Source organism: Talpa occidentalis, unplaced genomic scaffold, assembly GCF_014898055.3.
Source record: "Talpa occidentalis isolate TD23 unplaced genomic scaffold, MPIMG_talOcc4v2.1 talOcc4.8, whole genome shotgun sequence".
Classification (NCBI taxonomy): Eukaryota; Metazoa; Chordata; class Mammalia; order Eulipotyphla; family Talpidae; genus Talpa; species Talpa occidentalis.
In genome coordinates this window covers 45,147,516-45,410,362 of record NW_023605194.1, presented here as the reverse complement: position 1 = coordinate 45,410,362, position 262,847 = coordinate 45,147,516, and the positions used below count along the sequence as shown (strand labels likewise).

The 262,847-nt window shown below is 45.9% G+C and overlaps 5 protein-coding genes, 1 long non-coding RNA gene and 1 pseudogene across 12 annotated transcripts; 4 read left to right on the top strand and 3 right to left on the bottom strand.

Annotated features, from left to right (window-relative positions):
• The first annotated feature begins 869 nt into the window (after positions 1-869).
• SUPV3L1 (Suv3 like RNA helicase) lies at positions 870-20,248 on the top strand. Its single transcript, XM_037496498.2, has 15 exons — positions 870-1,210; positions 3,331-3,408; positions 3,752-3,859; positions 4,892-5,006; positions 6,028-6,196; positions 7,764-7,875; positions 10,249-10,326; positions 12,966-13,057; positions 13,624-13,804; positions 14,640-14,733; positions 15,473-15,692; positions 16,900-16,980; positions 17,339-17,515; positions 18,895-19,043; positions 19,680-20,248. Exons 1-15 carry the CDS (start codon positions 907-909, stop codon positions 20,113-20,115), a joined length of 2,394 nt encoding a protein of 797 aa, XP_037352395.1. The 5' UTR covers positions 870-906; the 3' UTR covers positions 20,116-20,248.
• A 6,789-nt stretch (positions 20,249-27,037) lies between these two features.
• Positions 27,038-67,378, top strand: HKDC1 (hexokinase domain containing 1). 2 transcript variants are annotated; one of them, XM_037497150.1, is made up of 18 exons: positions 27,038-27,104; positions 31,649-31,811; positions 38,214-38,362; positions 38,463-38,582; positions 40,892-40,987; positions 42,318-42,420; positions 43,367-43,550; positions 47,657-47,812; positions 49,228-49,461; positions 50,249-50,553; positions 52,545-52,690; positions 52,776-52,895; positions 56,213-56,308; positions 56,478-56,577; positions 58,142-58,325; positions 60,206-60,361; positions 64,145-64,378; positions 67,227-67,378. In XM_037497150.1, exons 1-18 carry the CDS (start codon positions 27,042-27,044, stop codon positions 67,372-67,374), a joined length of 2,757 nt encoding a protein of 918 aa, XP_037353047.1. In that variant the 5' UTR covers positions 27,038-27,041; the 3' UTR covers positions 67,375-67,378. The 2 variants fall into 2 exon arrangements, with proteins under 2 accessions (XP_037353047.1, XP_037353048.1); XM_037497151.1 differs by lacking the exon at positions 40,892-40,987.
• Positions 67,379-68,807: 1,429 nt separating this feature from the next.
• HK1 (hexokinase 1) lies at positions 68,808-178,261 on the top strand. Of its 4 annotated transcripts, none has more exons than XM_037497525.2 (22): positions 68,808-68,932; positions 76,088-76,270; positions 81,391-81,589; positions 89,049-89,145; positions 92,443-92,490; positions 124,770-124,932; positions 134,583-134,731; positions 140,085-140,204; positions 142,390-142,485; positions 143,068-143,167; positions 143,276-143,459; positions 150,217-150,372; positions 153,512-153,745; positions 155,629-155,933; positions 156,436-156,584; positions 156,869-156,988; positions 158,307-158,402; positions 160,207-160,306; positions 170,571-170,754; positions 172,561-172,716; positions 174,764-174,997; positions 176,544-178,261. In XM_037497525.2, the coding sequence occupies exons 4-22, from the start codon at positions 89,119-89,121 to the stop codon at positions 176,686-176,688; spliced, it is 2,766 nt and encodes a 921-aa protein (XP_037353422.1). In that variant the 5' UTR covers positions 68,808-68,932; positions 76,088-76,270; positions 81,391-81,589; positions 89,049-89,118; the 3' UTR covers positions 176,689-178,261. The 4 variants fall into 4 exon arrangements, with proteins under 4 accessions (XP_037353422.1, XP_037353421.1, XP_037353420.1 ...); XM_037497524.2 differs by having other exon boundaries at positions 76,076-76,270; XM_037497523.2 differs by lacking the exon at positions 76,088-76,270.
• On the bottom strand, positions 165,279-165,813 carry LOC119234066 (ferritin heavy chain-like; annotated as a pseudogene).
• Positions 178,262-179,257: 996 nt separating the features above from the next.
• On the bottom strand, positions 179,258-191,304 carry TACR2 (tachykinin receptor 2). The gene is made up of 6 exons (XM_037497528.1): positions 190,864-191,304; positions 186,454-186,645; positions 185,710-185,712; positions 184,195-184,345; positions 182,739-182,935; positions 179,258-179,475 (listed from the first exon to the last, which is right to left on the bottom strand). Exons 1-6 carry the CDS (start codon positions 191,253-191,255, stop codon positions 179,259-179,261), a joined length of 1,152 nt encoding a protein of 383 aa, XP_037353425.1. The 5' UTR covers positions 191,256-191,304; the 3' UTR covers position 179,258.
• A 15,347-nt stretch (positions 191,305-206,651) lies between these two features.
• Positions 206,652-215,551, bottom strand: LOC119234297 (uncharacterized). The gene is made up of 4 exons (XR_005122579.2): positions 215,049-215,551; positions 212,128-212,299; positions 208,501-209,159; positions 206,652-206,948 (listed from the first exon to the last, which is right to left on the bottom strand). It is a non-coding gene; the product is annotated as an uncharacterized LOC119234297 (long non-coding RNA).
• A 146-nt stretch (positions 215,552-215,697) lies between these two features.
• On the top strand, positions 215,698-262,624 carry TSPAN15 (tetraspanin 15). 3 transcript variants are annotated; one of them, XM_037497846.2, is made up of 8 exons: positions 215,698-215,848; positions 239,758-239,943; positions 241,044-241,118; positions 250,567-250,662; positions 253,098-253,214; positions 258,623-258,670; positions 260,043-260,159; positions 260,689-262,622. In XM_037497846.2, the coding sequence occupies exons 1-8, from the start codon at positions 215,753-215,755 to the stop codon at positions 260,836-260,838; spliced, it is 885 nt and encodes a 294-aa protein (XP_037353743.1). In that variant the 5' UTR covers positions 215,698-215,752; the 3' UTR covers positions 260,839-262,622. The 3 variants fall into 3 exon arrangements, with proteins under 3 accessions (XP_037353743.1, XP_037353744.1, XP_037353745.1); XM_037497847.2 differs by having other exon boundaries at positions 215,703-215,848; positions 258,627-258,670; positions 260,689-260,742; XM_037497848.2 differs by lacking the exons at positions 239,758-239,943; positions 241,044-241,118 and having other exon boundaries at positions 215,703-215,848; positions 260,689-262,624.
• The last annotated feature ends 223 nt before the right edge of the window (positions 262,625-262,847 follow it).

Sequence of the window (262,847 nt, the reverse complement as noted above, 5' to 3'; positions counted from 1 at the left end):
AAAAAAAGTATCTGTGAATCAAAGGCACAAACAAAATTGTTAAAGGAGTCCTATTTGACACACAGTATTACTTATTACACTACACATAGTATTACTTATTACACGGTATGTTCTTAAGAGTTGCAAGATCTCAATATTTTAAGTACAATGAGATGGAAATCTAATAGCACATGTTAAAATAAATGTTGCAACCTCACAGGACACAGTAGCCAACTAAAGCAAAAGAATTACATTTTGGCTAGGGTACAGAGGGCATATTTTTGCCATGGGGTTGTGACATTTTTGCCATGTCGGTTGGACACGAACTGCTCACATTAGAGTGCACGTACTTACACACACGCCATCAAGGGGATCACCTAATAAACCTGTACAACAAAATTCCTTAACCAACTTCTCTAACGTTACTGTATCAGCAGACGAAGTTAATAGCCAAAAAAGGTTTGGGAAATGTTCTTCAGTGTTTCACTCCGCAAGCCACGGTGGTGCCCGTAGAACAAGCAGTCGCTTCTCTGGGTGTCGCGCGCTCGGCTCACAGCTTTGCACAGGGACTTCTCACCTCGCGCTTACTGACTGGGCTGGTTCATGTCACGTGACAGAGCTCGAAGGCCCCCTCATGGCATCCAAAAAGATGCCTGATTATTTTAATTTCTTTGGCGAATTGTGGCCTCTCTCTCCAATGAAAGATAGATAGAACAAGAACTTATATTTATATGTGTTTATTTGCATATTTTAAACCCCCTTTATGAGCACTCTTAAGGTACCACTTTTCCCCTACTGGTCAGGCGTTCTCGTGGGCGCCCTTGCTGGCTTTGGGTCTTTCCAGACTGCAGGCGCTGGCGGTGTGCCTCATTTTCCACCGCCGAGTTTCGGGGCTGCTGCGGGCCGCCTTCTGGGCCTGTGGCCTCAATGTCCTTCCCACGGTGTACCCTGCTGTGGGCTGGGCTCCCCGCGGGGCGCCAGGCTGCCTACCGGGCAGTCATCCGCGATTTCCTTCGCATTCGCGCTGGGCCCTTTCCCGGGACTCTGGGGCGTGTTCCTGCCGTTGCCGCCGCCGCCTCTTCCTCCTCGTCCTCCTCGTCCTCCTCCTCCTCTGCCTCTGGAGGCTCCAAAGCCCCGAACACGTCCTTGTTCGTGCCGCTGACTGTGAAACCTCAGGGCCCCAGCGCCGATGGCGACGTCGGGGCCGAACTAACTCGCCCTCTGGACAAGAGTGAGTGCAGGACCTAAGGGGGGCTTCTGCAGAGAGTAAGCGCTGTGGCGGGGAAGCTGCACGCCCTAGCGGTGGAGATCCGAGGTCCCTCTTCCCCCGCCGCCCCCCGGCATTGTCATCGTGCCTCGAGTACCTGTCTCTCTAGTTTGTGAGTCCCTCAAAGCTTGGGACTGTGTTTGACTGATCCTGTCATGTACTGCCCTACAGGTGACCTTTCCCCTTTCATCTGCTCTCCTCTGAAAGGCTCAGGTTATCTTGTGATGAGACGAGTCATTTTTCTGAGGTGTTAGGTTGGGCGATCGCTTTTATAGCATCTTAGTTTTGCCTTGGTTGCCAGAAACTTTCGCTCTCGAAAAGGGGCGAGAGTGAGTCGGGCAGTGAGAAGCCAGGCAGAAGAGGACTTTTTTTAGTGAGTCTTTTTCATTGGCTAGGCAAACCAAACTCTTGGGCTGTATGGTGGTTCCCAAGAGGATCCAGATCTATTTTCCTCCAGAAACTTAGTCTCACTGGGGAGATAGGACAGTGGATAGCCAGCTGTAGTATAAAGTAGAACCTGATAAAAATATCTTTGCCAAAAGTAGGTACCCTGATCATCCGGAGCCCCAGAGAAAGGAATCACTTAGCATGAGCAAGTGGCAGGGGATTTTGTCCCCAAATCAACTTTGGATGGATTTGACAGGGAGCCAGACAGTAGTGTTTTCAAGGGGAGTTTCAGGTTATATGGCTGCACCTCTATAGTTACTGGATGATAAAGAGGGGATGGTGTTTCCTTTGACCAAAGGAAGCTCTTGGTGACTGACGGAATGCTATAACATCCCAGACACTTGCTCTCCAGGAACTATCTTCTGGCAGTTCACTTCAGCAGAGATTATTGTGCCTCCTATTGTAACTTTAAAATATAGAGGATAACTTGCTGTGGGTCAACTCTTGTTTTTCAGGGCAGAAGTATAATACTTCCACTAAAAGTGTTATTTTGTTGTACTTATTTTTGCCAAAAGGCTGAGAAGCAATGAAAAAATGTTATTTTTTTTTTAAGATTTATTTATTTATTTTTACAAGTACTGGGTACAGTCAGAAGTGCGGGAGGGTGAGAGAATTCACCAGAGCCAGAGGGGAGAGCAGAGCAGGCAGACTGACGAAGTGACGAAGTACACTGCTGAGGGTAGCAGCCGGCAGCAGGAGAGGTCTGCGCGCCATGTGGGACCCTCGCCAGCCAGCCAGGATCAAACCAGCACTGCAGAGTCTATGGACAGCTTCACAGCACAGCGCTCAACTGCTTGTGCCACCAGAGGAGGCCCTTGATTAAAATATTTTCACCCATGAAATTGTTGATTCATAGTGGCATGTTAGGTTAGCAAACATCTAATTATCCTCTCTATATAGCATAGTAATTTCTCCGCCATCACCCTTGAATTACAGTCATCTAGATCCTGCTGGAGTACTTATGTTAAGGAACTGACCCTTAAGAGAAAACTGTTTTCACTCCTCTAATTGTTAGGTAGTTAACTTCCACTGAGATTTGCTTCCCTCACTCACCACCAACCTTAGTTATGCTGTCCAGAACAAAATAAATGTACTCTGTTCTCCCTAAAGTTATCTTGAAACTAAATATCATCCCGACTCCTTCAGTCATTCATGAAAAAACATGATGATTTGGTCCTTGTAGTATTGGACACCTTTAGCTATTTATGAATAAACATGTTCAGAATGGTTGTAAATAAGTGAAACAGAACATGATTATCTAAAAGTGGGCTGATGGGAGTTACTCAGTCTTATTGGGTCTCTCCCATGTATACTTGAAGTATACATGTTATTAAAATTATTTTTGGCTTTTTTCTCTTAAAAAAATAAAATGTGACCTGATGGAGGCTAGGGGTCCTATAGCACCTTGCTTATTCTGTAGCATCATAGGAATATTGCATTATTTGACTTTACTATTTTTCTAGGCCCTCTGTCACACCATTAACCCATGAAGGGTTTGTGATCAACTAAAACCTTCAAATTCTTGCAACACTCAGTATATAGTTGCTTGAGGGATATAATTTCAAATGTCTTGCTTTTTGGACATTGTCTTGAAAACAAATCTTAAAACAAATGTTAAATTTTTATATATGTTCTAGATGAAGTAAAGAAGATCTTAGACAAGTTTTACAAGAGGAAAGAAATTCAGAAACTGGGTGCTGATTATGGACTTGATGGTAAGACTTTATAGATATTTTAGTACTTCTTAGAGTACAGCTTTATCATTATTATGTGAAACCTTGACATATGTACACAGTTACAGTCTGGGGAGTGTCCCTGTCTTTCCTTCTGTTTGGTTTGGAGACTGGCAAGATGCAGCTGGTGAGCTGCACACACAGCAAGGGAAATGTGTATTTAGCTTTCCTTCATAGGTTTTAGCCCAGATGATAATAAACCAGGTGTAATGCAAAAAAAATAAAAGGACACTGTTAAATTAGGTGTGATGTGTATTTGTACATTTAAAAATGAGAAATGAAATGAAACTAAGCCCTGCCTATTTTGATTTTGTGTTTCTTACAGCTCGTCTCTTCCACCAAGCTTTCATAAGCTTTAGAAATTACATCATGCAGTCTCATTCTCTGGATGTGGACATTCACATTATTTTGAATGATATATGCTTTAATGCAGGCAAGTATTTAGAGACTTTAAAAATCCTATTGAACAGACTTTCCATCTGTTCCCATGCTTCATGTTTATTTCTGTAGGCAGGACTTCCTTATTTTAGAACAGGTTCTATTAACACCGTATGTTAACAATTCATTGCTTTCATAGGAGGCCTTTTAGGTCCTTTTGTTTTTATATTAGGTCCCTTATTTTGTTGCCACAGACAGTTTAAATTTGGTTTCATTTTAAGATGTATATGATTAATTAGAATATTACCTTGTGCCAGGTAGAGAGATAGGAGATGGATAGAAAACAGAATGCTAAATGGCTGCACCCTCCGATTCTTTCTCAGAAAGCAATTCACTTTGATGTTATCTCTATGATCTTTGCAGTTTAAAAAAAGTTTGCACCTCCATTTCTCTTCATGTAACCACAAGACTTCCCTCTAATGTATATTTCCAGGTTCTTTATTTTTAGCTTTCATCATTGCTGATTTTTCCTCTTTGCACTGGAGGAGAACAAGGCAGTTGGCATCCAATTTTGTTTGAAAGTATAAGTGGAATTAAAAGGAAAATAGAATAGGGCCTCCCCGGTGGCGCAGTGGTTGAGTGCTGGGTTGCGAAGCTGCCCGCGGCCTCTGTGGAGCCGGTTCGATCCCCGGCTGCTCCCCTGCCACCGGAGGAGGGTCCCACATGGCGCGCAGACCTCTCCTGCCGCCCGCTGCTCCCCTCAGCAGTGTACTTCGGTCCTTCTGCCTGCTCTGCTCCCCGCTCTGGCTCTGGCTCTGGTGAATTCTCTCACCCTCCCGCGCTTCTAACTGTACCCAGTGCATGTATAAACAAAACAAACAAACAAACAAACAAATAAATAAGAACATGCCTCTATTAAAAAAATACAAAACAGGATCTCAGAAATACAAAACAGGATCTTGCTCCAGAACTCTTCATTTTACCTTGGCAATGTCTTTCTAAATAAGCTCACTAAAAAAGGTTTCACTGCATTCAGTTATGGATAACATGTATATTGTACTTGTTAACACAGTGTTTTATTTTCCAGCTCATGTGGATGATTTATTTCCATTTTTCTTGAGACATGCAAAACAGATATTTCCTGTATTGGAATGTAAGGATGATCTGCGTAAAATCAGTGATTTAAGAATACCACCTAACTGGTCAGTTTCTTCACTTTTGGATTTGAATTATTTTGTTTTCTAATCTTGGGGAAATACTGGGGTGTCAGGAAAGTCATGATGTAGTTTTGCTTGAAAAAAAAAAAACACGTCGTGACTTTTCTGACAATCCAATAGTAACCATTGGTTTTTTGTTTTTCTGTTTTTAGTGTATGCTGGAACTCCAGCATCTAGTACTTTGTTACCTCTTTGAAACTTTCTGCTTAATTCCTTAGCAAACTGCTCTCTGCCAAGTCTTATCTTGCACATATTCAGTCCAACCCTTGACCAAGGACCCATGGGGACACCCCTTCTTACCAGACCTAAAGCTTCTCTTCCCTGCCCCCTTTCTTTTCTTCCACACTATACCCTTTAAATTTCAGTTGATTCAGCAACTTAAAATTTGATCTATGCTACTCAGCTCAGTGGGGCTATCATGCTCTCTTGGGTTCCATCTCCCAGGGTCCTGCTGGAGGATAGTAGGGCTTACCTCAAGTGTTCCCTTCTTTCAGGGCTTACTGTCCTCTCCTGCTGTGTGGTCCTTACTCCCAAGCAATTACTGCTGTTGTGTCAAGTTTTGTACTTGATTATCGGGATGTTGGTGTCAGTCCCAGTTATTCCATCATGTCCTGAAGCAGAAGTCATTATATTGCATACATTGAGATCCAGAAGCTTGGTAGTATTTGATTATAGGGATATGTGTTTAGAGCTATGGAAATGATTTAAACCTATCAGTGGAGCTGTTTAAACTCATTTTAAGTAACTCCCAAGAAAAAGATTTGTACAATGACAGAAATATCCAAGAAATTAATTTACATTTGAATTTTTCTGTATTTCTAGTAAATGCCATTCTTGGAAAACAGTCATTATGTTAATGTGTTGACAGAGCTGCTGTTTTAGTTTTTCAAAGATGCTATCTTGTGAATATTAAGAGGATATTTAATTTGGAATTTTCTTCAGTTGATACCTTGCTAGGATAGATTCTGAGGTTAATGGGATTAAGCTATTTACCTACTTGTTTTAGGTACCCAGAAGCCAGAGCCTTTAAGCGGAAGATAATATTCCATTCGGGTCCCACCAACAGTGGAAAGACTTACCATGCAATCCAGAAATACTTTTCAGCTAAATCTGGAGTCTATTGTGGCCCTTTAAAATTATTGGCACATGAGATCTTCGAAAAGAGTAATGCTGCTGTCAGTATATTATTGAATATTTGCTCTTTTTCTTGTTAATTTTTTTTGGTGAAGCATCTGTAGTAATACACTGTTAACAAGAAAATGCACTATTTCATTGTTCTGGAGAAGTCAGCAATTGTAAGATGTACCATTATGTATAACTAAGAAAGAAAAAGATGCTCTGATATGCCATCAGTTCTTCAGATTATATTTTGATTTTAGAGATACTAAGATGTGAAAAAATGTATTAGAGTGAATGAATTATAGCCTTTCAATATTTGTCACATATACTGAGAAATGCAGAGAATAACTTACAAATAACTGGACCCTGCTAGCCACCTCCATTGGATTTGAACATTTTGCCATACATAATTGTATTTACTCTAGAAATAAAATAACAATTAGTTGAAACTCCCCCTCTACTGTTCCTTTGCCTTTTCAGAGTTTACCAATACTGTTTAATTTGCTTTTAATTTAAATTAGACCTCTGAATCTATCACATAAAACTAATGGTAAGGACTGAACGTATGTTTTGATCTGAAAAGGACTGCTTTCCCTGTGGTCTGAGGCATCATTTCACTAAATGATCCACATTTTTGTTAATTGTTTTATTATAACTTTATCATGTTAGATTAACTAATTTTGGTGGGTAATTTGCAGTCTGTATTTTTTTGCTCTGCATAATTTGTAATTTGCATACGTAATGCCTCTATGCATAGATATTTAAAGTATTTCCTCAGAACATAGACTTTTGTTTATATAGCCACATGATATTTATCTAAATCAAAACATATTTAATGTTGATAGAATACTATTTAATCCATAGCCCATATTGAGATTTTGCCATTTGTCCAGTAATAACTACAGCAGTTTCCCCCCATGCCCTCCAAGATTCTGTCCAGGGTTTTGTAATTTGCAGTCATCTATTTCAGTTTCTTTTTGTATCTTTCATAACCTTTACATTTTGGAAAACTGCAGATCAGTTGTGTTGTATTTGTATTGTAAACTGAATCAGTTTGTGTATTTCTATTTCTTCTTGATTATATTCAGAACTTTAGGGAGACCAGCTGTCCCAGTTTGCTGGACTTCCCCAGATATAGCACCAAAAAAGTCCTTGTCTGGAGAATCCCCCAGACTTGGGAAAAATAGGATGGTTGATTACTCTAATATACTATAACATTGACATTGGTCTATCTCAAATAATTATATTACGAAGTCTTTGTTTTTAAATTTTATTGTAATCTTCTTGAATATAGAGGTAATGTCCATTTTTATTTTAATAAACTGATATAGTACAGAAATGTGCAAAGTTAAAAAGTAAGACTACTGTGATTTCTCATGTTTTTCTTACCTAAGGATTTAGCTGATTTGAGGTATTTCCAAGTTCATGTAGGTAGTGTAAGAAAGTGGATTTTAAAAAAGCTTTTTTTTTATGAAAAATGTTTGAAAAACATTGGGAAATACTTTGTTTCAGCTGTTAAGACAAATAAATCTGTTGGTAATGGAGAGAATAATCTATTAAACATCCTTTTTACTATTATTTTCAAGGGCAAAATAATGCCAGGATTCTTTTTTATCATCCTAGGGTGTGCCATGTGACTTGGTAACAGGTGAAGAGCGTGTGACAGTAGAGCCAAGTGGGAAACAGGCTGCCCATGTTGCTTGTACCGTTGAGATGTGCAGTGTTACAACTCCTTGTATGTAAACATGTTTTTAAAAATTTATAGTTTAATATTTTTTATTTAAAAATGCAGAACGTATGAAATATGTTATGGTGAAAAAATATTTAAGTAAAAGAAGAGAATAACAAATACTTTGTCCTACCATCACTAATAAGTGCTGAATACTGTTGTGTTTGCTTCTGAATGTTTTTTCCCTTTTTCTCTTAACAGAAGTAATATGTTAACCAATGTACATATTTATACATATTGTACAGATATTGAAGGGGTTATTTAGTTGTCTTTTGAGGGCCTGCCTCCCAGCTTTTATCCATAGTCAACTAAGTCACACCTTTAGCGTCCTCAGAAGGAAGTCTTTCCACTGGCCCCATGTGGGCATCTGGTGGGTCAGGGCCTCTCTCCCCTCTTTTGATTGAACTACTATCAAATATTTGGTGTATATCTCTCCTGTCTTCTTTTAGAATGCTGATATATATAAATATAGTAGCTGTCAAATACTATTATGTGTTTTAAAACATTTACATGATTATTACATTGTTTTCCACAACTCACTTTTTATGCTATACAAGGTGCTTTTAGGTAGTTCTAGTCTTGTTTTATATTACATAATTTACATTTTTTATATATGTATAAAGTTTATTCATTTAAACTGCTATGCAGTGTTCCATTTTATAACTAAAATCATGCATTGCCTTATAATGTTTAGATTGTCTACAGTTTTTCATTACTGGCAAAGCAGACCTTTCCTGTCTTACTCAGTTATTTCAATAAATCCACCTTTTCTGTTCTTAAAAAAGAAACATTTTTCATTATGATATATAACATTGCAGTTAACTTTTTTTTTTTTTAATTTATTTATTAACTATACAAGCACTGGGTACAGTCAGAAGCGCGGGAGGGTGAGAGAATTCACCAGAGCCAGAGAGGGGAGCAGAGCAGGCAGAAGGACCAAAGTACACTGCTGAGGGGAGCAGCGGGCGGCAGGAGAGGTCTGCGCGTCATGTGGGACCCTCCTCCAGTGGCCGGGGAGCAGCCGGGGATCGAACCGGCGCTGCAGAGGCTGCGGGCAGCTTCGCAAGCCAGCGCTCTACCGCTGCGCCACCAGGGAGGCCTGCAGTTAACTTTTATTTAGTAGTTTTAAATAAAAAAAATTTTCCTTATGATATAAGCAATAATAACTTTTAGAAAATATAAAAATAAATGCAAACAGAGAAAAAATAAAAACATAATCTCCTAATCCTATCCACCCAGAATTAACAAGTGTTAACTCTGTGGTGAATATTTTCCATACTTCTGTTTATATTCATCTGTGCATTGTGGTTGTGCCTATTAAATAACATGGGGATTATATATTTTCTCTGGTGGCTTACAGTTTTCATTTAAATAATTTTAATTTTCTAAGTAACTGGATAGTTTTAAAAGATTTTTATAAAAGTAACATGTAAAAATTCATATAAGTTTATAAATCAAAATTCTCTCATCTGCCCCTTCTTTTCTAACCTTATTTGCATATACCAGACTGGTAAATAATGGTCAGTCTGATGGTTTTTCAGTATAGAATTAGTTTTCTTTTGTTTTCAAATGTCATTGTAAACCTATTAAATGTGTCTTTATTTTGTGTCCTCTTCACAAATCTTTGGTGTCTGGGGAAGAAAATTAAAACATAATTTATATGACTTAAAAATTTTAAAATAATATAGTTGGAAAATAATAATATTTTGACATTAGAAAATAAATTGAGGCACTAAGTTTTGCTTAAAACCCGTAAGACTGGGCATAGCTGGAGCTCACCTTCTGCTCATGTGTCCCATCTGGGTTCCTCCCATGGAGATGCTTTATTTACTGTGGGATTATCCTCTTGTTCCTGGAAGCATGGATATTTACTTTTTTCTTTTACTACTGTGTAGGTTTGTTAATTCTTTTTAGATAGTTCTCCAGGTTACTTCTGAATGTTTTTTTTTTCTCCTTTTCTCTTAACAAAAATAAGATAAATGAACCTCTGAGGTTGGAGATGGTATAGTAAAGTAGTTAAGAGTATGGGCTTTGGAGCTAGAAATCTTGGGTTTGAATTCATTATTTTTAGGTGTTATGTTTACTAACTGCATATACAGTATAACCTTGGGCAAGTGATATAAATTCTCTGAAATTCAGTTTATTCTGTAAAATGGAGATAATAGTTACCTTATAGTGAGTGTTAAGTGAGTGTTGTGAGGATTCAGTGTGCTACAATTGTAAAGCATTTTAGAACATATTTACTAGAAAAGAAATGCTCTGTAAGTGATGATGATGATTATGGTGGTGATGAAAGTTTAAATTTTGGTGCTGTATTGTGTTTATAGTTCTGTTTAAGTAGATCATATTGCTCATGGTAACTTTTTTGTTAATTTTAAGATGAAGTGGCTGTGATTGATGAAATTCAAATGATTAAAGATCCAGCTAGAGGATGGGCCTGGACCAGAGCACTTCTAGGTTAGTGGTTTTTAGTGCTGTAAAACCTTTGCTGTGTGACATTTGCACTGAGATGTAGTTTATCTGTTTCACACTGTCAGATAGAGCCAGCTGATCAAACAACCAGCTAAGTGTGAGTTTTTATTTTCCAAATAATATTTTAATAATGGGATTTCATTTTTCCTATCACAAAATTAGCATAATTATATAACTAAAGTTAAAATGTTTAAATCTCACAGTATTTATACAAATACTATTAACATTTTGGTGTGTTTTATTTCTTGTGTATAAGGTATTTTGTGAACATGCAATTTTTTATTTTGGTTTTCTTTTTCAGTTCTATTGTTTCATAGACTTTTTTTCATAGTGTTCATTATGATTGCATATTCTTTATTGAAGAGGTGTACTATAATTTCTTCCATAGATTTGAACATTTTTTCTATTGGTAATACTTCAGCAAAAATTAAAAAAGCTTTTTGGCTTTTTGCTAGTCAAAACAAATATAATAAAATTAATTTTGCTAATTAAAATTTTTAAAAACTCATTAATTATTTAATTAGGATAGGCTCTTATAAGTAGAGTTCTTGAGTTCTTGGATTCATGTCCATGAACATGAATGCATATCTCTACTCTTTGATATTGGAGTGAATTTTTGACCAGTATGTAGCAGGGCAGTTGTATTCAAATTTAAAAACAAATAGTTGAACTCTTTGTTCAAATACTTAGTATATGTATGTTGAAGCCTATAATGGGAAGTAGATGAACATAGAACTGCTCTGAGTAAGGAGATTGGAGTTTCTTCTACCCTTCATATCCCCTACCTCTGAGGCATTGCAGTGATTACATGGAGAATTTGAAAAAACACAAGTATAGGATTCATGTTCTATATTAAGCACCAGAATGCTAGGTTCTAGTTAGGGCTTGACTTCACCCTCTAATAAGCTTTAAACTTTGGCAAAGAGATTAAGACATGTTGAGATTTGTAAGAATGGAGATAATCTTGACCCACTAGAAAGTTGTTGTTTTGAGTTGACCCACTTGAAAGCTGTTGTTTTGTTGTTTTCATGCTTTTTCTTTCACGCCTAGTGGGAGCATAATAATCCGCTCACAATGAAAATGTTTTAAAATATAATGGATAATGTATGTACGTTTTAAACGCATAGTATGCATTTATGGTTTAGAAGTAATCTTAAACATTTTTAAGCCATAAAATATACAGAATAGTTAGAAATGGAAATATTAGCAAAGCGCTCTGTGTTTTTATACCAGAAACACTCCATAAATCTCAGGTTATTAAGAAAATTTTGAAAAAAGGATGTTTTATATGCATAAGAATGTTTTGGAAAGTCAGGAGTAGCAGCTTTCGCTTTGACTTAAAATACTTAGTAGTCTGCAGTCGTTAAACTTAAAATTTAGGAAGCATGGAGGATGTGAAGGGGCTCTGAGTCCAGTATCAATGGCAATATGGAGTTGACTAGTCATCTTTTTATCACAGCTGTACCCTTTTCCCTTTGGAAGCTTTTCATCAATATCCTATTCCTTTCAACACATTGGGGGCACAACATGTTCTCTTCCAGGTGTGGGGTGGAAAATTGCAGGCAGGGAGGAGGAAGAGAGCACATCCTTGCCCTTGTTTCCCAGGTACCCTGGCTTTTCCACGCATAAATCTGCAACAGACAAACACCACCCTGTCTGTCTTCAGGGAGACTTCATCCACAGACCACATACTCCCTGATATCATCTCACTCTTGTGGTGACTATATATCTACTTCCTCTGTCTATCCGGCCATGGTTGCAATTCTGATCCAGGGGGCAAACACAACATTGGGGTAGAAATGGTCACTACCACTGTATTAGCTCCCTCAAGAGCAGTAGATCCTTCAAGGACAGGCTCAGACACCCCACTCCTCAAGAGAAGCAGCCTCACTACAGGAGGATTTATTCCCTCAGAGCTTTCCAGATCTGTTTTCCCTTGGCTCTTCTTTGCTTTTCTTTGTGACTACTTTAGGATGCTGTTCTTTGCAGTGTCGAGAATGTCCTTTTGATTCAGATAAGCATTTTCACAGATTCTCTGAAAAACTTGTAATTTCTGCTCTTTTGCGCTCAGCTGTAATTCACTGCACCAGATCCTCACAATGTCCTAATAAAGCAGGTTGACTGGTGGCATTTTTGAGGGCAGTGGAGCATTTGTATCTTCTGAGATTTGCCTGTCGTCATCTTTGTTTTGTAGGAAGCTTTGTCCTTTTTCACATTTCCTTTTCATTTTGGTCCCCTTTGCTGAGGTTCTTTGTGTAGTTGATGTATTTTTACTGGAAGCCCTCTGTTCCTCTACTGACATAGATTTGCATGGGAAAGTAAGATTTTCTTCCCCCAACCTCTTTGTGAATTCCAGTCCAAGGCACCAAGACAGTCATTGAACTGGTGGTGGTGTGGATTCTTCTCCGGGGGCCATTTCCTGGCCTTTTGAATTTCCCATACTCAGAAAAGAAGTTGAGGTTGATGTAAACTTCTCTTTGTTTTGAGGTTTGAATCAAAGAGATAATATTTCTGAAAATACTTGGTCAAGTTATAATTGAGAAGATATAAAGTATTTTTGCTACATAAAGCATTAGATATTTAAAATCTTTAATCTAAAAAAATACTGATTTTGTGTTTAATAGGACTCTGTGCTGAAGAAGTTCATTTGTGTGGAGAATCTGCTGCTATAGATCTGGTTACTGAACTTATGTACACGACTGGGGAAGAAGTGGAGGTACTAGATTATATGCTTCGTTCTCAAGGAGGCATAGAAAATAGCCCAGACATTGGCTTCACAGGCCCCAGATAGTGGCAAAAATCAGAACTTAACTAAAAAGGAAGTATTTCCTCTTAGTTGGCTAGATCATACATGCTTGGTTGTATCATCATGTTGGTTGAACAAAGGTATATGAGATTCTCTGTCTTCTCTTGATAAAACTTAAGCAGATCTCTAGAATTAAATAAATCAGGCTGATAGAGTTTGAGATTCAGCAAAAGTTTGTAGTTTTCAGTTTCATAAGTCAGTTATTGGGGCCTTTGATATACTCCTAATTGCTAGAGATAGTTTGGATCCCTTTCTCCAGCACCTTTCAGTAACTGGCTTCCTTTTTGTCCTACTTTTCATTTTCTTTATCACTCCTATGAAAGCATTTATAATATAAAAATAATGTTTTTCTGTATTTTCCCTTGAAAAACATTGGTAACTGTCAGTTTTTAGCTACTTTTGATTGCTTTGCCAGTTTTTCACTTATTCACAAGAAATTGAATTAATTATTTTACAATATCATTTCTTTATTGTAGGTTCAAAACTATAAGAGACTTACTCCCATATCTGTGCTGGATAATGCACTAGAATCACTAGACAACCTCCGGCCTGGGGACTGCATTGTCTGTTTTAGCAAGAATGATATTTATTCTGTGAGTCGGCAGATTGAAATCCGGGGATTGGAATCAGCTGTTATATATGGCAGTCTCCCACCTGGTAATTATTGGCTTTCATCATGACAGGATATGAATATTTCTTATTTTTGCCATTTATGTTGAGGTATGCATAGAAACAGTAAAAGATATTTAATTTCATTGATTTGTTATACATAGTGTAAATATTTTTCTAGTTAATCCTTATGGGGATAGAAGTATATTATTTATAATTCTTGTTATGTGTTACTATTGGACTGTATTTTACTTGTTTATTTTTAAAGATTTATTCATTTATGTATACAAGAGCTCGGGTACAGGCCATAAGTGCAGGGGGTAAGAGGATTCACCAGAGATAGAGTGGGGAACAGAACAGGCAGACTGACAGAAATACACTGCTGAGGGGGGCAGTGAGCAAGACAGGAGAGGTCTGCTGCACCATGTGGATAGCTCCCTGGCCAACCAGGGGATTGAACTCGTGCTGCAGAGGCTGCGGATAGCTTCACAGTGGTATGCTTAACCTCTTGAGCCACCAGGGAGCACCTGGATTATATTTTAAATGTTTATGCTTTAAATATTGACCTTAAGATTTTCTTATTGAAATGTTATTAAACTATGAACTCTCTGAGTTGTAGTCCTGATACCTGTTTAATAAGAATCCTTGGAAATGGTAAGACTAACATGGTGGGGGAATTATGTTGCTATGTGAGGGAATTTTAAAGTAAAGTAAAGGAAGTAAAGGAAAAATGACTCTTTGAGGATATAAAGAAATAAGTTTGAAACAATAAGAGTTTTAGCCATAAAAATACAAAGAGTAGGAGGTGAGGGTTTCAAAGATAGACTTAACGTGACGCACTGAAAGTCTGTCACTGATTTAACTGAAAGTGTTCTTATTTTAGGGACCAAACTTGCCCAAGCAAAAAAGTTTAATGATCCAGATGATCCATGCAAAATCCTGGTTGCTACAGATGCAATTGGCATGGGACTTAATTTGTAAGTAATTTGGTTTTGATAATTATAAATATTCAGTTGGTTATATAGCAATTAAAATTTCTTTTTTTTCTACTTGACATTAGAATGACCACACATTCTGATGTAGGAGAGTAGGTGTTATAGTATAGATCTGAGATTTCTCTTGTTAAGGGAATTAAAAAAAAATCACATAGCACTAGGACTTTCGAGTACTGCTTCCTACCATTATTACCCTGTTCTGTCATCTTATTTTATTCTCAGTTTCCTATCAGCATTGTGTACTGAGTGCCCATTATGAATGTGGTGCTAGCTATTGTCTTTAGGGGTAACAGTATTAAGCTTAAACTATTTCTCTCTGGGGAATGAAGCCAATTTTATCTTTATGAATCAAAGAACTCTTTAAAGCCATTAATAGCAACCAACTTTTAAAAAGTCAAGACTTTAAGTTGGTCATTTGTGGAAAAAAAAAAAGGAAAGTTATTTTCTATAGCTATATTATTGAGGTATAACTAACATATAAATTGATCATTATAAAAGGGAAATTTGGTGGTTTTTGGTAAATTTACATTGTTTAAAATGCTATTTGAAGGGAAGAAAAAATAATTACCAGCAAACCTTTTTCTTATTTTGTCAACAGTGAAAAAATTGCAAGTGGGCCTAAAGTAGAATCAAGTGAACATTGACCCAAATAATGCATTGACCCAAATAATGGAGGGTTTTTCGTAAAGCTTTTGTGAGATCACTTTTGTTTCTATTTCAGGAGCATAAGAAGAATTATTTTTTACTCACTTATAAAGCCTACCCTTAATGAAAAGGGAGAGAAAGAAATTGAACCAATCACTACTTCTCAAGCTTTACAGATTGCGGGCAGAGCTGGTAGATTCAGTTCAAAATTTAAAGAGGGAGAAGTTACCACAATGAATCGAGAAGACCTCAAATTATTAAAGGAAATTTTGAGTAGGCCTGTGGATCCCATAAGGGTATGGTATAACATGTTAATTCATTTTTTTCTCCGGAGCATAGTCAATCATTCACCTACCTTCTAGACTTTTGCCTCAGATATCTGGATACAAATAAGCAAAAGAAAATTTTGTGCCTTGAAAATCGTGTCAAGAAAGTCTCATGTTGTTACTTTGGAGAGGCATAGTGACTCCTTGGTTAGAGAATGGTGTGTAAGTGAAAGATCCAAGTTGAACCAGTTTAATTAACTTGATTTCTTTCACTTTTTCCTAAAATCCAGCAGTGGGTGGGACTAAGGGAACAGTTGCTTCAAGTAGGCACACAGTTCTCTGTCAGCAGACTGAAAAATTACCAGAAACTTGATTGTAAACGAAACCTTTGAGGGTGGGGGAGAAATAGCACAAACACATAAGTAAGGGCAAGGTTAAATTTCGGTTTGTATAGTTAACAGCTGAGATGTTTATTTATTTTATACAAACTAACTCTGCACTTTAAAGTTGCCTGGAAAATTCACTTATGGCTCATTGTTTTTTCAGTGATACTAAGTAAAGGTAATACTAGCGTAATTCAAGGATAATTCAAGGAAAAGTTCTGGAGGAAAGCTGTGGTTGAAATTATTTTTGTAGCTTTTGTTAAGATTTATAGTTGATAACAGCAGACTCTGTTTCTCTTACTTACAGTCTTCCTCTTGTGACTCCTCTGTCTTTTCTCTTTCTCTTTCCTCTTCCCTTTCTCTTTTTTTCTTGCTTGTGTATATTTCTTTTTAGCACTGCAATTATATAGTTAAAAAGATAACTGACCTCTAGTTTAGAAATTTTTCATGTATTTATGTATCTTTCATTGTTTTGGTAATAGTGTTTGCGTTATTCTTGTTCATGTTGTTCAGTGGAGAGCATTGAGACTTGGAAAATTATACCAGGGAAGGCATTTTTAGTACTCTATCAGACCATTGTAAGTTTTAGGAATATAACTAAAATGTAAGTGAAAGACTGTTCAGTGGATTTAATTTGTTTTACTAAATCATCTCATCAACTTTTCAATTGATTAATTTCCAGTTGATAATAAACGGCAAGATGATGTTTTTTTCTATTTTACTTTATAAGTTTTTGTCATTTAAAATATTTGATGAAAGTTTAGCCTGGATATAGGACTTTATCTTGAAATAACTAAAGAAAGCATATCCTTTAAAAGAAAAAAAGCTTATGTTTGTTTTTTCTTTTACTAAAGGCTGCTGGTCTTCACCCAACTGCTGAACAAATTGAAATGTTTGCCTATCATCTCCCTGATACAACACTTTCTAATCTTATTGTAAGTAGAAACTCACTTTTAAATCTCTTTTCTAAAAATCTGTTATGTGGTGATTTGTTACCTTGAATTAACATGAGTGGATAGTCTGATTTTGTGAAGCTGCTGTTTATGAAATTTATCTTGTAAGGGAAAACTTGTTCAAAATCTCCTGGGACTTTTGTTATAAGGAATTTTCTCTAAATATTTCAGGTTGGGAAGGCTAAGGGAAGTTTATTAGGTTTGAGAAAGCTGTGACTAACACAGGCCTTTCTAGAAGCCTGTTGTGGATTAAAGAGACTGTCTTTTGTAGACTTCAGTATTTTATTCATGCCTAGCTAGGTAGTCCAGTAATTTAATATATCTTTCCCCCCTCCCTCAGGATATTTTTGTAGACTTTTCACAAGTTGATGGGCAGTATTTTGTCTGCAATATGGATGATTTTAAATTTTCTGCAGAGTTGATCCAGCATATTCCATTAAGTCTGAGAGTGAGGTATGTTTTCTGCACAGCACCTATCAACAAGAAGCAGCCTTTTGTCTGCTCTTCATTGTTACAGGTAAACCTTTTCTTTAAGGTATTTTGAGTTATTTCTGGTTGATGCATTTTCCCCAAACAATACTTTGTTATTCAAAATAAATCAATGAGAGAGTACCCTTTTTAAATATGAGATATAATGTAAGCACTTAAATACAAAATGTGTCTCTCTTACAGATAATTTTTTGAGCAAGTGAAATCCTTGTTTTGTATTTGATAGTCATTGTGAAAATGCTAAAGTGAAAATTTATTTTTTCAAGGAAAAGGGGGTCTTTGCTTGATGATATCCTTATTAGTGTTGGGTAATAATTTTTAGAAAGAAAGGGATTAGGACTTAGTGGTAGCAATAGTATTCTGTATTCTTAACTGTTAGTCACTGAACCAGGGATATGATTATGGTGTCAAAGTTCCAGCCTGTTTTAACTCATTTGGTAGGGATATAAATCTCTGTCTTCTGAGAACAAAAGATTCACCCAAACCAGGGAACCAGGAAAGGGCAGTAGAAGCTGACTTTCCAGACCCCTGCTGTGTCCTCCACCTTTCTGTGCCCTTGTGTGTTCAGTTGCTTCTGTTTGGAATGTCATCCCCACCTCACAAGCTCCAAAGGTCCCCTCATTTTTTTTTTTTTTAAGATTTATTTATTTATTTGTACAAGCACTGGGTACAGTCAGAAGCGCGGGAGGATGAGAGAATTCACCAGAGCCAGAGCGGGGTAAAGAACAGGCAGACCGATGAAATACACTGCTGAGGGGAGCAGCGAGTGTGGCAGAAGAGGTCTGCGTGCCATGTGGGACCCTCACCCGGTGGCCGGGGATCGAACTGGCGCTGCAGAGGCTGCGGGCAGCTTTGCATCCCAGCGCTCAACCGCTGCGCCACCAGGGGAGGCCCGGGCCCCTCATTTTTGATTCTTTTCCTGACTTGTAGTTTTGTTGCCATCTCCTCTATAGCTCTTAGCGTACTAATTAAGTGTTTTTATAGAATTTATTTCTAAATTTATTTTTTACATATTTTTAAATTGCATAAATAACACATACTTTTCTCTTTGCACAAATTTAAAACATAACAGATCGATAGTTTGGACTACCACACCCAGCCTTAGCCCTCTGATGTATCTACTATTATCAGTTTGTGTGTATCCTGGCAGACATTTATAGTTGCATCTGCCTACATACATGTATGTGTACATGTACATATTCTAGTTTGGTTATGTTTTATCATAAATGTTATAATGAATTCCTGTGCATCTTGCCTTTTTCCCCCCTTAACAAGTATAGAGAAGAAAGGAAACTAGTCTGCCTATCAATCTCAGTTAACATTTTGTTGTGCTTTCTTTTTTCCCTAATCATAGGCTTATATGAACAATAATTCTTTTATCAAACTTTTTTCTTCTGTTTCTCTCAGTTTGCCAGGCAGTTCAGCAGAAATGAGCCCCTGACCTTTGCATGGTTACGCCGATATATTAAGTGGCCATTACTTCCACCTAAGAATATTAAAGATCTCATCGATCTTGAAGCTATCCATGATGTCTTGGATCTTTACTTGTGGTTAAGGTACCAAGTTTTTCATTTGTACGCTTTCATTATTTCTGAGTAGTATTAGGGCAAATCAGAGGTTTTATGAATGGTCTTTTGCTGGGTATACTGCATTATGTTTATTGCCTATAAAGACAGTTGAATCTTTCTGAAAATGGCATTCCAAAATGGCTAAGGGAGTTTTTATGATCCTAGTTAAGATAGGTGAGAAGGTGCTCAAGATCTTTACTACTCAAAGGGGAAAAAACCTGCAGCAAAAGCATTGGTAACACCTACGAGCTTGTTAGAAATGCAGAATATCTGACTTAAGCGAGACTTAGCCAAATTCTTCATTTTTACACTATCCCTAACTGATTCATTTGTACATTACCATTTGAGAGGTACTGCTCTTTATCATTGGTTCTCAAAGGAGTGGCATGTCCCATTAGGGGGACATACTGGAATCATTTTAGATAAAAAGGATGAGCTACCCTCATAATGACGATTTGGAATAGATATAAAGGTTGAACAATGCATCGGACAGTATTTACCAAAATAACATTTGGAATTAGTCAAGGTGTAGTTAGGTAATTGAGACTAGTCCAACAACTAGTCTTTTTTTTTTTTTTTTTTAAATAAAAGCTGTTGCTATAACATAATATGTCATTTCCCCAGCTACCGGTTTATAGATATGTTTCCAGATGCCAGCCTTATTCGAGACCTCCAGAAAGAGCTAGATGGCATTATCCAGGAAGGTGTACACAACATCACCAAACTGATTAAAATTTCAGAGTCACGTAAGATGTTGCATTTGGAGAACTTGTCAGCAGAGAACCAGTCACGTTTGTCAGGAACATTAAGGGGCCAAGCTAGAAGGATACGTGGCACCAAAATGTTGGGGAATAAAGTTGCTGAGCCACCCCACCCAGATGCAAGAGAGAAAACCCTTGCTTCCAGATTGGTACAGCAAGGACTCCTCACAGCAGACATGCTGAGACAGCTAGAAAAAGAGTGGATGACACAACGAACTGAGCATGGCAAAGAAAGAACAGAATCTCAGACTTACTTAAAAGGAGCCAGAAGAAAGAAGAAGGAACCAGATTCAGATTAGTTTTGTTTTTATTTTTGCAAATAAACATCTGTTTTAAAAAATCTCTTTTTCTCATATGCATTTATTGTCTGCTGTAGTAGTGTTGTGGCTATCTTTTACTGATTTTCTTTACCCCAGAAAAATTAACTCTTAAAGATGACTGAAATGTTTCAATGTTTTAAAAATGCAGAATGTCATAAAGGTTTTTTTTTTTTTTTAAATTTCATACAATGACCTTTTGTAGATGGCACAAAGACAATGGACTGTAAGGATTTCTGCAGGGGAATACAATCAGTTTAGTGAGTTGTTTGACCTTTTTCCTACACCATTGCTGATGATATCATGGATGGAGTCTTTGGCAAACATTGCTGTCTATTGTACCCAGGTACCAGAGGCTATTATAGGTGCGGGAAATATGCAGTAAGCAAGACAGGTAATGCTCCTGCCTCAGAGAGATTACTGTTTGATATGGAGACAGATAGGAACAAGTTAACAAATAATGTCTACTCTGTGAGGATAGGGATTATTGATCTAGTTCACTGCTATCATCTACAGTGGAATATAGTAGAAACACAGTCTTGTGAAATGAGTGGATATAATTTCAGAGGTAAATACTAGAAGTAGAATAAAGGAGGAGAGTGACTGGTGGTAGCAGTGAGTGGTAGAGTGAGTGGTTGTCCTGTGTCCAAAGACCAGTGTAATGAATAGTGGTCTCTTTTTGTCCAACTTAGCTTTTAACCATGGTTAGAGACATAGCTAAAAGGAGTTTAGGGCATAGCCCTTGGTGTTGGGCAGATCTGGATTCAGCTTTTGTCACTACCAGCTCAGTTGACCTTGCCCTCTTTGGAGCTTGGCCTCTACACCTGAAGAAGGTGGACAGTAATGCCTGCTTGTGTTGTGTTAAGTTTATGTGTCATTTGGCATAAGAGTTGTTTTTATAAAGTGTCTTATAAATGAGCCTGAAGGTATGGGTTCATGGTGGGCTATGAATTGAACTGATAAGTCATTCTGAGAATTGTACTAATTTCTTGAGCAACTGCTAAATTGAGGCTGACATCAGACTAGGGATAAACCTGGTTTGGTTGAAATTGGGTCAAAGAACAGCCAGATTTACTGAGCTAGTAATCTCTGCCTTCAGTAGTTCAGAGTTCAAAAGATATTTAATTGAGATGGCAATCTTTATTCTTTTAACCTTTGCCTTCATGGAATTAAGGACGTACAGGTGGCACTGACTTGATTACTCTTGGTTATGGGTAAACTAGTGAAGGGCATTTTAAAATAATGCATGTTTTGCATTTGGACATCCTGCTTTCAGAATTTGCTTTCTCTGTAACTTATACCACAGCAGACATAGTCCAGTTCTTGCTCATATGGTCTCAAGACATATTCATGAAATGAACTCGATATTGGATTTGGTCTTTGTGTGCTTAAATGATACGATATATCATCTAGAGTGTTTTTAATTCTCTCACTTTGTCCAGTTTGGGGTCAGAGTTGGTAACTCAGAGAAGATAGGCAAGATACTTGCAGATTTAGGCAAAGTCAGTGGGCATTGAGCTAAAGAATATTTTAAATAGTGAGTTTACCCTTTCACCTTTCTCTTCTTTGTTGGGGAGGGAGAGCTTTGGTTAGGCAGAAGAGACTGATGCTGTCTTTCTAAGAAAGATGAAATCAGGTGAAACTGGAAAAAAATAGAGTGGCCATGAAGAATTCTCTGCAGTGTACTTAAAATTGTCACCATGAAAGCAGCCTTGTTTTCCTTTTCTTTAATAAGCTTGATAGATCACTTGTCTTTCATTGTGGGCTTCTAGACAGTTAAGTTTCAAAACTATTATTTCTTAAAATTTCCAGTTTTCTAGCAGGTTTCTAAGAACTTTCTGAAAAGTCTTCCATGGATTATTGTGGACTCAGCTGAACATCACATGGGGCATGGACTGAAGCTTGGATGCTGCTCAGTTCCATCAGTACGGATCTGGGTAATTTAATAAAATTTAGTAAGTACTGCTTAGGAAAAATAACATGACGTGCAATACTTTGTACATTGTTTTTGTGGATGAGTAAGTCTATAAAACAGAAATGGATCTTATGAAAATGACTTACTGTAAATGAGAAACATACTGTCATCTCATACAAGCAACTCAGACAAGCTATCATCACAAAGCACCAAAAATCTTACAACTTAGAATTGGGAATCCAATTCTGATGCAGTAATTCTATGTATGTCAAATTCAAAAGAAACCAATTGGGAGGTGATGAAGACTTGTGGTTTGCTAAGAGACGGGCAAATGGATAAATGATTCAGGCTATTTATTTCTCTTTTCTGTTTCAAAGCTATAAAATATGTAAATTCAGAGCAATGTTTATAAACATGCTTCTGTGTTGTCACAATCTAAAAGCCTGTCACTTAACATGGTAGGACTATGCCACATAAAGGTGATAAATGGAAGTTGTTTTTATGCACAGCACTAGAGGAAAAAAAAATATTTGGGAATATGATTGGGCTTTGAAGACTGAACTTAAGAAACTACTTTGGCAAATTTGGCTAGAGGAGGTAATTTTGAATCTGGTTCTTTAACATTATATTCTGAGACCCTGCCACTAGATTTGAATGTGCTCCCTACCCATTCCATGCCCTTGTGCCTAAAGAGAGTTGGGAAAGGCTTGAACTGCCATTTGACACACCTGTAAAATGTATGATCCCCTGATGGAAAAATTTCTCAAATGCTTGTCATCCTGAAGTTTCTGATCATAGATTGCATTATTTTCTTTCAACAGCTGTATTTTCATCTTCTTAACATATTTATCACTCATTATCCCTTTAAGACTGATAAATGGGGCCTCTCTGGTGGCGCAGTGGTTGAGCGCTGGGCTGCGAAGCTGCCCGCAGCCTCTGCAGCACTGGTTCGATTCCTGGCCTCCGGGCGAGGGTCCCACATGGCACACAGACCTCTCCTGTCGAGCTTGCTGCTCCCCTCAGCAGTGTCCTCTGTCTGGCTGGCTGTTCTCCTCCCCGCTCTGGCTCTGGTGAGTTCTCTCACCCTCCTGCGCTTCTGACTGTACCCAGTGCTTGTATAAATAAATAAATCTTTAAAAAAAAAAAAAAGACTGATAAATGCATGTTGGTTCCTTTCTATTTATAAAATTCCCCCTACATATTAATGAATGTGTAATATAAATTGAAAACAAGGTAGAAGTAACAACTTTCTCTTCATCCATACAAAAGGAGTATACACATAGCTTTAAAAACCAGAAACAAGCACTTTCAACTGTATTTAAATTTATTTCTTCTAGTATTTACCTCATTGACTACCTAATATATATCGTGTCTTCTGAGTCATCATTTCAAGATATTAGCTACTAATTCCTGTTATATCAGGTAAGAAATTAACTTTCTTAAATCCTTCATTTTCCTTGATATAATAACTGTTTCCTTTGATATAATAACTTACGCTCATGTCCTCTTGTTAAATCAGTGGTTAGAAATTATACTCATGACTTTTTACAATTTTCTAGGCAATTTCTCCAACTTTGTCTTTGAAATCCCCGAACTCTTTTTTTTCATAGTTTTATTATCTTAGAGCTCTTTATTATTTGATGGTTTCTCTTTTCATTTTGAAAGTATGAGGGGTAACAAAAAATGTAATCTCCGCATCTGAGAAGAGATTCAGTTACATGTTTGAAAAGAATGGGTATCACAGAATTCATAAGACTAAAGGTGAGTATGGTTGAGGGAGGAAGAAGGTAGCGATGTATTGCCACTTGTGAGAATGTTGACATTCTACTGGTTGACACCCAGAGTTCTTACACAGTAGAAGCTTTCAGTGCTTGGAGACTTTTAGCTGTTAGAATCCGAGTCTCTTGGAGATGATGGAAGAAAACCTCCCATGATTTAATCTTCAAAATTCAGGCTCCCTGGTGGCCTAGGGTGTTAAGTCTCAGCGCTATCATCGCCATGACCTGAGTTTGATCCCAGGCCAGGGAGCTAACCCATATATTGTGCAGCAGACCTCTCCTATCTTGCCCACTCTCCTCTTGGCAGTGTATTTCAGTAAATCCACCTGTTCTGCTTCCCATTCTGTCGCTGGTGAATCCTCTTTCCCTTGTACTTCTGGCCTGCACCCCAGTTCTTATACACAAAAACAAAGTTTTTAAAAACTCATGTATTTTTACATATTCTTTTAATTCTAAATCTTGCCATAATCTTAAAACCTGAACTTAACTTGCTTGTTTTCCTAGGCTAATGGTGTTCTTATCAATTTAGTACATTATATCTTGTATTTTTATGGCAAAGTTTACAATGTATGTGTGTATTATCTTTACCTCAATTACAGACAATCCTAATACAGTATTTTTTGAGTCAGTGAATTTATTTGTTGAATTTAAACTGCTGTAAGCTAAGAATGCTTTCAAATATAACTGGGAAATATAAATGATTAATACTATCAAAATGAAATATAGTGGGAAATGTCAGAGTATACCTTTAAATCATTCCCAGAAGGTTTTATTAAGAAATTCTCTGCAGGGGCCTCCCTGGGGGTGCAAGAGGTTAAGTCTCAGCACTATCAAGCTATCTCCAGCCACTGCAGCGTAAGTTCAATCCCTAGCTAGGGGCGTTAACCCACATGGCGAAGCAGACCTCTCCTGTCTCACCCGTTCCTCCTCACCCTGTCTCTGGTGAATCCTCTCACCACCACCACCACCATTCTGCTCCATACCTCTGACCTATACCTCAGTTCTTGTATGTATAAATAAATAGAAATAAATCTTAAAAAATTCTCTACAGATTCAATAAAGTTTTTTATTTATATCAATATTAATTCTCTCACACACTCTTTCATATTTTGGAGCAAGTGGAATACCAGCAGATCAGACTGATTTATGTATGGACAACAAAATTTTGAACTTAACATGGAGAATACAGGGTAGAATTCAGGATTATTTTCTTTAGTTACAGGAATAGGCTATTATACAATTTTTTTTTTTATAATTTCAGTAGATCTGGGGTCATCTCAATGTTTACAGTTGTTTTACTGAATGTTGTACATTCATTTTCTTATCCTAAAGGACCAAATGTGATGAGATAAAATACCAGTTTTAAGAAGGGATCCTTCCCCCACATGGTTTGGGGAACTGAATAGTTTCAATAACTGAAGGTTATCCTTTGTTTGCTTGTATAATAGACAAAGTAAAGGAGCAAAAACAGAGTTCATAGTCTGAGGGGTAAAGGACTAAAAGGAAAGTTTTTCAATCTGGGAGACAGTTTTATATCAATTTGAGAAAAATAACTGGAGTAATTTTAATTACGTACTGTAGGCTTAAGCTAGACTTCCAATGAAGAGTACTAATTGGACAATTAGTGACTCCTGAAGAGGCAGCTCTTACCAGGTTATTAACTGGTAATCAATTTTGATTAATGATATTGTATGGTAGAAAAGCAAAGCTGAGGCTGCTAAACTGACCAGGAAAGCACATTTCCCCCCCTTGTATTGAAGAGCAGCTGCCCTTTAGGAGCAAGAAGTAATGGGGTGCCAAGGCAACCTTCACTAACATCTGGTTGATTGCTAATTTTAGGAAATATTTCAGAAATTAGAGTCAAGAATTTCTTCATTTACCTTTTTCCTCCAATGGGAAGACCCTATTGAAGTGATACATCTATGTTTAGCTTTTCAAGTAGTTAAATTCTTGACAATCCAACAGAATACTGATATTAATATTTATCAGTTGAGTATCTATGGCATGGAGGCAATATTATGTATTGATTAAGAGCTAAGCTCTGTAATTGAACTCTTGGGTTTGGTCCTCACTGTATCATTTACAAATTTTGTGATTTTGAGTAAGTAATATAACCTTTCAGGGCCTCAGTTTTCTTATCTATAAAATGGGAATAGTAAGTGCTCCATCCATGTTAGCTGCTGTTAACATCATTGTTATTGATTTCATTGGCTGATCAATGACTGTAGGAAGAATATGAGGTCTATTGCACCCATCATTAGCCCATTTTGGGATCCTTCTCACATCAAATATGATGAGTGAGATAAATGAGCAAACCACATAACCTAGTGGCAGGAAGTATTTCCCATCAGTTTAATTTTTTTATTTCAAAGTAACATTGCTTTACAAAGCTGTTTAGGATTTAGAGGTATGGGTTAACATCTCTTCAGACGTATATCACTACGCTATGCCCACCACCACAGTACTCTCCAGCAGTTTCCCAGTGAATATTAGTGACCTTAGCTCATTCTTTCTCATGCATTTTTTTTTCCCTAGATCATTACCTATGAAATCAAGGTCTTCCAGCTTACAGTTGTGATTACTTTCCATTGTCTTAGGCATTTAGCTTGGCGACCTGGTCTGTGACAAATTGAGGGATTTGCTCCAACATTCTTGGAATGTTCCTGAGCAGGCAATATTTATTCTTAATTAAGACAGTGCTACAAAGGAGCAGGGAGTCATGGAGTTATATCACTGTGTTGGAGAGAAAAGAACTAAAAAGAAAAGCCAGAGGCTGGACATCTACAAAACAGTGCAGCTGGCTTTGTTGGCTTTGTTAATTAAGTTGGCTTTGTTTAATTCAAACTTCTCAGAAGATTTTCCTTGCCTGAGTTAGGTTTGGTAGACCCTCTGCTTAAGGGTGTCACTTAGCAATGAGATTTTGTGGCACCCAGTTCTCAAAGAGTCAAGCAACCCATCAATTTCCTGTCTCCTTCTCCACCAACCCCGAGCCACCATCCAGAAACTCCTATTAAACAATTGTGTGCTGGAGGGAGGGACCAAAGACAGGGGACAAAGTTTAATCATTGAACTAAACAAGCTGAAAGTATTTTATCTGTAGCACCTACTTTCCGGGAGGTCTCCAGCCTCAAGTGGAAGTGGGCAGTACTCAGAGACGTGAGGAAACACTGTTCAGGAATCTCTGACCAGCTCAGAAGAAGCCGAACTTGGAGAAAATGTTTGCTGTACACTTGGGAGCATTTTATTTTGCCAAGCTGAAGGAGGATCAGCTCAAGAAGGTAAGGACTCACAAAGCTTCAGAGATGCCTAATTCATTCTTCACTGACAGAACTGATACCTTCCTACTTCTGAAAGAATTTAAGAGAACTCATTAGTAAAGATACAGGGAGCAAAGAACCAGTAAAAACACTCAGAGGCTGGGTATTGCATATTATCCTGAGTTTTGATTTACTCAGAACTTCTGATAGATTTGGCATGGGAAGGGGATGAAGAGAAACTCTAGAAATCTGGAAGACAGTTGTGTTTGTTGTAAGGGACATTTGCGGGGTGGGGGGGGACTACAAAGGAAAAGAGTCATTTTGAAAGAAATGTTGAGAACTCTAAAGTAATTTGCATGATTCTTAATGTGTTTGAAAGAATATAGACACCACAAGGAATGTGAGCTTTAATGTGCAATAATTGAAATACTTACTGTTAGCATGTACTTCTTGCCAAGAGTGTGGTGTTCATTATTTTTCCACTTTGCCCAAGAAACCCATCAATAAAATTCATTCCAGAGTGGGCAAATGAAGAGATATCAAGGTTCAACTAGGGACCATAAGCATTCTTTTCTGCATACTGGTATGACCCCAGCTGTGGCTGTGTTCACAGCATCTCTCAATTTATAGATAACAGAAGTCCTCCCAGCAGGCTCACTTAGCCAAGGCCACCCAGGTTTTAAGGTGACTGGAGGATGAAATTGAAGTCACTGATTCCTCCAGCATTGATAGAGCCACTATGCCTCTTGGCTTTGTAAACAGAGAAAAGCCTGGTCCCTTACAGCCCTCAGGGGTTGGCTGGGATAAAATTACACTAAATTTTGTCCATTATAGTTGAGTCAGAGGTTATAACAAATATTAAAACACTGTAATTCAAGGAGATTTAACCTGTGCTAATTTTCACTTGTTGATTAGATTCACAGACCCCTCTATTCACTTGACAAGGAGGTAGAAAAGTCCTATACAGCACTATGTAGGAATTCACTTCCTAATACTACCTACTCATTAAAGTTGCTACCTGCATGGTGTTTCTCTAAACCCCAAGGGAAGCACTTTGGAACCTTCACATCTTTGGTTCTGCAAATTAGTTTTATTTCCTTTGGTCTCTGTGGTGGTTAACCTTTTGTTATACTCTACAGCCAGAGTAGGCATGTTTGTCCATCAGCCCAGATGCAAACTCAGGAGGCCCCTTTGACTTGAAATGCATCCTTTATCGATCTGTTCCAGATACTTCTGCTTCCAAGGTAGCCTTTGTGAAAGCCTAGAGTTGGCTCTTCCCTCTCTCTATAGTAGGTAAGAAAACATCAGAGAGTGAGTGGAACAGATATAGTCAGAAGCACTTTGTAGCTACGTTAGGGAGAGGTGTCACTAACAGGTGGCAGGAAGTGTATGGAGGCCAGTTTATGGGTTGCTGGGTGAGTCACAGATTCTGAGAACACTAGCTCAGTCACTCCTCCACATGGTCAAAGGCATAGGCTCCTCTCTCCAGGGTCAGGCAGCCAGTTCTCAGTTTCTATGCTTCCTGCCTCTACAGCTGTTAGGATCCTGGGCTACATACTTTGAAGGTTACTATTCAAGACTCTGAAACAATTTTGGAAAATCTCTCCATACCAACATTAAAACAAAAACAAAAAAAAAAAAAGAAAAGGAATTAGGAAAGGAAACCTCTCTGACAGCTTCTCTTCCAATTCAATATATTGACATTATTTGACCTATTGATAACATTGCACTGGGCTGGTCAGTGACCTGCAGATTGTTCTCATAAGAGAAGGTCTGGTTAGATTTTCAATGTGTACCTTTTACAGTTTGGTGAGTCAACATTACAAAAAGTGGAAATGTTACCTTTCATCCTTCCCTTCTCACAAACACTGTATTTGCTGTGTGGAAACCCTTGTAGCCTTTTTTTTTAAAATGATGTATGCTTTTACAATTATACATACAACTCTGATCTTGTGTCCTTCACTTATAGTTATATTGAAGCCACATTTCTCTATCATTCCTGTAATTATCATTTTAATGTCTTTCTACTTTTCAATCAAATTGGATATGCTAAAATCGAACCTTTGCCCTCTTGTTGGACATTTGCTACATTCAGAAACATTTTTTAACAATGAAGATACTGCTATAATGGTGTGGTAACATATATTGGAAGAGGGGTGACCCTCTCCCCCTCTAAATCATATACAGTGTTGTGTGCTAATATCTCAATAAAAAAATTATGCAATAAGTAATAAGATTGCAAGATAGAGATACTGATATGTATTTAATGTTCTCCATCTTTGGGATTATTTCCCAAAGACAGATTCCCTGAAATGAAATGACTAGGTCAAGGAGTTGAACCTTTTTATGACTCTGAAGTCATAGGGAACCTTTGGACCAGTGATTTCCAAAGTCCCTTCCACCTCCCACATTCTGTGATTCACCAGCTCTGAGCTTATATTTTTTTACTTTTCTCTTTCTGAATTAAATGTGCAGCTTGTTGGCTCTTTTTGGGTTGAGAAGATAACCATGTTATGAGTTGTCACTCCAAAAATGGGCTTGAGTTTTTGCAAATCAAGTGCCCTCATTTACCTTTGTTTAGAGCCTACAACATGTGTGCCTGGTTACACAGGCCCCAGATTGCCTGGATTTAAACTATCTTTCCCATCTCAATACATTTTTCTTCCTTTCTAGCTACTGTACCAGGTGCTGTGGAAGATACAAAGAAAACAAGACATTGTTGCTAAGTTGACGTTCTTTGTCATCACTTCAATTCAGTGAAATAGCAGTAGCAGTCATCCAAAGTTCTAAACTGCAGCTCCTGATGACCCCAGTGGGGCCTCAAACCATTACTTACATAGAAGGGATGACACTAGGGGGACGCCCAGAGAAACTCTTTATACTCTCAGGCTGAGCGAAAATGAGCAATAAATTCAGGGGTATTGTTTGAGGGGCTTTGAGATGACTGAGTAGTATAGCTGTGTAGTATAGCTCACCCCTTACCCAAGTCCCAATTACTTGGATCACATCCCTTCTATTGCTTTTCTCAAGGCATGGGTGGCTGTGCCAACCAATTAGTCATAAATAGACTCAGGATGAAGCATGACCTGGTTACATCTTATCTTTTCAAATATGCTGAAAGCCCAATTGTCCTTATTTGTTAATGGCTCTGTAATGGTTTTCTGGCCTCTCGCTGGCCCCCCAAATCCTTGCAGCCTTAGGCTATTTCACTGTTTTTGTATCAGTCCAAGGTTGAGCTGGGAACCCTGCCCTTTAGCCCTGGCTGAGGGCTGGGAACCTGTCCTATCATAAAGATCATGTGTCATCTGCACTTTGGGTGTAATGTGTTGGACTTATGGATCCCACACAAAGCTGTGAACCAAACCAGGTTTTGGGCCAAAGAGTGTGGAGTCTGCATTGTAGTGTCAGTGTTGCCTTTTACCAATGGCTCTTCTAAAGCTGCTGAATCACCTTGAGCATTGGATCCCTCATCTCTCAATTAGAGATAGTAATTTTGGTCTTACCTGGTTGCCTCAAGGGAATTTATGGAGCGAAGGTGAGGTGACACACATGAAAGCCTTTCAGAGATTGCAGTGCATGTTCTTAGCCTTAGATAAAAGAGTGGGAGAGCACTTCCTCCTGGAACAGGCCAGGATCAATTCTCCTTTGACCTGGATGGCAGAGAAGCCACTTAGTGTAAAAGTATGTGTGTGGGGGGTTAGATTCAAGGTGCCTTTGCTTCTAGCCCTCCTACTCCATAGATAATCCATCCCAGTGAGCTCTGGAAATCCAGGCTCCACCACTGATTGACATTAACTTGGGGAAGAAAGCTTTTCTGCTATTCCTGATGTGACATATTACCTTCAAATAGGCTGAGTACAGTTATAGTGACTTTTATAACTTTTTACCCCTCTCCCTCACCTCCCCCCCCCACCACACACACACACACACACACACACACGCACTGGGCCAGGGGTCCTATGTCCCGATTTCCTGGTAAGTTGAGTGATGGCCACTCATTTCCAATAGCAAATTTAACTGACTTTCAAATTAAATGTCATCTTAATTAGAACAATGTCAGTTAAAACACAATGAAAATTTAAAGGACTAGATTTTAGCGATTGCAATGGGTAACAGGATTTTAGCTTTCAGCTTCCTAACAGCCAATAAACAAAGGGAAACATTTAGCTGTATAGTCATCATTGGACAACAGAAAGTTTCCATGTTTGGGAATTGAAGTTTCAAGCTATAGCTTGTCTCCAGTGGAGAGATCCTGAATGGGGAATTACAATTTCTGAATCCTTCTTAGTTCTTGTCTCTCCATTGTCCCATGAGGAAAAGCGGGGAATTATTTCTCAGAGTTTGCCCTTTAGAGAAATAAATCCTCACCTCCCCAATCTTCTATTCCATTTTGTTCTTCCAACACCTTGCCTTGTCCCCAGCTAGATGAAGAGTCAGGCAAGGGACTTTTGGGCATCCACATCACAAAGCTGTCTACTTGGTCAGAAATGCAGCTTTGTGGAAATTTATAGACTTGACTGGAGTGCAAGTGCAGCCAACCATGGTCACCCCGGTGTTTGTTCCAGGTCGACAGGTTCCTGTACCATATGCGGCTCTCGGATGAGACCCTGCTGGACATTATGGCCCGGTTCCAGGCTGAAATGAAGAAGGGCCTGAGGAAGGACACCAACCCCACAGCTTCAGTGAAGATGCTGCCCAGCTTTGTCCGAGCCATTCCAGATGGCTCAGGTGAGTGAGGCTAGGGGGTGCCAAGGATCCTGATCTCCTAAGTTCCTTTTTAGCTAATGGAAGACTGAAGTTTGCTCTGTACCCTGGTTTCTCTCTCCAGCCCTCTCTCTTTATGTACCCCCTCCCAACTTTCCTGACAGTATTTCAGTCATACTCAACACCAAAATTTTTGAACCATTGTTCATGGACAAATACCTCCTTTCTCTCTGCCTGCCTTGGCCTCACACACTCTATTCCATTTCCTGCTGGAACATTCCAACATTCTTTCCCTGGGGAGCATCAACTTGCTCTCTGTCTCACTGTCTTCATCTGGGAAATATGCCCATGCTGGGTTAGGTGCTTGCCAGTGTTTGTATCACTGCTGGGCAGGAGAGCCTCTCCATGGGATCAGCACCCCATGAGGGAGGGTCTGTGTCTTCTCCAGTGTTCTTGTATCTGGCATAGTGCCTGAAACATACTAGGCCATAAAGTATTTGTTGAATAATACCTGGTATTTTGCTTATAGGTATCCAGATTCTAGACTACAGATAGTAAATAATGAAAAGAAGCATGATGGAATGGAAGGAATATTAAATAACTCAAGAAACCTGGGCTCTAGGCCCAGCTCTGTCATTCCTCAGTGACCTTGCCAAATGCTTTGCCTTAGTTTCTCCATCTGGAAAATGAATTGACATATATATTAGTTTTCTATAGCTGCTATTGAAAGCTCCTATAGACTTATCAGCTTAAAACAACACAACTTGGGCCTCCCCGGTGGCGCAGTGGTTGAGCACTGGGTTGCGAAGCTGCCCGCAGCTTCTGCAGTGCCGGTTCGATCCCCGGCTGCTCCCCGGCTGCTCCCCAGCTGCTCTGCAGCCACTCCCCGGCCACTGGAGGAGGGTCCCACATGGCGCGCAGACCTCTCCTGCCACCCGCTGCTCTCCTCAGCAGTGTACTTCGGTCCTTCTGCCTGCTCTGCTCCCCGCTCTGCCTCTGGTGAATTCTCTCACCCTCCCGCATTTCTGACTGTACCCAGTGCTTGCATAAATAAATAAATAAATAAATAAATAAATCTTTAAAAAAAAAATCCTGAAACTCCACTTTAAAAAAAAAAAACCAAAAAACCCACAACTTTATTTATATAAATTTATAATATTAATACAATTTATAATTTATATGAATTTATAAATTTATAATGCAGGGTAATTTCCCAACCCAGGATCAGCTGATAGGCAATTTTTATTTAGTCTATAACCTTCATTCAGTCCCCCTGCCATGCAACCTAACTCACAGAATCTGGAGCTTGGCATGTGGACATCTTGGGGAGTGGGTATTTTGTTTCCCATTGCCTAGAGGGAATCTATGAGGTTTCATCTATTTCCTCCATTCCTAGTCTTATGGGAGAGAAAGGAACTGGTACATATCAGTCATGGGGTGCTAGGTACTCACTGTCTCACACAACCCCTTTAAGAACCCTGTGGTATAACTTATCATCATGTCAGAGATTACTGAGAACCAAGTGACTTCCCCAATGTCAGGCTCGTGGTACTCCAACCAAATTCTAATAGAGGATTTGGAACTATTGAAGGAGCAGTAACTGAAATCTGGGGAGCTCTCAGGGGAGTTTTTATTGGATTAGCTGTGTTCTAGGTCCCTCTAGGACAATGCCTAGGTTAGAGGAGCTTGGCTCTGCCCTTTGAGAGGCCCTGGCAACTGTGATGGGAAAGGCTTGTTCCTTCACTGGTAGGTGGGTACTCGGGTGGACAGTGTACCACCCTGGCATAGGCTTTGGAGAGAGACAGTCCTGCTTTGAAACCCCTGCCCAGTTCCTAACACTGCTCCATGAGAGTGGTGAGTCGTCCTTGATGGGTCATCTGGGGCCATTCACAGGAAATGCCTGACTCATGGGGTATGGAAGTGTCTATCAGGGCAATCAGGACAAAGTCCTCTTGGCTCCTTCTGCTGCTTCTCCTGCAAAGGTGTGTCCCCAGAGACAAGAGGAAGTAGTCTTTGATAGTCTGGAGGCTGCCAGGCCAGGTGTGCCTTTCTCCCCCTGGCTGCTTCAGGAAGGTTTGGAAGTGAAATTGAAACTCCTCCTCAGGCCAGGAGACGACATCTCCTTTCTCCACTGTCTTCTCAGAACCTCTCATCACATAACAAATCTCACCAGTAGTGTTGTTTCAGTAAGCTTCTTGGGCCCAGTGTCCCTATAGAGTCAGGTGGCCTTGGGCAGTCCCAGGAACACAGCACTCCTTTCACTGTCCTCATAGATGAAAGAACTTTGACCAGTGTGTCCCACCAACTTGCGGGCTTATTAGGATGAAGTGAGGTCATGCAGTAGGAATGCTTTAACATCTCTGAAATGTTTCAAGTCACCCCTTGCTCCTGTGAGCTGGTGGTATAATTTCATGATTACTAATAAAACCAAACAAAGCTCTCTTAATTTCTTGGGGCCTCCATTACCAATGCATGCAATTTTCAGAGAACTCCATCTGAGTTTGCCTACTGTCTATAAATTCCCCTCTTGTGGGGACCTAGCTGAGAGGGGGTAATGTGTTTGAACTGTAATTGCCTCCAGTCTTCCAGACAGGAGCTACCACATATTATTCTTACAAGTTACCTTAAAGGTATTGTGTCTTCTCTACTAGTCCTGAGGGAAGGACATAGGAAACGGTGTCTTGTGATTGTGAGGGCCCTGCCCAGCTGCCTCCCTTCTTGGCCTTTGTCTCCAGACACTCCTGGGCCCCAGGAGGTTGAGCCTTGGGGCTGAGCCCAGGGATCCCTGAGGTAGTTGACTGATGGGCCAGGGGTGGACACTAGGACAGGGTTGCTATACTTGCCTGAGCATAAGATTCACCTGGGGCAATTCCTATTCATATGGCTTCCCAGCCACCCCCCATCCCAAAAACATGTAGAGATTTTGAATTTTAGGGAATCTGCACATTCAGTCATTGTACATCTCTGGGGAGCTGCACGAGGAATGGAGAAGGAGCAGAGGGACAAGGCCTGGCTGTGGCTTAGGAGAAGGAAAGCCCAGTGGCCAAGGCCTCCTGGAGCCCTGAAAGGTCACAGAAGGTCACCCACAGCAGGGGTTGTCAAGGAACTCACCCTCTGGGGAGGCCATATTATTATTGTTGTAAAGTCCCTGTTGCCTTTATAACTGCCTCTGTTGCCCTCTTCTGGGCACATTCTTCCTCCCTGCAGTGGTCTAGCCCATCCTTTTCCTGGGATCAGTCATAGAAGGGAAATTGTGACGTGGTTTCCATGAAATCATGTCTTAAGTCCCTGAGTACGCAGTGAGGGGGACATTGGCTGCCAGATGTTATGCCAGGTCTCAGCGCCACTTCCTATCTAGATTATTGAACAGGAACCTCCTTTTTTATTAAAACCCTCCGATCCATCCTTGTCAGTGTCAGAGGTATTTTTCCAAAATCTCAATCAGATCTCTGCACTTCGTTGCTAAAATTATCTTTCAATGGTTCCTCCCTACCTTTTGGATAAAGCCTAAGCTCCTTGGGGTGGGGCTGCCTTTCTGACTTCTTCCTGATTAATGGGAGACTACCTGCCAGCCTCACTTGTGTCACACTCCCCCCTTCCTCAAAAGGCCAGACTCCCACGCACACCACATTTTTTTTTTCCCCCATGGTTTCCTCTCCCTGGGACCCTGGCTGTCTGATCACTGGCTCCTTCCCATCCTTCAGTATTCAAGTCTGTATCTTCTCCTCTGGGGTGTTGACTCCTGCTCTGATTTTGGTGCCCCAATGGGTGTGCTCCCCACGATTGGAGGGCTTGTCCAACTGGATGGAAATACCTTATTTATTTGTCTAGTTCTGATGAACTCTCCAGGGATGCCTCACTTTTTTTTTTTTTTTTTTTTTGTATTCCTTGTGCCTGGCAAATTACTTGGCACAGAACTGGTACTCAGCCAATGTTCCTACATGAATCATGTGGTCTACCCTTACTTCCTATGTGACAAGATAGCATATGTGGAAGCACCCTGATACATGATGAGTGCTAGTCTAAACTGCATAGAATTAGGTCCCTGGCCCCCTCCCCCAATGACAAACAGCTTCATCAGGCTCTTTTCAGAGTTGATCTGGGGAGATAAGAATCTCCCTTTCTAGTTATTGCCACAAAAACAAAAGATGCAGCTAATTGGGTCTGCAAATGAGTGCTCTATAAACCTTTGCAACTCTAACTGTGGTCCACAGACCCACAACAAGAGCAGTTCCTCAGAGCTTATTTAGAAATGCAAAATCTCAGGGCCTCCCCTGTGGAGCAGCGGTTAAATGCTGGGCTGCGAAGCTGCCCGCAGCCTCTGCAGCGCTGGTTTGATCCCTGACTGCCAGGCGAGGGTCCCACATGGCGTGTCAGACCTCTCCTGCTGCGCCCGCTGCTCCCCTCAGCAGTGTACTTTGTCACTGTTCTGTTCCCCGCTCTGGCTCTGGTGAATTCTCTCACCCTCCTGTGACTGTACCCAGTGCTTGTATAAATAAATAAGTAAATAATTAAATAAATAAATAAATAAATAAATAAATCTTTAAAAAAAAAAAAAAGAAATGCAAACTCTCAGCCCCACCTCCACTGAATCACAATTTGCACATTAAGAGAATTCTCAGAGCTTCACATAAACACAACCCAAGTGCCCCAATGAATAAAGATGTGGTATATGCACAATGGAACACCACTCAGTTATAGAAAAAGATAAACTCTTTCCATTTGTAATAAATGGATGGAACTGGAGGGGATTATGCTCAATGAGATAAGTCGGAAGGAGAAAGACAAATATTAGATGATTTCACTCATATGAGGAACATAAAGAATTAAAACAAAGGACAGAAAAAACTAAACTAAAACAAACTCTAGAAATCAGGATTATCAGAAGCGGAGGGTGGGCACTGAGGACCCAGTGTACCAGGAGGAGGATTATGGGTGCTAGAGTAGGAGGAAGGTATCATAACATACATGTGAAGAGGTGTGAGCCCATAAACCATAAACCTTAAATCATATAGAATGTTGTAAACAGACATTACCTCAATAATAAAATAATATAATTGAAAACATTTTGAGGGAACTGCTCTACACCAATGCTGTCATGGGGGCCTTACTGTAGCGCTTTGGTTGCCAGGAACAGACAAACTTAGTATAGCCAGGTCAGGAAAGGAGATTTGTTGTATGAGGACTTATAGACCAAAAGAGCCCTCCAGGTGCTCATGGGAATCTGAGAGCAGGAACTGTGGCACACTCAGGCTGCTGGGGACCTGGGAGTCAAGAATTCTCTTCCGTATGGCTTTGGACTATATGCATGTGGCCACCTTGGCTACCCAGCTGATCTCTGGTTTGGGGGACACTTTCATTTCAATTTTTACCACCTACTAGCAACTTCCCACTGTGTTTTATTTCACATTTCACCAGGAAGGAATCTGGATGGTCAACCTGGCACCCTATATCCAAGCACCTGTGTCTAGGGTCACATGCACAAAACAAGGCCACTTGAGTGCTGGATTTGTGGGCATGGCATTTCACTTACATATGTTTTGGGCATATATTATGAAGCAATCCTGGTCATGCAGTCATTTTCCAGACACATAATTCTATACAAAGAATTATTGTTTCAATCTGAGTTCCCCACCCCAATCTGTGACTGACTCTGAAGACACTGACAGGGCTCCTGGGCAGGAATTCTGGCTGGACCTTGAGTAGACTCCAGGATCCTCAGTGGTGGGCTACCTCACCCCAACACATGTGTCATTTCTACTTTTTTATCAATAGCATCAGTCTTGAACTGGGTGGGGTCGTATTCCATTTCTTCCTTTTGGAGTGACTCTTGCCCAAAATATTGAGCATCCTTGTCTCCTAAGGGCCATCATTTGGTCCCTGTCTCCCTTCCCTCCTAGAGTATTTCCTCTCTGCCAGGAGACTGAGACTTGTGTGGGCCTGGTTTCCCTTCCCTGCCTAGCCTTGTCCCTTTTCCTTCATGCTGTATCTGCATTCCCTCCCTCCACCTCTCCCCCACCTCATACGGTTACTCCTCATTGTAGTATCCGCTTTCTCTTCCCAGGTGTGGCATGTTAGAATTGGCTTCACCCTAAAAGCCCATTTAATCCACCTTCTTGAAGTCAAATCACATTTCTCCAGATGAACACATGTTTTCCCCCACAGCATAGCCTTGTGGGAAGGGCTCATGTTGCAGAGTCAGACAGACTTGGTCACATCCCAGCTGTTCCCCTTAATATGAGGGCTCAGATCTATGGCTTCACTTTCCGAACCTCAGCAAGTCGGCCTAATGATACCTAGCTGTGGGGTGGCTGTGAGAATTAATACATTTTTGTGTATTCATTTATGTTTATGTCCAACTTCTAATGCAGAGCTCACTATACAGTAGACTCTCAGTAAATCACAACATTTGGTTTATTTTAATAGAAAATGGGGAATTTCTTTCCCTGGATCTTGGAGGATCCAAATTTCGAGTCTTGAAGGTGAAAGTCTCTGAAGAGGGGAAACCAAATGTCCAGATGGAGAGTCAGTTCTACCCGACACCCACTGAAATTATCCGAGGGAATGGCTTGGAGGTACCTGGGCAGGGACCTGCGTGGGTTGGGGGAGGCGTTGGCATCACGCTTGAGTGACCGTGCCTTAGCCCAATGTCCTGTGCTTGCTTTTTTCCTGCAGCTGTTTGACTACGTGGCTGACTGTCTGGCAGATTTCATGAAGAACAAAGGGTTAGAAAATAAGAAGCTGCCCCTTGGCCTAACTTTTTCTTTTCCTTGCAGACAGACTAAGTTGGAAGAGGTAAGGTCAGTGTCGGGGAGGGGAGAAGCAGTGCAGGATTTGGGGCTTGGGGCTGGAGAAAGTGGGCATGTGTAGGAGTCAGACTGGGCACAGGAGGGAATCAGTAGGAGTTTTCTTGCTTGTTTTTGTCTTTTTCTTTTTTTTTAAACAATGAGGTGGAAATATGAGACAGAAAACTTGTTAATGCAACTGCCTCATTTTACATTAATATGGGCATGGCAAAGGGAAACAGAATGGCTTTTACCTTCAGCTCAGTGTCTCCAGGGAACTCCAGGAGAGCTTGTTAGCTGTACTTTTCTGGACCCCACCTGGAGTTTCTTCATCAGTAGGGCCCTAGATTTGCATTTCTAACAGGTTGCCAGGTAATGCTGCTGCTGGTCTTGTAACCACTGACTAGCAGGTAGAATAAGGGTGGGAAGACTCAGGAATCTCATCTACTAAATTACAGTGAGGCCTTAGGAGGAGGGTTGAAGTGTGATCATTGGAATGACAGTGTTGTTGAGCAGACATAGCACCCAGGACTCACAGTCTCAGCTGTGTCACTGGCCAGCTGAGGGTCAGTCAATGCATCTTTGTGTGCTTCAGTTTTTCCATTTGTAAACTGGGAGAAGTCAAACCCAATCTCTGGTGAATCTTTGAAAATAAATAAGTTGCCACATAAGAGGACAATGAGATTTCTGGAGTCAGGGGATTATGATCAAGAGTTAATATAAAGGAAGGAAGGGAAAAAAGCCTTTCTCATTAAAGTCTAATTGAATTACTCGTATTTTATAAAATTTCCTTCCAAGTAGCCTTTCAATGAAGTCTAAAGTTAAGCCACAAGAAAATGCCTTAGAAATCATCTCTGAGTGTGGATTTGTACAGCATAGCTATTTATCCGTGGTTCTGCTATAGATATAGACTTTGTGACACTAAGACAAGGATGGGTCTAATCAGTCATGTAAGCGCAGAAGAAGGTGGGAAGAAGAGCCTTCATGAAGAGTAAATGTGGCTCGGGGATTTCTTTGTAAAATTAAAAATGATTGACAAAGCTATGACATGGGGATAAAAGCAGGAAGTCACTTTGTTATATTTAAATGAGGGAACAGAAAAGTTTTAGCTAAAGAGAAATTTCTTTGTGTCTGTGTGTATTTCGACAATAAAGTGGTAATATTTCAAAACAGGAAAAAAAAAGAGAGAAAAGAGGTTAGGATTTGAAAGTTTTAAAGAATAAAATAGAAATCATTTTAACTTCAATCTTCACAGATACCCAAACTAGAATTGTTGGGTTTCCCTTCTAGTCATATCTATATTGAAGATTGATGTTAAGCTATATATGTGCAGTTTTAAAAAAATAGTTTTATATATTGATATGTTTTTAGTTAGCATTATATAAAGACCCTTCCCCCGACAGACCTCATGTACCGTTTTTAGGAGTGGGTTATCACCCTGCAATCTCTCAATCAGGTGAAGCAGGCATGTAACCATAGCCAGTGAAGGTCGAAGTTACAGGGATATGCCACTAGGTGGCAGTGTGGTCCAGGGGGAGAACCAGGTGGCCTGTGGGGAGTCCGAGGTCAGCCATCTCGTGGGGCAATCTTCTCACAGTGACACCATGGGAATTTCCTTCCTTTTAAAATCTGTATCTTTTTCTGTGAACTGAAGGGTTTTGGGAGGTGTGGCCAGGGAATTCGTGCATTTGGGTTCAAATGATCTTGGCTGTGTGGCCTTGGCAAGTCTTTCAACCTCCCAGTTCTCTTCCACTCCAGAAAATTCTGATTGCTTGTTACTTCAGACATGGAATTATTGGGAAATACTATTTTAAAATAAATAATTGATAATTTAAGTCGAAAACCACTTTTTTAAAGTTGAAATTAAATTCCTGGGGGTGTCCTACAAGGTAACAGCATGTTAGTTCTGTTTTATGGACAAACTGTATTCTGCACACATAACTTGTATCTACTTCATGCCAGTTATTCTCATCAAGGCAATCCTGTAACAAAGACAGCGGAGTGATATCTCCATTTAACAGATGAATGAGGTGAGGCTGAAATGAGAGGTTAGATGATTTGTCCAACATCTTGTGAATCCAAGTGTTCTAACTCTTTAGCAATTAGTTTTTCTGCTTTAAACTGCTCAGATGAGAGTAGTAAAGATGTTCACATGATTAGAAATGGCCTCTGAAGAAATATCGAAAGGACTGGAGTGATTCTGCTTAGAAAAGAGAAGGCCAATAGCAATACGTTCTAAGCATGCCATTTCTGCTGAGTGTCTTCATTCTCAGTGCTGAGTGTCTTCTTCATTTGACTGGATCTGAACTTTCCCCCCAGGGTGTCCTGCTTTCCTGGACGAAGAAGTTTAAGGCTCGGGGCGTTCAGGACACAGATGTAGTGAGTCATCTGCAAAAAGCCATGAAAAAACACAAGGTGAGGAATTCTCATGGGGGCTCACCTAGTCCCAACCCTTCCCTCTTGTGTGTGGAGTGTCTTTTCCTGTATGTGTATTGGAAGGAGAATCAGAAGGAGTTGACTTGAGGGAAGGTCTCGCTATAGTCCTGATGTGGCCAATTTAGATAGACCCACAGGAGAGGCGTGGTATGGGGCTCTCCACACACTGTTGAAAGGTGGCCCTGGGATCTTCCCCAATTGCCTCAAGGGGTCATGGTTAGATCTCATGCTGTGTGTTCGACTGCCACCCCCACTTTTCCTTCCTGAAGCTTAAAAGATCTCTTTCTTTCCATTCAGGTTCTCAATTTCACTCTCCATTTTCTATTCATTGAATATCTCTTTGTTGAATAAATTATATAACAATCTAAATAACTGCAAAAATAAGACATGCTACTTGCTGAGTTGAAAAGTACACAAATAAATCCAAATTACTTGTTACCCTGATAGCAAGAGGAATATTTTGATGTATATTCTCCCAGTATCTTTTCTCATTTAAATTGTGACAGTATTTTTAATGTGGCCTATGTTTTTCTCTTATTGTTTCACTTACTTTAAAGTGCTCCCCAGGGGCCTTCCTGGTGGTACAAGGGATTAAGATGCAGCACTATGAAGATATCCACAGCCTCTGCAGCATGAGTTCGATCCCTGGCCAGAGAGCTAACCCACATGGCGCAGCAGACCTCTCCTGTCTCACCTGCTGCTCCTTTCAACAGTGTATTTCAGTATATCCACCTGTTCTGCTCCCCACTCAGTCTCTGCTGAATCCTCTTACCCCCTGCATCTCTGGCCTGCACCCCAGCTCTTGTATGCATAAATAAATAAATCTTAAAAAAAAATAAAGTACTCCCCAAACCTTAAGAAATCATGGTACAATAACTTAAGTCAACTTGGCAGCATGGGAAACCCTTCCTGCTGCCCATGGAGAGGATTTGGCTGAGGTGGTGAAGATGTCCTAATCGACAAGGAATTTGGTGTTTTCTCCTGGAAATGTTATTGCTGCAGAATAAATATGCTTTCCTCAGACAAGAGCTGTAGTTCTGGTGGTCTGCTCTTCATATTTCTATTGCACAGAGGCCTTCATCTGTAAAGCAGGCACATGTGCTTCTCTCTTCACTTCCCGACTGCTTTTTGTCTACCCCAGAGCTCAGAACCTCAACAAAATTCTTTTTTCTTCTAGGCAGACCTAGCAGGCAGGATAGAATGATTGTCTCAACTGGTCACCTTCATTGCATTTGTATCTATTTGTGGGGAAAGGTAAAAGGATAATTCCTCCTTCCCACCCACTCACCCTCTGGGACTTGTATTCCAGCAAGACATAGATGTGGACATCCTGGCCTTGGTCAATGACACTGTGGGGACCATGATGACATGCGCCTATGACGATCCCTACTGTGAAGTTGGTATCATCATTGGTAACTCATCTGACTTATTTTTTGGGGATGGGGATATGGCAAGTTGGGGCTTCTTTTCAGCAAATTCTGAGTAAATTCTGTTGATGGATATTGGCTTTTCCATTTAGGAGAAGCCACATAGGGAGGTAGAAAAATAACACAGGTATCCATGTATTCAATAAATATTTACTGAGTGCTTATTGTGTGCCAGGCCCACCATCCTATTAGACCCCAAACAGATTTTGCCTTTGTATGGGCCATTCTCCAGTACTCCAGGGTCTGAGGCATTTCCTTGGAGTGATTTTGTATTTGAATAGTAGAATACTGCTTTACGTTGTGATAGCTAATCACATAGGATGTAGCTTATGCTAGGAATCATTTGTGGCTGGCCATGAATAAAGGCTATTTTTAGTATTAAATAAAGAGAAATATAAGTAGCTTAATGAAAGGATTTTAAGAATGACTAATGGGTTAGTTAATTTATATATTATATATTCATATAATTACTAATTTATATATAATACATAAAATATGTCATACAATTTTAAATATATATAATATATGAATATAAATTTATAGAATTTATGAATATAATTCTATATAAAAATATAAATATGATTTATATATATACACATATATACATTTACAAGATGAGGCTAACTCATCCTCCTCTTTGTAAATGTGCTTTGTCAACTTTCATACATATTCATCAGGAACTTCATCACAATTGACTCCATTCAGAAAGCAAACCATTAACACCCTGGGAAGTGTAGATTTGACATGTCAGCTTTATTCCTTACTAACTCCCAGGCTTGCCAGAGCTGTTTTCTTCAATGAGAACTAGCCTCGGGAGTGGATCAAAAGCACTTTGTGGTACATTCAGAGGACTCTCAGGCAGCTAAGAGTTCTCTGACTTTGCCCAGCTGGAGCCTCTGTCTTTGCATATTCTCTCTGATCCCTCATTCAGGCACTGGCACCAACGCTTGTTACATGGAAGATATGAGCAACATCGACCTGGTGGAAGGTGACGAGGGGAGAATGTGCATCAACACTGAGTGGGGGGCCTTTGGGGACGATGGGGCCCTGGAAGACATCCGCACTGAGTTTGACCGGGAGATCGATCTTGGCTCTCTCAACCCTGGGAAGCAACTGTGAGTCCTCTTGAGCTGTAATTGGGCATCAACATCAGAAAGTACCCAATCACTCAGGTACACTTTATACCTGGGAGGCCTTTTAGTTGTGACTAGTTATCTACCATCTGAAGTTTATGAGGCAAGGTGTGCATTTTCAGTTTCACTGGATGATGAGGAAAGTGAAGCCAAGGAAATTGAGTTATTTTCCCTAGGCCATCATCCTAATTCTTATCAACACTTCTGGAGCACATCTGTGCAGGGGCAGAGTTTGAGAAGATTGACACCAATTTTAAAAGAATTTCTACTCTGGGTAAAATGTATCACACAGCATCACTTGCTACCAAGCAATCTTGCTTGAAAGGAAGAGTCAACCCATGCAGCAAACTTCATTGTCTAAAGGAACCACCACAGCCACCCCAGCGGCCTTCAGCAGCTGCTGCCCAGTCAGTCAGCAGCCATTGACACGGAGGCAAGACCCTCCACCAAAATGATTAGTAGATGAAGGTTAGCATTTTTTTTAGCAAGAAAGTTAGCATTTTTTTTAGCAAGAAATTAAAGCATGTATGTTTATTTTTAAGGCAAAATGCTATTGTATACTTAATAGATGGCAATAGTATAGCCATAACTTTTAAATGGCAACTAAAAAATTCATGTGATTCACTTTATTGCATTATTATCTTTATTGTGGTGATCTAGAAACCACTCACAATATTTCCAAGGTGTGTCTGTGTACACTTGCATTTACAACATACATACACGGGGGCCTCCCTGGTGGTGCAAGGGGTTAAGCACAGCACTGTGCAGCTATCCCTAGCCTCTGCAGCATAAGTTCAATCCCCAGCCAGCCAGGGAGCTACCCACATGGTGCAGCAGACCTCTCCTATCTCATCCGCTTCTCTCAGCAGTGCATTTCAATCAATCTGCCAGTTCTGTTCCCCACTCTGTCTCTGGTGAGTCCTTTCACACCCCGCACCTCTGGCCTGTACCCCATTTCCTGTATGCATAAATAAATAAATCTTAAAAAAAAAACCACATACACATAAAATACACATATGTATATATAAAGTTTTTTTTTCTGCACCATTCGAGACTGTTACAAACAGAATATTTCTTTACTCATAAATACTTCAGAATATATTATCTGAAAACAAATACATTTTCTTATATAACTACAGCATAATTATCAAAATTAGGAAATTAACAATCAGTTCTAATATCTAATTTACAGAGCTTATTCAAAATTCACCAGCTGCGCCACGAATGTCCTTCATAAAAGAAAAAAACAAATGTCCCGATCTAGGCTTCAATCCAAGATCATACATTGCGTTTTGCTGTCTTTTAGCCTTCTTTAATATGGAACTTGAATACTTAGTATACCTGTTTTTTCATGACCTTGCAGCATAGAGGCCAAATATCTTACAGAATGTCCCTCAATAGGGATTCATCTGATGTTTTCTAATGAGTAGAGGCAGATAATGCATTTTTCCAGGGCATCATGTCAAAGGCACATGATGTTTGTTCCATTACTGGTGATACCAACTTGAATCACTCGGTTAAGGGAATATCCCGGTGTCTCCACATAATGTTTTTATCATCCCTATAATGAATAAATATATGGTGAAAAGATACTTTAAGACTATGTAAATATCCTACTTCTCATTCAATGTTCACTCCAGTTTTAGCATCTATTGGTGAATTTCTAAATCCCTCATTCCTTCTATGCATATTACTTGTTATTCCACTGTAAGGAAGCGCTTTCTTTTTTTTAAAATATTTTTTAAAATTGAGGTAATGTTGGTTTTCATTATCATTTATAATTTGGGAATAGAGGATATCCACCTTCATGTGTTGTTATTATAGTTCCTCCTCCACCAAAGCACCCATAGTCCACCGCTGTATTTCGTTTGCTGCCTTCCCACTTTGTTCTTGCCCCTCCCCTTCTTCTCTGGATTCCTCAGGTCTACAATCAGCTTTCAAGGGTTAGTTTTCAAGTTAGGTTTTATCTGGCCCGTTGTTTGTTTTCTCTATGTTCCACTTATAAGTGACCCCACCCAGTATTTGTCTTTCTCCTTCTGACTTATCCTGCTTACCATAATCCCTCTAGCTCCATCCATGGTGCTGCAAAGTAGTACTCCATTGTGTGTAAATAACACATCTTTTTGAGCCACTTCTCCATTTTGGGCATTTTTTTAGATTTTTTTCCATATCTTAGCTATTGTAAATAGTGCTGCTATGAACATGGGTGTGAGGTTTCCCTTTGAATTAGTGTTTTTTTTGTGTTCTTTGGGATACCCCCATAGTGTCTTCCAAAGGTACTAAACTGGTCTGCGTTCCCACCAACAATGTATTGGGTTATTTTTTTCTCCATATCCTCACTGGCCGTTGTTGTTTCTGGTCTTTTTTTTTTTTTTTTTTTATAGAGGCATGCTTTATTTATTTGTTTGCTGGTTTGTTTGTTTGTTTTGTTTATACATGCACTGGGTACAGTCAGAAGCGCGGAAGGGCGAGAGAATTCACCAGAGCCAGAGCGGGGAGCAGAGCAGGCAGAAGGACCGAAGTACACTGCTGAGGGGAGCAGCGGGCGGCAGGAGAGGTCTGCGCGCCATGTGGGACCCTCCTCTGGTGGCCGGGGAGCAGCCGGGGATCGAACCGGCGCCGCAGAGGCCGCGCGCAGCTTCGCAACCCAGCGCTCAACCGCTGCGCCACCGGGGAGGCCCTGTTTCTGGTCTTTTTGATGTAGGTTATTCTTATAGAAGTGATGTGGTATCTTGTTGTGGTTTTGATTTGCATTTCCCTAATGATAAGTGATGAGGAACAGTTTTTCATGTGCGTCTTGGCCATCTGTATTTCTTCTTTGGAGAAGTGCTCTTCTGCCCACTTTTTGATTGGGTTGTTTGTTTTTTTGTTGAGTTGTATGAATTCTTTGTAGATCTTTGATATCAGCCCCTTGTTGAATGTATGATATGCACCTTTTTCTCCCACCCAGTAGAGCACCTCTGGAAGAGCTTTTTATATCCTCCATTTATCTGTTTATATTATTATAGACTCATGGATTTTTTTTATTTAATGAGTTATTTCTTCCTATCATTATTTATTTTAGCACTCACACTTTTTCAGATTTGACCATTGGAATCCTCTTCAAGCTGTCCCTCTCTAAAATACTTCCTATTTTCTGGCATTGTAAGATGCTACAGGTTCATTATACGCTTCCAGACACAGCCCTGGAAACAACCATTTGTCCAGAAAGCTCTGGTGAACAAAGATTTTACATCCATCCAAATACTAGCACTGCATACCCAGAAAGTAAAGCTCTGCTCTGGTTATACCTGCTCTTTTGAGTAGTAGTTATGGGTCAAGGAAGTGATACCCATTTTTTGGACTTTATTATTTTCACTCTCTCTGTTTCACTAGAAATAAATCCCATTTCTCCAAAAGTCGAGCTGGACTTTTTTAAAATTATTGGTATTCTGTTTCTATAATGTTCTAAGACTTTTAATAATAAAATAGATAAAGCTGATTATGAAATAGGTTGTTCTTGATTTTGTGTCATATTGTATTTGGAGAATAAAAATTATATTTAATATTTTACCTGGGAAACAATTAGTAATTGCCTGTTGTTTGCAGACTCAAAGTTAAGGTCAGGTAACCTTGTGCAATATTCCATTTATATCATTGTACAAACTTGCTGGGACCATCCAAGCCCATCTCATAAACAAAGTATTTTTCTCTTTTGAAGTATGATGTAGGAGTTGAAACCATCAGAGTCTGAAATTTGGATTTGTCATGCCATGGTTAGGTGATCTTGAGACTGTATCTGATGTCTCTGAAGTTGAAGTTCCTTATGCCCAAGATGAGAATGGCAGGAGAGATTCGAGATAAAGCTCCTTGGAATCAAGTTCTTTGCGAGCAGGAAGGAATCTTAAATCTCCTTTGTTTAACCCTCTCCTTTGATCATGTTGTTAGTGCTGTGCAGAGAGGATAGGGGGGCTGCCAAAGGCACACCATGCTGTGACAGTACTGAGGCCTCCTGACCTGTGAAACACCTTCCACTGCCCATGGGCTTTGGGAAAGCATGCTGCATAATCAAAGACATTGCTTCTAATCATCTGTTCACCAAATTGTAGGTTTGAGAAGATGATCAGCGGCCTGTACATGGGTGAACTCGTCAGGCTCATCTTGCTGAAAATGGCCAAGACTGGCCTCCTGTTTGGTGGCAAGATATCCCCCGCTCTCCACACCAAGGGCAAGATTGAAACGCAACATGTAGCTGCTATGGAGAAGTAAGCTGTTGCCTCGACTCTGCAGAGGGTGTGGGTGGGTGGTCATGGCAAGGTATGCTCGTGGTAGTGAAATAGCAGATAGGACCAGTTCTTCCATCTTTGCCATGACAATTTCAGACCTGGACATGGCTGCAGGTGGGTTAGCAATGTCTGCTTTGACTCAGACTGGTGTTCTTATTGTTTTTATCAGCCAGGGTTGCTGCTATCAAAGACACATCACCTGGGCCTCCCCGGTGGCGCAGCGGTTGAGCGCTGGGTTGCGAAGCTGCCCGCAGCCTCTGCGGCGCCGGTTCGATCCCCGGCTGCTCCCCGGCCACCGGAGGAGGGTCCCACGTGGCGCGCAGACCTCTCCTGCCGCCCGCTGCTCCCCTCAGCAGTGTACTTAGGTCCTTCTGCCTGCTCTGCTCCCCTCTCTGGCTCTGGTGAATTCTCTCACCCTCCCGCGCTTCTGACTGTACCCAGTGCATGTATAAACAAAAAACAAACAAAAACAAACAAATAAATAAATAAAACATGCCTCTATTAAAAAAAAAAAAAAAACAAAGACACATCACCTCCTCATACTTTGCTGCATTCTTATTCCCTGTCACTTTTCAGGGTGTCAGACTCTTTTGAGAATCATTTTCAAGTTATTCTGGACCCTTTACCCCCAAAATGCATGTTTTCACACCATTTGGCGTACTGTACCAGAGCATCCTTGGACCTATTAAGGCAGTGCATGGACTCCAAGTTAAGATGTCCTGTAAGAGCTTTCTCTCTCTGGTGCTGTTGGGACTGTCTTTAACTTTGATGATTTAAGGCCACTCAGACAGGTCCCTGCAATGGGGAGCTGGGAGATAAAGGGAGCTGGCCCCAGTCAACTCAGGGTCATGCGTCTAAGGCTTATAAATCCTGGCATTGCCCTGAGCTTCATAATCAGTTTAGATTCTGAGCTCAGCAGACTGACTTCTGCCTCTGAGAATCTGTGTTTGTGTGGCACCTGCAGTGACTGAATCTCTGTGAAAGGTAATATGGGACAGGCTGCGTTGATCATCTAACTGCCAGAGTTCAAATGCTTACCCTCACTTTTACTAGTTGTGTGACTGTGGACAAGTTACTTACCTTCTCTGTGCCTCATGTCTCTCTTCTGTATAATAGAGATGGTGCTCTGTACAGCATTGTTGGAAGAATTGAGTTAATACATGTCAAATTCTTAGTCAAGCTCCTGGCACATAGTGAGTGCTGAATAAATGGTGATTGCTATAAACATTGCTAACATTGTTATTATATTTTGCTATGTGCCAGCCTATTCATTTTCACAACCTTGAGAGTAAGGAAAGTTGGTTCTCCATGGGAGAATACCAAATACCACTTCTCCAAAGTGGTATTCCATGGGATGGAGAAGTGTGGTCATCTCATTTCTGTCTCATGGTCAGGTATAAAGAAGGCCTTGCCAATACAAAAGAAATCCTGATTGATCTGGGCCTGGAACCTTCTAAGGATGATTGCATTGCGGTCCAGCATGTCTGCACCATCGTTTCCTTCCGCTCAGCCAATCTCTGTGCAGCAGCTCTGGCAGCCATCCTGACACGCCTCAGGGAGAACAAGAAGCTCATTCGGCTCCGGACCACTGTGGGCGTGGATGGCACAGTCTATAAGATACACCCTCAGTGAGTGCTTGCAGCTGACCCATGCTCCCCACAAACTAGTGTCCCCTGGGACAGAGTTCTAAGGTTGTCTCTGGAGTATGTTACTTCTCTGAGCTGCTGGAACCAACCATCTCCTATTGGTTTTGAGATTATAGGGAAAGGGTAAATTCAGAGACTGTATTCATCTAGCTAGCTAGGTTGCTGTTGAGGCTCATTCTTAAAGAAATATTCTGCTGAAGTCTATTTCCTGACTTAGAAAGTCGTTCTCTAGATATCTATGCATCTATTTATCCATTATTATTGAATACTTACTACATGATAAGATTGGTAAGTAAGATACAACTAGTGATAAATGGGGAAAATAGGGATGGCAGAGGTTGCCAAGTTCACATGAAGGATCCTGTTAGAAAACATGAGAATGAGAATTTCCGAGAAGGAGGAAAAGCAAAAGCCTTTCTGGCTAACAGAGTTGGTATTGGAAGTCAGTGGGTACACCCTAGAAAGAACTATGGGAAGGAAACCCTCCCCTTCTGGATAAAGATGATGTTTAGTCAAAACATTATTTGTGGACATGCCCTACTGGTTGAAGTATAGGTGATATAATAGCTACTTCTTTGAGACTCCTGAGTGGCCCCTCCAACTGCCCCAGCTGCCCTAGTCCCTCCCGCAAGCCACTCCTCTCCCCTCCACCCATATCTAGTACCTGAAGCTCCTAAAGACCTCCCTTTCATGACAATGCGTGTTTGTTCCCATTTTGGGGCCTGGGCTTTTGTGACCGTTACATTTTTTGGCATCACCCCTCTTTCAGATACCCAAAACGCCTGCATAAGGTGGTGAGGAGACTGGTCCCAAACTGCGACGTCCGCTTCCTCCTATCAGAGAGTGGCAGCACCAAGGGGGCTGCCATGGTGACAGCAGTGGCCTGTCGCCTGCAGGCCCAGCGGAAACAGATTGACAAGGTGCTGGCTTTGTTCCAGCTGACCCATGAGCAACTGGTGGGAGTGCGGGACAAGATGCGGGCTGAGCTTGAGTATGGACTGAAGAAGGAAACCCACCCACTGGCCACAGTCAAGATGTTGCCCACCTTTGTCTATGGAGTGCCGGATGGCACCGGTAGGTCTGTCACAGCTCCCTTTCCTGAAGGCCACTAGAGCTCCCATCTAAACTCCTTAAGTCCAGGTGTTTTGGTTTCAGAACTTCATTCATGTCTGTGATGGCGGGATGGGGAGTTCGTAGGTCAGTGCTATGAAATTTTTTGCCTTGGTTGATCCAAGGCATTTGCCGTGAAAGTACCTAAGTTAGGCTTCATGTCTGTACCTAATTAGCAGAGAACACAGAGCTCACCTCATGCTGCTGGCAAAACAGAAAACCCAGATACTGTCCTAGGGAGCTTCCATCTGGACTCTTGGAGTAGTCTGACTTGAAGGGCAGCAGGAATCTGCCCTTTCTTTTCTAAAACTCTTCTCTTCTGGCTCTTTACTGCCTACCTCTCCCCTCTCATTTTTTTTAGAGACTTTTTTAAAGACGGACTTATTTATTTATTTATTTATTTATACAAGCACTGGGTACAGTCAGAAGCGCGGGAGGGTGAGAGAATTCACCAGAGCCAGAGCGGGGAGCAGAGCAGGCAGAAGGACCGAAGTACACTGCTGAGGGGAGCAGCGGGCGGCAGGAGAGGTCTGCGCGCCATGTGGGACCCTCCTCTGGTGGCCGGGGAGCAGCCGGGGATGGAACTGGCACTGCAGAGGCTGCGGGCAGCTTCACAACCCAGCGCTCAACAGCTGCGCCACTGGGGAGGCCCTCTCATTGCTTTCTTCCCCTGACCTTTCCAATCCTCGATCCTTCTGTGCTCAGCTGAGAGGAGCCCATAAACAGTATAGTGAGTTCTTTAGACAAGTTAGTTCACTTCTTTGAACCTTGTGAGCCTTACCCAGAAATAATGACCTTTGTGAAATGTTTTACATCTTGTAATTTGCTTTTAAACCTTTAATTTCATTTCATCCTCACAACCACTTTGTATGTTACATAAATGATTTCCATTTTATGGATGCCACAAATGAGACTCAGAGAGATTAGATGACACACACAAGGTAACACAGCTGTACTTTGGATCTCTTAACCATAGAAACAATATCCTTTGAATCTGCATGGGAAAAAACTGAGCATAGTAAAGACACTGTTCACTTATACATTCTTTCACTCTTTTGTGCTTCTGCCTTCGTAATACAGCTTGGAGGAAAACACAGTGGAGCACATGGCCTCTTGGACAGGCAGACAATAAACGATCAGACATATGTAGGTAGCTACGTAATGGCAGGTGCTATGAAGAAAAACAGAATATGATGAAGGTAGGAGAGCTAGCTGGAGTAATATCTTTGGCAAATTCAAACAAGAGCAAAATGAGCTGTATGGCTTGAACAGAATGAGTGAGTCAGAGGGCAAAGGGAAAAATTACAATGAACAAACGAGGATGTTCTGTGACATTGGCAAAGTGAGAGATATTGTACTGGGGTGGCCCTGGATGGCGTTGGGGGTTGTACTTACTACATTTTCTTACCAGTCAGGTAAAGTATGGGAATCCAGAAAAGGGGAAAGCGGGGACAGAAAGAATCATCCCATGTTCATGACAGTTTCTGTAAGTCATATAAAGAATGGACATACCCTCCAAAGTTTGTTGTAGTCAGGGTAGCAAGGCCTGGATTCACCCTCAGAGGTTCTGTGCATACAAGTTCCACCTATGGCCTTCACCAGATACCCCATATCTAGGCAGAGACAGTTGAGGCTCCCTTGAATGCCATCAGTCAATGGAATTAGAGCCAGAAGAGCCATCATGGCCAGCCTCTTTACAGGGTGTATCATAATGCTCAAGATAAAAAGTCATTCTCAGAAGTGCCAGGGTCCTTGACTCCAGTTAAGGGGTCTCTGTCTGGTGCCTTATTGTTGGTAGTTCAGGTGGTGCTACTGCCATGTCCCTTTGGCTCTGAGTCCCAGGAGGCAGGGTGTGGGTCTGCTCTGTTTCAGCGTCTCCTCTTCCTCTCAAAGCCTCCAGGCAGTGCTGCTCTCTATATATTGGTTGAGTGTAGCCCCCACTTTCTCCACCACAGAAAATGGAAAGTTCCTTGCCCTGGACCTAGGGGGAACTAACTTCCGGGTCCTCTTGGTGAAAATCAGAAGCGGACGGAGGTCAGTGCGAATGTACAACAAGATCTTCGCCATCCCCCTAGAGATCATGCAGGGCACCGGCGAGGAGGTAAATGCTAGGCTGGGTTTTCTGATGGCCAGCCCCCGACCCCATATCACTGCAAGCTGGGCCTGACTGCTACCCTCTCCTGCAGCTGTTTGACCACATTGTGCAGTGCATTGCTGACTTTCTGGACTACATGGGCCTCAAGGGAGCACAGCTGCCTTTGGGCTTCACATTCTCATTCCCCTGCAGACAGACGAGCATTGACAAGGTAAGGCACCCAGCCAGGCTCACCATTAGGCTGGCAGGCTTTCCTTTTCCACCAGGGAATCTCAAGGTACCTGTGAGTCACTGCTCATTGACTTATTTTCTCGGGTTCAGGGCAGTTGGAACTACTTACTTAATTTACGTATTATATTCCATTTTCATTATTATTTTTTTGATTGAAGTTCACAAAAGAATTTAGGGTAGTATGCAATAAAGGAACACATGCATAAGAGTACTTTAAAAGAGAGATCAAAGCACATTACAGAGACAGAGACAGTGGTTACAAGCAATACTTTAGCAGAAATATTATCTGTCCTTTCGCACAGTCAGTGTAAACAAGGACACACAAGAAGTGGCAGGGTTTTTATTGTCTGATAAATGAAAGCTTACCAGTGCAGCAGAAGAAATGTATTTCTTTCTTTTTTTAAGGATTTATTTATTTATACAAGGACTGGGGTACAGGCCAGATGCATGGGAGGGTGAGAGGATTCACCAGAGACAGAATGGGGAACAGAACAGGCAGACTGAGGAAACACACTGCTGAGGGGAGCAGTGGACGAGACAGGAGAGGTCCACTGAGCCATGTGGGATTCTCCCCGGCCAGCCAGGATCGAACCCACGCTGCAGAGGCTGTGGACAGCTTCACAGTACAGCGCTCAACCACCTGCGCCACCAGAGAGGCCCTATTTCTTTCTTGATATTAGACTCTCAGGAGGAATTTATCATATGAACACTAATTGAGTTGAAACTGAGGAACATGAAGGATAATAATTTTAATAAATTATTCATAATAATGCAGAAACTTACATCACAAGGTCTTTCTTAGAATTCTTGGATAAAAGCACCATTCAGCACCTCATGGAGAGCAGAACTCTTTTTCTCTGATAGACTCACATCAACCAGCTGCCCAGGATTGGCATTAACACAGAGCACCACTCATGAGTGACAGGGAGGGCTCTGCTCAGCACAGCAGCTAACCAGAAAACTCCTGACAGCAAGAATAGCACCCAGTCACACACAGTAAGAATTTTTTTTTTTTTAAAGAAAATCTGTATTTTAATGTTTAATATCTCAAGATTATTCAATCAAATCACATTATAACATCACTAACTGGCATTTGGGTGAGGAGGGGGACCAAAAATAAGGTAAAATCCTTGCCTTTAAGGTTCTAAGTTCTCTACCTGGATCCCAAACTATTCTTTTTTTTTTTTTTTTTTTTAATCTTAAATTTTATTTTTATATTCCCCCATACAATTGCAAACGCCCCATTCTGACCCCAATCCTTCCCCTCCCGCCCCCCCCCCCAAAAAGTGTCTCTGGTTCATAGTTTTTTGTTGATTTTGATTTTCACTTTCTTATATTCATTTTCCTGGTCCCTTATTTAAGTTTTCTAGATTCCTGCTATGAGTGAGACCATCCGGTATTTTTCTTTTTCTTTTTGGCTTATTTCGCTGAGCATGATCCCTTCCAGCGCCATCCATGTTGCTGCAAATTGCATGTGTTTGTCTTTTTTGAATGCTGAGTAATATTCCATGGTATATATGTACCACATCTTCTTGATCCAGTCATCTACTTTTGGGCATTTGGGTTGTTTCCAAAGCTTAGCTATTGTAAACAGTGCTGCTATAAACATAGGGGTGCAGGTGCTCTTTGGAATTGATGTTTCTGTGTCCTTTGGGTAAATCCCTAGGAGTGGAATTGCTGGATCATATGGAAGCTCTATGTTTAGTAGGTCCAGAAATCTCCACACAGCTCTCCATAGACACACAGTAAGAATTTATTTATTTAAAAATATATGTAAATGTAAACAGAAAAGGTCTATAAGGATTGTTCCTCAGATTGGAAGGATAGGGAGTTAAATGGCACTTTATTGTTATCAGTAACGCTTTAATAAAAAAAATGTGATACATTCCTGTGTTACTGTTGCCATTAAAATTAGTGCACAAGGAAGGGAAGCTACATGCAGCTGTCTATGGTACTGAATGATCTATGGCTACCAGGACACAGCAGCTCCACTTGAGCCAGGGCATGGGCTACTCTCCATCCAGGACACATAACTTCTCTCCAGTAGTTATAAAGACACAGTTAAGGTGGAGGGGAGGTGTTTGGAGACCATTGGACAGCTGAGAAAAAAGACACCAATGGCTGGGGAGAAAAAAAGAGACCTTTAAAGCATATTATCATGTACTTGCAACTAATAACAGAGATTTTTCAATTGGGAGATCTCTCTCATGTTTTCCATATACCCACCAGGAAAGGATCAAGAAAACCCAGCTTCCAAGGGATGTGGAGAAAAGGAGGGAGACAAGGACTGTAGGCCTTCAGGGGAGGTGGCCATCCAGCCTCATGCTTGAAGGCAATGTCATCAGAGTTGCTGGCAGCCTCTCTGATTCCAGGTGCCTGACCTAGATGCCTCTCCTCTGCCTGCACTCACCCCATCCCCAGTACTAGGTTGCAGAGCCAGGCTAGACTCATTCCTGCCTCTGGCTAATATTGCTAATATTGTAACGGTGCCTACCTTTTAAAAATTAAAATTTTCTCCCCAATATTATAAATATTTTACATGCTAATTTTAAGAAAACTAGAAAATACAAAGACACAACAAGGAGAGAACAAAAGGCAGCCACATTCTTTTACCCAGAGAGAATCACTCTAAGCCTTTATCCCCTTGTATATACATTGCTCCAAGCTTTTTTTCCAGATGTCGGGGGTGGGGGGAGAGAGACAGAGACAGAGATGGAGAGAGGAGTTTCCCTTTTTAAAAAATGAAAGGAAAATTCATCATCTGTATTTGTTTAATGTGTGCTCAATTAATAGTGTATGGCGACTATCTTTCTCTAACATTCAGTGTTCTCTTACGGCAGTGATTTTTTTATGACTAGATTAACATTTCCTGTATTAATGCACAAGGTGATAGATGCTTATGGTTGCATTGAAGGCATGCCTCTGTGTTTTTACTATGGAACAATGCTTTGATGTACATTTTATATCTTTATCTTTAAGCACATCTTAATCTGTCTTGGCTAAATTAGTAGTAGGATCACTATGATCCAGGCCTTTCCTGTCTCCAATCATGGCAAATTGACCCTGGGTGAATGAGAGTGGCTGCAGTTATTCCACTTGGCAGGAGACCTTGTCTGAACATCATGTTCTGTGATGCCTCTAGGCCAGTGTTAGGGCAGAGAGGCAAGCATTGTCAAGATCACATGCATTTGACTAGCAGCCAACTACAGTGTCCTGCATCTATTTGATGTTAAGGTTATTATCCTCCAGTGGTCCCAAAAAGCTATTGTTCAAATAGTTTCTTCTCCTTTCTTTCAGGGAATACTCGTTGGGTGGACCAAAGGCTTCAAGGCCACTGACTGTGAAGGGGAAGACGTGGTGGACCTGCTCAGGGAAGCCATCAAGAGGAGAAATGTATGTTGATGTTGAGACTCATGTCCTGGGGGGTCCTTTCTCCTGGACCCCTCAGCTCTGCCTTCACATGCCCAGTCCCTATGACTCTGGCTTTTCCCCTTTGGGAAAATTCCTCCTGAACCTTTTTGGCTCACACATTCTACTTACAGTAGAGCTGTTCCCTTGGCAGGAGTTTGATCTGGACATAGTTGCTGTGGTGAATGACACAGTGGGGACCATGATGACCTGTGGCTATGAAGATCCTAATTGTGAGATTGGCCTGATTGCAGGTAAGTGGTCAAGCATGTCCCACTGGCCTACTCCCTTCTGGTCTTTTGGAGGTTCTCTTTTAACATAGATGCTCTGAAGCCAGCTTTCTCTGAGGCAGAGATGAAGTTGGATTTGGATTCAGGTCCCTGATTACTGAAACTTTGCTAATGATATTTCTCCACTAAGGGTCCTAATCCAAGGTTGTCCTTTCTGTTGAGGAAGGTGAATGGCTTAGTAGGGATTTTCAAATTAGGGCTGGGGCTTAAGGGAGTTAAGATTTTCACTCTTCTCCAATATATAACTTCTCTGTTCTCAGCCTCTCTGGCTGTTGGGGTGCATAGTATGGAGAAAAACTGCAGAGAAACAAGGAGAGAAGAGACTGGCCTGAAGTGTCACAAACACTTTAGGGGTCTTTGGGAGAAGTCTGCCAGTGATTGTGGGCAAGGGTGGGTGGCTGGAAGATGACTTTTCTCAGAGGTGAGAGGACAGGTAGAATTTGTTTTTTTTTTTAAAGATTTATTTATGTATGCATACAAGAGCTGGAGTACAGGTCAAAGGTACAGGGGGTAAGAGGATTCACCAGCAACAGAGTGGGGAAAAGAACAGGCAGATTGACTGAAATATACTGCTGAGGGGAGCAGTGGGTAAGACAGGAGAGGTCTCTTGTGCCATGTGGGTTTCTCCCTGGCTGGCTGGGGATCGAACTCATGCTGCAGACTCTGCAGATAGCTTCACAGTGCTATGCTTAACCCCTTGTGCCATCAGGAAGGCCCCAACAGGTAGAATTTGAACTAGTGAATTTGGGATGAAGGGCATTCAAAGTGACAAGCTGAGGTAGTATCGACTGAATCTGGGGAAGCTGAACCAGTTGGTTGGACTTCCTGGAAGTGGAGCAAGGATATGGGCATATACTGAAAGGTCCTCAGTGCCAGGTATGAGATTTCATCTTATTCAACGTTAAACTACTTTGTGACCTTGAGAGGCTACTTATTCTCATCTTGAGTTTTCTCATCTATGGGAAGAGGGTGGGCTATATCTAGAAAGGGAAAGAGGTCGGACTTATTTGATTAAATATAATAGTTGCCTGGACTATTATGCTGAGAATAGTTCTGAGGCCAGGTCATGGGCAAAGAGGGTGACTTCCAGTTGTCAGGATTTCCTTATCCAAGACTAAGTGATTCCCTGGGGTCCCTTCCAGCTCTGATTGTTAGCTGTACGATGACTTGAAAGTTCAAGTGTACCTAGAGTTTAACAAAACTGATGATGATGGTGGGGAGGAGGAGGATATCACCTGCACTGTTCATTGAGTATTTACCACATAGGGGAAGCTCAGGAACGTCTTTCCTTTTTTTCTTTATAGCTAACTTATAATAAATCTTTATAGTGAATCTTTATTTCTTTCTTAAAGATGAAGGAACTGAACCTTTAAAAGATGAGATACTTGTCTAAGGTCACACAGCTATGAATGTAAAGCTGGAAAACACATGCTTTTGTATCTGACTCCAAGTCTAAGTTCCTATCCACGGCACTCCACTGCCTGGTGATGTCATCTGCAGTCTTAAATCCCTTTATAATTCCTCCTAGGAACTGGCAGCAACTTGTGCTATATGGAAGAGATGAAGAACATTGAGCTGGTGGAAGGGGATGAAGGGAAGATGTGTATTAACACTGAGTGGGGAGGGTTTGGAGACAATGGCTGCATAGATGATATCCGAACACAATATGACAAGGAGGTGGATGAGGGGTCCTTGAATTCTGGCAAACAGAGGTGAGGAGTGTGGGTGTGTACATTTATGCATTTGTTTAATAGTTTATGCCTTTACCATATCTAGGGGGGTGATACCATTTTCATATCATAGACACTACAGCGTAATGTATTTATTATAACTCTCCATTGATGTCAGTGAAGTGTATTATTTGAACAGAAGCAAAATATTATGACAAGTTTCCAATAAGTAGAAGGATAGGGTCCCTTTTCTGATTACCACAAGGTACCATAAGGGTGACTCTGGAAGCAAGACAAAGGTCATGGGCATGTCCACTCACTGTGCACCAGCTGTCACAGAGTAGGTGTGTGGTGACTTAGTGAGTTCTCTAGGAACGGGCTTTTAGTAGATCCATTTTAGAGGTCAAGAGTTGGCTGCCAGGTTGCTGACCTCTGTTTTTCTGGGGGGTAGGGAAGTGGCCACTGGTGATAGATGACAATCATGGTTTTCAACTAAGATGTCATGTTCCACATGGGTCACAATCATTCGTAAGGTGCATTCCAATTACTAACCACACTGAAGTATTTTCATTTGCAGCCTCAAATACTTTCTTAAATAGGAGAGGATGGGGCTTAGATAGGGATAGAGATACCATGCTGTGAATTGATCACTAACCTGGGATCATCCACTATAGCAGGGGGTTGCAAACTTTTTCTGTAAATCACCAGATAGTAAATGTTTTATTGTCAGGCCATATCATCTTTGTCACAATTAAGCTCAGTGTCTTAGTATATAAAATGAGGTGAGAATATAGATTTATTGTGATGGGTGACATCCAAGTGGAGAAGCGGAGCAGATAGGAAATATAATGGGATGCCTGAGCCAGAGATAGCTTGGTCACTGTTGAATTGAGGACACTGTATTGGAAGAAGCTTGGACAAGGCCATGCGCAGCCCTGGTGGTTCCTTGTCTTCCTTTGGTACTTTTCTTTTCAGTTGGTAGACAGGTGTGGTAAGCCTAGCTGAGCCGGGGGTTGCTCCAAAAAAGGGAACTTATCTATGAATTCCAAGCTAGGACATCCAAATATCAGGGCTCTTCTCAATGGATAAGTTCCTCCTGACTTAGTTTTGTGTCTGAATCCACTGGAGGCTGACATTTTTGGAGAGAGAGTTTAAGAGCGCAGCACTTTTTAATTTGCCTTGTAGTCTCAATAATATGTCTGTTTCAGTGTTAGTTCCTTAGACCAGTGGGGTCCTGAACACTTGAGAAAACACAGATCCAGTCCCTAGGCTCAGCCACACTCAGATTTCCACTTAACTCTGCAGGCAGTGGCAGTACAGTGTCCCTCATTGTTATAACGGTCACCTGTGCAGGTCCTGGTCAGTGCCTGTCCTGGTCAGTGACCCTTGTCCTCTTGCTCCTTTCTTATGGAACTCACAGCCTGGTGTGTGAAGACAGTTTAGTGTATTATTTCATGGAGCAAAATCTTAAGTGGAACAAATTTCTTCAACTACCACAAGCCAGTAAGAATCTTCAGTAGAACAGGGTTATAATACAGAATAAGGAGAAATGGTTTGGGGCTAAGAGAAGGACTCAGTTTGGCTCAGTACCTACTGTGCTCCAGATGCCTACCTCCCAACTCTTGGGTAGGACCAGTGCTCTGCCCTCTGTAGCATAGGCGATGGCTTACAGCGCTTGCCCAGGTCTCGCAGCTCAGGTCTTGGCAGAGCTGACACCTGGCTCTGGTCAGCATGGATCCAACCCCTAGCTTTCCCATACCACGTTGTCTTCTGCATTGTGTTTTCTTCTGCATTGTGTGGGCCTGCTGCCCACTATGAACCTTTCTGAACCAGGCAGCTGGTAAGTGCCTGTTCCTTTCAGGAACCACACACTAGCACCAATCTTCCTGCTCTCACCACCATCATCACTCTTCCCCCACCAGATACGAGAAGATGACCAGTGGGATGTACCTTGGCGAGATTGTGCGGCAGATCCTGATTGACCTGACTAAACAGGGTCTTCTCTTCCGTGGGCAGATTTCAGAGCGTCTCCGGACCAGGGGAATCTTTGAAACCAAGTTCCTGTCCCAGATTGAGAGGTGATGTGCGATCAAGTTTGCCTGCTCAGTGTAAAAGGCCCTGATTGGGATGTACTGCTGTCACACCAGGTTGTGCAAATTTGAGGTTTAAAAACGAAAGCAGTAAGGTCCAGGTCAAGCAGAGGTTGCTTCCTGGAATGTTGCCTCTGTCCAGCTACATCAGGATGACAAACTGAAGATGCACACAGGGCTGAAAGGCCAGCAGGCCTAACTGGGCCTCGAGGTTCCTAAGCTATTGCACAGGAGTTAGATTAGGCTGAAAAGGGATCCTCTTTGGTTCCTGAAAAGGTGATGTGTACATAATATGAAGGAAAAGTCTTAAAAAAATTATTCACATGCTCATTACTAAATACAGCTGTTTTGGTTTTTGCATATTTCATTTCAAGTTTTTGAATGTGTGTAAACATATTTTTGCTAGCAAGTCAATCATATTGCACATATTCTGTATATTGTTTATTCAATGTTTGTGGAAATTTCCAATTGTAATTCTGGTTGTTGTTTGATTTTTATTACTGAAAGTTTTAAATATATACAGAAGTAGTAGAGGGAATAGTAAAATGAACCTACGGTTTTCATCACCACCCTGATCAACTCATGACTAAATTGGGTCCCTCTACATGTTCCCTGCTTTCCCCATCCCCAAGCTGAAACAAATACCATGCTTTATATCAATTAGTCTATACATATTCCCAAATGTATTTCTCAAATATAAGTTCTTAAAAAAAAAGAGAAAACATCACCATAGTACCATTATCACACCTGAAATAGCTGATGATAAACCTCAGTCATGTGAAAGATCCTGTCAGTGTTCTTATTTCCCAAATTGTTGAAAAATAATGGTTTTCACGTGTATTTGTTTGTATTAGTATCCAAACAAGGCCCACACTTTGCATTAGGTTGTTATGTTTTTTAAATCTCCTTTAATCTATAGGCTCCCCCTCGTATTTTCCCTCATCGTGTATTTGATGAACAGATCATGCTATAAATTTTCTGTATTCCAGATTTTGCTAATTACAGCATTGAAATTTTTCTGCTGACCCTTCTGCTTCCCGCAAATTCAGAGTTAGACTCAGATAGATGGTTAAGATCACTGTTGAAATTTAAACATTATGTCATCCACAGCATTGAGCTGTCTGTCTGACTTTTATGTTAGTGGCCGTCGATGCTCATTGCCTAGATCCATGATTTCACTAGCTCTTGTAAAATGATGGTAATTTAATGCTATCACCTCTGCATTTACTAGATGGACTATTTCTAAGAAGGAGAAACTCCCCCATATCAACTCTGGTGTAACTGTCATTTTATATGACTGCATAATGTTAATTGCTGCTATACTATAATTTACTAAACTTTCCCCTTAATATAGAATGTCTAACTTATAATTTATGAATTTCTACAATTTTGAATAATAGAATATTACTATATTATATATAAAACTCATAATTATTCTTTTTGTACACATAGTCATTTGTATCTCATGTATTGTTTCCTTAGGAGTATAAGCATTTTGTTCAAAGAAACATTTCCCCAGGGACACCCTATTTATTTAAAAAGGTCCATTTTCCACCACCCCCAGTTATGTCCAAATGTGTGCGTTATATCACTTTTCATATTAACATTAGATGTTATCAGAGGTTTCATGTTTGGAATTTCTCTCAATTTTCATTCATTCATTCATTCAATTTAATACTCCTGTTCTTTATGGGCTGATTCCAGCAAGCCAAAAATCACGTTGGGGAAAAAAGAAAATGAAAGTTTCCTTAATGAGGAAATTTAGCTGAAGTACTGCCAAGGAGTTCTTGCTTATCAGGGGGTAGAATCAGCAGCAGCAAGAGCAGCAGCAGCAGCAATTTTGTGGTTTTAAAGTGTTGATTAGTGGATGTTGGGCATCCTTTTGTTGGTCTGGTCTTCAACCCATCAGATCCAAAAATACAAGTTAAAAGTCATCACCTTTGCTAACCAAGGGGTTCTCTTTTGCTGTAGGGGGAAATAGTTTCTCTCTTGCATGCAATAGATAAGACAGATTGGCTTATCTTTGCCTGCTTTTATTTTGGCCTGAATACCAAGTCATACCTGGACAAGTGCAAGTTGTCAGCACGTAGTTGCCTCCAGAAATATTTGCTTTTGTCATACAAGAGGTATTTACTTGGATACTTTGCCTTCTACTGGTGTTTTTTTCTTTTTAAACCTTCATGGAATAAAAAGATCGTAGCCATATTGTGCCATTTGGAAGATGGAAGATGCCTTGCTGACGGTGGCTCATTCAAAGCATTTGTTGAATGCGTAGGACAGTGATTCTCAGGGAGAAGAACCCTTAGTTTGTAGTCAGAGCCTGAGTTTAAAATTCATCTTTACTGCTTAACCTGTTTATGCTGGGTGACCTGAGGCAGGTTGCTTCACCTCTCTAGGCACCAGTTTCCTTCTTTATAAGATTAAATCATTGCTCTGCTATTTAACCCCAAGGATTACTCTGAGGATCAAATAAGGGGATATATAAAAGATATATATATATATATATATCACTTTATATATGTATATATGTATATCTATATATGTATATATATATAAACTAGATAAATGGGAAAGACTATATTGTGAATGGAACGTCAGCTTTTCTTTATATACAGATCAAAAAAAAAAAAAAACCAACCTACTTTTCTTTCTTTCCTTTACAAATATCACTCCTTTATAAACAGAGGGTGGGGGGAAATAATTTCTTATAATCCCACCAGCATCTGAATAGATTTCTTTCTTTTCTTTTTTTCTTTTGTGCAAGAAGAAGCATTAAAAACAAAGCCAAAAACAACTAAAATCATATGGCACATAGTATTTTATAATCTCTTCTTTCATTTGATATGTCATGAACATTTCCCATAGTACTGTTTTCTCATGCAAACTCATCTTTAGATTCTACAAAGAATTCTAGGGTGGATACACCATCATTTATCCCATATCCCCTATGTGGCCACACAGCTTGTTTCTTAATTGTTCTCCCTTGATAACACTCTTCTCTAAGTATTACTTTAGACAAGCAAGAATATAACCTCTCATTGTTCAGCTTGCAAGTCAGAGCTCTGTTTAAATTCACTGGGATAATCAGGGTCTAGACACAAGTTAGTCTGTGCCCCGCAATGAATACTTATCTGCATGTGCTTATGAATTTAATGAGCTTGCGTTAGCTAAAATGCTGATTGTACATTCATTTCTTTTCTTGCCCATGAAATACACATAGCCCAGCCTTTTGCTGGCCATTATTAAGAATATACTCTGAGCCTCCATCTAGTTGGAAGGAGAAAGTAAAGAATGAGAAAAAGTTAAAGGGAAAGAAAGTTGGCCTCCAATTGAAGGAGACCAGAGCATCAGACCCTGCCATGATCAATGGGGGAGACCAGACCTGGTGTGAGAAAATGTGTGTTTGATTTCCAACTCCTACTGACTATGGGCAAGTCTTTAACATTCTGAACCTCAGATTTATCTTCTGAAAAATGGGTCCCTGGTATGTTGGTTACTGAATCTAATAATTGTGCCTAATACGATAATACACTTGAATACGCTTAACACAGAGGTGTTCACATTTTGTTTTCAAGGTGATGAGACTTCCTAGAGTGGCAGAACCTTCTGGAGTCTCAGCTTCTGAGGCATCCTCTTCCTACCTAGCCATCACCTGGATCATTTTCTCCTTCTTCCTGCTAAGACATCTAGGATTGGGGGCCTGTATGCTATGTGGAGCAGGTGCCAAGGCCCCAAGAAGCAGGTCCTGACATCTCGCTCTCTTGCCTGCAGTGATCGGCTGGCCCTCCTCCAGGTCAGGGGGATCTTGCAGCAGCTTGGCCTGGACAGCACATGCGAGGACAGCATTGTGGTGAAGGAGGTGTGTGGAGCTGTGTCCCGGCGGGCGGCCCAGCTCTGTGGCGCTGGCCTGGCTGCCATTGTGGAAAAAAGGAGGGAAAACCAGGGGCTTGAGCACCTGAAGATCACTGTAGGCGTGGATGGCACCCTATACAAGCTGCACCCACAGTGAGTGCCTGAGAGGGGCAGGGTGGGCGGGTACTGAGGCTGAGTGGGTGCTCAGTTGAATCTGACAGTAAAGGTGTGTTGAGCTCTGGTGGCTTCTTAGTGGCATGGTATAGGCTCATCAGGCTTCTGCATGGAACCCCAGCTTCCTCATCTGTAAAAGGCTACAGTAATAATCTCTACCTCAGAGGGCTGCATAATGAGTTTATGATATGAAGTGCTTTACACATTGCTCAAAAAATATAAGTAACTATTAGTGTATTCCCACCCAACCTCACAGTGAAGTAATGAGAACTGGACGTTTTGTACAGGAGAGGGCATTTATCGAGTATAGTTATAATTTTCTTAGCTCAGAATTAGTGGACAGAAGAATTAAGAGTCCTTTTGGGCAACATGAGTTTGAATCCTGGCTCCACCTTAAAAGCTGGGAGGCTGAGGGGCAGTACTTTATCTGTAAAATGAACATAAAAATTGTAGCCACTTTATAGGTTATTGTTGTGATTAAGTTAAATAGTGCCTGCAGAACATGGAACATCACAAAGCAGCAATGATGCAAACTGTTATTTTTATTTCATTTTGGTGAAAAGTATTAACAAGTTTATAAAAACTTCTAGTCATGCTGAAAGGTATACCTGAATAGTATTACTGTAATCTTTGATCCTTTGTCCTCTTATGAATAATTATCCAAAATTACTGATAAGAAAGTGAAAAGACAGAATGGGAGAAAATATTTGCAAACCATGTATTTGATGAGAGACATATCTAGAATATATAAAGAATACTTACAACTTAACAATAAAAAGGCAAGTAACCCAATTCACAGACGGGGAAATGATTTCAATAAATATCTCTCCAAAGAATGCCTACAAATAGCCAATAAGCACAGGAAGAGATGCTCAAAGACTGACAAAAGCTAGTATTTATGAGGTTGTGATGAAATTGAAGTCCTCATACAATGCTGGTGGGAAACAGTTTGGTGAGTCCTAAAAAAGATAAACATGAGTTATCGTATGATCCAGAATTCCTTTCTTAGGTGTACCCAAGCAAACTGGAAACATGTTCACACAAAGATTTGCTGGTGATGTTCATAACAGCATGATAGTCAAAAGGGAAAACAATCCAAATTTCCACAACCTGATGAATAGAAAAACAAAATGTGGTACATCCATACAAGGGAATAGTCCTCATAAAAAGGAATGAAGTAGTGAACTTTGATGTACCATGAAAAGCATCATGTTGAGTGAGAGAAGCTAGACACACAGGTCACATAGATGATTCTGCTATGTGAAAAATCCAGATTAGGCAGAGCTATAGCGATAGAAAGTACATCAGTTGTTGGGGGCTCCTAAGGGCTGGCGCATATGGGGAGTGACGATGAATGCAGGTTCTTTCCTTCTGTCTTTATGAAAATTTATTATTTTTAATTGAGGTAATATTAGGATACCCCCATTGGGTGTCACCACTGTAGTGCACCCACTATCAAATCACCCATAGTCTACTACCATAGTCTATTACCTTCCTTCCCCCTTTTTTTAGGGTGATAAAAATGTGCTGGGGTTAGATAGTAGTGATGGTTGCACACCTTTTTGAATATACTAAAAAACCACTGAATGTAAAAATTTTTAAAACCTTAAAAAGAGAAAAGACTCGATTGAGCAGTGATTGCCAAGCCATTTCCTTCTTTCTCCCAGGTAGTTTGGGGATAATCACCCTACTCTGCCTCCAATAAGACCTCAGACCTTTCCCTCCCATGTTACTGGTAGAGCCCCAAGGAGCTCCAGTGCTGTCCATGGCTGTGTGCTGGAGTCAGGTTCAGAACATGTTCTGGTGTGTTCACCTCAGAGATGACCACTATCTATACCATTCATGGTGACTCAAGATCCCAAGACCTGAGGCCTAGATGCCCAGGCCTCTGGTAAATACATTTAGACCTCATAGACTAAGCCTGGTAACTACTCCCAAGATGCCCATTCAAATATTTTTAATATCTCAAAAGATAATTGAGAGAGACCCAGTGTCATAGTAAGACTGTGCTTTTTGCAGGGGAGATTAACGCAGAGAGAGAGGGATGGATGAATGAGTGGACAGATAATGTCAACAGTGCAAAATTTCCACTTTGTAAAATGTATATATATATTCACTACACTAATCTTTCAACTTTTTGCAAGTTCGAAAATTTCCAAAATAAAAATTTGGGGGGTCTCCCCAGTGGCGCAGTGGTTGAGCGCTGGGTTGCGAATCTGCCTGCAGCCTCTGCAGCGCCGGTTCGATGCTCGGCCACCAGGCGAGGGGCCTACATGGTGCGCAGACCTCTTCTGCCGCCCGCTGCTCCCCTCAGCAGTGTACTTCCTTGTTCTGTTCCCCGCTCTGGCTCTGGTGAAATCTCTCACCCTCCCGCGCTTCTGACTGTACCCAGTGCTTGTATACATAAATAAATAAATCTTTTAAAATAAACAAATAAATAAATAAAAATTTTGGGGAAATTTCAACAAAAAGGGAAGACTTTGGGGGAAAAACAGACTTTGTTTGAATACTAATAAGCTTACTAGTTATGTAAACTTGGACAAATTTCTTAACTTTTGAGCATTAATTTATTTTTGTAGTGAAGATAATAAAATTTTCAACTATTATTTGTTATACTTTGATGATAATCCAGGATAAAACCCCTAGAATAGTCTCTAACATTAGTAGTTACCCAATAAAAGGTACAATTAAAAACTATTTAAATAGTTGTTTAAGAAACTGTTCCAGAACCGTGAGAAGCAAATTGGAAGGAACAAGCTAGATTGGAATCATTTATAAATATGCTGATCCCGTATGTTAATGCTGATGATGTTTCTCTTTTTCTTAGCTTCTCTCGGATATTGCAGGAAACTGTGAAAGAATTAGCCCCTCAATGTGACGTGACGTTCATGCTGTCAGAAGATGGGAGCGGGAAGGGAGCAGCTCTGATCACTGCTGTGGCCAAGAGGTTGCAGCAGGCACAGAAGGAGAACTAGGAACCCTCGGGGTTGGGCCGGCTGGGCCTTGGATACTGACCAGCCTTTCCTCTGGTGGCTGAGTTGGTCAGGGACAAACAGGCAGGCTTCTGGCTGACTTCTTCTGGAAGGTTGAAAGAGAAACCCAGGTTCTGTGGTACTCTCAGCATTTTGTTATTTTTCCCGAGGGCATTAAATTATGTCTCTATTTGGCATATTTGGGTCAAAAATGGGCCAACTTGTAAAAGCAAAGCATGTGGCCTGAGAAATCACATGTTTCAGATGAGACCTGAACTGTCCGTTCTGTATGACTTTGGGTTCCGTGGCGGCTGGACTTGAAACATACATGTAATTTGCTCATGTGGCTTGACTGACTGAGCTCCCCACTAATATGCTTCAGCCACTTCCATTCCTTGATATTTTCCCCCAGCTCACAATCCTCTCTTACTTGTTCTGCTGGTGTTACAGACACATCTCCCTTACAGGGTGAGGGATCATGTTCCCTGCCCCACTTGGGTGGAGCCAAGTGGCCAGGTGAAGTTACATAACATGGAAGGCAGGTGGGCTCTGGGGAAGAAGATGGAGACTTGCTTCTGTGGCTGGACTTGCACCCTGGTGCCACTGGGAAGGCGTCTGTACTGATTCAGGGTGTTTCACATGAAACAAGTGCAGCCCACCACTCTTTGTTTTAAAAACTTCTTAACAGTTTGCAATTATTTAGTGATAAATGAATAGTGTTTCCCTCAGTACATAAGACCCTCATATCTTCTCCACATGTCTACGAAGGAGACATGTGGAGGAGAGACCTGTAGAGACACTTGAAAGAGACATGGGTAAGGGACTTGTGGGGAGGCTGACATTGGCTGCCTTTATCTTGATGTGGCATCTCTTTTTGTCCCAGCTTTCTGGGACCTGCTTCAGAACCCCTTTCCTATGGTTCCCTGCTGGAAGATGTCTTAGACTTGTGGCAAGCCTTCAGACCTAATGACCCTGCTTCAGGCCACTGACCCTATTTGGCTGGGCAAATTTGCCCATGAAGAGATGGATAATCTTGGGTATTTTATTGGGAAACTATTATCCTTTCTTCTCTCTTTATGCACATTAATTCTACTAAAGTTCTTTTATAATATGAATCTGCTTTGCCTTTGTGTACACAGATGGCCCAGTCCCTTCAGAACAGATGAGTTTGGGAATCCTGGGGTACACTTCTCTCATACACTGCCGCTGGGGGTCTCTTCCTTTGTCACCCTGCCTGGAGAGAGGATCTGGCTCAGAGATTCAGGTAGCTATGCCACCGATTTCTCCCAGACTTGTTCTCCCAGCATGTTTGGCAAGTTTAAGGAGGTTACCCAGCCTACATGTCTTCCGACTCTGGTTTCTTAAAAAAGAAAGAAGCCCCAAGGTATCTAGGCAACATTGCTCATTGTGACTAACTGATAGCATCATAGAATCCTTGAACCAGAATGGAACTGTAGAGAGGGCAGACAGCCATCTTGTCTTTGGACAAGCAAGCCTCTGAAACACCTAGGACAATGGAGGGCTAACTTCTTGATGTTTACTGGGCAAGACCAGCCACAAGGTAAAGTCCTCCTGCAACGACTGCAGACTTTTCCTCTTAGGAAAAGCATGTCCTACCCCTGTGGTTACTTTTACCCAGTGATCTTTTCACTAGAAAGAATTGATGAATATGGATTAAAAAGTAGATTTCCCCCATGACTCAGTAAATTTAAATAATCAGAGTATACTGTAATCAGGAAAATATTTATTTGAGAATAGGAATCACAATTTGGGTCCACAACCCAGGGTCAGTACCAAGGTGTGTTGCACCAGAGACTAGAATAGGGGAGTTGTAAAGGCTCAAGCAGGGGAGTGGCCCTGCTAGGCTTAGGTGATTTGTTTGAAATTTGGGCTCGGTTGACAAGAGTCTTCAGACAGAATGTTGTACTGTGGGGTCTTTGTAACAATTAGCCAATGGTCTTCCTGTTTCTTTCCTAATCATTGATAAGGAGGCAATAGTGTGTTGTTATTTGTAGTCATCAGTTATGAGAAATCAGTGGGTGGACCTTCCTTCATAGTCACCAATAGGTGACTATGGGCATTGTGTCAAGTGATGGAGTCAGGCTGCTTCCTTTTCACTCAGACGTCTTACCATGGCAACTTAGTGACAAGATGGAGTCTGTTTGACTCAAAATAGGTTCTGTTCCCAGAACCCAGCCGCCTCAGTGGGGGGAGCGGGCAGGAGCCGTGGTGTCTTCGCACCCTGCTGCTCACCACAAGGCAGTGTGGTGATTGATCCTCAGGTCAGTAACTACTGTTTGTAATGGACCAATTAGTTGTGAGCTGTGAGCTGATAGATGCTAAATGGTCCAATTAGACTTGTGGGTGAAAGAGGATACAAGGCAGGATTGGAGGGAGCCCCCAAAGAAAAGGAGATGACCCCCACGCCCTGAAAGAAGAGGACAGGGGACCCCCAAACAAGGAGAGACTATGCCAGCCCCTGAGGAAAAGAAGATAGTTCCAGCCTCCGAAGAAAGAAGAAAAGAAGCTACCAGCAGCCGCCCTCCGAGGAGGGAAGAGAAGCCGAAGGACTCTGTCACGGATTGGCCTTGGGCCTATCTCTGAAGTTGCCTGAAAGGTGCACCAAAGGCCCTGGGCCTGGTGCCTCTAAGAGCTGTTTGTTTTTGGGATAACCCAGCAACTCACAAAGAGCTGTTAACACTGGGGATCTCTGACACTGCCTCTGCGGGACCAGTCGTGGTCCTGCACTCTTGTCCAGCCCCTGGTGACCAGTGGTGACCATCACTGATGTTACCTGGGTGAGACAGCTGCCACTTGTAGATACAGTGAGCTCTTTATTTCCCCTGTTTGTACAATAAGCCCTATGGTGGTTCCTGGAGCCTGTGGTCTCTTGCAATTGTGCGTGGGTGAGAACCCACAGACAGCGACCTGTCCTCTTATCAGGCACTGTTCTTTGTTAGTCTATAGCTTTTGGTTTTGATTTTTGGCCTTTTGGCCTTTTGAGGCTTTTTGGTGGCTCTCTGGTCTCAGAGCATGGGCAGGTGGGTGCCTGTGCCTTCCATCCGGCCTCCTGCCCCGTGGCCTCTCTCGTGGCCCTCTCCACCCCGTTTCAGTTCCACGACTTTGACTCTCCTATCTTTCAAAATCTTGTTTTCTGTTCTTCACATTAGCCGAATGGTGCTCCATGAACGTAAGGACTTGGGTCTGTTTTTCCTATTGGCCCCAGAACATGTACCAGCGATCGGCATTGAGTAAACATTGGACAATTCTCAAAATTAATAAATGAATGAATGCTCAAACAGCTATGTGAATGACTTATTGCTTTCCTTTGAATCTCTCCATTCCTTTGCCCCACCCAATGGGACTTAAGCCTTATACACAGTACTCTATAAATGATGGTTCAATGCATGTCAAACCCACTGGCAGACACTTCTAAGACCCAAAGAAATATAAGATACCATTTCTGCTTGTAAGAATTCATAGACTGGCAGGAAAGAAAAGACCTAGAAATATATGAAATACAATATGGTAAACAGGAACAAAATGGAGATACAAATCCTGACCATGTCCTTCAACTTTTAAATAGGGGAATCCCAACCTGCATATGTGAGCTTGTATGCATATGCACCATATGCTCCTTGGGTAATCATGTGAAACCTCTGAGGCCCTTCTCAGAATACACTGTTTTACCTCAGAATATTTTTAAATGCTTGAAATACATAGAATTACTAAGGGCACCAATGTTATAAAATTGTTATTAAAATATTAACGTGGTGTATATATAGTAAATATGTGTATATTTCTTATTGATTAATGCATTATATCACAAGATCCAGAGGAAACCTAATAAACCATTATTGTTTTGAGACACTTGCAACAACACAGTATGTGATTTCTTCTAGAGACAGTCATGGGTGTTGCTAACACTGCTGTGGTTTGTTGCTTACATTTGTAATGGAAAGAAATGCTACATCTCAATTAGAAGTGATCAAAAATGAAGTTGAGCCTTTTCCCCAAAGAAGTTTATACACTTCCTCTTTGGGGAGTTTTCCGTATGTCCCCTGTTAAGAACTGGCACTTATTTAAGGACAGCATCTTAGAGGCCAGAGAGGCAGTGTGGTTTCAACTCAACAAAACTGGGTGTGCTATGTAACCCTGCTGAGCTTTATTTTCCTCATGTGACAAAGGAGAGTAGTATCCAATGACAAGTCTACGTGAACTACACAGATAAAGTATGTGGACTTGTGAATAAGCAAGAAGCCACTTGTATACATGTGAGATAGTTGGTTATGATTGTTGTCATTGTTGGGGGGCGCATGGGTATGATCAACTTGAGCATCAACATTATGATCCTTCAGTCTATTGTCCAGACATGCGCATTGCTACTGAGTGACAATGTGGAGGGGACACATTTTTCACATCTCTCTCCCTCCACCACTATTATTTTGATATTCTCCTCTTTTGCTTTTTCGTAGTTGAGACTCCTGGTGACTTATACTTTATTAAAGGAAGAGGTAACTTGGGAAAAATTGGATCTAGTTGCTTATATTTGGGATGAACAAGGGGGTATGATTATGCAGACAGCTGGATTATTTTCTGGTTCAGTCAAAGAAAGACTGAAGCTGGGGAGAAAATGAAATTACTAAAAATCTTCCAGGTTTTTTGAAAATAAACTTGTATTGGGCCTCCCCGGTGGCGCAGCGGTTGAGCGCTGGGTTGCGAAGCTGCCCGCAGCCTCTGCAGCCCCGGTTCGATCCCCGGCTGCTCCCCGGCCACCGGAGGAGGGTCCCACATGGCGCGCAGACCTCTCCTGCCGCCCGCTGCTCCCCTCAGCAGTGTATTTACATCCTTCTGCCTGCTCTGCTCCCTGCTCTGGCTCTGGTGAATTCTCTCACCCTCCAGCGCTTCTGACTGTACCCAGTGCTTGTATAAATAAATAAATAAAAATAAATCTTAAAAAAAAAAAAAAGAAATAATATCTAAAAAAAAAAGAAAAAAAAAGAAAATAAACTTGTATTGAAGTAATATTGGTTTAGAAAATTATATAAATTTCAAGCATAGAGCCTTCTAATTTCATATCTGTATACACTTCATCTTGCTCTTTTGAAGTCTAGTTTCCAGCCATCACCATACAATTAACCCCCTTTATCTGTTTCAGCCACCCACAAACCCTTTCGCTTCTGTTCTCTATATCTAAGAGTTTGTTCTTATTTTGTTTATTTTTCTTCCAGATATGAGTGAAATCATGTATTTGTCTTCCTCTGACTTATTTCTCTTAGTATTAGTTCTCTCAAGGTCCATCTATCTTATCAAAAATGCTAAGATTTATCTTTCTTCCTCTTTGTCTTCTCCCACCCCTCCCCCCTCCTCCTCTTTCTCAGTCTGTCTCTCTTGGAAGAAGAGATACAAGAAAAGTAGATAGATCATGGGCAAGTTAGGGGAATCAAGATGTTTTGGGGATTGACCGGAAGGTCAAGGTTGTGCTACCTTACAAGGAACAATTCCAGGAGGTGTCATTCTCAACATAGTCTATGTGGTCCTGCTCCTATGGCGTCACCTCTGTGGTAACTAGCATGGCTGAGTGACCTTTCCCAATATTCTAGATTTAACTGTAAGTTCCCAAGTCTGCCAGTCTCTGGAGCCACCCTTTCCTTTAATATTCAAATAAAATGGCTTATTTTTCCATCCCACATATTACAAATGTCTATCTTCCACCCTAATAATTTCAAAAATTCATGAAGGTAATGCTTATATTTTCCAGATATCCCCCGCCCCCATTCCTGCCTCTCGTTTGCTTCCCACTCATCTCAGTTGCTCATACAATTCTGCAATTACAGCCTCTCTGTTTTGCACAGAATTGTTCCTTCCCCTGAGTTTCCAAAACACCATTAACTCAAAGTCAGTGACTGGAACACAAAATAGAAACAATTTAAACATAAATACTACATATCAAGTTTTATGACCATCTCCAACCCATAGATTTTCTCACTGACCATCTTTCTCCATAGGCTCTGATGGCTACCATGTTTTAGGGATTCTTTCCACCTCTTCTGGAGACTTCTCTGTCATAGTCTTCTCTGAATTCTTTACAACACCCTTAAAATGAAAAATTCCTATTGTTTTACTTCACAGAAGAAATGGACAATTCTATGGTCTCAATCTACTCCTTGGTCAGGACAGGGATGTCATTTTTCCCAACTGAAAAGACCCATTGAAATGTTTGAATAAAAAGAGGAATTTTCTCTCTAAAAGGAGCCATTCTGTTCTCACAGAGTCAAATTACAGTAACCTTTCCTTTGATATAACAGTAAGCTGCACATTTTGACATGTTTTGATAATGTCACAACAATCAAGATAATAAATATTTCTTAAAGATGTATTTATTTATGCATACAAGAACTGGGGTACAGGCCAGAGGTGTGGGGTGTGAGAGGATTCACCAGAGACAGAGTGGGGAGCAGAACAGGCAGACAGACTGAAGTATACTGCTGAGGGGAGCAGCAGGCGAGACATGAGAGGTCTGCCCTGACACGGGGGTCACCTCCCTGGCTGGGGATCGAACTTGTGCTACAGTGGCTGCAGACAGCTTCATAGTGCTGTGTCTTAACCCCTTGCTCCACCAGGGAGGCCCCAAATTTGTTGTTCAACCAAAAACCCTATAGGTAACTATATTGATATAATATTGCATTTGAAAATCAATTTGGAGAGGGTATCTCTTTCAGGTGTTAATTCTTTGGGCTTTTTTCTTAGGTAGTATATAACTTTATTGTGATTGTAAATTAAGTCATTTTTTAAAAATTGTAGTTCTTAATTGTTTGGTTGTTGATACAAGAAATACAATCAACTTTTATTATTTATCTTATATCCAATGATCTTACTAAACTTTTCTACTACCTTTATTAATCTTTTACTTTAACAAAATTTGAAATATATGGAAAACTTTTGAGAATATTACAATGAATTTCCACTCATCCTTTACCTAATTCACTCCTTGATAAGATATATCATGTTTTTTTTCCTCCCTCGGTCTGTGCATATAATATAACAATACAGAGATTACTGTTCAATTTTCTAGAATCATTTAAGAGCAAATTGCAGAGATCAAGAAATTTCACCCCTAAATAATTCATCACATAACTGTTGAGGACAAAGACAATCTCTCACACAACAAAATTGCAATTATCAAGTTTAGGAATCTATTATTTATATTATTTTGGATTTTGTGTATAGATAATCATATTATCCACAAATAATTTCAGATTTCTTTCTATTCCTTTGCTTTTAATTTTTTTCTTAAACTGTTATAGAGCAACCCCGATACAAAACGGGGTGCCTGACTGTGGGTCCTCACCCGCGCACTTAAAAGGACTTATCAATGCTCTACTGCAGGCACACGTGAAAGGTTAATAAAAGGTTTATTTACAAGGGAAGGGGAAATGAGGAAATGTACAGCTCTGGGAGAAAAGTGGGAGACAAAGTTTTAAATGAGTCCTACCCAATCCGCCGATCAGGAATCCCAAAATGGCGCTCTCAGAGTTGGCCGCCAGCCAGGAGCGGTGAAGCCAGGAGGTGAGCGATCGCGAGCCAGAGAGACCCCAAGGCCCACGTGTTTGGTTTTTATATCCAACCTGGCGGCCCAACTCCACCCTCAGGTCCCAGCCACCCTCCCTTGGTGGTGATGGGATTTGTCTTTCCCAGAGTCTTGATGGCTTTAGTCTGGAGTGGGGGTGGAGTCCACAAAGCCTGTATGGGATTAACTCAGGACATCCTTTCCCCCTAACAATTCCATCTTAGTCACTGAGTGCAATATTGAAGTGGTGATAGTGAACATCTTTGTATTATTTTTTATTTTAAAGGGTATAACCAAGCATTTAAATAATTTTTGTTTTTTAGGATTCCCTTTTATCAGAGTAAGTAAGTTAGCTTTCTTCTAGTCATAGTTTTTGAAGACTTTTTGATTTACCATGAATGGGTTTTGATGTTTACCAGTATTACTACATCTGTTCATATCTAATTTACTTAAGATAACAAATGATATAATATAATATGGTATGATATATGATATGATATGATGTGATGTGATATGATATGATAAAATACAACACAATACAATACCACCCCTGTGACCCTGGGATAGGATCATTTTTTACCAATAAAGACACAGTCTTTGGGGGCTTCCTCGGTGGCACAGCGGTTGAGCCCTGGGTTGCGAAGCTGCCCGCAGCCTCTGCAGCCCCGGTTCGATCCCCGGCTGCTCCCCGGCCACCGGAGGAGGGTCCCACATGGCGCGCAGACCTCTCCTGCCGCCTGCTGCTCCCCTCAGCAGTGTACTTCGGTCCTTCTGCCTGCTCTGCTCCCTGCTCTGGCTCTGGTGAATTCTCTCACCCTTCCGTGTTTCTGACTGTACCCAGTGCTTGTATAAATAAATTAAATAAATAAATAAAAATAAATGTTTAAAAAAAAAAAAAGACACAGTCTTTGGTGCCATTGATACATGTAGATATGGTTGTTTCTGTTTGTATCAGTGGTAATACAAACGGTATTCTACACCACATATTTCTTTGTATTTAGTTTTTTTGGCTTGACAGTACATCTTGAAAACCATTGTAATTTATATAATCTTTTGTCTTTTTATAGCTTCTTGTAAACTCAAATAAAATAATATTCATTAGGTATCCCAATCCTGATTTTAATGAAAATGAAGTTTGTCTTACAGTGAACTGTGGAAAGACAGGGGACAGAGCTCAGCATGAAAACAAATCTGATTGTGGGATTGGGATGGAGAAGGTTACAGAAAAAGAGATTGACATTTCCCAGGGAAACTGACAAGTTACCCAGCATTCAAGCCAAATTCATATTCTTGGAGAGGCTCTACATTTCTTCTGACTCCTAAAAGCAGGTATTGCTCGTATTGTGACTGCCTGCCTCACTGCCTGCCTCACTTTCCTCACCACTATCTGGAGATGACTATCAACCCTTGAATGATAGTCATCAACTTTTGTCTATCAACTCTTTGAGAGCTTCATAGTTTTATTCTGGCTCCTCCTTCCCCCACTTACCCACACCCTTCCCTTCCAGTGCCTGCTTTGTAGAAAGCAACACTTACTGGATCCAGTTGGAAATATACTTCTCCCCTCAAAGACAGCTAACACTATGTGGTCAGTCTCTGGGCCACAATTATATGCCTAGGTTTCTAAATTTGCCTATAAGATCAGGGGATGCTTCCGTGATGACAACAGGGTGAACTCTCCTGGAATTCAAGCTTGGCTCTGAACTGCTGGCTAGCATCTGGAGTTTTGCACAAAAGAAAATTGAATTGTAGATCAGCTGGGAGGTTATTGTGATAGCCCTGTTGCCCCACGCCTCCAGGGCACTGGAACCCTGTGGGAGCACATAGCTGGCATTTTTGCTTGACACTAGGAAGTCTTTTGCTTCCTCTGTAAAGAAGCTTGAATTCAATGGACTGTTGTGGTAGGATGGAGTCTTTTTTTTTTTTTTTTTTTTTTTTTGGTAAAAATGAAACAGAGGAGGTTTGGCTCAAATCATTACAAGATGGTGGGCAGATGAGCTCTCCTGCATTTGGTGGAAAGCCAGTTTAAGAACATGTGGTCACATTCTTGTCTGACCACAAATGCATAGAGAAGCTGTGCTTCCAGCCTCAGAGGAGTGAGCTTTTATCTTGATGTGACTCTCCAAAGACCATCTTTATGAAGTGTCAGAGCCCCATTTCATAGTAAGTTTCTTTTGACGTTTTTTTTTTGGTTGATGTTTAGTTCCCCTAACATCATTCAAGGGTTGATAGTCATCTCCAGATAGTGGTGTCCTTAAGAGCCTTCCCAGGCCTGGGGCCAGCTTGACTGCTGGTGGGATGGCCAGGCTCACAGGCATGTCTCTGTATTGTATTTCTTTCTGAACTTCAGTCTGGTTTTCTCTGATTTTGCCTGATCACCTCTCTACCCTCAACACCATATTGCTAAGATGTTGGGAGAACATGAAAATATGAATTCAAAGAAGGAGTTAAACTGCTCTTTTTTTTTATTCTGCCACATTTTCCCCTGAATTGGATCTTTTGTTAGCATATTCTTTGTTGTAGAATTGGTCCAGTGTTGGCTTCTGTTTCTCCATTTGAAGACATTGGAGAGTGCCCAGTGGCAGGCAGACTGAAGAGGGTGGATTGGGATTGATGTGCAGGATGGCTATATTAATACCTGAACAAACATATACTTGGTTGGATATGATGAGGAACCTTGGAATGGCACAAGAAACATGTTTTGAAGACTGTTTTCTCTAGAAACTAAGTAGGTCCTGGGCTGTGGAATATTTAATCCCATAAAAAAAATTGATAGTTTAAATACATGGTTCTAAAATTTCTCTGTAATTAGGCAGGTCATGAATGAAGAGATGTCAATGAGCTAGGGAGCATGGAGACTTGGGCACAATTAGGAATCAGGTCCTTGGGATCTCTGCCTAATATTCTTCAGAATATGGGCCTCCCTGGTGGCTTAAGTGTTAAATCTCAGTGCTATCACCACTATGGCCTGATTTCAATCCCTGGCTAGGGAGCTGACCCATAGATAGTACAGCAGATCTCTGCTGTCTTGCCCACTGCTCCCCTCAGCAGTGTATTTCAGTAGATCTGCCTGTTTTGTTTCCCCTCTTCTCTGGTAAATCCTCCCACACCCTGCACCTCTGACCTGCACCCAGGTTCTTCTGTGCAAGAAAACAAAAAAATAAATGGATACTCTTCAGAATATGGCTCAGTTTCGGGGGCCTCCCTGTTAGGGGGAAATGATGTCCTGAGGGTTGCTCTACAACATCCCTAGTGGTGCAAAGGATTAAGGTTTAGCACTATGTAGCTATCTGCAGCCACTGCAGCACCAGTTTGATCCCGGCCAGGGAGCTGATCCACATGGTGGAGCAGACCTCTCCTGACTCGCCCGCTGCTTCCCTCAGCAGTGTACTTCAGTCAATCTGCCTGTTCTGCTCCCCACTCTGTCTCTGGTGAATCCTCCAACCACCCCCCACACCTCTGGCCTACATCCCAGCTCTTGTATGCATAAATAATAATAAAAAAAAGAATATGGTTCAGTTTTCAAGGTCACCCTCAGGTATCTGACTCAGCTAAAAGGCATGTGTACTTGAAGTTCTTTTCACCTTTACTTTTGCATTAATAAAATCATTTAAAAGGCCATGGTGTCCCCTCATCCCTTGGTTGGTCAGTGATTGTATCTTCGCTAAGAACTACGGCTGGGCATGATTGTCATCCTCGGGATATCAGAGGGGAAGGTGGGGAGGAGAGGGTTCTTTCAAGAATCCAGAAAACTAAGACAAATGGAAGGAGTCAGAGGCAGACCAATTTCATTTCAGATCTAACCAGCCAATAAAGGAAAAGACTGCATTGGAAGGTAAGACATCATCTGCCCAAAACTTGGCTTGGATGGAGATAGGAGGAGACCATGTGCTGGGTTCTTCCTTGTGCTCAGAGTATGCTTGTAGCTTCTGGAGTTACATACTTTGAGTGACTAATCTCTGAATTAATAAAACCCTTGTATTTTATCTCCCACCTCATCAAACAGCTCATCCTATATCTCTCTGAGGCTGCATTCTCCCATCAGGACTTAGAGTATCATCTATGAATTTTTCTTCCATGTGGAAACCATGAGAGGAAGAGAGAGAACCAGAATCTATGTACTTTTTTTTTTATAGTTTTTTTTGTTTTTGGTTTTAAGATTTATTTATTTATTTATACAAGCACTGGGTACAGTCAGAAGCGCGGGAGGGTGAGAGAATTCACCAGAGCCAGAGCTGAGAACAGAACACGCAGAGTGATGAAATACACTGCTGAGAGGAGCAGCGGGCATGGCAGGAGAGGTCTGTCGTGCCATGTGGGACCCTCGCTGGTGGCCGGGGATCGAACCGGCGCTGCAGAGCCTATGGGCAGCTTCGCAGCCCAGTGCTCAACCGCTGCGCCACCAGGGGAGGCCCAGAATCTGCGTACTTTTTTTTTTTTAATAGAGGCATGTTTTATTTATTTATTTGTTTGTTTGTTCATTTGTTATTAGTTAATACATGCACTGGGTACAGTCAGAAGCGCGGGAGGGTGAGAGAATTCACCAGAGCCAGAGCGGGGAGCAGAAGAGGCAGACTGACGAAGTACACTGCTGAGGGGAGCAGCGGGCGGCTGGAGAGGTCTGCGCGCCATGTGGGACCAGCCTCCGGTGGCCGGGGAGCAGCCGGGGATCGAACCGGTGCCACAGAGGCCGCGGGCAGCTTTGAAACCCAGCGCTCAACTGCTGCGCCACCGGGGAGGCCCAGAATCTATATACTTTTAATGTGAATCCTCTTGACAGTAGGCATCTAGGACATGGCTATCAACTTCAATGGCTTATGGAATGACCAGGTCGCTTATAAAACACAGATAGCTTGTTCACACTGTCCCCCAAAAATTCAGTTTAATGGATCTCAAGAGAGGCCTGAGAATATGCATATTTAATAAGTTCTCAGGAAATGCTCCTGCCACTGGTCCAGGGACCACACATTGACAAACACTGCCCTCAGGGACAGGCACACAAGCCCACACACTCTCTGAAGACCCAAATCTGGAGGGAGCAGATTATATGCATTAGAGCACGTCATCTTCTCCGCTGCTTTCTCTTCTTTTATCAAGGCACGTTGGCCCCTGCTTCAGGGGCTTCCAAAGACCAGCCTGTCCCAGATCCAAAGTCACTGCCTCTAGGAAGCGTTCCACAGACGCAGGATTAGATGTCTTGGCTCCTTGTACTTCCTCCTGGTAGTTACCACACGCAATTCACTTTGTAATTGTAATTCATGTGATCTCTTAGTTACTATCTATTTCAGAGACCATAAGCTCTGTAAGGACAGAAATTAAGAACAGTAGAAAGGAGGGGAGGCGGCTGGGTTAGGCAACAGTGGTGGGTCATCCCCAGGATTGTGGAGGAATGGGATTTTGTCTCCAAAGAGGCCCCTCATGAAAAGAGGTGGAAATGGCTTGGGAGTTCGCTAGCACCTTTGGCTTAGATGTGTCCTAGCTCTGCCCGGCCCCCATCAGGGGTTTGCCTTCCTTTTCCCAGTGACCCGAGTACTTCATTTCTCCACATTTAAAAACCTCAGGGTTTTTTTTTGTTTTTGTTTTTGTTTTTTTTTAAGATTTCTTTATTTATGCATACAGGAACTGGGGTACAGGTCCGAGGTGTGGAGGGTGAGAGGATGCAGAACAGGCAGATTAACTGAAATACACTGTTGAGGGGAGCAGTGGGTGAGACAGGAGAGGTCTGCTGCACCACGTGGGTTACCTCCCTGGCCAGAGGCGGTGTGTAGTGGGGGCAATCGAACTAGTGCTGCAGTGGCTGGCTGGCGATAGTTTGATAGTGCTGTCGTTAACTCCTGCACCACCAGGGAGGCCCCAGTTGGTTTTACTTAACTCTGACCTACTTGCTAAGTCTAAGCCTCAGATACTACACCCAGAAAATGAAGAGTTAAAGCCCCAGGATGGGAGAGACCCAAGCCCAGAATCTGACTCTGCTGCTGCTGCTGCTGCTGCTGCTGCTGTTTCCACAAGCACGTGACTGAGCTTTCCTCAGCTTTCCTCAGCGCAGCCTCCCCAGGCACAAGCAATTGCTCTCTCCTGGGAGTTGGGAGTTCCTGAGTCAACACAGGGGAAGGAAGTCTTTAGCAGAGAGCCTGGCACACAGGAGGACTTCACTGAGCTACAATTATCATCACCTTCTTCACCAGCCTCTTCTGTTTTGTCCTCATTCCTGTCTCCCACAAACAAGGTTTCCATAAGGCCCCAGGGAGGTCAAAATCTTCATAACATAAAGCACTGCCTGAATGTCAAGGGCATTCAAGTTCCCCAGTCCCTGCCCACAAGGCTGCAGTGACATCCTCTTTGTTGGAAACAAGGCCATGCCCTTCCTTAGGACACAGAGTAGGTGACCTTCCAGTCATTTGGGCACTCTTGATTTTATGACAAATGCATCTTTTGTCTCCTGTTCTCAGGATTCCAACTAACCAAGTAAAGAACTGTGATCCAGAGTATTGTTCCCAAGGAAGAAGAGAGTCAAAATACCCACCCACACCTGGTTTGTGCCAAGAATCTACAGCTGAGTTACAAGCACAGCATATGTTGTCCTTCTGGAAAAATGAGAGTGAGACCAAGTGAAGAGCCAGAGAGGTGTCTCACGCCATCCCAAGGCAAGTGAGTAGATGACAGACTTGCTGGTCTCCTCCTGAATCAGGCCCTCCCCTGGCCTTTTGTAGTCACTTCCTATCCTCTGTAAAACAAGATGAATAAAGAGGCACCCAAGACCCATAATCTCAAAGGGTAGATCCTACAGTTTAACCCATTTACTTTATCGATGAGGCCCAGAAAGGGACAAACACTTTCCCAAGGACGCACAGTAAATTGTAACTGCACTAAACTTAGCTATAGTTCTATTCGTTTGAAGTAACTGACTTAATGCCAGCTACAGTGTGCTTTTTGAAAAGATAAATACTGTGTTGGTATTTGTCAGAGCTTGATCAGTTGCAAAAGGCTTCTCTCCCCTGAATACTCCTTTGTCCTTCTTACTAATACCAGTGTTAGAATTGATGCTATGCTGTTGAGGGAGAGTGTAGTATAGTGGTTAAGTGCAGGAGCTGGCCCAGCCTGATGTCAAACCTCAGTTTTGCTACTTAACAGCTGTATGAATCATTTGACCTCTTTGAGCCTCAGTTTTCTCATCTGTAAAATGGGAAGAGATTTCTTCTGAGGTATTCTTGTGAAATGCCTTTAGCTTATGGGTAGCAGAGCCTGACAGGTAGTGAGCACTCAATAAATGCTGGTTATAATTACCCCAAGTGAGTTGCTTAAGTCAAATTGGCAAGTAGTTGAATAGCGAGTGCAGGTTCCCTGAAAGGCTGAAGTGATACAAAGAAAGCATAGCTGGAGATGAGCAAGGAACCCAACCATCAGCAGATGCAGAAGTGAAATGTGGATATTTTTGTTATTAAGATGCTGGGATGGGGCCTCCCCGGTGGCGTAGCAGTTGAGCAGTGGGCTGCGAAGCTGCCCGCAGCCTCTGCAGCACCGGTTCAATCCCCGGCCACCGGAGGAGGGTCCCACATGGCGCACAGACCTCTCCTGTCGCCCGCTGCTCCCCTCAGCAGTGTATTTTGTCAGTCTGCCTGTTCTCTTCCCCGCTCTGGCTCTGGTGAATCCTCTCACCCTCCCGCGCTTCTGACAGTACCCAGTGCTTGTATAACTAACTAACTAACTAACTAACTAACTAACTAAATAAATAAATAAATCTTAAAAAAAAAAAAAGATGCTGGGATGGCAGCATCTCTAAATTCAGAAAAATAGAAGAAAGGGAGCATCTATTTTGAAATTGTGTTATGATGGTGCCTGTGCCATCCTTTTTGGGAAGAGCAACGACTTGGTTTACACAGATGCTTTGGATTTTGAGGAGGGCGTTCAGAGAGATTTGTGCAGGACCAGTGGGCACCCAGGGTGACCGAGGGATGGGAACGCGGGCTTCTGGCGCGGATAGGGTGTACCTGCAGGAGGGACCCCGGGTGACTGGCTGATGGGAACGCGGGCTTCTAGTGTGCATAGGGTGTGCCTGCATACCTTGGATAGGGACCCAGCGCGGCTGGGCCTGTGGAAATGTGACCAATTTCTACTTGAACTGTAGAAAAAAATGGCTTGATAAAAAGCAATGCTGCTTTGAATGAGTTTCAATTGAGTGCCTGGACCAGTCTAGAAGGTTCCTTTCTCTCCTCTACTCCTGGCTCCTGGTAACTGCAGACACCAAGCCAAAGGAGGAGATGAGAGCATCATCTCTGTTATGTGACAGACCCAGGGGGACTTTAAGAAAGAAATACGAATGGGAAATACGTAACACTTATTCTCTGTAAGGTTGCTTTGGTGATTCAGAGCAGCGTTTGAACTAGACTTGGAAAACTGCCCGGGTATCAGAAAGGAAGGAAGAATGCGTGTGGAATGAGTTGATGAACTGCTTTGAATGCTAGTGGGCAGCCTGGCTCCTGCGGCTCTCCTTGTGGAGGGCCTGGATCTGAGGAGCCTGCAATTTACCGGCTCTAGCATTCAGGAGGCTGTGGGGGGAGGCAGGCGAGGAGGAGACACAGACCCTGAAGGAGAGGCAGCGCGTGGAATGGGAAGACAGCGGGTTCTGGAGACTGAAGATCCACCCGGTGCTGTCTCCCCTGCCGAGTGGCCCTGGGCAAGTGGCAGCATTACCGGGATCAAATAAGAACGTGCATAAGCAGTGTGATGTGGTCAGTCTCTGTGAGTGCAACGTTTAATTTAACTTACTAATATCAGCGTCTGAATTGATGCTATACTGTTGAGGGATTATGGGCAATGATGCTTCTTGACTGCCAGCTTCCATTCAGGCCAGGCTGGTAGCTTGTCTGGGGACCCAGGTAGCTGTCTATCATCTTCTCAACGACCCTATGGGGTAGACAGGAGAGTGACTGTTACCAGGTGACACTGAGGCTCAGCGAGGTTCAGGATCTTCCTGGGGACCGCCTGGGTAACTGGTGGGAGACGCAGGGCGAGAGGCGGTTCCCTGACTCCTGTTTCAGGGGTCTCCCACTCAGCTGCTCCGAGAGGGCAGGGACAAACTCCTGGTGTCACTGGGCATGGGGCATAACAACTGTCTTCAGCTCAGAACCTCTCACCAGCTCTGGTCTGGTCCCCTGCTGCCACCAATGAAAATAAAAGAGCCTTTGGTGCTGTAATTTTTTTTTTTTTTTAATTATAACCAACAGGATAAAGAGAGGGGGAACTAGCAGGGCAGAGGGAGGTCTGGTTATCACGGTGCGAAGTGGAGCTGTAACTACAGCAGCCTGCAGGGAACAGGCAAGCTTTGCTGCATTTGGAACCTGGGTCTGTGACTGACACCCCAGGGCAGAATCTTACCAAGTTCTGCCCCCACTGGGGAACCCCTCCCCACCCCCCTGACTCCCATGGGAAGGCATGCTGCTGGGCAGGCCAGTGGGATGGTCATTGTCCACAGTAGCTTCCATGACAAAGAGCAAGCCCGCCTGCATGGACCTCTATTAAATGTTCCCCAAATGGTAGCTCAGCTCCACCTACTTCACAACAGCTCCTTTGCTCTGGACATCAGGGGCAGAGTTCACAGGCGTTTCTCCTCCGGCCTGGACGTTTCTCCAGTCAGGGGCAGAGTGTGGTCCCTCATCCCAGCAGGCCATGGTTTGCACCCAGCCCTGGAGGCCACGCGGGGTCCCTGATGGCCAGAGCTTAGTGGCCCTGGGGCCTCTTCAATAATAGGATTCAGTTATCGATTACAAAACCTCCCCAAAATATAGTGGCTTAAAAAAAATAAGCCCATGGTTCTGCTTTGCCAATTTGAGTTGGGCTCAGCTGGGTGATTGTAAAGGAAGAAACATTCCACCCACGTGTCTCCTCACTTCTCTCACTGAACCTTTTTAAATTTTTTTTTTTTAAATTTTTTTTTTTTTTTAAATTTTTTTTAAATTTTTTTTTTTTTTTTTTTAAGGTTGGTTTGTTTATTTATTTATTTATTTATTTATGCAAGCACTGGGTACAGTCAGAAGTGCGGGAGGGTGAGAGAATTCACCAGAGCCAGAGCGGGGAGCAGAATAGGCAGAAGGACCGAAGTACACTGCTGAGGAGAGCAGCGGGCGGCAGGAGAGGTCTGCGTGCCATGTGGGACCCTCCTCCGGTGGCCGGGGAGCAGCCGGGGATCGAACCGGCGCTGCAGAGGCCGCGGGCAGCTTCGCAACCCAGCGCTCAAGCGCTGCGCCACCGGGGAGGCCCTCACTGAACCTTTTTAATGACCATATAGGTGGGGTTTCTTCACCCCACAAGCAATTCGGCGACACCAGCTAGGTGTCCTATAATTCTGAAACAGTCTACCTGGAGATGGTAGCGCATCCCACAGGTTAAATACTCTAGCTCTACAAGACTGACCTCTCACCCCACTACTTCAGGCACCACCCTTTAATCCAGGTGGTAACCTGTGCTTCTGACTGGTTCCCATGATCTCTTAGGGTTTGGTTATTTGCTAAAATGGCTCATAAAACTCAGGAAAAACAGTTTACTTGTCAAATTACCAGTTTATTATAAGTGTCAGCATACAGAACTGAGGGAAATTCCAGGACCCCAAACCTATACACTTTAAATGGGTTCTGCCTTCCGCCGCACGAAGACAAAGCATAATCGTAGTATGTAAGACCTTACTAGAAAAGAAGTTTAGGGCATCCCTGGTGGCATAAGGGGTTAAGCACGGTACTATGAAGCTATCTGCAGCCTCTGTAACATGAGTTGAATCCCCAGCCAGGGAGATACCCACATGGTGCAGCAGACCTCTCCTGTCTCGCCTGCTGCTCCCCTCAGCAGTATATTTCAGTCAGTCTGCCTGTTCTGTTCCCCTCTGTCTCTGGTGAATCCTCTCACCGCCTGTACCTCTGGCCTGTACCCCAGTTCTTATATTCATAAATAAATAAATCTTTGAAAAAAAAGAAAAGAAGTTTAATAGAATTAATGTACATAGAGAGAAAATAGAATTGAGAAAACATAATAGTTTCCCAGTGAAACACCCAGTTACCCATGCCCTCTTGGGTAAATACCCAGCCAAGAAGAGTTGGCTCAAAGCAGGGCCATGGAAGCCCAGAAGCCTGCCACAAGTCTAAGGCATCTCCTGATGGGGAACCATAAGAAAGGAGTGGAAAGGGCCAGGCAAGTCTGGGATGAAAGGAACAAAATTAAAGTACAAATCAAGTTAAAGGCTGCCATTGTCACCTTCCTCATGTGTCTCTCATCTACGTTCACTTCCAAGCATCTCTCCATGTCTCAACTCCACTTGCCTTCTTTCGTGTCCCCCAAGTCCCAGGTGCAAGCCCAAAGCTGAGAAGCAAGTGCCCTCTCCTTCACTTGTCTCAGCCCCTTAGCCCTCCTCCAGGTCTCCTTCTCACCGCTCAACTCCACCCTTCATTAGCTGGGGCAGGGAACGTGGAACCTCCCCTCTTTATGGAAATTACACTCTGTAACAAAAGGACATAACTCAGGAACAGCCTGATGGATGGAATGCATAGGACAAGGGATGGGGAAAGGAGCATGTTACAAAGCAAAATGTATATTATATTTAGACCATGATCTGTTTTGAACTGTGTCAGCGACTCAAGTGCCATTAGCACAGGTTGATGGAGCCTGTCAGTCACCTCCTGCCAATGTCTGTAGAGCAAGCTTATAGGGCAACAGGGACAAAGCAAGATGCCTTCGCACTGTCCTTCAGGACCCTCCATGCACATCATCAGGAAAGTATTTTTGTAGACACATTTGTAGACACATCCTCCATTTCTAAGCTATTGATATTTAGGCCCTCACTAAAAGTCCTGTTTGCTTTCACAGTTGTTTTAAGTTCAGTAAAATTGCTAATCAAGCAGCAGTAGTAATAGTAATGCAAGAATTTTGATTATTTTGAGATTATAAATACATATGATTCTATATGTGTAAAATATCCAGAATAGACACATGCATAATTAGATTACTAGTTGTCAGGAGCTATGGGGAGGAGAGAGTAGAGAGTGATTGGGTATAGGGTTTCTCTTGGGGTGACAAAAATGTTCTGGAATTAGATAGTGGTGATGGATGTACAACCTTGTCAATATGCTAAAAAAACCACTGAATTGTATACATACTTTAAAAGGGGAATCTTTTGGTATATGAATTATATCTCAATTAAAATACATGTACATTTATGTATATACATATGTACTTTTATCAATGTGCTAAAATAATGTGCACATTATAAGTAATACCCTAAAAATGTTACAGGGTAAGATTTAAAAAGTCATAAATAAAAGTGCTGATATTGACTTCCCTCTCCCCAATGATTTGTCTTCTTTCCCTGCAAGTCCATAGCCTGAAGCCATGTCTGAATAGGCAGTGGTGCCTCTAATTCTGTAACTGATGTTTAGGCCCTCAGTAAAAGTCCTATTTGCATTCACAATTGTTTTATTTTAGTAAAATTGCTAATCAAGCAGCAGTAGTAATAGTTAACTAGCATATATTAAGTACTTACTATACTAGATGCCAAACATTATTCTAAGTGCTGTTTCCATACACAGACCTCATATTTCTGTGACTCTATTATTATTATTATTATTATTATTATCCCCATTGTACAGCTGAGGAGACTGAGGTTCAGATAGGTCAGCTTTTCCAGAATTAAAACTACTATGTAGCTGAGTAGGCTTCACACCAAGCAGCCTGATCTCAAGGTTGCATCCAACACCTACTATGTGCTCTTCTGGGGACAAAGTTCCTGAATCCTGGGAATTTACTCTCCGATGAAAGTGGGGGCAGTGACCAAGTGGCTCTAATACCAGTACCGATATTTGTAAGTTCTCTGAAGTGTATGTAACAGCCAGGTCTCTGTGTCCTCTCTTCCAGAAACCCTAGAGATGAAGGGATTTGGGAATGAATTTTATTTCTAATTCTGTTTATGTAACCCCTCCCCCCCCAATATTGTGTATCCCTCCTTGAACTGGTCTGGGGAGAACTTGGGATGGTCCAACAGACAGGTATCTTGCCAAGACCAACACTGGTGGAATTCACCAGTGCTGGAGCTATTGGGATTCAGTGGCCTGGGACCTGGTATTATGCCAGTTTGGAAGTCAGGACTCTTGGCTTACCCTCTTAGAGTTGAAAAGACCTTAAATTGTAGTCATGCTTTTGAATTTGTTGACACATGCTAATTGTTAGGCAAATCACATAATATCTGTAAACTGTTCAGGATATCATAGAGACTTATTAAAAACTATGAATTTTAGCTTACACGATCAAACAATTATTGGATATTCTTGAGTTAGGCTTTTTGCATAGTGAATTATAAACTCTCTACCCAGGGCAACTAGTAAAAATTAATGAGGTCATATTTATTTGCATGCAAAGATTTTTATAATGTATCATTCCATGGAAAAAGTAGATTTAAAGAGAGTATTATAGCATGGCTCCATTTTTGTGATTATTGGTATGTAATTTTCTAGAGAAAAATTTAAGGGCATATATATACCAAAATGTGTGTGTGTATATATATATATATATATATATATATATATATATATATATATATAAAATAACAAAATCTTAATAGAACTTATTTTCATAGGAGTAAAGGTGATTTTTATTTTTTAAACAACTTGTCTATATTTTCTAACCATTTTTGTAATGCTTTTATAATTAGAAAAGTAATTTTTACCAATACTCCCTACCTTGTTTGAATTAGAAGAAAAGAATGAGACTATGATAAAGATATCACTTCTGAAATTTGAGACTTTTAAAGTGACCCTGGCTAATTTCCATTTCTATTTGATTTCCTCCCCAAAGCCTGACCCTCTTTTCAGACCTATTATAAGTAGAGGTGGCAGAAATCAGGTGATGAGGCACCACCTGCAGACAAGGATCCAAGGAATTTCTTCCAGAATAATATGCTACCAGAAATCTTATGTCATTTTACTTGGGACTGTGGATTCTTCTGGAAACAAGGTCTTGAATTCAGCATGTGGTCCTCAGTATCAGGGTGTTTAGCTTCCTGGCTGGTGAGGACAGAACCAAAGCTGACGCACCCCTTCCCTACCTCCTCTGGGCTTTGCTTTTTTTCCAGGCATTCCAGACCCCTCTGCTGAGAGCAGCTGAGAGGACAAGCCCCAATCACAGGCGGGGCCCTCCCCACCATGGGACAGAACTGCCATCGAGGAGTGGTAAGATCATACCTTTTCTGTCTTCACATGGTCACATGCGCCACTCCCTGTATGCTGGGATCCGTTTTAAAGGTCGGGAAGCCCCAAATCAAAAGCCTACCAGGGGTTGGTTATGCGACCTGGCAGGAGCCCATTAGGTCCAACTTTTAACTCTTTGTGCAGGTTAATTCCCACCTGGGCCATGTAGGTCCTGACCAAGCGGAGCCCAGAGGCTCATTCATCACCCATCTGCTTAGTCTCTTCCTAGACGCTTATGCTGGGAAGTCACAAATATGTGCTCAAACAGGAGTGTAGCTTTTCATCCCTAAGAGAAGCCTTCCTCCAGCAGAGTGGATGGCAAATTAATTTCCAATTAGCATCCGAAAGTGGGGAGCATGCAAGCCTGAGGAGTTGCTTTCACTTCGAGGTAAAGGGCCTGGGGGAAAGTTGACAATTTTTCCCTCAGTCAAGACGGACTTAAAAATGTCCCCCTCATTATCTCCAGTGGAGGTTTTGCAAAGTCTAGCCTAGACGCTTCCTTCTGAACTAATAGGATTTTGAGAGAATTGAATTTGACCCCATGTCCAACTCACAATTGGGAACTTGATCTCAGACTCTTTTGCAAAATCTGAGGCACCTGTTTGGTGTCTAATGAGGAGCAGAGGCTACTAAATTTATAAAGTTGAAGACTCCCTTGGCTCCTGGACCCTCTGTGCACCTTTTCTTTTGCTTTTCCTCCTTTGCTTCCCAATCAGTGAGGGGAAAAAAGAATGTTTTTTTCCCTGGGAAAGGAGCACCACCTCCAAAGCAGAAGGTTTGTTTGGGATGTCATTGCCACCTCTCGTGGTCCCCACTGTCCCCTTCCTGTGTCCCTGCCCGGCTTTGCCAGTCCCAGGCACAGTGCCACTGAGAGTTTAAAGCAGGCCAGCCAGGCTTGGAGAGGTGGCACAAAGCAGCCAGTGTCATAGGCGCCACGCGGCAGTCAGCAGGCTTGGGCACTGGCACTTGGAGTTCAGGGTCAGTCTGGGTCTAGGCTGGCACTTTGGGGTCCAGAGAGCAGAACACAGACCCTTGGGTCTCAAATACAAAAGGCAAACCCAGGAGTTGGTGGTTGGTTTGACCTCTCAAATAGCCTGGGTAAATTACTGGAGCAATTACTCTGTATCAGCCACTCACCTAAACATTTTAGTATTAGTAAACATGAATTATTATGTGAAATTATGTATAAAATGTACAAAGCAATTTTATAAAGCTTCAACAAAGTAGCGATCATTCCTATTACACAGATGGGGAAACTGAGGCGTAGAGAAGTTAAATTCCTCTCCCAAGTTTGCCTAACTGGTTAGTGGCAGGTCCAGAACATAAACCCTTAAAATCTCTTTGACTTAAGCCTGTATTCTTTCTACCTTCACATCAGACTCCAGACTGAAGTGTGTGTGCTATTCCAACCACTAACTTCCTGAGGATAGTTGTATTTGGAGCTATTCCAAGCTTGGAAATGTTTTGCTCTGGATATTGAATTCCCACTCTTAATCTAAAGAAGGGGCCTCCCTGGTAGCACAAGGAGTTAAGTCTCTTCACTATGAAGCTATCAGCAGACATTGCAGCACGAGTTCAATCCTCGGCCAGGGAGCTACCCACATGGCACAGCAGACCTCCCTTGTCTCGCCCGCTGCTCCCCTCAGCAGTGTATTTCAGTCAATCTGCCAGTTCTGCTCCCCACTCTGTCTCTGCTGAATCTTCTCTCTCACACACACACCTCTGGCCTGTACCCCAGTTCTTATATGCATAAATAAATAAATCTTAAAAAAAAAATCTAAGGAAGGACCAAAAATTATATGGTCCATTCAGTTTCTTTCTCCTTGGCTCCCTGGCCATTTTGAGACCCAGATGGTATTTTTCACTGTTGTCTTACTCTTAATTCATGCAAGTGTCTGCAAGGCCTCATGACTTCTCTTTAGCAGGAAGTTGCTCTCATGCTGGTATTGCTCTAAGGCCTAGACTCTGGGCCCTGGGTATGTGGGAAAGTTGCCTAAATTGTCCTGGTCACTGGGACTGTTTATGGGGTGCCTTTTCTTGCTTACTAGGGCCATGATATTTTTTAATATTTATTTATTTATGCATACAAGATTTGGGGTTCAGGCCAGAGTTGAGCACGTGTGTGTGTGTGTGTGTTTGTGAGAGAGAGAGAGAGAGAGAGAGAGAGAGAGAGAGAGAGAGAGAAAGAAAGAGGACTCACCAGAGATAGATTGGGGAGCAGAACAGGCAGATCTACTGAAATACACACTGCTGAGGGGAGCAGCAGGCGAGACAGGAGAGGTCTGCCATGCCATGTGGGTAGCTCCCTGGTTGGGGGGTGAACTCATGCTTCAATGGCTGGCAATAGCTTGTTAGCACTGAGACTTTAACCCCTACACCACCAGGGAGGCCCTCAGCCTCCTTTCTTACCCTTTGTGCTCTATATCACTATGGGTCCACCCCTATTCGCCCACCAAGAGTGTTGGTTGCAAGAGCAGCAAGAGAAGACGAGCCCCCAAACACAGCTGTTTCCAAGCCTCTGCTCACATTACGCTGATCTTGTCCCACCAGCCAAAGCAAGCCGCACTCCCAATCCCAGAGTTGCTACAGGAGACAACGTAAGAGCATGCATACAGGGAGGAGAACTGCTGGAAACAGTTCACTGCAGCCTCCTTACCCCTCTGCTCCATCAGGAGAAATCTATCCGGGCCTCTCTCATGACTGGTAGCAGCTTGCAGAGTCTGTGAGGCAGTGGACATTAGGAAGGGCCATGAAGGGTGGGATGCTAACTTGTTAACTCACCAAAGATGCTGGGTCCTCAAGTGGGTCACTGCATATCTTGCTTCCATGCTCAACTGGGAAGCGTTGCATCCTGCAATTGTGGGGACACGTGGGGCCATTGGTTGAGCAGAGATAGACCCCTGTGTTCCCATGGCTCCCCCACAGGCCTCTCTAGCAACTCAGCCAGTGCCATGCTTTCACTATCAATGGATGAGTCTGCTGTCTGGAGGGCAGAGATCATCTCTGGATTGACACCTCCTAGCACAGTGCCTGGCACATTTATAGGCACCTAATAAATGTTTAGGTGAATAAATTTGTGAATAGAATATTCCTGACCTCTGCTGCATTTTGTCCAGAGAATTGTTAATCACGTTAGAATGTGCTTAGGTCTTTTCAATTTATTATAATTTCTTTTACTTTCTGAGCATGATTGATTCATTATTAGCATCACTATATTGTGAGTGCAAGTTGCTAAAATGTCGTTGGTAACATCTTGTCTTGTCCTGTCTTTTCTTTAAGGATTTATCCTCTAAAAATGTAATCCATCCCCCTCTTGATCAAAATAAGGTAAGAAACCTAAATGTTCTTTTTATTTCCTTCTGTAACATTTTCTGTAAAGAGTGATATTGTGTGGCAATTCCCTGTGAGAATTCTGAACCTGGTTGCAGAGCCAAGCAGACCTGCAGGAGAGTCCGCAGGGTCAGGAAGAGCGTTTCCCTCTAACCTGTGCAGAGGGCCCAGATCACCCCCATAGGGTGCTTTCTGTAGGGGGTCCTTTGTTATGAGGCTCCCTTCTTGGCCCTCTCTTGGAAACAAAACACTGAGAGTCAGGGCTAAACATAACCCCTCCTGCCTTGGAGCTATGGGGCACACTGACTGAGGAAGGACTCTGGGAGAGGGATTGGCAGGGTCCTGCCCTCTCCTGTCCTTTCCAATGTACAGAATTAACAGGCCGGGAACTCGGCACCCGACCCCTCTGCACTTACACATGGTCAAGCCTAAGATCTTTCCTATTCACATATCCTGTACGGTCTCTAATTAGAGACTTCTGTGCTATCTGTGATGCCCCCCACCTTCCATTCCCCAAGCATGTACCTTACCTAGTGCTTTAAAATTGCCATCGATGGCTCTGAGATGGGTTGCTTCATGTGAAGGTGGCTGGCAAGATGGAGTCTTTAAGAGTCAATTTTCTGGGAAAAGAACCTTAACTCACCATTACTCCTGCATCCGGGCCCATTACCTGATCTCAGGTGAGGCCCAAGCCTGGGTCTGGACTCACAGACATCTCTATGCTGCCTCTATAACACTGATTGAACAGCTACATTCTTGTTCTTTTGAAAATGACTAGGAAGCAGTTTCCCACCTCAGAAAATTTATGGTGAGGCTCAGCAGGTAAAAAAGAAAAAAGTTACATTAGGTAACATGTGCCTTAAGAGCCAGATGAAGGCGAGAGAGACCCTGTCTTGGGGAAATAAGGAAGGTTGGATAGAGCTGGTGAGATTTGTGGAGGGTCTTGAAGCAGAAGGAGGAATTTGCAAGCCCCAGAAGAACATTCCTAGCAGAGACTGTGAAGTATCAAAAAAAATAGGAGAGGCTGACATCTAGAGTGCTGGTGGCAAAGGCAGGAGGGGAGGCTGATGACATTAAGTGGGGCTGCCACTAACCATCCAGTGAAGGGGGGCTCTGTCTGTGGAGCTCAGAGTATCTTTGAGTCTGAGGAGCTGTGTGATTAAATATTGGTCTGTCTGGCAGGGGCAAGATTGTCCTGAGGTTATTGTTGTTCTGATGTCTATCACCATAGATTAGTTATTCAATTTTTAAAAGATTTTATTTATTTATTTATGCATACAAGAACTGGGGTGTAGGCAGAGGTTTGGGGGATGAGAGGATTCAACAGAGACAGAATGGGGAGCAGAACAGGTGGATCTACTGAAATACACTGCTGAGGGGAGCAGCAGGTGAGACAGGAGAGGTCTGCTGCACCATACATGGATTAGCTCCCTGGCTGGGGATCGATTCAGGCTGTAGTGGTGTTAGCACTGTGACTTAATCTCTAGGCCACCAGGGAGGCCCCAGTTATTCTATTCTTAAACCTCATGTAAATGTAATAATAGGCAGTTACTCTCTTTTACCTAGTTTTAATGTTTTTATATTGCTGCATTGATTAAGGAAGTGCATAGAAAATTTATATAGAAAAGTATATAGGAAATCCTAAGGTATACACACACACACAAACACACCCACACACACATATACCCATACCCCCAAAAAACAACTCTTAGAACTAATATATTCAGCAAAATTGTGGGATACCAGATTAATATACAAAAGTCAACTGTACTTCTATACACTTGCAAAAATCAATCCAAAAATGAAATTATATTTACAATAGCATCAAAAAGAACAAAATACTTAGGAATAAGCTTAAAGGAAGTGTAAGACTTATACCCTTAAAACTATAAAACATTGCTGAAAGAAATTAGAGATCTAATAAATGGAAAGATTTCACGTTAATGGATTGGAAACTTCATATTGTTAAGATGGCAATGCTCTAAACGATCTATAGGTTCAACACAATCCCTATCAAAATTCCAGCTGACTTCTTGGCAGATATTGACACATTCACCCTAAAATTCATATGGAAATGGAAGGGACTTAAAAGAGATAAAACAATCTTGAATAAGAAGAAAGAGGTTGGAGAACTCATATTTCCTTGGTAATGACACAAGAATAGACATAGAAATTGATGGAATAGAATTGAGAGTCCAGAAATAAACCTTTACTTTCACAGTAATTTGATCTAGACAGGAGTGTGAAAACATCTCAATGGAGTAAGAAAAGCCAATGTTGGGATGATTGGCTATCCAACTTCAAAAGAATGAAGTTCTCACACCTCATACCATATAGAAAAATTAATTCTAAATGGGCTAAAAATATTCAATAAGTAAAATCATAAAACTCTTAGAGGAAAACATAGGCATGAATCTTTGTGAACTTGGATTGGCAATGGTTTCTCTTAATAGGACACCTGTTATTGGCTGAACAAAGGGGATGGAGGGGATGGCGTCAAGGCAGTTCTGAGGTCCAGATTGTTTAGTTCTTAGTTCTTGAGACACATTCGTTTTGTTTGTTGTTGATAGCATTTGGTAATGTGTTATATGTTGGGCAAGGGAGAGAAAGCAGCTCAAGGTTGCCTAGTTTGGGTGACAGCGAGATGGTTCTGGAACACTCTTTTCCCAGACACTGGTCCAATATACTCCCTCCTTTTATTCTGGTTTCTGCCCAAGTGTCACTTCCTCAGAGAGCCCTTTCTTATCCAGCCTATCTTTTTTTTTTTTTTCCTTTTAAAGATTTGTTTATACAAGCACTGGGGTACAGTCAGAAGCAGGGGAGGCTGAGAGAATTCACCAGAGCCAGAGCGGAGAGCAGAGCAGGCAGATGAAGTACAATGCTGCGCAGCAGGGGGCAGGAGACGTCTGGGAGCCCTGTGGGACCCTCGCCCTGTGGGACCCTTCCAGGGATTGAACTGGCGCTACAGAGGCTGTGGGCAGCTTTGCAACCCAGCGCTCAATCACTGAGCCACCAGGGCGGCCCATATCCAGCCTATCTTAAATGATACTCTTATCCTCTTATTTGTCCAACTTGTATATCAGTTAGGATTAGATCTGACAAGTAGGAATTTAATCCCCCCCCCCCAAAATAGCAGTTGTGTTAATGCACTGTAATTAAATTTCTCTCTCAAGTTTTAGAAATCTAGAAATCTAGTCAGGGTGGGGCTGATATGTGGCACCTTGGTGTCAGGGACACAAGCTTCTATTTTGTTGTTGTTGTTGCTTTGTTTTGTGTGGCTGCCATTCCCAGGGTTACCTCATAATCCAAGGTGGTTGCTGGATCTCCAGCCAGTTTGTCTGTACTTCAGCCAGCAGGAAGGAGGAAGGAGGAATGACAAGGAGGCGGGAAAGGTGCAGCAACCTCTGAAAGGTTGATTCAGAGGAAGCCCTGGAAGCTACCATGAGCCGCTTTAACTTTCATCTCTTTGGCCAGAACTTCATTGTGGGAGAGGCTAGAAATGTAGTCTTTATTAAGGGGGCCTGAATTCACCTAAAAATTGAAACATTTATTAGTTATTACATTGGGGAAACAAGAATTGTAAGAAAAAACTGTGTCAGCTACACTCTGCTTTATTTTTCCTCCAAGCACCTGACCTACCATATGTTGCATCATGTATTATTTCTTTCCTGTCTGTCTCCTCCCCCCGGAATGTGGGCAGGGACTCTGCTTTGGTCACCAGCACATTGCTAGTGACTTCTGAAGGGCAGGGAAGATTAAGTGCTTCACAAATATTTGTTGAATGAATAAATGACCAGGGAGGGAATTGAGAAGGAACAATAAATTTCATAAGAAAATGACTGTGATGGAGACATACTGAGTTGCAGATGCCTGTGGGTATCTAAGAGTCGTGAGCACAGGCAGTCGGGAAAATGGGTCTGGAGCTGGGGAGAGAGGAGAGGGCTGGAGCGCTTGAGAGAGTAGTTCTTTGGGAAGGGCACATTGGGACTGACCCGCAGAAGGCAGTGAAGAAGGAAGGCACAATCAGCCAGCTTGGCTGAATTGACAGAAGTCATGAAAACTGCTTCCAGTTCACCTGAACTGGACACTGAATGAATATTTATTTCCCTCTATATTTCTAATAGATGCTAATTCTAAGGAGCAGAACTGAAGAGCTTTAGTTGGCCCCAAAAAGGCAGTTGTTCATGGACTCTGGGGAGAACTATCCCAGGAAACTCAGGGTAACTAGCAGGGTGATTTGAGATTGCTCTGTTCCAACGAGATACAGGTTTCCTTTGGGGAAGGAGCCAGCCCTAGATAAGGAGTAGATCTGAAGCCTCCTCTGGTAGGATGGATCTACCCCACCACTAGGTTCAAGAACGCCCTTTATATGAGGTTCTACAGAGCAGGATCCACGCACCATGCCTTAAAAACAAAACCAAACATCACTGGTACCCTAGCAAAGAGGCTGCCCAATACAATACAATAGCACGATGTCAGTGGGCCCTGGTGGATAAGAGAAAAAGGGACATTATATAAAACGAATATTACACCTTGTTACAACAGTGGGTGGTCTGGAATGAGATGGCACAGGCTCAGATCCCAGCTCTTCCACTCAGTAGCTGTGTGACCTTGGAGAGTCATTTAACCTTCCTGAGACTCATTATGTTGTAGAGCAGCCCCGATACAAAACGGGGTGCCTGACTGTGGGTCCTCACCCGCGCGCTTAAAAGGACTTATCAATGCTCTACTGCAGGCACACGTGAAAGGTTAATAAAAGGTTTATTTACAAGGGAAAGGGAAATGAGGAAATGTACAGCTCTGGGAGAAAAGTGGGAGACAAAGTTTTAAATGAGTCCTACCCGATCCGCCGATCAGGAATCCCAAAATGGCGCTCTGAGAGCTGGCCACCAGCCAGGAGCGGTGAAGCCAGGAGGCGAGCGATCGCGAGCCAGAGAGCCAGCAAGGCCCACGTGTTTGGTTTTTATATCCAACCTGGCTGCCCAACTCCACCCTCAGGTCCCAGCCACCCTCCCCTTGGTGGTGATGGGATTTGTCTTTCCCAATGTCCTGATGGCTTTAGTCTGGAGTGGGGGTGGAGTCCACAAAGCCTGTATGAGATTATCTCAGGACATCCTTTCCCCCTAACAATTCCCCCCTTTCACTTTTTGCCACCATTTCCATGGTGATGAAGATCAAACATATGGATTCTGGGATACAGTCTCAGATGAAAATTTTCCAGGGTTCCAGTCTGAAAGAAAACGAATCCCTCCAGGTAGTGTCCATTGTGGAAAGCAAAAGTCCTCCATTCCTGGAAAAACAGTTCATCAGTCCCAGCCAAAAGAAAACATCTGGGGGCATTAGCCAGAACAAGACAGCAGATATGTCAAAAATCACAGGAAAAAAAATCTTAAAATGGTTCAACTTATGTAAAGACAAATTCTCTCAACCTTGATCCCAAATTTTTTAAACAGCATAGCAAAAGTTTGCAAACCAAATCTACTTTTAAACCATATTGCCTATTTTTGCATAAAATCACAGGGCAGAATAACTAAGCAGCAATTTTTAGCTGGCTCCGTTGGAATACTCCATATAGGATTCAGAGCGAACTGTTGACATCCGGTCCGTGTAGGCTTCTGAAAGAAGTTGGTCTCATCAGACTCCACCTGGGCTTTCCTCTTCTCGAGGGTACCAGGGACTTTTCGTTGGCCGGGTTGTCCAGTCCTGCCAATGGAGGCAAGCTTCCTCACCTTCTTTGGAGGTCTCTGGAACCCTACAAACAAGGCATACAGGTTCTCCTCTTCTTGGTTCAGCTCTGTTTCAACTTTCTGGAAGAGCTCCACACAAAGCCACACAATGAAACTTATGTCCAATTTTTTTCAGTTTAAACAAAATCCCTATGGAAGTTATGCAAAAACAGACTCTGAGATAAGTAGTAAAAGATTACTACCACTATTTTTATGCCGTGTTGGTATCAAGGGGAGAGAAAATGCAAACACAAGTTAGCTTTGTTGGAAAAAAAAAAAAAAATTACAACCTTGCTGCAGATCCTGGTCACCAAAACAAGAAAACTTTGTGGATTTAGAGCAAAATGCAAAAAAATCATCAGTATTATTATGTCAAGGAAAACTTAGTAAATATGAGGTGTATTTCCAAGTCTATTCAGTCCTTAGTAGAAAAGTTTTACTCTCAACAGTTCCATCAATAGGAATCTGTTGAGACCTTTTCTCCCTATATTTTCAGAAACAATTTCTGTAGATGTGAAACAATTGAATTATAATATTATAAGGTGACAATCACCACTGACAATTTACACACATACCAGATACTACTGTTAACATTTTGTACATACCAAAGTTTTACCATTTTCCCAAGTGACAATGCTTCCCTTCCAGTTTTACTTCATTAGGTAAAATCCAAATAGAACAAATTCATCTAATGCCTTTCCCAGGAGGAAAGGGAGAAACTTTGTGGAGTGTCTCAGGAGCTCTACTGAGGTTCCACAAAATTTCCTTGCATCAGCCAAATGACAGGCTACCAAATTTGTACTTGAATTTAGATTTCTGGGAAGCTTTGCCATAAATATCAGAAAAATAACAGAAACAACAATGTTCAATCTCTATGAAGGCACCGGCTTAGTTCAGTAGCACAATGTTGACAATCAAACCATAACCTTTAGTTTTTCTCATAACTGGAGACTCTCTTTTTTTTTTTTTTTTTTTCAACGTCTATGGGCACCATGTATACCAATTTGTCAATCACTTGAGGTCAAGACAAGGACACAAGGAAAGGACATACAGACATACAACATATAGACACAAAGAGCTCATTAGTTACCATTTTATCACGCGTGGGATATCTCATGCAACTGCAGTTTCACTCATTGGCCAAAGTAACAAAAAGAAAGCAGAGAAAAAAATCTCAAAGGTAAAAAAAAAAAGCAGAAAGTTAAAAAAAATAACAAAATCAAAATCAAGATTGAAAACCTTTCTGTGTAAAAAAATAGTGGCACCATATGCATGATCCTAGATGTTATTTCACGTCTCCTAAACTTTGAAAAGAAGAAGATTGGTTAGAGCATGTTAGTTTTCTCAGGGTTTCTTCAGGAAAAAAAAAAATGAGTCCTTGGGTATCCTGCAACAATAACTGGAAAAGAAGTCAGTAACATTCAAGTTTTTGTCTGTTTCTTAAACAAATATCTCAAGTCCTCAATGGGTTCACAAGACCAATGGGACTTCGTCTCTGGGTCAGTTCCTCCTGGGGCTTTCTTAACTCTGGAATGATGTACCCAGGGTTTTATGCCTGCAAGTTTCAGAGAACTATGTGTGCTCAACAAGACATCATAGGGACCAGTCCATTTTTCTGACAGCTGGTTTTGAGCATCCCCGCTCTGCCAAGTCTTCAGTAAGACCTGATCTCCAGGTTTGAAGGGATGCAATGGTTGATCAGGAGGCATAGAGATCCTTGAGGTTGCAAAGTTATGAATCACTGCCAGAACCTCCTGGATGTGTTTCACATATTGCGTGATCCGGCAATCTTGTGTTATTTCCGGACTGGCTTTCAGAACTGAGGCCTGAAAAGGTCTTCCAAACACAATCTCAAAGGGGCTTAATTGTAGCCCACTTCTAGGTGCCACTCTTATGCGGAGGAGGGCAAGGGATAGTACCTGGTCCCAACGAAGTTGTGTTTCTTGGCACAGTTTTGCCAAGGTTTTCTTCAAGGTGTGGTTCATCTTTTCTGTTTGCCCGGAAGACTGCGGTCTCCATGCAGCATGCAATTTCCAGTTTATCTGTAACGCACTGCTCACTGCATGGGTGACGTCAGAGACAAATGCCGGCCCATTATCACTCTGGATAGAGTCCGGCAACCCAAAGCGAGGGATTATCTCTTTCAGTAGCTGTTTGGCAACCTCGGAAGCTTTTTCCGTCTTTGTGGGAAATGCTTCCACCCATCCCGAAAACGTGTCGACAAAAACCAAGAGATATTTGAAATTGCCTGTTGTTCTAGGCATTTGTGTGAAGTCCACCTGCCAGTCCTCAAAAGGACACTTGCCCCGATATTGAACCCCAATGGCTTTAGGGTGGGAGTCAGTCTTGGGGTTATTCCTGGCACATAATTCACAACCTCTGGTGATCCGTTGTGCTATTTTGTGTAAATACGGGCCCTTCAAATATGGGCGCACTGTTTCTAATAAGGCATCTCTCCCATAGTGAGATCCCTCGTGAAGATGTTTTAGCACCGGATATACCAGGGCCTCCGGGAGGAGTATCATCCCATGAGAGTTTACTCTCCAAGTAGAGCTGGGATCAAACTCAGTAAATCCCCATGCACGAGCTCTCTCCTCATCCCGCTCGGTGTATTCAGGAGCATACTGAGTCAGGTCCACAAGAGGGATGAGTGCACCCTGGAGGGCAGAATGGGCAGAACGGGCAGCGACCTTAGCCACCCGATCGGCTGCCCTGTTGCCCTTTGCCATGTCAGACCCACCCTTTTGGTGGCCAGGACAATGCATCACGGCAACAGCTGATGGTAAAGCTACTGCCTTTAACAGGGCCAGGATTTAATTGGTGGTGATGGGATTTGTCTTTCCCAATGTCCTGATGGCTTTAGTCTGGAGTGGGGGTGGAGTCCACAAAGCCTGTATGAGATTATCTCAGGACATCCTTTCCCCCTAACAATTATTCTCATGTATAAAATGGGGATATTACTAGAATTTACCTATATAGATTATTTTGAGGGTCAAACGAGTTATTATAAGAATTTAGAATATGTGGTATAAAGTTCTACTTAAGCACTTGCTATTATTATAGTCAAATGTATTTAGTTTTAAGAAGGACTATTATTTTTACTTCTCTGAGTTAAAATAGTTTTTCCTATAGGAAATTATGCTAGCAGGGGGAGATGGAAATTATAACTTTAAAACATATCCTTTCTTAGCAAAATAAAAATCAGTACCTAGTTTTTGTTTGTTTCATTCGTTGGCCTGTGAAACCCACAGCCCAGGAATCCTGCCTTTGTGTTCACCTGGACTGGGCACTGCATGAATATTTATTTCCCTCTATATTTCTAATAGACGCTAATTCTAAGGAACAGGACTGAGGAGCTTTAGTTGGCCCCAAAAAGGCAGTTGTTCGTGGACTCTGGGGAAAACTATCCCAGGAAACTCAGGGTAACTAGCAGGGTGATTTGAGATTGCTCTGTTCCAACAAGATACTGGTTTCCTTTGGGGAAGGAGCCAGCCCTAGATAAGGAGCAGATCTGAAGGCAGGCAGGCCTCTGCAGGCTGGTTAACCCTTCTCCCTCCAGGCCAGCATACTTATGCTGAGGAGGCTTGTCAGAGTCAGAGATTAAGAGGATGGGGTTGGGCTTTCCTTGGCTCCCCCTGAGAAACTGTCGCCCCCAAAGGGGAGTGCCAGCCTTCTTGGGACAGAAGCCCACAAACATGTCTCTGGGGGTTGGGTCCTTTCTGAGCAGGGGTGAAAAGGTCAGTGTTGAGCAAGGGGCAGGGGCCTTGATGACACTAACAGAGTTGGGATTTAGTTGCCGCAAGAGAAGTACCTAGGGCACAAGATTAAAATCTTGTTTCCTCCTAATGCAGGCCCTAAATCCTGAGGCCTTCTTCCTGTAAACTCCAGTGATCAGGAGTTGAACATTTAAATGCCTGCAGTGGGTAGAGAAGTGGGTGGATGGGGCTCAGAGTGAGCTGTAGTCTCCCTGCTCTGTCAGTTCCAATGGGTGGTTGCCCCGTAATGTGAGCTGGCACCTGGATTTTTACAGGGAAATTTAATTTTTAAGTGTTGGCTCACATTTATAAAATATTAGTTGGACCCAGTAAGACAGACTGCAGGCCATGTTTCAGACTGCTGGTTGCCAGTTTATAATCACTTTTATTATGCTTTGGAGGCAGAACTTGGGGCAAATGAAAAAAGGGAAACAGGTTGAGAATATAATTTTACAGTCTAGCCACTCCCTCAGGACTGGCAGTGGTGCCTCCTTACCAGGTTTCTCGGGCAGGAAGCAGAAATGTGCAAAGTTGATGAGATAGTCACACGAACTTTCCCGTCACTGTGTACTGGGTGGGCAGGGCCATGGAGACCCTGGAGGGACTGCCCTCAGCATCTGCTAAAAATATTACTGGCCGATTCATTTTGGAAATTTTCTCCAGATGTTCCTGTGGAAACCTCCAGTGCAAATCTGTTTTCCTCATTTCTGGCAGCACCTAAGATTCACCTGGGGGACTTTTAAAAGGGGCTGTTCAGACTTCACTGGATTAACTAAGCCATCATTGCTGGGCCTGGGGTCTGGGCACCAGTATTACTTTTTTTTTTTAAAAAAAGATTTATTTATTTATGCATACAAGAACTGGGATGTAGGCCAGAGTTGCAGAGGTGAGAGGATTCGCCAGAGACAGAGTGGGGAGCAGAACAGGCAGATTGACTGAAATACACTGCTGAAGGAAACAGTGGGCAAGACAGGAGAGGTCTGCTGTGCCATGTGGGTCAGCACCCTGGCTGGGGATCAAACTCGTGCTGCAGTGGCTGTGGACAGCTTTACAGTGCTGTGTCTTAACCCGTTGCACTACCAGGGAGACCTTGGGCACCAGGATTTCTAAAAGTTCTTGGGTGATTTTTTTTTGCAGCCAGGTTGAAAACCACACATCCAATATAATCGCTAAATGGGGGGACTCTTTCTCTGCACTTATTTTCAGAATTTGCAGTGTCCTTCTCCTGGCCCCCCCCGCACTGTGTCAGGATTTCAAAGTGACAAAGTGGTTTGGGTCCTGATCCTCATTTTTCTTTTTTCACTTCACTTTATCATTGAGATCTTAAACAAACCCTATTACCCCCTTCCTCCTCATTTACTGATTAAGTGGGAGTAATGATATTTGCTCTTCTAATCTCATCAGCCTGTTATCAGGAGAAACAAGGCAATAAATGTGAAACTCCCCTATAAGCTGTCAACATAAAAAAAAAAAAAACAACACTGTTGGTACAAGTGTGCTTGTACGGGGTACAGTTTTGATCCACTGGACAGAAAACTCTGGAGTAACATTCCTAGTGCTGTGGGTCCTACTGCACGTTACCTCATGACTGAGCTGCAGCCTGCACTCCCACCAGCAAGTGTGATTTGTGCTGCGGCAGCCCCAGACAATCCGACACTCACCCTCTCAACTTGTACAAGAGAGTATACACTAAATGACCAGAAAGAACTCAGGGGCTTCGAGCCAGCTGGAGAGTGAGAGAAGGAGACTTGCGGAACTAGGCTTTCTAACTAGGTCTTTGCTGCTCTTCCTGGGGCTCTGGGGTGTAATCAGCAAGGGGCTTAGCTGGGGCCTAAGAGTTATTTAATGGCAAAAAGAGGCAGAATAAGAAATGCAGGAGCTGATGAATGGCATGACAGATGGGCACAGGCCTGGCTTCGAGCCATTTGGGGCTGTGCAGCGTAGGTTCTGCCTGCAGGAAACTGTCTGATCGAGGCAGATAAGGTCACTCCCCCCAGAAGCCAGAAACAATATCAGGCAGACTGTCATGACTCAGTATTACTTATCTGAGGCCCAGCTGCCGTGAGGTGCTAGTGAAGGATGGACAGAATACCCGTTGGGCATCAGAACTGGGTCTGAGTCCCAGCTCCAAACTCTACCACAAACTGGTACTGGGCAAGATGGCCCACCTGCTGCTTCTCAGGTTCCTCATTTGTAAAGAAGAGTCTTGTTCTAGTGCTAGATGGACTCTGAGCACAGCCAGAGTTTGCTCTGTGGAGGTGCTGAGGACTGGGAGTCTGTGGTGAGTAGCCAGGCCTCGGAAGTTTTTATGGGGAGGCTGGCCATAGGGAGAGGGATGCTTGGTCAGGTGGAGGTGAGCAGAGAAGACAGGACAAGGAGGAAGAAATGAGCAGGGGCTCAGAATGAAAGCACTTGATGGGGCAGTGGGATGTGGCCAAGGACAGAGAGAGAGAAAGGCGAGGAAATATGGAGTCAGGATCTAGAAGGCCGTGGACACCAGGCAGAGATGTTTAAATTGGCTCTGCCAGAAAGGTGGGGACCATTGAGGATTTGAGCAGGGTTATGATGCGATTAGGCTGCTTTTTAGTAGGAATAATGTGGCCTGGACCTTACAATGACTTGCATGGCGGGAAGCCAGGGACCAGGGAGGGCAGCTAGAGTCTTCTGTAATATTTATAGCATGAGATGGTGAGGCCTGTGGGTTGGGAAGGGATAATGTGGCAGGCCTGGAGATATTTCTCAAGAAATATTGATGGGTCTTATGGCCTGGCAGCCTTCGAGTGGTGGAGAGCTGTGAGCTTCCTTGAGAAGCAGTTTATCTCAAAGACTAGGGAAGAGAAAGCCTCGGGAACCTCCCTGCCAGGGTAGTCTGGCCATTGGGAGGTTCAGTTTCTTCTTGGCTCCAGCTGAGATAAAAGATCTTGGTTGTAGTTGGGGCAGTGATAGAGATGGTATCCCATGGCAGTGTTAAGGGATTTGCTCCTGATCACTGCACTGGGCTCATTTCCATTTTGAGTGCTAGCCCTGTGCTAAGTGTGGGAGACAGAGAGAACACATAGCCCAATTTGGGATGCACAGAAGTTTCCAGCCTGGTTGGGTCTAGCAGAACCACATTTGCAGGACGGCTCTTGAGAGCAATCATCTTGTTCTCTTCACCCAATTTGCTTTATGGCATGCAGTGTGTGTGATGAATGCTGGAAAAACTCTGGTTTATAATGATTTTATATCCTGGTTTTGTGGGGTTTGAAACTTGAAGAGTTTTGGGGAGCCTCTTTGGAAAATAATTCAGAATTACAAATTTAACCTTGCTAGAGCCTCTCAGGGGCTACTGTGGGGAAATGCAAGAGAGAAGCCCTGAAGCTTAAACCCTATTGGCATTCTAGGCAATCTTATGATAGTTAATACCTACCATTTGTTAAGTTTATTATAAGCAAATATTTTATTTCCAGTATTTCACAACAATCAAGGGGGGTGGGGTGAATTGGGGGTTAGTATCTCCATGCTGTGGATGAGGAAGTCTCCAAGAAGCACCTCTGGCTGCCACAGCCATAAAGCCTGGGGTGTGAGGCTGTGCTCTGGACTGGGGGCTCGGCCTCAAAAGGTCACGAGTTCCTCTTCTAAGTCATCTCCTCAATTCCACTGTACCTGTACTAGGACAGGGGCCCACAGGATCCCGGGCTGGGGTAAGGTAAGACTCTGGACATCTGACTGTGGCTTATTTGGGAGGGGAGGGGGAGACTTCACACAGGAAGGCAGCAAACCCCAGGGATGAGCACCGACTTTGTAAACACACTGACCCAGGATCTAATTCTGGATCTACAACTTCCTGGTTGTATAAAGTCCAGCAAGATGGGCTCCCAGAGCCTCAACTTCCTTACCTGTAGAATCGGAATAGTAACCACTTCTTTGTATTTTGCGCTTATTACATGTCATCTTGTAAGGCAGAAAAGCTCCTGGTGGTGTTGGCACCCAGAGCAATTAATCTAAGAATCCTATGGTTGCTTTCAGTCCTAGTAGTAGCACAAAAATCTCAGATCCAGCACCCTCCCCGCCCCCCCCCCCCATTCCCTCTGAAGCTGAACGGTTTTCCAGGGATTTCTCCCAGCCCAGCTAACTTCCCGGGGAAGTGAAAAGATGGCACCTAAAAAAGGTGCCTAAACTGTCCCCCACACTCCAGCGAGCCTGAAGAAAAAGAGGAAGCGGGGGTGGGGGGGATGGTGGTGGTGGCGGCAAGCCAGGGGCATTGGCCTCAGTCCGGCACCACCCGCGTGCGCCCTCCGGGAGAACCCCAAGACCGAGCTGCCCAAGGGCGAGCGCTGTGGGGCGTCCCTCTTGCTTTGGCAATCGAAATCCGCCAGCAGATTGGGCCGAGCGGGCTGGGATAGGGTGAGGTGACGCACTGCCGACGAGGACCAAGGTGGGGTGCGGCGTCCCTGGCGCCGGAGACCGCGGGCCGGCGCGCAGAGCCGGGTCCAGGACGGCGCCGCCTGCGCTCCCGCTTCCGCCCGCTCCGGCCCGGCTCGCTTTCCACGCCCACCCCTGCAAGCCCCCTCCCAGCGCCTCCCGCCCCCCAACACCCGCGGGCGAGCCCTCCTCTCCGAAAAAGGGGGCCGGCCCCTCCACCCGCAGCCAGCCCGCCCGGGCGCGTCGCCGGCGCTTCCTCCCGCACCCGCCGCCGCCTCGCCGGAGCCGGGCGCCCCCACGCGCGACTCCCGCCCGCCGCCGCCTCCCTACGTGGGGGACGTGCAGGGAGGCGCCGGGCCTCGTAGGATTTCGCGGCGTCGCCCGCCCCCTTTCCGGCGCGGGAGGGAGCGGCCGCCGGACCCCCGCCCCTCCCCGGCCCGACGCCGCCCGGCTGCAGAGGCGCGCGCCGGCCAATGGGCGCCGAGGAGCGGGGCCGCGGCGCTGTCACCGCCCGGGGCCGGGCGCGCGGGGCCGGGAGCGCGCGAGCCGCCGCCGCGCCCCGGGCCGTGGGGGAGGAGCCGCGGGAGGAGGAGGAGCCGGGGAGCAGCCGCCCGGGGACCGCGGCTAGTCCGGGCTGCGGAGAGTCGACGCCGGCCGCACGACTGCAGCCCCGCGCCCCGACCGCCAGCATGATCGCCGCGCAGCTCCTGGCCTACTACTTCACCGAGCTGAAGGATGACCAAGTCAAAAAGGTGAGACCCCCCCGCGCCGCCGCCGGGCGCCCTGGCCGCAGCTTTGCGTTCCCGCATCCGCTCGCCGCCGCCGGCTCCATCCTCCCGCGCCCAGACCCCCCGAGGCCGGCTATGACTGCACTGCCGCTGCTGGGGAAAGGCTGCGCCCTTGCAGTCTCCCCGCATTGTCGGCGCGCGCGCGCGCGCGCGTGTGTGTCCGTGTGTGCGTGTGTGTGTGTGTGTGTGTGTTTGGAGGCGGTAGAAGACTCCCCGAGACTGGGCTGCCTGTTGTTGCAGTGTCCTTGAAACGGGTTGTGTATGTCAGATGGGTCCCTGGGTCAAGAGGGGAGGTGGTTGTGGGGGGACCGCAGGGCCATTTTGGAAGGGTCCGAGCGCGGTGGGCGGAGGAGCGATCGCAGAGATGCTGGGAGGTGAGCGCGCGGCCGGCGCGAGTGCTGGCTGGCGGCCAGGCATCCCATATTTGGGGTTCCCGGCGGAGGGCGTCTGCTGCCGGGAGAAACTGTCACCGGGCGCTCAGCTGTTGCGGCAGCTCGTTAATCTGAGGTCCTTAGTCTGAGGACGGGGTGACCCACTCGGTTTCCCGGAACGGGGAGGGGCCGAGAGGCCACCGGAAACTTTGCTCATAGGCCTCAGGTCTGGAGCGGCATGTCTAAATGGAATTTTTTATTTCTCTACGTGACCATCGCTTAAGCCGTCATTTCCAGTTAGCGCAGAAGCTCAGAGACTGGTCATTTGAGTCGGAGGGAGACCTTGACATGCATGCATGTAACATGTGTGTACTTGCACAGGGGTGCATCTCCCTACCCTGGGGTGCTGTTGCCTTTAACATCTGTCAGGTGGCAGGTCTTAAAGGTGACTCTTTCCTGTAGGCCAACTGTGCCACCATATTCTTAAGAAACAGTGTAGGCCTAGGGAAAGATGCCCATTTTATCAGTGCCCCGCCTTGCATATGCTGTTGACCCACCCATACCCCAAAGGAGAGATGTTATTGCTCGAGTAAATTGGTTATTGTTGAGGTAACTGGAAGGAACTAGCAGTCAGCCTGACTTTGTAATTCAAACAAGGGAGTGCTACCTACAGGTGACAGGCAGGCGCCATGGACCTGGATTTTCTGCCCTTCAAGCCACAGGATGTTCCGTTCTCTACTTCCACCGGGTGTAGACCCCCCTTCTCTAGCACAATTGGAAACAGGTCTGCTGAGGGCAACAACCTCATCAAGGTCACCCCTGAGTTAGCACCAGAGCCAGGGCGGGACCCAGGTCTCCGCCCTCCACTGAGAACTTGATTGAGGCTTCTCTGGCTGAGGGGTTTGGGGTGCTGAGACAGAGACCCTGGGGCTGCTGCTGGGGTCCTGGATCCTGTGCTGAGAGGGAAGCAGGAGACAGGCCTGGGAATCTGCCGTGGTGTCTCCAAGCTTTAAGTGGCAGTGACTCTGGCCTTGTCAACCATGCTCCTGTGGAACATCCTGGAGCTTGCTTTTGGCCACTGAGCTCAGGGAGCTGTGCATGCCACACATGCATTTCATGAGTTTTCCTTGCTGGTGTACATCAGTGATGTTCTTCCCATTTCACAGTGGCGAAGTTAAGGTGTGGATGAGTTCTCTGCTCTCCTCCTGCATGTGGTACCCTCTTGTTGCTCCAGACAGCAGACTACTGGGGTGGGGACCCTGTAGCCGCCAGGGCTGAGTTGAGCTGAGGTTTGGACTGCACGCAATGGGACGTGTTTTCTCAGGCATGCTGTGTCTAGTGTGGCCCCAGAGCCCTCCACTTGCCTTGGCTGTCTGACTTACACCTGTCTGTTCACATTCTATCTGTCAAGTTCCCGTTAGTACCTGAGTATGTGACTTTCGAATCACATACTCTTGGTCCCTCACTCCTCCTCTGAGACTGGCATTCTAACGTTTCCTCCCCATCCTCCTCTGGCCCTTAAAACCTTGCTGGAGGAGTCTTGAGGTCAGATCTTCCATCAGATAATATGGCCCGTCAAGCAGTTTCTTTAAAACAATATGACTTTCTTGCAACTTACTGGGAACTTCTTTTGTTGCTTCCCTATGGGAGGGAATACCTGGATTTCTGCCAGGGGATCCCTTTGGGCTGCACGATGGACCAGTGCCACTGCCATCCATGGGTGTGGTTCCTTGGAAGCTTCCTGGGCCTCCTGAGTGCATGGAGGGTGCTTGTTCCCATGACCTATGAGCTTTCCCTGACCTCACCAGTACAGGCTACATCTGTTCTATTGGGACGCAGGAGTTATTCGAGGTCAGCCCTTTCAACCCACCACTAGCTTTGGAAAGGTTCGATGGGGATGCAGGACTCTAAATCCTGCTTTTCCTCTGGGAGTGGGGCCCTACCTGCCACCTGGCTGGGACCCAGTTGTGAGGACAGCGCACCCCTGGCCCTTCCTGCATGGACAGCCATGATGATTCAGCCCTCCAGCCCTAGGCAGCCTCTAGGGTTCTCTGTACAGCCCTAGTATCCTGCCACTGTCTCTCATCCATCCTCTGACCTGGGGGTAAGAAGAGAGAAGGGGGTGGTGGTGCCTGGGAAGGTTTTCAGGCTTGCTCAGGATGTAAAAGTGATCATGAAGAAGGTATAGTTTCTCTCCTCATTGCCTATGAGACATATTGGTAATTCAACCTCATAAATATATTCTAAGTTGAAGTAGGCCAAGTGTCTAGATTTCTGGCATGAAACTCTGTTTTCCCGACTGTGTCTGCATAATTTTGATTAATAGGGCACTGTTAATTTAAAAGGGTGCCCTGGCATCAGACTGAACTAAGGATAACATATATATTTTCCTTTGGTTCTTCTAGTGCTTTTGGGAGGAAAGGGAAGCACATGTGCGCTTGTGAAAGATCCCATTCATGAGAATCCCAGATATCTGTTAACTCTGCAGTTACAGGCTAGGTCCTTTGACCTCCAAGTAACTTTTTTTTTTTTAAGATTTATTTATTTATGCATACAAGAGCTGGGGTACAGGCCAGATTTGTGGGGGGTGAGAGGATCCACCAGAGACAGGGTGGGGAGCAGAACAGGCAGACGGATGGAAATACACTGCTGAGGGGAGCAGAAGGTGAGACAGAGAGGTCTGCTGCGCCATGTGGGTTGCTCCCTGGCCTGCTGGGGATTCAACACATGCTGCAGAGGCTGCAAGTTGCTTCACAGTGCGGTGCTTAACCCCTTGCGCCACCAGAGAGGCCCTCCAAGTAACTTTTAACTTGCCTGTTGCCAGCTCAGTCTAGCCACTCAGAGCCTGCAGGAGGGTGAAGGGCTGCACAGTGTGTTGTTTCCTTGGGAAAGGAAGATAATAGGTCCAGCAGGGTCAGAATTTGCCTCCAGGAAAGACGGGACTTCCTTTCCTCCAGGGTTGTCAAGATGGATTTCAGAGTGCATTTTCAGGGTTGTCAGAAATGCCAGTGCATTTACCTTGGGTGGCAATGCAGGTGACTCCATGTAATCCCCTTTAGCAGGTGAGCAGACAGGTGTGACCTGTCCAGCGGCCTCGTTCCTCGTGAATCATCGTTTCATTATCCCGGTCCCTTTTGCTTTGGGTGTTCCTAGGCGTTCTCCTCCAGGAGAAGCCCTGCACTTCTGTTGGTTTGATAATTTGGGACTGTCGTGAGGGAATAAACTTGGAAAGTGGGTGGGTGTGGCGAATTTCACATCTGGCCCCCTGCGACGTCCTCCCACCATCCTGCTGTTTTCTAGAGAAGGCTCGTGCAGCTTTATCCTGAAGACTGATTCGCGTGACTGGGACTGTCTCTGTATGTGTCTGCAGTCGTGGATTCCTGCCTGATGGAGTTAGCCCCTGGAGTCAGCTCTGAGCAGGCCTGCTGAGGCTGAGCTGCAAGAGACGCTGGACAGGGGGCAGCCACATGCCCTACTTCCTGGGAAAAGTGGTGGCAAGACTGCTGGCACCTGCTTACTCATTTGAGGACCTTTAGAATCAATCCCATCATGGAGCTCAGTGGTTTCTTCAGAAACTGCTTGAGTCCTTTATTATGTGCAAGGTACATCACTTTGCTTTATTATATGCTAGACTGGGGTGACAACTACAAATGAGAAACAAGGCAGAAATAGTCTTTCTTCTCATGGAGCATAATTTGCCATTTTATGGTAAGTGCAAAGCATAGATGCTATGAGAGCATGCAGTGCTTGGGGCTCAGGTGGGAAATCACTTGCTTGGGGATTGCTTCAGACCAGGCTCTAGATGTACAAATGGAAACCTGCTTAGAAACCTGGTCAGGAAGAGCTGAATGGAGAGTTACCAAGATGAAGTTTGACTTTTCTCTTTTTATTTTAATTAATTAATTTTTAATTTTTTTTCTCTTTTTACTTTATTTATTTAACTTAGTTTTGGACTTTCTCTTTTTAATGATTGTTCTCTTTTTTATCCCCAAACACATTATGGATAGCCTATCAATTTTGTTTGTGTACGTATAGATCTACCCAGCTATCTATTCACTATCAATCTAACAGTATACACAGATATACTACGGTGTGTGTGCATGTGCGCGTATGTGAGTGTGTGTGGGTGTGTGTGCTGTCACATGATCTTTCCTAAGCCTCAGCGAGGCCATCAGGGCTGGCAGTATTATTCCTGGACCTCCCAGAGCAGCTTCTTCCCGGGGCATCCCACTGCCCACTGCCTAGCTGGTGTGCTTAGACAGAGGTTTCAGTCCCCATTTAGAAACAGGGGCTGGAGGCCCAGAGGACATCTGTGACTTTCCTAAGGTCTTAAGAAAATCTGGTATGTTTCTTTCCTCTAGAAGAAAAACCCATCTTTGTTGGTTTTAATGATTTACCTTGGAATCTGTCTTTTTAACTCTCCTCCCCCCTCCCAAATCAATACACATGAGTTAATTTTTTATTATGAGCTAATTTGAGGTGCATAAAAAGTATTGAGGTGGACATCACAAACGCTTGTGTATCCAAGACTGGACTTGAGAAATAACAGACACAATTGCCACCCCTTCTGTGCTAGACTTCATTCCCAACCTCTGTCCTGAATTTGGTGTTTATCATTTCCATGCATGATTTTATACTTTCATTACATATCATGCATTGTAAACGATAGATGGTGTTACTTTATATGGCTTTAACCTTTTATACATGGTGCTGTCCTGGATGCATTCTTCAGCAACTTGTTCTTTTTAGTGCACTATTCTATGTCAAGGATTTTCTCTAGTTGATGCACTTATCTGTTTCATTTTAACGTCTTTTACATTGTATAAATATACCACAGTTAATTTATTTATCCCTTTGATGAGTATTTGGGTTTCTGATTTTTCAAATTATAAGCAGTGCAGCATATGAACCTTCTCATATGTCTTCTGGGCTTTTAGGCTGTATATCTAGGGCTGCCATTACTGGGTGGATTCCCCTTTTCCGTATTGCCAAACGGCCACCCTCCCTGGTCTTGGTGGCTCACAGTCCCATCAGAAGGTTGTGTAGGTTCCTATTTTTGATGCCAGCCTTTGGTACAGTCAAACCTTGAAAAATTTCAAATAATTCTTAAAGAATCTGTTTCTTCTCAGTCATTTCCATTTGTGTTTAGTTTTAAATGAGGCATTTCCTGGTTTACCTCACCTAGTGAGCCCTCCTTGCCAAGTATCACTGTGAGCAGTGGGGGCCCCATTGGCTGCTGCTGCTACAACATTTGCACTGTAGGGGTGAGGGCAGATCAGAGACAGGGTTATGAGGATTCTCTGTGGCCTCTTGTGCTGGAGAGGAAATTTGTTAACCTTTTCTGGGAATTAAGACACGCACGTGTTCTGTCCATACACCCTCTCTCTTCCTGGGTGGATCTGACCCTGGCAGGGCTGGCTTATCAGTCCCTTAAACGTGCCCAGCTCTGTTAGAGAAAACTCAAGCTAGCAGCCTCTCTCAGACTATCTTCCGTAAAAGGAGAGTGTGGCTGTGCCCCTACGGCAGGAGGGTGAAATGTGAAATCTGCAGCCCAGCCCTTTGTAAGCAGAGCTGAGCCAGCGGTCCCTGTGCCAAGCAGAAAATGTCTCACGTTCATCTGATTCTATGCTTAATAACTTGCTTGCAGACCTGTGACCCAGAGGGTACCTAACAGGGGAGGGGCTGCGAATGCCCACTAGGGGCCTGTCTTTTTCCTAATGCAGGTCTAGAAGCAGTAATGCTAGTTGAAGCCCGCGTGTAACGCCTGTCACATTTACAGCCAGGTACAGTGTTGAAGGCATCACGTTAGCGCTTGTTTAACCCGCACAGACCCCTGTGAGGTGGGCACTATCAGGGTCTTCACTGCCAGATGAGGACCCTGCAGCTCAGACAGTGAACAGAAGAGCCAGCATTCAGACTGATCATGTTGAAGACAGAGTTCCTGTTTGTTTGTTTTTTAAATTGAGATATAATTTATGTACCATAAAACTCACCACCTTAAAGTGTATACAGTTAAGTGGATTTCTAGTATATTCACAGAGCTGTTCAAGCATCAATATCACCTTAATTCTAGAACATTTGCATCATCCCAGAAAAGAAACCCATATCCAAAAAACAGTCACTCCTCACTCTTCCCTCCACCCAGCCCCTGGCATCCACGAATCTCTTTTTTTCATGTCTTTCATGCAAATGGAATCATAGGTTATGGGCTTTTGTGTCTGATTTCTTTCACTTAGTATAAAGTTTTGAAGGTTCATTCAGGCTGTAGCATGTTTCAGTATGTTACTCCTTTCTGTTGTTGAATAACATTCTGTTATATCTGTCTATTGTTTTTTGTTTTGTTTTGTTTTGTTTTTGTGCATTCAGTTGATGATCATTTTGGTTGTTCCACTTTGGGGTTGTCATGAAAAATGATGGTACCAATACTTGTGTACACATTTTCCCTTTGTGGATATATGCTTGGTTTCTCTTGGCTGTATGCGTAAGAGTGGAATTTTGGGGAGAACCCCGCCCTTATTCACCTGAGAAAGGCATGATCTCCATTTAGAAATGAGGAAATTGAGGCCCCCAAGCAATGCAGTCACTTGCCAAGGACCGCAAAGACTTTTAGTGATGGGGACAGGAGCACTACCACATTCCTTGACTCAGACACCTGTCATCTTTCTACCACACCACATCCAACTCTCATTTTGCTGTTTAGGGAAACATCCAAGAAGGGAAAGAATTGGGGGAAGGGCAGAGTTGGGTGCAGAACCTTCCATTTTCCCCATCCTGCTCAACACCAGCTCCCTGGCTTTTGTCTGCCCCTCCCCCGCTTTTCCCCCCACCACTGCCCCCAAATAGCCAGTGTTGACCAAGTCCTTCCAGTGAAATTTTAGGCATTTCCCCTGCTTTTCAGATTTCTATTTGTATCCTTTCCCTTTGTCCTCTTTCCCCTATTCTTGTCTGCATCTAAAAGAGAATGGGGGGACAGATTTTGTTGATTATACACTTAAGATTTGCCTTCAGCATGCTGTTCCATCTGACCTCACTTCTCTGACATCCCTGGACCTTCCAGGACCCACTCTGTGTGGTCTGGGTGAGTGGAGTGGAGACCCCAGGCCACTGCTGTGGTAGAGGCACCGCCTCTCCTTCGCAAAGTTCTGTTCCATTTGCCAAATACTTTCACGTGGCTGATTTAGTTGAGCCCTTCCAGAAGCTTGGATGGAGGTATTTCTTCCTGTATCTTACATATGTGGCAAGCAGGATTCAGGAGAGTGGATTTGATGTGATATTGGTGGCCAGAAGCAGTAGGACCTGGGCAGGGAGGTAGGTCTGCTTGATCAGAGCAGGCAGTTCTCTCTACATGCAGAACCAGGACCACGGTCCGGGGCTTCAGACTTCCAAAGCAGAGTGTTGCCACGGCCTCCCACACTCCAGGTTCCCATCATGGGGGTCTGACTGGAGTACTAGGGCTATGCTGCCCAGAACAGGAGCCTCCAGTCCTGTGTGGCTGTGATGAGTCTGATTTGAGATGCACCGTTAAGCATAAAATACACACAGGATTTCAATGACTTTGTATGACAAAAAGATATTTATATTTATACTTTATTATTTAAAATATTTATAATTTTAAAATATTGATGATGTGTGGGAATGATAATTTGGCTATGGGTTAAATAAAATGTTATAAGATGAAAATGGCCAATAGAAAATTTAACATTGTATGTGTGTGGCTTACATTGTGTTTCTGTTGGACAGCACTCTGCTGGGCAGTGGATTTTATGGCTCAGAAGTTTGGACAGAGGCACTTTTACATTTACAGCAGTGGGTGCCTGTGGGTCCGTGGGTCTCAGTTGCCACATCTGTTGATATAAGACCAGGAGGCTGGGATCTTTTATCTCTAAAGAAACCCTCCAATGTGAGCAGGGTGGCTGTTAAGTTCCCTGGGCCTCAGTTTCCTTATCTGTCAGGTGGATAAATGAATGCTACCTTACTACCTGCCCATTTATCCATTGAGAGACTGGATGTGGAGACACTCGGGAAGTACACACCTGTGTGGATGCCAGGTGTTGGCATTGTTGTTTACCCAGAACACATCTGTAGGTACCTGGAGAGGTCTGGTGAGTGGAGTGCAGTTTTCTGGATCGTGCAGATGACCACAGCCCTGAGCAGGGATGGGGGTCCTAGCACCATTCTGCAGTTGTAGCCATGAATTTCTGTGAAGCCTATGTTCTGAGGGATCCCTGAAGCAAGAGGGCAGTTTTCATTATTGCTGCTTTACTGATAGAAAAACGTAGAGATGGGGACCTCCCCGGTGGTGCAGTGGTTGAGCGCTGGGCTGCGAAGCTGCCGGCAGCCTCTGCAGCGCCGATTTGATCCCCGGCCGCCAGGCGAGGGTCCTACATGGCGCGCAGACCTCTCCTGGGCCCGCTGCTCCCCTCAGCAGTGTACTTTGGTCCTTCTACCTGTTCTGTTCCCTGCTCTGCCTCTAGTGAATTCTCTCACCCTCCTGCGCTTTTAACTGTACCCAGTGCTTGTATAAATAAATAAATAAATCTTTTTTTTTTTTTTTTTAAAGATTTATTTATTTATTTATACAAGCACTGGGTACAGTCAGAAGCGCGGGAGGGTGAGAGAATTCACCAGAGCCAGAGCGGGGAGCAGAGCAGGCAGAAGGACTGAAGTACACTGCTGAGGGGAGCAGCGGGTGGCAGGAGAGGTCTGCGCACCATGTGGGACCCTCCTCTGGTGGCCGGGGAGCAGCTGGGGATCGAATCGGCGCTGCAGAGGCTGCGGGCAGCTTCGCAACCCAGCGCTCAACCGCTGCGCCACCGGGGAGGCCCCTAAATAAATCTTTTTTAAAAAAACAAAAACAAAAACAAAAACGTAGAGATGAAAGTGACTGGCCAAAGGCCATAGAGAGAGTTGGTGTAGCTGGAGGAGGGGCCAAGGGTCTTTCGATTTTCAGCCAGGTCTACACACAACGCTGCTGCATTTGTAAGGCAGGGCCTGGGGTCTGGGTAGCTCAGCGCGAAAGCAAAACTGCCTGCACTTTGGATCCTTTCTTCCCTCTTGTCTGGAGGATCCAGGGACATTCTGAATGTTAGGGTGAAGGCTGGCCTGGCCCAAGCCATCCACCAAGAGGCCGAAGGAGACTGAGCATTAAGCCTGTTGTTCTTGCCCTGCCACATTCCAGGCCTGTTCTGTTTCCTTTGAGGGACTGATGCCTCTTTTATTTTTAGCTGGTTCAGTGTGACAGCTTTGTTCTCATCCTTGCAAGGGTTTGGTCTCTCCCACCAGCCCGGAAACAGCTATGAGTGGGTGCCAAGGTCACCAGGAGGTCCTTAGTCAGCCCTTAAAACCTTACACCATCCTCCTAGCAGGAGGAGTCTGGGGTGAAGGAGGCGGGCTCAGTTTGGAGCCTTAAACTAGAGCAGCCCTGGTAGTTGGGGGCCTGAGGCCTTTCACTTGACTGTGGTGGCCTGGGTACCTCATGTGTAAAATGGGGTTGATAGTGTGCATGCACACACACACACACGCTATACACACACCTGTGCATATTGGATCAGGACTGACTGAAGTGCACACATTTAATGTTGTATCCCCGTTCCTGGAGCCTCAGTTTCCTCATCAGGAAGGGCGTTCCTTTTTTTTCTCCTAATTTGTTGTGAGTAAACAAGATGTGGCATGACTAATCCATGGTGCTTAGTAGGTGTTTGTTCCATGCTCATTGGAATGGAACCAACAGTTTACAAACATAAAAAAATGACAGACAAGGCACCGACAGCTATGTCTGAGCCTTGAAAAAGCCTGGGGAAGGGAGCACCTCCTCTCACAGTGTTTAAACATGCAGAAGGGATGCTTTTTGCTTTTGAGATGTTTGCACACACATCCTTCTCTAAGGAGCCTCTAAAGTGGAATTTATTGTCCCAAACACACTTTTCTGGTAGTTTCCAGGTATTGAGCAGTCTCTGGGAGGCTTGGATAGCAGAGGGAGAATAATGATTATCTACAGTGCTCTTGAGTTGATGCAGATGTTGTGAGTGGAAGGGGGGCTTAGAGAGCATTTAGAACATTCTGTACCTCAGGGAGACCGTTGGCCCCATACAGGCCACCGTGAGGCTCCAGTGAGGGGCTGGTGCTGCAAAAGAAGGGCTGGGCCTTTCAGGGAAGAGGAGTCTCCAGGGCTTATCTGAGCCAGCAAACCCTTCTGAGACCTCTCGGCTTAGGCGTCACCAGAGACCTTCCCGCCCAGCAGAACAGCCACCAAGTCCGGCCAGGAAGCCACCCCAAGGACTTTGGGGGACACACAAAGGGTCTGGAAGGCATGGCCTCTGTATCCCTGGCACTGATGGTCTAGCTGGAGGCTCAGACCATGCACATGTGGCTACAGCGCCGGGGAAGGACTCTCGACTGTGACATACCCACCAGGGCAAATTAATTCCTTCTTAGTGCTCACTGACGGCTGAGGGAATGCTGAGGAGGGGAGCAACGAGTGTGGGGCGGGCCGGATCATGGCATGCGCCGTGGAGAAGGTGAGTTTGGGAGAAAGAAGGAGCAGGGCACCATGAGTCCTTTTGTAGGCCAAGCAAGCAGAACAGATGGTGGATCTGGGAGGAGAACCACTGCCAGGCCCTGGGCTGTCTGAGGGAAGGCAAACGGGTGCTGGGAGTAGGTGGTTCCTGTAGGGAACCCACAAGGTCAAAATGTCTCTCCTTGTGGCCAACTCCCTTCCTGCTTAGGGGCCAGCTGCCAAGAGCAGAACAGAAGCATAGGTTCTCAGACTGCCACCTGCAGCATCGAGGTGGGGCCGGGCAGCCCGAGGAGGGGCCGGGCAGGAAGAGGGTTGGAACACTGCCAAGGGACAGAAGAGTCAGGCTGGCACGTGCCATGGTGGAGGGTCTTGTTGCCCCCAGACCTTTGGCTTAGCTATGGCTTTTATTTCCTTCCTGGGATTGCGTGAAAGGGGACATGAGCAGATCAGACAGATTGTAGTGATAGAGGGAGAATGAGGCACTTAGCAGCTGACTGGTTTGCTTCTGCAAGGCAAGAGCGCTGTGCTGCTTCTGGAGCTGTTGGAGCTGTGACAGCTGTGCCATTAATGCTGCCCCCATTCCCACATCTGCCTGCTCTAGGGAGCCCTGACCTGGGTTCTCCCTGGGTTGAGCAAGAAAAGTTCAGAGGAAGGAGCTCAGGACCAGGAATCGAGGAACTGGCATCCAACTCCCGTCTCTTGCTGACCAGTGGGTCACCTTGGCCATTCGAGGAACCCCTGTGAACTCTGGTTTTTCCTCAGGGCCTTGGAAGTGGAGACACTGGCCCTGCTTCTCCAGATAGGCTAGCTTAAGGACCAGCGTATGAAAGTGCTGTGCAAAGTAAGAGCCTTTTAGATCAGTCGTGTGCGCATACCCACATGACAGATGCAAAGACTGAGGTGTGTGCGGGAGGCAGAGCTAGGCAGCTGTGGAAATAGGGGCCACTGACTTTGACCAAACCCCCAAAGACCCCCACAGGTGTCTACACCGGCCCACCTGTGCTCGGCAAGATCCTCAGGAAATCTGAAGTGTGGTCGTTGGTGTGAAATTTATAGGCCATTGCCAGAGGAAATAGGAGGGGGGGTGGCTAAGATTACAGACGAGAAAGTATTTATGCTATGAGTTCACTTTTGTAAAATGAGTTTAAAATCAGCCTGTAGGTATGAGAGTTAGTAAAGGTGGGAAGGCCACCTAGAACATAAAGCTCTAACAGCAGCTTTTATTCTGGGAAGCTTGGAGAAAGAACTTGGACTTTTACTTTTATGTGTGTATGGGTTGTTGGGATTTTTTAAAATAATAAGTATGTATTACTAATTGTTACTGTAACTTACTGTTAGTTTTTTTCCCCCCTAGAGGACCTTTGTCAGAATTGTTCACTTGTCATGATTTCGGGCGCATTGCCACCTACCTTTATTTTTCTCTTCTATAAAATGGGTCAGTAGCATTTGGCAATCAATGCATTTTTATGATTTTTTTTTTTTTTTTTAGTCATAGGAATTAGGGACTTGAGATTATGAGACGGGGAGTGAGGGAGATGGTGAAGTGTCTCCTTTGACCATGTAGATGGGAGGGTGGGAGATGGTATTTGATGTTTCCTTTGTTCTTGGCATGTTATTGAAATGCTGCCAATAGCTCTGTGCGGTGAAAGTCATACCCATCTTACTAGGGAGGAAAGCAAGACTCAGAGAGGTTAAGTAACTTGCCCAACAGCTAATAAATAGTACATCGTATATTTGAACCCAGTTCTCTCTAGTCAGCCCCCTGTGTTCTTCCCACCACATGAGGATGAATGAAAATTCTCAAGGAGAAACCCAAAATGAGGGGTTAGAAGACATGGACTCTGGAACTAGTTGCCACTTACAAACAGTGTGACTTGCATGAGTCATGGGTTTCAGTTTCCTGTGCCATGAAATGGCGAATAATGATCTCTTTCCTGCCTCCTTTGCTGTGTCGTTGTGTCTGGAGAAAGGGAACTAACATATGAAGCATCCATTGCAAGTTCTGCACGAGCTCATTTCATCTTTCTGTGACATGCACATGGGAAGATGCATGTGAAGTGCCTCTGCAGAAGCCCTCTGCAAGAATGAGCTATTCTTAAAAAATATTAATCATCATCCAGGACCCGTTCTTTCCTTAGTCAGTCTTGTTAAGAAAGACAAGTGAATCTGGTGTTGAAATCTCTTCTCTGCCCTTGAGCAAGAGTCATCTCTAACTTTAAGCTCACTGCCAGCTCCCCGGTTTCCTTTGCAAGTGAAGTATCTCACTTGAAAAGTTCCTTTGAAAGGCCTACACCGAGCAGCTTCGGTCACACTTGTTGCTCTGCTTTCGTCTTGATCCTCACGGGACAGTGGCCGAGAGGGAGTGAAAATTTTCCATGCTGTGCCCCTTCCACAGCGGGTCAAAATGCCAGGGTCACCAGTGGTTACGGTGTCTCTTGCCACGACCGGCCTGGTCACTTGGGCATGTCCAGTCTTGAATTGGTTTTTGTGTGTGTTTTGTTGGGAGCAGGAGGTGGAGCTGAGGTTGGCACGGAATCCTCTGTGAGTTTAACCCCGTGCCAGGCCGCTGGCTTCTTTCATTAGCTGAACGGCTTTGGGCCAGGGGGTTTGGCGAGGCAGTGTCTCTTCTGACGTCTCCTGCCTCTCCTGCTTTCCAACTTCTGGAGCTGCTGAGGGTTCCAGACCCTCTAGGCCTGCCAGTGGGACACTCCAGGACAAGAATTTGAGCAGTTTTAGGGCACCAGCACTTGCAGCTGACTGGCTCCCCATCCTCTTGAGAAGTGCTCTTCCCTTTGGGGATGATAAAGGTACCCCAGAGACTGGACATGGGGCCTCATCAGCCTCTGCCAGGAGTCTGCAGGACCCAGCTTGGTGTGTGGTCTCCCCATTTCCTTTCCAGCCCTACCAGAGTCCTACATGCTCAGGTCAGACACCAAGTGCAAGAATGAGCAGTCGGGATTACTGTCACTGTTCCTGAGAGCCTGCATCCTATGACAGACATTCCAGAAGTTGAGACCAGCAACTTGAAGCTGCCAGAAGGGGTGCAGTGCTGTATTATGCCCCCTGTTACCAAAAAGGCTAGAGGGACAGGAAGGATTCTTTGGGCACCAGCAACAGACCGGAGCAGTGAGGCAGCCTCAGCTGGGAGGCAGCGTCCTAAGAGAAGGGTTATGGAATGGGAGAGTGAGAGGGGAGGTGGGAGGAGAGGAAGAGACATGGAGATATTGTGGAGAGGAGGGCAGAAACAGAAAAGTTGAAAGGGCCACTGACTTTGACAAAACCCCCAAAGACCAAGAGCTGGCCTTTTCCAGGTCTGCAGCAGTCTGCCAGCTTTCCCAGAGCTCTGGCACCACCTTCTTGCAGAGTGAAGCCACCCTGAGATCTGGAGCAAGTGGGCGGGAATGATTTTCCTGCTATTCTTTCCTAGCTCCATCCACCCACTGACCATCCTCAGGCTTTCTCCCAAGTGGACAGGGGCAGCCCAGCTAGCAGGACTTGTCTGAACGAGGGGAACGAGGCACCCACCCCGGAGCTGGGTGCTCTGGGCTGCTGGGCATAATCTGCGATTGTCTGTGTCTCCAGCCAGTTAAAGGGCCACAGTCTACATGGTGTGGACCTGCTGAGCCCTGCACTGGGTGCCTTACTGGCCAGGTTATATTCTGGGTTCCAGAGGAGGCAACTTCTCTCTGGCCAGTGTAGCCCCAGCCCCAGGATCTACCATTTCACGGGCCCCTTCTGAGTGCCCGAGGACTGGTGGGAAGGGCTTCCCTTGGCGTATCCTCATTCAAATGAGATCTAGGTGGCCTTAGTTTCCGCTCTAGCTCTGTTCTAAGTTGTATCTTCTTTTTGGCCCCAGTTTCCACATCTCTTTTGAGAGTTGTACCATGTGTAAATTGTGAACCTGAACCAAAGGGGGAAAGCCTGCCCTTCCTAGAAATTTGGGGACCAGGTTGTCTCTGATGTCCCAGCCTACTCTCTCCTGTGAACTTCAAGGCTTTATTTGGGTTTGACTTAACTATCCTGAAATGTCAGGATTCTTGTATCAGTGTCCCTATGCTGAGCTGCACCATGTATTAGGATGCCGTAGAGCTATGGACAGGCCCTGCCTTTTCTAGAAGCTTCTCCCTGTCTAGCGGCACAACAGCTTTACTTGGTCCTGCCCTCCACCCTTGGTCCTTCATCCAAGCACCCTTGGGGTTAGAACAAAGTGTGTCTCCTCCTAGGGCCACAATTCAGGCAATTTCTGTTTCAGCTTTTGGTGGTTTCTGTATGCAGGTCTTTACATTGTGTTATCCCCGGGGAAGAGGAAAATGTGGTTGTCATAGAAGAGATTGGGATTGGGGACAGGATTGTTTCAATTGCAGAGGATGTTGAGGACTCCTTCCAGTGCCCTGATTCTCTCTGAGGCAGGAGGCAGGCAGGGCCGCAGGGCACATGAGGCATGAGATCAAAATACGCAGAAGTGACCTCTGTGTTCCCGACTCAGGACACTTCCAGCCATCCTGAAAGTGAGCATCCTCAGAGGCTGATCAGTGTCCAGCCCCCTTCAGCCTCATTGGGCCATGCATCTGTCTGCCTGTCCTGTGTGCAAGGCTGTGTGGGAGGCATAGGGAGGTCTAGGTGAGTGTAGCAGGACCTGTCCAGGTGACAGGTGCAGAAAGCTGGGACATGGGCTGTGCTGTGCTGAGAGGTCAGTGTGGAGGGAGGGGTTTTCTCCAGTCTGAGAGGGCACTGGAGGAGGAGGTGCCATCTGATCAGGATCTTGAAGGCTAGGTGATTTGGATAGCTGGGGAGAGAAGGAAGGGATTTTCTGAAGGTGAGCCACACAACTGCCAGGAACAGTAACAGTGCTTTGGCAGGAGTTGAGAGAGCGTGGAGCCACACTCTACCTTGCACATGGTGGTGGGGTGGGGGTGGGGGTTGCCAGGCTTTGAGCAGAGGATGAATGATCAGGGTCCCAGTTTCAGAAGGTGCATGTGGAGGTCATGTAGAGGATGAATTGGAAGGGAGAGAGATTGAAGATGGAAAATTGGGCACTTTGTGGATTGGGACTGTCTGGGCCGACGAGTGATGGAAAGAATGAATGGGGAGAGAGACCCCTGGGGAATTCCAGAAAGACAGGTGCCATTAGGATGGGTGTCTAGTCCAGAGCCAGGTGCCCAGGAAGTACTACTTCTTTTTTAATTAATCAATCAATTAATTAATTAATTTATACAAGCACTGGGTATAGTCGGAAGTGCGGGAGGGTGAGAGAATTCACCAGAGCCAGAGCAGGGAGCAGAACAGGCAGACTGATGAAATACACTGCTGAGGGGAGCAGCGGGTGTGGCAGGAGAGGTCTGTCGCACCATGTGGGACCCTCGCCAGTGGCTGGGGATCGAACCGGCACTGCAGAGGCTGTGGGCAGCTTTGCAGCCCAGCGCTCAACTGCTGCACCACCAGGGAGGCCCCCAGCAAATACTTCTTGAGTGAATAAATAGAAAGATGCCATGAAGGAAGAACAGTGGGTTCAGAGAACAGTGGGTGGCAACCCACAAACCATGAGGCTGTGTGGATTGTGCTTCTTCTTCAGAACAGAAGGTTCAGAGCCTGGGATCTTGAGAAATGGGAATCCTGGAAGAGGAGCAGGCTAGGCAGGTGGGTTGCATGTGAGAGCGCTCTGATTTGGAAGTGTGGACACTGGCACATGAGCATGGCAATCCACAGGTGTCTGTACCTCCAGGGGCTGCGGGGTTATGGCTTGTGCACTGAGCTTCTGCTCATATTCTCTGAAGGGTTCCAGCCTTACAGCCACCTTTTCCATCTGCCCTGAAGTCATGTCCAAGGAACTCACCAGCATCATGTTAATAATACTACCTGACCTTTACTGAGTGACTTCTTTGTTCTCAGTGCTTCTCCATTTCATTTGATCTTATGACGTCCTGTGCGTTAGGTCCTATTCATTGTCTCAGCTTCTCACTTGAGGAAAATGAAATTCACACAACTGTTAAATAATGAACTCAGGTGACTGGCTCTGGAAGCCTTGTTCTTTTTTTTTTAATTTATTTTAATTTATTTATGCATACAAGAACTGGGGTTTAGGCCAGTGGTGTGTGTGGGGGGGCAGTGAGAGGATCCACCAGAGACTGAGTGGGGAGCAGAAAACAGGCAGATCTACTGAAATAAACTGCTGAGGGGAGCAGCAGGCAAGACAGGAGAGGTCTGTTGTGCTATGTGGGTTAGCTCCCTGGTTGGGGATCAAACTCATGCTGCAGTGGCTGCGGATAGCTTCATAGTGCTGAGACTTTAGCCCCTGTGGCACCGGTGTGGGGTGGGGGTGGGGCTGAAAGCCTTGTTCTTAACCTCCGTGGGACTGCCAACCATGTGAAGATGAGCCAGCCACCTGTCACTGGGAAGGATTGTGTGGAGGTGTCATTTGCTCTGGTGGGCACTTAGGGATCTCAGGGGTAACACTCCAGGGTTGGAGGAGAACTTGGAGATGTCTGGTTAATTTTATAGGTGACAAAATGGGACTCAAAGCATTTAAAAGCCTGTTCCAGGAGAGAAGGTTGACTGTCACTGAATGATCTTTCATCATAGGAGGTGCCATATTTGTGTTCCAGTGCCCGAGGGGGTGGATTGTTTCAGGCAGGTGGGCATCTCCCATTGCTCCTAGCGACTGAGCTGAAATCACTATCCTCAGCCTTGACCTTGCTTTCCTTCTCATCCTTCCCCAGATTGACAAGTATCTCTATGCCATGCGGCTCTCTGATGAGACTCTGTTAGATATCATGGCTCGTTTCAAGAAGGAGATGAAGAATGGCCTCTCCCGGGATTATAATCCCACAGCTGCAGTCAAGATGTTGCCAACGTTTGTAAGGTCCATTCCTGATGGTTCAGGTGAGTCTCACACCCAGAGGACTGAATACTCTGTAACCATCCTTCCAACTTTCACTTGTTCATTCATTCTTTTAGGATGTCATCTATCTATTATTCCACCCAGCCTTGTATCCTCCCTCCCTCAGCTCCATTCATCCATCATCTACCCATCTGTCCATCTGTCCATCTACACACTATCCATCTCTCCTCCCTCCCTTTATCCATCCATCCTACATATGTCTCCTACATATGTATCATGTGGCAGACATTGGAGATACTGTGGTTGGACAAGGTTCCTGCCCTCATCGGCCTATCTCATGGCATGTGATGAGAAAGAGTAGTAGTGTTTATGGATCTTACAGATGCTGTGTGGATTGTGCTTATGTCTCAGAATATGAAAGAAAAAATGAAGAGTTCATTTTGGGAGAATCGCTTCATCAGTACCCCAGATAAGTAGCAAATCTGATTGGCTAGGTGATTCTCAGACACAGAAGAGAGATTCCCATTTGGACAGATTTCTTGGATGCCGAACCAAGGTAAACCCCAAAGCAGAGAAATAACTAGAGGAAGTAGAACTGCAAAGAACAAATCATCATGTAGGTGTGCATCTGCATAGCTGGGCAACCCCTGAGGATTTTAGAGCCCTCTCTGCAGAGAGTGGTTTCAGCTCCAGCACTTGGCAAAGCAAAGGCTGAGAGGTGACAGCCTGGCCTGACAATGGGGGCTGTTCTGTGCAGCTGATCCACAGTTAGTAGTTTGCAGGGCTGGGTGCTGTGTCTGCCGTAGGTGGCACTTCACAGGAACCCCACTCTGAGCTGTCTTCTGCGTCTGGGACTGGGGCTCACCTGCTGTTGAGAAGGGAGAGAGATGATGAGACAGTCTTTCTCTTGGTGATATGAGAACGTGCCCTCCCACTATTTCTTCCCTGTCCTGGAGGCTCCCTGAAAGTAGCAGTCAGGGCATCTGTGTGAGACCTAGAGGCCAGACATTGGGAAACTGCGCAGTGGCAGCTAATGTCCTGAAAGAGGGGCTTAGGTTGTTGGGGCAGACTGGCCACAGCAGGGAAGTCCTGAATGAGGCACAGACACTAAGGAGGCTTGAGCTCTGTTTCTGTGGCCGTGGTGGGGTTGCTTTATGCACACGCAGTGGTATTCACATCTCAGATTATACCTCCTTGACTATTTAAAATCTGCTCCATCTCCACCCTTTTGTTTTCCTTGAGGTCTAAGTTACTAGCAGTTGGGCTTTTTAATAACAACCAAAGAGATTCTGGCTGCAGAGTGACCGGGCTGTGGTGTGCCTGGGTTTTGTTCTGATGTCTCTGGTTTTGTAATTTACTTCTGCTTTTCCTCAGCCCTGGATACCTTCAGGAGCATTTGGGCCTCTCCGGAGGTCTGTAGGAGAGGTGTGGCAGTGCATGCCTCCCACTAAGGGAAGGAGACCTGATCCTGGGGGTGGGGCCCACACATACTGGTAGGAGAGGCCTTCTCTTCCTTCCTGCAGCCTGCCCTCAAGCTAGCTCCCCTAACCTGGACCATGTGTCAGGGGCTGTCTCCACTCTTTCACAAGCCATTTCCTGGGCTGAGGGACTCACATGTAATCAGAGTACACCAGTAATCTAGCCTTTTGTCCCCATCAGCTGTTCTTCAATCAGGGTCCAGAATTCACCCTCATTTGGGAAAAGCAATCCCCTTAGGGAGTCTCCACAGATGCCAACCTACTAGCGTTGAGCAGCCCTGCAGCCAAGAAGCTGTTGAACCCAACCTATCAACCTTTCCCCCAAGCCTTTTTGATCTTTCCCGCTGATACCTGTTACCATATTTCATCCTTTTGAGACATTCTTTTTTTTATTTGAATAGATCTAGAAGCAGCAGTGCCTTGCGCCATAATCTCATTTTTCATTCTTCTTGGTGCATAAAATAATGACGTATCTCCCCATCCGCGGTGTCCTGCCAGTGATGACGTATGTGGTGATACGCCATGTGGCAAACCCGACCAAGGTCTGTGGAATTGGAGCCAGCAGCCCCGGTCCCTTCTCCCTCTTGAGCGTCTCTCTTCTCTAGTGCAGATGGGCCAAGTGCTTAGGGTCTCTCAGGAGCACAGAGCGGGGCTGAGAACAGGAGGAGGAGGAGGAGGTGCGCCCAAGTCCTGAAGTACTAGCCCCCCCCACCCTCCCCGCCCAGCACAAGGCCTGGATCTGCCCTGCCTTGCTGGGCCCTCAGTGCCCGTTCCCGCCCCCTCCCCCACCCTCCTTCCTGGCCCCTCCTGCCAGACTGTGTCTTCCATCTGTATTAGTTTTCAAGGCTGCTGTAACAAAGTACCAAAAACCGGGTGACTTTAAACGACAAGGATATACTGTCTCACAGTTCTGGAAGCTGGAAGTCCAAAGTCAAGGTGTCAGCAGGACATGCTTCCTCTGGGACTCTGGGTCGAATCCTTCCGTCCTAGTCCAGCTTCTGGGGGGGGCTGCCAGTCCTTGGCACTCCTTGACTGCAGCTGTGCCTGTCCAGTCTTGGCCTCTGTCACCCCATGGTGACACCTCTGTCACCCCTTTTCCCCATGTGTCTGTGCCTTCATGTGGCATTTTCCTCGTATAAGGACACCCATCAGATTAGGACCCACATTAATGGCCTCATCTTAACTTGATGACTTCTACAAAGATGCTTTCCAAATAAGGTCATATTCTTGGATATCAAGGATTAGGACTTGAGCATATCAAGGGTTAAAACTTTAAGGGGGACACAGTACAACCCATAATGCATGCTATAGCCATTCTCCCTTCACTGTTGCTAATATTTTGGTTTGGTTCATATGCCCAAGGTCCACACTCCCCTTGGGATGGTCCCTGCAGTCACGCATATAGACATAGATATTGAGGTCAAGGCTGTGGATACCTGCCCCTGGCCTCCGGCTGCTCTCTATGCTGTGTCTCCACCATCACCTCCCTTGCATACCTTTATCAGTCAAGAAACAGAAGGCCCCCTGGAGCCATCAGAATGCAGATCTCCTTTGTAATAAACCATGGTGCTGTTCCCTTTTTGAAATGTTAATCACTGCTTCAACTGTATAATTAGTCAGTGACAGAATTGATGGTAATCCCAAACCACCAAAGGATAAATTGGACTTACTGTGGTGAAGAGATGTCCCTGCCCTTAAGTGGTTATGTGACTTCCAAGTCAAAGGGAAAACAAACCTTTCCTTTTCTGTTTGACCTTGGCCCTGGTGGACTGGATTTTTGAAACTACTGGTTTTTCAGAAATGTATTAGCCCATTAAAATTAATTTTTCCCCTTGGACATTTTATATTGCTCTTCTGCAAAATCTATACATTAACTTGGAAAAAAAAACACAAAACAATCCTGGGGTTGGGTGGGGACCCCTAATGTGGCTTTTAGTTTTGGAGTAGGAAAGGTATGAGTAATAAATAAAAGAAGGAAAATATTGACGAATTTTTGCTCTGGTGACTTGGCTAAGCAGAAGTCCACTCCCTTCTGGGTTGCCTAGTTTCTGGGCATAGCTGCTTCTCTGCATCCAGCCTCCCTGAGAAAACCCCATTCACCCCATTCACCACAAAAAAAGAGAAAAAAATCCGTTTTTTCCTGCTTTTCTCATGCATCACTAAGGATATTATAAGATTCAAGTAGATTATAAATCTTTCTAGGATATATTGAGTTGAATATTTCCTTGTTTCTGCTTCATGGATCCTAGCACACTCTTTACCCAAGAGATGAGTTAAAAAATGTTTGATTTGTGGTGTGGTCACAGCTAATTTTGGGGTTTCCCTATATATATATATATATATATATATATAGAGAGAGAGAGAGAGAGAGAGAGAGAGAGAGAAAGAGAGAGAGAGAGAGTACTGCTTTCCAGCCAAAGCAAGGAAACTATTTCTTTTCCCATGGCATTTAGGTGGGTCACTTGTTGGAGACCCCCTAAGGCATAAAGTGCTGAGACAAGGAAAACATTAGGGTCATGGCTGAAAGACTGGTCATGGCTAAAAGACTGATCCGCACAGGTCACAAGACTGGCCCGTGTACAGAAATGGTGTTTTAGCCATGGTGTTTTTCCCCTTATCTGGAAAAAAGGTAGGATTATCTCAAAAGTGTGCTCTTATCTATGAAATCTCCTGAATATCTAGTGCTCTGGCTGGGTTTTTGAGGGTGTAGAGCTCTCATCAAATGGGAGGATTGCAGACAGGAGGGAATGCTTTTGTTTCTCATGTAGAAAATTAATTTCTAGAGCAGGGCAAAGATAGACATTTCCTGAAGGCGGAGTTCTTATTTGCCCTGTATTCCAGTGCAGGTCTAGACTTGAGAGAGACATCTGTCCCTGTGTTTGTTTTCCATTATTTGCTGGTAATAATGACTGTCATTAGAAAGTGGAGAGTTGCTAGGCCCTTCATAGGTTTTGTGTAATGAGCCTTCTCTAGAAGAGTGGTTCTCCTGGCTTTGCTGGAAATGGGAAATGTGGGAATAAGTCGCAAGTAGTTGGTGCCAGTGGAAGGAAGGTGGAGACCAGACTTGAAGAGGAAGTTGGAGGGAAGCCCACTGCTGCCCAAGAAGGCTGAACTTGAAATTAAACATAAATAAATAAAAACCCAGAGTATTGAATGACTCTGACAGCCTTTAATCAGCCTTCTGGTTCTGACTCAAATAGGTATAAGTAAAAAAGGGAAAAAAAGATTTGTGTAACTGGAAAGTCTAGTTGTAGGTTGGCTTCTGTATCCGGCGACGCACCTGTCTCTTATTCTTTCAGTCTTTCATACTGGCTTCCTTCATAAGCTACTTCTCCCTTATGGTGGTAGAGATAGTCCTGGCAGGCCTGGCTAACTCCTGACCATAGAGTTAATTGTGTCAGTGATAGTCTTGGAGAGAGTGATGACTGGCTGATTTGGTCCTATGCTCATCCTGAACCAATCATGATGGCTGAGATGGATGACTCTGGATGTCCCAGAATCACATGTCTGGATCACACCTTGGTTCCCCTAGGCCTGGAGCAGGGGGTCAAGCTACCCCAGCCTCATGGATGAAAAATGGGGAGGGTGGTTATACAAAAGAGTTACCAGACAGTCAATAGTTAACCAGAAATTTGTTCCCCTTACTAGAGGTCATTCCTTGGTGTCCTTTGCTTGCGGAGAATAGGACCAAATGGGCCATGCATGTGAGCCAGGCAGGTATTACTGAACTAGTAGCAAGCATTTCCTGATTGCCTGCTGTGTAGGATGCAGTACTAGGGCAGGGCAGGGAACATGTTAAATTGCCCTTGCCCTCAACTTGCTTATCCTACAGCTGATGAAGATAAGTCCTATACACAGAAAGAAAAATGAGCACCCCAGAATTTGCAGTATGAGTGACAAGGAAAAGGGAGGCGCCCTGGCCTCACCACAGGTGTGTCCATGAGTGAACTATTCAGCTGGTCTGGTTCGAGCTTCCTTATCCATAAACCCAGAAGAAGGTGAGTTAATATTTGTCCCATGTTTCCTGAGCTGCAAATGTGATTGTCAGAAGAGGTGCCAACTGCCATTTCTTTTAGCAATTACAAATGCACCTTGGAACCAGAATCTCTGCGCAGGGAAGGATTAGGAGCTGCACTGGGCTTGACAGTGAACCCTTGTAAGCTTCTTTAGGCAAGAAACCCCTCAAATCCATGAACTCCCCACTTGCAGTTGTGTGGAGTGCTCTGTATTTAATGTTGTCCTGACAGTCAAAGACACCTTTCATGCTCACCTTCTCTGCTCCTAACTTCCTGGGACTCCTTGACCTGTGTTTGTTAAACAAAGGAGCGGTAGAGAGTGGGAGGGGCAGGGTGTCTGCCTTTCAGGCATCTAGAACTATAGGTAATCTTCAGGTGCAGGCCCTGTGAAGGTGCTACCTGACCCCTTCCTGTGAGAGGGGCTGAGAACTCTTACCTGTTCTGTGTTGACATCAACACCAATAAGCCGGAGTTCCCAGCTGCTGTGACCCTGGAACTTGAGCTTAAACCACTTATATTTTATTTTATTAATTTTTATTTATGAAGTACCATTGTTTTACATCTTTGTTAATATTTTGACAATGTAAGATTCCTCCCCTAAGGCTGTATACCTGAAATCTATATAGAGTGTTATATGTCAATGATCCTTCAATTAAAAAACTTAATTAAAAAACTTATTTTAGGTCATCAATTCAACTGACAATGAGACTTTTGACCAGAGTGACTGAAAAATTTCCCGTTTTTAAAAAAATTATGATGAAAAACTAACATAAAACAACATGAAATAAGTCAGTGTTTATTGAAACTTTAAAAACAGTGACTAAATTAAAACAAATGTTGAAACAAAATTAAAAGTGCCCATAATTTCATCTTTTTTTTTTTTAAGATTTATTTTATTTATTTATTTATACAAGCACTGGGTACAGTCAGAAGCGCGGGAGAGTGAGAAAATTCACCAGAGCCAGAGCAGGGAGCAGAGCAGGCAGAAGGACCAAAGTATACTGCTGAGGGGAGCAGCGGGCGGCAGGAGAGGTCTGCGCGCCAGGTGGGACCCTCCTCCAGTGGCCGGGGAGCAGCCGGGGATTGAACCAGGGCCACAGAGGCTGCCGGCAGCTTCGCAACCCAGCGCTCAACCACTGCACCACAGGGGAGGCCCCCATAATTTCATCTTAATACAGTATTCACTTTTGTGCCTATTACTTACATGCACAAATGATTTATAGTTGTTTACCAGGTTCAGCTTTCTCTATCTTCACTATAGAACAAAGCAAAACCAACCCCAAAGCTACAAGGAATCATAGGTGTTGAAGAGCTCCCCTAAAGAATTAGCAATTCCAGACATACTGGAGTCTCCCTCAGATGCATCCTCCCTCAGATGCATTGGAGTCTCCCTCGGATGCCAAAAATCCTTGGGGATTTTTGTCCCTGAGGCAGTTTTCTACACTGGTTATGAATTTGGGCTTTACCTTCAAATTCTATCTCTGTTGCTTACTGGTTGTTGGCTGGCTCGGAAAGCCACCTCCCCCCTCTTGCTCATCTGTAGAATGGGGACCTTGACAGAACCTACCTCATGGGGTTAAAATGGAACAACTTAGGAGCCTTCCTGGTGGTGCATGAGTTAAAGTCTCAGGGCTATCAAGCAATCAACAGCCACTGCCACATGAGTTCAATCCCCAGCCAGGGAGCTAACCCACATGGCACAGCAGACCTCTGCTGTCTTCTGGCTGCTCCCCTCAGCAGTGTATTTCAGTAGATCCACCTGTTCTGCTCCTGTTCCCTACCCTGTCTCTGGTGAATCCTCTCACCCCCCGCACTTCTGGCCTACACCCCAGTTCTTGTATGGATAAATAAATAAATAAATCCTAAAAAAAAAAAAAAAAATGGCAGACTTAGCAACCTGAGTCCAGAGGGGCTCAACGATTGTTTGCTGAGGGGTAAAATAAAGTGCTTTTGAAATTCTGGGAACTCATTCTCCTGAGTGGAGCCAGCTGTGGCGCATTCAGTTTTCTTTACCTGGTAATTGTGTCAGTACAATGGGGGGATAGAAGACCTAACCGATTTGAACAACCAACGAAGTCAGGGTTAGAATTTCCCACGAATCTGTGATAACGTGCTTCCCAGCATTCCCTGTTCACATTTTTCCTGTGGACCATAGAAATGATTTAAAACCAGCTGGGCTTCTTGTGTTTCAGCCATGCAAGGGAATTTGGCAGTGGAATCTTAGATATAACACCAAAAAATACACCCAGCAAAAGAAAAAAAAAAATAGTTAATGGTACTTCATTAAACTTAAAAACTTTTATGTTTCAAAAGTTACCATCAAGAAAGTGAAAAGACAACACACAGGATAAGAGAAAATATTGGCTAATTATAGATCTGATAGGTACTTATATCTAGAATATGAAGAACTCTTACAATTCAACAAAAAAGACAAATAGCTGAATTTTAAAAATGAGCCAGGGATCATATACTTGCAAAAACTGGGTGTTCATTATTTTTTATGTGTATATATGACTTATCTTCCTCTGTTGGAGGAGAAGTAACTTGAAGGCAAGGGCAATTTAACATGCTTCTCGGCCCCCAACTCCCAATGATTTCTGTACAGGGTAGAAGTTATGCAAAAGGCCAATAAGCACATGAAAAGGTGCTCATTGCCGTTAGTCAATTTCAAATAAAAATGATGGATGATAACAAGTATAGAGGACATTAAAAAATAGGAGCCCTCATAGATTATTGGTGGGAATGTAAAATGGTGTAGCTGCTTTGGAAAATTGACTTTTCCTCAAAAAATTAAACATGGGTTACTATTTGGTATAGCATATTATGTTATAAATGGAAGGGAGATAGAAACACATGTCCACGCAAAGCTTTGTGCACAAATCTTCATTGCAGCATCATAAACATGCCTATGAAGTTGTCTGTTTTAGATTTCATGCAATATTTGTCTTTTTGCATCTTGCCTATTTCACTTTGCCCATTTCATAAAATCTTCAAAGTTTGTCCTTGTTGTAGCACGTGTCTGCATTTCCCTCCTTTTTGAGACTGACATTCCATTCCACATGTACATCGCGTGTAACACACCATGTCAGGCCACTTTACTCTTTCTAAAAAAGATTTATTTATGTATACATATACGAGCTGTGGTGTAGACCAGAGGTTGGGGAGGGTGAGAGGATTCACCAGAAACAGAGTGGGGAGCAGAATAGGCAGATCCACTAAAATACACTGCTGAGGGGAGCAGCAGGCGGGACAGGAGAGTTCTGCTGTGCCAAGTGGGTAGCACCCTGGCCCTAGCTGCAGATAGCTTCATAGTGCTGAGATTTAACCCCTTGCACTACCAGGGAGGCCCAGGACTATTTACTCTTATGGCCAGGAGAAACTTTCCTGGGGAGAACTTTCCCTGGGTGGAAACACCACCAGACCAGTGTCCATTAATGGACATGAATGTTTAATAAAATGTGGTACCAACAGTTACATGAAATTCAGAACAAGCAAATTCATAGGGACAGAAAGAATAGTGGCTCCCAGGGACCGGGGGAGGGGAAAAAGGGAGTTATTGCTTAATGGTTATAGAGTTTCTGTTTGGGTGATGAAAACCTTTGGAAATTGTGATGATACTTGCACTACATTCTATGTGTATCTAATGCCCCTAAATTGTACACTTAAAAATGTTCACAGCAGCACATTTTATGGTATGTGCATTTTATCACAATTTAAAAAAGAACCTGGAAATTAAGTGGAGCTCTGGCCTAGCTGTGACTGGTATCTGAAACTGACATAGAATGAACCCAAGGTATGGGATCACCTCAGAGGTACAGTTTTCTCTGACTTGAAATGCTATTTTCATTGGTTAATTTTTATTTTATGACTAACAGTGCTATTTTTGAATCAGGGCAAGGAATTGGAGAAAGATGAGTTGGGCTTTGTATCTGAGCCCGCACTGCATTCCCCTGTGGTTGGGACTGCGCTAAGGACTGCCTGAAGCTGTCTGCCTGCAGGCTCCAAGGTGGGAGAGGGTGGCCCTTACCTTCTCCTCAGGGCAGTGGCCAGCGGAAGTTCCATGGCTCCTGCTTTCCTGTGAACATGAAAGTGCCACGCAGCTGGGGTCAGAGGCAGGACCCTGCGGAGAAGCAGGCAAGGCAGGGGCCTCCTCATAACACTTAAGTCTGATGTGTTACCTGTTGTTTCCCCTGACAGAAAAGGGAGATTTCATCGCCCTGGACCTTGGTGGGTCTTTCTTTCGAATTCTGCGAGTGCAAGTGAATCATGAGCAAAGCCAGAATGTTTTTATGGAGTCTGAGATTTATCCCACGCCGGAGAGCATCGTGCATGGCAGTGGAAGCCAGGTGGGTCCTCTCTCCCTTCCAAGCTGCCCCAGTGCGCCTGGCCTCAGGCTTACTGGTGTCCTGGCCCCTTGAGAAAGGTTACTGAAAAAGTCTGTCGTGGATATGTGTGGGGAGGGACTCCTGGGCAGAAGGTTGTGTGACAGCTGGAAGAGACCCCACCATCTGGGTGATGTGGTGGCTAGGAGTGGACTGCTTGGATTCTCACAGAGTGAAGGGTGTGAGAAGGAGGCCAAGCAGCCCTGTTAGGTAAGTGCATTCGTTCCATGCTGGTTCCTCAGCACAGGCTTCGCAGAGCTGGTGGGTGAAAACATCCTTCTTCCAAGTCATTAGCCTCCTGGCGGGGTGTGGCCATGACCTTGTCAGGCAGCAGGAATTTGAGTTTACAGAGCTAACCAGGGGCTCCCTGCTACCTGACTTAATAGCCTTTTATGAGTCCTTGGCACAGAAAGCAGAGGGCAGAGCCTTGCTTGGGAAATCACCATGACTTCCATTCACACTCTGTACCTGAGGCCAACCCTGTCTCCCTCACCCCACCCCCAAGGACTGCCGTCCTGTGATGGCTGAGGGGCCTTGGGTGTGCTCAAAAGGGCTGGCTGCCCCTCGCCTGCCTGTCTGGTTGCAGTGAGTGGCCCCCTAGTTCACTGAAGACCCTGTGATCAGGGCTTGGACCCCACCCTGTGAGGTTTTCAGTCATTTCTGGCCCTGTAAGCCCATCATCTATGGGGTATCTCTGCACCTCTCCCATGTTCTGGCTTCCCGAGTCTGTAGCTGGTTACTCTCTAGCAGATGTATTCAAGCTCATATTCAGACCTCGCCAAGTGTTTGCTTTAGGGAGGGTGTGTTCACAGCAAGGTTCATGACTAAGTTCTCCTGAAAACCCATTTGTTCTGGGCTGGACTTTGAGAAGCAGGAGCCTTCTCCTCTTGACTCCACTTATTCCTAAATTAACATGGGTGGGACCTGGAACAAAGCCTTTTCTTTGTCTGAGGGAAAGAGCTAATTCTGACTTTTAACTGGCTACCAGCGCTCAGAGCTTTTCAGACCTTGTCACAGTGAGCTTCAAAGGTGACACTCATTAGCACAGTTGGCCACTTTTTAGTCATTACCGAAATGGGTACATCACTTATTAAATGGCTCTGCCTGGAGGTTTCCTTGTTTATTTCTCCATTACTGGGCTACAGAAACTGGCCTGTTCATCTACTGTGCATGAAGGGTGCCAGCTGATAGGTCCCCTAATCCTGCCCTGTGGGCTACCGTGTTGCTCTTTTTTGCAGGGTGGTCAGGGGTTGGTATCCTGCTCTACCCATTTGGCAACTGACCTGTTACACCCTGTTCCTTTGGTCCTGGGGTTGAGCCATTTCTGCCTGCTGTCTTCACTGTCAGGGCTGTCCCTCTGCACTGTGGACAGCCCCATGTGCTTTGGCTTGGCTTTTTAGGAACAGGACATGTAAATTAAGGGGTGTACCCCAACACGAAGGGGCATGTTCCCTGTATTTGTTTCCATGGAGACTTCCCTCTGACTGCTGCCCTCAGTACCTCCTCTCTCCCAGGTTCTGTCCCATCTTCTCAGCTCCAGATTCACCTCACATCAAACCTCTGGAGGAGAGGTTCCCATTTCACCCCTTTTTTTCAATTGCCAAGCTTTTGCCAACCAATTTGTTTCCTGCTGTTTCTCTCTCTGCCCCCTGCAAAGAAATGATGATGATAACGTATGTAGATAATATACATACTTATATAGCACTTGTTATATACAAGTCACTGATCTAAGTATTTTATGTAGATTAATTCATTTAAATCATCACAAGAACCCTTTTGGGTAGGTATTATTATTCCCATTTTACAGATGAGAATATTGAGGCTCAGATATCAAGTAACCAGTCCCATGGGTCACACAGTTCGTAAGTGATAGCACTGGGATTTGAACCCAGGCAGCCCGGCTCCAGATGCTACAGCTTCAGCAACATGGAACACTCTTAGGCCAGGTTTTATTTTTATTCATTTTATTTATTTCAGCTTTTTGATGAGGAAATGTGAGGGCTGTGGGCAAAGAGGAAGAACCAGGGGATGAGGAGAGGGTTGGCAATTGAAAAATAGGGCTGAAATGGAAACCTCTCCTCCAGAAGTTTGATGTGAGGTTAGAAATAAGTATCTGATGATCCATTTTTTCTGATATAGTCATCAATCTATAGAATATTCTGGTAAGCCAAGGTATCCATTTTATCCATGAAGTAATTCAGACTCAAGAATTATGAACAGTGCTGAATTCTTGGGGTTGTATGAGCTCTTCTTCTGAAACCCATGGGCTTTCTTAATAGATTTTGAAACATTTTCTTTGAAATAGTATTAAACTTACAGAAAAGTTTTAAGATAAACACAAAGAGCTCTTTGATATACCCTTCATCTGGATTCCCCAGTTGTTAACTCTGTTTAGCTTTATCTCATTCCCTACACACACACACACACACACACACACACACACACACACACACACACACGCACGCACACACGCACATGTACACGCACACCCGCGTGCGCATGTGCATGTGCACATATACACACATACACACACAGTATCCCAAAACAGTCAGTGCAATTTTGAGCCTTTTTTTTTTAAGATTTATTTATTTATTTACACAAGCACTGGGTATAGTCAGAAGCGCGGGAAGGTGAGAGAATTCACCAGAGCCAGAGTGGGGAGCAGAACAGGCAGACCGATGAGGTACACTGCTGAGGGGAGCAGTAGGAGCAGCAGGAGAGGTCTGCGCGCCATGTGGGACCCTTTCTGGCGACCGGGGATCGAACTGGCGCTGCAGAGGTTGCGGGCAGCTTCGCAGTCCAGCGCTCATCCACTGCGCCACCGGGGAGGCCCTCAATTTTAAGCTTTAATAATTTTGGAGGCATAAGTATAGCATTCTTAAAACATCCTTTTTTAGTTTGGAAAATTTTGAGTAATAAATGTTTAGGTCTTCATTTTAGACTTTGCTACCTTTAGTCAAGAGGGACCAAAACTGTGTGTGTGTGTGTGTGTGCATGTGTGCACGTGTATGTGTGTGTGTTTAAAATAATGAGCATGTTGTCAGGAAAGAAACTATTTTAATGTTTTTCAGACAGTAATATTTTGAGTCCAGAGAGACTGGGTAACTTCCCTCTCTGGTTGGTCATAGAGACGGGTTATTCTGGGGGGGTAGCTTCCTGTCTCCTTGTGCAGGCTTGTAGCCCCTGGATTGTGGGCATTCCATAAAAACTGCATTTCCTTCTTAAGAAAGTACTTTGGGATGATTGTGTTGGGCTTGGATCCAGGAGCTGGTTACAACATTGCCTCCATAGGAAGCCACTTTTGTAGTCACAGATCTCCTTGCCACTTCTTGTTGACTGTGCCTTCCACCCAGGCCTTCTCTCTGAGGGCTGCAGGGCAACGAGGAACCTCTTAGCACAGGTGACGTAGGATGTGCTGACGGACTTAGTAATGTGTTTATATCACTAGGAATTACAGGTCGCAGGCAGCCTACCTTAGCTTCTCCTGGGCACGTGATGATGTATCTTTGGCTGTAGCTGTCGTCTGAGTAATCATAACTCAGGAACAAAGTCTCCTAAAGAAAGTTGGCCAGTTTTTCCTTTACCCTGGCAGCAAAGTCAGACTTGAGAGCTGGACCAGATACATCTGGGGAATGACGGAGATGGAAATAATGGCTTTTGAACCCCCTCTCCAGGTTGTCCTGCATGGGAAGCCTCAGGAGGATGGCCTTGTTTGGGAGCACAGGCCAGGGCTGCAGTGACTATGTACTTTGGCCTTATAACACTGACTTCTTCTGAGCCCTAGAAGATCAATTGCTGTGTCAGTGTGTCAATAAGGGAGGTCTAGTGTTATAATTTCCATGTGAAAAATATAAGGGGATGTGATAGAATGTGGTCAGGTTGCTAAGAGAGCATTTATGTCTTGGTTGTATTAATAGAGGTATAAAGCTAAGGAAAAGAGAGGTTCTTAGATCAACTGAGTCTGCCTCTGGTAGGAACACGTATGAAACATTGTATTCGGCTGGATGCGTATTAGAGATCAGTGTTCTGGGTTGTTTCAAGTGGGTCCTGAGATGTGTGTGCACATCCTAGGCAGTGTCGTGTGGAGCAGGAAAGCTTCAGTTGCAATCCCCTAAATAAATTGTGGGGTATTCACAACATAGCAAACTATGCAGCAGTGAGAATGAACAGTCTACAAAGACACAACAGCGTGTTGGCGTTCATACACACAACAGAAAGAAGGTGCTGGAGAGAGCATACTGTCATTCATTGCGCTGACAGTAGACAGACAGGCCAAACTGGTTGAGAGTGTTGGAAGCGAGGGTGGCTGATGACTGCCCTTATGGGGTCAGGTGGCAGCAGTAGTGACTGCAGGGGGTACGAAGGGGTATTAGGTGCTGCTAATGTTGTGTTTGTTGACCTAATAACACGGGAGCAGCTTGTCAGAATCCAGTGAACAGTTGCAGTAACTAAGGAAAGCAGGGATCCGATGCTTCCAAAATACAAAAATAATGTAAGCCAATGTTACATAATCATCAATTAAAAAGAAAGAGTGGGACCTCCTTGGTGGCACAGGGATTAAAGTCTCAGCGCTATCACGCTATCACCAGCCACTGCAGCATGAGTTTGATCTCCGGCTGGCCAGGGAGCTGACCTACATGGCGCAGCAGACCTCTCCTGGCTCTCCCGCTGCTCCCCTCAGCAGTGTGTTTCAGTACATCTGCCCATTCTGCTCCCCACTCTATCTCTGGTGAATCCTCTTACTGCCCTAACCTCTGGCCTGCACCCCAGTTCTTGTATGCATAAATAGTTAAATAAAAATAAATCTTTGAAAAAATAATAAAAGAGAGAGAATCCAGTGAATCTACACTTAGGATGTGTGCACTTTTTATTTTTGGTATGCATGTTATGCATCAGTAAAAAGTAAAAAAAAAATGATAGTCTGAAGAGTATTAAAACACTGAAGCGGGCCCAAGGCTACAGAGTTGCCCATGGAGCTTCTGGAATTTAGAGAGATACAGGAAGATAGAAACAGAGAAGGGGTCAATGAGCCAACTACTCCGCCAGGGTGGCTGATGGGGGACCACAATCTATGTGTTATGGAGGGAGGCACTGACTTTCTATTATTTTGTACATGATAAAAATATGCTGGTGACCACTGAGAGACCAGTTCTGTTTGGAGGTTTTGGAATGCCTTTGCTGACTAGTCACACATGCTGTGATTTTGCTGTGATTTTGTGTGTGTGGAGGCTCCACTCAGAGCGGGAGGGAATTATTTGCATTTTCCCCTGAAATGCTAATCCCTTCCTCGGCCTGACCCCCTCCTGTGCTCCTCCAGCTTTTTGATCATGTTGCTGAGTGCCTGGGAGACTTCATGGAGAAGAAGAGGATCAAGGACAAGAACTTACCTGTGGGATTCACATTCTCTTTCCCTTGTCGGCAGTCCAAAATAGACGAGGTAAGGACCTTCTGAGATCACTGGGTTCCGCTGAAACCTCAGAGTGGAAAAGCTAATGAGCTCTTGCTCCTCCACTTTTCCCTTTTGCTTATAGGCAGGCCTGTGTGTCTTGTATTATTTTTAGAAGCATTTGTAGAAACTGATGGGAGTTCATGATTTTTTCAGTTACTTGAGGTATTTTGGTATTTTTGTAGACAAATTGTGGTGCTGTTGGCCATCAGGTAGAGAGATCCATTTATGAAACTCACGCAAGTGAAGGGAAACAGTAAGGAGACCATTGTCAGAGTGCACGGTGTGGCTTTATCTGGGAGCCCTCCTGGCTATGGGGAGTCTCGTGAGAATGCTGCCCTTCAGGGGCTGGGCCCGCCCCTCCAGAGCATCTCCCATGACTGGCTCCAGCCCCAGAGAGGCCCTAGTTTCCCTTTTTGATCTCCAGGTGATTCCTTGTACCCAACTTGCTTGTCATTTGCTCATTCATTCATCTCTTCAGCAAGAATGAATTCAGCTGTACCATGTGACGGCATCATACCTCACAGCGCTGTAGGATGACAAAATAAGTAGCTTGACCTTGCCGCTTTTCTGCATGGAGAGAGAAGCCTCCACAATCTACATATAAACTCCTCATAATAGGGACGCCAATCGTTGCTATTATTGGGGATCCATCCGGTACCCAGCTCTGTTCTAATGTGTTCTTACTTCACAGTTAACACACATGGTCTTGGAACACCCCTTTCAGTGATGTGCATCACAGATGAGGAAATTGTAAAGCTGCTAGAGGGGTTAAGAACCTGTCCAAGGCCACCTAGCCAGGAAGCAGCAGAGCCTGGTTTTGCCTGGGTTTCCGCATGATAGCAACATTTGGGCACACACACACAGCATCTCCACACTTCTGGGCAGTATCCCTGTACCCCTTTATTGGTAGGGTAAGCACCTTTTCCTGGGTAGCACCTCATGCTGCTGTTTCTGTATAATTTGTGTGGTCAGTCAGGAAAGGGTTTTGAGAGCTCAGGCAGCCACCCCCCTCACTTCACAGATGGGAAATAAGGTTATCCAGGGTCAGGTGCCTTATTAATGTGAGGCCCAGGACCAGAACCCAAGGTTTCACGCCCCCACACACACACACATGCACACACACACACACACGCATACACACATCTGAAGGCCTCTGAGATGTTGCCATCTCAACTTTTCTCCATGCAGGCCTGCTGTGGCCAGTTCAGACTATCTCCCCGCTCTCTGGCATTGCTGCACCTCAGGTTATAAAGATCACTTTGACCTCTAGGATGTCTTCCCAAACCTTTTGCAACACCTGTTGTTGGTGCTCAGTTTCCCTTGACTTTTGAGAACAGACTTGCAGTCACAGCCCCTGGGCGGGCAGTCTGGGATGCTCCCCTTCCCGCTGTGAGAGGTGGGAGATGGCCTGGGACTGAAACGACTGTGCTCAGTAGCCACGAACTATTTCAGCATTCTGATTCTTCTCCCGGCTTGGCTCTGGCTTTCTTCCCTGGGGGCTGTGGAGGTGGAGGTGTGGTTTAAAAACAGGCAAGTGTGATCAGGTAACAACAGGATTTCTCGGTTCTCTTTTTATTTTTTTAATTTTTTTCAAAGATTTATTTATTTATTTATACAAATACTGGGTATAGTCAGAAACGCGGGAGGTGAGAGAATTCACCAGAGCCAGAGCGGGGAGCAGAACAGGCAGAAGGACCGAAGCACACTGCTAAGGGGAGCAGTGGGCGCCAGGAGAGGTCTGCGCGCCATGTGGGACCCTCCTCTGGTGGCCGGGGATCGAACTGGCCCTGCAGAGTCTGCGGGGAGCTTCGCAGCCCAGCGCTCAACCGCTGCGCCACCAGGGAGGCCCTCGGTTCTCTTTTTAAATGGGGTCTGGCTGTGCAGTTGCCTTCAGAGAGCTTTGCGTGTGCTAGCGCTACCACTGACAGGGACATGCTGCGTTTTGGGTGATCTACAGGTTTGCCTGCATGGCACTTCTCAGGGAAATCCGTTCTGTGGATGGATGGCCAGGGGACAGGGTCTGACTCTGCTGCCCAGTGTGATCTGGAGAAAGGCATTGTCCTTGTCCTCGCTGGGCCTCTGCTCTGTCACTCTCCTTGAGCAGCTTCCTCAGGGAACTGGGGACCCTGGAGCCCCCCAGACCTCATCCAACCCCATCTATTCTTCTTTGAAGGCCATCCTGATCACCTGGACAAAGAGATTTAAAGCGAGTGGAGTGGAAGGAGCAGATGTGGTGAAGCTGCTTAACAAAGCCATCAAGAAGCGAGGGGTAATTTTTCTCTGGGCCACCTGCCTTGGCCTCGTGGAGGTGGGGGAGGTGGGGAGCGGCCTGTGTTCTAAGGACTTCAAGGGAACGTGGGGACGGTAGTACATGGCCTGAGGCATCACATGGGAGGCCCTAGAGCCCTAGGCAGGTGAGAGGTGAGGGTCCAAGTCCGGAAGGTCACTGGGAGGGGTGCTTTGAAGCAGAGCCCTTGAAGTGCTGCCCGAAGAGCCAGGCCCTCCAGTAGAGGGGCATCCTCCTGACCACGGAGGCCTGGGCTATGCAGGAGCCACAGGTGGGATGTAGCCTCCTGTGGTTACAGCAAGGGCAGTCAGCACTTGGGTGTTATGGGGCGATTTGTAGGGGATGGTGGCTCCACAAGTTAAATCCACTTGAACTGAATCTCAAGCCAGATAGGTAAGGGCGTGGTGTGGTTTCTATCATTTAATCACCGTGCTCTAACCTAGTTAAGTTGAATGAAAGCCACACCCTCTCAGGAGCAGCGGTGGTTATGAAGATAGGTGCTCACCAGTAGGGCTGGGGATCTCTGCTTCCACATGTCAGTGACACCCCGTTATCTCTGCCCAGGACTATGATGCCAACATTGTGGCTGTGGTGAATGACACCGTGGGGACCATGATGACCTGTGGCTATGATGACCATCAGTGTGAAGTTGGACTCATCATTGGTAATGTCCACCCCTCTCTGCACCCCTTTCTTTGGCCAGTGTTCCCAGAAGTTGGTGCCTCCTCTCTCCTGACTTGTGTGTTTACACCTTTGATCCCATCTCTCCCAGGCACTGGCACCAATGCCTGTTACATGGAGGAGCTGAGGCACATCGACCTGGTGGAAGGTGACGAGGGGAGGATGTGCATCAACACGGAGTGGGGGGCCTTTGGGGACGATGGGGCCCTGGAAGACATCCGCACCGAGTTTGACCGGGAGATTGACCGCGGGTCCCTCAACCCCGGGAAACAGCTGTGAGTCAAGCCTTTTCTTGCCACTCGTATATATGACTTAGGGGACACCTAATAACAGATGGGCATGGGAGGTAGAGGGGGCAGGGAGTCAGGAGATAACAAAGGAAAAAACCCATCATTTTTCATTCCTTGTCTCTCTTTGAATAGATGCACAACTATGGGATCTGCAATTTTAAAAGCGTGTTTTAGATGGTTTTCATTGTTTAATTATGCTGTGCTTGTGTCCCTGCAAAACATTTTGAAAACTGAAAGCCCAGAAATGTTAGTGTAAAGCTAAGGATGGGAAACATTTCTGTACTCTGTGGTCACTAACGTCGCTGTCCTGGGTGAGAGGCTGCAGCTTTGGGGTGTCTGCTGAGCGACAGGGAGAGAGGGTCTGCCCATTCAACACCTGTCTCCGGAGCATTGAATGAGCTCCATGCCAGACTCCAAGGATAAAAGCAGCACCTGCCGCTGGGACTGGGGGAGGTCAGTCACACACACAGACATCTGTCCTGCACCTCTCACTTGGGGGTGAGAGCCACATGAGTCCTGCTGACCTTAGGGAGGTGGGAGAATGGAGAGACTCCTTCTGTGTTAAGAATAGGCAGATGGGTCAGACTTACACAGAACACCGGACTTAGGACCCAAGTTCTTTTTGGTCTTGGAGAGCTCCCTGCTGCAGTCCTATGAATGACATTATTCAGGTTAGCACGGCCTTTGCTTCATTCCAGCTACTTATTTCCTGAAGTGTATGCTCAAGTGCATGCTCGTGTTTCTCTGCACTCTAGCCTGCCGTTAGCTGTCTGTGACCCACACAGGCTCTCAGCAGTGGGATCCTGGACTTGGATGTTGCTGTCTGCCTGCTGAGAGATGTTCACTGAGCTTGTAGGCTTAACAGCCCATGTCTTTTTTTTTTTTTTAATTTATTTATTTAATTTATTTATTTACAAGAACTGGATTATAGGCCAGAGATGTGTGTGGGGGCAGGGGGAGGGGAGGATTCACCAGAGACAGAGTAGGGAGCAGAACAGGCAGATTGACAGAAATACACTGCTGAGGGGAGCAGTGGGCGAGTCAGGAGAGGTCTGCTGCGCCATATGGGTAGCTCCCTGGCCAGGGATTGAACTCATGTTGCAGTGGCTGCAGATAGCTTCATAGGTTGTGTCTCAACCCCTTACACCACCAGGGAGGCCCAACAGCCTGTGTCTTTATGCCAGCAAGAAGTTGGAGTTTAGTCATTTTAAAACTTGTTACCCAAAAGAATCACAGTACCCCAGGGTGGATGATTGGGCTCTCCACCTGATTTACTGGATTACAGGAAAGGCCAGCCTCCTGCTCTGGAAGTGGTGGTGGTGAATAAATGAGGTTTCTCAGTGAAAGATTCCAAGTTCTTAGACTCAGTGCTGAACATGGACTCTGCATCCTGAGACTGAGGCAGTGGCTTGCTGACAAAGGGACCCAATTTCCAAGTTAGGACAGCCAAAAAAAGTTTTTTGTCTTTTTTTTACCTTTACCCCCCATTAACTTAACCCGTAATGCTAAAACCTGCTGTGGAGCTGTTTGCTGTGCCTACTTATACGTTTCACTCTAGATCTATATCAGTGCTGCCTCGAGTACCCCTGGGTGTTCTGTAACATCTGGCATGTGCACCAAATTGGATCTCTAGATGCACCACATTCCCAAACACATGTGGCCCCAGGGATCTCATCTAAAAGGTTATGTACCTATAGTTTCTATCAGTCACTTAATCAGAAGTCACTCTTCTCAGCAGAGCAGATGGGAGTTACCTATAGTAACTGAGCAGATATAGCTCAGCCCCTTGTCAGTATTCTTAGCCCCAGTGTGGGGACGCTGGCTTGAGTAGAAGAATGGATTTCTCTGCCATCCATTTGATATATTTCTGGATTTCTCTAAAGGACTGAACTGTACGTCCCTGGCTACACTGTGAACTGGACTCATAGCTGGCTTGCAATAAATATTTTTGGAGTGGGGATGGATGGATGTTTGGATGCTGTGGGTGGGAAGTTAGGAGGTGACTGGGTGGCTGGGAGTTGGGGTGAATCTGTCTTTTCCAGTGTGTCTCTCTGCTTCCTGGTCACCACACACCATCTCGTCTTAAGAACAATTCCAAAGAGATGACAAAATCTTGAGTTGTATCACATTTTCCTGGAAATAGGCTATTGTCAGAAAGGTCTTTTCCAAAGCAAATTTTTGCCACTCTCTCAGACTCCTATCTGAATTTTGGGGCCCTTCCTAATGCCTCCTTCTGTGGACTGCTAACTTCTTCATAGCCATTTTATTCTCCTTGTGCCAGGGAAAGATAGATGTTTGCTTCACTTGACCGACGGGGAAATTAAGGCCCTGGCATAGGATAAAAGTGACCCAAGACACTCTGTTGAGGTTTGATCTCGTTTAGGTTTGGGGTTTTCTACCCTGCTTGAAAGTTTGGGTTTTTCTTAGTGAGCTTCCACAATCTCTTCTCTCATTGCATGAAAACCAAGGATGGTATCAAGCAGTGATTTTTTTTTTCCCTGACTGCACATTAGAATTACATGGAGGTGTTTTATTTTTAATTTAGTTTAATTTTTTAAAAAGATTTATTTATTTATGCATAAAAACCTGGGGTACAGGCCAGAGATGCAGGGGGTGAGAGAATTCACTAGAGACAGTGGGGAGCAGAACGGGCAGATCTACTGAAATACACTGCTGAAGGGAGCAGCGTGCGAGGCAGGAGAGGTCTGCTGCACCATGTGTGTTTCTCTCTGGCTGGGAATTAAACTCGTGCTGCAGAGGCTGTGGACAGCTTCATAGTGCTGTGTTTAACCCCTTGTGCCAGCAGGGAGGTCCTACATAAAAGTTTTTTAAACAATTCTTTTCCTCAGTCATCTTTTCCTTCTACTCACTTCCCTGCCCAGTTCATCTGTCCTGGGCTGGGGCCTTGCTCAGAAGCCTAAAAGCTGCCTGCGTGATGGTGTGTTAGAGGGTGCAAAGGCTCTCTGTGCCCAGGTGGGCTCTATACCTTTACACACCCACTAGTTATTCTGACTGAACTTTGTGTTTACTGAGTGCCCATTGCAGATGGTTGACAGGAAGGGTGTTGTCACAGTAGCTCAGTGGCTCCTGTCCTCACTGGTGACTGCTGCTTTCTGAATGTGAATTGGGAGACTGCATTGAATGTTTGGGACGCCAGCCTTCCTCCAGAGTTCCAAGGGCTCTCAGACCATCTCTGTCTAAAAGGGAGAACATCATTTTGAGTGTCTCTAAAGGCAGAGTGAGAAGCAATGGGTGGAGGATGCCAGGCAGCTAATTTTAAGATTCTTTTTTTACCCAGCATAATATATTATTTATTTATTTTAACATTTATCTTTTTTTTTTTTTTACATTTTTTTAGACAATATTTGCTTCTCCCCACCCTCTCAGATTGAGTCCCCATAGAATTTCCTTCCCCAAGGCACCTATGCACCATCACCTCAGTCCCCTGTGCTCCTCCCTCCCTCCCTCTCACCCCTCTCCCTCCTCCTCCCCTGCAGGATGTCTCTGGTTTATAATTGTCTGTTTTTGCTTTGTTGTGGTTTGTACTGTTATTATATTTTTTACACTGATGTCTTATTTGGTTCCCCTATATTTCTGTTCTAAGTGAAACCGTTCGATTTTTTTTTTTTTTAAGATTTATTTATTTATTTATACATGCACTGGGTACAGTCAGAAGTGCGGGGAGGGTGAGAGAATTCACCAGAGCCAGAGAGGGGAGCAGAGCAGGCAGACTGATGAAGTACACTGCTGAGGGGAGCAGCGGGCGGCAGGAGAGGTCTGCGTGCCATGTAGGACCCTGGCTTGGTGGCCGGGGATCAAACCAGCGCTGCAGAGGCTGCGGGCAGCTTCGCAGCCCAGCGCTCAACCGTTGCGCCACCAGGGAGGCCCCCATTCGATTTTTTTTAAAATAAATTTTATTTTTATATTCCCCATACAATTGCAACCCCCTTATTTTGACCCCAATCCCTTCCCTCCTGCCCACCCCCCATAGAGTGTCTCTGGTTCATAGTTTTTTGTTGATTTTGATTTTCACTTTCTTTCTTTTTTTTTTTTTTAATAGAGGCATGTTTTATTTATTTATTTGTTTGTTTGTTTTGTTTTTGTTTATACATGCACTGGGTATAGTCAGAAGCATGGGAGGGTGAGAGAATTCACCAGAGCCAGAGCTGGGAGCAGAGCAGGCAGAGGAACCGAAGTACACTGCTGAGGGGAGCAGCGGGTGGCAGAAGAGGTCTGCGCGCCATGTGGGAACCTTTCTCCGGTGGCCGGGGAGCAGCCGGGGATCGAACCGGCGCCGCAGAGGCCGCGGGCAGCTTCGCAATTCAGCACTCAACCGCTGCGCCACCGGGGAGACCCGATTTTCACTTTTTTATAGTTATTCATTTTCCTCGTCCCTTAGTTAAGTTTTCTAGATTCCTGCTATGAGTGAGACCATCCGGTATTTTTCTTTTTCTTTCTGGCTTATTTCGCTGAGCATGATCCCTTCCAGAGCCATCCATGTTGCTGCAAATTGCATGTGTTTATCTTTTTTGAATGCTGAGTAATATTCCATGGTATATATGTACCACATCTTCTTGATCCAGTCATCTATTTTTGGGCACTTGGGTTGTTTCCAAAGCTTAGCTATTGTAAACAGTGCTGCTATAAACATAGGGGTGCAGGTGCTCTTTGGAATTGATGTTTCTGTGTCCTTTGGGTAAATCCCTAGGAGTGGAATTGCTGGATCCTATGGAAGCTCTATGTTTAGTAGGTCCAGAAATCTCCACACAGCTCTCCATAGTGGTTGGACCAGTTTGCACTCCCACCAACAGTGCAGAAGAGTTTCTTTTTCTCCACAACCTCGCCAACATTTGTTGTTGCTAGTTTTTTTAATATGTGCCATTCTCACTGGTGTAAGATGGTATCTCATGGTAGTTTTGATTTGCATTTCCCTGATGACAAGTGATGTTGAACATTTTTTCATATGCCTGTTGGCCATTTGCATTTCCTCTTCAGAGAAGTTTCTTTTTAGCTCTTACGGCATAGGGGTTAGTCTCAGCGCTATCACCATTCGATATTTTTAAGGAAGACTCTTCCCGGCTGTCACACCTGCCCAAAAGGGTGCAGGCTGCCTCAGAGGAAGTGAGCTGGAGGTAGAAAAGCAGAGGTTGGGTCAGGGATGGTCTAGGTGGTTGCTAGCTCAGCAGTAATAGTGAACATTTAGCAACACTATTCACGAGAGAGGTGGGACAGCACAGTGGTTAGAGCCTCTGGTATGGAATTTAACTAGGTTCAAAACTTGGACTTATCTCTGGAGAGCTCTGTGATCACAGACAAGTTATGTAACCTTTCTATGTGTCAGTTTCCTCATCTGTGAAGTCAAGATAATGATGCTGTCTACCTCATAGGGTTGTAATGAGGATGACACAATGTGTGAAAAGTGCTTATTAGTAAATTGTGAGATGCATCAGAAGGGCCGTGACACTTGTTTTTAGCAGGTACTGGAGATTTCTGCCTGCTAACTCATAGCCTCCATCTAGTCAGTCGTTATAGGTAGACCCTGTCATCCCCGTTAGGAAACCGAGGCCCAGGGAAGTGCGTAGCACAGCAAGTGACAGAGAGAAGGTTGAGCCTGGGCAGTCTTGCTCTTGCTTCTCTGGTTGCAGCTTAGGGCTGCACAGGGGCGGTTCCCATAGGAGCTGGAGGCTGCACTGGGCAGGTAGACTCAGAAATATGGTTTTCTGCCAGGGATCCTCCACGCAGCCGTGGCTGGGTCAGTCCTGTCTGGTCCTGTCAGGAACAGGAACAATGAGAACCGTGTTTCTCTGTACCCATGTTGGCAGGTGAGGGAGGCCAGGTGCTCAGGTGCCGGGGGCCTCCCTAGCGCCTGGGCCCGCTCTGACTGGAACAGATTGTTTTGCTGTGTCAAGGCCAGCTCTGCGGATGCCAGGTGGGCTCCTTTGGAGCAGCAGTGGGATGTCTGTGTCCTGATGTGGACCTGCCTCTCTGATCTGTCCTGCCCTGGGCTTCCTCCCGGCCCCAGTCAGCCAGAACTGGGCTGGAGCTGGCTCAGGTATAGCACAGAGTCCAGGCTTCACACGTCATCTCCTGGGCAAGGCAAGAGAGCCACTTAATCCAGAGATTGCCCTGCGCTGGACAGGGCAGTTTAGTGAGGTGAGCTGGTTGACTCTAAGCTACTCAGAGCCCTCAAATGGGGTGCTGGGTGAGGTCCCAAGCAAATTCTTGGAGAATGAGGAAAGGAATGCCAGGGAGGTGACCAGAGACAGGAGTTCCCCAAGGAGTGGCTTACCTTTCTGAGCTGGGAAATGAAGAGGCTACTTCCTGGCCACCTTCTCTTAGGGCTCGGGGATCTCCCCAGTAGAGTAATGGAGTGAAAAACCCTTATGAAGTACAGCATAAAGTTTTGTAGGAGACTATCATATTCTGCTCATTTCTATCTGGCTGGCTTCTTGTCATTCCCAATCTAAATCCTAACATTTCCCCTACCTCCAGGCAGCCTTCCCTGCCTGCCCTTACCCCTGGGTCCTCCCATTGCCCTCCCTGGCACTAGTGTGGTATCTGGGTAACCTCCTCCCCCCACACCTGTTGTTCAGTCACACCCACGTGAGGTCTCACCTACCAGTGAGACTGAGTTTGTGAGGGATGTGGTGGTTCTTTCCTCCCCTTTCCTGTCAGTCCTACTCCCCACAAATTGCCCCAGTGATGGGTACTGAGAAACCTTATGTGCACTTTTTCCCTGCAGGTTTGAGAAGATGGTCAGTGGCATGTACCTGGGGGAGCTGGTTCGCCTGATCCTGGTCAAGATGGCCAAGGAGGGCCTCTTATTTGAAGGGCGGATCACCCCAGAGCTGCTCACCAGAGGGAAGTTTAATACCAGTGATGTGTCAGCTATTGAAAAGTAGGTACCACACCTTTTAGGGGGTTGGGGTAGAGGGCAGCACTGGTTCTCTCGAGTCCTGCTTTGGTGGGTTTCTTCCTCAAGAGTGGTAGGGCTTTCTGGGTCAGTCTCCCCTCTGTCTTACTGACCCATTCTGGGCTGGTCTCCCTGCGGGCAGCTAGTGGCAGCTCATTAAGGAACAATCTAGCCACAGATGCTCTGTGGATGATATGGTTACAAAAGCAGCCTCTTCTTCCCCTCTTCTGGTCCCCACCCCATGGGCCCCCCACTCCTCCCTCACACACAGGATGAAATTAGAGTCCAGGGAGTAGATGGTTCAAGTGGTGAACAAGTTGCTGGCCAAGCCCGGGATCTTGATATATCACAATCTTCTCTAGACTGTGTTCCGGGGAACCCTAGTGACCGCAACATAATTAGGTGTTCCCTGAAAAAAGGACTCTGAGCAATAGGATTGAGAAACACTGCATACGCATGTCCCATTTAGAGAGTTACAGTATTCATTAGCATATTAAAGAAAACCCAGTTTACCCTGGTTTACTGTCCTTTCTCAATTTTGTGCTGGAAACACCCTCTATAGCAACCCTCTCCCACCACACCCACCACCCCACATGCACATTCTCTGCTCTGTTAACAGCCAGAAGTGTCCCTGACACAGGTTTGAGAAACAGTGGTTAACAGATGAGACAGGACAAACACACGTAGAAGCACAGAGTCCAGCCAGGAGCCGGCTGCCTTTTTGGCATTGACTTGAGAACCACAGACATCTCTGCCTCTGCTGTTATTTTCTGACTTTCACCCTGAGAGGGAAGAATGTAAACTTGATCCATGCAGTTTGATGTATTTGGGTGTCTTCAAGTCCAAGGGACTTGTGCGGCTGGCTTCTGGTGTGACCATGTTCTATTCTGGACCAGGGGATTCCATGTAGCCATGCCAGGTCCCGGCTTGAAGACCGCTAGCGCAGGCCCAGAAGTATGCTTATCTCTGCACAGGACGGCCATTCCCACTGGCCACTGTGGTCCTGGAAACTCAGGCAGAGCGGGGCTTCAGAGTTCTGGCTCCCAGAGAAGATGTGCATCATCAGGGAAGCAGACTGATGGCAGTGGCAAGGGCTTGAGCTGGAGTCTCTCTGCTCTTACACTGATGTGCTGGTGGTGCTCTAGGGTCACTCTCTTTCAGGGGCGAATGGTACAGAGTTATAGTAGGCAGGGAGCACACTGAGTGTCCAGCATCTTTCCTCCAGTCTCCTGGTCAGCTCCTGGTAAGGCAGGGGAACAGGTGACTCATGGCTGATCTTCAGAGTCATTGACAAAGTGAGGCAGTGGGCTGCTTATTTCTAGTGCTGGCTTTTTTTTTTTTTTTTAAGAGGCATGTATTATTTATTTATTTATTTGTTTGTTTGTTTGTTTGTACATGCACTGGGTACAGTCAGAAGCACGGGAGGGTGAGAGAATTCACCAGAGCCAGAGCGGGGAGCAGAGCAGGCAGAAGGACCGAAGTACACTGCTGAGGGGAGCAGCGGGCGGCAGGAGAGGTCTGCGCGCCATGTGGGACCCTCCTCCGGTGGCCGGGGAGCAGCTGGGGATCGAACTGGCGCTGCAGAGGCCACAGGCAGCTTCACAACCCAGCGCTCAACCACTGTGCCACTGGGGAGACCCTAGTGCTGGCTTTTTGGTTGTCAAGAAATAAAAGCCCCTTGAACTAGCTCAAGAAAGCATGTATATGGTAATAAAAACTGTCTCAAAAAAACCTATAAAATACATCCTACCAGGGCAGATGTTGAAAGCACTTTCTTTAAAATGTACGGCAAGGCAGTATTACCCATTTCCATTCAGCATTGCCCTAGAGTCTTATCCAGTGTTTTTAAAAAGAAGAAAGAAAAAAGAAAAAAGTCAAGGTATAAGAATTATGAAAGAAAGTAATTGTGTGGAACACCAAAAAATATCTAGACAAGTGAATAAAATAACAGGAGAGGGTTAGGAGGAAGTCTGGAGAGAAGACACACAAATCAATATATTTCTATATATTTGTAATAATTAAAAAATATTTTTTTAATAAAACTTTTAATTTAGAGTATTTCTAGATTACAAAAACATTGCAAAGATACTACAGCGTGTGTACATTTATCTCACCCAGTTTTTCCCATTGTTAACATCCTACTTTACCTGGATATATTCAAGGAAAAATAAAGAATATGAATATGGTTTATTTTAAAAAGACACCATCTCCCACAGTAACAAAACTGTGAAGTGCCTTAGAGTGACTCCAACAAAAGATATACAAGGCATGCATACAGGAAATTAAAGTTTGACTAGAAGATAACAAGGAAGGGTGAAGGATATGTGAGCATCTGGGGACAACTCGCAGACCCTAGGAGTCTTGGGGTGCCTGGCTGTGAGGGAGAGGGGAGAGGTGGCTATCTTTCCAGCTGCTCAGCAACCACGTGGTCTCGCCTTTCCACTTCTCTTTCATGCCTAGCATGTCATAACCCAAACTAGTACAGTTAACCACATTGGGCGCCAAACTGTTACAGGGCAACCCTAATGTAAAATGGGTTGGCCTGACTCTGGGTTTTTACTTGCGTGCTTACAGGGGACTTACAATGAGATTTAACTGCAGGTACACACAAAGAGCTTAATAAAGTGTTTATTTACAAAAAGGGGAAATGAAGAAATGATTAACTTAGGGAGAAAGGGAGAGAGAGAAATTGGTGAATGTGTTCTATTAGTTTTGCTGCACAGGAACCCCAATAGCACGCTGAAAGCTGGTGGGAAAACCAAGGACCTTTAAGGCCCACATGCCTAATTATACATTAAACTTGGCTATTTAATTCTACTTTTAGATTTTAGCAATTTTCTTTTTAGTGGTGATGACATTATGGGATTTGTCGTTTTGGATCTTTTGGTTTGGATGGGGGTGGGGTTCATAAAATTTATTTGTGGCGTTTCTTCAGGACATCTTTTCCCCCAACACTACTACCCATCTAGTATTTCTTATATTATTTCTCAGGCATTTGATTCTTTTGCTCTCAGGCCATGCACACATGGTGAGGGGCGTTGCCTGGGCAGAACCTTCCCACCTCAAGAGCTTTATTTGCCTGATGTGGTCTGTAACTCATGCCCACTGACTTCTAACCTCACAGGAATAAGGAAGGCCTCCACAACGCCAAAGAAATCCTGACCCGCCTAGGAGTGGAGCCGTCCGATGACGACTGTGTTTCCGTTCAGCACGTGTGCACCATCGTCTCCTTTCGCTCTGCCAACCTGGTGGCTGCAACGCTGGGTGCCATCTTGAGCCGCCTTCGAGATAACAAGGGCACAGCCAGGCTGCGGACCACGGTTGGTGTCGACGGGTCTCTTTACAAGACGCACCCACAGTGAGTCTGTCCTTCACTATAATTGGCACTCAGTACCCGTCTGGGCTAAGGACCTTCTGCAGAGGTCAGGCGTTTGCACGCAGTGCAGACAAGGCAATACCAGTCCTGGCAGAAAGGTCAGATTTGCCCATGTGCGAAGGAGCAGGCCCTGAGCTGATTCTCCCTGGTGATGCTTCTGCGCCGCACTGTCATCTCATTTCATATGTCTTGTCAGAGATTTCTGTAGCTGCTAGGCGTGCTGGGTGCAGCGTGTCTGTATCTTACATCCTCTGCTTGTCCACATTTCATCAAGGACCTTCACACCTGGGCAGAACCTTCCCAGCTCAGAGCTTTCTTTGCCTGACACAGTCCATAACTCACACCCACTGACTTCTAACTACCCACATTCTTGTTTTAGAAGCTCCTCTGACAGCCCCCTAAGCCCTCAGACCTTACTCTTAAATGGGCAAGCTGTCAAGGATTTGCATCTGAAAGCCAGAGAGAGAGAGAGAGAGAGAGAGAGAGAGAGAGAGAGAGAGGGTGTAGAGTCCCCAGGGGGTGGGGGGGGGTCTCCCCGCTGGGCCCCTCCTGGGGAGCTCTTTGGCAACAAAACTTTTAAAAAATAACTTTGATTAAATGTTTCTTATTTCAGAAGTAATATGTATTCTGTATAGAAACTTTAGCTAGTTAAAGAAATTAAGACGAGAATAGAAGTCATTTTTAATCCCCACCTCCCCAAAGTTGACTTAATATCTTGAGGGTCTGGATTCCTTATCTCCTCTGGCAGGCAGCCTTCCATTTTTAGCACAGCCCACAAACTTTGAGAGGTTATGTGTCTCTGAGTCCTGTCCTAAAGTCCTCTTTTAACCACTAAAAAATGCCCAGACTCTTGGGGATTGGGGACAAAGGGCCAGATGTAAATAAAAAACAAGGGTAATTATTTATTGAGCCCTTCCTCAGCATTAGGTACTAATCTAAGCATTGACTGAATTCATTTAATTCTCACTGTTAACAGGAGACTGAATTTGGGCCACCTGTCACCACCAAATGCCAATAAAATAGAGACAGGAATTGAATCTCTAAGGTGTACTGTAATTAGACAGCCAGCAATCTGGACGATGGAGGGGATTAACACCCTAAAGAAACCACCTTAATATTTCATTTTCAGCTGGCTTTTTATAGTGCGTTGGACAAAGATAGTTCAGCAGCAAGCAGGCCTTCGCTGCTGCCAGGAGCTTGTGACGTCCGGCCCTCCAGCTCCTTATCTCCCCTCTGGACACCTGGCCTCACATGAGGCCCACTGTACTGAGGCTGATAGCCCTGCTCCCCTCACTCATCCAGACATGTCCTTGGGCTGGAAAATTAACTCAGAGCAGACAGGCCACAAACAAAATGTGGGTGTCGATGTCCTGTATACCATGCATAGTGTCTTCCCTGATCGCCCTTCCATCTCCCTAGCCCTCTCATCACCACATCACTGTTAGCCAGACACTTGTCCTCTTATACCCCAAGGTTGAGTGAAGGCCCAAGATACAGAAGTCCTGGGGCTCACCCTTGTGTCCTGATCTGTCTGATCTTCAAGCATTGGGCTTGGCCACTGTGCTGTGTCACCTTCTGGTTACAGTGGAGGACAGAATCGTTTTTTGGACCCTAAATTATCTGTAGCCAATGCTCATGTAGCGAGAACCTTCTCTTTTTGTGTGTAATTATGGGCGATTTTTCCTTTTTCTTTTTTACCTGTCTGCATTTGCTAACTTTCCTACAGTGGATATGTATGACTTGTGTAATAAGGGAAGCAAGTATAGAAAACGGAATTAAAGTGTGGTAAAAGGAAGGGGCCCCAGAGGTCCCCGACAGAGGGCTCAGTCCAACCACTGTGGCATGGCTATCTCCTCCCCTCACAGGTATTCCCGGCGTTTCCACAAGACTCTGAGGCGCTTGGTGCCCGACTCCGACGTGCGTTTCCTCGTCTCAGAGAGTGGCAGTGGCAAGGGGGCCGCCATGGTGACCGCGGTGGCCTACCGTCTGGCTGAGCAGCACCGGCAGATAGAGGAGACCCTGGCTCACTTCCGCCTCACCAAGGACATGCTGCTGGAGGTGAAGAAGAGGATGCGGGCCGAGATGGAGATGGGGCTGAATAAGAAGACGCATGATAACGCCGTAGTCAAGATGCTGCCCTCCTTTGTTCGGAGCACTCCGGATGGAACAGGTGAGGGCCTCTGCTGGGGGCCTGTGTGTCTCTTACCTCTCGTGGCTGAGTACAGTGGAGCTGCAGGTGGCTTCCTCAGTAGATGCATTCTCACTGGAGTTGCATGCTTTTATTTTCACCATTTTTGCATGAGTACAGGGAAGGGAATGATCGTGGCCATTTTTGCAAAAGCTCTGCACACTGATTTAAGTTCTTTTGTATGAGACTCCCTAAAATCAGGTCACCATTGGCAAGCATTTTAGTAACCCTGGTGAAGTTTGTTTATTATAACAGACAAGTGGTTCATTCATGGTCTTTTGTCCTTCTAGTGTTGCTCAGAGGTTGTGGGGGTCAGTGAGTTAGTGATGCCCACTCCTCTCTGTGCTGAAGGGAAAACTGATAGCTTCTCCCCTGTATTTAATTCTCCCCATTAATCCCCTTAAAAGTCTGCATTTGTGGGGTTACTGGCTGCCAAGAGGCACTTTGTTGTTTTTAACATTCTTTATGTGCTTAACTACAACAGAGCACGGTGACTTCTTGGCTCTGGATCTCGGAGGAACGAATTTCCGCGTCTTGCTGGTGAAAGTCCGTAGTGGGAAAAAGAGAACTGTAGAAATGCACAACAAGATCTATGCCATTCCCACTGAAATCATGCAGGGCACCGGGGAAGAGGTGAGGCTGTTTGGCTTTTGCTTCGCTGTGGCATGTGAGTGACACATATGACCAGTGGCATCGCTGGTCCCCGACATCTGCCTTGTGATGCTGTCTGTCATAGTGGCCTGAAAGCGCAGGCATTTTTAGCCACACTGGGCTTGTGCTGCTCAGGGGGCCATGAGGATCCTGGAGGGGCTTGTTCTGCTTGTGTCAGGGTGAGGGTGTATGTGATGTGTGTGCACTTGTACGTGTGCACTGAAAATATGAAATCAGTATGGGTAACCCTTTCTTTTCTCCTAAAGCTGTTTGACCACATTGTCTCTTGCATCTCCGACTTCCTGGACTACATGGGGATCAAAGGCCCCAAAATGCCTTTGGGCTTCACCTTCTCATTCCCCTGCAAACAGACGAACTTGGATGAGGTGAGTCTCTTTCCATTGGGTGTCAGGCACTGGCAGCACTTACTGCCTCATGGCCAGGTGGGCTGGCTCTTGAGGTCTCCTCTAGCATCAGTGTCATCTGTCAATTGGCAGAGTGACTCAGGTGTCACATGGGCTTGACCCCGGCTCTATGTCACACTCTCCATTACATCTCAGTTCTCTTTGCTTAAATATGCACCATTTTGGGGAAGCCTTCTGGTCCTCCAAGCAAAAAGAACCTCACCCTCTTCTGTGTTTTCCATTCCTTTGAGTGCTGCCTGGATCATGACACTTTTTACACAGTCATTGGTGACCTGTCTTGCTCTCCTGCTGTGCCATGTATCCTTGAACAAGGTCCCGTGTTACCCATGGGCCCTAACACATGGTTCTGTCAGAGGTGATACTTAATAAGGGTTTAATAAATGGAATGAAATGGGCTAGCGTCAGGGTGAAGCACCTGCTGAGGACTAAGCTGTGTGCAGAGCTGAATTTTTGGTTCTTGTCCTCAGGGACCCACAGCCCCTGGAGGATCCTGGTCCACATACCAGCAGCTCCAGCACTGAGCTCTGGGCTGTAGGTGGGGGTGGGGTGCGTTCAGTGCAGAGGAACTGATATACAGAGCCATGGAGGTGAGACCAAGCCTGTCGAGCTAGAAGAGCTGCAGAAGCCGCTGTGTCTCACAAGTGGAGGTGTGACGGGGTGGAGGCCCTAGAGGTGGCATCAGATCACATAGGGCCTTAGGCCAGGGTTAAAGGTGTATAATTGGCAGCACTAGGGAAGCTAGGTAGGGCTTCTTGCCTCTGGAAGCCAGTTAATCCAGTCATGGTGACTTGGTGCTTTTTTTTTTTTTTTTTTCCCCTCTTACACCCTTTTAGATGTCAGCAGTTGGATCCATATAAACTTGTTTTTTTGTGTATGTGTGGTTTTTAGAGGTCTTGCTTATAACATCACTTTGTGTGACTTCAGTCCAATCAAACCTAATTTACCTTAGGTAGTACTGGTGTTACTAAAATTTTCTGCTCTGTTGTTAGCACTCTGGTTGGTCTTTAGGGAACTAGTTGGTTGTACCAGGGATAATGCCAATAACCTTCTATGCCTCCTTTTCTCCATCTGTGAAAATGGGGTGTTTGCCAGACCACTGTGTGGACAGGGTGGGGATGGGCGCCTCTGAATGATTCTTCCCACCTTGCTGTTTTGTGCCTGAGACCTTCACATGCTATAACTTCTCAGCAGATGGTTACTGAGGAGGAGGGAATGAAACTTTGTATTCTGCCCACAAGGTAAATTAAACCTGACTTTCCCTGTGTCTTTCTTTTTTCAGGGTATCTTGATAACCTGGACAAAGGGTTTTAAGGCTACTGACTGTGTGGGCCATGATGTGGCAACCTTACTAAGGGATGCGGTAAAAAGGAGAGAGGTAACTATTACGAAATGTTTTGTAAAAAATCTTTGTTTCTTGAGGGAGTTATAAAAATTGTACTTGCTTGTAAAGAATTCAAACCATACAGCAACATGTGACCTGGGTAATAGCTATAAGCAATAAAATTGAGGTAGATGATTTTGTGTTGTTAAAGGATAGTTTTTATCAAGAACAGTGAAATCATGACTCACACATCAGGGAAGAGAAAAGCAGCCTGGCATGCCAGTTAGGTCTTAGTGCTTTCCTGTAAAGCACGATTTCACATAGCACAGGCTCATCACAGCCTCTCTGTGACTACGGTGAAGTTAGGAGGAAGACCTGGCTGTATTCATGTCAGAGCTCAGCGCATATGCAGAGAATTGCCCCTGCTTCCTGACAGCGTTCAGGATCAAACAAACCCTCCCATTTCTGAGCCCTCCCGAAAACCACCAACACAAGGTCAAATCCTACAAGTTCTATCTGGCACTTTCTTTTTTTTTTTAAAGATTTTAATTTATTTTATACAAGAACTGGGGTACAGGCCAGAGGCATGGGAGGGTGAGAGGATTCACCAGAGACAGAGCAGGCAGCAGAACAGGCAGATTTTCTGTAATACACTGCTGAGGGGAGCAGTGGGCGAGACAGGAGAGGTCTCCTGCACCATGTGGGAATCTCCCTGGCTGGCTGGGAATCGAACCCGCGCTGCGGAGGCTACGGACAGCTTCACAGTGCTGCGCTCAACCTGTGTGCCACCGGGGAGGCCCATCTTTCTAGCACTTTCTGAGCAGCCTTACCAACTGTGTTCTGTGTGGCAGCCAGTCAGCCAGCCCAACTTTGTTCACCCACAGGTGTATTTCTGGTAGTCTTCGGCTGGAGGACATTGGCCCAATATAAATTGAAAAGTTCCAAAGACTTTATTTAATTCACAAATGAATGAGGGGTCACTAAGAAGCAAAAGAAAATCAGTTCAAGTGTTTCCAGTTCAAAAAGGCACACAAAGATATAGGCAGCTGTGGAGGCTGAAATGAATGTGTTGAACGAGGGATCTATTGTACCTGGGGGATGCTGCACAACAGCTAATAACTCACTGAAAGAAAGCTGATGAACTATTTTTTTTCTCATTTCATAACTCTTAGTTTTAGTTTTCTTCCAGATGTTTCCATACATATACCAACACACAGTTTTTAAAATCAGAATCATACCATATAACTATATTACAACTTGCTTTTTTCATGTAACATGAAACAGGCATCTTTTCATGTCACTGAATATATAGACCAACTTATCATTCTTTTTCTTGGTTGTATAGGACTCCAGTATTTACCTGAAGTGTGATTCATGTATTGCCTCTTTGGATCTATATTTAGGTTGTTTGTCTTTCTGGCTAATGCATGTAGTAAATATAATTATGCATATACTTTTTGAACCTGTGTGACCAATTCTAAAGGACAGATTCTGAGAAATGGTTTTGATATTTCCATTTTGGCTTCTGTAAGGCTATAATATTTTAAACTCAAAAAAGAAAAAAGAGCTGTATGACCACAGTCTCTTGTCTTTTCTTCATTTACAAATTCCCTCTGGTTGCCTCTGTAGTACTCAGTGCCATCTGAAATGGGTAAAATACTTCTTTCTTTAGATCTCAGATTTCAGATATATCATTAGTAGCAGTATTTAGTCAGTGAAGAGGTCCTTAGGTTGATAGGACACTGTTTCAGATGATGTACCAGTGGCTTTCTGACTATAGTATGTTAAGAGTGAGCCAGCAGAATTCAAGCCAGGTAGAGCTATCTGTCCCTAATACCATGTTCCTTTCTTTCCAAAGGAATTTGAAGTGGACGTGGTGGCTGTGGTCAATGACACCGTGGGCACCATGATGACCTGTGCTTATGAGGAGCCCAGCTGTGAGGTTGGACTCATCGTAGGTGGGTGTGCCAGGAGGTCTGTCTCCTTGGAGTGGGGAATGCTGGGTTTTCCTATTTCATGGGATTTTGTGTCAGCAGCTCAGTCCTGTGTGGGTTAGTATATCTGTCAGCACCATCCCTTTACCACCTCACAATTGTAGAGCTCTCCAGGGGGCTCTCCCCTCCACCCACCCAGACCCCCACAAGCCTTCACGTTGATAGGGACCAGCCTGTCCAGAATAGAGCTTTCTAGGAATGCGACTCCAAGAGGCTCTCCCAGCCTGCGTGGACTGGTGTCTGTGTCCGGACCTGGCCTGGCCAGCAGGGCAACTCTCTTGGGCTTGCGTGGAGGCGCCCCCAGCGTATGTTGCAGGGTGGGAATCTGAGGCTGCGAAGGGAGAGAACTTTCCTCCTCTCCTGACCCAGGGTAAGAGCCAGAGTAGGCTTGGTGGCCATTGTGCTGTTAGCAGCCACTGCTTGTGAGCAGTCCTCATCACTCAAGTGGGTTGCAGAAGGTTCTGTTGGCTTTGCAGGTTATTCCTCTATAGTGCAACCATGTCAGGTATTGGGATTCACGGAGTGGGGTTCTTGAGTTCCTCTGAGAATGATTTCAGTAGAGTTCCCATTTTTAGCAGCACACAGTAAGTTTATTAAGGAAAAAAAAAAAAATACTTGCATAGACACAGAAGCAAACACTACATTTTTAAGAGTAGGTTTATTAAGAGAAAGAGATGCCTTCATAGACACAGGTGGGCAGCCTTAGGACAAGATCTGCATTTTGCCAGAGCAAGGGATATCTTTATATAGTGTTCTTTGTGGGGGGATTCATCCTTTGTGGAATTTTATTCCTTAAGGGTCCGGTTAGATTGGTGTTCTGTAATAATAGATAATCCTTTCTGATCCCAGCTCCCGATGCCTAGGAAGTTCCATAACGGGTTTTAACAACTCCCACCTCTGGTTTTTGGTTAATCATCCCTACTCCAACCTCTGCTTTTTGCCCTTATGAAAACTTCCACCCTAAATTTTCTTCTCTAAGCTTCCATTATTGGGTGTCTGGGCCTCAAGAGCATGCAATCCCTGAAGCATTTTGATTTTGACTGTGGACCATTTGTCCACTTGATTCAGCTGCTAGTGTCAGGGGTGCTGGGGAAAGGCCTTGTTTCTTAGCTTCTCTCTGCAAACCCTATTTGGACTGGGAGGGGCACGCTGCTGCCCAGCCCTGAACTGAGAGTCTCTGGGATTGGCATAAGGCCCCAGCAGGTCTTGGTCCTGGGTGCAGGAAAACCTTTTCATTGATTCAACCACTTTGGCCTCCTGTGGAAAAAGGTAAAAAGTTGCTTGTAGCCTGGATTTGTGCTCTTTGTCTCTTCCTTTATTTTTGCAAGGCTTCCTATCTCCACCCAGCCCCTCCTTCCTGCTTATGAATGGGCTTAGGTGTAAAATGCAAAGCTAGAGTGACACAGCACATTCTCCTCTGGTAGGCAGGAGGTCAGGCCTGCCCAAGGCAGGCTGATTAGCTGTTCCTGGTATTGGGTTGGGCCCCAACTGCATACAAAGCCACCCCCATCAGTTGATCTTTTTGCTTTGAACTCCCACGGGCAAGTGGTAGGGCTTATTTTCTTCACACCCCCTGTCACTTCAGTGGCTTCCTTTTCCCTTAGTGTTATATTTTGAATGAAAAGAATATGGGAAAACAAAAACAATCCAGTTACATAGTTAGGTTAGCAAAAGTTAGTAACAGACACATCTGCAAATTCTAAGTTTCTTTAAAGGGGATGAAAATTTTGACTTCAAACAAAAAGCAATTGGTTATTTCACCAACAAAATGAATTTTTAAAGAAATAACAACCATAAAGCAATTCGTGGAGTATAATCTCATGGCGAGACACACATGTATGTCCCAAATCAAAAGCAGGTACCCCTTATATAAGCTCTGGGGAATCTACTGCCAAGTAAGAGGACCTCCTCCTCCTTCCTGTTGGGGCAGGTCATCTCAGAGATACAGGACATGTTGGAACCTGTGGTTTGCTGATTGTACATCTGTGGGGACTCTCTTGTAGCCTCCTAACTTCATTTAAATAGGGTTTCTCTATTTGAATGCTCAAAATTTCCACTTTCAATCAAGATCTCTGAAACCCTTGTTGATCAAGAGTCAGGGTATCCAAGATTCAGTGACCTTTTTGTCCCTAAGTGCCTGAAAGTGTTAGGGGGGGGTGGTATAACAGAAGTACCTTTCCTGGTGCCATGTGCCATTTTGAAATGAAAATGCCCAGGTCGGACACCAGGTTGCCAGATGGTGTGTGGTTCAGTAGGATTTGGTATTTTCTTTATATACTCACGTATGGCGTGAGTCCAAGACATTTGCTTACAGAGGGTTTGTTAGCCATGCTTGATAGGTGCCTTTCTGATGATGCTTCAGTGTCTTTTTGAAGGTTTCTTCCAATAGATTAAAATCTCCACAGGTTGCAGTGTATGTTGCTTAAGGTCTTTATCTCCAGGGAGTATTCTGTTGAGAGATTGTTCACCGGAAACATGGTTATTTTTGATAGAAGCAATTAGACTTTTACAACACTGAAGTGTTGTCTCCTTCAATAAGCTGTGAATCCAAAGAGGCAAGGAAGGGCTGGGTACATCGAGCACCCTGTGACTGTCTCAAAGGGTAAGAGTTTTTGAGTTCCAAAAGGGGTAGATCTGAGATTTAGAAGGATCAGTGGCAGTGCTTTTTTGGCCAAGGTGTTTGGAGGGTCTTTCCAAATTTGGACACTTCAGTTTTAATAACATTGTTGGTGAGTTAGACTGAACCAGAGCATTGAGCTGTAAGCACAGTGAAAACATTGTTGGAATACCTGACCAGTAAAATGGGTTCCTTCAAAACTGTGAAATTCAAGAGGGGTTTCCCAAATAGGGATAATCTCTTCCAGAAGGATTTAGGCTGAAGAAAGGCAATCGCCTGTTTATAGAGGAAGGCCTCAGTCCAGTGAGAAACATAACATAATTAAAACATGGTATGACTAAAACATATTCACACCCACAAGACAGGTGTAACTGTATGAATGTCCAATTGCCAAAACTTGAATGGCCTAATAGGCAATTAAAAATATCCAGGAACTGTGAGAATAGGTTTTCCTGAGTTGTATTTTGGTCAAGTGGAACAAGTAAGGGAGGCACTTTTTGTAGCTTTGCTGACATTTCCTACCAGTATTGATCTATGAATGCTATCGTTTTACTGGGGGACCAAGGGTTTAATGCATGTAGTATGGTTAAGAGTGGAAAATTGGAGCCTCTGGTAAGACTGGATTGTCATTTGGTTCAAGCCAGAGCTTCTTCTTGTCGTATGAATAATTCTAGACTTTCCAGTCTTGTTTCTTCTGTTTGGGGGCCAATTGTTGAGTTTCTCTTGCCAGTTTTTCTGAGTTGTCATTTGGAGAAATGTCTCTGGACCATGATGGATCTTTGGCTTCTATCAGTTCCGTTAAGGGCAGCAAATCTTGTGACAATATCAGCAAGGTGATTCCCTTTAGAGTCAATTTTAGAATGCCTTGGAATCATAATCATATCCAAGGTAGTAGGTGAAAGTATAGCATCCAACAGCTCCTGAACATAAGGCCCATTTTAGATTTTGTTGCCATTTGAAGTCAGGATGCGTCTGCTTCCACAGCATTCCAAACTCAGGAGCCATTTCAAAAGTATATCTACTGTCAATGTGAATGTTGACAGTTTTGACTCTGGCTAGGGTGCAGGCTTGGGTAAGGATGTACATCTTGGCTTGTCAGGCTGTGTAGCTAAAGGTAAAGGTGCCACTTCAATGACAAAAACGTGATCTAACATATTTGGCACAATATTTACCATTTCCACCTTTCAAATAGAAACCCTCAGTGAATCATGAGAAATCAGCATTACCCAAAGGAGTTTCTAGCAGATCATCTAGAGGGGTCACAGGAGGTGACCTGTGAAGGGTAAGTAGTCTGAGGGACTTTGTGGATAACAACAGCAGGGAGGAGAGTGGCAGGGTTAAGTTCTTCAAAAGCAAGCAAGAATGCTGTGGGGAGCAGTTAGCAACATGATTTCCTCAGTGTCCTTAAGCAAAAGGCTTTTTTTTTTTTTTTTTTTTCCAAAAGATTTATTTATTTATACAAGAACCAGGGTACAGGCCAGGTGCACGGGAGGGTGAGAGGATTCACCAGAGACAGAGTGGGGAACAAAATAGGCAGACTGACGAAATACACTGCTGAGGGGAGCAGTGGGCGAGACAGGAGAGGCCTGCCGCACCATGTGGGAATCTCCCTGGCCGGCCGGGAATTGAACCCGCGCTGCAGAGGCTGCAGACAGCTTCAAAGCTCTGCGCTCAACCGCCTGCACCACCAGGGAGGCCCAAGCAGAAGGCTTTAAGGCAAGGAGTTATCTTTGTATCACAGGGTGCCAGTTGTTGAATGTGCCCTCTGGGTCAATGGTGAACACCACATTTCTGGATGACTACTCCAAGGGCGTTCCCTTCCATATACAAAAAAGGAAGGAGTAAATGTGATCATTGGGGTGTCCAAGGGCTAGTGGTTTCATTAAATTCTCCTTAAGGACTTCAAGGCCTTCTAGACCTTTTCTTCCCATGGAATTTGGTTAGGGTTTTGTTTTTTGTTTTCTTTTAGATAACATACACAGAAGTTTGGCCATAAACAGTTGGAGAATTTGCCTAGAAGGAAGATGAAACTGATTCAACAGGGACAAATGATCAGTGTCTGTACAGTCAGTACTAGGACTGTCAGAGACTAGGCAGTGCAGATGTTAAAGTCATGTAATTCATTTGGTTGGCTTCTTTTTTTTTTCCCCCAATGGCTACCAAATTATGTTATTTGAAGGAGTGATGCAAAGGAAAGATTTAAGCAGATGTTTTTGTGCAATTTATAGAAAAGGTAATGGTAACCCCAACATTCATGCACAGCCTTGGTGACCAGAAAAGGCACACCCCTCACTATAGGAAGTCAGCCCAAGGCTTAGCTTAACTCTCCTCACTTTCTCCCAGTGTGTACTTGTCAAAGAGAGAGAGAGACCACCATGCCAGGATTGGGGACCCCATCTTGTGCAAGTTGATTACATGGTCACCCAATTCTTTGATGCATTTCACCTGCTCATCCAGATAATGAGTCTTCAGGAAGTCACACAAGTGGGGTCATATTGTCAGTGGCTATTTTGTGCTGTTCCAGTTGGTGCAGACTCAGGCTTTTCCCCAGTGCCACGCACACCCCACTGCATTGGGCCCGTCATCACAGTTGAGTTTCTTGGTATTCTGGAAGAAGATCTGGCTATCTTATTGGTTCTGCAGCTTCATCAGTTTCTCAGCACATTCCCTTTCCTCATGAGATTAGTGGAGAAAATATTTAGCAAAGTTCTTCAAAGCTACATTGTTGCAGTCAAGTAGTAAGATGTGGAAGGTAGACTCAGGAGGCTTAGAGCTCCTGGTTGACCTGGTGGTTGATGGCGGCCTTGGGGTCCTGGTGGTGGTTCTGGCCACCTGATGGGGACACGATCATCATGGCGGTTATTGAGGAGAAGTGGCAAGGGACTGGGAGCCATCTGAGGGCACCATGAGCAGGAGGCGACTGGCTGGCCAGCCCTTGTCTGTTGGCTGGGGTGAGGGACAAGCTTCAGGTTCATCCAAGCTCTGTAGAATCGGGAAACTGTGGGGACTAGACTGCTGGTTGATTATTATTTTTTTTAACATTTATTTATTTATTTATACAAGCACTGGGTACAGTCAGAAGCGCGGGAGGGTGAGAGAATTCACCAGAGCCAGAGCAGGGAGCAGAACAGGCAGATGGATGAAATGTACTGCTGAGGGGAGCAGCGGGTGGTAGGAGAGGTCTGCGCACCATGTGGGACCCTTGCCAGCTGCCGGGGATCGAACTGGTGTTGCAGAGGCTGCGGGCAGCTTCACAACACAGCGCTCAACCACTGCGCCACCGGGGAGGCCCTGGTTGACCGTTTTGATTGCTGCTGTTAACTTAGAGTGACTCCCCCACTATGGGAGAATGTAATACTACCATGATTCTTTTCAAGGAAGTTTCAACCTGGTAAATGAACAGGGGCAGAGGAACTAAGAAAAAAGAATACTTAAACAAAAGGGAATAGACTCGGTGACAAGAACCTTTTGAGGCTTATTAGAAATCCCTACAGTTTGAACCTGATTGCTTTATAATTGTGGTCAGGTGCTGACAGAGAGAAATTCATTCCCAAGCTGAGAGTTATCCCAAGTCAGTTAAGAGGGAGGGCTGGGAAAAGCCCCTATCGTTTCTCAGAGCCCTAACATGGTTGGAATTAAGAGGACACAGGAAATGCTGGTTGGAAGCTTCTTGGTGTTTGAAACACTTAAGTGTGTGACGGTCTTCTGCCCAGTGTCCAGCTGCTTTACAATAATGACAGGAATTAGGAGGCTGGTTTTTGTTCCATACAGGGACTTTCATTTGGTGGGATTGGAATTAAGGATTTTGCCATCTTTTTTTTTTTTTAGTTGCCTCTTCTGAGGTACAAGGGAGTTATTTTACCAAATTAACTAGATCTAGAGTAGACATACTTTCCTATTTTACTCTGTTACTTTTGAATAGTAGAGAAAGATCTCACTTCAGCCAATTAACGCAGTTGAAAGCAACCAAATATGTAGCCTCAGAAGGAAAACTTGAATTTTATTTGAAACAGTTTGAAAACAATTTGAAATCAATTGTAGTGATTACTAACAGGTTCATCAGGCTTTTGTGGACAAATCTGAATTTTGTCCCAATCAATGGGCTTAGAAAAAGCTATGGAATTATTTGATAAAGAGAATTTCCTTGTCTCTAGCCAAAAGTTAGGGATTTATCTAAATCCTTTTCAGGATTTTCCCATCTGGAAAATTCAATATTTGGCTTGACCCTCTCCAGCAAGCATGTGAGTGAACTGCTGTAAGTCCCCAAAACCGGTTGGTAAATTTGCACGGCTAGGTTAAATTTTTCAGCAAACCTAAAAAACTTCTCAGTTACTTTAGGAAGCTTTTTATTTATTTATTTTTAAAAGATTTATTTATTTATGCATACAAGAGCTGGAGTACAGGCCAGAGATGCAGGGGGGTGAGAGGATTCACCATAGACAGAGCGGGGAACAGAACAGGCAGACTGACTGAAATACACTGCTGAGGGGAGCAGCCGGCAAGTCAGGAGAGGTCTGCTGTACTATGTGGGTTGCTCCCTGGCTGGCCGGGGATCGAACTCGTGCTGCAGAAGCTGTGGATTGCTTCATAGTGCAGTGCTTAACCCCTTGTGTCGCCAGGGAGGCCCTAGGAAGCTTTTCAACTATGACTGAAAACTCAGCCTTAGTCTAGGGGACATAAGAGATTTCAGGTTTATGTGGATCCTCAGAAGATTTAACTTGAAGAGGGCAGGTGGTCCTAAGTTCAGAGAAAGGGGGATCAGAGAGAGAAAGAGAGTGGCTAGGGGAAAGAGTTGGACAGCAGGAGTAGAATGGGGAAAATGAGGGTACAAGGAAGGGTGGGCAATTTAGATGGGAAAGGAGATGAGGGTGCCAGGGATCTCCATAAAATACCTCAGTACAGTAGGGCCTGAGCACAGTGTGTCCAGAGGCAAAGCAAGTAGGAAAGGGGAAGAAGGCCTCCTGAAGCCATTTGGTCTTTTTTTTTTTTTTTTTTTTAAGATTTATTTATTTATTTATTATTTATACAAGCACTGGGTACAGTCAGAAGTGCGGGAGGGTGAGAGAATTCACCAGAGCCAGAGCGGGCAGCAGAGCAGGCAGAAGGACCGAAGTACACTGCTGAGGGGAGCAGCGGGTGGCAGGAGAGGTCTGCGTGCCATTTGGGACCCTCCTCCGGTGGCTGGGGAGCAGCCGGGGATGGAACCGGCGCTGCAGAGGCTGTGGGCAGCTTCGCAACCCAGCACTCAACTGCTGCGCCACCGGGGAGGCCCCATTTGGTCTTTTCTTAATTGTTCATTTTAGTTAATTTTAACATTTCATTTTGCAAAGAGGCCATTTTAGACTCCTGATAATATTTGGAGGCCTCCAGGTACCAGCTGAAATAGGCTTTCCATTCAGTTTTAGCAGTTTCAGAGCTAAAACTGATTTAAGAAAAGTTTGGGGAGTTCAAAGTTTCCCTGTAATTGCCATTGGCATTCTGACTTACTTTTGGTTAATTTGATCCTTTTAGTAAGAAATATGTATGAGGAAGGACTGTGGTTCTGACACACTAAGCTAAGCTAATGGGGATCCCCATTTTCTTTTATAATTAGAGTCAGGAATTCCTAAACGGCTAGTTCCTTTTAGGAAACTCCCATTTCCAGAAGGAAATCAGGTCAAAGGCCATGGAGGACTTACACACAAACAGCAGTGTTTCCAATAGGGAAGCAGACTCTATTCAGAGCAGTGCATGCTAAGCCAAGCACTTTCAGTCCAGGGTAGAACCACTGTTTCCACCTGATGGGACCGAAGGCCAGCACTGCTGCCATGAGAGCATTTTGATTTCAAAGATTTGGCCAAAGGTTGACACATTCCTGGTCAGGGGTAGCCTGATTTCTGAATGAACAGGCTAAGTGCCGTGGATCCCCACAGAGAGAACAAGGCCTAACCATAACCGAGAAGAGTTCTGGAATACATAAGCCTCTGGACAGCTCAACACAAAAAGGGCAAAAGGAGACTGACCCTCAGACTCCAGGGTGGTAAGAAGCATTGTGCACAGGGATCAGTGGGCACCAACAACCTCTTTCCCACCAGCCATGTTGTCAAGGGTCATTCTTTGGATCCCATATTGGCCATCAAAGATGGCGACTTTAAACAAAAAGTAGTCGGTTATTTCACCAACAAAATGGGTTTATTTAGAAACAACCACCAAAAGGCAGGTTTTTTAATGTTTAATAAGATAACGATGATTTACAACACTGTCTGTGTATTAGGGGTGTGGGTTCATACCTCTGCAGATCTTATGTTATCACACCATGTCCACCACCAGAGCGCCACCAACCCTCCACTATAGTCCACTGAGCCCCCTCCCCCTGTTGCCAGCCCCTCCCCCTCGCCTCTGGTGTCCTCAGTTCTACAGTCAGATTTCCAGGGTTTGTTTTGGTTTAGTTTTGTAAATGCCTTTGCTTTATTTTTATGTTAAAAGTCCAGCTACATGCACATCCCACCTGGGAGGAGACGGTGGTGTTTTAGAGCCTTGACCCTGAAGTGTGTCTCATAGATCAGCAGCATCAGCATCACCCAGAAGCTTGTTGGGAATGCAGAGTCTCAGGCCCCAGGCCTCTTGAATCAAAATCTGGTTCTTAAGAGGCTCCCCATTTGATTCGGGTGCATAGAATAATATACATGTGAAGGGCATCTTGGTTGGTTGGTTTTAAATTTTCTGTCCATTCACTGAGACAGCCGGTGGCACAGGTGGTCATGGTGGCAATGGATGCTGCTTCCTCTCAATGTCTGAACTTAACTCCTTCTGGGTGAGAGCAACAAAGAGTCCCACCTCGGGGCCACAGTCTGAGTAACCTGCTCTGAGAGGTCAGAGATGGAAATCAGAGGTTCCTGAGCCCTTGGAGGCCTCCTGCCAGGTTACTATGTGCAGTGCGTGGGTGTACCCAGGAAAAGGCTCTGTTTTTCAGGAGAATCGTCAGATTTTTCAGAAGTCTGTGATACCAAAGTGGTGATTTAGAGAAGCTCCCTTAAAATGCTTAGGACTAGCCTTCTTTGAATTGTGGACTTCATTCTGCAACACTAGGAAAGCTTACTGAGCAGACATCGTACACTGATGTCTTCGATAATAAAAGAGAAGTGAACATGTATAGTATGATAGTAAGCAACCCCATGTATGGCGAGAAAGAACCTTCCAATCTGAATATTGCCTAGACTCCCATTAAGGAATATACATTCTTTCTTGTAAGACCACCTTCTACCAGTTTTCTGCTAAATATGTCCCTGCCTGGACAGGTAAACACCTGAGGTTCTCAGTATTGATGGCTTAGTATTGGGTTATTGGAAAAGTCATGACATATTTTTTCTGTTTTTCAAGCAAAAATGCATCATGACTTTTCTGACAACCTAGTTTAAATAAGTGAATCAGATGCTAGCTGGTTTAATGCCAACTCTTCTTCAAATTTTTCCTTGAAAACATTGGGAAAGTGAAGCTATCACTGTATTCATCTCAAAAATGTACCATTTGTCTGTGGGATCCCAGGCCCAGTTGCAAGATGCTCCCTCTGGGCCCCCACCCCCACAAGCATGGTGGCCTGCCCTTCATTCTCTCCCCTGCCTCCTGTTTCAGGCACCGGCTCCAACGCCTGCTACATGGAAGAAATGAAGAACATCCAGATGCTGGATGGGGATGAGGGGCGAATGTGTATCAACATGGAGTGGGGTGCCTTTGGGGACAATGGGAGCCTGGATGATATCAGAACAACCTATGACAGGATGGTGGATGAGCATTCTCTAAATGCTGGGAAACAAAGGTAATTCTGCCTGGGGGAGGAGACGCATAAGAGAGTCAGGGCAGCTGCTGTATGCTGCTGTTACAAAGGAAGAAGTTTCTAGTGGGAGTGGGGTTTGGTCAGAGGCTTGGTGACCGGTCCCTGAGATACACTCCTGACCTTGGCTTTTGGCCCAAGAAGCAGGCGAGGGATGGGCCCCCACATGGTACAAGAGGGTTCAGGGTTGAGGATTGATGTCCTGTCTAGGTGCATCCTCTGCCCAGGAATATGCCCAGACTGGGTGGCAATGGTCACACCTCTTCCCTTAGTGACGATTTTCATTCTGGAGTATTTGGGCCTTTCTCCTTGCTCTGTTTCTTCCCTATCAGATTAATAGAAACCTCTTGGTCAACAAGTTTTTTTTTTTTTAGTGGAAGTAGTACACACTTGACCATAATTTGTCAAGGGCAAGGGAAATTAGTAAATGATTGGTGAAGGTAGGGGGCTTGCCCTCAGGTTGAGGCCAGGGCCCAGCTCGAGTCATCCTTCCCACCAGGGGCCTCCTGCACCACCTAGTGGCTATTTGGAGCACTGCAGCTGAGGGCTCAGGTACATAGACCTGAGACAAATCACCCTTTGTAACCCGGATGGGTTGGTCCAAGTATATACTCAGGAGCAAGTATATACTCAAGAAAGGCAAACATATGTTGATCTCTAGTCACTCTCACGATCTTTGTCTTTTTGGAATACCACCTATTTGTTATTTACTTAATGTTTTTCGTTAAATCAGCCTATCTCCTTAGATTTAATGAGGGGGGGAAAAAGGGGGAAAACCAAAAATGAGTATAGTGAAGAACAGTGTTACCTAGAGACTAGTAGATAGGTACCGTTGCCCATCAATGGCTCTAAGAAAAGACCCCCAGGGTTAAAAAGGAAGATCAGGTGTTGCAAAGTGCTAAAGACAGCATCACCCGATGATACTGGCTCCTTGGTGGAGTGAGGACTGGGTGGGAATTGGTAACTGCAGTGACCCTTTCTGGGAGTCAGTGCTATTTCATGTTTTTTTCCATGAACCACCTAATTCTCCTGAGTATCTCGATTCCAGTGGACTCTTCCCAGTGGGGGTGGGGTAGGGAGAGGTACATTGGAGGTGGGTGTGTGCTGTGGGAGCATTTAAATCCTTGTCATTTTTTTTGGCCCTTGAGTGTGGAGAGGACAGGAATTAAAAACCCCAAGAACAAGCTGACCTCGGATGTATGCTGGCGTCCTGAGTCCTCCAGCCTGTGTGGCTCTGCACTCTAATGGGTGTTTGGCCGGAACACTGTGCCTTTGTAGAGACTTCCAGAAATCTAGGAACTCTCCTCTTGTCCTCTTGACCTTTTAAGACTCAGCCATGTTGTTTGCTTATTTTGCACATATATTATGCAAATATGGAACACTTGCCTGAGAGCCTGGTGCTATGCTGTGTAGGCCTGGGGTCTCAAAGCTGAGCCAGGCACACATCTCATCTTCTGGGGTTTTCACTGGAGGGGTGATGAGGGGTGAACACATGTGCCTTGTTAGAAGGGCAAGATGTGTGGGAGCTGGAATTGGGCAGAAGAAACCATCCTGGGCAAGGAGGACAGGTGTCTTGGGCGGACAACTGGAATGGGATTTTGCCAGGCAAAGAAAGGAGGTTAGGTGAAGAGGGCAGTCAGACATGAATGCTGGTGGTTTCGTGATCCCGGCGAGGCTGTGGATTCCTCAGTCCCTGGTCTCATGTTCTCCTTCTGGGCATGAGGTGAGAGACAGGGGTTACCGAGACTGAAGGTTTTATAGAGATTTCCCAGCCCTCTCCTTCTGTTTCAGGTTTGAGAAGATGATCAGTGGTATGTACCTCGGTGAAATTGTCCGCAACATCTTGATTGACTTCACCAAGAAGGGGTTCCTCTTCCGGGGGCAGATCTCTGAGTCGCTGAAGACCTGGGGCATCTTCCAGACCAAGTATCTCTCTCAGATTGAGAGGTGAGTGGACAAAGGGCTTCCCTGCAGGGGCCTGTTAGCAGTGAACCTGGCCAGTGAGGGGGTGGTAGGCATCCTTAGGGGGGATGTTTTGACCATTTGTGAGGATTTTTTCTCTTCCAGGGTAATAGGACCTGAATAGATGCCTGTTGGAATCATATAATTTAATTTGACTACTTTCCTTTTATCATCTTTTATGTTGGATATGTTGATTTATTTAAGATGATGTTTGTTAAGCAGAGGGTCTAGACTTCATTTTAGGATAGTAAAGGTGCATTATAAATATTTGGGGCTTTGAGTCCAAAATTGCCAAGGACCACTGCTCTAGCTCCACTGTCTCCTCATCTCAAAGGCAGCGTGAGGTCCCTGGCTGCCCTGTTTGCATGCCCCACACCACTGGCTTCTGTCTCACCTCTCCTCATTTAGAGGGGACATTCCACCTCTGCCTTTGCCTTTTTCCACTACGAGTTGTGAAAGAAAGAGGGAAAATGGTCTGTTAAAGCAAAAGCAGTTGTGCCAAAGCCACCTCATTTCCAGAACGGTGGGAAGAGCAACACTAGGCTGCCTGGAGCTGGTGCGTTCCTTTTCCTGCTGCCCATATCTGTCACCTGTGTGTAAAACTCATTGCCTACCTGAGCCAAAGCCGAGCTCACCCCTGGAAGAGAAGAGCACAAATCAGGCTACAGTCTGGTGCCATCCATACCAGACTGCCAGACATTTAAAAGTGCTCCTTGCCACTACGGACAAGTAGGGCCACACTTCCCAGAGAGAATAAATTGATACAACTTTCTGGAAAGCACTTGGCAATCTAGATCAAATGCCCTTTGAGCCAGAAATGTATCCTAGAGGAAAAAGTTGGAGCTACCATAGATTTATAAACAAACTTTATCAGCAAGTTACTTGATGATACCAGAAAACCACAAACAATTTAAATTTATATAAACTGCCTAAATCAAGGTGTTTCCCCACAATAGAATAGTACGGCGGCGGTTTCCAATCCTGTTCTCAGGAGAGGAGGTGGCACGATGGTCAAATGTATAAATTAAGGGGAAAAAATCAAGAAAGAAAAACACATATAAAGGATGAGTCCATTTTGCATAGTATAAGAACAAAGAGATTACTTAGCATATTTAGGAAAAATTGACTGGAAGGAAATATATTAAAATGTCGAAGCATTTTCCCCAGTGATAGGATTGTGGACAGTTTTAATTTTCCAATTTTTTAAAATTAATTTTGAAGATTGATTTTATTTATTTATGCATACAAGAAGTGTGGTGTAGGCCAGAGGTGTGGAGAGGTGAGAAGGATCCACCAGAGACAGAGTGAGGAGTAGAACAGGCAGATCTACTGAAATACACTGCTGAGGGGAGCAGCGGGTGAGACAGGAGAGGTCTGCTTTGCCATGTGGGTTTCTCCCTGGCCAGAGATCAAACTCGCGCTACAGTGGCTGCGGATAGCTTCATAGTGCTACGACTTAACCCCTTGCGCCACCAGGGAGGCCCCTGATTTTCCAATTTTAATTTTTCTAGATTCACCCAATTTCCTACAATTTATTTATTTATTTATTTATTTTAAATTTTTTTATTTTATTTATTTATTTATACAAGCACTGGGTATAGTCAGAAGCGCGGGTGGGTGAGAGAATTCACCAGAGCCAGAGCGGGGAGCAGAGCAGGCAGAAGGACCGAAGTACACTGCTGAGGGGAGCAGCGGGCGGCAGGAGAGGTCTGCGCGCCATGTGGGACCCTCCCTCAGGTGGCGGGGGAGCAGCCGGGGATCAAACCGGCGCTGCAGAGGCTGCAGGCAGCTTCACAGCCCAGCGCTCAACCGCTGCGCCACCAGGGGAGGCCCAATTTCCTACAATTTAATAGGCAGTACTCGGGGGCAAACATTCAAAAAAGCAAGTAAATGTTATTTTGAAGGTACCCCCACACGATAACCCTATTTATGAATAAGTTTTGGTGATTTGGGTTCAGTCCTTTGGGATTGGCTCCTGGATCACACTTGTGGGTCCTGCCTCACCCGGTCTCCTGGCTTTTGCCCACCACAGTGACCGGTTAGCGCTGCTGCAGGTCCGGGCCATCCTTCAGCAGCTGGGCCTGGACAGCACCTGCGACGACAGTATCCTCGTGAAGACAGTGTGCGGAGTGGTGTCCAGGAGGGCGGCACAGCTGTGTGGCGCTGGCATGGCTGCCGTGGTGGATAAGATACGAGAGAACAGAGGCCTAGACCATCTCAACGTGACTGTGGGGGTAGACGGAACACTTTACAAGCTGCATCCACAGTGAGTGGGGCTTCCGGTCGGAGTGGGCAGAGCTTCCAGGGCTGGCGAATCCCCTTTGTGGTTATGGGACATCAGGATGGGCTGCCTACCTGGAAAGTTCCTCATCAGGACACAGCCAAATGGAAGGTTGTGCATGCAGGAACTGGGGCCTCTCCAAGTAATAGAGCCGCTGTGAAGTTTAGCTGGGGTCCTTGGGGAGGCAGAGAAGTGGCTTCTCTTGGTCAGCTCACGTCGGCACTTTGGCATGTCCCTCCCCCCACGCCACTGGGCTCCTCTCAGGCCATGCAGAGCCTGGGTGGGCTGAGGAGCAGGGAAGGGGGCATCAGCCTGGTTATCTGCAGTCTGGCTGGAGGCAGGGAAGTGGGCAGAGGGGAGTAAAAGAAAGAGGAGCAGGGCCATTGTCTTGTTCACCTGCGAATCAGTTTGTCAGGAGACTTGGAGGGTGAGAGCAGTTTAGGTCCTGTGGTCTCCTTTTGGTCAAGTAGATGTCACCCATCTACTCTGATCCACATTGTCTCATCACTTAGTTCCTTGTATAGAGTGATGATATTATTTATTGTCTAAACTATTTGCCAGTGAGGCCAGTGCTACTAATCATTGCGCTAGGTCCATCCATGTAAACTAGGCCATAATGTCAACCCACTTACAAGAATGTTACCCATCTCAGCGCAGGCTGTACCTGCTCACCTCATAGCCAGGGCGTGGGATGGAAACGCCTCTCTTGCTTCATCCCACCTCTGTCCCTCCACCTTTGTATCTGTCCTCCTCATCCCCTGAGGTGGCACACAGGTATGGTTTAGAGGTAGGCTGTGGAACTAGACAGACACTCTCGGATTTAATCCTGTCACTGTCATTTAGGAGCTGCACTCAATTGCTTAATCTCTGCAGTCTCATCTAGCTCTGCAGAGTCACTGGCAGCACTGCCAGTTATGTATGTAAATTGGGGGGCACGTATGTAAATCGTAGTGTAATCGTATGGGGGGCACGTAGTGTAATCGTAAATTGGGGGGCACGTATGTAAATCGTAGGTGCTCAGCAAAGGGCAGTCACTTACCTGAAAGAGCCCCACGACCCACCCAGCATCCTCACCTTCGCCTCAGGTGCCTGTGTTGGGCAGCAGATGGGCTGTGCTGTGGGTGCCAGAGGACTAGAGCTGAGACTGGATGCCGGTTCTCCCCATGTGGCTGCTGAACTGACCCGATGCCGGGTCAGCCTGGGCCAGCCTCTGTGGTCCCCATCCAGGCCCCAGCGTTTCTGCTCTCAGTTCTCGGTCTCCTTTGTTTCCAGCTTTGAGGCTGAGCATGGCTTGTGCCTGGCCCTTAGAAGCAGTACAACGTGGTTCATTTTTGGATTCTCAGTTTGCCTCTGTGCTGAGCTGTGAGGGTAGGATGGGCTGTACCCCCTTTCCTCTCGGCTCCTTCCAGAACCTACCTGGTTCTAAGCCATGCCCCCTTGATTCTTAGGGTATCTTAGTGTCTGCAGGTGGGTCCATTGTCTCAGCTTCCTCTGCCTCCCCCTGCATTTGTTTTTCTTTTATCTCTTTTAGCTTCTCCCGAATCATGCACCAAACCGTGTCGGAACTGTCACCAAAGTGTAACGTGTCCTTCCTCCTGTCCGAGGACGGCAGCGGCAAGGGTGCGGCCCTTATCACGGCAGTGGGCGTCCGGCTCCGAGAAGAGAGGAGCAGCTAAGAGCCCTGGGCCCCGCCCGCTGCCCTCCAGCACCTCTCTCTTCCAGCGGCCACCCCAGCCTCCCGGCAAGCTGTGCTGGGAGCCGCCTGCGCCCTGGCTGGCCACCGCCACAGCGGGGAGGAAACAAAATCCAACTAATGGCGTATAACGTAGGGTACAAAATAGAGTGTGTGCTGTTGATAATCTCTCTCACCTCCAGATCCCCCTCACCTGCCCTGACACTCTGCATGATTTGATTTCAGCCTGGTTATACGTTCCCCATGCGTGAAGTTTAGTGGCATCCATTCCTAATTTCTGCATTCATCCAGCAGAGTTATTTATTGGCTCAAGATGAAAAGTCACCATCTGACAGGCCTGCTGTGCCACTGCAGCCTGTCTTGGGGACACATCCTGTGTGAAATGTATCAACACCAGCAGACACTGCCGGGACCCCTCCCCTGGGGCACATTTGCTGCTCCCTCCTTCCCAGCAGCTGCTGCTGGCTGGCTTCGCGAGGGGCCCATGGGGATGTGTCAATGCCACTGAGTTGTGTGTCCATGGAACTGGTCATCGCCACATTGTGACAGTCTTGACAGTCTTGAATCTTGTCTGTCTTGTGGGGGGGAGGTGGGCAATCCTGCGGGGAAGTGTCTTGTCTCCATTTGGGTAAAAGGAACCAACCATCCATGCCCTCATCGGAATTTCCCATCGCTTTTGTGAGCCATGTTGTATGACCTAGTAAACTTTGTACCAATTCAAAGACCCGAGTGATGCTTAATGCTTAGGGAGGGGGAGGACATCTTGGGATGCAGCAAAACCCCAACCCAGAGGATTTTTGTGGCCTTCTTTGTCAGGGTGAGAGTTTGAAACAAAGATTGTGTCCCCCAGGTCCCAGCCTTCATTGGGCATGGCCTCCCTGCAAAGTATCACAGCAGTAGCCTCTCCTCTTGTCTTCCAGCACCTGCACTCCTGTTTCCCTGATCCAGCCCCACGGCCCTACCCCAGGGAGGCTCCAGCAGCCCCACCCCAGCACGTTCAAGGTGAGGGAGGTAAGGCCCCTGTCCTCCTCACCGGTAGTTACAACAAAGAGAGAGTCAACCTGGCTTCCAGGGGGCTGTTTGGATTCAGTGAGAGGACAAGCAGCTCTGACCCTCCCCCTGCCCCTTCATCATCTTGTCTGTCAGCTCCAAGATGACAAATGAAAGAGACCCCCAGCCTCACACAGAGGAAGCCTTGCAGCAGCCCAGGGTAGCAAGGCTGGCTGTGCTCACCCTCTTCCAATCTTAAATTGACCCCTTCCTAGGAAATTGGCCCCCTCAACCTTGAGGTTGCTCTTCCACCCCACAGCTGCCACTTGGGATTCTCCCCCCAGCCTGACGGGGGTCCCCCGTCAGTCTGCAATCTGGTGCCATGATTGGGGTGGCATGTGAGTGTCCCACGCTGCGACTGTAGCTCCCCGAGGTGGCTCCCCCGCCCTGGGATTGACTACATGCCCATTCGGTTTGGTGAGACCTTTATTTGGCGCTGCCGGTGATCTTTGTGGAGAAGCAGGTAACATTAAACTCTTGATGTGCATTTACAGTGTCACGTGGTTCTTCTGAAGGGGCACCAGAGGGTGTGGAGGGTGAGTTGGAGGCAAGCAGACTGGGCCAGGACTGCCTGCAGCCCTTGGGATGGTTGATATTTTCAACTTGCTGCAGAAGCATTGCGAAAAGCGGTACTAAGGGGGCATTCATAGAAGCGGGCTGCCCTGAGCCTCATATAAGTCATGGCTGCTTCTTACCCAACGCTTCATCTGTTTGGCCCACTCATTTATAGGCCTCCCTTCCCTCATCTTCGCAGTGTCCCTGTTAGTGGTCTTGCCTTTGGGACAGGAGGAGGTTGAAGGTGAAAAGACTTGCATATGGCAACACAGCTGATGCTCCTTTGATGCTGCACCCCCTCTGTGGTGTACCCCCTCTACACTGCTAGTTGAATTCTCAGGTGGTGGGCTTTGCAAAATCAGAAGCTCCCTCCCTTGTGTCTTTAGCCAGATAATGAATCAGTGTCACAGGCAGGTGCTGTCCACAGGTGTGTTTCAGTCACTTTACCCGCAGTTGATAGAAATGAGAGCCAAGTATAACAAGGCTGAACACCTCACAAATTCAGGTTTCTGCCTTATCCTGGAAGACACAGAAGATCTGGCTCCTGTGACATGGCAAGATCTGTACAGAGCTGCCCATCTGCTGTCCTTTGTGTGCCCATTTCTCTGGCTTGCTAGTCCCCAACATGGGGAGTCAGTTGCCTTTATCACATGTTTGCAGCTTTTCTTTTAGACTGGATTCAATGCATTCGCTAAATTGCATGCCACCCGAAAGGCATTTGAGGTTGCAGCTCCTGGATTAGATAGTCCTGGATTTTGACTTTACTGGATTCCCTGAAGCACTATCTGGGCTGGAGGGCTGAGGCCCATTAGAGTCAGTATATGCTGTAGAGCTCCCAGCCCCATCTTATTTTTCCACTGGTGTAGTGAAGAGTGAGGCAGGGGCCAAACTTTCAGATCTGGTCTACTCAAAGGTTGCTAACCAGGCCCTGCAGCCCGGCCCAAGGCTTTAGAGTTCGATAGATACACCATCTGGGGGACCCCCAGCCTGCCCATTGACAGCTTCAGAGGGGGCCACATCCCCAACCATGAACAAAATCTCTTTAGTGTGACACCTGTTGACCCTCATGGAGATGGACGGAGTGTGAGTCAGCTCCATCTTATCCTCTTCGATGGGCGTGACCCATGGGCAGCAACGGAAAGCGAGCCGGAATCCAGAGCGAAACCTGGGGGAGAGGGTCACCTTGAGCAAGGCAGTGAGGGGGGCAGTTACAGGAGCTGCTGTGTGGTCCCCACAACCAGGAGCCCATCTCCCCTCCAGAGGACAGCCTCACTCCTAATAGCCTGCCGTTGCTCAGTGTCTAGAGGGACATATTATTTAATGGATTTATCCATTAAAGCTCTGGACAAACAGCCAGAAGTAACCTAGAGCTAAGTCTAATGATGGAAATGGGTGATTAAGCTGTTAGTACTGACAGACAAAAAGAAATCAAATACAATGATAAGCAACAGATTTTTTTGGCTTGACTTGTTAAATGGCTCCTAAAGGAGTTTTTGAAGAGGAGTCTTAAAAAATTGGGCCTTTGGTGATGTAGGTGGAATAACACTACTCCATGGGGACAGCTTTGAAAAAAATAATACATGTGAAATTACACAGCTGTGGTACTTTTGCTTAAAAAATAATGAACTGTCGGGCCTCCCCTGGTGGCGCAGTGGGTTTAGCGCCGTGCTGTGAAGCTGTCCACAGCCTCTGCAGTGCCGGTTCGATCCCAGCCGGCAGGTGAGGGTTCCACATGGCACTGCAGACCTCTCCTGTTGCACCCGCTGCTCCCCTCAGCAGTGTATTTCATCTGTCTGCCTGTTCTGTTCCCTGCTCTGTCTCTGGTGAGTTCTCTCGCCCTCCCGCACATCTGGCCTGTACCCCAGTTCTTGTATAAATAAATAAAATAAATCTTTAAAAAAAAATAATGAACTGTCCCCATGACAGCACTGAGGACGACATGTAAACTGGAGCTAAGAAGCAGCAGACTGAGTGGGGGGAATGGGCTGGCAGAAAGAGAACACGTGGGCCATCAGGGAGCAGAAATGTGACCCAAGTGGCAGCAACGAGGGCAAAGAGCTATACAGATCTTCCTCGACTAACAGTGGGGTCAGGTCCCAATAAACGCATTGTAAGTTGAAAGTATTTTGGAAATGTGTGTAGACACCTAAGCTCCCCAAGATTCACAGTTCAGCTGAGTCAACCTTAAACACAGTCAGATACTTACTTTAGCCTACAGTTGGGCGAAAACATCTAACGCAAAGCCTGTTTTATTGTAAAGCGCTGAATATCTCATGTAATTTATTGCCTCCTGCAACTGAAGGTGAAAACGTCAGTAGAGTGTTGACGGTTTACCTGCAGGATCTCGTGACTGGCAGGAGCCGCGGCTTGCTGCCCTGCCCAGCATCACCAGGGGCTCAGGCCATACACTGCTAGCTGAGAAAGCAGACTTGAAAAGCGCTGTGTCTACTTAGAGCTTTTGTGCATCATAAATTGGAAAAATCATAAAGTAAACCATGGTAAGCTGGGAACTGTGTGTACCGAGGAAACTTAGGACTCCATGTTCCAGAAGAGCAGGACTCTGTTGGCTCCTCCCCTTCCAGCTCTACAAGATTCCACACTGCGGCCTAACAAATGCCTTTGCTATGGGAGCTTAATGTCCTCTACCCTTCAGCATGTCCCAGCCGAGTTCCTCCCCACAGTCCTCCTGTCCCGACTTCTCCATCTTTCCAGTTGCTCAGGCCAAGAGCCTTGGAGTTGTCCTCGACTTCCTCTTGCAGGCCAGACTCCCTCTGTGAAATTGTGTTGGTTCTAACTTAGCCATATCAGATTCAAACCACTTCTCTCACCAGGATTACTGCAGTTGCCTCCTAAACATCTCCCTGCTTCTCTGCAGTGGTCCAGTTTCAAGAGCTGCTGAACTGATTCTTTCAACAGAGAAGTCAGCACATGTCTCCCCTGCTCAGAGTGTCCCAGAGCTCCCCATGTCAGAGGACTAGCCCTTCCCTCGCTGTGCCCTCTGCCTGGAACTCTTCCCCAGAGTGCTATAGGGCTGACCCCATCCTTAAGTCTTTGCTCAAAAGACTCCTGAAGGTCAAGGCTTACCCTGACCATCTTGTAAAACAGCAACCCCTGAGTCACTAGCCTCTGGCCTGCCTCAGCCGGCCCTGGCATTTCTTTTTCCATAGGACTTAACACCTAATGCACCATGTGGTTCACTTACTCACTGTCTCCCCCTCCAGAATGTCAGCTCCCTGTAAAAAGGGATCCATGTTTTTGCTCACTAATATCTCTCAAGTGCTTGGGGCAGTGCGGGGCACACCTAGTGAACATGCCTGCCAGGGGGACCCATCCTACGTTAGTGGGTGTCATCAAGCTGAGTGATTCGCAAGTATTTCAGAAATTTTGGCCCTGGGGGGGGTGTTCAGATACTCGGGGACTCTGCTGCCAGGTAGTGGTCCCTCCTAGATAGGACAGTCCCTTGTATCCAAGAGAAATGTGTCATCTGGGGATAAGATTACAGGCCTAGGAGATAGATGGAATCGGGCCCCATCACTTGCTGTGTGGCTTTAGCAGAGTCTTCCTTTCCATGGCTGTGTGTCCTCATCAGTAAAATGGGGATAACACCCATTTCCCTCCTGTTATCCATCTCTGCCCCTCAGGAGACAAAGGAGGGTTCTGGCACCATTAAATACTCAAAGGTATGGTTTTCTCACTTCCCTCTGTCCTACCCCAGATTGGTGGCCTGAGCAAAGATCCTGAACAGCAAAGACCCTAATGGTATTACGGCCTGCACACGTGGGCAGAGGTGTGATAAAAGGCATGAAGAGCAAGGAGACCCGGGGCCAGCCTCCCCCACATGCTGCCTTGCCAAGGTCAGGGCCCTTGGTCCCTCTCTCATCTCCTCTCACCTGGAATCCCCGGCTGCGCTTTCTGAGGCTGAATACGCTGCTTTGTAAGAGGACTCCTGGGTGCTGCTGTTCCTGCCTGGCCCATCCCAAGTGCCCCGGGGCAAATGCCAGCCCCTCTCTGTGAAGCCACCTTCCCAGAAGTACAGGGCTGGAGAAGCAGACGGTGTCTGAGGGAGGAGTGATCTTGGCTGTCTCTGCCACGATTGCTTCCCAGCTGCTCTAAAAGTCCCTTCAGAGCAGTCCAGGGTGGGCCCTAACCCGGGAAAGTCCTCGGCTCTTCCTTATCGCAGGGAGTTCTTACAAATGTCTAGTCAGGGGGAGTCTCTCCCTCATTTCCTGACTCCTTTCTTCCTCTCTATCCTGCCTCTCTCACCCCATCTCTCTGCCCCTCCTTTCTCCAATGTAGCCCCCAGAAGAGAGCAGGAGCAGAGAGGGTGAGAGCAATGACTTGCGCAAGGGGGCAGGCTTTGGGCTGAGACCAGAGGGCCAGCCTGTCGGCCCCCGAAGGCTGAGGAGAGGGAGTGGGTGGGGGGCTCACCTGTGGTTGAGACAGCAGTAGATGATGGGGTTGTACATGGTGGAGCTCATGGCCAGCCAGAAGATGGCCAAGTAGACCTGCTGGATGAACTTGCAGTAGTAGATGTCCTTCTGGAAGTGGCCCAGGATGAAGTAGAGGTGGTAGGGCAGCCAGCAGATGGCAAATGTCACCACCACCAGCACCATGGTCTTCACGAACTAGTCCAGGAGACGCTCGGGTCACTCCTCAGCCTGGAGCACTGGGCCCCAATCCTCCCACAGGTGGGCTGGGGTATCCTCGTGCCAGCCTGGGAAGCCTTCCAGGAGCGTGCCCTGTCTTCCTCTATGACCCCCGTGCCCTGTGGCATCTGCTCCTGCATGAGGCTCAGTGGAGTTGATGGCTCCTGCCTCCGATTCAGGGCATTTGCTCAGTATGAGCCCTCTGCCCACACTGCTGTTCTGTTGAAGTTCTCATTCCTCGAACCAAGTTCAGTGGAAGGTGTTTTGATCCCATCACTCAGAGCAGCTCACCTCCCCTCTTGCTCCTAACCCCATCTTTAGGGGAGCCCCTAAGCCAGCTGCAGGTTCCCAGACCCCCTTCTCCTGGCTCTGTCTGCATAGCCCTTCTCTCTCTAGGTAATGAGGCTGTCACTTGACACCCCAGCCTCTGGCCAGGGTCCAGCTCCCTGAGCTTTCCCCCATCATAGCCTGGCCTTTGCAAGGGCCCAGGACTCCATGAGGGATGGAGGGCAGGCCAGCAATGGCAAGTGGAGACCAGCTCTCCATGTGGAGGGACACCTGCATGGTGCCCCAAATCCAACCACCTCCCTGAAGGGCCCTGTGAGGAAAGCCCTGTAGCAGGTGCTAAAGCCCATGACAGGTGACGTGGCTAACCCATCACTTCCCAGTCAAATAGCAGGGACATGTCAAAGATAAGCTTGGATTAGAACATCAGGAACTCAGGGGCCCCGGAATGACAGGAGGAGGAGAGATGCTGACATTTCTGCCCGAGACTGAAGCAGACAGGATGTAGTTGGCCTCCAGTCGGGGTCCATGATCTCTGAGATCTGCACTCCAGAATCCTGAGACTCTTTATCTGTGAGTCTCTTATAGTCCTGTGGGTACTTACATTCAACTTTCCAATTACTCAAAAAAACTCTAGGACTTTAAGATTCTATCATAATAAATTTCCTGGGGGGTACCTGAGGACCTGTGGGGCTTTAGGATGCCCCAATTCTAAGATTCTGGGAAGTTCCTTGAACCTTGTATTCAGCCCAAGCCCAAAGACAAGTCAGGCCCCCGCTGAAGGAACGAACAGACTTGCCAGGGCCTTGGAACTAGGCCCCCTCGAGCGTGGACTTTGAGCCAAGAAGAGCAGCTCCCCGAAGGTGAGAAGCTGAGGCCGACCACAGCCCCCGCCCCGGCCCCGGCCCGCCCCGGGCAGCCCCAGCCGGCCCCGCCCCGCCCTTAGCGCCCACCTTCTTGGCCTGCAGGTGGCGCAAGTTGGCGCCGTGCGCCTGGTGCCCGGGGACCCCGCGCCTCCAAAGCGTGAAACCAATGACGCTGTAGGCGACGAACATCACCACGAGGGGCAGGAGATAGATGAGAACGATCAGCACGAGGTGGTACCTGGAGGGAGAAGCAAGCGCCTGGGCACAGCCTGCTCGGGTATGGGTCGGAGAGGAGGCGGCGAACCTGACATTCACCAGCACTGCGGATCGGGGACCCCGCGCTCCAGAGCCGCTTGCCCCCAGCTGCGGTGAGTCATTTAAAGAAAGAAAAAAACACCAACAAGGGGTAAAGATGTGCCAACCTCGGTTTCCCCATTTGTAAAATGAGGTCATCTCTTAGACCCTTCCCAAATTCTAGAGGCATTTCTCCATCCCCTCCTTCTTGGTTCGGATCCCCCCTGAGCTGGGTTCGGACACAAAGGGAGCACCGAGGAGCTTTGGGGACCATCTCGTAGGACAAAAGTCAGGTATGTCTCCCCTCACAGTCTGGATTGTTTTTGTTGGATTTGGATGGGGTGGGGGGGTGTATGTGCACTTATCTGCATAGAACATGTGCGATTTCAGCAGATTCTGAGACACACACAGGGCGCAAGCCTGAGAGGATGAAGCCCCCATCTAAATCTCAGACCCTCTTACCTAAGAGCCAATAATAAGTTCTCATGCATAAAATGAGACCCCCCCCCCAAATCCTGTCAGAATTATGAACAAAGTATGGCCACCCTAGCTCACCTCTGCCTTCCTGTTTGTCTCTGAGGCCTGAGCCAGGGCTGGAATTCACCTCAGAGAATCCCCTTGGTACCAAATGAGAAACCTCTGCCCCCGCAGTGGCCAATCATGAGATGTTTTGCTCTCCACCCTCCCGGCTCCCACCCCTTTCTAGAGTCCATTGGGCACTTCCCCAATGGACACGGCTTTTTGGTCAGTCAGTCCTTCTGAGAAGGATATAGGGTGGGGGCAGAGACCCAGGCAGGGTGTGCCCTCACAGCTGAACAGACTTCGGGCACTGAAGGCATCGAAGACCAGAGAGCCGCCCTGGGCGGGCACTCAGGACGAGACCGGGTAGGGGCAGGGGTGGGGTGGGGTGCTGAAGGAGGTGGGGCGGAGCTGTGTGGTGCTAACCTGGCGGGCTCAGCTCAAGTGTTCACCTCTTCATGCTCAGGACAGTGGGAGCTTTGCTGGCCTAAATCTGCCCATCTCTAGTTTGTCTTCTTTTGCCCCTATTTAAGCTACCACATATCCAGGGTCAGTTCTGGCCCAGGCACGGTGCTTAGGGCAGTCATGTACCTGTTCTCATATATGATCAAGATTCTCTTACTCATTTCCATTGGAGCAAGAGGGAGCCAAAGGATCAGAAAGGATCAGCCGTCAGGGACAGAACAGGACTCTGACCCTACTTTCTCCAAAACCTCAACCAGTTCTTCATCTGTCTTCACCAGCCATACTGCGCTTGGGGACCAGGAAGTCCCAGTGGGGAAACCACACAAACTGAGGCCCAGAATGGGGGAAAGACTTACCAGGGTCACAGAGTGTCTGGGCCATGCCCCTCTTAGCCTGCCCCCCAACTCATAGTGCACCCCTCCACCCCAGGCAGGCCCCAGGCATCCTCCCCAACACATCCCAGGCCCCACTGCTTTCTGCCTCAATACCCTGACCTGCTGTGATCTGAGCATTTACAGCACCTTCTCCTAAACAGTACCTGTGTGCACATGCCTTCCCCAAACAGCTGCCTGCTTACAGACAGAGACATAGGTGGGCACATGCATGTCACGTGCACCTCACATGCACACATATCCTCACTGAAGGAGACACGGAATTCCTTGAAGTGGTAGCATGGTGAGGAGCTTGGGCTCTGAAGCGGGACTGCCTGGATTTAAATCTTCACTCTCCCACTGACTAGCTATGTAGTCTTAGGCACAATGCTTAGTTTTTTAATGTCTCAGTTTCATCTGAGAAAAGGGAATAATAATAATAAATGCCCAGGTGGTTAGAAGATTAAACGGGCTCATTATATAAAGTGCCTGATACTTAGCAAGTGCTAAGTGTTACTTTTAGTATATCTGTGAACGCACATAATCCCATACACATCCACAAACATGTGCACAGTGCTGGGCACAACCACTGTACATGGGAACACCTTGTGTGTGCACATGATATAGCCACATTCTCAGGTATATACATGCATGCATACACACACACACACACACACACATCCCTTCCCAGTCTTACAGGAGCTTCTTGCCCCCACTGTCTTCAGGCCAGTCCACTAAGCACTTGGTGGCACCTCTGTCCACGGTGATGGCTGAGTAGAAGCACTGGGGAAAGGCGAGGGCCAGAGCTACCAGCCAGATACCGGCGATGACGGCTTTGGTGCCAATGCCCGAGAGCCGGGGTTGGAAGGGGTGGACGATGGCCATGTATCTGTGAACAGAGGGCAGTGTGAGTGCTGAGTGCGTTCTGTCAGGTCAGGCCCCACCCCTTTTCCTCACCCCAGACCCAGGCCCATATCTTTGAGCCCAACCCCCACCCCCCACAGCAGCTGGGGATCTGCAGGGAACTGGCTGGGCTGGTGACCCCCACATCTACACAATACACCAGTGCCCTCAAGCCCCAGGCCAGGCCCCCACCACGCAGCCCCCCACTTTGAGCAGGACAGTGCTCTCAGATCCCCACAGGTGAGCAGAGTCGCCACACTGAAGCCCATCTCGGCCAGCCCCTCAGCCCTACGCAGGTCCTTCTGTTCAGGAACCTTAGCAGAGCTTGCCCTCTTCTGAACGGAGCTCAAAGCAGCTGCTTTCTGGCTCTCTGCACGGGTGGAAATGTCCTTTACATGCCCTGTCCTACCTGTAGCCACCAACCTCATGTGGCCATGAGCACTAAATAGTAGCTCATATGACTGTAACTGAATTTTAAATTTTAACTAATTTGAACTTAAACAGGTATATGTGGCTATGGGTATATCCTCAGACAGTGGAGCCCAAACCTTTAAACTTACATTCAAGGCCTTCTGCTCCTGGCCAATGCACTTTGCAGTTTCCTGTATCTTTCCCGGTTCACTCCTGGTCCATGGAACGCCCTCCCCTGCCCCACCCTCACACACACACACACACACACACACACACACACACACACACACTCAAAGGTCCTTCTTCCTCCTCAGCCTGGAATTCCTTTTTCCTCTTTGGATTCATTAAAGTCCAAGCGAAAGGCACCTCCTCTATGAAGGCAGCTGGGATTAGAATTGTTTCCGCAGGTTCTGCCTCTCTTTGGGGAAACCTGCAGGGATTGAACTGCCATTTAGCTCCCCTGTGCCTGGTAGCCAAGTTATCCCAGGCAGGGGCTGTTATCTCCATTTTCCACACAGGGAGATGGAGGTTTAGAGACATGGAATGAACAGCTTGGATGAGGCAGTGCCGGCTTAGAACCCAGATTTCGCAGCTCCCCTTGCTTCTGGGAACTGCACAGCCACTGTCAGAGTGTCCTGGGGCCTGGTGGGAAGAGGCCTCTTCTCGTCACTGGGGCCTTGACTGTGGAGAGGATGGCTGCCGGTAGCTGCCTGCTTCCCTGAGGTCAAAGGGCACCATCCCCGAAGTCACAAATCTCCTCTGCCCCTGCCCTGCCTGTAAGGTGCTGCGCTATTTGGTTTCCTCCTCAGAAGGAAGGGGGTAGAGGGCCTGGACTCTTTGTGTCATGGACCCATTGACCAGCCAGTGAGGTCTGTGGACATCTCAAAACAAGATTATTTTATGAATAAATTATAATATACAAGATGACAAAGCCAATCAGTTATACTGAAATACAGTTATTAGGATGTAAAAACAAATTTGGATCACAGCAATGTCCACACTTTATCAGTCCACTAAGTGACGAGATCTAGGTCTGCAAAGTGCAGTCATTTTGAAGCAGTGCTGGGGTGGGTGCTTGGTACGTTGAGATTTCTGCACCACGGGCACCGCTGGGGCCCAGCAAACCACCCTGTGCTGCCCTCATTTGTGATGGTGATTCCTCCTCTGACCCCACCCCTCTGCCAAGTCCATGAACACTTGGAGCCACAGTCTATGAACAGGGGTTATGCACGTCTGGACCAGATGGCTGGTAACCTCCTCGCCCTGTGACAGTGACCTTTCCCGTGACGGTGCTGGGGACCCCGGGCCAGCTCTATCCTCGACAGGCGGGAACCAGGTTGAATGCGTCAGCAAGATGAGGTGTGGGCCACCTTTCTCAACGTCCTTTCTCAAGGTCCCCACGCCCGCAGATGAAGGGGACCAGAGTTGACTTAGGGGCTTAGGTTCCCTTGCTGTCCTAGGAGGCGGTGGGTAAGAGGAAAGCTTTTCTGAGTGAAAGGCAGGTCTGTGGATATAGGATGATAGGGATTCGAATCCTGTCAGCACTGATTCTTAGTGACAGGGTCTTGGGCAAAGAACCTTGGGCAAAGAGCTCTTTGTGCTTCCATTTCCTACATGTGAAATGGGATGATTGATAATAATGGCCATTAGGTGCTATTAGGTCATTATGCAGCGGAAATGTGATGCTTGAGAAGCCCCCGCAGGCAGCAAGCAAGAGCTTGGGATTTGAGAGCCTGATTGTTTCTATTTATTTATTTCCTTTAAATTCACCAGAAGTGACTTTGGTCCTTGATGAACCCTGGGTCTTCCTCCTGGAGTTTAATTTGTACCTTGGGACAAGACCAGGACAATAGGATGTGGCCTTGCATTTTATTTAACCCTTGTCCTGAGCAGGAAAGTTCACACCTTGGGGTCTTGGGCATGAAGTGAGCACCACACTGCCCCTGTAAGCACTTCTTCTGCCCTGTGGACCGCCCTTGCTGCTCCTGCCACGAGCCTGCTGCCCCTGCACTTCTGCCTGGAATGTTCTTTCCCCAGAGTCTATGGGGCTCTCTCTCTCACCTCTTTCCATCTTTGCTCAAACTCCACCCTCACAATAAGGCCTATCAGACACCCTATCTAACTCTACAACTTGCCCCCACCCCAACATACACAGCCTAGTACCTTGGATCCCTATTCTTGCCCCTAAAATTTTTCCATGGTACTTATGAACTCAAAATATAACATTTAATTGATTTTACTCATGTGCTTATTATCAAATTCTTACCAGGACCATCATCTTTACCTGATTTTTCTCTCGATGCCCAGAAGAGCATAAAAGGTGAACATGTGAATGAAAAAAATAAATGTGGGGATGAAAGGGTGAGTCTCCACTAGCACCTCCCTGATCGGAGACGCCCTCCTCTCACCCGGCTTATTATTCAGTGGCTCCAGCCAGGTCTCCCGGCTCCCACCCCACAGTCCACCCTCCCCCATCATACCCACCCACCCACCCACGCACACACTCACATACACACACCACCAGTGGAAATTTCATGAGGCCCGGAGTTCATAACTGAATTTCCCCAGTGTGCATATTCTCTAGTATCTGAAACAGAGGGAGGGAGCGTGCAAATACTTGTTGAGTTAACGGAAAGAAAAACCTAGTTGAATTTTCAGAAATATCTAGGGGGGGACTAGGTTCTTTTAGTTGCAGGGCAGGGGTAGGGGTGTGGGGGTGGGCAAATGAGGTGGGGGGTGGGGAAGCCATGGCAGTTAGATACCCAGGGAGAGGCCCCTGTGCTGAAAGGAACGAGCACTTGGCCCTGCCCCTGACTTGCTGGCTGACCTCAGGCAAGCCTGTGGTTTCTAGCCTCAGTTTCCCTGGGTGCAGAATGAGAAGTATGGCCTACGTAAATGGTTTTCAAACTTTTCTGTTCATTTTTAATTAGAAGAAATAAATTCCCCAACTGAAATCTTTAGGGAAACTCTAGGGTAAAATAAGCAAGAGCAAAGATATGAGCTGCTGTGGGTGAGAGGTGGCTGGTGCAGTTGGGTTGGGGTGGAGGCAGGGGTGGGGTGTGAACAATAAGGGTCAGAGAGGCTCACACCTTACAAAACCATCCTGTGGAGCAGTCTGTGTCTCTGAGCCCCCCATTTCCTTTCCCACCCCCTCCTCCCACACAAGCCCAGTATCTTTCTGTCCCAACCACCCTCTCCCAGGGACACACAGTCCTTTTGCAGCTCTAAGCCAGACACTGCTCCAGTCAACTTTAAAAGGACTCCAGATGGGCCCACCGATCACTCCTGCTTCCCTCCTCAGCCCCCTTCCACCAGCATAGGGTCACAGACTGCAGCCCCCAAGGGCAGCGTTGGAAAAATAATTGGCCCCATTGTGATTATATGGTAACTGTATGGATATAATCTCAGCTCTCTCCCCTCATATAATCCAGCTAGGATTAGGAAAGCAATATGAGTGACTTTCTTATAGTAAAAGCAAGACGCCACAACAAAGATCAGCTCTAGAGAACACTCCAGAAAGTCTCTGGAATCCTGTCCCCTCTTTCTCTACAACTCTGAACCACCATCTAGTGCAAAGTTCATCCTTGTGTCTAACCTCAACCTTACCTGCTTCTGTTCCACCATCCCCTATCTTCCAAATGCACAGTTCTGGAACATGACAGATTGGAGACAAGCCCCTGGATTCTACTCTAAGCATATCATGAGGCTGCAGGCAAGTCACCAGCCCAGTCTGCGCCTTACTAAACCAAGTCGTCTCCCCACCACCCAGAGCTTCCCCACTGCCCCTTCTTGCCTGTCGGCGGCGATGGCAGTCATGGAATAGATGCTGACGAATATGGACATGATGGGAAAGAGGTTCAGGAAGTGGCAGAAGGCACGGCCAAAGTACCAGATGTTGTGGCTGGCATAGACGAAGTTGAAGGCCACGTTAAAGGTGGCCATGAAGAGGTCGGCCAGGGCCAGGTTGACGATGAAGTAGTTGGTGACTGTACGCATCCTCTGATGGGCTAGAATGATCCAGATTACTGTAGCATTGCCTATCACGGCCACCAGCACTAGGGCCAGGTAGGCTGTGGCCCACAGTGCCAACTGCCAGCCGGGCATGGAGAAGGCTGTGATGCCCGTGGTGTTGCTCTCAAGGCTGGATGAGGTATTGGTGTCTGTCACCTCTGCACAGGCTCCCATGGCTGCTTCTGAGTCTGGGACCGGGGACCTGGCTCCTTGGCTCCTCCTGGATGCCTATCCCTGGTGCCTTGTCTGGATATGCTAGGGAGGACAAATCCTTTTTGGCCCCTAAATATGTGAGAGAGCAGAGTCGGTGCCAGGCCAGGCACAGTAAAGGAGCCTGGGGTCACGCCCAAGTCTCAAGCAAAGATGAGTCCAGCTGAGCAGAAAACCAGCTCTAGAATCACTGGCATTTCAGATTCCCTTGTGCCGGTCGCACTTCTCAAATGTCACGTGGTGGTCTAGAATCCACGACTCTGTTAAAGAGCAGGAAACATCCTTGTAAATAATCAGTCCATCCTTTCACTGCAGAAATGGAAAAACAGATTCCAAGAAAAGATGGGACCAGCCCACGTCACTCAGCGAGTTGGTGACCAGCCAGGACTCAAACTCAGGTCCTTTCTAATGCTGTTTGGACAACATTCTGGATCAAGGGCGCGCACAGCAGGAGTCTCTGGATTCCGTAGGTCAGCTGTTCAGCCGGCTGTCTTTCCAGGATTTGGGGTGCAGGCCGGTCTGCCAGCCCACGGCTCTGCCAGCCCACAGCTCTGCCTTCCAGGCTGCTCTTTCTTGCAGGGCAGGCAAGGACCTTGGCAGAGATGCTGCCTGCTCAGGGGTGGGGCTTTGTCTCCCTCCCCTGACCCCGCCCCCTCCTGGATGGCCCAGCCTTGGGTTGGCTGTGGAGGCAGACAGAAATCAGGGGGAGACAGGAGGTGGCAGGGCTGGGGGTCAGCATGATGGGCAGACTTCGGTGTGTGTCTATATTCAGCCCAGGCAAGAGTTACATCTAGAAAGTGATTAGGAGCTCACAATTGTGAGTCAATCTGGGTTCAGGTTGGCCTTGAAATCCAGGCCTGCCTGTTAACCTTTCTGAGCTTCAGTTTCCCTCTGTGGAAAAAAAAATAAGGTGTATGTCTCACCAAACATTTGTAGGTTTTTTTTTTTTTAAAGATTTATTTTATTTATACAAGAGCTGGGGTATAGGTCAGAGGCGTGGGAGGGTGAGAGGATTCACCAGAGACAGAGTGGAGAGCAGAACAGGCAGACAGACCAAAAGAACTGCTGAGGGAGCAGCAGGCGAGACTGGAGAGGTTTGCTGCGCCAGGTGGGTAGCTCCCTAACCGGCGGGGAATTGAACCCGCGCTGCAGAGGCTGCGGACAGCTTCACAGCACTGCCCTCAACTTGCTACGCCACTGGGGAGGCCCCAACATTTATAGGTTTTTAATGAGATCATGTCCATAAAGTCTATTTAGTACAGGGCCAGCAGGGAGTCGTTGTCCCACAGGAGGCCCCCAAATGACTGTGGGTACTGCAGGGGGTAGAAGACAAGAGCTCAAAGCACTTCTAACAACTTTGCAGGTGATGTTGCTGCTACTGGTCCTGGTGCCTCACTCTGAGAACCACTGCCTGCAAATTAGGGCAGGATTCACTCTTCTTCCACGAGCCTCAGAATGGAGGGAATTTAAACCTTGAGGGGTGGCTCTTGGTTTGCCCACAGCAATCTGCTCTTGGTCATTGACTGTGCTGGGTGTCTGGCAGTGTGTGAGCCCTGTGCTGTTTGGAGTGATGGTGCATGACCGACGTGTGTGAGCGCACACGCCATCACTCTGTGGCCCCTGGAGGAGAGGCAGGCTCAGAGGGCAGGGCGTGTCCTCAGAAAGCAGAGGAGGGCACTCTTCACCAGCACCAGTGGCCCTGCTGTGCAGAGCCTGTGCTTGGTTTCTGGGATACAGCCCTGCTTTTTGTGGGGGGCTGCTTGCCAGACCCCATCTTTCCTTGTGGGATGCCTGACCTCCCAGAGTGAGCTCCAGAACCTGGCCAGTGCTGGCCTGGCCACAGGGTGGGGCCTGTATGTTCTTTTTTTTTATTATTTTATATTTAAGGAGAAGGTTTATTAGAGACAGGGACAGAAGAGTAAAAGACACTTGCATAGACACAAGCAGGCAGGAAGAGCTGCCCTGAAAGGGACAGGTTTGCTGAGAGAGACCTGCATGGTTGCAAGGGGGTGGCCTTGAGGAGAGCGGCCTCTGCTGAGGGAGGTCAGTGAGGAGAAGCCCCAGCAGGTACAGGTCACGGGCAGGCAGGGAGGCTGCTGCCCTGCAGAGGAGAGAGTTGGTGAAAGGAAGCACCTGCATAGTCCCAGGTGGGCAGACGGAGTGCTGCCATGGGGCCTGTCATTCTCTGGACCAAACCAGTGCCCTCTGTTCAGACACTGCCCCTGGTGGAAGGGGGTCTGCCTTTGATCGCTTTTGGCAGCCACTGTAGCATCCATTCCACTTTGGGGCCTTGTTGTCTCCTGCTCCTCTGGCAGGATTCTGGAGGTAGTGTGTGTGGACTTAAGGATGTCAGCATAAGGCAACCTTCTTTCAGCTGTTCTGCCTCTGCCTCCCTGGCAGCTGGAATCGTTGAGCTTCAGGAGCAAGCACAGTGCAGGGCTGGACCCTCTTGAGCGTGTCATGAGGCATGGAAGGCCAGAGTAGTAGGGGTTCCTCCTCCCCCACGGCATCCCTCTACCTCCACTGCATTTGTAATGAGGATGGCATTTTGGGGTTAAGTCTGAGTTTTCATTGTCCCCTTACATCATGTGCTCTTGCCCTTCCCAGCAATGTGCTTGGAGACTGGGGAGGGAGCTCGCCTGCTGAGTCCATCCCCATGGTCTTGAAGGCTAATTTTTCCTCCCTTGAGGTGTAACATTTTATTGGCAGTTGAGGGGAAGAGCCTCCCCTCCCAGTCCTTATCCAGGGGACTCCCCTGCTAGAGGGAGGCCCTCCGTCCCTCAGAGGGTAGAGAGCAAGTCCAGCTGAACACCATGTGTTCTGACTGCAGCTCTGACAGACCCTGTGTCTAAAATGATTCTTTCGGGGAGCCTTGTGGGGGCACAGGTGGCCTGGGCTTCACACTTCCTGGTGCAGGTGTGCTGGTACAGGTGTGCTGGTACACGTGTGCTGGTACAGGTGGCCAGAAGGGCCGAGACCTTGGACAAGGCAGCTCTCTGCTGCGAGGTGGTGGGTTGATGCCTGCGCGCTGGTAACTGCACTCACAGACACTTGAAAGGACTCTGGGGGGCATGGGGCTGAGCAGTCCCCTCCCTTCTTTCCATGGGGCCCCCAGAGCTCCCCTTGCTCTGTGTTCTAGTGACCCTTAGGTCAGAGGCTTGCAGACTAGAGTCAGGAGAACTGTTTTCCAGGGAGGAAAAGAAAGTGGGAGCAGCTGCAGGGGTGAGGGGAGTGGGTGGGAGAGAAAAGGGGGCTTTGCACCTGGCCGCATCTCTGACCTGGACTGTAGCAACGGGGCGGTGGCCTCAGCGGGTCGCCTGCAGCATCGTGAGACATAAGTGCTGGAAGCAGCCGGGTCATCTGGAGCCCGTGAAGGTCACCAGCGCTGGGCAAAGTGAGGACAACCGCAGCGCAGGGAATGTCTCATTTAGCTAAATAGTCTGGTTTGAAGGATCAACTTTCCTTCTGAAATGATGCCCCTTCTGCTTTGGGGTTTAAAATGTCCCTTCTTTCATGAAACAATGTGATGGCAGATGATACTTGCTAGCCTGGCTTTCCTTTTTCTCTAAAATTCCTTACTTGTAGAATAAAATATGTGGGTGCCTCAGTTAGGTTTTCGATGTTTTATCAATCTGTGCAATTCAAAGATCCAGGACCCCTAATCTCATTCTTCATTAGGACAAGAGGAGGTGGAGGTTCAAGAGGGGAAGCTTGGCCACAGGGCCCTGTGTCAGCAAGGTGGGCCCACATCCCCCATCATGTCCCTCTGTCCCACACGACCTCTACCGGCCTGACCACCTCTTCTCTCCGGAGACCCATCAAAGCCACCCCCCTGGTCACCTCCCTGTCTCATGGAGGGGCTTGGGTGTATCCTGTTTTTGGCCCTTGTCTGGGGGAGTGGCTAGCACTTCTTAACTACCTTATAAATATTGATTGAATGAAAATGATGAATACAGGTTAAAATAAGACTCAGGATAAATGATGTTGACTCATAGGTCATCTCTAAATACAGCATTTCCGCATACATAGTTGACTCTTGAATAAGCGGGCGTAGGAGGTGCTGTTACCCTCTCTGCCTTGCAGTCAAAAATCTGTGTAACTTTTATTTTCCTCAAACCTAAGTGCTAATTGCCTGCTGTTGACCTGAGGTCTTGCCAACAACTTAAACATTCCATTACCACTGATTTTGTATAGATATTACACACTGTATTCTTAGAGTAAGCTAGAGAACAGCAAATGTTATTAAGAAAATCATAGGACTAGAGAATACATTCGCAGTGCTGTACTGTATTTACTGAGAGCATAAGTTGATGTCATCTTTTTACAAGATGAATCCAAATATAGTTGGATCTGCAGGATTTAAGCCCATGTTATTCAAGGGTCAATGGTACATAAACAAGAAAGCCTGAAACTAAAGGGTAGCACTTGTGGTAGGATTTTAGGCCATTTTGAGTGGGCAGACAGTCTCAGTTCACAATGCCTGGCACATTGACACATAGTACATGCTCAGTAAATATCAGATGAATAGATGGATAACAAACGGTAAAGTTTAGAATATTACTTTGCCAGGGTGAAGGGAGTAGTATCTTATTTTCACAGGATCTAAAGCTTAAACAAAAAGAACATGTCTGTGTAGGTTGGGCGTGGTTTCTAGAGAACATCAGGGTCTCTGTAGCATCCCAGGATTTATTCCTCATGGGTAACCTCTTTTGTCTATAACCAGAGGGTCCCAGACCAGTCCCTTTGAAGCTGAGCTCCATGGGTCCTGCCTGGCCTGGCCTATCAGTGGCTCAAGATCTGGGACTTCAGTGGAGACAGGGGAACTTGGCTTTGCAGAGAGCATGGTCTGCAGCTGACACCTTTTTTAAACACTGTGTGGTGCCGCTCCCTGAAAGCCTGAAGTTTATCTAGCTGGAGAAGAGAGGCTGAGAATGTTTACATCTACCATAGCCCTGGTGTACACAGAGCTCAGAAGCTTTTAACAGAGCTGGTTCATTTCTCAACATCGTACTCCAACAAAATCTGCCCATCTATGGCAGGCAGAGGAGGAAGTGGGCGAGGCTTGTGCTAGGAGGGGTATCCCTTGGCCCACTTGGGGGCCATCCCAGAGGCAGCCAGGGTGTTACAGACAGCAGACACTTAATGTCTGCCCAGGCTGTTGGCACAAGTGGCTGCAAGTGCTGTGGTGTGGCTGAGGTGAGGAAAGCGGCTTGGCAAAGTACTGGAGCCTCTGCTGAGCCCAGGCCCTGTGGTGGGTCTATCAACTGGGCAGCTTCCCCGATATTTAGCCCAGAAAACATCACATCTTTACCTTCATGAAACTCCCAGCCAAGTTACAGAGCCAAATCCCAGAGAACTCAGCGTACCCATCTGTGAAATGAGTGACAGAAAGGTTGGACCAGTCTGGCTGGAGCTTTCTTCAGGAAAGGAATAGAGGGTGGAGCAATCACAAAGCTCAGTTCACAAACGGATGGGTGCAAGAAAGGGGCTATTTCCTTATTCCCTAAAACTCAAACTCAATCTGGACTCTGAGCCCCCATCTTGTTGAATTGGCAGGGAAGTCCAGCTTTAGTACTCCTAGGGCCCAATGCCTGTCCCCTTGGGCTGCCCATGTGCCAAAGCCTCTGGGTCATACATTTATTGGTTGTGAATTCACACAGGTCACTTTGGATGCCTCTTCTCCTGTTTCTGCAGACTCCTTCAAGTCAGGGGACTATTGTTTCTGAAATGTGCCTGGAATCCGGGAATTGTGGGCTCGGCTGTGGGTTGGTCCCAGAGATCTATCTTTCCAGAGCACTAACCCCCCCCTCGCAGTATTCCTCCAGGAGGGCTGAATACTCACTTCTCCCCAGCCCATGCCACTCTCTCCTCCCCACCTTCTTCAGGAAATCCTGCTTTTGTAAAAACTTAGTCACTTCTTCCAAATCCCAGCATCCTTTAGGCTCTTTCACGGTACCTTTGATAAGACCCATAAGACCCGGAACACGAACAAACCCAACAACAAGCCTTGCTCTGCTTTCCCCAAGGGCATGGGGACATTTACTCTTCAAATCTTCCTATGCAGTGAAAAAAATATTTGCATTCCATTCTTCAAATCTGGCAAAGAAGGGTAGGAATAGCTCAAGCAGTTTCCTTATGAAAATGATCAGACTATCCATCTCCTGCTCTAGAGATGAGGCTCGAAGAGAGAGTGGGGCCTTATCAGGAGAGTCTTGAACGTCCTTTCTGGGACCCTTGTCTGAAGTCACCCTGCTGGTTTTTCAAGGACCCCTAAGGTGCACTTGCTGAAGGTGCACTTGCTGAAGAATGTACTGGCATGTGCTCTTTGGGTCAATGAAACCTTTAGGAGCTTTGATCTTGACTCTGAGAGGATCCATCTGCAGTCGTTTGCTAAATGTGTTTCCCCCACCTACTTTGTAGTGGGGGAGCAGAGCCCGATCCCCTACAAGTTTGATTCTATGGGGAATCACAGATGTTTGGCCTCAAAGTAACAGCTTGGATTACTCAAGTTTAGTCTCACTAAAATGACTGACAAATCTGGGGGATTCTGAAGGCTCCTTGACCAATGGAAACAAGTAAGACTAAACGTGTCATTTCATCTTAAGCATGACTGCCTTCAATTCATGTTGGAATCCCATCTAGTCCTTGTCAAATAATTTCACTCAATCAAAAATTTTCCTGGATGCCTATGCCCTCTGCCCACCTCCGCCAGATCCGAGCCACCATCATCATTAGATTTCCTGTCACAGCCTCCTTATGATCCCTCTATTATCTCTCCCCTCTCCCTTTATTCTCCACCTCTACCACACTGAAATTTTCTTTTTTTTTCTTTCTTTTTCTCTTTTTTTAAAAAAACATTTATTTATGTATACAAGCACTGGGGTACAGGCCAGAGGCACGGGAAGGTGAGAGGATTCACCAGAGACAGAGTGGGGAGCAGAACAGGCAGACTGACTGAAATACACTGCTGAGGGGAGCAGCGGGCGAGACAGGAGAGAGGTCTGCCACGACATGTGTGTTGCTCCGCTGTGGGCAGGGATGGACAGCTTCACAGCGTGGTGCTCAACCTGCTGTGCCACGGGGGAGGCCCACACACACTGAAATTTTAGAAGCACAAATCTGATCATGTGCTTGCTGCTTGAAACCCCCTCCATGACTCGCCAGCATGCTCAGGGTTAGGTGGAAAACAGTCCTGTTCCTCTCCCAGCTGTGACAGCTGCCTCCAGGGCCACTGTCTCTTCTTCTTTTTAGCAATAGACCCTCCCTGAGTATTAAACGTCTCCTGACTACCCACCTAACTACATTTCCAAGTCTCCTTTCCAAGCAAGATGTGGTCAAATGATTAAGATCTGGTCCATGGGATGTGTGCAGAGTGACGTATGATTATGTGTACAACTTCCAGGTCTCATCTTTATTATTTTTTTAAGATTTATTTATTTATGAATACAAGAGCTGGGGTACAGGCCAGAGATGTGGGGGGTGAGAAGATTCACCAGAGACAGAGCAGGGAACAGAACAGGCAGACTGACTGAAATACACTGCTGAGGGGAGCAGCAGGCGAGACAGGAGAGGTCTGCTGCGCCATATGGGTTGCTCCCTGGCAGGCCGGGGATCGAACTCATGTTGCAGTGGCTGCAGTTTGCTTCCTAGTGCAGTGTTTAACCCCTTGCACCACCAGGAAGGCCCCAGGTCTTATCTTTAAAGAAGGAGCTGGTTGCCCTTTACTTCCGCTCCTCCCTCCCCTTCTTATTAGTTGAGAAATGACAACAGCAGGAACTTCTCTTGAATCCAGAGAAGGAAGCTACATGTTGCGGATGGCAGAAAACATCTTAACAAAAGAAAAAGAAGAAAGCAAAACTTCTTATATTCAAGACATTGTATTTTGGAGTCTTTATTATAGCACTTAACCCTAACTAATATGCTAGCCTTCAAGAGCTTCCTTATGCTCACCAGGTTTACCTGTCTCTGTTCCGTACTTCAGTAGCTTTCCTACCTGTTGACATCCTGATCCATCATACCTGTTCACGTGTGTTTTCTCTATTAAGCTAAGAAAGCCTTGAGGCCAGGAGTTATGTCTGTCTCGACCAGGGCCTTATCCTAACCCTTCCCTCCACTGTGACTGGTGGATAGCATATCCTCAGTGATATTTGCCGCTTCAACAAGGAATGGTGGGCAAGTGAATGAACACATGGAAACAACTTGCGTGTAATCCTAGGAATACTTTTTTTTTTCTGTAAATAATGGTGAATTAGACAAATAGGAGCTGATTTTTTCTCATATAACCAGAAGCCTGGAGGTAGGTGATTCCATGCTAATCAGCTCAACTAATTCAAAGTTCCTTGGAAATTTAGGTGGTTGGTTGGTTTGTTTCTTTTTGGCTTTTCCCTCGTTGCCATAGATGGTGGCAACAACTCCAAATCTTGCATCCTTACGTGACAGCATTCCCATCCTCAGAGGGTGCAATGGGAAAGAACTCTTCTTTCAGGCCTCCCATTCATGTCAGGGAGGAAAATTTTCCCAGGACCCACCTAAGTGTCAAAACCAGGTCACGTGGCCACTGCTCGCTGCATGGGAAGTTGGGAGAGGGAATGTCTCCCTTCTTCAGGAGCCAGTGGGTTTTGGCACGGTGGTACTCACTCTTAGAGCTCTTGCCCTTCCTTGCCCATTTGGTCCCTTTTGGGAAGCCCCAGAGACCACGGGGTATCATTGATGTAGTCACATGCGATCATGTGTTGTTCTTTATTTTTTAATTTTTAATTCTTTATTTTCTAACATTGTTGTTCATTTTTGTACAGTAATCGGCTTTTCCCCTCAGGTGCAGTCCCCATAATTCCATGTGTTACTCTTGGTGCTTGTGGGACAATGTCGCCTTTTATCTCTTGAAATCCTCTCCAGGTTGAGCTCTGATGATGAATTCACTTATTTCAGTACATTTCAGTCACTGTCATCTTTGTGTTCATAGCAGTTGTTTTGTGACAACCATGTGCCTGGTGATTAAACAAGCTACATTTGTGTTGTATCTTCCTCTCTGTAAAATGGGGTTAGTTATACTACCTCATAGGATGGCTGTAAGGATTAGATTAGATGATACAGGCAAAAGTGCTTAAAACAGTAACTGGCTAAGTACTTACTGTTTGTAATTTGTAAAACAGCCCCATTTCACGGATGGGAATATATGCTCAGAAATGTTTAACTGTCCAAGGACCCCGTGTGCCTGTAATACACAAGTGCTGACACTAGAGGGCAACCTCACAGCTTTAATCCTGTGGACACAAAGGCTTGAGGCAACCTTTCAGTCAGTAGAGGATGTTGATGATGATGACATTGACAACAATACCATGGCCTGGGCTATTATTTATTGAGCCAAACTCCTTTCTAACAAGCACACATCATCCCTATTCAGTTGGCTTTCCTGCACAGGTACCTTTCTCCTGCCTTGTTATGCATCTCAGTAAATGGACTATATCCTCTCAGTCACCACGCCTGAATCCTGGGAATTACCATCATGTTCTTCCTTCCTCGCTTTCTTCCCATTATCACTTATTTCTGTCCATTAAATCTTAACTCGTCCAATTCTCTCCATTCCACTAGTTTCCCTTCACCTTCAGCTCCCCAATTAATTTACAAAAAGTCGTGGGCTCTTGCCTCAAGCCCCTGATCTTCTCTACACATTAGAATCACAGGTGGTTTGAAAACTCCTGATGCTTACGTCATGTTTCAGGTCAATTCAGTCAGCATGTGCGGGGAGGGTATCCTAATTCATTCAATAATTTATTTATTTATTTATTTATTTATTTATTTATTTATTTATTTATGCATCAAGAACTGTGGTGTAGACCAGAGGTGTGGGGTTGCAAGGATTCACCAGAGAGAGCAGGGAGAAAAACAGGTTGATCTACTGAAATACACTGCTGAAGGGAGCAGCGGGTGAGTCAGGAGAGGTCTGATGTACCATATGGGTAGCTCCCTGGCTGGCCAGGGATCGAACTCATGCTGCAGTGGCTGGCAAAAGCTTGATACCTTGATAGTGCTGTCTTTAACTCCGGTGCCACCAGGGTAGCCCTCATTCAATAATTTAATGACTAACCTTTGCATTGAGATCTGACTGAATAAATCACGGAGAGAGAGCCACTCTGTGACTTTTTTTTGGTTTTTAAAGATTTATTTATTTTTATACAAGAACTGGAGTACAGGTCAGAGGTGCAGGAGGGTGAGAGCATTCACCAGAGACAGAGCAGGGAGCAGAACAGGCAGACCAGCCAGGAATCAAACCTGCGCTGCAGAGGCTGCAGACACCTTCACAGTGCTGAAGCTCAACCCACTGTGCCACCAGGGAGGCCCAGCTCTGTGACCTTTTAATCCAAACTGTACTTTTTAAAAATTTAATATATTTTATTTTATATAATTCTTACATCATTTTTCATTTTTGCACAATGTACGCATTTTCATTTTGGTTATATTCCCCATACAATTCCACCCCCCCTTATTTTGACCCTAATCCTTCCTATCCTCCCCTCCCCAAACAGTACTTCTTAAGGATCCCTAGGTGGTGCTAGTTTGCAGCCGAAGTTTAGGAAAAAGTCTTCCTTGTTCTGACACCCTCTTTCACACACTTCCACTTAAAATGGCAGTTGGCACTTTAAGTGTCACCACCTCCTGGAAGCCTTCCTGGAACACATACAGCCGAGCAACTGCTCTTCCTCCATCTTGACACTTACCACGCTATGTGATTGCCTTTTTACATGTCTGTCCCTACCCCGCCCCTCCAACCTTACATCTACCCCTTTCTCAAGTGAGAGAATAGACTGCTCCATGTTGTGCAAAACATGAATGGAACTACTTACAATAACAGGAGAGGAGATTTTATTAATAGGATTTTAATTTTGCCCCAGGTTTTTTTTTCTTTCCTCAGCTTCTTCTTTGGTTAGTGTTTGAGGCATACAGAAATACACTTCCTCTCAAATGCTAATGTAGATGCAAAGGTATCTGTATTATTAAAGCCAATTTCTAACCTGATTTCTGTTTCAAATTCCCAAAATTATAGCTAATATCTACCCAGGGACCTTGAGACTAATAAAATAACCCAAATGTTTCTGGTTTTATAGAAAAAGGAAACCCAAATCACAATTTTTAACCAAGAAGTAAAACTAGAGATCTGGTAGACTGAGTTGATCTCCAATTGTCTGTTGGGGGGCTTCTGCCTGAGTTGGGGGTGTGGGAGCAGACACTCGGCCTATCCTGGGAGGCTGGAGGCCATCTTTGTCCCCTCCTTACTGAGTACAGGTCTGTGCCCCATGTTACAAAGGAAGAAACCCAGACTTAAAGGTTAAATGCACCACTGAGGATCTTATCAGGAATTACAGGAGAGGCACGATCCAAACTTAGCCTGGCCTGACATGCATATTCTTTCTGCTTTATCAGGATGGGCCCAAGTTCCCAAATTTGCTTTCCCTTCACTCTTTTTTTTTTTTTTTTAGATTTATTTATTTATTTATTTATTTATTTATTTATTTATTTATTTATACAAGCACTGGGTACAGTCAGAAGCGCGGGAGGGTGAGAGAATTCACCAGAGTCAGAGCAGGATGCAGAGCAGGCCGAAACGCTGCAGAGTAGCACTGCTGCCAGGGGAGCAGCGGGTGGGGTCAGGAGAGGTCGCGCCAGGCAGGGACCCTCCTCCGGGGGCCGGGGAGCGCGCCGGGGATTGAGCCTGCGCTGCAGAGGCTGCGGGCAGCTTCGCAACCCCGCGCTCAACCGCTGCGCCACCGGGGAAGCCCTTTCCCTTCACTCTTGAGAAAATATTTTAAATTTAATTTTATCAAAGTAATACATTTCTATGGCTTAAGAAGTCAATCAATGCCATAGTGTGTAACCAAAAGGAAAAAAAAAAAAACGTGGCTCTTGGGCCTCCCCAGTTGTGCAGCAGTTGAGCGCTGGGTTGCAAAGCTGCCCACAGCTTCTGCAATGCCAGTTCAATCCCAGCCACTGGGCGAGGGTCCCACATGGCGTGCAGACACCTCCTGCCGCCTGCTGCTCCCCTCAGCAGTGTACTTCATCAGTCTGCCTGCTCTGCTCTGCTCTCTGCTCTGCCTCTGGTGAATTCTCTCACCCTCCCACGCTTCTGACTGTACCCAGTGCTTGCATGAATAAATAAAATAAAAATCTTTAAAAAAAAAAAAAAGTGGCTCTTAGTAAAACTTTCCTAGTCTCAATTTCTGGCCTCTGGAGGTAACTAATTTCCACTCTTTTAGCTATTTCTCTGGAATTTATGTCTATAAGTCTTAATAATATAAAGACACTACTATTTTTAACTTGTAGATTTAAGTTATTATCCTTTTGCTGCTTTTGAGTAATGGGATATATTTGGCTAATCTTTTTTTCTGATTCTCAAATTGAAAGAAGTTATACATTTCAGCCTGCCATTTTAAATAAAAAAGAAATTTAAGGGCCTCCCTGGTGGTGCAGGTGGTTGGGCCCAGCACTGTGAAGCTACCCACAGCCTCTACAGTGCAGGTGCGATCCCAGCCAGCCGTGGAGATACCCACATGGTGCGGCAGACCTCTCCTGTCTCGCCTGCTGTCCCCTCAGCAATGTATTTCAGTCAATCTGCCTGTTCTGTTCCCCGCTCCATCTCTGGTGAATCCTCTCACCCTCCTGCACATCTGGCCTGTACCCCGGTTCTTGTATAAATAAATAAATCTTTTTTTAAAAAAAGAAATTCAAGGCCAAAATGTTTTCTTTAGGTATAATATTACTACAACTACCAGATTTCATTTTATTTTTTCAAAGATTTATTTATGCATGCAAGAATTGTGGTATAGGCCAGAGGTGCAGGGTACCAGAGACAGAGTGGGGAGCAGAACAGGTAGATCTACTGAAATGCACTGCTGAGGGGAGCAGCCAGGGATTGAAATCATGTCTCATGCCACAGTGCTTGCAGGTAGCTTGACAGTGATAGCTTGATAGTGCTGAGACTTAACCCCTGTGCCACCAGGGAAGCCCCAACTATTAGATTTTAAATGTATTCTTTACATCATTATTTTTTTTTTAAATCTGTTATTTTAATTGCAGTTTTCTCATTCATCTAACTTATGTTTGAGGAATATCTCAAAAGTTCCAAACAGTAGAGGGAATTTTCAGGTCAAGTTTTTGTTGATTTCTAGTTTTATGGTATGTGATGAGCGTATGTTCCTTATAAAGTCTTTGCTTTTCAAAATTTGTTCAAGTTTCCTCTGTAACCAAATACATAGCTAATTTTGGTGAATTTTCTAGGGTTATGTTTATTTCTGATCTTAAAAATTGTAAACGTGGGGCCTCCCTGGTGGTGCAGCGGTTGAGCGCTGGGTTGCGAAGCTGCCCGCGGCCTCTGCAGCGCCGGTTCGATCCCCGGCTGCTCCCCGGCCACCGGAGGAGGGTCCCACATGGCGCGCAGACCTCTCCTGCCGCCCGCTGCTCCCCTCGGCAGTGTGCTTCGGTCCTTCTGCCTGCTCTGTTCCCCGCTCTGGCTCTGGTGAATTCTCTCACCCTCCCGCGCTTCTGACTGTACCCAGTGCATGTATAAACAAAACAAACAAACAAACAAATAAATAAATAAAACATGCCTCTATAAATAAAAAAAAAAAATAAAAAAAAAAATTGTAAACGTACCTATTAAACTGAGCTTGTTGTTATATTGCTCAATTATCTCTATGAGACTATTATTGACTTCTTTGATATTAAGTTTTTTTAAAAGTATATTAAAATGCCCAATAATACCTTTTTATTAAATTTATTTGTAATTGAATAATTACAAATTATTGGAATTGAATGCTGTGTTATTTTGGTGCATAAAGGTTAGTAGTGTTTACACAGATTTTTCAGTCACTTATTATACTCTCTCATCTTGTTTTCTGTTTTTCAGTTTTGTATGTCACATTGATGTTATGCTGTGACTTTTGATATCTTTTTCCTTGAATTTGCCTCACATTTCTGTGTATTCCTTTTTAACTTTTCCTGTTCACTTTTTGGGGTATGTTACACGTAACAATATATGGCTAGATTTTTTTCAATACAACTGAAAATCTCTCTCCCCCCCTTTTTTTCTAGAAGCATGAACCCATTCACACTTAGTGCTGTAATTGAAATACTTTCATTCCTCCCATCATATTTTATATTTACACTTTATTTTGTGCAGTGTGATACTTACCTCCTTATCGTTTTCTTCATGGTCAAATTTTAGAAGCCCTGCTAAAGCATTTCTAGTAGCCATAACTAAACCTTTGTTACTCTAATTACATCTAACAATTAAATAATGCCACCCCCTCTAGGAAGACACTTTCCTACCTCTCTTTTGTGGGATAAATAAAATTTTTGAAAAGCTTTGTTTTCCCCATGTTCGTCTTGCCACCTAAACTTCTATGTTTTGCTGAGATCATTTAATGTATTTAGTCCTGAGCTGTTTTTAAATGTAGATATTTAATATTTAAATATTTAATATTTAAAAAGAGTTTTCACTTAAAATTTTATTATAAAACATATCCAATCATGTTTTCATCATCCCTTTAGATCTCACTATCTATTCCTCACCACTGTCCTTTCCGCCATCTTGAGATTTTTGCTCTGATTTAAATTGCCATTTAGTTAGAGTGTCTTCTGAGGATTCTAGTCATGTATAATAATTACATTGAAAGTATTCTTTGAGACCTTACATATCCAAGGATATTTTTCTTTTGTCTTCTAAGTGAATGATATTGTGGCAGATTCTTAGATTATGGTTATTTCCTCCCAATAATCTATTGGTATGGTTTTCTTGTCTTCCAAACTCAGGAGCTAAAAATCCAATGTTTGTCTGATATTTTTCTTTTGTCTTCTAAGTGAATGATATTGTGGCAGATTCTTAGATTATGGTTATTTCCTCCCAATAATCTATTGGTATGGTTTTCTTGTCTTCCAAACTCAGGAGCTAAAAATCCAATGTTTGTCTGATATTCCTTTAAGGAACTTGCTCTTTCTGTTGGAAGATTGTAGCTTTTCCTTTTTTTACTTTGGAATTCAGGAATTTGCCGGTGTGTACAAAATGTATAAAAGAGTATCAGTTTTGGGCCTCCCTGGTGGCACAAGGGGTTAAGACACAACCTATGAAGCTATCCACAGCCTCTGCAGCATGAGTTCGATCCCCAGCCAGGGAGTTACCCACATGGCGCAGCAGACCTCTCCTGACTCGCCCACTGCTCCCCTCAGCAGTGTATTTCAGCCGATCTGCCTATTCTTTTCCCCACTCTGTCTCTGGTGGATCCTCTCACCCCCCAACACCTCTAGCCTACACTCCAGCTCTTGTATGCATAAATAAATAAATCTAAAAAAAAAAAGAGTATCAGTTTTAATATGGTACTAAATGAGACCTTCCAATTTGAAAGCTGCTTTTCTTCACCAAGGGCTTTTTTCTTTAACTCCTTTAATTTTTCATTCTCACATTACATAGGAATGGTTTCCGGTTCAAGTAACAGAAAACTTGAGTAAAGAATGGTTTGAATAAATAGGTACTTGTTTTTCTCGCTGAACACGATCACAAGCAGGCAGCACTGGCTTTGGTTCAGTTTTTGGACAACATCCGGGTTTGGACTGGCATCTCTTCAATCCTCTTAAACTTTCCTTGGGGTCACAGGATGGCTGCTGCAGCTCCAGGGACCAGGTTTGCATTCAAGGTAGGAAAAAGGAAGAAAAAAGTGCTGCACCAATTGCATATTCATTCAGTGCACCCCTCCCCCCCCAAAAAAAATCTTTCTGGATGCTTATACCTCATGGTCCAGAACTATGTCATGCAGCAGGAGAGCCAGTAATGAGTGGTACTTCACACCTGCAACCTCCTTAGTTAGTCAGAGAAGGGAGGAGAGTGCTCCCTCCAGGCTTCCTGATTGTGTTCTCCAGAGAGTGAGTGAACTGGTGAGATTGGGGGCGTGTGTATGTGTGTGCAACCACAGTATATGTTGACTCAAGGCACTTTTAGGATTCACTTGAGCTAAATCCAAAAAGGTTTTGCTTTTGTTTAATAGCTGGGTACTTTCTATACAAATGATTGTTCATCCAGGTGTGACTAATCTGTTTGCTAAAACAGACCTAGTGGGATTTCTCTGGAAGCACTCAGCCTGTAGCTTGAATTAGATTTGTGGTTTCCAACAATGGGCTATGACTAGCATTACAACAAAAGAGTATAGGAAATGTAAGATGCATCATGCTGCAAGGGTGAGCTTGCTCAGCAGCTTGAGCTTAGTTGTGTGTTTTGTATAGTGTATTTTATTATTATGTATTTCAACATCTCTGGATAATGTTAAAAAAATCTATGAGCAATGTTGAATTAGAGGATATTTTGGGAGAGCTAATTTGTTTCAACAAGAGTGTTAAATCAGAGAATTAGATCATTTAAGGAATCCCATGACTTCTTCCACCCAGCTACTTTAATTACCAAATCACCTCACAGCATTTAAAAGTCTGGAATTAACTAAGGAGTAGCCTAAACTCAGTGGTCTTTCCCCAACTTTTCCCACTTGACCCTCCAGAAGTCCAGACCAGCCTGCTTTTCTGCAGTCATTTCGAAATACTCAAGGCTCTTTGCTGGGATCGAAAGTGAGAAAACCCCATTCCAGTATTTGGGGGGGTGAGGGGAGCGGAGCTTGAAGATGCAGAGTAGAAGGAGGTAGGAGGTAGAAACTAACTCCAGGTACTAGTTTCTACCCAGATCCCAAAAGGCTGTGTGACTTTGGGTAAAAACCCCGAGACAAAGTCTCCTCAAGTCTAAAACAGGAAGAATTCTCCCAGTCCTGTTTCCCACGCAAAGCTATTCTCGACCCATGGGGGGGGGGGCGGGGAACCAGTTCTGTTGACACATGTTTGTAAACAGAAAATGGTCACTTTGCTGTTGGGAGGACTTCTGTTTTTCTGAACAGGGCAGAAAGGGGCTTGGGTTCGCAAGACAGAGCGCAGGTGCCCTGGCTGGGCTGAGCGCCTCAGCAAACAGAAAGAGGAAGTCGAAAGGCCTGAGGGAAAATACAGGAAGTAAGAGGAGTCAGAAAGTCCAGGAGAAGAGAACGGCCCCTCCCAACAAATGTCTCATCAAATCCCCGGGTGAGTGGAGGCCTGAGAAAGGACAGACTCTTCAGCCTGAAATGGCCAAAGGGACAGCGGACTGTGACTTCCATGTGCCAGACGCCCTACCAGTCAGCCACTCAGGTACCTGGTGGTCAAGATGTTTCTTCCTCATGGAGTCAACAATCCAGTGTGAGAGAGGGGTGATTTCTAAATTGATCAGGGGGTGGGAAGTGCTCTGAAATGTGGGAGAAAGCACTTTGCAAGATGTACACTGTGAAGTTCCACCCTTATAAGGGGGTCCCATAGCAACCAGCTGGGGTCCCATAGCAACCAGCACATGCCGGATGCTGTGGTTTGTTAATGTTCATGGCAGAGATGAGCAGATCCATGTATTTTCTGTAAAAGCCTTCCATCCCTTCCTCAATAGCTACAGGATCCTGACCAGACTTCACTTGTGTCCCTCAGACCCCTGTTCTTCATACCCTCAAACTGCCCTGGAAGCCCAGCAGGCTCCTTGAGGCTCCCCTTCCCCAGCAGCACCCAGTCTACTTTGAAGCAGCTACTCTGCCTTTGCAAGTAAGGGATGAGGCTCCTGCTGTGGCCATGAGGTCCAGGCACCCCACTGCTCCCAGTGCGTTGTGCAGGCCTGACCATTACCACATCCATCGGGGTGTCCCCAGGCTGTTTTCTCTAAATGCCTGGCTGAGCCCCTACCAAGCCAAGCCCAGCCCTACTCCAAGACCCTTCCTCTGTCGAAGCTCCGTGAGACAAGAATGGATTGTCCTCAGCTCGAAGGGCTCCTCCCTGTGGGGATGAGAGAGGGAAAGTCATTTCCTCAGCCTGTCAGCCCTTGGCCATCATCTGTTTAAATGAACTTATTACTTGATTGGAAAATATGCAAAGGATAAAACCAAGAAATTTATAGAACCAGACATGGCTAATCGACATGTAAAATACACTAGACCTCAGTAATCACCAAGGACATGCAAAGTAAAATAAGAGAACATTTTTCTTTTGAAAACACTTTTTTGGGCAATAGAGCACACATGGAGAAAAAGACTCCAAGCACACACCCACCGGTGAGCTGCTGGCCTCCGGTAGCTCGAGTTTCTGTCCATTCACAAGGGGCTTGGTCACAACGATGTCTAAGATTCAGCTTTGATACACCTTGAATCACCAAGTCTTGGTTTACTGCTAAGTCCTTCTGTGACCTGGGGGAGTGTTTTAACTTGTCTCCCTTCATTTTGGGGCATACGAACACCTACCAACCTGCCTCACAGCACTGGTGAGGGGGCTCCAAGAAGTTGTGAAGGAGAAAGCCAGCCAGAGCACAGGTGTCAAGCACAGACCTGTGCTTGTCAAGAAAGGGACATGCCCTGGTGGTCTCTGAGGCCTTGCCCTGCTCCACAGCCAGAGGAGCTTGGCGAGTCCCCTTTGGGCTGGACAGATGCGTGTCAGCTGCGGGCAGATTTGACTCAGTTATAAGGACCTGCTTTGTTTCCGGTACCATACTTGATGATTCCACTTGGTTACCTTGAGGATTCCCATTTAGCTCTTGAAGGGTAGCCTTTCACAGATAGCATCTGTGCCCTGAGAGGGTAAGTAACGTTTCCCCACACTTGGCTGGCATGTGTAATCCCCCTCCTTCCTATGCTCTGATTATGGATCAAACATTTTTCACAACCCTGCACTGCATTAGAGGGCTTAGCTCATCCTCAGTAGGTCCCATTGGTCCTGGGTCTATCCCGAGAACTCCCCTGGAATGAGCTTCTTCCTGTCCCCCGTGACACCCTCCCCATGGCTGTAGACACTGGTCCTTTCCCCTGAGTCTTCCCTTCCCACTTCTCTGGCTTTTTGTCAGAGGGCACAGGCGTGAGGCCCTCTCATCCGGGCTCCTCCCCTCTGAACACCTGTGTGAGAGCAGGAAGGCTGGCGCGGAGGGTGACCTTATCTGGGGAAGATAAGGTTGTACAGTTAAATATAGTTGAGAAAGGCTGCACGACCTCCTTTCTCCTGAGACACACAATGTCCATTCTCATGGAAAAGGCTCTGAAGTTCTGCAACATTTCCTAAACTTATCTGACAAATCATTTTTGTATCAAAAGATTTAAAATTTCATGGAACTACTGTTTTTCAGTAACCTACAATAACTATGTAAAGTTTCAACTCTAACCAGTATGGAATTCTTATTATTTGAAGTGAGACTGTTCTTCCTGTTTGCTTTTTTTTTTTTAATTGACAATTTTATTTATTTTTTTAAAGATTTGTTTATTTATGCATACAAGAACTGGGGTACAGGCCAGAGGTGTGGGGGTTGAGGGGATTCACCAGAGGCACAGAGGGGAACAGAACAGGCAGCCTGAAACACACTGCTGAGGGGAGCAGCGGGCAAGACAGGAGAGGTCTGCTGCGCCATGTGGGTAGCTCCCTGGCCGGGGATTGAACTCATGATGCAGAGGCTGCGGTTAGCTTCATAGGTTGTGTCTTAACCCATTTCAAAGCCCCCCTGTTTGCTTTTTTATTTCTAAGATTTATTTTTATTTATACAAGAGCTGGGGTACAGGCCAGAGTCGCGGAAGGGTGAGAGTATTCACCAGAGACAGAGCAGGGAGCAGAACAGGCAGATGGACTGAAAGCACTGCTGAGGGGAGCAGCGGGTGAGACAGGAGAGGTCTGCCTCGCCATGTGGGTTTCTCCCATGCCAGTCGGGAATCGAACCGGTGCTGTGGAGGCTGCGGACAGCTTCACAGCACCATGTTCAACCTGCTGCGCCACCGGGGAGGCCCCCTGTTTGCTTTTAAGCCATGTGGTTAACTCACTTCATTCTAGTGTCTTGGGGGCAATGCTACATTCAAGGAGAAACACCTTGTATTTTCTGCTGGATCACACAGCGCTTTAACTTCCCAGTGGAGAAAATTTCGCTTCCTTTGTTGAACTTCAGTTTCTTCATTTTGAAAGTGGGATTCATCACGTGAAAATTTAGAGGTGAAAGCGCACATTTCCGTGCCTGATGCTTAGTAAATAACTGGTAGAGAACAAGTAGAGATCTTTGGAGCCTAAAATGGAATTGGAAGAAGTGACCTCAAATATGAGCCAGAAGATGACCCCAAAGGAGCCATAGAAAGCTTGAAGGACAACTGAAGCCTCCTGTGAAGATAAATATATAGAATGAAAGCACTTGGAGGAAGAACTGGAGGAAGTGGAAAAAAGGGGGCGGGAATTTGTGTTCTTTGTGTTCATGCTTTTTTTTTTTTTTTTTTAATAGAGGCATGCTTTATCCATTTATTTGTTTGTTTTGTTTGCTTGTTTGTTTGGTTATACATGCACTGGGTACAGTCAGAAGCGCGGGAGGGTGAGAGAATTCACCAGAGCCAGAGCAGGGAGCAGAGCAGGCAGAAGGACCGAAGTACACTGCTGAGGGGAGCAGCGGGCGGCAGGAGAGGTCTGCGCACCATGTGGGACCCTCCTCCGGTGGCTGGGGAGCAGCCGGGGATTGAACCGGTGCCCCAGAGGCCGCGGGCAGCTTCGCAACCCAGCGCTCAACCGCTGCGCCACCGGGGAGGCCCGCTTTTTTTTTTTCCCCCATTTTCGACTCTATGAATGTACCAGTTAACTTTTACCGTATAACAAGCCACCCCAGAATTCAGTGCTTTAAAATAACAATCACGTATTCATGATTCTCCAAGTTGACACATTTGGGCTAGGCTCAGCTAGTCATGCTGGACTCGCTTGTGGGGTGATGGGTTGGGCGACCTCAGCAACTTTTACTCACTTGTTTTGTAGTTGGTGGCTGTCAGCCAGGAGTCTTGGTTGAACTTCATGTGGTCTTTCCAGTGGCTAGCTGGGGCTTGTTCTCATGGCTGCAGCATTCCAAAGGGGGATAAAGCGGGTTAGCTGCAGGGTCTCAGAAGCTGTGCACCATTCCACCTCTCTTGCACCATATTCTGTTGGTGAAAAGCAAGTTAGAAGGCCAGTGTAGATTCAAGAGGTGGTGAAGGAGATTCTGCTTCTTGATGGAGAAGCTGCAAGGAGGTCATGACTGTTTCAGTTCCCCACATAGAGGTTAACTCTGGGGTATATGGCCTGGGAGCCTGTTTTGTGGGTTGGAAGGAATTCCACATATGTGCTCCCATAGGCACATGTTTCTGTACCTCCTGGGGAGTCCACACTTTCCTGTGTCTCTACTCGCTGTCTCCACTTCTTCCCTTTCTTCTTTCTCCTTGATCCACTGCAACTGGGCTTTTGTCCCCATCATGCCATTGAAAATACACCTATCAAAGTCATCGGTGAGCCCCATTTTGCAAAGCCCGTGGTCAAAGCCCCATCTTGCAAAGCCTCTGTGCCCCCCACCTGTCCTCTCAGGACACAGCTGAAGCCTCTGCTTTTTTTTTTTTAAACATTTTCTTTTTTTTTTTCTCATAGACTGGGGTCTAGACTAGAGGTGCAGGGGGTGAGAGACCAGAGAAAGAGTGGGGAGCAGAATAGGTAGACTGAGTGAACTACACTGCTGAGGGGAGGAGCAGGCGAGACAGGAGAGGTCTGCTGCGCCTTGTGGGTAGCTCCCTGGCCGGGATAGAATTCCATCATGGTGATAGAGCTGAGACTTAACCCCTAGGCCACCAGGGAGGCCCAATCCTAAGGTTCTTTTCCATAAAAAGTAGTAGTTACTAAAGGTGAAATTTACTTACTTCCCCCTAAATCCTCCTGGCAGGTTGTCATGAAAGCAGATCTCAGAATAAATTCTGCTGCCCTTACAAATATCAATAAAACAAAGATTTATTTGCAAACAGCCACAAAACCGGTTCATCGTTCTGTTTTGTAAAGTCAGGGAAGCGCAGCCCTCCCTCCTGTTAGGTGTTCACCTAACTTGTGTGAAGGGCCCTTGGAGGAAGACCCTTGAGGAAGACAAGCGTGGAGACGCAGGATTCAATGAGTGATGGCTACATCAGGCAAAGAGAACCCGGCGGGACATAAGGTTTTCAAGGACTGAGCCCAGTGCAGCATATCGAAGAGATATTCTTTTACTCTGAACAAGGAGTGGGGTTCTTCTTCTTTGCTTTAGCTAATCTACATATCCTGAATTCTACCAGTTTCATCAGAAGAGATCTCCTTTCGAATATGTTATGCTAATTAATAAGCTGCCCTAATGCATCCATTTGTGAACTTCACGGATGCCTTCATTACAGTGTTCTGTGTGCTAATCAGTAAAGCTTCAGGTGCATTGAGACGTGAGCTGCAGAGGCTTGCTGAGCTCCCTATGTGTGGAGCTCTTGTGTGCACCTCTTATTAACTCCCAGGCTCAGGTTGGTAACTTGACATCAGATAGGGGAGAAGTATTTAGATGACGTAGAGCTGTATCAGGGTCCTCCTTGCTTCCTTCCCAGCAGGAAGCCAGTTATTAAACATTCACTAGCAGCCAACTGGATAGTGACTGCTGGAGTGTGGTCACTCTGATAAAATGCTGCCTGACTGCTTTGCCCTCAGGACTGCTCTAGACCAGTCATGCTCAATACTGGCTGCGCTTTAGAAAGTACTTGGTTCCCCTAAAATAATACTGATTCCCAGGCTCCTGTTGGTGGAGATTCTGGCTTAACTGAGTCAGGGGCTACCACATGAGGACACTTAAAGCTAGGTGGTTCTAATCTGCAGCCAGGGTCACATTCACACCTGTATGTCACACTGTGCCATATAGTCAAACAGTTTTCCAAAAAGTTAACGGCAAAACCAGGATAATAGCATCAGGCCTGCTGACCCCCAGCCTGGAGCTCCTGGAACAAGTGGGGGTGGGGAGGGGGAATTGAAAATAGGTTGCTATTTATTTCGTGAGGTCTCAGGGTTTGCAGCTGTGACTATGGGACAGTCCTCAATGCTTGGGTCAAGTTGGAAGTGCGGAGGGCCAATTAAGGAGCTCAGAAGCCTGGCCCAGGTTATGCCTGCCCCACAGGGTCCAGGCTCCCTCTACTGGGACAGAACCTGACTCAGGGTGTCTCCCCCTAGTGCAGCAGGGCATCTTACAGGGACTCAAGGAGAGGTGAAAGGCACTGCTTGGGTGTCACTAGGGAAGACCGGAAAGAGGAGAGAATGCCTTGCTAGCTAGATAGTCCAGAAAAAGTGTCAACTAGAAAGAGAAGTAAATGGGAAAGGAGACTAGGGGCTAACCTCCAGAGACAAACAGACCAGCACCTCAGAGGGCAAATTGCTGAGCTAGCGCTGGGGGTGTGCCTGGGGACAGAGATCAGCACCTCAGAGTGGATGGAAAGCTAGTTGTGCAAGGCTGGTGAGGGATGCTAATTCCCCAAATAGGGGCCTGTCTCCTCAAAGACAGAAAGGACAACTTTAACCCTGTGGTAAGAGGTCTTGCAGCTCTAGGCTATTCTTGCAGCTGTCCCTGATTCCAACTTTCTGCCCCAAATAAACACCCCTACAGGCCTTGTTCCATCTGTGCCAGGAAACTGGCCTCCCCTTTACCCCCCAGGGCAGTACACTGCTTCCCTTCCCTCCCCCAACCTTTCTTCCCTCTGGAAACCTGGCAGTCCAGGGCAGGGCACAGGACAGGGTGTCATTCTCGCAATCACCACCAGGGACCCCACCTAGCCCTGACTTAAAACACCAATTGCCTGGCTCCCTTGCCTGGGAGGCAAGAAGACAAACACGAATCAAGATGGAGACATTTAGCGCGGGAGAGAGACTCACCGCCACTTCTGGTCCCAGGAGGAAGAAGGGCGCTGTCAGACCTGCGCTGAGTGTGTGCAAGGGAGGGAGCCACAGACCTGGCCTGAGGACGGGCATGGGGGGAGGGCTTTCCAGAGGGAGAGGCCCCGGGGTTCAGGGTTCTGATTTCACTCGTCACAGAGAAGGGGCTTCTCGGAGTCCGGCTGGTGAAGTTCTCCTATAGAGATCTGCAACAAAAGGAAACTGGACCCCAGTTCCATGGAGGCCCTGTAGGCGCATGGGGTTCGGAGCACCTACATTGAAGCAATACCCCGCCCCTTCAGGCTGAGCAACTCCATTTCCTTATTCCACGCACCTATTGCAAACTCATTTGCACACTTTTAATACCTTAGAGGTTAATTCCTGCCCCTTTGCCACAGTCTTCTCTCCTGATGAAAGCCGAAAGCCCGCATCCCTACGGATCCGCGTTGGGCACCCTGGCGCGCTCTGGGCGGCCAGCACCCGGGTTTCAGAGGCTCTGGCGACCTCCCTTGCCCCTTCCCCTCCCTTCGCTCCGCGGGTCCCCCCTGGGCTGAGCCTCGCCCCGGCCCGCACCCTCTCAGATACTGCGCGCCGATTGGCTTCTATGGCCGCTGGGCGGTGCTTAAGGTTGCTGGCCCCGGGCTGTGGCCACGCGGCCGCAGGCACCAGGCGGGCGCCCCGGAGCCCCGCGCGGGGAGTGCGGGATGCCCCGCGGGGACTCAGAGCAGGTGCGCTACTGCGCGCGCTTCTCCTACCTCTGGCTCAAGTTCTCGCTCGTTATTTACTCTACAATATTTTGGGTGAGTGACCCCCATAGGGCTCGGTTTGAGATTTTCGGGGCGCTTGCGGTGGTGGGGTCACAACCCCAGGCGGTCACAACCCCGCCTGCCCTGCCGGGTATTACCGAGTGTGGCCCCCCCTCAGCCTGTGGGAAAGTAGTCGACTTTGTGGTCTGGGCTGGGAGCCCTGGATCCTCAGTCCTGGCCCCACTGTTTACTGTTTACTTACCGATACCCCTGAGCAAGATGCTTCCCCCACTGCGCCTAGGCTTCCTCGTTGGTCAAAAGAGAATGTTCACGGCTTGTCTGTGGCTTGGTTGGGAGAATTCCACGTTGGGAAAGGTCGTTGGCTCCTCCTTGATGCTCAGTAACAATTTTCATAGCCACTGGATTTTAGCTCCTTTTGTGTCTTATTGGGATAGTACTGGCTGGAGTGAACCAGGCTTGAAATCGTGCTCCTATTGTTATAGGGCAGCCCCGATACAAAACGGGGTGCCTGACTGTGGGTCCTGACCCGCGCGCTTAAAAGGACTTATCAATGCTCTACTGCAGGCACATGCGAAAGATTAATAAAAGGTTTATTTACAAGGGAAGGGAAAATGAGGAAATGTACAGCTCTGGGAGAAAAGTGGGAGACAAAGTTTTAAATGCATCCTACCCCATCCGCCCATCTGGAATCCCAAACGGCACTCTGAGAGCTGGCCGCAGGCCAGGAGCCCTGAAGCCAGGAGGCGAGCGACAGAGCGGGAGACCCCAAGGCCCACGTGTTTGGTTTTTATACCCAACTTGGCTGCTTAACTCCACCCTCAGGTCCCAGCCACCTTTCCTTTGGTGGTGACGGGATTTGTCTTTCCCAATGTCTTGATGACTTTGGTCTTGATACCTGAATTGTCAGGCCTAGTCTCCCAGCCAGGAACAGATCCCAGGCTGCAGGGCAGTGCTGAGCCCCAGCCACTAGACCCCCACGGGTTGGTGTCTCACGAAGCCGCAACAGGAACTTCGCAGATGCTCAGGCAAGCAAGCGAGAAGAGGCAGGCTTGTTTAGAGAAAGAAAAAGTTTATTGAGGAGAAAAAGAACAGAAATAAAGTGGGACTCCCAGGCCAGGAAACCAGGCCTGGGAGAGGCGAGGAAGCCAAAATGGAGTCGTGTCTCAGGGAATATAGACCTTCTTTCCCTGATTATTCTAAAGCTCCACCAGTCTCTTTGTGATTGGTTAGTTCTCAGCTGTCTCACTTGATTTGCTACTGAGTGGGGGATCTTCACATTCCTTATCTAACAGCTTTCTCTTTCCCCATTTGTTGCATCTTTATCTTTATGGCCCAGTCTTCTGGATGGGCATCCCTGCATTGAAGTTAAACAGCTGCCCTTCTAAGCTGTCCATAAATTAAACCACTCTCCATTTCTCCAATCTCTACCTCCCTTTATCACCTGAAGGAAACCAAGGCCAGTGTTAACAATGTTGTTCTTGGTCCTGGGATGTTTGTTTTTCCAGGTGGAATTAGTTACACTCCTCTTGCTGCCCTTATCTCTGAAGCCTTCTTCAATTCTCCAAGGGATCCTCCTGCAGTGTCCCTAGAACTGCCTAATTCCTAGCTTGCCCTGTGTCTCAGTCTGGAGTGGGGATGGAGTCCACAAAGCCTGTATGGGATTAGCTCAGAACATCATTTCCCCCTAACACTACCACTTTGCAAGCTCAGTGATCTTAGGGAAGTTACAATTCTCTAGACCACAGTTTCATCTGTAAATGGAGACGGTAATTATACTCAAAGTTTAGAACGTCTGTATGAGCTATTATTTATTATCATTATCAGTATTATTATTACTAGCAGGGAAGCTAGACCCCCATGGTAAGGTGACCAAAGAGACTGGATTTCTTTATGGAAATTTCAGACTAAGCTGCATTTCTATCTAGAAATTGGGACAGCTTTCCACAGGCCTGCCCCCTGCCACTCTAGAATAGTTCCCTGTTCTCAATATGCCTCAGAGCTGACTTGCCCAAGGGACCCCAGGGGGATCCCCTACATTATCCCTCTCAAACACAATGGTCTCCTCCTTAGCCTCTCGTGGGGTCTATTCTGCTAGCAGAGCTAGATGTGCCATCAGTCCTAGTTTTCCATGTGACTGCGCTGCAGATGTGACCTTCCCTATTGATCTCGTTCCAAGAGATCCAGACTCTAACCTTTTCTGTTACTGCTCAGGGAGCTCTTAGGCAAGTCACTTTCTTCTCAGAGGGCTGAAGGTCATTAACTGACTTATCCCTCTAGGAAATTAGGCTGAGCCCAATTTTGACTCTGTGCAGTGTTTTGACTCTGTGTGATGTGGACAAGTTATGAAGTATACTTGGGCCAGAGGATGAAGCCTGGACTATAGTGAAAACCCAGAGAGACAGATAGTTGTCTGTGGGATTTGATGGGATGATTTGATTTGAGCTAACATTCTGAGAATCAACTAGAAAATTAAAAAAAAAAATCTACAGATAGATGTCTGGTCTCTAGTATAGGGGTTTATTTAAACAGGCAATTCTAGTGTGTCATTGGGGTTGAAAACTGCTGGGCAAGATGGTTTCATAGAGTCCTGGATTCTAATTCTGGTATTTTTTGCCTGTCCAAATGCTTTCCCGGCCTCCAAAGGTCAGAGTTAAAAGAGTGAAGGGTAAGGGTAATGAGTGGTATGGAGAAAGTGGGAAAATACGGGAAGACCAGGAGTCACAAGGTGAAGAATAGTCCCCACCTATTAAGTTTCTGGTTTTACCCTTTCTTCAATATGTAATTTTCTTAAAATGACATGACCTTTTTTTAAAACTCCATTTTCCTTCTGTGAAATGGACTGATATCTTGCCCCATATTGATTGATTGTTTTTAAGATTAGTGATTTGGGGACAGTGACAGGTGGACAAGCCAAGCACTATACAAAATAAAGTTATGCAGTTAAAACAAAATTTGAACTCTCAAGACCCTGTTCTGTTATTATCCCATTCTAGGGCTCCTCCTTTGCTTCTCTTAGGGCAGTGAGTCTCAGAATTTGAAACCCTTCCTCTTTAGTCATTTGAAATTGCCTTCTTAAACCCATGACTTCCTATTCCAGGAAGCATTTCTTCTCAAAAATTCCTCATCCATGCCAGGAACTGAACCACCTGCCAGGGCAGCTCCAGGTGCCAGAATTTGACTGTAGGGTGGAGGCCTGTGTGAATAAATAATTTGTCCTGGAACTCAATCACTGCTAATTGGAAATTATGACAGGAAAACCCATTAACTCAGGTGCCACCACTTCTCAGGAGGAGAGTGAGGCCAAGGGTTACTTGCTTTATTAGCCCAAAGTACTAATATTCATCTCAGTCTTTAGCTCTGGAAGGGGCCAGAAGTTTTACCATTGCTGTGTATCTTCCATAAAGTATTTTTGCTTTAAATAATATCAAATAGGATATACAAGAACATTGTACATTATTTAAAAGCACAGAAGAATAGTCATTGGTTTGAGCTTTTCTCCTGCCCCTCTGCCCTGTCCAGAAAGACCTCTTTTAGTAGCTTCTTGTAATTCTTTTTTGAGATACTATGTTAGGCAGAGGATGCCCTATGCACAAATGTAAATGCATTTTTTAATTTTTTCACATAAGGAGCACACTTTATGCAGTTCTGTTCTTATCTTTTCATTTAAGTTGAAATCCATGTAGATTTGGGTGTTCTGCTAGGAGCTGCCTCTTCTCTTCAGTGACTGCAGAGAATTCACTGGAGGCTATGCCAGCATTTCTCTGATCAGTCCCCAGCTGGGGAACTCAGGTTGTTTCCAGTGTTTAGTTACTGCCACCAGTGCTACACTGAGCATCTTTGAGTGTGTCTCTGCATGGTGATTTCTACAAGTGAAATTTGCTGGATTAAAGGGTATGTCAATGTATAATAGACATAGGAAATTTCACTATCACAAGTGTATATAGTCTGATGTTTTACAAAGTGAACACCGCTGTATAGTCAGTCCCCAGATCAACCAGCAGGATGGACAGCAGAAGCCAAAAGCCCCCATTGTGCCCTCTTCCAGTCACAACCCCTTCCAGCTGTGATTGCTGTTGGGACATCTGCTGGCATAGAGCAGCTTTGCCTGGTTTTGTATGTGCATTTAAAACTTGGATAGATTTTGGTAAATGGCCCTACATGGAAGTTATGCCAATTATGTTTCTTTTGATGGATTTTAAAAACATATTTATTTTAAAAAAGAGACTTCATGTCACTACCTTCAATGGGAAATCAGTATTTCCTCATCAAAAAAAAAAAAGCAGTTTACTTATTAAATCCTATTTAGACATTGTGATCCTGAAGGATCCTCCTTTGTTAAAAAGCTGGTTAACAAGTATTTGAGAAGCTTAAAGACAAACTGGCGCCAAAACCAGATTTGTTTCTTGATGCATTGGAAGGATCAAGGGGAAATGAGCAGTGAAAACTCATCCCAGTCTTATGAGTCAGTTTGAATATGACCTTGAACCACTTATGATGCTTTCCTCTCCCTCACTTGGGGGACCCTGGGTGGATGTGTTTCAGGGTCACCCAGCAGAGCTGGCATACCCCGCCCCCACTACCTCATTCCCAGCTCTAAGTTCCTTCCAGTAGGTCGCTGAAGCTGTTTCCAGGAGAAATGAGCTCACCCAGAGGCACCTGGAGTCTCCTCTTTCCACCAGGCAGGGTGAATCACTCTGACACATGTGCCCTCAGCCCACTGGGGACACACCTCTAATTTTAGCACTGACCACAGGGTATCCTAGAGATCCGTTTACATGACTACTTTTCCTTGCTGGGTTGTGGGCTCCTGGAGGTCAGGAGAGTAGCTGATTGCTAGCCTCTTACAAATGCTGGGGCTGGGGTTGCTGCACTGTGGTGGTCGAGCACCACTGGGTCTTACTAGCAAGGATCTGAGATGGAGGCTTCTGGCTCAGCACATGAGCTGGATATATAGCCTGCACTGGTCAGATTTGCCGAGGCCTTGAATTTACAAAGTGGGCTGTGCTGATGATGTGGCCACTGGCTCTTAGAAAGCAACAATCCTGTTGCCTTGACAACCAGATAGGTCTTCCAACTGAGTAAGGGTGTCAGAATAAGGTGGGGGGTTGTATTCACTAGTCAGTAAGAAAAGGATGGGGCTGTGCTGAGTTAAAAGGAGGTAGGTGGTGAAGGTAATGAATGCCAGAGGCAATTTTAACTCATCCTCACCTTCTCCACAGATACCTTGGCCTGAGATTCTTTATATTTCCCTATAGTTTAATGTGGTGAAGAGTGTAGACTCTGTACCAGGCTGCCCGGGTCCAAATCCCAATTCTGGCAACTTAAAGGTTGAGTGGCTTAGGTACTAACTTCTGTTTCTTTATCAGTAAAATGGGCCACTTACTCATTAGAACTCATGGGAGAGTTGCTGAGATAGGAAGGGCTTAGAAATGACTGTCACTACCTCTACCATGACATCCCTTGGCAAGTTAGTGACAGATCAAGATTAGGACCCAGATTGCCTGGCTTGGTTCTTCACTGGGTCATCTGACCTTTACCAATCACCCCAACCCCACCCCCTCCACACACCCCATGATCCCTCCCCAATGTTGGGGCTCAGGCTGTGGGTGGAGGACATTTTGGGAAGGAACCCGGTACCTGGCTGCTGGTTAAGCAATAGATGAAACCAGATAGAAAAGAAAGTAGGGATACCTCCCTGGTGGTGCAAGCACAGCCCTATGAAGCTGTCTGCAGCCTCTGCAGCATGAGTTTGATCCCCAGCCAGGGAGCTACCCACATGGTGCAGCAGACCTCTCCTGTCTCACCTGCTGCTCCCCTCAGCAGTGTATTTCAGTCAATCTGCCTGTTCTGTTCCCCACTCTGTCTCTGGCGATTCCTCTCACCTCCCACATCTCTGGCCTGCACTCCAGCTCTTGTATGCATAAATAAATAAATCTTTAGAATAAATAAATAAATAAATAAATAAATGAATAAAAGAAAGTTGCTTTGGTTCCCATCAGGAATTTCCAACTTCAGAAAAGAGCTTTATTGCCTTTGTGAAAACAATACATATGCATAGTTAAAAAGAAAAATTCAATAAATAAATATATATATATTTATATATATGTACAGCAAACCAATAAAATTCACCTTCAATTCTGCCTAGGAGAGAACCACTGTTACCCCCTGGTAAGTACCTCTCCAGAGGTCTCCTTGTACACATATGTACATACTTTATTTCCTTAATTTTATTTTTACTGTGCTTGATTCATTGTGCAGACCCATTTTCCTTTTGTTTGAGGCAAACATTTAAAAAAAAAAAAGTAGTGAAACTTGAGCAGAACATGCTAGTGGCCTTCATACTAGAGAGCAGGTCCCTGGGCCTCCTGGGCTGTCAGGAAAATCTGGAAGCAATGAGACAGCTCTGTCCATCGGCACAGAGAGGCATTCCCCCACCCCCCAGACATGGGGTCTTTAACATCCCAGAGAATTAAGACTGTTGCCCTGGAAGGGGTTCAGAAAACCTTCTGAAACACTCATTTTACAGCTGAGCAAACTAAGACTCTGAGAAAGTGTCTTTACCCTTTGTCTAGACTTTTGTGCATGACCCCTTCTCCTCCTGTGAGGGGGGGTTATTGTAAGCTGTAGGCCTGGATTGGACCCTTGCTGCTGCTGCTGCTGCCATTGGGAGTGTGTTCCTGAGAAGCAGGAGTCGTTGTGACCTGCCCTCCCTCCCTGCCCACTGCCTCTTCTGTCCGGGTGACTCACAATGCCAACCTGGGGTGGGGCTCAGAGTAAACAAGTTAAGGAAATGATAATAAATTTCTGTACCAACTGGTTCCACACACAGGGGAAAGCTGTCTTCTGGGTAAGCCCAGGCACACAGGGGATTTCCTGGAGAACTTTTGGATGTAAGTAGGTTTGAGTTGACATCTTGGAATATAGGAAAGTCTAGTCTTGAGTTTGCTGTTTTCTCCAGGGTGGGGATTTTTTTTTTTTTTTTTGCTTATTTAGTTAACAAATATTTATTTGTTGGCTACCATGTTTGCTAGACACTATAATAGGTGCTGGGAAATGACAATGAACAATGTTAACTTAGTCCTGAGCTAGGAAGACAGACAAATCAGTAAATAAACATAGAGTGATAGGTGCAACAGAAGAAATTAGGGAGCAATGAGACAAGGTAGGACTTCCTACTTTATATGATGTGGTTAAGGAAGTCTTTTATGAGGAACTCACATTTCATCTGAGACACAAAGAGTAAGAAGGAGCTGGCCATAAAAAGACATGCAGAGAACATCTCAGTGGTAGCAGTCAGTGCAAAGGCACTGTGGTAGGCAAGTATGACTGGAGCAGATGAGGATTTGCTGAGTTCCTAGACCCCTTACCTGTGGATACCCTAGAGTGCAATCGGAAGGCCCTTACAAGATGAAATATACAAAGGCACTAAGTACACTGTAGTGCTTGTCTCAACCTCCCTTGCCCAGGTGCCAGGACTAGTCTTAGAACCACACAGGACTTTTCTATGATGAGCCATGTGCCTGTCATATGGTGCACAGACCAGGAACTAAGAGGTGGGAAGGAGCTACTAGTCCTTGGAATAGCCACGTGCACGCCCAAGGGATCAGACTTCTTGGCCCAAGGGTGTGGCCACAGCCATCTGCTCTAGACATGCAGAAAGCAGCTTCTTCTGACAAGACAGTTTCCAGAAGTTCTCATCACATCTTCTGTGCCTGCACCCCCTGAACTCTGCAAGTCTCCCCAGTAAATCTCCATCCTCCCATGGACACCAGGACCTACCAGGTGCTCGGTGCTTTTGCATCTTTCATCTTGCAGGGTCTTCCCACTGCATTCTGCGGTGCTGGCTTCTGAAGCTGGCACCAGATTCTGAGACTAGGTCACTTCCTGAGGTTAAATGACAGGACCTCCTGGGTCACTGGGCCTCCCCTATGGCTCTGGGTCTCAATACCTCCAGGCTTAGGGGATTTTGCAAAGGACACATATCCAGGGCCATCCTCAGAGCTGAGTCAGGGATCTTGGGTGGGATTTAACATGAAGCTTGAGTGGAAAAGAGTTACTGCTTGAGTGGCTGTAACTTTGAGGGTTCTTACCCAGTTTCCAAGCTGGCTTCCTCTTTAGCTGAATCCTGAGTGATGTGCTAAATCTGTTCCCAACCTCTGACCATCTGCACTATCTGTGGGCCTGGAAAGTTACTGCACTGCTGTGTGAGTGGTCCCCAAAAGAGAAAGAATGCTCTAACCAGGGTCAGTCGGCAGGCTTCCATCTGGGAGAGGAAAGGCTGGGAGATGTGGGAAATCCCAGACTGGGCATGTGGGAGACTGTGTGGGAGCCTGGTCTTCAAGGAACCAGGATGTATTTCTGGGGAGAGGAAAGGGAGTTTCTGGTTCTAGAATTTTGTTTTCCTTTGCAAAATTCTTTTATATGCCCTACAGACTAATACTTCTCTGTGGTTATTGTTGAACCTGAAGTTTCACATTTTTCCCCTTTAAATCATGTGTCCAGTTTGAGAACTGCTGATGTGCAGGCATCATGTTGGAAAACTGGCGTCATCTCTTGAATAGCAGCAACTCATGGAGTTCAACCCCATAGGACCCTTGGGACCGCTGGTAGGGAAACAGCACCAGAGGTGAGGTGAACTTGCCCTGGGGTCAGGTGATGAGTTAGTGGTCAGATAGCAGGAGGATGACTTCTGACTGACCACTGAGCTCTGTAGCAGGTTGAATGGTGGATGTCACCCTGCCATCCTCTCTACTGCTGGACTCCCCACGAATAAGCAAAAAATATGTTTTTATGTCTTAGAACCTGTGACTGTGACCTCATTTATTTGTTAAAAGGGTCTTTGAAGATATAATTAAGCCCAGACTCTTGAGATGAAATCATTCTTGATTACCTGATTGGGCCTAAATTTAACGATAAGTGTCTTTGTAAAAGAAAGGCAGAGGGGACTTTGTGATAGAAGAAGACAGACATCCAGAGGGGAAGGCCACCAGAAGCTAGAAGAGGCAAGGAGAGATTTTCTTTTAGAACTTCTGGAAGGAGTTTGGCAAGGAAGGCAGGGTTTCAGACTACGTTCTGCAGAATTGTGAGAAAATACATTTCTCTTCCTTTTTTTTTTTTTTTTTAAAGATTTATTTATTTATTTATACAAGCACTGGGTATAGTCAGAAGTGTGGGAGCGTGAGAGAATTCACCAGAGCCAGAGTGGGGAGCAGAGCAGGCAGAAGGACCGAAGTACACTGCTGAGGGGAGCAGCGGGCGGCAGGAGAGGTCTGCGCGCCATGTGGGACCCTCCTCCAGTGGCCGGGGAGCAGCCAGGGATCGAACCGGCACTGCAGAGGCTGCTGGCAGCTTCGCAACCCAGCGCTCAACCGCTGTGCCACCGGGGAGGCCCCATTTCTCTTCTTTTAAGTTGCCCAGTTGGTGGCAATTTTTTTCTCCCTGCACACCAAGAGACAGCGATTAGGAATATAGTCTCTCCTGAAGTTAGACTGGCTGCATTAAACAGTAGCCTCTTTTAAGGGAGAGGTGGAAAGTGAGGGCCCAAACCCATAAGAATATCTGTAAAGGTAACCCCGGGTAACCAATGCAAGCCCTTCTGCTTTACCAGGTTGCCTCACAGAGCAGGGCCCCAACTGAGTGGGACCCTGAAAATCCATTTCCCTACTGTGGGCTGTAGTAAAACTGAGGAGAGAGTGGTTGGAGGCAGGAGTGGGCAAGGAGGGGACTGAAAGAGGGTGTGGCCCACCTCAGCTCCTCCCTCCATCAAGACCATCCCTTGAGGGGCCTCCCCGGTGGCACAGCGGTTGAGCGCTGGGTTGCGAAGCTGCCCGCGTCCTCTGCGGCGCCGGTTCGATCCCCGGCTGCTCCCCGGCCACCAGAGGAGGGTCCCACATGGCGCGCAGACCTCCCCTGCCGCCCGCTGCTCCCCTCAGCAGTGTACTTCGGTCCTTCTGCCTGCTCTGCTTCCCGCTCTGGCTCTGGTGAATTCTCTCACCCTCCCCCACTTCTGACTGTACCCAGTGCATGTATAGACAAAACAAACAAACAAACAAATAAAATAAATAAAAAAAAAAAAAAAAAAAAAAAAGACCATCCCTTGAGAGGCCCCTTGTCCCTGTCCATCCAGGAGGTGGAAGGTTACTGTCTACAATGCTCCCCTTTGCTAGGAAAGCCTGATGAAAAGAGGTTAAAACAGGGAAGGGAATGCAAATTAGCTTTCAGGAAGGAGTTCCTGGTTCTGAAAGCAGTTAAACCGCTTTAGGGTTTAACTAAGTAGGGCTATGTAGCATCTGGGACTCCCCTGCAATCCTTCAGAACCAGAGCATTACCCCCTCACTTGGGGCCAGTTAGGGTGCAGCTTGGACTTCCAGTTGGGCCTAACTTTGAAGGGATGTGGTGCGTATCTTGTGCAACCTCTTCCTTTTGTAACAGGCCCCTCTCCCTGTCCTATAACACTTTCAGGGGGGAGACCAGACCCACAGCAAGTGCCTCTGGTTTAAAACTCTGTGGCCAGTGGTGTGACCTCCATCGTTCAGGGGGGCAGTGGGCACTACTCAGGGATCTGCCCCAATATCATCATCTCAGCTGGCGTGTGGTGTTGCACATGGTAAATGGGACTGATATAAATCAGAGACATCCTGCAGGGGAGGGGAAGGGAGAGGGATCAGAGGGAGGGAGGGAGGAGCACAGGGGACTGGGGTGATGGTGCACGGGTGCGTTGGTGAAGGAAACTCTATGGGGACTACACCTGAGGGCGTGGGGCGGGGGAAGCAAACATAATTTTAAAATGAACAATGATGTAAAATATATATAAATTTTAAAAATAAAATAAAAAGAGTTATTTAAGGACCCATAGCCCCTGAAGCAAGAGGGTGCTTGCCTGTGTCTGTCTTCTCTATGGGTTCTTCCCTGGTGCTGGCCTTTACTTAGAAGGAAAATTTTCCTTCTGCCATCAGGAAACCCCCAGATGCTTCCCCCTATCTAGTCTGGTTTCGCCTTCTGCTTCCTCCTCTTTTGTGTTTTTAAAACTAACGACTGTCAAGCCCTTCCTGTGGTATGGGACTGAGTTTTCTAGGCGTTCTCTTAATTTTAACCCTCTAGCCCTAAGAGGCAGTGCTGTTGTTAGGGGGAAAGGAACCCGTTTTGTATCGGGGCTGCCCTATAACACTGTTACTGCCCATTTTCCAGTGAGATTCAGAGAGGTTAGGGAGCCCCTCATCGGGGACAGTTAGGGTGCGACTTGGGCTTTCAGTTGGGGTCTAACTGGTTATTCCTGGTGGTTCCCCAAGATGATTTTAGGTGGTCTATGGGGGAATATTTTAAAATTTAATACCTGTACATTAAGTATAATATATATTAAAGAAAATAACTAGTATTTCAAATCTATGGCTTCATAGATGCCAGGAGGCTAAATGAGGACCATACTTATTTTAGTAAGAAAAGTCCGTCAATTTTAAGAAAAATAGCGCTTAGACATGTGAAATAGCGCTTAGATACAGTCTTTATAGCTGCTGATGTTTACAGATAGCCTGGGGGTTCTCACTTGCTGCAGCTGCAGGGTGTGGTTTGCCCATCTCAAGGGCTCCCCTGAGTGACCGCTGGGCTGGAGTTACTATTCCTGTTTAGCAGCAGGGAGGGAGTGACCTGTGCAAGGTCACCAGCTCCTCAGTGGGAGTTACTGCAGCTGGTGAGTGCCCTTTAACCCGGCACACCAACCCAGCCCCCCAGGGGAGTGGCCTATCAAGGTCACAGTCACTAGGCCTTTGCCTCAGCTCACTGCTGGCACTTTCAGCACCAGGATTTCATCACCACATTGCCTTGTAGTGTATGTGTTCCCTCGTCCTAACTTTTGTAAAGCAAAGGAGGGGATTTAGGTGAGAGTGACCCCTCTCGCCCTTTCTCCAGGCTCCTCCATCTGCTCAGCAGGGCCTGGTCCTGCTGCCTTGGGGCCCGTCTTCCTGCAGGCTCATTTGCCTGTGTCATAGGTAGCTTTCCATGACAGCCTATATTTAGCCCAACTTAGAAGTTAATGAAACATCTGGTTGGGGCATTAATTCCAGAGGAGCCTATCCGCCCCCAGCATCTGGTGAGCGGGTTCCTGGCCGTGGTCACTGAGACTTCCTGGGCTAAAGGGAGACTCAGACCTGTAAACAGATCTCCTCTTGGAAAAACTGGAACTTGGATCTTGCTTGCTTTCTCCACTTTTTTAATTGCAGAAAACACCCGAACCAGAATCAATAATTTTAACATTTTAACATATCAGAGAAAGTTGCAGTTATGATGACAATTCATTCCTAATATCCCAGCTTGCATCTCCTAAAAAATGCTTGACTCTAACCATGTTGGGGTCCAGATGATGGGGCTCAGAGAGTAGGGTCCTTGGGTCCCTCTGAGAAAGATTTTGGCAATGTTCCCCTTCAGTGACACATGGCGAGTTTAAGGAAAAAGATGTTTGTACAGACACAAGCAAGCAAAGCCTGCATTTTAATGGTTTATTAGGAAAAAGAAAGGCAGGAGGGGGTGGGGTGGGGTAGGGGGGTGGGGGAGAAAAGAAGTGGCTGCATAGACACAGGTGGGCAGACTTAGGGGCAAGAACTTCATTTTGCCAGAGCAAGGGGTGCCCTTATGTAGTGTTCTTTGGGGGTGATACATTCCTTTGGGGTCTGGATGGGTTGTTTTTCTGGAACAGATAATCCTTTCTGAATCACCCCACACACACACTCAGATTCATGAAATTACTGTGGAATTCATTGCTCTGGGGTCAGGTTGGGTTGGTTTTCTGTAACTGATAATCCTTTCTGCCCTTACCCCAGATACCTGGAAACTTCTATCGCCAGTTTGGTTTAAGACTTGTTCATCATCCCTACCCCAAACTCTGGTTCAATTCCTTGTGAGACCTTCCATCTAAAATTTTCAACTCTAAACTTCCATCAAACACACCACTATCATTCCTGAGAACACCAAATCCATATTAGAACTTCTCCAATTTAAGATATTTCTCATAGTGCATTTTAAAAAATTAGCATCCAGCATCACAGCACATGCATTGCATTGGGTTCCTTTAACAAAAAAAGGCCCCAGTGCGTCTGAAACAATCTCCGAGGCCCTGCTGCTCTAGGTTCTGTTACGGAGCAACCCCGATATAAAACGGGTTCCTGGCTGTGGGTCCTCACTTGTGCGCTTAAAAGGGACTTATTAATACTCCACTATAGTCACACACAAAAGGTTAATAAAAGGTTTATTTACAAGGGAAAGGGAATTAAGGAAATGTACAACTCAGGGAGAAAATAGGGAAATAAAGTCTTAATGTGTCCTACCCGATCGCAGGCCTGGAAACCCAAAGGCACTCTCAGAGCTGGCGGAACTGGCGAGCTGGTGGAGAGCCAAAATGGGGGATCCTCTCCAAAGCCCACGTGTCTGGTTTTACCAAACCTGGCTGCTTAACCCCACCCTCAGGTTCCAGCCACCTTCCCTTTGGTGGTGATGGGATTTGGAGTTCCCAGAGTCTTTTGGCTTTGGCCTGGGGTGGGGCTGGAGTCCACAAAGCCTGTATGGAATTAGCTTTAGGACATCATATTCCCCCAAACAGTTCAAGAGTTCTGGAAAAGACTTGCCTGTGCATCTGCCTGATTCACCAACACCTACTGGGGTCTTGCCCTCTCTTTGCTTAGAGGAAATCCAGAAAGTAGGGAGACAAAGACTTGCTGGGCCTGCAAAGTGGGATGGAGCTGTGGGGATCCTGCAGGAATCCTCTTCCCCTTGGAAGGAGGTGACTAGAAACTGCCCCAGGGACTCCTGAGTGCCCCCTAACTACCAGCTGAGCTTTGTGAGGTGTTGGGGGAGGTGCTTTGGAGAGCTCAGAGCCCTGGGCTGGAGGCCCACAGTCTGCCTGGAGACCCCAGCCTGCCCTGGTGCTGCCTGATCGCAGACCCTCTGTAGACAGTGTGCACCGGTTTTGGGAAGTCAGCGTGGCAGAGAGATGAGGGAGGCTCTCTGTGCTGTGTTCTGATGCCTGGGCTGTTGTTGAGGATGGGGACAGGAGAGGCCCCGTCTCTTAGGCTAGATAGAGAGGGCTAGTTGCTGGAGCAGTCCCAAATCACAGATTTTTAATTAAGGTGTGATCAGGGAAATTTTTAATTAAAAAAATTAAATCCACAGAAAAGTTTGAAAGAAGAGTTAAAAGATTGCCTGGGGCCTCCCCTAGTGGTGCAGCAGTTGAGCGCTGGGTTGCGAAGCTGCCCGCAGCCTCAGCAGCGCCGGTTTGATCCCCGGCTGCTCCCCCGCCACAGGAGGAGGGTCCCACATGGCGCGCAGACCTCTCCTGCCGCCCGCTGCTCCCCTCAGCAGTGTATTTACATCCTTCTGCCTGCTCTGCTCCCTGCTCTGGCTCTGGTGAATTCTCTCACCCTCCAGCGCTTCTAACTGTACCCAGTGCTTGTATAAATAAACAAATAAATAAAATATAAAATAAATAAATTAATTAAAAAAAATAAAATAAAAGATTGCCTGGATACTTTTGGGTTACCAGTTATTAACATCTGAATATCTCTCTCCTCCCTTTGCCCATCCCCCTACTCTCTCAATAAATACTTCTTTTTTACCAAGCCAGCTGAAAGGAAGCCATAGCTATTTTGACCTCACCCTAGATACCCCAGAGTTCAACTTTCCCAAAAGGGCCTTCTCTACACCATCATCCATCTGAAAAACAAATCGCCACTAAATAAAATACCATTTTTAATAGCATTGTCTATATTCACATTTCCTCATTAGTTCCCCTGATGTCCTTTGCAGTGGATATTTTGCCCAATTCAGGATACACTCAAGCTTCACAGACTCACTGTTTTTGACCGTACGGTCTCTGTAATCTCCCCCAATCTGGACTGTCCTCACTTGTTTTAATTCCTTTGGAGCCTCCAGCCCCGTTGATCTGCACATCATCAGCCTTCTGGATTCGCTTTATGGTCTCCTTGTAATTAGGTTCAGGCCACCCACTTCCTGTGGGAGCGCTGCTGGGGGATGCAGTGGGAGCTACAGTCTCCCCCATTAGGAGGCACGTGATGTCTGGGCTTCCCGCTGCCGGCCATGCCCAGCTTGACTGCCAGCCCTCTCCATTAGAAGCCTGTCTCTCCCCAGGATGACAAATACAGATGCTGATGGGGGACAACTGGGGACCTTGTGGATTATTCAGTTTGGTGAAAGAACTTTGAAAGCAAATATGAGCATGTGACACTCCCCAGCCCTTCAACTATTTCAGTGATTTCCCTGTTCCAATCTCAAAATAAATGACCTGTGAGAATCCAGCTGTCTTCTCATCATCCAGACATTATTATTTGCAGAAACGCAAATCTTCTGAAATCATTCCTTATAAAATATAGGCTATGTATGTTAACATGTAAATAGATTTGATTTAGTGTCTCCTCTCTGGCCTCCTCTGTATATTCAGTTACCTCTACTCTGACTTTTCCCTCACTCTGCTGCGTTGGTTAGTGTGCAGGTATGTCTCACCACACTGAACTCCTCAAGGACAGGAACTAGGTCTTGACTTTTACTCCCAGCCCCTGATATATAGTAGGTGTTTAATGTTTGTTGAATCAGTGAGTGCTGTTTTGGATTTCAGACTAGGGTATCTCCTTCCCCTGAATCATCCTTGGTTCAAAGTGCCTCTAAGGGGAAGTGAGTTCTGGCATCTGATTTCAGTCTTGAAATGTCAGTGTTACAACAGTACTATGTCTCGACTGGGGAAGAAGTAACATTTATTGAGCACCTCTGGGTACCAGGAACTTTTGCATGGTATCTTGTTTCAGAGATATTGTGGTTCAGCAAGGCTACTGTGAACTGAATTGGGCCCTAACCACTTTCCTTATGGCTTCTGTGGGGAGAGTGTGGTCTGGTAGCTAAGCCACCAAACTTCTATGAACTTCTGAGACATCCTCGTGAACCTGCATGTCATGTACAGTCTGTGAAGTTGTCACGGGCAAAGCTGACTGGATGCCTCAGGCTGTGGGGACGGCACTTCTGGGCCAGAGGCAGAAGGGGGCGGGACGAGTGGGGGTTGTAGGCACAGGGTGTACTCCTGAGCAGAACCTTGGCAGAAAGCACCTCCTAACCCACCTGCATAGCTCCAAATCCCTAGGGTGCCCAAGCCCTTACCCCAAGCCCCAGTTCCATGCCCCAGTACTCTCCTCTCAGCTAGATCCAGGCCACTGCCTGCAGTGGTGTGAGCTGCGGACTCCTGTCGCTAACACGAGGGCTAGACATCCAGGGTACATTCTGGGGAGCAGTGGCTTCTGTTCTGGTTGACCTCTGGCTAATGGGTCAGCCTGGCTTGGGGGCTGTCTTGGGATCACTTAGGGCTGAGATCTGGGAAGATAGTCACCCAAACACTAGAGGAACACAGTGCTGGGAGGCAGGTTCTGACTTTGCTTCAGACTCAAGGAAGGGAGGAGAGGGAAGGAGGCCTGGGGAGGAAGGGGGAGAGAAAAGCAGAGAGAGGAATGTGTTGGGTGAAGGTGTTTGCTTTTGACTCTCCTTCCCTTGACTGTTTTCACAGATTAACCACGAGTCACTCTTATTCTTAAGCCCTGGAAGGCTCTATTCTAGAATGGGATCACCAGAGTTTCTTCTTCAGGATTATAGGAATTTGAAGTAATTTCATATCTTAGATTCAGTCCTCCACCTTGTACCTTGGACCATCCCTATGCTTGTGGAGGGGCTAGGGCTGTGAAGTCAAAGTCCATGCAGCCTTCAAGACTCAGCTCCATGGGCCTTCTCTCACTTTCAGGAGGAAGTAATTGCTCTACCTCTTGTTTCAGAATATCCTGAGAGTTATTTGTTACACTGCATACCCTGCCTGCCCCCCAAAACACTTCCCGAGGAGGGTCATGCTCAGTCACTCATACCCCAGTGCTATGTCTGTGGTTGTTCTTGATTAAAAATTCCACTCTCTGCCCGGATGGTTGAATAGCTGGGCCTTGCAAACCTCCCAGCTCAGCTCTTTCAAAGCCTGGAATGTGTTGTGTGGGTGTGGGAGTCTTTTAAGTCAAATTTCTGTAACCATTGGTGACAAGAAGGATAGTAACACAGATTGTGTGCACACGTTGCTTCCTGGAGGGGTTTATTTTCCAAAGGTTTATTTTCACCCCTTTATCTTGCTAGGGAGGTGGAAGAGGGTGCTCCCCAGGCAGGCCTGGGAAATATTTACAGAAGTCTCTTCAGAGCTCTGCTCTAGAGGCCATGGAAAAGCTTGAGGGAGGAGGAGAGCACTGTTAGAAAAACCGTAAGTAGACAAAGAGAGGGTAAACCATGTGCAAGGGTGGGAAGATTGATAAAGATGTTATTTTTTTCTCCAAAGGGATCCATCTATAGATTCCAGTCAAGCCTCAGTAGGTTTTTTCACGGCACTTGATAGGAGGATTCTAAAATATATATGGAAGATTCAAGAATGTCCAGGACACTTCTGAAGAAAAGAGAAAGGAAGGACTTGGCCTAGCAGGTGCCACATGTGTTATAAAGCTGCAGTGATGGGAATAAGGTTGTGTAGATAGATTGACTCCTGGAAGAGATTAGGGAACCAGAAGCAGGTGTAGGTATATGTGGCTCCTTAGTTGTGACATAGTGGGGCATAGCAGATTAGTGGGATGAGAGGACTAGCCAATGAACTGTGCTTGTTACATTACAGACCAACCAGGCTGTGTCACAGAACGTCATGGACCAAGGGTTATAATTAACCGAGTTCTCTGTATTTGATGTCCAAGTTCAAGTTTACTTATTTATTTATTTTTCACATTTAATTGATTTTATTTTATTTTGAGATCTATTTGTTTGTGCATACAGGAACTTGGGTGTAGGCCAGAGGTAGGGGGTGAGAGGATTCACCAGAGACAGAGTGGGAAGCAGAACAGGGGGATCTACTGAAATACACTGCTGAGGGGAGCAGCGGACAAGACGGAGAGGTCTGCTGCGCCATGTAGGTTAACTCCCTGGCCGGGGATCAAACTCATGGTGCGGAGGCTACCAATAGCTTGATAGCGCTGAGACTTTAACCCCTGCGCCACCAAGGAGGCCCTTTTTTCACATTTTAAAAGGACAGGTTTATTTGGAAAATGAGAAAGAAAAAGAGAGGCACCTGCTTTGTCACAGGCGGACAGGAGAGCTGCCTGGTTTTGTTTTTAAGGAAATAAATCCTGCCCAGGGTCAAGGCAGAGTTGACAGCAAAGTACCAGTGATGAATAGCAGGGATCAGCTCCTTTCCTGGCAATTGGAGGCAGCTTCTGGCACTTTCCAAAGCAAAGGGTTGCCTGGGTTTGGTGCTGAGATGAGCCCTTTTCCTCCTGCATGAGCTGAGCAGGATGGGGGCCAGCTTGGTGGCACCAGTATCCAGGCGTCAGAGTTCAGAGTATTGCCCGGTGGTCCTGGGGTCGGTCTGGTATGGTCTGGGGGAGCCAGAATGGGTCCTATGTCTGTGTGGGTGGGGGCACCATCAGGGCCTTGTGGATCTGGCCTGTCTTGCTGTCCCTACGGGCAAGATGAGGGGGACAACATGAACTGAGTTTCTTGAGGAGAGGAGAGGAGAGAGATTGTTTTCCACTGCGTAGTGAATATTCATTGAATCTTCTCTGGCTAGTGGCAGGATGTTAAAGGCATGTGAGTTTTAAATAAGGGTGGTTTCTCCCTCGTGAAAGGAACAATGTGAGAGTGATGACTGACACAAGACACAAGCACAGCCGGAGCTGTGCTGCCCAATATGGTGGCCACTAGCTGCAGGTGGTTGGATTTGAATTTGAATTTAAAGTGAAATAAAGTTTTAAATGCATTTTCTCAGGCACACAAGCCACATTTTAAGAACCTGCCAGCCGCATATGTGGCTCGTGGCTGCTGCAAGGACTTTAGCATCATCACAGAACATTCTGTTGGCTGTGCTGTCCTATTGGCATCTTTGGTATTTTGCAAAGATTGTTCACACTGGTGTCTCCCAGGTCTTTGCAAAAGTCCCATTTGGAACCTTCATGGCAGGCCAGACAGACAGGCTCTGGTTGTGTTACCTCACTCTGCCCCTCATGCCATTTAGCCTAAAGTTGAGTCTGGTCTAAGAAATGGAGCCCAGAACGCCAGCTCCCATCGCATGCTCTCTCTTTTTTAATCTATTCTCTATAATTTTTATTTTTTAATTTTTTAGTATTTTTAAATTTTATTTTATACATTTTTTACATCATTTTTCATTTTTGCACAATGTATAAATTTGCATCTTGGTTATAGTCCCCATGCAATTCCCACCCCCCTTGTTTTGATCCTACTCCCTCCTCCCCCCTCTGTAGTGTGTCTCTGGTTTATAGTTGCTTGTTGATTTTGATTTTTACTTTATTAGAATTAGTTTTTTTCCTGGGCCCTTATTTAGGGTTTCTAAATTCCTGCTAGCTGCAGTTTGCATGAGTTTATCTTTTTGATTGCTGAGTCAAGTTCCATTGTGTATATGTACCACACCTTCTTGATCCAGTCATCTATTTTTGGGCATTTGGGTTGTTTCCATTAGCTCGCATCTCTTGTCTCACCTTTACTGCTCCTTCCAGCACCAGGTTATATACAGAAGAGGGGAAGGGGGCTATGGACGAGGGGTCCCTGCAGCGTGGACCTAGAGCAGGAGGCCATGGACCTGTGGGCGTGAAGTCCAGCTCCATCTTATTTAAAGTCTCTCAATCCTTGGAGTTCAGCTACTTCCCACATCCTTTAAGCTAGAAACTCATCAAAGTGCTTAGATTGGGTCCAATACAAAGCTCTTCATCCTCCAGTGCCACGCAAGGTCGTTCTAGAATGAAGCAGTTCTGAGGCATTCTGGGAAACACTGGCTTCTTCAGGAAGCCTATCCTAATTTCTGTCATTCCCTTTCACCATCTCACTTTTGTTCTAATTCCTCCGGCCCCCTGCTCTGTCCATGATGGGGACCACATTGCTCTTCCCGCAGACAAGTGGCTCTTCACCCTCTTTGTACCAGGGATCCTCGTGGCTCTCAGGGGAAGCAGATGGAATCCTCTTCAGAACACATGGTTTAAATGCATAAAATGACATACACAGGATTGCCAAGGAGATCAATTTTATTGAGATACAATTATTAAAATGTTACAAACTCAGCTCTGTGATAATGTCCTTTATCAATGCATTAAGTCACCAGATCTAACACTGAGTCTAATATGCTGTGATTTTGAACTGATGTGGAATATATGTGATATTTTAAGATATTCAGCAATCCAGGAATAACTGATTTGATGTCTGTTGGTGACAAAGTCACAGGTATTGTTAATAATGCTATGGGTTTCTGTCTACATGTGAAATGGCAGGAACATTTCAGTTAGAGGTTAGTGAAAACAATGGTGTGACTAACTCAGTTCAAAGACTCCCTGCATCCATCCCCAGACCATAGATTTCCAGCTTCTCCTATTCTCTCCTTCCCCATTCTTACCCTGTATCTAGTTTTGTGACTAGATCTGTGTCCCCAAGATACAGGGCTTGGAACACAATCGGTGAAGGGTGTGTGCCTTTTGGGGTGGAAACAGGCTGTGCAGGTCCCATCTAAGGGCAGACTTGCCCCAGCTGAAGGTGAGTCAGTGGGGCCCAGTGACCAGATGCTTCCTGAAAGAGGAGACACAGGTGCTGGAGTGCCTGCCTGGGCCTCTTGCTTCCCAGCAGCTGAGTGAGAGGAGGAAGGGGAAGCTGGGGAGCCCAGGTTTATAAGCCGAGTTTATGTGGGGTGATGGAGCTCCTCCGCAGCCTGTTGAAGACACCATGTGACTTGAAAAGTCCAGGGCTTTGGGCCTAACTTGTGTCCTGGCAATAGCATATTTTTTCCCTCCTTGGCCCAAATTGGCATTGGCCTGCTGTGTGTCTCCACCCCTGTGCTGGTTAGCTGAAGCTGTCCTCCTTGATAAATAGGCCATTCATTTCCTGCACTGGAGCTGGAGTGGCTGGCCTCCTGGTGAAGGGCTATAATTAGCAGAGAAGAGTGGATGGGATTGCATGCTTAGCATTGACAGTTAATTTTCTATCCAGATAGAAACATAAACTGATGTCACTGTAGATATAAATACCATTTAATTCATGGGAAGAGTATGCCAGCCTCTCCCCAAGCCCACTGCACTCAAACAATAGCTCAGCCTGCAGTATGTGGGGAGCTGCCTTGGGGAGTTGCCTACCAGGCCATTCCCGGGGCTGGGCTGACAGCCCCTTTGCTTGGAGCAGGAAAAACAAGACCTGCGAAAGCTCTGTGCATGGTGCTAGGGGTGTCAGGAGGCTTGGGTTTGTATTTGCCACAGGAGCTTTTCCCAGGGCCTTAGTGGTCTGGAAATGTTGCAAGACTCACTACTGAGGAAGAGGCAATACTTTGCAGTGGGAGAGAGATCAGACCAAAGGAAGTTTTGTTTCCTGCCAGCAAGGCTATTCTGGAATGGGTCCCAGGGCTCTGGGGAGCTTTTAAAAATAGAAGAAGCTACTGACTGCCTTTAAGGAGAAGGCTGGAATCATTTCTGCTTGGAATTGGGGCCATCAACAACCCTGGTGTTTGGGAGATAGTTTCCAAAGCAGGTTCTTTAATCCAGAAGCATGGCCATGGGCAGGATGAGGAATGGAGGTGCACAAGGGTGGTGAGAAGATGTTAGTGCCTAGGAAACTTAGAACTCACATAAATCTATGGGATCAGCTCTGAAAATGTTAAAATATTGTCTTGTTGGTTCAGCAACAGTATGTGAATTTCACTTTTCATCAAAATGGAAGATAAAACCTCATCTCTGCCCCCCACAGGTGCACTGTGACCTTGCATACCCTGTCTAGGCTCTGAAGACTTCATTCTCAGTGAGGTTCTTTTTCACTATGATCCTCACCTTTGGGATGGAGGGATGTCTGGGCTCTGTATCTGGTTCACGGTTAGGGTTGAGTTAGTGATAAGTAGAATAATTTGGAAGGAAGGGATCTGACTTTTAAAGTTGCTTGTTCTTGGAAGACCCATGGGGTTAGGCTGGCCTTGAATATGTCTGAGTTTGGGATTAACAGATAGCTTCTAGGTATCTTTATCAAAGGCAGGTGTTACTTCTGGGATCACCATTTTCCTATAGAGGTCTGGGTGCATGAGTGTGTTCTGCATCTTGTCTTATGCATGTTTTTCTGATATGGCCAATTTGTTAATGAGTACCTGACAGCTGGGTTTGTTCAAGTCAGTGGCACTTTTTTTTTTTTAATGATTTATTTATTTATACAAGAGCTGAGGTACAGGCCAGAGGTGTGGGAGGGTGAGAGAATTCACCAGCGACAGAGAGGGGAGCAGAACAGGCAGACGGACCGAAGACATTGCTGAGGGGAGCAGCGAGCGAGATATGAGAGGTCTGTCGCGCCATGTGGGTATCTCCCTGGTCAGCCGGGAATTGAACCCGCACTGCAGAGGCTGCGGACAGCTTCACAGTGCTGTGCTCAACCTGCTGTGCCACTGCAGAGGCCCCAGGTCTGTAGCCCTTCTGGCGCGTCTTATTGGACAGGCATTCTTTTAGATTGGGGGAATGGATCTCAGTCACCCTGGATGATTTTTCAGGTCAAGGCTCCGAGCCAGAAATACTGCAAAGTGCTGGACCGATGGGACATGGTGCCTGGTAATCCTCTGTCATCCGGTGTTACTTAAGCTTGGTCTGTTTGTTTAATTTTTGGCATCCCAGCTACTTGTCAAAGCTCAGGGGAAGCAGCCATTTCCCTTTACCCAGGACAGTCTTGGCACTCTTTAGAAGTAAGTCAAGGGGATCTACAGGGCACGTGACAGCCCATGTGAGGCCAGGTACAGACATGGATAACTGGAGGGGCGCTGACTCTAGTGGGCACTGCTCAGGCAGGGCTCCTCAATGTCTTGGAGTCTTATCCCTCCCCTCTTTCACTTGGATCTTGGCTGACAGCACCCGCACCTTCCAGCTGCTCTCCCATGCTGCATTCAACTCAGTGAGCAGTTCCATGTATCGGATGACTTATCTCTGCTCTTGGGAGTGTGAAATCAAGAAAGTAGGCATCTTGGGCAGACAAGGGACTGGTAGCCAGCATCACACTCCAGGCCAGGGGGTATTGCAAAGAGCTCTCATCCATTCGACAGACATGGGACTGTTCTGGCTGCTGGGGGTCCCTGGAACAGTAAAAAATATCCCTCTTGGCATGCAGGTCTGCAAAAACCTATGGGGTGAGTAGACAGAAACAAGTGTCTCCACCCCCATTTTCCAGATGAGAACAGGCTTGGTGTGGTCAATACCTGTCCAAGGCCCAGGGCTGGTGAGCACAGATCTGGGGCTCCAGCCTGGTTCTCTGCGCCTCTAACCAGTGGCATGTTCCCCCACTCACCTGCACTTTCCTCTCAAGTAATGTTTCCAAAGGGTCTGTAAATTTGTTAGTACTTCTGTAACAAAGTACCACAGACCTAAACAACAGAAATGTATTGTCTCAAATTCTGAAGACTAGAAGTCTGTGATCAAAGTGTGGGTAGAGTTGATTTCATTCTGAGGCCTCTCTCCCTGCCTTATCTCTCCCTGCTTTATCTCGCCCTGACTTATCTCTCCCTGCCTTATCGGTGGCTGTTTCCTCCCTTTGTCTTCTCACAATCTTCGCTCTGTGTCCCTGTCCTCTGTGACCACAGTCACACTGGATTAAGACCCACCGTGTGATCTCATTTTAACTTAATTACCCTCCTTTAAAAGTTCTACAAATACAGTCACATTCTGAGGCTCTGGGCATTAGGACTGCAGAATATGAATTTTGGGGGAACACAGCCTGTACTAGGTCCCCTTTTGTGTGGTCAACTGGGCTGAGCATCCTCCACTCTGCACCCTCCCACCCCACCCCGTGGCAAGTACCAGAGCCTTCAGCTGAGTTCCTTGTGGGACAATCAAATGACCACCAGGCCTTCCCTCTCTCATTCCCTGCCTTCTTTGCAGCTGATCGGGGGCCTGGTGCTGTTGGTGGGGATCTATGCAGAGATCGAACGGCAGAAATACAAAACCCTTGAAAGTGCCTTCCTGGCCCCAGCCATCATCCTCATCCTCCTGGGGGCCATCATGTTCTTTGTCTCCTTCATTGGCGTGCTGGCTTCCCTCCGTGACAACCTGTGCCTTCTCCAGGCGGTGAGTCAGCCCTGCCCAGCCCTCAGCCAAGGTGTGTGGGTCCTTGGAGTTCCTGAGAGACTTGGGAGACCTGCCCTGGACTTCAGGCAGTCCAGTTTCTTCAGTCCTTGCCTCCAGCCAGCTCTTCAAAGGGTTTTGTGGAATCAGCCCTTCTGTCCATGGTGCCCCAAGAGGGCCCAGACCACCTCTGAGTCTGTGTATGAAAGATGATTTGAATAATTTTACTTAAATCCCATGTTGGAATTGGGAGAAACCACATTCAAATGAGAGCAAATGAAAACAAAAAATGTTGTTATTGGATTCAGGAGTCTCAATGGCACCACTGAGCTCTTTCTCAGGCCACCTCCCATGGGCATGGGCAGCCTCAGGCCAAAAAGGGCTTATAGCCGAGAGCCCAGGGAACATTTCCTGGTAACTCTGAACAAAGTCCCAGGTGCTGATGGTCTACTATGGAGTCAGGGGGTGGAGCCAGCTCCACCTGCCCCTCTTATAATGGGGTGAGTGATAGCTCCCTAAAGCCAGGGCTACTGGGAAGGCAGATCCATTTACTCAGTACCCACATGGACCTCATTGTTTCTCATGGAAAGCCCCTAAAAGCCTGTATAAGCAGGGTCTTGGTGCTATTTGAGGCTGGAGGTTGCTGGCATCCATTTGAACAATGCCTATTTTCCCATAAAGGGCAGGGAAGGAGAGTATCCTGTAAGCCTCAAGCACCCCCTCACCCCTTTTTTATGGGGCTCTTTAGCAGAATTGGGCCTTCACGTTGAGCCTGTGCTCTCTAGCTTAGCTGGTGAGAGGACCAGCTCTCCTCATGATGGTGTGGGGTGATGGAGGGAGGGGGTGTGCTTTTACACCAAGACCCCATGAAGCCCTGGGTCACATGTCAGTGACTACCTGGCTGGGCCATCTGAGTCCTCCTCCTGGCACTGGATCCAAAAAAGGGCTTTCCCTGGGATTGTCTGTTCACATCCCATATCCTCGTTGGAGGAAGGGGCAGAAGGCCCAGGAGCCAAGAAGAGTTGCTACAGACGATGTTCCTTTTTGCACTTGACCTGCTTCTGCTGGGCCTTCTAGGTGAAGCTCTGACTTTTGTTTTTCAGTTTCAGTATGTCCTTGTGCTTTGCCTCATAATGGAGCTCATTGGCGGCATGGTGGCCTTGATATTCCGGAACCAGGTGGGTCTGTGGCTCATTTATCAGCTACGTGTATGCTGAGCACCCGAGGTGTGTGTGTCCAGGGCTGTAAACTAGGGTGTGGCAGAGGGCAGGGCAGGTGATGGAACGACCATTTGCTGGGGGAGAGAGGCATTGAACAAGTAAATCAAAGAAAAGGAAATGAAACAAGGTGCTAGTGTGTCTGGGGGAGAACAACAATGAAATAATGAAAAGGACCAACCCAGTGAGGTCCAGGCAGAGGGAACTGCTGAGGCAGAAGAGAGCAGAACAGATTAGTGAAACAGCGTGCAGGCTGCTTGGCCATAGGGGAGGGGTGATAGGGAGAAGTAGGAGGTGGAATTGAAGGACTCGATGATGTGGGTCCTCTCAGGCTATGGGTAGGAGCTTGGGATTTTTTCTAAAGGCAATAGGAAGCCTTAGTTCCATGTGGTGACGTGATGTGATTTGATAAGCATTTTGCCCTGCCCACCAAGTGGAAAATAGAGAGGAAGGAGGCAAGGGGGGTGTGGGGAGACCAGTGGGGAGGCAATGGTCATCCAGGGAAGAGGGGGTATTTCTTTGGACTGAGGTGGAAGCAGTGAGCTTGGGTGGAAATGGTATATCTTTTGGAGGCCGTGCTAACAGGACTCTTGTACTGGCTCCACGGGTGAGGACCAGAGAGGCTGATAGGGTAAAGCCTGAGTCTTGGCCCTGGAGGGGTTTGCAGAATCGGGGTTCCTGAAAGTGCAAAAGGTACTCAGAACTCCTGGTCCCAGGTCCTTCCATTGTAGGCTGTGTGTGACTCACACTAGCTGTGTGACCTTGGGCAAATCACTGAGCTACTCAGCTCCGCAGGCTCCTTACAGGTTAATGATTTCTAGCTCAAGAGTTTTGGGTGAGGATTTGATGAGAAGAAGCTGGCATGGTTCTGGTCCCTAGTGGATCCAAATTCCGCACTAACTCCTTTGCCCTGGAGAAGAGAAAGACATTTGTCTTCATTTGGCCATGGGATCTTAGGCAGGGCTCAAGAAGGAGGACCTGTTTGTAGAAGCTCTTAGTGCACTCTCCTGCCTCTACCCCTTTCTGCCCTATTACCTTAGTTCTTGGAAGTCCTGGGCATTGCTATTGGGCAGGTACATCAGGGCTATGGCCAAATTGTTTTTCTTGCCAGAACTTGAGCCCAGTAGTATATCCCAGACACTGGGTTGTGTAGATGATTTAGTATCTGACTCCTGCCATACTCTTCATGGGTACATCTGGCATTCCAGCCCAGGTGGAAGCAGGGACCACACCTGCTCTGCACGGGCCTCCTGTGGATGGGCCTTAACCATGGGCATCTAAAGCCCTGGAATCCAGGCCTTGTCTTCCAGTTTTCTGAGCCCTGGAGAGGGGAGGGCAATTCCCATTATGTTGATTGAGTATATAGGACATATTAAACTGTAATCACCATCCTACAGAATTTATTTATCTTATAATTGAAAGTATAATCTTGGACCAACATCTCCCTATTTCCCCCAGCCCCTAGCCTCTGGCAACCACTTTTTTACTTTCTGGTTCTGAGTTTGACAATTTTTCTTTTTTTTTTTTTAAGATTTCACCTATAAGTGATATACCATACAGTATTGACTTCACTCTGCCTGGCTCATTTCACTTAGCACAATGCCCTCCAGATTCATCATGTAGTTGTAAATGCAGGATTTCTTTTTTTTTTTTTAATGAATGATGTTCCATTATATAAATAATGGCTACACATACATCTATATATTTATAATACAATATGAACATGTGTTTCTCACATTTTCTTTATCCACTTGCTGACAGCAGTGGATACTCAGGGGGGTTTCCTGTGTTATTCCCCAGCTATTGTGAATAACACTGAATAAGCAAGGGGTTCTCATTTCAGATAGTTCTTTGAGATAGCGATTTTATTTGCTTTGGGTCTATACCCAGAAGGGAAAGTGCTGGATCACATGGTAGTTCTATTTTTAATTTTTTTTAGGAAAATTCATACTTTTCCCTAATGGCTGTGCCAATGTATATTCCTATCAGGAGTGCACAAGGGTTCTCTTTTCTTCTCCCCAACATTTGTTCTTTTATATTTTTAATAATAGACTTTAAAAAAATTTTTTTTAAAGATTTATTTATTTATTTATACAAGCAGTGGGTATAGTCAGAAGCACGGGAGGGTGAGAGAATTCACCAGAGCCAGAGCGGGGAACAGAACAGGCAGACTGATGAAATACACTGCTGAGGGGAGCAGCGGGCGTGGCAGGAGAGGTCTGTGCTCGGTGTGGGATCCAGCCGGCTGCAGAGGCTGCAGGCAGCTTCGCAGCCCAGTGCTCAACCACTGTGCCACCAGGGGAGGCCCTAATAATAGACATTTTAACAAATGTGAAGTGATATTTCATTGTGATTTTGATTTGTATGTCTCTGATGATTAGTGATGTTGAACGTGTTTTCACATATTCATTGGTTATTTGTATGTCTTTTTTGGAAAAATATCTGTTTGGCCCTGCCCATTTTAAAATCAGATTTGTGTTTTGCTATTGAATTGCAAAGTTTCCTTGTTTATTTTGGATATTTCCTTGTTTATTTTGCTATGTTTTCTTTCTTTTTTGATTGTTTCCTTTGGTGTGCAGAAACTCTCTAGTTTGATGTAATCCCACTTGTTTATTTTTGGTTCTGTTGCCTGTGAATTTGTGTCAGATCCAAAGAGATCATTGCCAAGACCAAAATCAAGGAGTTTGTTTTCTTCTAGGAGTTTTACAACATCAGATTTTACATTTAAGTTGATTTTGTATATGGTTTAAGATGAGGGTCCAATTTCATTCTTTTGCATGTGGCTATTCAGTTTTCCAGCATCATTTATTGTGTATTCTTGGCACCTTTGTTGCAAATTAGGTCATCTTCAGCAGCTCTCCTGCCTGCCTGTGACTATGCAGGCATTTTCTTTTCATAATCCTTTTCTTTTCACTATCCCTTTGCAAAGCAGCAGCGGATGCTCTCTACCCGCCTGTCTCTATGCAGGTCTTTTCCTTCCTCTTTTTCCTAATAAACCTGTCCTTTTAAAATGAAATAAATAAATGAATAAATAAGAAATAAAATGAGGTCATCTTAAATGTTAACCATATCTGTGTGATTTTACTTTTCTGTTCTGATTAGGTGTTTGTTCTTTTGTCACATTATTTTAATGACTGTAGTGTGGGAATATTGCTTGAAATCAGGAGGTGTGATGTCTCCAGTTTTGCAATTCTTCCTTGATTACTTTAATGAATTGGGGTCTGTTGTGGTTCCATGTGAATTTTTGGATGCTTTTTTGGCCCCATTTCTGTGAAAATTTCTTTGAAAATTCATTGAAATTTTGATAGGGATTGTATTGGATCTACAGATCACATTGGATAGTATGGACATTTTAATATTGTTAATTCTTGAATGAATTAGAGGTATCTTCCATTTATTTGTGTTATCTTCAATTTCTTTCATGAGTATTTTATAGAGCTCTGGCTTCCTTGGTGAGATACATCTCTGAGTATTTTATTCTTTTTGATGCTATTGTAAATGGGATTGTTTTCTTAGTTTATTTTTGGATAGTTCATTGTTAGTTTATGTAGATGCAATTAATTTTTGTATCCTACAACTTTACTGAAATTGTTTGTTAGTTCTAACAGTTTTTTTCCTGAAGTCTTTAGAATTTTCTGTAGATAAGATCATGTCATCTGAAAACAGAAACTTTTGCTTCTTCCTTTATGACTGAAATGACTTTTAATTATCTGTGCAGATGTTGACCCATCCTTGCATCCCTGGAATAAATCCTTCTAGCCCATGGTATTTGATTCTCTTAATGTGTTGTTAAATTCTGTTTGTTAATATTTTGTTGAAGATTTTTGCACCTATATTCCACAGGGATATTGGCCTATAGTTTTTTTTTTTTTTTTCTTGTAGTGTCCTTGTTTAACTGTGTTATGGAGTAATTCTGGCCTCATAAGTGAGTTTGGAAGTGTTCCCTCCTCAGCAGTGTTTTGAAAGAATTTGAGATGCACTGGCATTTATTTTTGTATGAATGTTTGGTAGCACTCACCAGTGACCCCATCTGGCTCTGGATTTGCCTTTGTTGGCAGAGTTTTGTTTACTGTTCAATCTCCTTACTCATTATTGGTCTGTTAAGATTTTCCATTTCTTTATGATTCCATCCTAGCAGGCTGTATATTTCTAGGCATTTATCTATTTCTTCTAGGTTATCTAGCACTGGTGTGCAATTGGCCATAGTGGTATCTTTTGAGCCTTTGTAGTTCTATGATATCAATTGTAATGTTTCAGCTTTCAATTCTTACTCTATTTGAAACATATCTTTTTTCTTAGTTTATCTAGGTAAAGTTTGTTAATTCTTTCCCCTTGGATGGGGTATACCCTCATTGGGCTTTGTTGGGAGGGTTTTATGCAGCTCAGGAAGCTACTTGCTGTCAGGGCTCTCAGCTCTTTGGAGGCTCACAGTGGGCAGTGCTATCATGTGCTTGTAATACACAAATCAAAATAATTTAAAAATGGGATACAAAACCCTATGAACTCTAAAAACTCAGAAGTCTTCAAGAGATCTTATACCTCTTGATACCTGCCATTCCAGGGCCTCTCTTGTAGGTATTGGGTGGGCAGAGCTGAGCAGGGATACCCAGAGAATACTGAACTGTAATTGGTACAAAATTTTACAAAATCATATTGTATAAGAGTTGAAGAGGCCATTATTATTTTTTCTTTATATGACATTTACCCCTTGATTATAAAACAAAAGGAAGAATATTTGGAAGCTAGGGAGCAGCCTACCTACTGATGTTGACAGGAAGAGTCAGTGTAACGTGGCTCTGAGCCACACTATAACAAGTTTAGTCTGCAGTCCCAGAGGCTACCTGTTCAGTCTAAGCATCCACTTGTAGTGACAACTGAGGACAAACAATCAGGCTAATGGCTTCACACTGGCTTCTCAGGAAGGTACACAGAGCATGGCCTCAGCCAGGCAACAAAAGATAAACAGACTTCTGAGTGTAAGGACAAAAATCTCTATCAACTCATGCCAATGGGCAAGGTTTCTGCTGACAGGCCTGACTGGATGGTCAGACTGAGGTGGCTTCTCTGCTTGTACAGGGTGGAATGGCCGGGTTTTAGGGAACCGAGAATACAGTCATTAGAAACAGCAGTGCAGTATCCTGATCCCAGTCAGTGGGAGGAGAACTTGACTGATTTCAACTATCTGGGTCTTACCCCTCTTGACACCTGCCATTCCATACCCAATACCTCTTTTGTAGGTATCGGATGGGCAGAGCTGAGCAGGAATACCCAGAGAATGCTGAACTGTAATTGGTACATCTGAACCCCCATCCCAGGCCTCTACCAACAGGGAAGAGCAACTGCCTCTTTCCTGACCTTGATGAAGGGGTCATACCTAGTGCCAGGCCAGGTAGGCCAGGATGGTAGGCGGCACCCAGCTGGCTTATTTTATCTTGACACTGGCACTTGTCAGCTCTGAGCATCGCACTGAAGTCAGGAGCAGAGAGAAAGGAGACAGTACTATGGTCCCCTTGACTGAGCACCTGGACATATGCTTCCTCTCCACCCAGAGCAAAGTACACTAATCTATGCTAATCTGGTCAGAACCCACAGCCGGTGCACCACACTGTGATCATTGGGAGTGAGGACTAGAACTCCAAATACCTGAGAAGCTGAAGCATAACCTTTCCCCATCATGGGCATTAAACCTGTGGCTTTCCACCAGGTCTGAGGAAGGCTCTGGAAAATATTCCAAAGTACCTGTAGTATTCTATCTTCTTCCTCTGTCACTCCCTGGGTCCTTCTCGACCTTCTGTTATCATGTAGGGCCCATCTCAGGTCTGGAGCAATAAGGATGAATCCCTCACCTTCTAGGGTTATGAGGGTAGCTCAGAGATGATGACCCAGTCCAGGCACAAAGGAAGGAAGGATAGAAGTCCCAGACTGGTGACCTCCCCACCCCCAAGTTATGGAACTGGACCAGCTTTGGTTCCAACTGGATGCCAGCGGCTGGGTCTCCCCAGCTGATATGGATGCCTTGGAAGTCAGCCAGTAACCTGCAGGCAACAAGGGCAGTACTATGCCTAGAGAGGCCTGACAGGAGACTCCTACTGTGCTCCTTCTTCTCCCCAGGCCTCCCATCCTGAGGGAGCTGCTGCCATGCGCCTCCCACCCCTTGCTTGATTCCTCTTTCATTAAAAGCACTCAGAGTGCTCTACCTGAGGGGAGAGGGTTTATGCAGAGACTCCAGATATCTTCTAAACTAGATTTAAAGAAAGAACTAGAAAAGACAGTTTTTTGTAGCTTGAATCTGGTGGCTTAAACAATATGCTCTGAACATCCTGTGGCCTTTGATGTTTGCTTAGTCTTTGCTTAATTTAGCCTGGGCCACATGGCCTCCAAGGCAGCCGTGAAAGATGGTTTTCTAGTGCTGCTCCAGCTGCCCCCACCAGCATGACCTGGTTTCGAGCAGGGCGGGGTAGAACTGGGTATGTTTGGCCTCTGGAAGCAGCAGCTGAGCCAGAGTCCTCTCTGTCCTGCCGCATTCCCAGGGCTGTCTTCTGAGTGGCTCCCCTGACCCTTGGAACACAGCACAGCACTTTATAGCTCATGGGCTGCACCACTTGCCGGTCTCATGCGAGTGTCTCACCCACCCTTCCCACCATCGCAGCACAGGACCACCAGAGTGTCCTGCATGTCTCTCTTGTGTGTGCACACACACATACTCCCACACTGTCTCACACACACACAACCACACACACACAGTGCCCGAGGCAGTGTGTGCTGGCAAGAACCTGCAGGACCCAGAGAGGTCCCTGATGGGAACTGGGGGCAGCTGCTGCCCGTGGAGTCCAGGGCCATCTGTTCCTCCTGCCCACTCTGAGAGGCCTCCAGCGGGTCCTCCTGTCCCTGCAGGGCCGGCTCAGCTTACCAGATGGAGGGCCTGATTTTCACAAAGAGGCTTCTTTTGGAGTCAGTGCCTTTGGAAAGTGCTTAGAAACTGAGACGGCTTGGGGAGTGGTCTGAGCAGCTCACCAAGAGGGAGGGAGAGTCTTTCCCCAGCAGATCCAAGCATTCCTCCTCACACCTTGTCAACAGCTCTGGGGGAGTCTAGTCAGCATGTAACCTGTGAGGAGGCTGGGAGGAGGCCGGTGGAGGCAATCGGAGGCTGACAGTGGACTGGAGTGGGTGCAGAGGACACGGTAGGCCAGGACTGTGTCTGCGGTGCCTCAAGAGTAGAAGGGAGTCACTCAGCACACACTTACGGGTGTGGCCTTAGTCATCCCTGACCCTGGCGTCACCTTCTGCAAAGCAGCTTGGCCTAAGGCCCCCTGCAGCGTGCAAGTCAGTGATGTGAGCTCATTCCTTTGCCCTACCCTGAGTAGCAGACTGACCCCACCCTGGTGTCCTGTTTCTTACCCCCAACCATGCCCCAGCTGGCTGCTCTGGCCTCATCTCCCAGAGGAGGAGGCACTCATGGTTGGAAAGGCGGCATGACGTGGGGTCTGGAGGGAGGGCCTGAGGTCAGCTGCATCCCTGTTCTGCCCCAGCCATGTGGCCAACACATTGCTATTCCTCCCAGTGTCTGGCCCTGGGCTCCAGGCTGGACCCAAGCAGGGCTGAGGACTGGGGAGGCTGGCGCTTTAACCTGGAAAGGGCTGGCCAGTGTCCACATCTCTTTCTCTTGAGGCTGCCTTCCCGACTCGCTCAGCTGCCAGGTCTGCTCCGGAGCAGCTATTTATCATCGGCAGAGGGTTTTCCTTCTGGTCACAGAGACTGTCTCCTTCCTGACCTTGACTCTGAGCAGTGCGAGTGTGGGGAAGGAGGCAGCTGTTGCATCCTTTGTTCTCCCCCTGAGACTGGAGATGGCTTGGGGTGCGGTCCCAAACAGAACCTTGAGTTTTCACCTTGACTAACTTACAGTGCATCAAGGTGGGAGTTTGACACCTCAGTTCCAACTCTTTCTGCCAACAACAGTGGGGGTGACCTTGGACAAATCACATCCCTTTCTGGGTTTCAGGGTGCTTGTGTCTCAGATCAGGGCTTGCTCTTGCCCCCAGAGGCTGCCATTGTAGTTGGTCTTTTGGGCAAGAGTTAAGGCCTTGGGATTCATCTTTTTCCTCTGATGATGGGTATGAAATGGAACCATAGGGTACTTTTGTGTTCTAAAAGGAAAGATCTATAATAATGCTACAGGGACCTACTATGTGCCTAGCATCCAACTAAACACTTTCGTACTTTTAGTTTATTTAAATTTCACAACATCCCTATGAGGCAGGGAAGATCACCCTCTGCATTCTGCATGTGAGAAATTAGAGGGTCAGAAATTAAATGAAGTGCTTGAGGCCTGACTGGCTGCAAGGACTGTTCTTAACCATGAGGCTTGACAGCCCCACTCAGTTCTAGTCTTTGATCCTCAGAACTGGAAGGTAACTTAAAGATAGTACTGCAGGGTTGGTTTGTAAGTGGTAAACTGAGGCAGAGGGAGAAAGTAAGGGTGTCAGGGTCTGCAGTGGCAGGACACGGCCTGGACCTGGGGCCCTGTATACCCCTGTAGGCACCTCCCCCGGGGATCAGCTGGCTCCAGAGCTGAGAATGCCCCCTTTGTGCCAACACAATCTCTGATGATACTCGAGTCTCCTTGCTCTGAAAGCCCTCATTGTGGCTGTGAGTGTGGAGCTGAGCTGCCCACACTCCCACCCCCAGCCCTTCCCACTGTGGGGCCTTTTGTGCTCCCAGATCTCAGCACAACAGCAGAGCTGTTGATCCAGAAGGCCCAGCATGAGCAAGAGAGGGCGGCCTGCCAGGGTCTTCCCGGCGGGGATTGGCCCAGCCTGAGCTGGGAGGTGGGCTCTTTCGCCTGTGGGTCCCAGCACTTACAATGATGAAGAGTGGTCCATGTGGGAAGTCGGGAGACCTGATTTCCAGTCCTGGCTGAGCCCCCCAACCAGCCTGCTCTGCGACCTGGGACAAGTCAGGCCACCTCTTTGGGCCTCTGTTTCCTTTTCTGTAACATAAGAGGTTGGATAGTAGAGATGAGTGGCGAGGAGTCTGGAGGGCATAGGGAAGATTCTACTGCAGGCCTGTCGTTGGGAGGTAGAAAGGACACACTAGGCAAACCTGCTTTGGGGCCATGTACCCAAGGTGGGTGCTCCACTGTTGGTGCCTGGATTATCTGCTCGGTACTGGAAATGAGGTGAATCATCCTGCTCAGACATGGCAGAGCACCCAGGCATCAGAGGTGCACTGGAGGCACAGAGATGGTGTCTGGGCAGGGAAGTCCTGGGTATTCAGGGTGGGACTAGAGGGTGCTCCATGCAGGTGGGGGCCATCTGGGCACATGGACGGTATTTTAATCTGGGCCTCTGGGAAATCTTGGGTTGAACTCCAGTTGTTGGGCCTTTTCCTTTGTAATTTCTCCATCTAATAGACCATCGACTTTCTGAATGACAACATTCGAAGAGGAATCGTGAACTATTATGATGATCTGGACTTCAAAAACATCATGGACTTTGTTCAGAAGAAGGTGAGCCGGGTGGTCTGGGCGAGAGATGTGCCTACTGTGCCATTTGTCCACCCCTCCCCAACATCTTAGGGCCTTGCTCAAGAGGATGAGGGTGAGAGTCACGGACTTATCCATTCCCAAGCAGGTGAGAGGCAGGGTGGGCTGTGGATGACCTGCCAAGGATGGGGAAGCTTGGGGCCCAGCCTTCCCAACCAGACCTCTTCCCACATGCCTGGGCCCAGAATGTCCTTGCCTGTGTGTCCCTCACCAGTACATGGACCCTGCCCCTCAAAAAAAAAAAACCAAAAAAACACAAGGTCAGGTATAGCTAAAGTCTACCTTGCAGGGTCCCGTGTGCCCCTAGTCACTGGTCAGATATTCTTCTTCCTTGTGGTGGGAATGATGTCCAAGCTACTCAGTTAAATGTTCCTTCTGCCCAGTCCCTTCAGTGATGGGGTTCACTCCCTGACAAGTCTAGGACAACCCCCGTGGGCTGAGAGCGCTTCCTTAATTCCATTTCTCCTTGCAATGGGTCAGAACAAGCCTTACCCATTTACCTCCATGATGCTTCTTTGAATGTGATGATTATCATTTCTGACACTGTCCCTCATCCCCTACGTCCACCCAAATCTGTTTCAGAGCCAGCCACTGCCCTTGGTGGCTTCTACACAACAATGCCATTTAGGAACCTCAGGTTTCCTCCAGCATCAGGGGAAACTAGTAGTCCTTTCCACTGAGTGTCGACTGCTTGACTTAACTAAGAAGAGCTTCAAGCCATGCCAGCGTGTGATGAGAACCCCACAAGCGCCAGCTGCAGCACTAATCATGGTCGTGTTCTCCTGGATGAGGACCAGTAGAGTGTGAGGGCTGTGGGCCCTCTCAGTCTTGGCAGTGCTTCCAGGACAGTGCTGGGGGCTTCAGCCCCCCGGTCCTCAGTCTGGCCCTCAGTGGGGCCAACATCTCACCACTCCTAGGGCCATGCACAGTGGCCACTCCCTTGGCTTAAGCCTTCGCTGTGGTCACAACAGGTGCAGCCTCTGGTAGGTCCTTTTCTGCCAAGGATGTGTCTGCCAGACTGCTGAGTCTGCTTTGGGTGGAGCAAGATGTTTTCATTGGAACCAGCCTTCATCTGACTTGGCAATTTCATCTCTCGTGGGTGGGATAGAGGGTGACTCTTGCTCATTGGGCACCTGCTTGGTGCCAGGCCCTGTACCGAGTGCTTCATGCACAGCCTCTCTTTGTAATCCTCGGCTCAGATGCATAAAGCTGGTCTCACTCTTCCTGCTTTACAGATGAGGATCTGAGGCCCCGAGAGGCTGTTCAGTTTCCTGAAGTCACACAGCTAAGAGTAGTGGTGTGAGGATTTGAACTCCAGTCTGATTGCGAAGCAAATGCCCTTTGCACTGCACCACAGGGAGGCACATCCAGGTCCTGAAATCTGATAGCCTAAGAGGCAGGGGTGCAGGGGGGGGGCTGTGGAAGGGGTTTCAACTAGGACCTCCAACAATCTCACTCCACTGATTAAACACTCCATGACTCCCCATCCCTCATAATACGCCCCCAGCTCCCTGCTTATTCTGGCTGACAAGGCTTTGCGTAGTTCGGCCTGTGCCCCCTCTCAACCTCATGCCCTCCACTCTCGCTCATTGTGGACACACTGACCTCTGCCTGCTTCTGAAATACCACCAACTCATGTCTGCTTGTGGCTTTTTTCTGTTGTTTATGTTTAGATTAAATACCATCTCCTCAGAGGGACTTCCTGCACTTCCAAGCTAAGGCTGCCCCTCCCCACTGCTTCCTCCTGTTTTCCTGTGTCCCTGGTACATGACTCTGCCTCACTGGCCTTTTCCTGTAGTGGTTATGTCCTGTCTCTGTCCACTAGAACGTGTCCCAATGGGCAGGCAGTGCTGCTTCTGCTCACTCTTAGCGCCAGAGCCAGCACTGCAGTAGAGCAACTGCTTCCCTGGGCCTGCATGAGTGCTGGTATGGGGGGGGGTGGGGAACAGGGAGGGTCTAAGCTAAGGAGCCTTTGTTAAGGCAAGCCAGGCAGAGCTGGGGTGAGTGGGGAGGTCAGTATGGTATGGGGGCCACGGGGTTGTGGGGGTGTCCATAGACTCCGAGTCTCTGGGATCTTAAGGCCAACTTCTCAGTTCTGAAACATGCACTGGGGACTCGACGATGGTGTCCAGTTGTCAAGAAAGGACTTGCAGTGTATGGTCACCATCCCCAAACCCCAGCAGAGGGCTTGGCCTCTGCAGTGTGGGGGTACTCGCAGCCTGCTGGCAGCCCTGCTGCTCTTGGAGAGCGCCGACCTGACCTGACGGGTATTCCCTGCGGCTCCCCCTGCCAGGGTGACCCACATAATAAATCCATCGTGTCTGGCAGGGCCCCTTCCTGCCACCTGCCTGCAGCCTCCCAGTCAGCCGGCTCCCTTCCTTACTTGCTTCCTCTCTCAGTTTAAGTGCTGTGGCGGGGAGGACTACCGAGATTGGAACAAAAACCAGTATCACGACTGCAGCGCCCCCGGACCCCTGGCCTGCGGGGTGCCCTATACTTGCTGCTTCAAAAACACGGTACGCCCACTGCTTCTGGGACTGGGAATATGCTGGCTAAGCACCTCACCTGTTTCTGGCTGGGAGGGGGTGGTGTGCACTTGCTGTGTGTTTGGGGTGGGCAGGCAGTCGGTGACAGTCCTTGCTAAGGCTTCCTGAGCCTCAAGGGCTACAAGAAGGGGGACAACTGGGGTCGGGCTGGGGTGGGAGACCTTGTCTTTACTAGGAGTGCAACTTAACCTCTATTGTACACTTCCTACATGCAGGCCTAGTCTAGGCTCTTAAGATGAAAGTCTAGCCTTTCATCAACCTTGCAAGGTCAGTATTATTATTTTACCGCTGTCCAGATGAGGACATCTAGGTACCGAAAGGTTAGGGACCTTGTTCACAGTGGAGAGAGCTGGGTGAATGCAGGCATCGTGCTGGCTCTGTGCTCTAGACTACAAGCCAGGCAAGGAGCTGGAGGGGGGTCCGGGCCAGGGCCCTTAGAAGGGGCGGCCAGCCCTGCAGCATTAGCTGAAGACTGAGAGCCGGGCCCACACTTTGGGCATCTCTGGGGGATTTGGGGCTTGAGGTCCTGGTGATCGTGAGGAACAGGGCTCTTGGAAGCGGAGGGCCTGGTGACCTCAATGCCAGTCTCCACCTATCCCCAGCAGGATAGAGCTGGCTGTCACTTCCCTGGCCACTGGAAGGCTGTGCTGTGCAGTCACGCTGACGGATGAGAGCCCTCCTCAGTCCTCTGTGTTTAGCTAATGTGTCCAGAAACTGCCTGGATTCTGAGTTGGAATGAGGCAGAAAGCTTTGCAATTACTCATGCCGTGACAGTCATGGAAAATTTCCTTCTGCCTTCTCCACCACCCTGTGCCCGTTGCTGGGTTCTGTAATTCAACAGCTGCTGTGGCGGTAGAGGCCTTACCCATGCATCAGGGAGCTAGTGCCCAGGGCACAAGCCCTAAAAAAGGCTCGTGGACCAGGAGGAGAGGCTTGTTCAGAAGCTTTAGCTGCCGTTTTAGGGTAGCTCTGCAGGCAATGGGGAGGGGCACTGAGTTTTCAGAGAGGCCAGTGGGGGAATGGTCCTGAACTTTGTGGCCCATAGCAGTGACACCCAAAGTCCAAATTGAGACCTGGATGTCCAACGTGAATTCACTCACTCACTCACTCACTCACTCACTCACTCACTCACTCTCTCACTCACTCACTCACTCACTCTCTCACTCACTCACTCACTCACTCTCTCAACATGTATTGAGACCCTACTATGTGCCAGGTGCAGTTATAAGGTCTGGGGGTATATAACAAACACACAGAGAACTCTGCCTGCACAGAGCTGATTTTCTAGTGGGGAAAGCAGAACAAAATAAATAACTAAAAAAATAGTACCTTAGAAGGGGAGAAATGCTAAGGAGAACAGTAAGGCAGAAACATGGAAGATCGCAATTTTAGATACTGAGAATGTGGGTTCTGAGTAAAAGTCTGAAGGAAACAGGGAGTCTCCCGAGTGTGTGTGTGTGGGGGGGGCATTCCTAGCAGAGGGCAGCAAGTGTCAGGGCTCTGAGGTGGGAACTGATCTCGGACAATTGTGTTTGGAAAATGGCAGAGAGACTGGTGTGACTGGAGCAGAGGGAGCAGGTGGGGAGGGGAAGGAGGTAGTAGCAGATGAAGTCAGGTGCCCGGAAGCCACTGCCAGGACTTTTATGTCCTGAGGGATGGGGATTCATGACAGGACTTCAGGGGCTCTGTGGCCCATCTTACTCGGGCTTTACCAGGATTGCCGTGCCTGCTGCAGGGCATAGGTAGACACGGAGAGGCCCAGCTGCAGCGGCCCAGGTGGCTTCAGTCCAGGCCAGGCTGTCTGGGAGGCTTAGCAGGAGGTGCTGTGGGGGCTGACACCTGTGAAGGAGGTGACAGAAGCAGGGGTGGGGAGAGGGGAAAGTAGAGTGGCAGCACTTGGAGGCCTTAGCTAAATCTGCAGGGGTGATCTGGGTGGTCCCAGTTGTCTCATACTAGGGTAAGAGGGCCGGGCCTTCATCCCCCACACTGACTGGGGGATTGCATGAGTGCAGTGTTCTCCTCAGGAAGGGACTTGCTGGCCCTGTTCAGAAGAAATGGATCAGTTGGGGTTACTAGAGAAACAGAATCAGTAGGGGTATGTGTGTGTGTGTGTGTGTGTGTGTGTGTGTGTGTGTGTGTGTGTGTGTGTATCTGAATCAGAGAGAGAGAGAGAGAGAAGAGATTTACTGTAAGGAACTGGCTCTTGTTATGGAGGCAGGCAAATTCCAAGATCTGCAGGACAAGTCAGGGAGCTGGAGACCCAGAAGAACCAATGATTTTCTTCCAGTCCGAGTCTGAAGGCCTGGAAACCAGAGAGCTGATGTAGTTCTTGTCCAAAGACCTACAGGGCTGACACCCAGGAAGAATCAACATTTCAATTTGTGTCTGAAGGCAGTCAGACAGGAAAAGCTCTCTCTTACTTCGGGAAGAGACATCTGTTCTCTTCTATTCAGGCCTTCCACTGATTGGATAAGGCCCATATAGGGAGAACATCTGCTTTATTCAGATTGGGATGTATTTATATATTTTTTTCATACAAATGGGTTCTCCCTGGGCCTCCACATTTGGATGATTTTCACTAAATGTGAAAGGTGCTTCCTTCCTTGGTAGATGGCTCCATTTGCATACAAATGTATTTTACACTATTTTATTCAACAAAGAAGGGAGATACATAGAATACATAGAATAAAAAATGAAAATTTAAAAAAATCAGGACTATGGAAAATACAGTCAAAAATAGTAGATCTATGTCTACTACTGATACATAGGCCCAAAGAGTCTATGAAATCACTGGAAATGAGTTGCATATTGGGAGCTTAGAGCTTCCTGGCAGACAAAGGAAAAAGGGAAATATGGTCTGTTGCACTATTACTGTTCAACAGAAGAAAACATACCAGTTCAGAGAAGAGTAACTGCCCCTCACCCCCACCTCTAGCTCTCAGCTTTACAAGAAATTTCTTTACTAGACTTCCTATAAGAGGATTTGGGTGGGATATGTCCCTCCCCTGTGTAAGGGAGAATTCTACCTGATTGTCTTGGGGCTTGACCTGAAACATTAGGTCTTTCTGGGTCTCAAGCCTACTTGTCTTAGGACACGATTTACACCATCAACAGTGGAGCTTCACTTTGGCTTGTAAAATTTGCTTATACTGAGTGGTGCTCTGAGATTGTTGGTGTAGACGGCTTCTGCATGGCCTCAGACTGCTGTGCCTGGTAAACTCCTGTGTCCAATTTTTATTGATACCCACCATCATTGTTGACTACCCTATGGGGGCCTGTCTTTGAAAACCTCTGTCCCCCTTCCCATTAGACCTCTGATAACCTAGTTCATCAGTCCTGTGCCAGCATGAGAGCAAACACATGTGGGTAAAGTGTATGAGCTTTACTGTGTCCCTGTTTTGGCTGCCTGGAGTCCTTTTTCTGACTTCTTGTCTTGTGGCGTGTGCTATATGGAAGAGGCGACTGCACAGCTGAGCCCATTGTAGACTATTGGTTCTGTGGTCAAACCAGGCAAGTTTTACCTTTGGAAAGACCATGGAGGCATCTCATCTCCACCACTTTAGGGAGGGGCTTCCCTGGCAGGGGAAGCCAGTACCGGGGCCTAGAGAGTATTCTGGGCCCCAGGTGTGAGGGAGGCCTCTGCCATAGACATGACTGTTTCCCGAGAGCAGGGGCAATGGTTCTGCCTCCAGGGCTAGAACCACAGTGAAAAGGAAAGTCACTTGTTACCTTCTACCATATAGCTTACAATGTTAATTTCTATCTCCTTTCCTAGAATATAAGTCCCATGAAGGCAAGGTCTTTATTTTGTTCTTCTAGATTTCAAACACTTACAACAGTAATTGGCACATAATAGGTGTTCAGTTAATTTTTGTTTGGTGAATGACTACATGAACAAACAACCAAAGCACTCGTTCCTATCATGCTCTCTGCCCCTGTTCCCAGGCAGTCCCTCTCCTGGGTCCTGTTTGGGCCTCGAGGGCCCTCAAAAGCCAAGTAGGGCGCTGGGTTGCGAAGCTGCCCGCAGCCTCTACAGCGCTGGTTCCATCCCCAGCCACCAGGTGAGGGTCCCACATGGCGTGCAGACCTCCCCTGCCGCTACTGCTGCTCCCCTCAGCAGTGTGCTTTGGTCCTTCTGCCTGTTCTGCTCCCTGCTCTGGCTCTGTTGAATCCTCTCACCCTCCCGCACTTCTGACTACACCCAGTGCTTCTATAAATAAATAAATAAATAAATCTTTTTAAAAATTAAAAAAATAATAATAATAAAAATAAAAGCCAATTAATGTAAGTGGGTGGTGGGTGTTGCTCAGTTTCAGGATAGTCTAGACTGAGGGAGGTTATTTTTCCAACACACCACGTCTTGACATTTAGACTGCTCTCGATGACATCTGAGGTCCAAACCACTCTTGTGGGAGGAGTGTAGACACCCTTCCTCGCCTTTCCAGAGGCTGGGAGTGTTAGGAATGCAGTTAGCATTCCTACCAATCCTGAGGACCTGACCCCAGGATAAGCATTTCACACACATATCTCACTTTATGTTCAAAACAATCCATGAAGTGGGGTCACTGATCACGTGGTTTTATAGAAGAGACTAGGCAAACTACTCATTACTCACTCAACAAATATTCATTGAATGCTTCCTGGTGCTGGCCCACAACAGCATACCTAAGGTTGGTCACAGAGCTCAGGACCAGGTAACATGATGCCACCGGCCTCTCTGCTCTTCTGAATCACTACTGCCAGAGGAGGGGTGGGAGCAGGTGTTTCCTTCCCCTTATAGAAGGAGACCACAGGGATGGGGGGCAGAGGGTGATGGAAGTACCTCTGCCAGGCAGAGACAGGCCTGCTCGGGAGGGGTCTGATGGGGCCTAGGGCTTTCCTTGCACCTAGTCAGCCACTACAAGTTCCTGAGAGCAACACTTCCCAGGAAAGAACTTGGGGCGGGGGGGCAATTCTACTCATGGGTGGTGGTCTGCAGGGACAGGGCAGTACGGTCAGAGGCCTGGTCTTGTCCTCAGCTAAACCACAACTGGCCATGTTCCTGGCTATTGTCTGTGGTTTCCTTTACAAGAGCACCAAAGCTGAACCTCTGGGGCAGCTACTTTTCTCTGGGTCCCAAGGTTCCTGCAGGTAGAGGGGTGGGGCTCCCTCCCGCATGCTGGGGAAGTGGCCTTCCACCTTTCTCTCTGGGCATTTCTAGCAAGGAGGAGGTTAAGGTTCAGATAAGTCAGACTGCCTGAGTGGAAATGTCCTTCACCAATACTAGACAGTGCAGGCAGAGCCCTGTGCCTCAGTTCACTCATCCCTAAAATGGGGAGAAGAGTGTCTTCTACAATAAGTACCTGGTAAATGTCAGCTAATGTACATTTCTGTTTCAGACAGAAGTCGTCAACACCATGTGTGGTTATAGAACTATCGACAAGGAGGTAATGTCTTTGAAATCTCTCTTCTCTGCAAAGATTGCTTTTCCTATTCTGCCCCCAGGATGATTAGAGGGCTTCCTGGGGTCAGGCTCCTGACTGCTGGGATTTCCCAACATTCATGGCAGTGAATAAGAGCCAGGGACTACTGGGGTTTTCCACCCCAATGCAGGCACAGATGAGCTCAGGGGGCCAGAGATCTGCCCAGGCTGGGAGAGACCACCTGCCAGGGTTTGCTGAGCAGACACTGTGCGCTTGTCTTGTGAGGTCACCATGCCCTTGCTGGTGTCCCCTTGCATCAGTGTTCCCAGCCATGCTCAGCAACAGCCTGCCTCTGCCCGTGGAGTGTCCTCAGCCTGCCTCTGGTTTGCTTCCTGCCTCTGGTTTGCAATGACCCTGGACCAGGAAAGAAGCTGGGGTCGTTCTGAGAAGGGAGCTAAAATGACTTGAGATGCTTCTGGGGAGTGGTTCAAAGTGAGGTCCCTGGACCAGCAGCACCCCAGGTCCCTGACCTCGAAACTTGTCAGAAATGCACATTCCTGGAGTGGGGCCTGAGCAGTGATTCTGACACATTTAAGTTGAGAGGCGCAGACACGACCCAATGGCCAGTTTTTATAACAAACATTTGGTGAGCCCTGAAATTCACCGCAATGCAGCTTGCTTACACACCTCATTTCAAAACAAGTAACATAATGATCTAGTGGAGACAAAAGGGGAAGTAAAATGAAACGGCGTATCTCCACATGCTGTATTTCAATGTGCGAATGGTCGGATGCTGATGCCCAATAGCAGGGGGCACAGTGAAACAGGCAGTGTTGGCATGAATTGGGCAGCACTTACCTGGCCTGGGATGTTGTGCTGGGAACCTGTGTACCAGGGACATCCTTTTCCCACTGACACATTTTTTGAAAATGATGAGCAATTTTTAATAAATTCAAACCAAGTATAATCTTTTCTTAATTTGCATAGGAGTATTTTTGCAAAATTCGGTGTACATTAAAACCACACAGAAAATACTGTGGTTTTTATATGTCTCTGGAGCGAGGCTTTTGCCTTACAAATTAATGTACAAGCTTTCACCCACATGAAGGCCTGGGGGACATCTGAGAGGTAGGCAGGCCATTGTGGGGTAGGACTGCCCTGAGTGCCACAGGCCCCCAGCCGTAATACTTGTGACACCCAGAAGTGGCTCTGTTGTGTCCCCGGTGCTCTCCAGGAAACAGCACTGCCCACCAAGATGCAGTGATCTAGAGCCCAGTGGTCTAGAACCTGACATTGCATGTGAGAGGCTGAGGCCCAGCGCTGCCGAGAGGCCTGCCTGGCAGAGCTGGGCTGGACTCGGCAGGCTGGGGCCTCAGCACAGCTCCTCCCTGTACAGCGCCTCAGCGTGCATGACATCATTTACGTGCGGGGCTGCACCAATGCTGTGCTCATCTGGTTCATGGACAACTACACCATCATGGCGGGCCTCCTGCTGGGCATCCTGCTCCCCCAGGTGGGCACCTCACCCAGGGAGGGAACTGGAGGTGGGGTGGTAGGCAGGCCTTGGGTTCAGATAGGGTGGCTGGGAGATCTCAGAAGTACAGGGAAGGTACAAAGGGGCAGAGTGAAGGAGGCTCTTGTACCAGTGAGCTGGGCTCACCCATGGAGGGCTGGAAGAAGAAGCCAGCAGCAATAGCATGGCTTAAGCAGAAAGCTCTTCCAAGTGGTATATAGGTGCTGCCCCCTCCAAATTCTCTGATGTAGGTTACCATTGTCACTCCCACTTTACAGAAGAGGAAATTGAGGCTCAGCAAGCTCAGGTGGCTTGCCCAAGATTTCCCAGGTAGTGAGTGACATAGCTGGGGTGGAGATGGAAGCAAAAAATGGAGGGGCCTCTGCTGATGTGGCACAGAGCGAGTTTCTGGGCTGTCCTGGGTTGGGGGTGGGGGGTAAGTGTGGATAGAAGAGGGCCAGACTGGGGCTGCTTGGATAGCAGGGATTGCCCAGATCCCCAACAGACTCTCACCTGTCCTTCTCCTCAGTTCCTCGGGGTGCTGCTGACGTTACTGTACATCACCCGGGTGGAGGACATCATCAATGAGTACTCTGCCACCGATGGGTTACTGAGTTCCAGTGACAAGCCCAGTGTGGAGGCGGCAGGCACAGGATGCTGTATGTGCTACCCCACTTAGGGCCCCCGCCTGGGGAAGCGGCTCCAGCAGGCTATGTCAGCCAACCCTGCCCAGGCCACACCGTGGGGCCTGGACAGGGCTGTGGCCCATTGTCCCACACTTGGTCCTGACCAAAACCCAGGCTGGGTTTAGCATAGTGTCTGCTCAGGGGCCCCATAGCCTTGCCTCTCAGAGGGGTGGAGCCTACGACCCTCCCCAGCTCCAGGATTCTGGCCCACCATGAGCACCGCTGGGCGTGGGGAACAGGGAGGCCCTGCTGTGGGCCTGGGCCGCTGCAAGTCAGGGGCTCAGTGCTCAGCTCAGGGCCCATTTCATTTCTGGTAGTGCCTTGGCCTATAGCGGCTAAATCCCTGGAGGGCAGTTTTGTAGTGATTTGTGAGCGGGGAAAGACTACAGCATACGTGCCCCACAGTGATGGAAGGGTGGGGTGCAGCCCCTGGACCCCCATTCTCTCAGCCATGCTTCAGAGGCCCAACTGAGAGTCTCAGGTGCCTTGAACTTCCCAAGGGCTACTGCTTTGCAGACCCTATTTTTCAATGTGACTTTTATAACATTAATTTTGTGTACAGTTAACAGGATTAGTCAACACTAATTAGTTAACACTAATTAGTTAACACTAATTTTGTGTAATAAAAGTTGGGTGTTTCCTCATGACACTATTCTTGCCCCTCCAAGTCAGTTTATTAATCAAACATTAAAGATGTGATTTTTTTTTTTTTTTTTTTGTCTTCTGTTTGGCTTTTGGGATGGGGAGGGGATGAGGAAGCCCTCACTTGGGCTAAGAAACTCCTTCTTGGTGCAAGGATTGAAGGAGGATACCCTCGGGCCAAGATTTGGCACAGTTGGGGACACTGAGGCCTGAGAGGATTAGCAGCCCGCCGGCTGTGTACTCCTGGTTTAGAAAGGCCTCTCCCACTCTGGTGGTGTTGCTACTTAAGGAAATGATTTCCCAGCGGCGCTTGTGGGCTGGGCTTGGGGCCTCCTGTGCCTGCTCGTCCTGCTCAGAATTCACATGGGAAACCTCAGGAGAACAGGCAGAGATAGCACCATTTATTTTACAAACTGAGAAACTGAGGCCAAGCCAGCTATGGCATGAGGCATCTTCTCCAGGAAGTCAGGCAGATGGAAACTAGGAAAATCAAGGGGTCCAGGAAGGAGCAGTGCCCACAAATTGCCTGAGGCTTTAGAGCCTGAGTGACTCTTTAACAGCAAGGACCTTGTACCCAAGGCCTGGGAGTCCCAGAACAGTCGATGCTCAATGCAAAACTTGGTGCCGATCACCCTCTGCTGGAGATGACAGGATTTGCATGGATTTTCTGTAAGGTTCTTAGCAGATAGAGCAATAGCAATAAATTAGCAAGTGCTCTAAACATGAACTCAACATAGTATGTTAAGGGAATTTCCATAAGACCCAGAAGTTGAGTGGTTGGATGTTTGGTCTGCCAGAGTTGCTTGCCGTGGGGCAGGAAGGGGCTGGAGAAGGGTCTTCAGAGGGATAGAAAGGGCAACAAGAGCAAAATCATCAGTGGGCATCCATTAGGAACATGCCTAAACATAGGTTTTAACTCCTTTAATCCTCACAGCTGTGTGGTAAGTACTTTTTTTTTTTTGACGGAGAAACTGATGCACAGAGTGATTAAATAACTTGCCCAAGGTACATAGTAAGTGATAAAGCCTCACGTGGACACATGGAACTTGGGGTGCAAAGCTGGTGCGGCTCTCCCCATGGATGGTCATGGAACCACCTTGGGCAGCATGATGCAGAGGCACCATGTCTGGTGGGTTGGGGCGGGGGAGGGGGGTGACTGCTGGGTTTCCTTACCCAAAGTCTCAAAGTCTCATTACTCTGGAACCCGGAAACCTGGTTACCTTCCCCTCCCCTCTTTCCACCACCACTCACAGAACTCTCTCCCTCACACTGCTGCTCACATGGAGCCAGGCTCGTGGCTGGCACTCAACAGGGGCAGGGGTTTAGTGGATAATCAACTGTGCTTTTCCTTCTGAACCTC

Bases quoted from the DNA above. Each gene is read 5' to 3' on its own strand.
- SUPV3L1 (XM_037496498.2), top strand. From the start codon at position 907: ATGTCCTTCCCACGGTGTACCCTGCTGTGGGCTGGGCTCCCCGCGGGG. The intron at 14,734-15,472 runs GTAAGTAATTTG...TTTCTATTTCAG, and splicing joins ATTGGCATGGGACTTAATTT to GAGCATAAGAAGAATTATTT. The intron at 17,516-18,894 runs GTAAACCTTTTC...TGTTTCTCTCAG, and splicing joins TCTGCTCTTCATTGTTACAG to TTTGCCAGGCAGTTCAGCAG.
- TACR2 (XM_037497528.1), bottom strand. From the start codon at position 191,255: ATGGGAGCCTGTGCAGAGGTGACAGACACCAATACCTCATCCAGCCTT. The intron at 186,646-190,863 runs GCAAGAAGGGGC...CTCTGTTCACAG, and splicing joins ACTGCCATCGCCGCCGACAG to ATACATGGCCATCGTCCACC. The intron at 179,476-182,738 runs GTGAGCCCCCCA...CCTCTCCCCCAG, and splicing joins TACTGCTGTCTCAACCACAG to GTTTCGCTCTGGATTCCGGC.
- HKDC1 (XM_037497150.1), top strand. From the start codon at position 27,042: ATGTTTGCTGTACACTTGGGAGCATTTTATTTTGCCAAGCTGAAGGAG. The intron at 27,105-31,648 runs GTAAGGACTCAC...TGTTTGTTCCAG, and splicing joins AGGAGGATCAGCTCAAGAAG to GTCGACAGGTTCCTGTACCA. The intron at 40,988-42,317 runs GTGAGGAATTCT...CTTGTATTCCAG, and splicing joins AAGCCATGAAAAAACACAAG to CAAGACATAGATGTGGACAT.
- HK1 (XM_037497523.2), top strand. From the start codon at position 89,119: ATGGGACAGAACTGCCATCGAGGAGTG. The intron at 160,307-170,570 runs GTGGGTGTGCCA...CTCCTGTTTCAG, and splicing joins TGAGGTTGGACTCATCGTAG to GCACCGGCTCCAACGCCTGC. The intron at 170,755-172,560 runs GTAATTCTGCCT...CTTCTGTTTCAG, and splicing joins CTAAATGCTGGGAAACAAAG to GTTTGAGAAGATGATCAGTG.
- TSPAN15 (XM_037497846.2), top strand. From the start codon at position 215,753: ATGCCCCGCGGGGACTCAGAGCAGGTGCGCTACTGCGCGCGCTTCTCC. The intron at 258,671-260,042 runs GTAATGTCTTTG...CTCCCTGTACAG, and splicing joins ATAGAACTATCGACAAGGAG to CGCCTCAGCGTGCATGACAT. The intron at 260,160-260,688 runs GTGGGCACCTCA...CCTTCTCCTCAG, and splicing joins TGGGCATCCTGCTCCCCCAG to TTCCTCGGGGTGCTGCTGAC.